General features: G+C 42.7%; 16 protein-coding genes and 2 pseudogenes across 37 annotated transcripts; 7 read left to right on the top strand and 11 right to left on the bottom strand.

The window, feature by feature from the left end:
- LOC118384837 (sodium/calcium exchanger 3-like) overlaps positions 1 to 35,059 on the bottom strand; it is a 69,442-nt pseudogene extending 34,383 nt beyond the window's left edge.
- A 13,094-nt stretch (positions 35,060 to 48,153) lies between these two features.
- Positions 48,154 to 51,295, top strand: LOC118385125 (bcl2-associated agonist of cell death-like). Its single transcript, XM_035772006.2, has 4 exons — positions 48,154 to 48,555; positions 49,075 to 49,198; positions 49,360 to 49,586; positions 49,854 to 51,295. The coding sequence occupies exons 2-4, from the start codon at positions 49,084 to 49,086 to the stop codon at positions 49,953 to 49,955; spliced, it is 444 nt and encodes a 147-aa protein (XP_035627899.1). The 5' UTR covers positions 48,154 to 48,555; positions 49,075 to 49,083; the 3' UTR covers positions 49,956 to 51,295.
- Positions 51,296 to 51,349: 54 nt separating this feature from the next.
- Positions 51,350 to 53,858, bottom strand: LOC118385124 (uncharacterized oxidoreductase Mvan_2161-like). Its single transcript, XM_035772005.2, has 3 exons — positions 53,100 to 53,858; positions 51,894 to 52,454; positions 51,350 to 51,717 (listed from the first exon to the last, which is right to left on the bottom strand). Exons 2-3 carry the CDS (start codon positions 52,419 to 52,421, stop codon positions 51,376 to 51,378), a joined length of 870 nt encoding a protein of 289 aa, XP_035627898.1. The 5' UTR covers positions 52,422 to 52,454; positions 53,100 to 53,858; the 3' UTR covers positions 51,350 to 51,375.
- Positions 53,859 to 54,880: 1,022 nt separating this feature from the next.
- LOC118384836 (RNA-binding protein lark-like) lies at positions 54,881 to 61,052 on the bottom strand (annotated as a pseudogene).
- On the bottom strand, positions 60,755 to 87,770 carry LOC118385123 (serine/threonine-protein kinase MARK2-like). 12 transcript variants are annotated; one of them, XM_035771992.2, is made up of 20 exons: positions 87,048 to 87,196; positions 85,770 to 86,948; positions 74,612 to 74,785; positions 74,181 to 74,234; positions 73,744 to 73,792; positions 73,227 to 73,292; positions 72,945 to 73,015; positions 72,769 to 72,825; positions 72,367 to 72,603; positions 72,142 to 72,261; positions 71,859 to 71,994; positions 70,615 to 70,727; positions 70,386 to 70,521; positions 70,099 to 70,250; positions 69,919 to 70,007; positions 67,172 to 67,306; positions 65,625 to 65,888; positions 64,883 to 64,909; positions 62,594 to 62,629; positions 60,755 to 62,219 (listed from the first exon to the last, which is right to left on the bottom strand). In XM_035771992.2, the coding sequence occupies exons 2-20, from the start codon at positions 85,827 to 85,829 to the stop codon at positions 61,784 to 61,786; spliced, it is 2,412 nt and encodes an 803-aa protein (XP_035627885.1). In that variant the 5' UTR covers positions 85,830 to 86,948; positions 87,048 to 87,196; the 3' UTR covers positions 60,755 to 61,783. The 12 variants fall into 12 exon arrangements, with proteins under 12 accessions (XP_035627885.1, XP_035627887.1, XP_035627894.1 ...); XM_035771994.2 differs by having other exon boundaries at positions 71,895 to 71,994; XM_035772001.2 differs by lacking the exons at positions 85,770 to 86,948; positions 87,048 to 87,196 and adding an exon at positions 87,656 to 87,770.
- Positions 87,771 to 91,067: 3,297 nt separating this feature from the next.
- On the top strand, positions 91,068 to 104,098 carry LOC118385122 (uncharacterized). Its single transcript, XM_035771990.2, has 5 exons — positions 91,068 to 91,313; positions 92,204 to 92,255; positions 98,200 to 100,394; positions 102,532 to 102,837; positions 103,159 to 104,098. Exons 3-5 carry the CDS (start codon positions 98,216 to 98,218, stop codon positions 103,422 to 103,424), a joined length of 2,751 nt encoding a protein of 916 aa, XP_035627883.1. The 5' UTR covers positions 91,068 to 91,313; positions 92,204 to 92,255; positions 98,200 to 98,215; the 3' UTR covers positions 103,425 to 104,098.
- Positions 104,099 to 112,671: 8,573 nt separating this feature from the next.
- si:dkey-175m17.6 (N-acetyllactosaminide beta-1,3-N-acetylglucosaminyltransferase 2) lies at positions 112,672 to 117,839 on the top strand. Of its 2 annotated transcripts, none has more exons than XM_035771987.2 (2): positions 112,672 to 115,001; positions 115,722 to 117,839. In XM_035771987.2, the coding sequence occupies exon 2, from the start codon at positions 115,728 to 115,730 to the stop codon at positions 117,063 to 117,065; it is 1,338 nt and encodes a 445-aa protein (XP_035627880.1). In that variant the 5' UTR covers positions 112,672 to 115,001; positions 115,722 to 115,727; the 3' UTR covers positions 117,066 to 117,839. The 2 variants fall into 2 exon arrangements, with proteins under 2 accessions (XP_035627880.1, XP_035627879.1); XM_035771986.2 differs by having other exon boundaries at positions 112,672 to 115,542.
- Positions 117,840 to 118,339: 500 nt separating this feature from the next.
- Positions 118,340 to 125,251, top strand: LOC118385120 (U4/U6.U5 tri-snRNP-associated protein 1-like). 2 transcript variants are annotated; one of them, XM_035771985.2, is made up of 21 exons: positions 118,364 to 118,466; positions 118,568 to 119,006; positions 119,443 to 119,497; positions 119,581 to 119,636; positions 119,765 to 119,891; positions 119,992 to 120,094; positions 120,227 to 120,304; positions 120,540 to 120,639; positions 120,769 to 120,914; positions 121,084 to 121,290; positions 121,504 to 121,613; positions 121,693 to 121,829; positions 121,942 to 122,066; positions 122,261 to 122,428; positions 122,645 to 122,755; positions 122,958 to 123,045; positions 123,184 to 123,274; positions 123,484 to 123,619; positions 123,757 to 123,846; positions 124,107 to 124,228; positions 125,009 to 125,251. In XM_035771985.2, exons 2-21 carry the CDS (start codon positions 118,733 to 118,735, stop codon positions 125,025 to 125,027), a joined length of 2,343 nt encoding a protein of 780 aa, XP_035627878.1. In that variant the 5' UTR covers positions 118,364 to 118,466; positions 118,568 to 118,732; the 3' UTR covers positions 125,028 to 125,251. The 2 variants fall into 2 exon arrangements, with proteins under 2 accessions (XP_035627877.1, XP_035627878.1); XM_035771984.1 differs by having other exon boundaries at positions 118,340 to 119,006.
- A 3,388-nt stretch (positions 125,252 to 128,639) lies between these two features.
- LOC118385117 (barrier-to-autointegration factor-like) lies at positions 128,640 to 137,962 on the top strand. The gene is made up of 3 exons (XM_035771982.2): positions 128,640 to 128,788; positions 136,443 to 136,614; positions 136,827 to 137,962. The coding sequence occupies exons 2-3, from the start codon at positions 136,489 to 136,491 to the stop codon at positions 136,971 to 136,973; spliced, it is 273 nt and encodes a 90-aa protein (XP_035627875.1). The 5' UTR covers positions 128,640 to 128,788; positions 136,443 to 136,488; the 3' UTR covers positions 136,974 to 137,962.
- Positions 137,963 to 138,145: 183 nt separating this feature from the next.
- On the bottom strand, positions 138,146 to 141,595 carry LOC118385118 (guanine nucleotide-binding protein G(I)/G(S)/G(O) subunit gamma-3). The gene is made up of 3 exons (XM_035771983.2): positions 141,397 to 141,595; positions 139,617 to 139,716; positions 138,146 to 139,500 (listed from the first exon to the last, which is right to left on the bottom strand). Exons 2-3 carry the CDS (start codon positions 139,713 to 139,715, stop codon positions 139,372 to 139,374), a joined length of 228 nt encoding a protein of 75 aa, XP_035627876.1. The 5' UTR covers position 139,716; positions 141,397 to 141,595; the 3' UTR covers positions 138,146 to 139,371.
- Positions 141,596 to 142,458: 863 nt separating this feature from the next.
- On the top strand, positions 142,459 to 152,278 carry LOC118385116 (seipin-like). 6 transcript variants are annotated; one of them, XM_035771977.2, is made up of 11 exons: positions 142,463 to 142,657; positions 143,198 to 143,768; positions 144,037 to 144,118; positions 144,271 to 144,414; positions 144,941 to 145,075; positions 145,516 to 145,613; positions 145,788 to 145,923; positions 146,061 to 146,133; positions 146,215 to 146,295; positions 149,594 to 149,662; positions 150,309 to 152,278. In XM_035771977.2, the coding sequence occupies exons 2-11, from the start codon at positions 143,560 to 143,562 to the stop codon at positions 150,491 to 150,493; spliced, it is 1,212 nt and encodes a 403-aa protein (XP_035627870.1). In that variant the 5' UTR covers positions 142,463 to 142,657; positions 143,198 to 143,559; the 3' UTR covers positions 150,494 to 152,278. The 6 variants fall into 6 exon arrangements, with proteins under 6 accessions (XP_035627874.1, XP_035627873.1, XP_035627872.1 ...); XM_035771978.2 differs by having other exon boundaries at positions 142,463 to 142,806; XM_035771979.2 differs by having other exon boundaries at positions 142,461 to 143,768; positions 145,788 to 145,917.
- A 1,961-nt stretch (positions 152,279 to 154,239) lies between these two features.
- On the top strand, positions 154,240 to 175,930 carry LOC118385113 (nuclear RNA export factor 1-like). Its single transcript, XM_035771974.1, has 21 exons — positions 154,240 to 154,468; positions 162,050 to 162,278; positions 162,381 to 162,525; positions 162,625 to 162,708; positions 162,963 to 163,067; positions 163,408 to 163,488; positions 163,723 to 163,792; positions 163,908 to 163,996; positions 164,085 to 164,192; positions 164,402 to 164,511; positions 169,854 to 169,890; positions 170,049 to 170,120; positions 170,227 to 170,282; positions 171,376 to 171,483; positions 174,443 to 174,501; positions 174,651 to 174,766; positions 174,852 to 174,894; positions 175,013 to 175,085; positions 175,183 to 175,365; positions 175,513 to 175,573; positions 175,755 to 175,930. Exons 1-21 carry the CDS (start codon positions 154,435 to 154,437, stop codon positions 175,791 to 175,793), a joined length of 1,902 nt encoding a protein of 633 aa, XP_035627867.1. The 5' UTR covers positions 154,240 to 154,434; the 3' UTR covers positions 175,794 to 175,930.
- Positions 175,931 to 176,375: 445 nt separating this feature from the next.
- Positions 176,376 to 189,351, bottom strand: LOC118385114 (peroxiredoxin-5, mitochondrial-like). The gene is made up of 6 exons (XM_035771975.1): positions 189,090 to 189,351; positions 183,998 to 184,132; positions 183,328 to 183,459; positions 177,525 to 177,563; positions 177,004 to 177,068; positions 176,376 to 176,890 (listed from the first exon to the last, which is right to left on the bottom strand). Exons 1-6 carry the CDS (start codon positions 189,099 to 189,101, stop codon positions 176,782 to 176,784), a joined length of 492 nt encoding a protein of 163 aa, XP_035627868.1. The 5' UTR covers positions 189,102 to 189,351; the 3' UTR covers positions 176,376 to 176,781.
- Positions 189,352 to 193,846: 4,495 nt separating this feature from the next.
- On the bottom strand, positions 193,847 to 199,161 carry LOC118385112 (mannose-P-dolichol utilization defect 1 protein-like). Its single transcript, XM_035771973.2, has 7 exons — positions 198,954 to 199,161; positions 198,568 to 198,633; positions 198,266 to 198,398; positions 198,028 to 198,113; positions 197,646 to 197,764; positions 195,223 to 195,333; positions 193,847 to 194,748 (listed from the first exon to the last, which is right to left on the bottom strand). Exons 1-7 carry the CDS (start codon positions 199,066 to 199,068, stop codon positions 194,626 to 194,628), a joined length of 753 nt encoding a protein of 250 aa, XP_035627866.1. The 5' UTR covers positions 199,069 to 199,161; the 3' UTR covers positions 193,847 to 194,625.
- Positions 199,162 to 199,859: 698 nt separating this feature from the next.
- LOC118385111 (steroid hormone receptor ERR1-like) lies at positions 199,860 to 212,319 on the bottom strand. 2 transcript variants are annotated; one of them, XM_035771972.2, is made up of 8 exons: positions 211,834 to 212,319; positions 209,370 to 209,494; positions 205,449 to 205,832; positions 205,100 to 205,216; positions 204,767 to 204,880; positions 204,361 to 204,528; positions 203,861 to 204,130; positions 199,860 to 203,278 (listed from the first exon to the last, which is right to left on the bottom strand). In XM_035771972.2, the coding sequence occupies exons 3-8, from the start codon at positions 205,825 to 205,827 to the stop codon at positions 203,025 to 203,027; spliced, it is 1,302 nt and encodes a 433-aa protein (XP_035627865.1). In that variant the 5' UTR covers positions 205,828 to 205,832; positions 209,370 to 209,494; positions 211,834 to 212,319; the 3' UTR covers positions 199,860 to 203,024. The 2 variants fall into 2 exon arrangements, with proteins under 2 accessions (XP_035627865.1, XP_035627864.1); XM_035771971.2 differs by lacking the exons at positions 209,370 to 209,494; positions 211,834 to 212,319 and adding an exon at positions 208,767 to 209,275.
- Positions 212,320 to 223,860: 11,541 nt separating this feature from the next.
- Positions 223,861 to 238,162, bottom strand: LOC118385646 (potassium channel subfamily K member 4-like). 2 transcript variants are annotated; one of them, XM_035772865.2, is made up of 9 exons: positions 238,068 to 238,162; positions 232,496 to 232,625; positions 231,598 to 231,862; positions 228,469 to 228,586; positions 228,221 to 228,381; positions 227,918 to 228,104; positions 225,506 to 225,648; positions 224,669 to 225,307; positions 223,861 to 224,559 (listed from the first exon to the last, which is right to left on the bottom strand). In XM_035772865.2, coding segments are annotated over exons 1-8 (1,629 nt in total). In that variant the 5' UTR covers positions 238,069 to 238,162; the 3' UTR covers positions 223,861 to 224,559; positions 224,669 to 224,683. The 2 variants fall into 2 exon arrangements, with proteins under 2 accessions (XP_035628758.1, XP_035628759.1); XM_035772866.2 differs by lacking the exon at positions 238,068 to 238,162 and adding an exon at positions 234,395 to 234,699.
- A 4,015-nt stretch (positions 238,163 to 242,177) lies between these two features.
- Positions 242,178 to 250,847, bottom strand: LOC118385110 (syntaxin-5-like). 2 transcript variants are annotated; one of them, XM_035771969.2, is made up of 11 exons: positions 250,720 to 250,847; positions 248,119 to 248,356; positions 246,215 to 246,285; positions 246,019 to 246,074; positions 245,869 to 245,939; positions 245,598 to 245,714; positions 245,428 to 245,484; positions 245,206 to 245,287; positions 244,242 to 244,342; positions 243,900 to 244,021; positions 242,178 to 243,709 (listed from the first exon to the last, which is right to left on the bottom strand). In XM_035771969.2, exons 2-11 carry the CDS (start codon positions 248,332 to 248,334, stop codon positions 243,550 to 243,552), a joined length of 1,053 nt encoding a protein of 350 aa, XP_035627862.1. In that variant the 5' UTR covers positions 248,335 to 248,356; positions 250,720 to 250,847; the 3' UTR covers positions 242,178 to 243,549. The 2 variants fall into 2 exon arrangements, with proteins under 2 accessions (XP_035627862.1, XP_035627863.1); XM_035771970.2 differs by lacking the exon at positions 250,720 to 250,847 and adding an exon at positions 249,540 to 249,698.
- Positions 250,848 to 251,497: 650 nt separating this feature from the next.
- Positions 251,498 to 260,199, bottom strand: LOC118385109 (adenylosuccinate synthetase isozyme 2-like). The gene is made up of 13 exons (XM_035771968.2): positions 259,936 to 260,199; positions 258,781 to 258,883; positions 258,619 to 258,687; positions 258,454 to 258,504; positions 258,296 to 258,362; positions 257,933 to 258,040; positions 257,719 to 257,800; positions 254,161 to 254,287; positions 253,907 to 254,061; positions 253,641 to 253,765; positions 253,375 to 253,472; positions 253,099 to 253,248; positions 251,498 to 252,992 (listed from the first exon to the last, which is right to left on the bottom strand). Exons 1-13 carry the CDS (start codon positions 260,158 to 260,160, stop codon positions 252,940 to 252,942), a joined length of 1,413 nt encoding a protein of 470 aa, XP_035627861.1. The 5' UTR covers positions 260,161 to 260,199; the 3' UTR covers positions 251,498 to 252,939.
- Between the last annotated feature and the right edge of the window lie 6,339 nt (positions 260,200 to 266,538).

Here is a 266,538-nt window from a genome sequence, read left to right as displayed (position 1 = left end):
GAGCAGCTTACCAATCACTGTACCTGTACACAGCCAATCTGAAAATAGCGCACCCAACTACCTCATCCCCATATTGTTATTTATCTTTATTGCACCCCAGTATCTCCACTTGCACATCATCTGCACATCTACCACTCCAGTGTTAATGATAAATTGTAATTAATTTGCTTTGATGGCCTATTTATTGCCTTACCTCCCTAATCTTCTACATTTGCGCACACTGTAAATAGATTTTTCTATTGTGTTATTGACTGTACGTTTGTTTGTGTAACTCTGTGTTGTTTTTGTCACACTGCTTTGCTTGATCTTGGCCAGGTCGCAGTTTTAAATGAGAACTTGTTCACAACTGACCTACCTGGTTAAATAAAGGTTAAATAAAAATAAAATAAAAAATGTAAATGCAGTTTTTTTGGCTGCCGATACTTCACCACCCTGTGAAGTCATGGTGAACTTTGCAGGGTGGGGAAAGTGCACGGGCAAAGAGCTTGATGCCTTTTTCCAATGAATATTGAGGGTCTTAATTTGTATGCTAGTGACATCACAGGGGGTTGGTGGCACCTTAATTGGGGAGGACGGGCTCGTGAGAATGGTTGGTGCAGAATGGGTGGAAAGGTATCAACTGCATCAAACACATGGTGGCCATGTGTTTGATGCCATTCCCTTTGCTCCATTCCAGCCATTATTATGAGCCGTCCTCCCCTCAGCAGCCTACACTGAGTGACATGATGATTGGTGCTTAGCTGCCAATTAACAAATAAGAATGATCTTGCTCTTATCCATCTCATCATTAAACCTGACCTGTCCTGTCCACTTTGTCTAGAGAGCAAGCGCAAATTGGGTTTGTGTGACAAAATCATCGATAGAGTAGAAAATGCAATGGAAACACATTTAACTTGTATTCGTTTGGTACAACTTTAATGCAAAAGTGGTTGTAATGTGCAGTACATCATCCCGCGCAGCCTTTTATCCGCAACAAGCCAGTTTAGGCTTTTTGTATAATATTCACATGAAAATTGGTCACAGCCTCATGTTAGAATTGGACGTTCATCCGTGTTTCTCAAACATTACATTTAGAAGTGTTTAAGGTTAAGTTTAGGCATTAACTCTGAATTATGAAAGTTAGGGTTAAGTTTAGGCATCAGCTCAGAAATCTTAAGGTTAGATATGAACTCAAAATGGTTAAAACCTCAGATGTAAAGTCCCCCATATTTCAACAAAATAATGATGCAGCAGGAATGCAAATCGTATCTGTTTCTAACTACAGAAACGATTTCAGAGCAATCGTAGATGGTGGATGCCAAAATCCTTTTTCTTGTGCTTTTTGAGGTGGAACAACCTTCCATGAAGCACAAACACACACGCCCACACACCACTCTCTAAGCTCTCTTCCTCATTCGTCAGCCAACCCTGCCTGCAATGAGAGACGAATGTTAAAACACACCGCTTTACACTCTCATCCCCTCTCTACCTCTCCTTACGCCCTCTTACCTCCTCTCTCCCTCGAAATCTATCACAATTTTCTCTAGTCTAAATCATCACTGAAATCATCACTATCAGACAGACAGGTTCCATTTTCTAAACCCACTGCTTTTCCCTTTTCACTCAGTCCCCTATTCTTTATTTCTCTTCCTTTACATACTTGGCCATCATGTTTATTAATTTAGTTTCATCCTCTCTCTTTTACTAGTTTCTTCTTCATGTCTCTATATCACCTTCTTGAAAATGGTGAAATCCCAAATGCCAACCATTACTTACCCATTACAATTAATGAACTCCCATAGAAAATATAGTGTTCTAATATAGCTACATATATTTATTCCTTTCATCACTACCAATTCCTCTATCTCTGTCCTCCACACTGCATCCTCACTGTTAGATCTCCTGCTGTTTATCTCCTCTACAATCCTGTTTCAAATATGTGCCATCTATGCCACAAAAATGGCCCATAGAATACTATGCTGAAATGTAACACACAAGCCATCAACAGCAGCAGAGCAGTGGACAGGACAGGAAGTGGTGTTGCTCACATGGTCTCGTCGTTCTGGAACTCCAGTTTCCCGGCCACATCCTCGTAGTCCTCCTCAGCTTTGGCGGTGCCCTCCAGGGTGTGGTAAGGGATGGCCACTTTACCCCTAGCCCCGGACATCCGGTGCACCTTCACCTGCATGGTGCCCACGCTCTCGCTCACCCTCATCGAATCTACTTCAAACGTGAAGATGCCTGCGTGGTCATCATCATAGATGGTTACCGTGGCGGTGTGAGCATTGCCGAGGGCGGCTTTGGGGGACAAGTGGGGAGAGAGGTTGCGCATGCTGCTGGTGGTGGTGATGGTGCTGGGCTCCAGGACAGCCACCTCGGCACGGTGCACAATGCGAGGGTTGCTGAGGTGCACGTAGAAGTGCTCATCCTCTTCAAAGATGTCGTCATCAATAACCCCCACGGTCAGCTCCTTCAGCGTCTCACCGGGTTTGAAGACCAGCGTGCCCTCGGCAAACTCATAGTCTGAGCCGGCATTGGCTGTGCCGTCCTCGGTCCGGTAGTCTACCTGCGTTGACCCAGGAACAAAACCAACTCAATGCCGATTTAATTTATTCATTAGACAGAAATAATTAAAATGTCCCACTGGCTAGATCCTTATCTCATCTAAAAACCTTTCCCATTATTACATGTGGCTTGAGTGATTGATTTTTAACATAATAATCTTTCCATTATACAGTATAATTAGTATCAAAGACAAATACGAGTTGCTTGTCCCCACTGACCTTGACAGTGCAGCCGCTTTCACCCCCATGGCGTCCAACAGACAGCTTGAGCGAGCCACAGTTCTCGAAGCACTGGTAGTGGGAGGGTTCAAACTGCAGGTAAATAGTGTGGGGATCCTCCTCCTGTCCACTGGCCTCATGGCAGTTCACCACCTTCCTGGCCTGGTCGGCAGCATGCTTCTTCAGGATGTTCCCAGCACCGATCATCATGCGTGTGGCCTGGATGCGGTAGAAGGCCCTGCTCTTCTGCTGCTGGACCAGAACCTGGTAGTTGGCCATCTCAATCAGCTGCTCTGTGTCCTTGTCTGGGTGCCTCTGTTTCAGCTCCTTCAGAGTGCGGGCCATGTCCCTCCGAGCTTCATCCTCCTCTGAGCCCGTCCCCCCGCCCTCCTCCACCCCCTCCAGCATGCCGTCCAGCACCTCTTTGGGGTGGGGGTGGGAGTTTCCCCCCTGGCCATCCATCTCCATGTCCATCTTGGTGAACATGCCGTCTCCTTCCGTCTCGATGATGATGCCGCGGGCCTTGTCGACACGGTAACGCTTGTGGATGTACTTGTAGAAGAGCAGGCGTCGGTCTGCGACCCAGGCCTGAACCACACAAATGGGGAAGAACATGAATGTGAGCACAGCCTCCCATACCTCCACCTCCCCCGGGGAGATGACAGCCAGGATCAGGTAGAGCCAGATGTAGGCGAAGATGCTCCAGGTTGCCGTGATAAAGAATACCCTCAGGTGCTTGATCCTGCGTGTTTCGTTCTCTGGCACCACGTACACACAGAGGGCGATGATGACGAACATGTTGAAGGCTGCGCTACCCACAATGGTGCTGGGGCCCAGGGAGCCTGCCTCAAACGAGTGGCCACACACCTCGATGACAGACAGCAGGATCTCTGGGGCAGATGAGCCTAGGGCCATCAGGGTCAGGTTGGATACTGTCTCGTTCCAGATGCGTACGGTGGCTGTGGTGGTCTCTCCGTTGGGCTTCTTGATGGTGATCTCTTTCTCCTGAGAGGTGATGACCTCAATAGAAGACATGAAGCGATCGGCGATAATGGACATGCCCAAGAACATGTAGATGAGAGCCACAAAGTAGACGATAGCCCGCGCCACCTTGTCGCCCACTGACGGGTTCTGAGGGTTCCACATGGGCAGGACCACGCCCTCAGAGCAGGGGTCTCCATCAGAGCAGTTGCTGGGCGGGCTGCTGGGTGCTGCTTGGTCTGAGCCGGCCTGGGAGAGGTGGGTGAGCCCCAGGAGGAAGAGGAGGAAGAAAGACGTGGAGAGGCAGGAGGCGGCGAAGGGGTGGACAAGGCTCAGAATGCGGGTGTGTAACATGCCGGCGTCTGGACATTCGAGTCAGCTGGCTCCAGAGATCAGCCCACTTCACATCCAAAGTCTTAACAGACACCCCTGGAAGACACAAGGGAAGAAGTGTAATGAGTTACAAGAAAGACTAGCACAAGCAGAGTATTGATTGTTCGCTGCTGCAGATAGATCATTGTAAGGTCCACAAGTCCTCGTCTTTCCCTAAGGCTCGGTGCTCTAGTGGTCGATCACAATGTGATGGGAGAGTTAGTTACAGTGATAGTTTATTCCATCCCATATATCTGGTTCATTAATTGAGGCCTGGATGACAGTGAAAACCAGCAGACCAAGTAAGTAGATCTCCAGAACCAGAATTATAGACTGCTGTTTTAGATGTTTTTTAAAATGTAACCAGGAAAAGCCCATTGAGACCCAGGGTCTCTTTTTTTCAAGGCAGACCTGACCAAGGCAGCAACAAACAATACATTACAGAATTAAAACATACAACAATACAACAACATGATCCAGCCTAAAAAGAAAGCATTTGCACTCCTCTGTAACAGAGTCTCCCATCATTATTTTAAGTTCATTCAGTGGCACTAACATATGTAGTTGAAGCATGGACTGTAGATTATTCCATGTGTCTGGTGCACAAGAAGAGAAGGCATTCTTGCCTAATACTGTGAATGTCCAGCGGACATTAAATAACAACTACCTATCAGACCCGGTATGGTAACTGCTGGTGGTGAAGGACACCAGACTACAGAGGTAAAGAGGGAGTTTACCCAACAGGGCTTTGTAGATGAACACATACAAATGTATCTTTCTGCGCATATGAAGTGAGGCCAGCACAGTACAGATGAGCACCAGTGTTGTTTACCAACCCGAGTAAATCTCCTCATTGGCAAATAAAGCGCCACAGCTAAATGCAGTTTCCATAACCCTGTTTCTGTTGTTATTGGTGTTACAATATCCATTGCTACTGCTGTAGCTGATGCTGTCAACCAGTACTTTAATACTTTAGTTCTCTGAATATCACATTCAACAGCTCCTGTTTCACCCCTTCTCTGTTGTGTGACTGACTTCCTATTGTGCTGCCGTGTCAATGTTAACTCTGTAATAGATCAAGTACAGTGAATGTTCACTTTGTAATACACTTTTTTTGAAAAAAAATAACCCTCACTCTTCTAAATGTTTCTGTCTAAGGAGCTTAACAAATGTGTCAAACTGTGGCCCAGAGTCAGTGGTAACAATAACAGTGTAATGTGTCATATTCACAAAAAGAGAACATGTTTTATTCTCCTTCTCATCTCTGACACGTTCTGGCTGAGGCGTGTTTTATAAGAGCCTGTATCACGTACGGAGGACCAATGATGCCTCTGCTTCCTTAGCCTCTCTTTCTCTACAAACAGCACAGTACAGTCACATCAGCAGCTCCTGTCCCTCCAAGCCGTACAATGGTCCACAATCTCTCACCTCCTAGTGCCTCCCCTCCCCTCTCCATGGGAACACCTCACCAGTCGCCCACCTCTTTGGTTGATCATAAGCAACACTTCAGGACTGCTTTGTTTCCAAACAATGATCACAGACAGTTATTGTACCAATAACAACAGAAACAGCCTCTCTGGGTAAGTGGGTAAGTGCATTTGGCCATAGCGGCTTACGAGCTAAAGAAGAGATTGCTCAGAGGTGGGTGAACAGAACAGCATCCCTGATCTGTGGAGAGGATCTAGTCTTCTATTCACAGTTCACATTTTCATCAGCCTGCCTGCTCCAATGTCTCTCCCTGGAACTTCTACTGCTTGGAGGGGAATTATGGTGTTTTTTCCTTCCATTCTCCCAAGGAAAATTCCTGCAGCCACTATAAGCAGTTTAACACACTGCTGTGCGGTATATGATGCATGGTTGGCTCTATACAGATGTTGGACCTTAATTTGACCAGTACTGTCGCCACAAAATAATACTGCAGCAACAGAATTTCAATGTTAAGTCCATAATGTTGCTTGATCGTTGATTTTGCTATTAGCTGGCCAAAATTAGGCTACATGAAAAGTGCAATACTGTTAATATAACCATGAGTTATTGCAGGTTTTCAGTGAATTTATGTAAATCATGAAGCCATTCTGCATTTCCTGAGTTGAAGGACAATTCTGGATATACTACCATAAGGAGAAGCTTCCGGCAGCCCTGGCAGAGATGTTGCCAGTTAATGGTCAGAGTTGCTACCTCGTCTTGTCAGGCCGACACTTTATTAGTCCTGGGTGATGTAGCCAGCTAGCAAATTAACTTAATTTACCACGCAACATAGCCCAACATAGTGTGAGACTGGAGAATAGCTGTAGTTCCCCAATGGTCGACAGGCTAAAACACTCTGTGGCCATGGCACGCACATGTATGCACCCTGACTATTCATTTAATGATAAGGAACAGAGATCTGGAAAACAGTGAGCAACCATGTACGGTCAGCTAGGGACAAAATGTCTGCGTCACATCGAAAGGACATAGAAGACTCTGAGCACCTTTACATTGGTTTGGTTCATTGATTTGCACACTTAAAACGCCAAGCGTCTTCAAGCATGTAAACCTTTAGCAAATGAGGCGCACTGTTGAGGGGTCAAATAGGAAATTGTTGCATCTCAAAAACATTGTCATTCAGAGCCAGGAGGATTATATAACATTACAAGATGCCAAGAAGAAGAAGACTGCATGAATATTGAGAAGATGTGTTATGGATTAAGATAGGATTATAGTTGGATTAAATGAGAGGAGTAAAAATACAGATTTTCTGTAGGGAGATCCCTTCGCTCTCTTGGAGGTGAGTCAGGTGCCAAAATAGACTGACAGACACACTTGGCCTTAGAAACACAGAATCATCTCAACTGGGGGGGTCAGGACCGAATCTCAGGAGACCCAGACCAAGCATACAGTATAGAGACTATGACAAGACCATCAGCAGAGACAACAGGTGCAAAGATCCAGATTCCAGACAACACCAATATGTTGGCTTCAGAGACACAGACCAGACCCAGAACTGGACATCAGCTGTGTGTGCGGTAGAGAATTAATCAGTGGTCCAATCAGCTAGCCGTCGTCTCTCTCTGCCTCCACTGAGAATTCTGCCATCAGTGACCAAACCCAACAGGCCAGAAACAACAAATAGAGTTTGAAACAACATGAGCAAACCATATCCACCATCAGATTCTTCTTGGGCAGAATATGCTAGTACAACTTGATTCAATTTCCTTACAAGTTTCACTGTGCCTAGACTAGGTACCGCACTCCATCTCAATTTCTATTTGACATTTGTAATTTTATTGTTACCCACATAGACTTGATGGTATACATACCCATGGATTTCAGTTAGCAAAGGGCTGTTTTACTTGTGCAGATTCCATGTGGTAGGGGGTTTGGTTTGGGGACCAGAAGCAGTCAATACTGTATTTACACCATATCTGCCTCACACTGCCTCTTCAGTCCAGCCCAGTCAATATTGCGCACACCTCCCCTCTATTTTCATCTACCTCCTGACAGCAACACCCTCCACTCTGCTGAGCAATTTTTACATTACATTTAAGTCATTTAGCAGATGCTCTTATCCAGAGCGACTTACAAATTGGTGCATTCACCTTATGACATCCAGTGGAACAGCCACTTTACAATAGTGCATCTACATTTTTTTAGGGGGGGGTGGGGGGTGAGAAGGATTACTTTATCCTATCCTAGGTATTCCTTAAAGAGGTGGGGTTTCAGGTGTCTCCGGAAGGTGGTTATTGACTCCGCTGTCCTGGCGTCGTGGGGGAGTTTGTCCCACCATTGGGGGGCCAGAGCAGCGAACAGTTTTGACTGGGCTGAGCGGGAACTGTACTTCCTCAGTGGTAGGGAGGCGAGCAGGCCAGAGGTGGATGAACGCAGTGCCCTTTTTTGGGTGTAGGGCCTGATCAGAGCCTGGAGGTACTGAGGTGCGGTTCCCCTCACAGCTCCGTAGGCAAGCACCATGGTCTTGTAGCGGATGCGAGCTTCAACTGGAAGCCAGTGGAGAGAGCGGAGGAGCGGGGTGACGTGAGAGAACTTGGGAAGGTTGAACACCAGACGGGCTGCGGCGTTCTGGATGAGTTGTAGGGGTTTAATGGCAAAGGCAGGGTAGCAATGCTACACAGATCATGTAAATCCTATAATACAGTAACTGATCATTGATATGCCTATACTCTTTTAACAATTTTCATTGTGGCCCAGAGACCGTAAAATCAATTCAGTGCTAATACTGAATATACGTTCTAATACTGAGACTAACCATGAAGGCAATCTCTTCGAGGTCATGCAACGTAACTGCCTCATTAATGTCAGCTGATGATGTAATATACAAACATCGTTCTTTCTCCAGGTTAGACCACGGGGCTGCTCACCGCTAGCGCACAGCAAGGGGAATGAGAACGGAGCAGCACACTATGAAGGGACCAATAGAGAGGAGCTAGAGAACACCTGCAGGTCACCCCTGCTGTTCTCACACTACTGAAGCATGTGTTCCCTATCGTTAACGACACACAGTCAGACACCCTGTCAGGGTTTGACCACACGGCTCTCCCTTTGCTCTCTGTCTGGTGCCTGATGTGCAATAGGAGGGCCTATTTAACTTATATACGCGGGGAGTCAGGAAGAAGGTGCAGAAGGTACGCTTAATGATAAGAAAAGGCAGATAAACAAAACAGGAGAAGCGTACTGAATGTGAACAAAGCCATTACTGCCTGATGACTGAGGCTACTGATGGCGAAATAAAGAGAGAGTAATCAAGGTGATGATGAGGTCCAGGTGTGCGTAATGATGGGCAACAGGTGTGCATAATGATGATTGCCAGGACCTGTGGTTAGTAGACCGGCAATGTTGAGTGCCGGAGCCAGGGAGCGGGAGTAGGTGGAGAGCCAGACGTGATCACCAGGATGGAACACGGGAGCTTCACTGCGGTGGCGGTCCGCCTGCTCCTTCTGGAGGCAGATGGCATGCTGGAGCCTCACGGCGGCAGCGTTCCAAACCTCCTCCAGAACCATTCATCCACCGCAGGGGCTTTGGTCTGGCTCGGGGTCCATGGGGCCAGGGCCGGCTGATATCCCAGGACGCACTGGAAGGGAGCCCAGTGGAGGAATGACAAAATTAGTTCTGGGCGTACTCTGCCCAGGGAAGGAAACGGGCCCACTCCCCTTGCCGGGCCTGGCAGTGATGCCTAAGGAACATCCCCAGCCCTGGTAAGTCCTCTCCACCAACTCATTTGACTGAAGTCGGCACCTCGATGTGAGGCTGGCCGTGGCACCCAGCCTCTCCATGAAGGCTCTCCATTCCCGTGATGTGAATTGGGGGCCATGGTCGGAGACGAGTAGGGAGACCAGAGAGAGGGATCAAACAGGAGGATTTGGAGAATCTGTCCACCACAACCATAACAGTGGTGAAACCATCAGAAGGGGGAAGAGCAGTAACGCAATCTATGGACAGATGAGACGAAGGCCGCAGAGGCACGGGAAGGAGAAGGAGTTTCCCTACTGAAGCGTCCCGGGGTGATTTGGTTTGGGCACATATGGAGCAGGAGTTGATGTAGCGGGCGAGATCCTGCACCAAGGTAGGCCTTAAGTACTTTACGGACATGGGTTGAACGGTGCGAGTGAAATGTGGGTGTCTACCGGCAAGGGATGTATGCTCCCAGGTCAACAGCCAATCCCTTACCTCCGTGGGGACGCAGGTGTGCTCCGGAGGGCAGGCAGCAAGCGTGGGTTCCCATCTCCAGAGCCTGGCGGATGTCCACGTCTACATCCAAAAGCACGGGGGCAATGATTTGAGAGGGCTGAATGATGGGCGCACTCAGAACAGGAAAGGGCCCACCTTGCTTGGCACGGATTCAGCCGCCACGCTGTCCATATGTAGGTTCCAATGGTCGGTGAGGATGAGAAATAGGTCCTTGGCGCCCTCCAGCCAGTGTCTCCACTCTTTTTAATGCCAACTTCACCACCAGGAGCTCCCGCTGGCCGACATCATAGTTCCTCTATGCAGGAGAGTAGTATGCACATAGATACAATTTCTGTGGGTTATCTGAGCGTTGGGACAGGACAGCCCCCACACCCACTTATGAGGCATACACCTCCACCACAAAGGGCAGCTTGGGATCTGGGTGTTTCAGCAACGGGGCGGAGGTGAAACACCCCTTCAGTAGGCGGAAGGCCTCAACGGCTGCAAGACTCCACACCAACTTACTGGGACCGCCCTCGAGGAGAGAGTTGAGAGGAGAGGAGATGGAGCTGAAGTTTTTAATGAAGCAGCGGTAGAAGTTGGAAAACCCCAAAACAATGTTGTAGTCCCTTTAAGGAGGTTGGGACTGCCTCGACCTTCCTCTCAACCATCACCACTCCCGAGGTCTGATTCGGTATCCCAAGAAGGAGACAGACACCTGATAGAACTGGCACTCCTCCTCCGCTACCTGGACGTGGGCAATGTAATCCTCCAAGGTGGCCAAGTAGACCAGGATTTTGTCGATATACACGACCACCTGGCACCCAATCATGTTCCGGACACCTCATTCACGAATGCCTGTAACACCGACGGAGAATTAGCTAACCCATAAGGCATTACCAAGTACTCGTAGTGCCCAGACATCCTGCTGAAGGCCGTTATCCATTCATCCCCCTCACGGATGCGGATCAGTTTGTAGGCACTCTGCAAGTGCAGTTTAGTAAAAAAAAAACGGGCCCCGCGGAGATGTTTCGATGGAGGCTGGGAGAGGGTAGAAGTACTTGGTGGTGATGGAATTGAGGCCTCTGTAATCAATGCACGGATGTAGACCTCTGTCCTTCTTGGCCACAAAGAAGAAGACTGCCAATGCAGGGTAGGTGGATGAGCGGGAAAAACTCTGCTGGAGAACCTCCTGGATGTACTCCTCCATGGCCTCGATTTCAGCCACCGACTGAGGGAAGACGTGATTGGGCGGAGGTGCAGAGTCTAAAAGCAGGTCGATAGCACAGTCACAGGGGCGATGAGGAGGGAGACAGGTGGCGCGGCTCTTGGAAAAAACCTCCCAGAGATCCTGGTAAACATCCGGGATGTCTGGCTGGAGGGCAACCACAGGACTCTCAACCGAGTGGAATCACAGGGTAACGGAAAGCAGGTCTTCTGACATCCGGGAGCCCAGGCAGTGATTTGTTATCCTTGACCAAGAGATGGTGGGGTCATGATGTTGGAGCCACGGGAAGCTGAGGATGACTGTGTACGGGTGCTTTGATGATGAGGAAGGTAAAGATTTCTTGGTGCAGAAGTCCCACAGTCAGGGTGAGTGGTGCTGTGATGTGTGTGACTCTGGTCTGGACCTCCTTGCTCAGTCCTCCACGGAATAGGGTGCAGAGTGCCGGGTCATTCCATCTGCTGGAGGCTGCCACGGTCCGGAAGGTGAAGGCGTACTCAGCAGCGGTCTGGGCACCTTGCCGGAGTTGGAGTAGTCACTCTCCTCCGTCTCTGCTCTCTGGTGAATGGTCAAAGACTGCCCTGAACAGAGCCATAAACCTCGCGTAGGAACCTAGCTCCTCCTCTCCTCTCTCCTTGACGGCCGTAGCCCACTCCAACGCCTCTCTGGTCAGCAGGGAAATGACCGTGGAAACCTTGGACCTCTCGGTGATGGGGGCTCCCGTATGATGGGCAAAATAGAGGGAGCACTGGGAAAAGAAGACCCAGCATTAGGATAGAGTCCCGTCATACTTGTCCGTGAGGGACAGTCGGTCATCGCTGACCTGGGCGGTCTGCTGGGTAGGCTGGGGGGCTGGCTCGCTGAGATGACTCATGATAGGAGGCCAACCGCTAGTTGGACGTGAATCCTCTTGGGTGGTGTCGAGGCAGTGGAGGACGTGGAGGACCCCTTCCACAGCCGCACTCGCTGATCGTGGTGTTGGCAGAATAGGTGTCCTTGTTTCCACGACCTTCTGGGAGATGTCTTCCTCTTCAGCTGCTTCCATAATACAGTGCCTTCGGAAAGTATTCAGACACCTTGACTTTTTCCACATTTTGTTACATTACAGCCTTATTCTAAAATGGATGAAACAGCTTTTTTCCCCTCATCAATCTACTCACCATACCCCATAATGACAAAGCAAAAACAGGTTTTTAGACATTTTTGTCATTTATGGCGCAGTGGTTAAGGGCGCTGTACTGCAGCGCCAGCTGTGCCACCAGAGACTCTGGGTTCACGCCCAGGCTCTGTCGTAACCGGCCACGACCGGGAGGTCCGTGGGGTGACGCACAATTGGCCTAGCGTCGTCCGGGTTAGGGAGGGTTTAGCCGGTTGGGATATCCTTGTCTCATCGCGCACCAGCGACTCCTGTGGCGGGCCGGGCGCAGTGCACGCTAACCAAGGTTGCCAGGTGCACAGTGTTTCCTCCGACACATTGGTGCGGCTGGCTTCCGGGTTGGATGCGCGCTGTGTTAAGAAGCAGTGCGGCTTGGTTGGATTGTGTATCGGAGGACGCATTACTTTTAACCTTCGTCTCTCCTGAGCCCGTACGGGAGTTGTAGTGATGAGACACGATAGTAGCTACTAACAATTGGATACCACGAAATTGGGGAGACAAAGGGCTAACATTTTTTTTTAAAGTAAACATTTTTTTTAAAGTTGTAGAAACATCTCAAGGATGATCAATAGAAACAGAATGCACCTGAGTTCAATTTAGAGTTTCATAGGAAAGGGTCTGAATACTTATGTTATTAAGGTTTTTCTGTTTTTGCAAAAATGTCTAAAAACTTGTTTTCCGTTTTCGTTTTGTCATTTCTATTCTGTGTAGATTGCTGAGGATGTCATTTTTATTTGTTTATCAATTTTAGAATAAAGCTGTAACGTAACAAAATGTGGAAAAGTCAAGGAGTCTGAATACTTTCTGAAGGCACTGTAGATTCAATGGTTGTAAAGATGGGGAGAGATCTGTCCATAATAAAGAGATGCTCTGCTTTTTTGACACCACACTCCACAAAGCAAGACCTGCAGGCTCCAGTTTAATATTATCTTGATTATTGTCCAGTCATGCGGTCAAGTGCTGCAAAGAAAGACATAGTTAAGCTGCAGCTGACCCAGAAAAGACCCTCACTTCTTGCTCTTCATTGTAATCAGAGGGCTAATATTAATACTATGCTTGGTCAAGAGTTGAGGAAAGACTGACTGAGTCACTTCCTGTTTTTATAAAAAACAATGTGTTGGAAATTCCAAATTGTTTGCATAGTCAACTTACACACAGCACTGACACACATATCACAGCAGACATGCCACCAGGGGTCTTTTCAGTCCCAGAACAAATTCAAGGAAACGTACAGTACTATACAGAGCCATAAGTGCATGGAACTTCCTTCCACCTTATACAGCACAAGTGAAAAGCAAACCTGGTTTAAAAAAACAAATCAAGCAAAACCTCATGGCACAACGCCTTTCCCCATGTGACCTACATGTTGTGAGTATGTACTGACATGTTTGTGTAACTAATAGATGCACACACACACACACTACATGTTAATGCTTCTAATTGTATGTCTATTGTAAAGTGTTTTGTCTGTAATGTCTTTTTCGTTATGTGTCGGACCCCAGTAAGATTAGCATTTGCATCGGATAATGGGGATCCTATTATATCCAATCAAATCCCCAGCTGAGTCTACAAGTGTCAAGAAGTTCATCGATGCGCCTTCTGTTTCTCACCCTTTAAGCGTTTGCTTCCTGTATTTTCTGTCTCTCCTTTTCCCCCTTTCACACCATACTAAAATATAAAATAATCACTATTATAACAAAAGCCCAAAGAGAATTCCTCAGACAGAATGAGAACCGTGAGCACGTGATTGTTTCCGTTCACTGTTTGGCACAATTTCTGTTAATACAATCCCCACCACCACACACAATGAGATAACAACAGACAAGCAAGATTTTTTACTTCAAATATATAGGATTTTCCTTTATGGAAGTTAAAGAACTGAGATTAAAATGTTCTCTTCCTCATCGGCTATTTTAAAATGGTTCCCTATTGTCTACAACAAGCACATTCTAATAACAGGGGACAAATGAAGAAAGCGATAACACTGCAATGAGAGAGAATATTTTTAAATCCCATTCCTGAGGGGAGTTAGGGGTTGAAGACTTGGCTTTGATGTCGTGGAGGGGGAAGGTATGGTGCAGGGAACTGAAATCACATGTATGGCAGCAGTAATGTGGAGAATTGCATACATGCCTAAACACACACGTTGCTCACACACACCACACACAAAATGAAATCAAAAATCTTCTGTTTTTTTCATACCGGTAGGTACACGTGAGGTATCAAACTGACAGAAAGACACAGAGATGCCAACTCATAAATAAATACTACTGCACCGGGATATTTTTCTCAACACTAATACAATAATTCAAGAAATTACCATTTTAAAACTGCCACGACAGTCACATTACACAATCAAATAGACATAAGGTCCCAATTCTATGATATAAGAGCCATGGTTTGGATTGACCTATAATTGAGTTGATACACATAGTAGAGTACCTAAGGTGTAAGGCATCAAACGTGTGGGGGAAAAAATCATATTTTAAATGTGTCAACAGCATTCCCCTTGAGCTGTAAAAACATGAAGGCTATCCCAGCCCAGCTTCCTGCATATTCAGAGCTGTCATTTTCCCTTTTTCAATATGCTGCACACATGTCCACACACACATTGATATGCACGGCATATGCAACACATTACCATTCAGACCGTCCTAATCCCATACAGGAGCAGAATGAAATTGTTTCATGTTGATCTCTCCTGATGTGAACATGCTTTTGATTTCATCGCCTGCTCCACTAGAAGACTCCACAATTTAAACAAACACAGTCAATCACACATAGAATTGTTGTGCCTCTAAAGAACTAATCTAGACCTTAACCTCTGAGTTTTTCAAAAGTTATCTATTCGGGTGTCACCTATCGGATAGGATTAAAATGAGAATGAATTAGAATGAATAGAACAGGAGTCCCCATTCAAGTCAATGAATTGTCAGTTCTATTCGTGATATTGCCATGTATTTAATCCTATCCAATAAGTGACATCCAAGCAACCAGGCCAATGCAAATGAACTACGCTCTTCTACTAACTCCCTCCTCTTATCTAAGACCATGTTCAATCAACCGGTTATCAGGTTTCCAGGATAATTCATGCATTCTCGCAGCAGGAAAGGACATCATGTTTCTGACCTCACAGGATCACCATTATCAGTTGTTCATGAAGCAAGCCAGTAAGATTGATTCAAATTCACAACTGTTGATGTCCACCATCCAGCACTGCATGTCTTTTGTTGCAGATGAACCACATGTGCTGTCCTGACTCTGGTGAAGTAAGAGTATAAGGTAAAGTCAGGCCACCCTGTAAAAGGCCTTGGAACGTCACCTGGCTGTGAGAGACAGCATCTGGAGTATATGGCATGTGCCAGACAAAAATAACACTACTTCTTTTTACTTTCTTCTTTCAATTGGTGATATTTTCCTAGGGGCAGGCACAGCTACATTCTCCATTCGTCTCCTCTCTATGTCTCAAGTATCAGCTGGCAATCTTGGTACCCCCCTCCCCAACCCCACTTCTCGCTTCAAGTTTTCTGTGCCACTAGTTGTGTTGCCACATAACCCCCATACGTCATATTCTTGGTCTTAAAACTTGCCTTGCCAACTCTTTCGCTGTACTTTGCCAACCTATATCCACACGTCTTACACATTTCCATTCAAGTGTCGTTGACATTCACTCAGTAATAACTGCAATATTACATAGAGATGGAGCCAGTGTGGGCACATGCCCAAATAACTGAGCAAAACCCGATATCACAAAAAAGCATTTACAGGAAGGGAAGTATTGACATTGGGCACTATGCCTTCTCAATATGGCTAAAGCACATTCTCCTTTCAATTATCATTAAGCAAAAACACATGGAATTTCTAACAGCAGAAATAGATTTACTTGTTATCAATGTCATGCACAGCTGGCTGGTATATCCGTTGAGTGACTTTAACGTGTGACTTCTTGTTGACCTTTTGACTCTGTCTGGTGTGTAGCCTGGCATTATGACAGACAGACAGACAGACAGACAGACAGACAGACAGACAGACAGACAGACAGAGGGGTGGAGGGATAGAAAGCAAAAGGGATGGAGGGAGAAAGAGGGAGAACATTTTGATTTGAATATCTAAAAAACCTGTCTGCATCATGAGCATTTTATAATAAAAATGGTATGTCCAATTCAAATCCAGAAATGACTCAATTCAAAATGGAATTCACTCTAAAACATTCATTTACATAGAGGGAGTAGAGGAAAAAAGCAGAGCTTGATATTTAATAGGGCTCCAGACAGATGGAGGTTGTGTGTGTGTGTGTGTGTGTGTGTGTGTGTGTGTGTGTGTGTGTGTGTGTGTGTGTGTGTGTGTGTGTGTGTGTGTGTGTGTGTGTGTGTGTGTGTGTGTGTGTGTGTGTGTGTGTGTGTGCGTGCGTGCGTGCGTGCGTGCGTGCGTGCGTGCGTGCGTGCGTGCGTGCGTGCGTGCGTGCGTGCGTGCGTGCGTGCGTGCGTGCGTGCGTGCGTGCGTGCGTGCGTGCGTGTGTGTGAGAGAGAGAGAGAGACCTGGTTCAAATTCTATTTCAGGTATTTAAATTACTTTTCCAAACATTTAAAAACACATATTTAGATTATTTTATTTGACAAAACAAGCAGTTGAATACTGGAATGTATTTAAACAGTAAGGCATGAGAACCCAAGGATTATTGTGTGATAAATCCTTCCTAAGGGCTGTTTGCCTTGGGCTGGGAACAGGAGGGAGATATCACACGATAATCCCCAGGTATGAGGGCCTTATTGCTTTTATAAAACAGTTGCCAACATATTTATACAACTTTGAATTACATTTTTTCATTAAAACTTTATTTAAACAAGTCAATTTGTGTTTGCATTCTGAAGTTGCTACACAAGCGGCTGGTCATTAGTTATTCTCTCATGTCTGACACGGTCGTTAATTCTAATCATTCTATTCATTCGACATTGCTATGCTAAACAAATCATTGGCACGTAACTAGCTAGCAGAGATTCAATGATGATGAGAGACAAGATCTTCAATAAATAATGGTTCAATAAATATCCAATAGGCAACAACTATTAAGGTTGGCGCAATGTTTCTCAAATGTAAAAGTCAAATTTCAAAGTGTTTTGTTTCTTCTCTGTATTGTTCCAAGATTAAGTTTAGGCATTAACTCCGAATGGTTAAGATAAGGGTCAAGGTTTACGAGAGGCTTAAAACAAACAAATATCAAAAACAGCTGGATTCAATCATGAAACCTTTGGAACCAGCAGATGCAGATGCTTACACCCATATGCCACGCCCGTCCACAACACCTTTGCAAAACCAAAGCCAGGTCATCTGATGCAGCACTCCATCACTCCCCTTCTTGGTAAAATAGCCCTTACACAGCCTGGAGATGTGTTGGGTCATTGTCCTGTTTAAAAACAAATGATAGTCCCACTAAGTGGATGGGATGGCGTATCCCTGCAGAATGCTGTTGTAGCCATGCTGGTTAAGTGTGCTTTGAATTCTAAATAAATCACAGACAGTGTCAACAGCAAAACACCCCCACACCATCACACCTCCATAACACATGCTTTATGGTGGGAAATACACATGCAGAGATCATCCATTCACCCACACCGTGTCTCACAAAGGCATGGCGGTTGGAACCAAAGGTCTCCAATTTGGACTCCAGGCCAAAGGACAGATTTCCACCGGTCTAATGTCTATCGCTCGTGTTTCTTGGCCCGAGCAAGTCTTCTTATTATTGGTGTCCTTTAGTAGTGGTTTCTTTTCCAGCAATTCGACCACAAAGGCCCGATTCACAGTCTCCTCTGAACAGTTGATGTTGATATGTGTCTGTTCCTTTAACTCTGTGAAGCATTTATGAGGCTGGTAACTTTAATGACCTTATCATCTGCAGCAGAGGTAACTCTGGATCTTCCTTTCCTGTGGCGGTCCTCATGAGAGCCAGTTTCATCATAGCGCTTGATGTTTTTTGCGACTGCACTCGACAGAAACTTTCAAAGTACTTGAAATGTTCCATATTGACTGATCTTCATGTCTTAAAGTAATGATAGACTGTCGTTTCTCTTTGCTCATTTGAGCTGCTCTTGCCATAATATGGACTTGGTATTTTACCAAATGGGCTATCTTCTGTATACACCCCTACCTTGTCACAACACAAGTGATTGGCTCAAATGCAATAAGAAGGAAAGACATTCCACAAATGAACTTTTAAGAAGGCACAACTGTTCATTGAAATGCATTCCAGGTGACTACCTCATGAAGCTAGTTGAGAGAATGCCAAGTGTGCAAAGCTGTCATCAAGGCAAAGGGTGACAATTTGAAGAATCTCAAATATAAAATATTGTAACGACCCTGGGTTTATAAGCGCGGATATCGACTCTTCCACTCGAGCATGCTTTTGCGGCAGTCGATAGCACGCTGGACTTCGGGCTCGAAGGTCGAGGGTTCGAGACCTGCTATCTGCTTGTTTCATTACATTGGTGTCAGAAGTGAGATCGGACCTTGCATCCATGACAGTGTGTGTGCTTGGCCAGTGAGCGCATTCCTGTAAGACGTAGAGTCGCAAGCTAGCGCGAGGACACGCTCTTTGAAAGGAGGGAGTAGTGCAACTACTCCTTTTTGGTTACTACATGATTCCATATGAGTTATTTCATAATTTTGATGTTTTCACTATTATTCTACAATGTAGAAAATAGTAAAAATAAAGAAAACCCTTGAATGAGTAGGTGTTCTAAAACTTTTGACCGGTAGTGTAGCTAGCTATCAGAGATGCAATGATGATGAGAGACAAGAACTTCAATAAATAATTATTTAATAAATATCCAATAGGTCTACATAGACCATACTGCGCTGGTTAATGAATTAATGGAATTCTGAGTGTTTAACGGTTTCCATGGTGAATTGTCATTTTCACGTTCATTCTTGGGCTAGCTGGCCCGAGGAACATATCTGCATATTCCTAGACCTAGACAACTAACACCGGAGAGATCGCATTTGTAAAATGATACATTGTTGCACAGGTTATAGAGGTAGACAGGTAGGTGTATAAAACCCCCAACTGTTGCAAACCAAATAGTAGCATGGAAAAATAATGTTTAGATGCTTTATTCCTTCAGGGAGATGATATGTATACATTTCCTGCCTGGGGTGTGGGACAGTGGAAAAATGAGATTACCACGTTATGGTATTTTGCGGGATACCAAACAATCAGCATCCAGGATCCAAACAACCTGTTTTGTAATTGGAAAAACACTTGGAGAGTACAATATTTGAAAATACAAAAATACACTGAGTCGTAAATTTAAATCAGGTATTTGAAAATATTTTTTTTTAAACAAATTTATTTCAAATACTTTTATTTGTACAAATAACCATTCAAGTACTCAAATAGAAGTATATATTTTGGACTTAGTATTTCAAAATACCCAAATACAGAAAAAAAATATTTAAATAAAAAATATTCAAATACACACATATTTCAACCCTTGTCTGGTTGTGTGTGTACGCGTGTGTGTGTGAGTGAGTGAGAGAGAGCAAGAGAGAGAAAGAGAATGTGAGAGAGAATGAATGACATCGAGTGAGAAAGGGTTTGTAAGAGATTGTGGGATTTAACATTCTCTTCACCACGGTGGAGCCCAAAGACATCCAACTTAAATTGTGCTTTTAATTTCCAGGGGGAAAAAATCGATAGCTCTGCCACTTCTCCAGTCTGCTCAATGGTTGGTGTTGATTAGCAAGATTTCATCTAACTTTTGTAGCTGTTTCTAACATGCAGAATCAGGACCATGGACAGCACCTGTAACTATTGCTGCTCTGCTGCTTTACAACACTCTTGGCAGTACATAATAGCATGTTTGAGTGGACACTGTACAGTCAAAGTTTGCCAGATTTGATATGTCAAGCACCCTTATATTTTAAGAGGTAATGATGTGCCGTTCTACATTAAACATATAACAGGTTGGTTCCAATGAATCACTTCAAGATCTTTGGTGGTAATTAGGGGCTGTGTGAACATATAAAAAAAACAATTGCATAAACACTGCAAAATACATGAGATTTTCTCAGTCACTGCGACACACACAGACATGCAACACACACAGACAGAAGTGTCAACAACATTGTTATAATTAACCGAGACCCTGAGACTGTTCATCAGTTTCTGTTGAGAGATTACGACGCCTCTGCAAATTCATTTAGTGCGTCACAAAGCCAAACACCAAACAGGAAACAGACGTTAAATCTGAAATGAACATTCCTACAGGACTAAAGAAAATAGGATCCACAATCATGTTTGTGCATTCATTAGAGTATCACATGATTCACCGGAGACATTTGCCATGTTAAATTGTTATGGTCTAGAGCAGGGGTGTCAAAGTCAAATGGACGGAGGGCCAAATAAAAAATTTAGCTACAAGCCGAGGGCCGGACTGTTCGAATGTTCATTGAAAATTTTTAAATGACGCATATAGTCTAGTGAACCTAATTGAACCTACTGAAAACCTAACAAATATATTCCAATATGATCAGATAAATAAAGCAATATTTTCTTATGGCTCTGTCAGTAATCTTTAATTTTCAACAGACACAAAAGACAAATTTCCTTTATATAAAAATCCCCATAACATGAACATTAAATGAAAGAAACCGGTATTCAAGGCACCATCAGTAGCCTATATTTTCTATTTTAGCAAAAGTGGGCTAAATTTACTTCAAAGAAAAAAACAATAATAGCAATTTTCTATCATCCACTCAACTGAAATATTTTTAAAATATAATTGGATTGAAATACAATAAAATAAAGTGCAAAAATCTATTAATCAAAAACAACACTTTGTTTAAGGAGAAGTAACATGCAGTGAAAACAAATATTAAACTTTAACTTTTAAACTTGAACTGAGTAAAAACTCTAAATATGTGATTGCACAGTAATGTTCACTTGTTTGAGGTTGAGGGTGATACTTGGTGGTGTCCCATCTTTTCCACAAGTTCATCAATGTTCGGGGTAAGGCTCTGAGCTGAGGAAATCCTCAGAATTGAGTGGAGGTGTTCAGCAGTAAGTCGACTTCTGTGTGATGTTTTGTTCAAGTTCATCAAAGAAAACAGTTGTTCACACAGGTATGTGCTGCCAAACATAGACAACGTTTGAGCAGCCTGGATGCGCAGCTGGGGCATTGTGTCGGGGAGGAAACGGGCGAACTCCGCAGCACCCACTGCCGCATATTTTGCCCTCAGTGCATCATTGCATTGGAGGTCAATCAACTCCATTTGGAGGTTTGGTGGTGAGCTTTCCACGTCAACAGCAAATGGGTTACCGAGCAGTTCCAACCTGCTTTTTGTGCTTCAAAGTCAGCAAATCGGCGTCGAAAGTCAGCGGCAAGCATACCTATTTTATCAGCCAACTGTGCGCTCGGGAACGCACTGGTAGAGAGCTTCTCTTTCATGGTCTGGCAGCTGGGAAAGTGGCTCAAATTTTCTTTCCGCATCTGCGTCTCCCACAGAGTCAGTTTGGTTTTAAATGCCTTCACTGTACTGTACATATCAGAGATGACACGATCCCGACCCTGCAGCTGCAAGTTCATTGCATTCAGATGACTCGTAATGTCACACAGAAAAGCCATTTCACACAGAAACATTTCGTCTCGGAGTTGTGTTGTGTCTTTCCCTTTGCTGTCCAAGAACAGACAAATCTCCTCACGAAGCTCGAAACATCTTTGAAGCACCTTTCCCTGGCTTAGCCATCGCACCTCTGTGTGATAAGGCAAATCACCATGCTCCGTTTCTAACTCCGTCAGAAATGCCTTGAACTGGCGGTGATTCAAACCTTTGGCTCTGATAAAGTTAACTGTGCGCGTGATGATGCTCATTACATGCTCCATTTTCAAGGCTTTACCGCACAACGCTTCCTGGTGTATGATACAATGATAAGCTGTCAGCTCACCTGTCGCGTTTTCCTCTTGCATCTTTTCCCGTATCTTCGCCACCAGTCCGCTCCTGTGTCCACACATCGCAGGTGCTCCGTCGGTTGTCAAACCCACGAGTTTTTCCCAAGGCAGCTCCATCTCATTTACACATCTTGACACCTCTTCATACAAATCATGCCCCGTAGTTGTGCCATGCATAGGACGTAAAGCCAAAAACTCCTCTGTCACGCTTAGGCTGGAGTCCACTCCGCGGATGAAAATTGACAACTGGGCAATGTCAGAAATGTCGGTGCTCTCATCCACAGCCAAGGAATATGCAATGAAATCTTTTCCCTTTTTCACAAGCTGCTCTTTTAGATTGATGGACAACTGGTCTACTCTCTCGGCAATGGTGTTTCTGCTCAGACTCACATTTAAAAAGAGTTGCCTTTTTCTGGGCAAACTTCGTCACAAACTTTAATCATGCAGTTTTTGATGAAATCCCCTCCGTAAATGGCCGGGCTGATTTAGCGATCTCTTCTGCCAAAATAAAACTGGCCTTGACAGCAGCCTGGCCTTGTGATTTGGCTTTTTTGAACAGAGCCTGTCGAGATTTGAGGCCTCGTTTTAATTCCTCTGCCTTTTGTAGCCTTTGTTCCATGTCCATATTCTTGTTTTTGTCCGCGTGTTTCGTTTCATAATGTCGTCTCAGATTATACTCTTTCAGTACCGCCACACTTTCTCCACACAGAAGACACACAGGTTTTCCAGCTACCTCCGTGAACAAATACTCCGACTCCCACCTTGTTTGAAACCCCGGTTCTCAGTGTCCACCTTCCGTTTTGCCATTTTTGATGGGTATCTGAAAGTTAATTTTACTGTGATGCTGACAACTGCTGTGCCAATAAATATTGAAATGAAGCAGCCTACTGCTCGGTGCGTCACCGTTGGCATTGTGGGAAATGTAGTATTGGTGCGTGTAAAAGATCTGCGGGCTGCCGGCTTGCTGCGGTCTGCGGGCCGGTTCTAATAATAAATCAAGATCATCCCAGGGGCCGTAAAAAACCTTCTCGCGGGCCGGATGTGGCCCGCGGGCCTTGACTCTGACATATGTGGTCTAGAGCATTGTTTGCAACTCCGGTCCTCAAGTATCCCCAACAGTACTCATTTGTATTGTAACCCTGGACAAGCACACCAGATTCAACTTGTCAACTAATCATCAAACCCTGAATGAGGTATATTCATCCCGGGCTACAACAAAAATGTGTGCTGTTGGGGGTAATCGAGGAAACACTGGTCCAGAGACTGGGGCACAAGTTCTCCTGAGGTAGCCTGATTGGGGTCCATATAGGTCCTGGAAAGCTCAACACAGTAAAGAATGACTTTGGTATTTGATGGTCACAAAGGTCTCTGAGCACACAAAACAAAACACTTAGACCTGTTCCTTTTAGTAATTGTAAGACTGGAAAGACGTTTGGGAGACATTGAACAAAATGTGGCTCAACACCAAATGAGGTTGAAGGTGTAAATCTGACTAAAACACACAAAAAGCCTCTTCCACATAGCATATGTGTTTAGCCCTCTATAACCCGAGGTTCTGGGTGGAGCTGGACCATCCATAAGCATGATTAAAATGTGTGTGTGTGTGTTTTCTTTTGGCTTCCCCATATCCGGAGCATGGATCACAAAATAAACATTTTCTTGAATTTAGCCGACGACAAGAAACAGATTCATATTATCTATCCACAACATGAACTTAAACTGTAGGTGATTTAATCAGCAGTAGCAGAGGAGAAACATAAAACTTTTGTGATCAAGTCAGCAATAGCATACCACCTTGCATCCGACTGCTGCCTTGCCTCTGAACTGTATCCCACCTCTGGCTTGCCTCTGAACTGCATCCCACCTCTGGCTTGCCTCTGAACTGTATCCCACCTCTGCCTTGCCTCTGAACTGTATCCCACCTCTGGCTTGCCTCTGAACTGTATCCCACCTCTGCCTTGCCTCTGAACTGTATCCCACCTCTGCCTTGCCTCTGAACTGTATCCCACCTCTGCCTTGCCTCTGAACTGTATCCCACCTCTGCCTTGCCTCTGAACTGTATCCCACCTCTGCCTTGCCTCTGAACTGTATCCCACCTCTGGCTTGCCTCTGAACTGTATCCCACCTCTGGCTTGCCTCTGAACTGTATCCCACCTCTGCCTTGCCTCTGAACTGCATCCCACCTCTGCCTTGCCTCTGAACTGTATCCCACCTCTGCCTTGCCTCTGAACTGTATCCCACCTCTGGCTTTCCTCTGAACTGCATCCCACCTCTGCCTTGCCTCTGAACTGTATCCCACCTCTGGCTTGCCTCTGAACTGTATCCCACCTCTGCCTTGCCTCTGAACTGCATCCCACCTCTGGCTTGCCTCTGAACTGTATCCCACCTCTGCCTTGCCTCTGAACTGTATCCCACCTCTGGCTTGCCTCTGAACTGCATCCCACCTCTGCCTTGCCTCTGAACTGTATCCCACCTCTGCCTTGCCTCTGAACTGCATCCCACCTCTGCCTTGCCTCTGAACTGCATCCCACCTCTGCCTTGCCTCTGAACTGCATCCCACCTCTGCCTTGCCTCTGAACTGCATCCCACCTCTGCCTTGCCTCTGAACTGCATCCCACCTCTGCCTTGCCTCTGAACTGTATCCCACCTCTGCCTTGCCTCTGAACTGTATCCCACCTCTGCCTTGCCTCTGAACTGTATCCCACCTCTGCCTTGCCTCTGAACTGTATCCCACCGCTGGCTTGCCTCTGAACTGCATCCCACCTCTGCCTTGCCTCTGAACTGCATCCCACCTCTGCCTTGCCTCTGAACTGCATCCCACCTCTGGCTTGCCTCTGAACTGTATCCCACCTCTGGCTTGCCTCTGAACTGCATCCCACCTCTGGCTTGCCTCTGAACTGCATCCCACCTCTGGCTTGCCTCTGAACTGTATCCCACCTCTGGCTTTCCTCTGAACTGCATCCCACCTCTGCCTTGCCTCTGAACTGTATCCCACCTCTGCCTTGCCTCTGAACTGCATCCCACCTCTGCCTTGCCTCTGAACTGAACTTCTGACTGCATCCCACCTCTGCCTTGCCTCTGAACTGCATCCCACCTCTGGCTTGCCTCTGAACTGCATCCCACCTCTGCCTTGCCTCTGAACTGTATCCCACCTCTGCCTTGCCTCTGAACTGTATCCCACCTCTGCCTTGCCTCTGAACTGTATCCCACCTCTGCCTTGCCTCTGAACTGTATCCCACCTCTGCCTTGCCTCTGAACTGTATCCCACCGCTGGCTTGCCTCTGAACTGCATCCCACCTCTGCCTTGCCTCTGAACTGCATCCCACCTCTGCCTTGCCTCTGAACTGCATCCCACCTCTGCCTTGCCTCTGAACTGTATCCCACCTCTGGCTTGCCTCTGAACTGTATCCCACCTCTGGCTTGCCTCTGAACTGCATCCCACCTCTGGCTTGCCTCTGAACTGTATCCCACCTCTGGCTTGCCTCTGAACTGTATCCCACCTCTGGCTTGCCTCTGAACTGTATCCCACCTCTGGCTTGCCTCTGAACTGTATCCCACCTCTGCCTTGCCTCTGAACTGTATCCCACCTCTGCCTTGCCTCTGAACTGTATCCCACCTCTGCCTTGCCTCTGAACTGTATCCCACCTCTGCCTTGCCTCTGAACTGTATCCCACCTCTGCCTTGCCTCTGAACTGTATCCCACCTCTGCCTTGCCTCTGAACTGTATCCCACCTCTGCCTTGCCTCTGAACTGTATCCCACCTCTGCCTTGCCTCTGAACTGCATCCCACCTCTGCCTTGCCTCTGAACTGTATCCCACCTCTGGCTTGCCTCTGAACTGCATCCCACCTCTGCCTTGCCTCTGAACTGCATCCCACCTCTGCCTTGCCTCTGAACTGCATCCCACCTCTGGCTTGCCTCTGAACTGTATCCCACCTCTGCCTTGCCTCTGAACTGTATCCCACCTCTGCCTTGCCTCTGAACTGTATCCCACCTCTGCCTTGCCTCTGAACTGTATCCCACCTCTGCCTTGCCTCTGAACTGTATCCCACCTCTGCCTTGCCTCTGAACTGTATCCCACCTCTGGCTTGCCTCTGAACTGTATCCCACCTCTGGCTTGCCTCTGAACTGTATCCCACCTCTGCCTTGCCTCTGAACTGTATCCCACCGCTGGCTTGCCTCTGAACTGTATCCCACCTCTGCCTTGCCTCTGAACTGCATCCCACCTCTGCCTTGCCTCTGAACTGCATCCCACCTCTGCCTTGCCTCTGAACTGTATCCCACCTCTAGCTTGCCTCTGAACTGCATCCCACCTCTGGCTTGCCTCTGAACTGCATCCCACCTCTGGCTTGCCTCTGAACTGTATCCCACCTCTGGCTTGCCTCTGAACTGCATCCCACCTCTGCCTTGCCTCTGAACTGTATCCCACCTCTGCCTTGCCTCTGAACTGCATCCCACCTCTGCCTTGCCTCTGAACTGTATCCCACCTCTGGCTTGCCTCTGAACTGTATCCCACCTCTGGCTTGCCTCTGAACTGCATCCCACCTCTGCCTTGCCTCTGAACTGTATCCCACCTCTGCCTTGCCTCTGAACTGTATCCCACCTCTGCCTTGCCTCTGAACTGTATCCCACCTCTGCCTTGCCTCTGAACTGTATCCCACCTCTGCCTTGCCTCTGAACTGTATCCCACCGCTGGCTTGCCTCTGAACTGCATCCCACCTCTGCCTTGCCTCTGAACTGCATCCCACCTCTGCCTTGCCTCTGAACTGCATCCCACCTCTGGCTTGCCTCTGAACTGTATCCCACCTCTGGCTTGCCTCTGAACTGCATCCCACCTCTGGCTTGCCTCTGAACTGCATCCCACCTCTGGCTTGCCTCTGAACTGCATCCCACCTCTGGCTTGCCTCTGAACTGTATCCCACCTCTGCCTTGCCTCTGAACTGTATCCCACCTCTGCCTTGCCTCTGAACTGTATCCCACCTCTGCCTTGCCTCTGAACTGTATCCCACCTCTGGCTTGCCTCTGAACTGTATCCCACCTCTGCCTTGCCTCTGAACTGTATCCCACCTCTGCCTTGCCTCTGAACTGTATCCCACCTCTGCCTTGCCTCTGAACTGCATCCCACCTCTGCCTTGCCTCTGAACTGTATCCCACCTCTGGCTTGCCTCTGAACTGCATCCCACCTCTGCCTTGCCTCTGAACTGCATCCCACCTCTGCCTTGCCTCTGAACTGCATCCCACCTCTGGCTTGCCTCTGAACTGCATCCCACCTCTGCCTTGCCTCTGAACTGTATCCCACCTCTGCCTTGCCTCTGAACTGTATCCCACCTCTGCCTTGCCTCTGAACTGTATCCCACCTCTGCCTTGCCTCTGAACTGTATCCCACCTCTGCCTTGCCTCTGAACTGTATCCCACCTCTGGCTTGCCTCTGAACTGTATCCCACCTCTGCCTTGCCTCTGAACTGTATCCCACCGCTGGCTTGCCTCTGAACTGTATCCCACCTCTGCCTTGCCTCTGAACTGCATCCCACCTCTGCCTTGCCTCTGAACTGCATCCCACCTCTGCCTTGCCTCTGAACTGTATCCCACCTCTAGCTTGCCTCTGAACTGCATCCCACCTCTGGCTTGCCTCTGAACTGCATCCCACCTCTGGCTTGCCTCTGAACTGCATCCCACCTCTGGCTTGCCTCTGAACTGTATCCCACCTCTGGCTTGCCTCTGAACTGCATCCCACCTCTGGCTTGCCTCTGAACTGCATCCCACCTCTGGCTTGCCTCTGAACTGTATCCCACCTCTGGCTTGCCTCTGAACTGTATCCCACCTCTGGCTTGCCTCTGAACTGCATCCCACTCATACCATCATGTGTACCGAATCATCCCCAGCTTCCAATTGGCTCATTCATCCCTGTAACTACTCCTCAGGCCACTGTTGTAAATGAGAATGTGTTCTCAGTCAACTTCCCTGTTAAAATAAATACAAATAAATGACACAGGCATAGACACCACTGACCTAAGTAACTGAGAATACAAGACATGCCCTAACACACCGACACATATTCAAATGTCAGAGGAACTATATCCACTGTTTTCACTAACTCCACATGCAGGATAATTGTCACAATATTTATGTTTTTTTTAAATGTGCTAAACAGATCTGTTTTTGACCCAACGTGATTTTTTCAATGCAGATATTTCATAAGTACAAACTCATGTAACTCTCTCTGAGAGGCATCCCTCAACCCTGGCAGTACTATTTCCCAGTCGAACCAGGAAATTATCTGTGGTCGTGACTTTGTGAACTGAGAAAAACAGAGAATCTACTACTCACTACCATTTAGATTGCAGGATTGCAGATGAAGAAAAAGCATTGGCGGAACAGGCATGGAGTGAAAGTTCATGCCTCTGACTAAACCTCATCTCACAAAAAGATAAGAATGGAACTAGAGCTGATCCAGCTCAATGGGGATGTTTGGCATGGACAAAATGCCTCAAAGTGAGAAAATAACCCTACTGTACATGCAAAAACAGACATTGATACCTGTATCTTAAGAGAATAAACTATTTTAAATCTGATATAAAATAGGAATAATAAAATATAATAAAATAGGAATAATGAAATGAAGGTGTGTCCAAATGAAGATTGGACACACCTACTCATTCAAGGGTTTGTCTTTATTTGTACTATTTTCTGTATTGTAGAATATCAACACTACGAAATAACACACATGGAATCATGTAGTAACCAAAAAGGTGTGAAACAAAACAAAATATATTTTACATTTGATATTCTTCAAAGTCGCCACCCTTTGCCTTGATGACAGCTTTGCACATGCTTGGCATTCTCTCAACCAGCTTGATTAGGTAGTTACCTGGAATACATTTCAATCAACAGGTGTGTCTTGTTAAAAGTTCATTTGTGGAATTTCATTCCTTCTTAATGTGTTTGAGTCAATCAGTTGTATTGTGACAAGGTAGGGGTTGTATACAGAATATGGCAAGAACAGTTCAAAGAAGCAAAGAGAAACGACCTCATTAGAGGTCACAAGAGAAACGACCTCAACCATCATTACTTTAAGACATGAAGGTCAGTCAATCCAGAAAATGTCAAGAACTTTGAGCGTTTCTTCAAGTGCAGTCGCAAAAACCATCAAGCGCTATGGTGAAACTGGCTCTTATAAGGATCGCCACAAACATGGAAGACCCAGAGTTACCTCTGCTACAGAGGATAAGTTAGAGTTACCAATCTCAGAAATTGCAGCTCAAATAAATGCTTCACAGAGTTCAAGTAACAGACACATCAACATCAACTGTTCAGAGGAGACTGCGTGACTCAGGCCTTCGTGGTCGAATTGCTGCAAAGAACCCACTACAAAAAGACACCAATAAGAAGAAGAGACTTGCTCGGGCCAAGAAACACGAGCAATGGACATTAGACCGGTGAAAATCTGTCCTTTGGTCTGATGAGTCCAAATTGGAGATTTTTGGTTCCAACTGCTGTGTCTTTGTGAGATGCAAAGTAGGTGAATGGATGATCTCTGCATGTGTGGTTCCCACCATAGTGTCACGCCCTGACCTTAGAGAGACATTTTATTTCTCTATTTGGTTAGGTCAGGGTGTGATTAGGGTGGGCATTCTGTGTTTCCTATTTCTTTGTTTTTGGCCGAGTGTGGTTCCCAATCAGAGGCAGCAGTCTATCGTTGTCTCCGATTGGGAATCATATTTAGGTAGCCTTTTTCCCACCTGTGTTTTGTGGGTAGTTATTTTCTGTTAAGTATCTGTATACTTTCGTTTTGTTACTTTGTTCGAGTGTTTTCTTTGATCAATAAAATCAGGAACACTTTCCACACTGCGCTTTGGTCCACTCCTTCCGACGACGAGCGTTACACATAGAGCATGGAGGAGAAGGTGTGATGGTGTGGGGGTGCTTTGCTGGTGACACTGTCTGTGATTAATTTAGAATTCAAAGGACACTTAACCAGCATGGCAACTACATCATTCTGCAACGATAATGCGATCCCATCTGGTTTCCGTTTAGTGGGACTATTATTTGTTTTTCAACAGGACAATGAACATATCCCAGTCCGTGTGATCAAAACAATCTTGAAGCGTGGATTCTGATTGGTCAGACCAGTATTGAATGGTTCTAGTCACTGGTACATCCTGTTTGAGTTTCTGCCTATAACACGTTATATAAGACGGTAGGAGCATCGTGGTCGGGTTTGCCAAAGGGAGGGCCTTGTATGCATCGCAGAAGTTAGAGTAGCAGTGATCGAGTGTATTACTCCCGCGAGTACTGTAATCAATATGCTGATAGAATTCAGGTAGCCTTGTTCTCAATTTGCTTTGATAAAATCCCCAGCTACAATAAATTCAGCCTCAGGATATAAACTCAGCAAAAAAAGAAACATCCTCTCAATGTCAACTGCATTTATTTTCAGCAAACTTAATATGTGTAAATATTTGTATGAACATAACAAGATTCAACAACAGACATAAACTGAACAAGTTCCACAGACATGTGACTAACAGAAATTGAATAATTGGTCCCTGAACAAAGAGGGGGGGTGGTCAAAATCAAAAGTAACAGTCAGTATCTGGTGTGGCCACCAGCTGCATTAAGTACTGCAGTGCATCTCCTCCTCATGGACTGCATCAGATTTGCCAGTTCTTGCTGTGAGATGTTACCCCACTCTTCCACCAAGGCACCTGCAAGTTCCCGCGACTTTCTGGGGGGAATGGCCCTAGTCCTTACCCTCCAATCCAACAGGTCCCAGACGTGCTCAATGGGATTGAGATCCGGGCTCTTCGTTGGCCATGGCAGAACACTGACATTCCTGTCTTGCAGGAAATCACGCACAGAACGAGCAGTATGGCTGGTGGCATTGTCATGCTGGAGAGTCATGTCAGGATGAACCTGCAGAAAGGGTACCACATGAGGGAGGAGGATGTCGTCCCTGTAACGCACAGCGTTGAGATTGCCTGCAATGACAACAAGCTCAGTCCGATGATGCTGTGAAACACCGCTCCAGACCATGACGGACCCTCCACCTCCAAATCGATCCCGCTCCAGAGTACAGGCCTCGGTGCAACGCTCATTCCTTTGACGATAAACGCGAATCCAACAATCACCCCTGGTGAGACAAAACCGTGACTGGTCAGTGAAGAGCACTTTTTGTCAGTCCTGTCTGGTCCAGCGACGGTGGATTTGTGCCCATAGTCGACGTTGTTACCGGTGATGTCTGATGAGGACCTGCCTTACAACAGGCCTACAAGCCCTCAGCCCAGCCTCTCTTAGCATATTACGGACAGTCTGAGCACTGATGGAAGGATTATGCGTTCCTGGTGTAACTCGGGCAGTTGTTGTTGCTATCCTGTACCTGTCCCGCAGGTGTGATGTTCGGATGTACCAATCCTGTGCAGGTGTTGTTACATGTGGTCTGCAACTGCGAGGATGATCAGCTGTCCGTCCTGTCTCCCTGTAGCGCTGTCTTAGGTGTCTCACAGTACGGACATTGCAATTTATTTCCCTGGCCACATCTGCAGTCCTCATGCCTCTTTGCAGCATGCCTAAGGCACGTTCACGCAGATGAGCAGGGATCCTGGGCATCTTTCTTTTGGTGCTTTTCAGCGTCAGTAGAAAGGCCTCTTTAGTGTCCTAAGTTTTCATAACTGTGACCTTAATTGCCTACCGTCTGTAAGAATTCTCTTGGGAGGTAATATGGCCGGCATTTGATGTCGGGTGATCAGAAGGACTTAACTTTCCTGTATGTTGTTATGATTACACCATGAGTCGTTAATCATAAAGCATACACCCCCGCCCTTCCTCTTTCCAGAGAGGTGTTTATCTCTGTCAGTGCAATGCATGGAGAACCCGGTGGCTGAACCGATTCCGACAACATATCCAGAGAGAGCCATGTTTCCGTGAAACATAGAATGTTACAATCTCTGATGTCTCTCTGGAAGGCAACTCTTGCTCGATTTTCATCTACAAGAGACTGGACATTAGCGAGTAGTATACTCGGGAGCTGTGGGCGATGTGCACGTCTAAGAAACCTGACCAGGAGGCCGCTCTGTCTACCCCTTCTGCGGTGCCGTTGTTTTGGGTCAGCTTCTGGGATTAGATCCATTGTCCTGGGTGGTGGTCCAAACAGAGGATCCTCTTTGGGAAAGTCGTATTCCTGGTCGTAATGTTGGTAAGTTGACGTCACTCTTATATCCAATAGTTCTTTCCAGCTGTATGTAATAAGACTTAAGATTTCCTGGGATAACAATGTAAGAAATAATACATAAAAAAACAAAATCCTGCATTGTTTCTATTGACTCGAAGTGAGGCGACCATCTCTGTCGGCGCCATTGTTTAGAAGGTTAGATTAGTATGGATGTGTTCACTGAGTTGCTGTCTGCAATTATTCTCTTTCACACCAGGCATCTAGGATGGGTAGATAATAGATCACATCAAAACACAACAGATCGTATTTACCACACGTAACCCTTTAAAATGAGACCATAAATAGTCAAAATGCAAAAATAGAAATGGCTACATAACAAAGAAAGCTCCAAACATCTTTCTCTCAGAATTAAAATACATTCTTCAATCATCATTTCCAGTGCCAAGCCCCACAAGAAGGGATAGCAGTGGAACTGGATTCCCGTAACAGGTGGTAATAAAAATAGAACCACTAACTCAACATCAGAATTGATCTCATCCACAGGATTATGTATATGGTCTAAACATCTCAGGTCTCCTGTCGTTTTCAAGACAACTCGGCACCTCTGAAATTTCCGACTTGGAAACTAGTTGTAGAAAAATGTACGCCGAGTTTCCCACTTGGAAAATATCAGAATCAACCAATAGGAAGCTCTGTGCAACAAAAAAAAAACTTCAGTTTTCCGAGTTGTCTTGAAAGCACCATCCATCCTCCATTATTTTTTCATTCTCCATAATACAGTATCACTAGGGAACCTACATCGAGTATGAGGCAAAACATACACACTAATACATTGCACTAATGAAAACCACAAATACAGTGCACATGCACATGTTTCCTCATGGGATTATTAACAGCAACTCACATTGTTGTCATTTAAATGTGTATTTCCTCCTGCTTTTCGTGTCTGAAGCTGGGCACCCTTACAAAATAGGCATGGTCTAAATAGTTCTTCCCTGTGCAAGGCTTAATCAAATAAATACAAATAAAATACATTTTCTCTGGGCAAAGACACACTACTTTGGATGGGCCACTTGCAGTGACAGTGTTGTTGCGGTACAATAACACTCAGGTCTCAGGTATATCCTAATCTCAATGTCTTACGCAAACCATGTTCATATAGTCACATCTTAATAAGACAGGTCTGTTGGTACTGTAAACCTTATATCATTACCATGAGAACACCATCATAAAGACAATTTAGAACATTAGACTTACACACAGGTTGACATTAAACAGGTGTGTTATCGATGGCATCAGCAACTGAACACAACACTGTTGTTATATACCACAAACATTAACATTAAGTAAACATGTCGCTAGAACCACTATAGGCTCAGGATATAATCAGTCAGTGGGTGAGGTCATGACTATTTAGTTATTTGGCAACATTACTTTTTCCATGGTTTTGACAAAACCATAATATGTACAACTTTCTCAGTAGACAGAATAGTATTATCACTCACCTGAGTGCTGCTGTCAGCAGTGAGCAAGAAACTGGTGGTCTTAACAGATCATCACCCTTCGCTCTTGAGAATGGCAGGCAGGTTTTCTTCCTAAATGGATCTGGTGCAAGACCAGACAATTCCATCAATTCTAAGAACTTATTTGATAGAGATACACAAAATGCCACTACTTACCATTCATAACGGAGTACACACAAATACCCTATATAAAGTTGACTGTCGTTCTCCAAATCAACTCTTGAAGTATAATTGATTGATTTATCAAAGGTATTGCACCATTTACACAACCCAACTGACCTCCTCCCAATGAGACAAATATTATTGGTTAGCTTATTTGTTAAACATCCTCGATCATTAGAGTCGTAGCTTATTTGCAGAATGAATATTGTCAAGGCATAAAGTAATGATTCATCCATATCCATAATACTCACTTGCTGCCCAATAGCATCTGCCTCCTATCCTTCTTCGACTCCTTCTCCGTATACAATGTGTCACGGCAAAATACTGTAGCCTGTCACTTCCAAAGAACACTATCAATGGTGCTCCGTAGGCTACGCTGATGCGCTGGATTTTGGATACGTCGCTCTCCTTTCCTAGGCGTTTTTCGGGAATAGGCTTCACAGGCAGGTTTCGTTGCTAACTTGGAATTAATAGATAGGCTATGATCGGTCCTTGTTATTTAATTCGTACTAAATGTCTTGTATTCAGAATATCAGTTTTGATTTTTCTAAAAATCTAAATTGGTATTAGTAGCCTATCTGTGAACAAGGCAATGAGAGGTTGTTGAAGCGGAATTAATTAGTCTAATTATTGACACAGTGCTGGATCGTTTAAGGATCCTCGCTCCTCTTTGATCGGCCATTTACTCTCCAGAAGAACCCAATGCTGTTTGTCTACACTAAATTAACCGAAGAACAAACCGCTTTGGCAGAATGTTTCGCAATCAACCAAAAATCTGTTTGAAAATGCTGTTTCTCAGAGCCTATTCGAAGAGGCGGGAATGAGTGACGAAGATGTACTAAAAAGACGCAAACCCAACACTCACTTCAGCATCAGTAGAGCATGAAAGCGATGCAAATGGGGAAGAAAGTGATGGATAGGCAGGCATAAGGATATATGCAAATGCAGTCCTGTCTTATTTCGTCTATCTGTTGACAGGTTTTGGCACAAGGTAGAAAACAATGCGCGAGAAGGAACAGCAGCTTCTAGCAGCTTGGACTGCAGGGCAAGGGGAGGGGACGTTTAGAACATCTATACAGAACAAAAATATAAACGCCACATGCAATCATTTCAACTCAGTTACTGAGTTACGGTTCATAAGGAACTCAGTGAATTGAAATAAATTCATTAGGCCCTAAACTGAGTATTCACATGGGTAGGGGCGCAGCAATGGGAGGGCATAGGCCCACCCACTTGGGAGCCAGGCTCACCCACTGGGAAGCCAGATCAGCTAATCAGGATGAGTTTTTCCACACAAAAGGGCATTATTACAGACACAAATATTGCTCAGTTTCACCCGCCATCCTGGTGGCTGGTCTCAGACAATCCTGCAGGTGAAGAAGCAGGATGTGAGGTCCTGGGCTGGCATGGTTACACGTGGTCTGCGGTCGTGAGACCGATTGGACGTACTTCCAAATTCTCTAAAACGTTCTTGGAGACGGCTTATGGTAGAGAAATTAACATTAAATTCTCTTGCGACAGCTCTGGTGGACATTCCAGTAGTCAGCATGCCAATTGCACGCTCCCTCAAAACTTGAGACATTTGTGTTGTGTGACTAAACTACACATTTTAAAGTGGCCTTTTATTGTCCCCAGCACAACGTGCACCTGTGTAGTGATCATTCTGTTTAGTCAGTTTCTTGATATACCACACCAGTCAGGTGGATGTATTATCTTTGCAAAGAACAAATGCTCACTAACAGGGATGTAAACAAACTTGTGCACAAAATTTGAGACATTTTTGTGCATATGGAACATTTCTGGGATCTTTCATTTCAGCTCATGAAACCAACACTTAACCAACAATGCAGTGAAGAAAATAAAGTTTATTAAATGAGCTAAAGTAAAAAATATATATTTTTGAAGTAACACAATAAAATACCAATAACGAGGCTATATACAGGGGGCACCGGTACCATGTCAATGTGTGGGGTTACAGGTTAGTTGAGGTAATTTGTCCATGTAGTTAGGGGTAATGTGACTATGGATAGATAATAAACAGCGAGTAGCAGCACTGTAAAAATAAAGGGGGGAGGGGGTATTTGATGAATTGTTCAGCAGTCTTATGGCTTAGTGGTAGAAGCTGCTGAGGAGCCTTTTGGACCTAGAATTGGCGCTCTGGTACTGCTTGCCGTGCGGTAACAGAGAGAACAGTCAATGACTTGGGTGACTAGAGTCTTTAACAATTTTTTGGGCCTTCCTCTGGCACAGACTAGTCGGGTACAAAATGCCTTAAATGACCATGGCTCCGGTCTGCAACATCCTCCTGCTTTGCAAAGTCCAGGTGCAGCCAGTCTAATGCAGATGTTAATCGCCTGTTCATTAACAGCTTGGCTGGGCTCTTCCCAGTAGAGGCCGTGGGCGTAACATGCTGAGACAGCAAGAACCTTGACAGTCAAGTCTGCCAGTCACCCACGAGATCCTAGACAGAGCCTCCTTGGTTGTCTGAACCATGCATTCAGCTTGGCCATTGGAGGATGGATGATATGGGGCTGTGGTGACGTGTCTGATTCCGTTCCGTCTGTATCTTTAAACTCAGCAGAAGTGAAGGCATATCCATTGTCTGACAACCCATGCTTATCACAGCAGCAGAGGACATGAAGCTAATAATGGCTACATCCAGCGGGAATTCACTACAATGTCATAAGCCTTTCCTTTGAACAGCCCAGCAAGTCTACATTCAGACAACATTGCCTGACAGCTGCACACCACAGCCTCAATTTCCATGTCAATCCCAGGCCACCACACATAGCTCCATGCCAGTGCCCTCATCCTCACTATTCCAGGATGTATATCATTCAGCATGGAAAGGAGAACCTCCCTCGCCAGGCCAGGAACCACCACCTGGCTACCCCACAACATGCAGTTCTTGTGAACCAACAGGTCGTTTCGACAAGACCAGTAAGGGCCCAAACTGGCAGCCAGGAACCTCATAGGCCCATCCATGCAGCACCCAGCGAAGCACCCATAACATGACATGATCCTTAAAGGTCAGTGCGGCTATCCTAGAAACTTGTAGAAGGGCATCAAGCACCACCTCCAAACTGCATCACTTCTCAGGGAGGTGGTGGCTCAGACAAAGAGGTAGTGAGTGGTGCAGCAAAAATCCACTTCTCTCTCGGCAGTCGTAGCCCTGCTTCTACAAAGTGCCTCAGCACTTCCCTCAGCCAAGAGTTTGGCCTGTTATCAGTATGTCATCAAGATACATCTGGACCCCTGTGATGCCCGATAGCAAGGTGTCCATGTAGCGCTGAAAAATGGCCACTGCAAATTGGAGGCCCCCCCTGCCAGAGTCGCAAACAGATCAGCTACCGTAGGCATGGGGTAAACATCAGGGACATACTGTAGATAGCTAGCAGACGACGATAGCTACTGTCATAAACCACCATGCGTAACATGGCCTATTCAGTCATACACATGCTGTCTACTGTCTCTCTCTCTGGATGCATTGCTGCTCATGTGTTTCCTTGTGTCCACTTTACTCACCCCATTCTTTCTGTTTGTCTTTCTTATTTTCTTTCTGTTTGTCTTTCTTATTTTCTTTCTGTTTGTCTTTCTTATTTTCTTTCTGTTTGTCTTTCTTATTTTCTTTCTGTTTGTCTTTCTTATTTTCTTTCTGTTTGTCTTGCAGGGACATGAATCGGAGAAAGACAGAACCCGTCTGATGAAAGCAGCCAGAGCGGGACACCTGTGTACTGTACAGTTCCTAATCAGCAAAGGTGTGCATCTGCTCCCTCCCTGTAAAACACCACACAAAACCACACAGGAGACATCTGACACATCGCATTAGTGATCTAATGTTTACACTCCTGTTGACAAAGAGTGATGGTAAACAGGAAATGTAATTGTAGGGAAAAAGCAGGCAGAGCAGTGTTTTTTATTGTTCCTCTTATCCACACACGGGTGGACATGGTATGCTTCCTGTTAGAGGCTGGGGCTGACGAGATGCACACAGCACTCATGGAAGATTGTATGGTGAGTACTCACATAGACACACACTGGCTGCTGTTGGACAGTGGCGCAAAGGTCAACATACAGTGGGGCAAAAAAGTATTTAGTCAGCCACCAATTGTGCAAGTTCTCCCACTTAAAAAGATGAGAGAGGCCTGTAATTCTCATCATAGGTACACTATGACAGACAAAATGAAAAAAAAAATCCAGAAAATCACATTGTAGGATTTTCTATGAATTTATTTGCAAATTATGGTGGAAAATAAAAATAACGACAACAATGGGAGGCTTGATCCCCGACAACAATGAGACAGCCTATAGGGAGGAGGTCAGAGACCTTGCAGCGTGTTCCCAGGAAAACAACCTCTCCCTCAATGTGAGCTAGGCAAAGGAGCTGATCGTGGACCTCAGGAAAACATCTACGGGGCTGAAGTGGAGCGGGTCGAGAGCTTCAAGTTCCTTGGTGTCCACATCACCAACAAACTATCATGGTCCAAACACACCAAGACAGTTGTGAAGAGGGCACGACAACACATTTTCCCCCTCAAGAGACTGAAAAGATCTGGCATGGGTCCCCAGATCCTCAAAAAGTTCTACAGCTGCACCATCGAGAGCATCTGACCTGTTGCATCACCGCCTGGTATGGCAGCTGCTCGGCATCTGACCGTAAGACGCTACAGAAGGTAGTGCGTACGGCCCAGTACATCACTGGGGCCAAGCTTCCTGACATCCAGGACCTATATACTACGGGGTGTCAGAAACGATATACTAGGTGGTTCTCTCTGCTACCGCACGGCAAGCGGTACCAAGTCTTGGACCAAAAGGCGCCTTAACAGCTTCTACTGGGTTAGATACAGCTAACAGATCCAAGATGGCGTAGCAGTGCAGACGTTTTTTTTTCATCCTCTCGTGTACTTTTGTATTTTTTTTTATTTTTTTTAATATATTTCAATTTTATTTTCAATCTCTTTTCCATTCAATTATACCTTCAGGTAACCTGCCTCATCCAATGTGATATGGAACAGCTATTATTTTTAATTTTTAGACCTTATAGCAAGAACCACCTAGCCATCAGAAGCTAACCAGCTACTTAGCTACAAGCTATTTAGTCATTGTTAACCACTGCTAGCAGCTTTTACCTTCTGCACAGATACCAGCCCCCTTTTTTTTGCCTGGATAATACTCGCCAGCCTACCAGTATTGGACTGTCTCTCCACCACAACGCCGGATTCCTGCCGTAATCCTTAGACCATTATTCCTGATCTTCACAGCTAGCTAGCACCCACCGAGTTACCCAGTACCGAAGCTATCCCTGAGGCCCACCTCCCGGCCTACTCAGTTGTTCACCCGGACTCCACCCAAACACGCCTAAAACCCACTACTCCACCGGCTCCTTGCCGTAAGCTCTGGACCTTGGCACTGGATCACCACTGCTACTGAGTGGCTATAGTGGCTAACGCCCCTGCCACGAAGCTAGCACCAGTTACCCGTGAGCCAGGCGCATCTCCCGGCTAGCAAACTAAATTACTACAACACCTCTTTCACCATCTGGCTTGGATCCTTTGTCGACACGACGCCCCCCACACCACCACGACTGGTCTGCCGACGAATACTCCATCCGCTGTGCCTTCAACCGGCCTCCGATGGACGTCGGAGCAGTCGCTTCTACTAGCCCCGGGCTTCTAACTTTAAACGGCGTGTCAACGCGTGCTAGCGTAGTAGAGACTACTCCGCGGTTTCCCTGTTCCATTTATTGCTGCCCCCTGGACCCTATGAACACTTGGCTACATAGCTGATGCCTGCTGGACTGTCCATTAATCACGGTACTCCATTTTGTTTTATTTTGTTTATCTGTCGGCCCCAGCCGCGAACTCAGGCTCTGTGTGTAGTTAACCGACCCTCTCTGCCCATTCATCGCCATTTTACCTGTTGTTGTTGTTTTAGCTGATTAGCTTTGTTTTCTTACCTGTTGTTGTCTTAGCTAGCTCTCCCAATCAACACCTGTGATTACTTTATGCCTCGCTGTAGGTCTCTCTCTAATGTCAATATGCCTTGTATACTGTTGTTTAGGTTAGTTATCATTGTTTTAGTTTACAATGGAGCCCCCAGTTCCACTCATCATACCTCTGAAACCTCCTTTGTCCCACCTCGAACACATGCGGTGACCTCACCCAGCATAACCAGCATGTCCATAGATACAACCTCTCTTATCATCACTCAGTACCTGGGCATCCCTCTGCTGTACCAGCACCCCACCATACCCTGAATCTATTCTACTACGCCCAGAAATCTGAACCCACCATTCTTTGTCCCCAACGCTCTAGGCGACAAGTTTTGATAGCCTTTAGCCGTACCCTCATCCTACCCCTCCTCTGTTCCTCGGGTGATGTGACGGTAAACCCAGGCCCTCATTTGTTGAATTCTGTGATCGAAAAAGGCTTGGTTTCATGCATGTTAACATCAGAAGCATTCTCCCTAAGTTTGTTTAACTCACTGCTTTAGCACACTCCGCCAACCCTGATGTCCTTTCCATGTCTGAATCCTGGCTGAGGAAGGCCACCAAAAATTCTGAGATTTCCATACCCAACTACAACATTTCCCGTCAAGATAGAACTGCCAAAGGGGGAGGAGTCTCAATCTACTGCAGAGATAGCCTGCAAAGTTCTGTCATACTTTCCAGGTCTATGCCCTAACAGTTCGAACTTCTAATATTAAAAATGAATGAAGCTGTGCCCTGGACACCATTTCTGGATAGATCTAGCTTCAGAGTTTGTTCTGTTAGGTGACCTAAACTGGGACATGCTTAACACCCTACAATCTAAGCTAGATGCCCTCAATCTCACACAAACATTCAAGGAACCCACCAGTTACAACCCTAAATCCGTAAACATGGGCACCGTCAAATACATTATCCTGACCAACTTGCCCTCCAAATACACCTCCGCTGTTTTCAATCAGGATCTCAGCAATCACTGCCTCAGTGCCTGTATCCGCTATGGGTCCGTGGCCAAACGACCACCCCTCATCACTGTCAAACTCTCCCTAAAACACTTCTGCGAGCAGGCCTTTCTAATCGACCTGGAAGGATATTGACCTCATCCTGTCAGTCGAGGATGCCTGGTCATTCTTTAAAAGTAATTTCCTCACCATCTTAGATAAGTATGCCCCTTTCAAAAAATGCAGAACTAAGAACAGATATAGCCCTTGGTTCACTCCAGACCTGACTGCCTTTGTCCAGCACAAAAACATCCTGTGGCGGACTGCAATAGCATCGAATAGTCCCGCGATATGCAACTGTTCAGGGAAGTCAGGAACCAATATACGCAGTCAGTCAGAAAAGCAAAAGGCCAGCTTTTTCAAGCAGAAATTTGTATCCTGTAGCTCTAACTCCCAAAAGTTTTGGGACACTGTAAAGTCCATGGAGAACAAGAGCACCTCTCAGCTGCCCACTGAACTGAGGCTAGGTAACACGGTCACCACCGATAAATCCATGATAATCGAAAATATCAATAAGCATTTCTCAGCGGCTGGCCATGCCTTCCTCCTGGCTACCCCAATCCCGGAGAACAGCTCCGCTCCCCCTGCAGCTACTCGCCCAAGCCTCCCCAGCTTCTCCTTCACCCAAATCCAGATAGCAAATGTTCTGAAAGAGCTGCAAAACCTGGACCCGTACAAATCAGCTGGGCTAAACAATCTGGACCCTCTCTTTCTAAAACTATCCGCCGCCATTGTTGCAACCCCTATTACCCAGCCTGTTCAACTTCTCTTTCGTATCGTCCGAGATCCCTAAAGATTGGAAAGCTGCCGCGGTCATCCCCCTCTTCAAAGGGGGTGACACCCTAGACCCAAACTGTTACAGACCTATACCCATCCTGCCCTGCCTATCTAAAGTCTTTGAAAGCAAAGTTAATAAACAGATCACTGACCATTTCGAATCCCACCGTACATTCTCCGCTGTGCAATCCGGTTTCCGAGCCGGTCACAGGTGCACTTCAGCCACGCTCAAGGTACTGAACGATATCATAACCGCCATCAATAAAAGACAGTACTGTGCAGCCGTCTTCATCGACCTGGCCAAGGCTTTCGACTCTTGTCAATCACTGTATTCTTATCGGCAGACTCAATAGCCTTGGTTTTTCTAATGACTGCATCGCCTGGTTCACCAACTACTTCGCAGAGTTCAGTGTGTCAAATTGGAGGGCATGTTGTCCGGACCTCTGTCAGTCTCTATGGGGGTACCACAGGATTCAATTCTCGGGCCGACTCTTTTCTCTGTATATATCAATGATGTCGCTCTTGCTGCGGGCGTTTCCCTGATCCACCTCTACGCAGACGACACCATTCTGCATACTTCTGGACCTTCCTTGGACACTGTGCTAACTAACCTCCAAACGAGCTTCAATGCCATACAACACTCCTTCCGTGGCCTCCAACTGCTCTTAAACGCTAGTAAAACCAAATGCATGCTTTTCAACCGTTCGCTGCCCGCACCCGCCTGTCCGACTAGCATCACCACCCTGGACGTTCCGACCTAGAATATGTGGACAACTATAAATACCTAGGTGTCTGGTTAGACTGTAAACTCTCCTTCTAGACTTATATTTAACAGCTCCAAACCAAAATCAAATCTAGAATCGGCTTTCCCATTTTGCAACAAAGCCTCCTTCACTCACACCGCCAAACTTACCCTAGTAAAACTGACTATCCTACCGATCCTCGACTTCGGCGATGTCATCTACAAAATAGCTTCCAATACTCTACTCAGCAAACTAGATGCAGTCTATCACAGTGCTATCTGTTTTGTTACCAAATCACCTTATACCATCCATCACTGCGACCTGTATGCTCTAGTCGGCTGGCCCTCGCTACATATTCGTCGCCAGACCCACTGGCTCCAAGTCATCTATAAGTCTATCTCAGTTCACTGGTCACGATAACAACACCCACCCGTAGCACACGTTCCAGCAGGTATATCTCACTGATCACCTCCAAAGCCAAAACCTCATTTGGTTGCCTTTCCTTCCAGTTCTCTGTTTCCAGTGACTGGAACGAATTGCAAAAAAACGTCTTTTTTTTTTTTTAAACAATCGTTGAAGTTGGAGACTTTTATTTCCCTCACCAACTTTAAACATCAGCTATCTGAGCAGCTAACCGATCGCTGCAGCTGTACATAGTCCATCTGTAAATAGCCCACCCAATCTACCTACCTCATCCCCATACTGTTTTTATCTACTTTTCTGCTCTTTTGCACACCAGTATCTCTTGTATCATGTGCTCATTTATCACTCCAGTGTTAATCTGCTAAATTGTAATTATTCGCTCCTATGGCCTATTTATTGCCTACCTACTCATGCCTTTTGCACACACTGTATATAGACATTATTTTTTTCTTACTGTGTCATTGACTTGTTTATTGTGTTATTGGCTTGTTTATTGTTTATTCCATGTGTAACTCTGTGTTGTTGTCTGTGTCACACTGCTTTGCTTTATCTTGGCCAGGTCGCAGTTGTAAATGAGAACTTGTTCTCAACTAGACTACCTGGTTAAATAAAGGTGACATTTAAAAAATTAAAAAGACAAGACTGCTGAACAATTAATCAACTGGCCACCCGTACTATTTACTTTGACACCCTCCCCCAACCTTTGTTTTTACACTGCTGCTACTCGCTGTTTATTATATATTCATAGTCACATTACCTGGACTAACCTGTACCCCCACACATTGACTCTGTACCGGTACCCCCTGTATATAGCCTCGTTATTGTTATGTAATTTTCTTGTGTTACTTTATTTTTTTTTTTTTAAACAATTGGACTTTAGTTTATTTAGTAAATATTGTAACTATATTTCTTGAAGTGCATTGTTGGTTAAGAGCTTTGTTGGTTAAGAGCATTTCACAGTAAGGTCTACCTGTTGTATTCATGGCATGTGACAAATACATTTTGATCTGATAACCAGCCTTTCAAACCACTTCATGGATTACAGATGTGAGTGCTACAGGGTGAGTGCTACACGGTGGTAGTCATTGATCTTGGGAACATGAATGATGGTGGTCATCTTAAAACATGGAGAATATAGACTGGGACACGGAGTTTGAAATTGACAGTGAATATGCCTGCAAACTGTTCTGTGCAAGCTCTAAGAACGCCCCCTGGAATACCGTTGGGCCCTGTGGACCTTGCGGGTGTTGATCTGATTAAAGACCTTACTCACATCGGCCTCTCACCCAATCCTCTGGGTCGGTGGTGGCCCTCTCATCCAGCTCAGAGTTACAGCCCCTACTGGAGATGTTTCAGACATTTTGAAGAGGGTTAAGTCATCCTGGACAGGGTAACTGATGAATTTTTTAAATAATTGGTTTTGGAGTAATGGGCTGCCCACAGACTGGCCTTGGTTACTTAATCAAACATCAAAAGACACTTTGTACCACAGAATTCTGGATGAGCTCCAGGCAGCAATGAGCCACAGCATACCTGGCCTCCACAATTCCCCCAGACAGCAGGGGCTCTGTTCCCTGCACAACCATGGTCTACTAAACAATGGATAAATTATGAATGTAATATAACGTAATCATGTTGCCTTTGTTTTTCCTTCTCACAGAAAGCACCATTAGCCTACTTGCTCGGAGCTACAGATCGAGCCACAGAGGCATCTACAGTAATGAAGCAATTCAGGTTATGTGCTCAGGGGCAGAGGAGCAATCCAATTTCCCAAGCCCCCGGCACAGCTAACATCGACTCAATTTAAACGTAGGATCACCCCATACTAATGTGCACAAAGGGTCCAGTAATCTGGTCTGTGTTCAGAAACAAAATCAGTCATTCAGGATGAGAAACAGCAGCAGTAAGATTTACTGTACAATAAGACTTAAATAAAGCATCCAAGCTCAAGAAAAGATAAAAAGAAAATCAGCCCTGAAGGACTGAGGATGACACCAGCAAACAGTGTGTGCGCGGGCACGTGCGTGTGTGTATTCATCCCTATTACTACTGACAATGGTGAGACCTTCAGCGAGCACCTAGGCACTTGGTTTATCTAACTATCCCATGAAACACATGGAATTGTCTCTCCAAATAATATTTGAATTTCTTCCCTATCGTTGCATGTTGCCTTGATATCTTGTCCTTCCAGGGATCATCTGGTAGAAGCTCTGATCTGAACAGAGACCAATAATGTGCTAGTTAAAGTAAAAACACCAGAATTCCACCAAGCCTACTACCTGGATTTCGAATAATGTTAGCTTAAATGACCCTCCCTTAACATTAATTAATATAAATTCACTTATAGAGATTGAAAAGGACGCACTAGGTCAACATATTTAATTACAATCATGGATTTTGATTGGACGTTTTAATCAAATTTTAATAGCATGCTACAGTCAAATAATTGAGATAACAGCTTTGCTGTATAAGAGTTTCCTGCCATCTAGTGGCCATAAAACAAAACTACAACTATAAAAATAAAACAATCCTAGCCAACAGGCTGCACGCCCTCACAGTCAGCCCAATTCTGATCTTTTTTCAAACTACTTGGTATTTTGACTAATCACAGATCTTTTCACATCAGACTTTTTTCAGAACTGATATAATTGGACAAAAGACAAATTATTGGGGGAATCAAGAATTGGGCTGTCTAAACGCAGCCTATGGTGGCTGTATGTATCTCAATTGCCTCCTTTTATTTTTATTTAACTAGGCGAGTCAGTTAAGAACAAATTCTTATTTACAATGACGGCCTACCCCGGTCAAACCCTCTCTTCGGGGCTCCCATATCACGGCCGGTTGTGATACAGCCTGGAATCAAACCGGGGTTTGTAGTGATGCCTCGAGCACTGAGATGCAGTGCCTTAGACCACTGCGCTACTCGGGAGCCCAAAATTTACTCATCTCCTTTCCTACATACCTTCTGATTTCAGAAGACTTGATGAATTACAGCGCCTTCAGAAAGTATTCACACCCCCTTGACTTTTTCCACATTTTGTTGTTTTACAACCTGAATTTTAAATGGATTAAATTGAGATGTCACTGGCCTACACACAATACATCATAATGTCAAAGTGGATTTGTTTTCTGACATTTTAACAAATTGAAAATGAAAAGCTGAATTGTCGAGTCAATACATATTTAATTCCTTTGTTAAGGTAATAAGTTCAAGAGTAAAACTTTGGTTTAACAAGTCACATAATAAGTCACATGGACTCACACTGTGTGCAATATTAGTTTTTATCGTGATTTTTAAATTATATGTAAGATCCCTCAGGCGAGCAGTGAATTTCTGTCACGACTTCCACCGAAGTCGGTCCCTCTCCTTGTTCGAGCGGCATTCGGCGGTCGACGTCAGCCTTCTAGCCATCGCCAATCCACTTTTCATTTTCCATTTGTTTTGTCTTTGTCTTACACACCTGCTTTAAATCCCCCAATTACTTGTTCATTATTTAACCCTCTGTTCCCCCATGTCTGGTTGTGAGTAATTGTTTGCATGTAGTACGGACCGTTAATGTGGGCTCTCTTTATTGTTTTGCATTCGTATATTGAGTAAAGTAAGTTTATTTACTCATATCTGCTGTCCTGCACCTGACTCCTCTACACCCGCTACACACAAACCACATTAAAAGTTAAAACACAAAGACCAGGGAGGTTTTCCAATGGCTCCCAAAGAATTGTTAGATCGGTAAAATTAGAAAAAAAGCTGATATTGAATATCCCTTTGAGCATGGTGAATGTATTAAGTACACTTTGGATGGTTTATTACTATCAATACACCAGGTCACTAAAAAGATACAGGTGTCCTTCCTAACTCAGTTGCTGGAGAGGAAGGAACCCATTCAGGGATTTCACCATGAGGCCAACAGTGACTTTAAAACAGTTAGCAGAAAACTATCACAGCCATTAAACTCTAAGGATGGATCAACAACATTGAAGTTACTCCACAATACTAACCTAATTGACAGAGTGAAAGGAAGGAAACCTGCACTGAATAAAATGTTTCCAAAACATGCATCCTGTTTACAAGGTACTGAAGTAAAACTGCAAAAAATGTGGCAAAGCAATTAATGTTTTGCCATGAATACAAAGTGTTAAAACAGAATGGAGCACAGGCAAAATCCTAGAGGAAAACCTGGTTCAGTCTGCTTTCCACCAGACACCGGGAGATTAATTCACCTTTCAGCAGGACAATATCCTAAAACACAATGCCAAATCTACACCAGAGTTACTTACCAAGAAGACAGTGAATGATCCTGATTGGCCAAGTAACAGTTTTGACTTAAATCTGCTTGAAAATATGTCAGGACTTGAAAATGATTGTCTAGCAATGATCAACAAGCATTTTGACATAACATTTTAAATAATAATGGCCAAATATTATACAATCTAGGTGTGCAAAGCTCATAGAGATTTACCCAGAAAGATTCACAGCTGTAATTGCTCCAAAGCTGATTCTGGGGTGTGAATACTTATGTAAATTAGATATTTCTATATTTCATTTTCAAAACATTTGCTAACATTTCTAAAACATGTGTTCACTTTGTCATTATGGGGTGTGTGTGAATGGTTGATAGAAAAAACAAATATTTAATTAATGTTGAATTCAGGCTGTAACAACAAAATGTGGAATAAATCAGGCGGTGTGGATAGTTTCTGAAGGCACCGTGTACATAATTGCTGTGGCGACATAAACAAAAAAAGCATAGGCTACCTCATGTTGATGTGATGTCCCTCATTACAGGTCTGTTATCATGGTACTGCTTCCAACAAATTAAAAATCATTAGGGGTGATATCTCAGATAAAGTACACATTATCTCAAATGAAAGTGTGACTAAATTACAGAAGAACAAATATACAGGGCATTGGCAAATTGCTCTACCTAATGTAATAGTGTGGTTATTTATGAGCTAATCTAAATGTCTGTCACTACACACCAATGAATCACTAACCTAATACTGACACTACCCAATATCAATAATAAGCTTTAGTCAATTGTGCGCGCGGGGATGGGCGAAACCGTAAACAAGTCACGAGACTGCACGAACCATTCGGCTTTCCATACTTTATACAACTGTTCCATACCCACTTATACAACTGTGTTCCATACCCGTTTCGCAACAGTGACGTTTTGACAAGATAGCCATTGAAAAAGCCCTAGCAGCGCGCGCTTATTGGCTTGTTCTGCTTGCTAGTGTCAGCCTATTGGGCGAAGAGGTGCTACTGTACAAGACGACGGAAGACAACAACAGCATTGGGTACTCGAGACCGCCTTCCATATGTCAAGACATTTCAGTAAGAATTTGATAAACTCGTCGATTGAATTTGAGTTTGTGAAGACAATCTTTAAGAACAGAATATGTGAGCTAACTACGAACGTTTACTTTGAACATTTGATCTTACAAGGCTCCCGGTGGCACACAAAGCAATAACGTTACTAGCTAGACCGTTACTGTTTCTATTTGGGTGTGCCACTTGCAATGAGAGGAAATCAACACCGACTGGGTTTTGGAGAAACAGAAATAGCATCACTTCCAAAGTCCAGTTTAACATTAACAGAAGAAGAAGAGGATAGCCAAAATAGAGTCAACCTATAACCACCCTCTTGCAAGTCGTCAGGACACCTTGGGTAAGTTCTAGCTGAATATATTGAAAATATTTAATTCCTACGAATAAATAAAATACATGTATAGTGATTTTACCAACAGCCTGCTGTGGTGAGAGTAACCTTCTCCTTACAGTAGATGGTTATGAGCCACACTATTCCTTACAGTAGATACATATGGTTATGAGCAACACTATGCTAGTAGTCTCTTGGCTAAGACTTGAGGAAAGACTGACTGCATCACTTCTTGTTTTTATAAGAAACATTAATGTGTTGGAAATTCCAAATAGTTTGCATAGTCAATTTACACACACACTTACCCCACCAGACATTTCACCAGGGTTCTTTTCAGGTCCAGAACAAATTCAAGGAAATGTACAGTATTACACAAAGCCATGAGTGCATGGAACTCCCTTCCATCTAATATAGCGCAAGTGAACTGCAAACCTGGTTTTAAAAAAAACAAATAAAACCATTGGTGTCAGCTAATGGGGATCTTAATTAATTAAAATAATTCACTGTGGATGGCCCATTTCTCTTCAGGTATTTACAATGGACCACATACATGATTGTGTGGATGAATGTGAGTCTGACCACTCAGGAACCACACACAACTCAGAATTTCAGCTCCATGTCTCAACTACAATGAGCAACAGACCAAGACCAGGTCAGAATCAAACTTGCATTTGCCCTCAAACCTATCATGCCTGGATATGGAATATCATGTGCAAATACATTCATACTCAGTTTGGATACATGTGTGAATCTCTTCAGGTATAAATACATCTAACCATGTCTTAATTCCCCCCTTCCCACTCACTGACACAGGTGAGCGAGTCCGGCTCTATTCAGAGTCCCAGGTGTGCTCCCAGGTTGGAAAAAGGGAAGACACAGAGTTTCAGGATGTGATGACTCCTACTGAGGATGGCGGGGGTGATGGGGCTTCATTCCGAGGCCGATCACAGTCTGCTCCTCCTGCACTGTGGGCTGCAAAGAAATATGGCTGCCAGCTGAGGAGGATGAGTGATGAATTTGACACCTGGCTCGACAAAGGGGTAAGATGTGGGCTGGCAGAGGAGTGTACAATTGAAAGATTGGGGACAAAGCAGACACTCATTCCCATTTTCTATGTACATGTATAGTAAATGTGTAATATGTGACTTTATCCTTAGCTATATGAATGGACTCCACAGGTCTAAGCATAGTTTATATACAGTAGGAAGATTATTTATCAGAGTATCACTAATTGACAGTGATTGCAGTAAAGGCTGCTTTACATAAAAATGTATAGAGTTGACCTTTCAATCCATTTCCCTACCCAGGAGCCCAAGAGAGGGATTAGCCCAGGAGGAGGCAAGCAGAAAGCCTCCCGAGGATGGTTCTCTTTCCTCTGGAGTCCAAAGGAGGCGGAAGGCAGGGAGTGAGAAACCAATACAGTACGCACCTCTTTCAGAGACCCAGCCAAGGCATAAAGGAGCTCATACACATTTCCATAATGACTGGACCACACCTGAAATATTCACATCTCATAGGCATACTTTTGCTTAAATTACAGTATGTCTTTGGAGAATATCACCAATTCAAATGTGACCTTTTTGTACAATCAAATCAAACGTTATGCAAAAATGCATTGCATATTGAAAATATGTTGCAATATTACCAAAAAGTTATTCAGTGCATAATAAATGCATTTTCGAAGAAATGCAGTCATTAAAAAGCGACAATCTCTTGTGCCAATTACATATTTATAAACATATTTGCAGAGAAATGTCAAATTGTTCTATGAAATGTTTCTACATTTGTAAGTATGAATTTCAAAGCGTAGGCTAATAACTAATGGTTTGAAATAAACAAAATGTAAATATACTTTTAATGATTCTTAAAATATGAAACCTGTGAAAGAACAACTGATCTGTGACGACAATAATTACAAGACGGGTATGATGTACAAAACGTTTTATTATACAGACCCCCCCCCACCTATGCTAGCCTATTAAATGCCTTTGTCTGCAAAAACTTTAGTGCATTCTAACTTGACATAGGCGCATGTAACTCCAGTGTGCGATAGAATGAGTTGATTTACGTAGACTTAGATGGACAGGCACATATTTCAAGTCAGGGTATTGCCAAAAACGCAAAAGTAGATGTTCAATTATCTTCATACATACTTAACTGATACACTAAGTTTATTTTGGTATTGTTCTTAAACTTAGATGCTTTACATTTCATTATCTTCTTTCATTTGCAATAGTCTTTAACTGATTCCGTATATTTTTTCAATTGTATAGTGTGTATGTATACCGGTATGTAAATATTTACAATCCAGGCCATATGCAGCCTTCTCAACTGCCTTATATGCAAATATTCGGAATACTGTTAAGCATTCAGTTGAAGAAATATGTGTGTATATGGCAATCTGATGCATAAACAATAGTAGGAGTCGTCCACTGCCATCAGTTAAAACTGATATTCTACTTGAAAATGTGTGTGGCTTAACATTTTTATATTTATCTTTTTCATAAAAAAACAACTGTATAACTATTTGTAAATATTTGTTATGTTACGTACCAGATTAAATGTTTGAACATTGTTAAAATGTCACTATTGTTTTTTGCATGTTTGTTGAAGTAATTCATATTAAGCATTTTAACATGCATTAGGATAGGTCTTTATTTAAACTAACCGATTGGCCTAACATTTGTTCAAGAATCAAGGAACTATGACTTAAACATAAATATGGTAAATTAAACGTTACATTTCATTATAGGTTTGTTTGTAGTTCAGAATTACATTTAACACATTGTTCTATGACTGAACAAGTATATTGTTGTGGGGCTCTCTCCTCTAGACCACACTAGTGGGATCTCTTTTGCAGAATCTTGTTCCACTGTCCATGTCAGACAGTCTCTCCATTCCCCCTTCATCCAGGTCAAAGTCAAACACCTGCCCATTTTCTCTCACCCTCTTGGGCCGTGCGGACCTGGGTAACACAGCCACACCCTGCTGAATGGCCCACCTCAAGAGCACCTGGGAGGGAGTTCTGCCATGCCCCTCCGCCATAGCAACAACTTCTGGTTCCAACAACAGGGCACCTTTCCCCAGAGATGAATACGCCTGGAAGCAGACTCCCGAGTCCCTGCAAATGACCCTCAGCTTCTTCTGTGTCAGTCTAGGATGGAACTCCACCTGCAGAATGGTAAAAAATATCTAATAAATGAGAGTTAAAATCCCAGGCCAGATACAAACAGCAGCTGTGCCCTTGGCTAAGCTAAATTCGAATAGATTTAAACTATGGTCTACTCGGTATGTGTCAAATTTGAAATATAAAACCACTTCAACAAATCATGAGGACATTAATGTACCTGCAGCACGGCAGGGCGCACCCTGCAGGTCTCCAGCAGCTCTATCAGGTGCCTTGGAGAGTAGTTTGAGACCCCAATTGCTCTGAGCATCCCATTGGCATAGAGCTCCTCCATGACAGTCCAGCTGTGGGCTCGATGCTGTGCATTCCTTTCATCTTCTGGTTCCAGACCCTCAGTTCCAGGCCAGTGGATGAGGTACAAGTCAATGTATCCCCCTAGCCCCAGCCTCTCCAGGCTACGAGCACAGCCCTCTCTGGCCTTCGAGCCCATGTCCGCTGGGGACAGCTTACTGATGAGAAAGATGTCTGCTCTGGTCAGGTTGTGTTTGGGCATCAGGTCCAACAGGGCATGGCCCAAGTCTGCTTCATTGCCGTACACCGCAGCAGTGTCAAAGGCACGATACCCTTCCCCGAGTGCAGCGTCAACACTCAGGTGCATTTGCTCACCTTGCAGCCTGTATGTTCCTAGGCCCAGGAGGGGCATCTGAGCCCCAGTATTCAGTCTAAAGGAGTGCAGGGGGGAAGACATCAACGCCAGATGGAAGGGCTGGGGAGTACTGGGCTGTAAAAAAAAAAATATATATGGACATTGTGGTTTAACCATTTGCCACACACAGACCTATACAATCATGCTACACACACACATCACAACTGCTACTACCAGACCCGTATGATTGCTCGCTAAATACTGCACAATTTAAAACACTTCCTCACAAATCCCCTTCCCAAAAATAAGTGTAAATATCAGACTATAAATTGTGCCTTCCTGTGTGATACTGATGCTAAAAATATTATATTGTACTGAGCATTTTACTTTGTCGTATACTTATCTTTGTTATTATTTCTTATTGCATTGTCGAGAAGAAACCTGCAAGCATTTCGTTGGACAGTATGTAACGTTATACTATGTGTATCCCGTACATACGACTAATAACTACAACTTGAAACTAGTGGAATAGTACTTCAAGACAACTCTACATTGCCAAGCTTTTAAATGTATTTTGTTGAGCAGAAGAGGGCTCAATTCATTTAACTGGCTGGGGTACCACAATATTCGCGCCATGATGGAACTGAATTTGACAGGAAATTGCCAGCTATTAGACCAAATTCAAACCATTTCAGTGACTGCAAAATACTATCATATTTCTGACATAGTGTCATGTTTTGCTTCTCATACGTTTACTTTCTTTAGAGACAGACAACTTACTTGAACGATGACCACGTGTTGTTATGTTTAGATGGTACGGTACACGAACACACGTAGTAGGTAGGATCTGAGCGAAGTTGGTTACGTCGGAAAGTATTTTATGGGTTCCCTACTTTCTTCGCGCACATCACCAGATGAACTGTGGACGCATTTTAATAGATCGTCTAAAGTGGCTTCCTTCCTCTTCGTCAACTACCTCTGTATAAAAATAACACACAGGCCATATGAATGACACTTTCACTATAGAGCAGATGATTTCTCTGCTACCGCATGGCAAGAGGTAATGGACCGCCAAGTCTAGGACCAAAAGGCTCCTCTCTACAGCTTCTACCCCCAAGCCATAAAACTGCTGAAAAATTTATACAATCGCCACCGGAATATTTACATTGACCCCCCCCACCCCATTGCTCCTACTCGTTGTTTATTATCTATGCAGTCGCTTCACCCCTACCTGCATGTGCAAATTACCTCAACTAACCTCTACACACTGTATATAGCCTCGTTATTGTTATTGTGTTATTTTTTAAAATATTTTTTTTACTTTAGTCTATTTGTTAAATATTGTCTTAACTCTTCTTGAACTGCACTGTTTAAGGGCTTGTAAGTAAGCATTTCACGGTAAGGTCTACACTTGTATTCGGTGCATGTGACAAATAGAGTTTGATTTGAATAAAGACAAGTCATACCCAACATTGGAAGTCAATAGACGTTGTCATGTTATTGCAGGTGACAATGCAATAAGTCAACTTTTGCTTAAAAATGGCAGCTGTTAAAATTAACTTCAATAATGCTAAATGGCTAATCATTTTCTTTAAATACTCACAAACCCTTAAATATGCCATCAGGAACAGTTCCCAGTGACATGCTGTAGACTGGAAGAGGCTGAATAGATGTTGAAATATGTAGGGGTGAAAAAAAAGTATAAAACAATCTTATTAACCTCCATGTGCTTGAAAAGGGTTAACATGGACCAAATCCTAATTACTGTCCATTGTCCTTTTTCCTCACTTATCAAGTAATTGAAGACCAGATGGGCAAGGACAGAGAAATGGGACATTTCAGACATCAGATTTAGCCATGGCATGAAATTCTCAAGAGATTTCCTTCCAAGCATCCAGTGAAATTACTGAAAATGTGCAACATTGTGGTACCATGGAATGTATTAGATTGGGGAAGTGCATCATGGAGAACTTGAAATGTCACACACCATCAAAAGCAATCAATACTTTGTCAAAGACCATGCTGAAGGCCCTGTGCATCCTTGCCTTCAATTTCAGTACCTTCAGTTTTACCTGCCAAGCTGTTACACAAGTTTTCACTTACCTTTTTCAGGTGGAGGAAAGTTTTCATAGGACAATTTGTAAAAGAGAAATTAAAAACGTTAGCAGTTAAAGGTTACAGTATGCCAGGCCCTATTTCTCTATTTGGAGAAAGGAAGTGTCAAACAAAAGGGAGAAGCCATGTCAGGTCTTACACAAAGGTGAGTTTAGTCTGTTTGGCCCCTTGTGGGTATAGTTTGTGGAGGTAGGTTATATGAAAGATCCTGTATACACCAGACACCTTACCTTTCGCCTGACATTTGACATCCAAACACCTCAACACCATTGACATTGTTCAGAGCTACTCACTTGACCACTGGCGAGGGTGCCTTTTTTTGTCTGTAGAGACTTTAAGTCATTTAGTTGTGGAAGGACACAAATCATTTACAGTCCGTGTAAAGATAGTCAACAAAAAAATGTATTAAATGAAAAATCGATGGGATCAGAGTGAGAGGTCGACATTTTATTTAAGCTGCTAAATGACAAAAGCGGCTGATCAAGACATTTCTTCATGTATTTCTTATCATAACAAGTCAACTTTGTCCAACGCTTCAACAACCATAATGATGAATTCGAAATAAGTAATTCAAAATAGCTCCTGGTTTGTTCCCATTCAAATGAACAGCATTTTAACATTAGCAAAATTCAGAGAAGCGTACAATCAGGAAAGTCTATAGGCGTAGATGTCTATTTTATTTTGGATTACATCCACGTCACGTTATACAAAAACAAAAAGGACTTGCAACGCAACAGAAAGCGAGTGATTAGTTCATATATGCATCATGTGAAATAGTAATACAAGCTGTGTGACTATGGTGGTGCAACGGTTTTTCGGGTGGTTATCTTTTTATTTAGTCGATGAACCGGTCATATCGGGTTTTGTTTCGAAGGCGATGCTTTATCCTATGATGCTGCGTTGAACGTGGCAAGGCCTTCAGAGGCGATGAGCTCGGTCAGCTGTTTTAGGCAGAGCCATCCACTCAATATAGGGTCTACTACACAAAACACAATTCCTATACTACACCAGAAAATCCTAAACTCCAAAATATAATATTAACAGACATTGAGACACTAGCCTTCCACCTCAAGTCTACAAATCTGTTAACAATCAAAAACACTCAATACAATTATTCATAGACTGCAGTGAAGGATGGCGTTTCTTCCATCATAAATAAACAAAAACTAGTCAAAATCAGTTTGACTAAGTAAGAATTATGAATGTACAGTGTTGTCCCTATTTCCCGTTTTCCTATATAATATACGATTACAACCAGCTTCAAAAAACCTCTGTGCACTCATATAGCAAATCTTCCCTTTAAAAAAAATAGCCATCTACCAAAACCATTGGAGTAATTCTCCTCAATGTAATCATCATTATCAAAGCCTAAGCCCAGAACATAGAGGAAGGAGGGGGCACAGAGTGGCCACCAACAAAATCTCACCGAGCACCACTTCGGGTAGTAGTCACTGTGTGGCGCTCGAGCGGGGAGGTAGTGAGGAGCTAGTGAGGAGCGTGGTGTGGGTGAAGTGGATAGTGATGAGGTGGGGTGGGGGAGGGTAGTCATCCCCTCTGCCATTTCTGGATTGATTGTTGCGGGAGATGGACACGAAGATCTATTGGCCCTCCAGTTTAGAGTGGTTTAACTGAGAAATGGCCCCATCGGCCTCATTTTCTCTCTGCATGTGCACAAAGGCCAAGTTCTTCACAATGTCACACTCTACCACCTTACCAAACGGCTGGAAGAGCGGTCTTATCAGCTGTGGTCCCCTCAGGGACATTCCTTACATAGATCTTTGTGGCATTGCGGACCTTCGTTGTGGCAAACCCCACTGTGATTCGCGCCCCATTGAGCTCATGGAGTTCCACTGCCTTCTGGGCTGCCTCATTCATGTGCACACAGCCATAGTTTTTCAGATTGTCACAGTCCAATAACGGGCTATACTTCTCAAATAGGGTACGCAGTTCTGGCTCTGTGGTCAGGGAGTTCACATTTCCAGCAAATATATTCACCCTTTTAGTATGGTAGCTAAAAAGACAGTATTGACTTAGCTGTTAAACATAAGGGGTGTTTCAAGTTTACAGGATACCCGGAGGACACTTCTTCAGCACTCAACCGGTCTAAAACAAAAAATAAATTAAGACATTAACACCTCATTGGAATCGTTAGAGTAAATGGGAATTCTGGGGTTCTCAGGCACAGTGTGGGCTTTTTGAAGTTACAGCTTGTTACAGCCAGGCTATTTAACGTTAACTGGCTAGTATATTTACTATTAGCTAACGTTAGTGACTGATAAGTTACAAAAAGACAGTAAATTGAAATATCTAGCGAGCTAGTTACATTCCACAAAATAGAAACACCTTAGTAGATGTAGCCTAGTTAGATAATGTTGTTAGTATATGTGGGGGTTAGCTAGCTACTAGTCACAACCAGCGAGATAGCTGCCAGCAGCAGGCTAGCTAGCAAGCTAAAATCGTCAGCTGCTAGCTGGCTGCCTTTTTGAGGTTGTAAGACAAGTTGCTTTCGTCTATTTCTGTACAAATGAACTTAAATATCACCGAGTAGGTTGGGTTGAGGAGGTATGTACTTTGATGGCTTCACCACAGCCCTACTTCCCACTGACAACAAATTACGATAGCCAGGCAGCAAGCTAGCGGCAGCTGGCACTAAAGCTGGCTGGATAACAAGGAAGGGCAATGTTTGTTGTGTACGGCTGCATATTTTATTTAACTAGGCAAGTCAGTTAACAACAAATTCTTATTTACGATGACGGCCAGACCCGGACGACGCTGGGCCAATTGTGCGACACCCTATGGGACTTTCAATCACGGCCAGATATGGAATATTGAAGTATAATTACAAGCATTTCATAAGTGTCAAAGGCTTTTTATTGACAATTACATGAAGTTGATGCAAAGAGTCAATATTTGCAGTGTTGACCCTTCTTTTTCAAGACCTCTGCAATCCCCCCTGGCATGCTGTCAATTAACTTCTGGGCCACATCCTAACTGATGGCAGCCCATTCTTGCATAATCAATGCTTAGAGTTTGTCAGAATTTGTGGGTTTTTGTTTGTCCATCCGCCTCTTGAGGATTGACCACAAGTTCTCAATGGGATTAAGGTCTGGGGAGATTCCTGGCCATGGACCCAAAATATCAATGTTTTGTTCCCCGAGCCACTTAGTTATCACTTTTGCCTGATGGCAAGGTGCTCCATCATGCTGGAAAAGGTATTGTTCGTCACCAAACTGTTCCTGGATGGTTGGGAGAATTTGCTCTCGGAGGATGTGTTGGTACCCTTCTTTATTCATGGCTGTGTTCTTAGGCAAAATTGTGAGTGAGCCCACTCCCTTGGCTGAGAGGCAACCCAACACATGAATTGTCTCAGGATGCTTTACTGTTGGCATGACACAGGACTGATGGTAGCGCTCACCTGGTCTTCTCCGGATAAGCTGTTTTCAAGATGCCCCAAACAATCGGAAACAGGATTCATCAGAGAAAATGACTTTCCCCCTGTCCTCAGCAGTCCAATCCCTGTACCTTTTGCAGAATATCAGTCTGTCCCTGATGTTTTTCCTGGAGAGAAGTGGCTTCTTTGCTGCCCTTCTTGACACCGGGCCATCCTCCAAAAGTCTTTGCCTTACTGTGCGTGCAGATGCACTGACACCTGCCTGCTGCCATTCCTGAGCAATATCTGTACTGGTGGTGCCCCGATCCCGCAGCTAAATCAACTTTAGGAGACAGTCCTGGAGTTTGCTGGACTTTCTTGGGCGCTCTGAAGCCTTCTTCACAACAACTGACCCGCTCTCCTTGAAGTTCTTGATGATCCGATAAATGGTCAATTTAGGTGCAATCTTACTGGCAGCAATATCCTTAACTGTGAAGCCCTTTTTGTGCAAAGCAATGATGACAGCACATGTTTCCTTGCAGGCAATCATGGTTGACAGAGGAAGAATAATGATTCAAAGCACTATCCTCCTTTTGAAGCTTCCAGTCTGTTATTTGAACTCAATCAGCATGACAGAGTGATCTCAAGCCTTGTCCTCGTCAACACTCACACCTGTGTTAATGAGAGAATCACTGACATGTCAACTGATCCTTTTGTGGCAGGTCTGAAATGCAGTGGAAATGATTTTTGGGGATTCAGTACATTTGCATATCAAAGAGGGACAATTAATTGCAATTCATCTGATCACTCTTCATAACATTCTGGAGTATATGCAAATTGCCATCATACAAACTGAGGCAGCAGACTGTGAAAATTAATATTTGTGTCATTCTCAGAACTTTTGGCCACGACTGTATAAATGATCAGCAGGCTTATGTGATGTGATTTTCTTCTATTTACTTGGAGCATGCACTTTCATATCAGTGCAGAAAAACAGTAGTGGAGGAGTGAAAGCCACATGTAGTGACTCCATAAGTTTCTCAATGTAAAGTTCTTCCTCTTATTTTTCAACAGCACTGTAAAATATTTTACAGGTATGAAAAAGCAATATGAAGAAGCCCCATCATTAGGCTAGCTTTCACCAGTCCTGGGGTGTTATTTCGTGAAGTTAAACGTTCTGAACTTTGCAGATGGAAATGTCAAAAATAGGATCTCTATACTGTAGCAAAAGATCTGCAATAAAGTGAAAATAATTAGTCTCACTCATAAACAAGTGCAATTGTTCAGTGCATTTTCTTCATTCGTCAGCAATATGTGGGCAAATTAAGCAGGCTGGAGTTCCTTCCCATCCATGACTTACAGTTTAAGTCGGAAGTTTACGTACACCTTAACCAAATACATTTAAACTCAGTTTTTCACAATTCCTGACATTTAATCCTAGTAAAAATTCCCTGTCTTCGATCAGTTAGGATGACCACTTTATTTAAAAAAATGTGAAATAATATTAGAGAGAATTATTTATTTCAGCTTTTTTTCTTTCATCACATTCCCAGTGGGTCAGAAGTTTACCTACACTCAATTAGTATTTGGTAGCATTGCCTTCAAATCAATGTTTCAGGTAGCCTTCCACAAGCTTCCCACAATAAGTTGGGTGAATTTTGTCCCATTCCTCCTGGCAAAGCTGGTGTAACCGAGTCAGGTCTGTAGGCCTCCTTGCTCGCACACGCTTTTTCAGTTCTGCCCACACATTTTCTATAGAATTGAGGTAAGGGCTTTGTGATGGCCACTCCAATACCTTGACTTTGTTGTCCTTAAGCCAGTTTGCCACAACTATGAAAGTATGCTTGGTGTCATTGTCCATTTGGAAGACCCATTTGCAACCAAGCTTTAACTTCCTGACTGATGTGTTGAGATGTTGCTTCAATATATCCACAAAATTGTCCTTCCTCATAATGCCATATATTTTGTGAAGTGCACTAGTCCCTCCTGCAGCAAAGCACCCCCACAACATGATGCTGCCACCCCCGTGCTTCACGGTTGGGATGGTGTTCTTCGGCTTGCAAGCCTCCCCCTTTTTTCTCCAAACATAATGATGGTCATTATGGCCAAACAGTTATTTTTGTTTCATCAGGCCAGAGGAGATTTCTCCAAAAAATATGATCTTTGTCCCCATGTGCAGTTGCAAACTGTAGCCTGGCTTTTTTAATGGTGGTTTTGGAGCAGTGGCTTCTTCCTTGCTGAGTGGCCTTTCAGGTCATGTTGATATAGGACTCGTTTTACTATGGATATAGATACTTTTGTACCCGCTTCACAAGGTCCTTCGCTGTTGTTCTGAGATTGATTTACACTTTTCTCACCAAAGTACGTTCATCTCTAGGAGACAGAACGCATCTCCTTCCTGAACGGTATGACGGCTGTGGTCCCATGGTGTTTATACTTGCGTACTATTGTTTGAACAGATGAACATGGTACCTTCAGGCGTTTGGAAATTGATCCCAAGGATGAACCAGACTTGTGGAGGTCTACCATTTTTTTTCTGAGGTCTTTGCCGATTTCCCCATGATGTCAAGCAAAGAGGCACTGAGGTTGAAGGTAGGCCTTGAAATACATTCACAGGAACCCCTCCAATTGACTCAAATGATGTCATTTAGCCTATCAGAAGCTTCTAAAGCCATAACATAATTTTCTGGAATTTTCCAAGCTGTTTAAAGGCACAGTCAACTTAGTGTATGTAAACTTATGACCCACTGGAATTGAGTGAAATAATCTATCTGTTAACAATTGTTGGAAAAATTACTTGTGTCATGCACAAAGTAGATGTCCTAACCGACTTGCCAAAACTAGTTTGTGCACAAGAAATGTGTGGAGTGGTTGAAAAATGATTTAATGTAAACTTCCGACTTCAACTGTATATAAAACAGATTAAACAACTGAAGAGCGCAAGCAAATAAATCATCCAACTTTGTTTATTCTTAATAACAATATTAATAATTATTTTCTCCAGAGAAAGGCAAGGGAACTCAGACATTCCAGTGCAGCACATTGAAACCAACCAGCAACTCTTAATTACATTACAATCCACCAATAATTATCAATTGGCCCTTAATTAGTTCATCAGATAAATTACTCCTGCTGTAGAAAAACAAAAACTAATTGAAGGGGCTTGGGGTAAAGGGTGGTGAAGGCTCGCAATCAGAGCAAAGAGGTAAATCCCCTCTGCACTTCCACTTTACCATCAAGTAAGACATTGTGCTGTGATGTAAAAATGGCTTTCTGAACCACCACACTGAAGCAGAAACCTTGTGCAGCCTTCATTAGCTGATCAGAATCAGAACATGATGTGAAATCCAATTTACATTGTAGTGAATATGCGTTGTACCTAAGATACATCCGTCTAATCATGTTGTACATTCAGAGTGTCAAACTGCAGGTCTCTTCATCTGTTCAAAACGGACAGCTGAAAGTAGGGGCAAGATGCAGTAACATGGTGTTTAGACCGTTTGTCCTTGGTGCAGGATAATGGAGAGAGAAGGGCCTGAGGGTTAGAGTTGGCTGAGTCCAGGGCTATTTTGGGCAACAAAAATATATATAATTAAACCCACAATCAGTTCATTGCTTTATAACTAATTTCCTTTCATATTTTCCATCAATGAATTCCTTTTGGAAAAAGAGGATTGTGAGGTTTAAGGTAGAAACAAAACTGTCTTCGAAGACAACAGAAAAGTCAGAGGGAAAGGATAGAAAACCCAAACGAAAAGAACACCCCCTCAAGAAAATTAACAATCCCCTTAAAAGGTCTATACACGCAACCTCCTCTAAACTCTTTGCACCCCCCCAACCCAAAAGTCTCTCCATGCTCCTTTGTCACCTTCAACTCAGTTCTGTGTCAAAGTTTAGCCTCTCTGCCTGCGTGCTCCAGTCTGTCTCCTTCCACCAGCCGACTCCTTGTTATCATCATCATCACTACTCATCCACAAGCTCAAAGTTTGAGCTCATTGGCAACCTTGGAAGCGATGTTCTTGAAGGCGATGGACGTGCCAGAAATGCGCTTAAAGCGAACCCCGTTGAGGGAGAGGCGGGGCAGCTTGCAAACCTCCATCTCCCACTGGACAAAGTCGTCACAGGCGGGATTCCCAGACACGCACAGCAGCATGTAGCGCTCCCGCAGCTCATACTCGCAGCTGTTCGAGTCCAAAACCTTCCGGATCTCCTTCATCATCTCATTGGGCTCCATGGAGGAGGTGGTCTTCATGCTCCAGGTGAAGCGCAGCGAGCGGGGCTTGTGGTCCTTGGAGGTCAGGCTTGAAGTCGGGGTGCTGGGTACCGTAGAGGTGGAGGACAGGAAGTCCTTGTTCTCGTCTCCTACAGAGCCCAGAGTGACCTTCTCCAGCTTCTCAGCGGTGGTCAGCATGGGTCTGAGTTTGCAAAGAAAGTAGGAAAGGACAGTAATATAATAAAAAGGAAGGAGCGAAACAGAATGGGGAGACAGACAAAACAGGAATCTTATGGGCTGGTTAACAATGCATTCAATCACAGGGGGAGCCAAAGAGCATGAACATAAAAAGCCTCACTTAGCTGCAGAATACATGTCTCCTGTTATTAAAATGTCAAAATTGAATGAGCTATATGATCACAATCATGCTATTCTTTACACCACCTTAATCAATGAATGTAATGATTATTTGATTTTTAAAAATAAAAAAAATGTATATATATATATAAAAATAATAATAATTTTAAAATCACTGAATCAACAGATTGATCAAATGTTCACTATTGTATTCCTCACCTGCTGGCCTCATCTCGACCCTCTCCCTCATACGGGCTCCGCAAAAAAAATTGGCACAAGTTTAGTCTCCCAAAATTCCAATTAGGCTATTACCAGGTTAGGATAAACACTACCAACTCCCATGGCAACCCCTGCACCTTCCACTTCCAGTTTCTATAGTATTTTTCTTAGAAACAAGATAGATTTACTTCATGTGAGCACCACTACATTTGGGGGGGTACTAGGTACCTCTACAAATTCAAATGTGTTTTTGGTCACCCCCCCACCGCAAAGTGGACACACATTCCATGGAAACGGTTGTTTTTTTGTTTAGCATACAACTGGAATGAAAGGTCAGAGATCACATCTTTGTTATGTTAATACATCCCATCACCACCATATAATAACTCTCTTCTCAAACTCCCACAGCAGGGCATCAAAAACAACTAAATCTGTCAGATGCATATGCAGGCATCCTGCAGACCTGTTCTCAGTTTCTCAAGGTGCCCAACATCCTTAAGTCTGCAACCACAACAATAAGACTTAAAAATACATGCACCCCTTGATGCACATTTTTGTAAACGTCAAAACATTCAATCTTCACTTATTTTCTGATTGAATGGACATCTTGGTCGCTGAGAATATCATATTAGAGCCAAGAAATACACGTCTCTAATGACTCTGCAGTCAACAAATCTAAAAATACAAAGTATTAGCGGATAAGCCATGGTTAAAAAAAAATATGAAAAAGAAATTGCAGAACGTTGCTGAAAATAAGGTTGTTAAGCACAAACTGCAGTGCAGCCTGGACCGTGGTCTGGTATCAGACTAGAGAAAGAAAGGCAGGAGATATCCCCCAAAAAATATGACAGCGATGCTACATTGCCAACAAACACTTCACTGCCCCCCCTCTTCCACAAGGCTTGGGCAGTATACCACAGACCGGGGTGTTTAGAAATAGCCACAGGATGGTTTTTCAATACCATTGAAAATATTTTTAAAAATTAAAAAATTAAAAATGTCTATCCTGCAAATAGTTCAGGACTGAGACCAAGGCACTATTATTAGTCACAAGCAAGTCTCAAGGTCCAGGTCTCAAGTCGAGTCCCAAGTAGAATGGGTTGAGTCAAGTCCAAGTCGTGAGTTGAACAAAATATATATAAACACACAGGCAATAACTTGTCTATTAAGGCTACAACACATTGTGATTATGTAATAATCTATTTTAACAAAAAAATCCACATGCAAGCTTCATAAGTAAATTATCAAAATGAAATGCTAGGGCGGGCCACCAAAGCATTTTTTTTTTTCAGGTTACCAAAATGTATCTTCGGGATGGAAAAAGCAAGTGTAAACGTAAACTAAAATCAGAAAACATTTTTGAAAAGATTAATGGACCTAAATCTTAAATATAATATAAATATAATCTTTGAGAACTAACGATCCCCAAAATAAAAGCTAGACAGTTGGGAAGAATTGAAAATTCCCAAAACATTGAATTTAGTAATATAGATTATTATGTTTGTGCAAAATAACAGCATTAGCCATGTCAAAATGCATAGAATTGCAGGAAAAAAAGCTTTAAAACGGCTACTTTTTCTCAGCTCCAAGGGAGAAGATGTAGAATTGGAGGATATGTCCTTATAAAATAGCTCTACAACACCAAGATGGGGGGGCCATTAAAAATGTGGCCCTGCCGACGGTCAGACCGCGCCCCCCTGCCACACCCAGTCACCCCCTAAGCCCCTTTTTCATCCAGAAAAAAACCCTGCTATGACTCCATGCTTTGGCATATGACACGGAGTGGAATGTTAGCTGGGCAGCACGGCCACAGGCTGGGCAGCACGGCCACAGGCTGGGCAGCACGGCCACAGGCTGGGCAGCACGGCCACAGGCTGGGCAGCACGGCCACAGGCTGGGCAGCACGGCCACAGGCTGGGCAGCACGGCCACAGGCTGGGCAGCACGGCCACAGGCTGGGCAGCACAGAGTGTTTTCTATTGACTTAGCCAAGGACCCACAGGATGACATTTGATAACACTAATGGAGTCAAAAAGGAAACAGGGATGTGAGAAATAAGGGAGGAGTATCATTCACTGAGGGATGAAGAGAGCCGAGCAGCAGACGAGGGTGAATCAGGCGATGGCGAGAGCAGGGCACGTTAGTATAAATGGCAAATGGTTAGAAAATAAGTATAAAAAATTTCATGAAAAGGGTCATGACACATAAAATGATAGCCTTACAGAGGATAGATAGGACAGAACACAAGGTAATAGTTGACAGAATCAAGTGTGTGGTTATTTTTGCCTACCTTCTGGGGAATCTGAATGTGAGATTTCTACAACGGAGGGGAGGGGGAAGAAAAAAAAACGGTATGTACACAAACGTGTGCAAAACAAACCACAGCCAATCTGTTATACATGTCATGTGCATGTCAGTCAACTCAAATACATGAATACTCCCCCGGTGTCCCTCAGGAGGTGAGCTGCTTGGGCAAAACGGGTGGTCACAAAATGGCTGTTATTGTAGCCTGACATTACCATAGTATTCAGGATGTTCGGGGCAGAGCAATTACATGAACAATGGACTCAGATTAGGATTAACATTAGCACTGGATGGGAAACATGCATGCCAATTATGACGTTATATTTAATTAGTTTTAATTCCTGGTGTTGTACAATTTATCATTAAACAATTAAACTATAGTAGGATATTCCAAATTGTATTTCAAGGTACACTCACATAGTAACTTCCCTACCTGCTTCAACTATGTGCTAACTGACCATAGCCACAGAAATATGACCTGCTTCAAACCAACTTAACCTGAAAGAGGGGAGTACTTGTAGTCATGCGCATTGCGTGCACAAAAAACCCATCACAGGGACACACAAATGCTAATAAAACAGTCCAAAGGTCACGCTGCACAAACATGAACACCTAACTGTAATTCACTAAGCCGTTCAACACCAGGATGTGATCAGCATATCATTGGATTCAACACTAGTCATCTTCCCCATCACACATCTCAGATGCCCATTCCCCCATTCGCTCACCTGCGCACAAATTTAGAAGTGAACTTTCTGAAGATACCAGTGCCCCCGGCTCTTCGGGCTTGGCTGTTCCCGTAGGAGAGGGAAGGGGATGATGGGGGACCATTATAAGTGGAGGTATGTTGGTCCCGTGCCGCCCTCTGCTGGCCGGCACTGAAAGTGCTTCGGCTGGTCACATTTCTGGGGAAGTTGGAACGGTCTGTCGCCGTGGAACTGCCGATGTTGTGGGCAGAAGGAGACGCCACCGGTACTCTCTGAGGGGCGGTGCTGTTTTGATAGTTTTGCGAGTAGGAAGAGGAGAGACAATTATATATTTCATTATGATTATGCACATCAAAAGTTTCAACTGCTTTAGCCATTTCCCACAAAGAACTTATTTACATTTACATTTAAGTCATTTAGCAGACGCAAAAACCTTACTGTGCTTCAGAGTAAACTAAAGTTCAGTGATTGAAATGCATAACATTTCTATACAGATGCCAGTTGTAAGGAAGCCTGATTAAGCAGTTTGCAAAAGCAATGTGTAAAAGGCATATTTCTATTGGTCTACAACATGCACACCAACTGTGGTGCCATCCACTCAGCAAAATTCACCATGACTGAAGTCAGTAAAATAACATCTTACAGCCTTGTGACCCACCACGGGCAGCAGGTATAAACCACACTTAGAATGTGAGGCCAGTGAAGCCTTGTTGAGTGTTAAATCATAGGCACACAGCATGAATCACACAATTAGCATCAGCCAACAGGACAACGATGGCTGCAGCATCACAACAAAGAGGGAAGTATGGAGAAGGGTCATGGAGCTGTGATACTGTTGATTTATGTCATGGACCACACACATGATCATATTGGCAGAGGTTATAACACCCTTTCATTTGAGAAAATAGCTTCCACAGTATGAGCTGTGACTATTCAGTGATAATGGATTACACGTAAATCAATTGACATGTGAAGGACATCCCAGCATTATAGCTAGTTCATGAGGAAACGTTTATTTTTTTATACAAAATTGAACAATGTGCATGGCCCACGAGATGTCAAGTTGTGTTTGGGGACAGGGAGTTGCAGAACGTATTAAAAGGGATTACATGACATGCACACACCAGCCAGGAGCTGAAAGGGTTCAGGCTCACTGCAGCCAAAAACATAACGGCACCGGATGGGCCAAGATAAAATTGTGATGGTGTGTGATGTGTAACTGAGGGTTTTGCAGGATCTAGCTTTCTAGTGGAAGATTAGTGATAGGACTGGTTGGACAAGGACAGTGGTGGTGGTGGGGAGAAAGATATTTCACAAAGAGGCATGGTGCTTGTGTTTCAGGGGGTGGTGGAAAGTGACAGAGAAAAGTGGGTTGCCTTTTCAACAGCAATATTGCTACTCTTTTAATCCCTACAGCTGATCTTTTAATACCGATTTGTTCCCGATGTTGGACACACAATGCTGAGAACTGCAACCAGGAACAATCTAACCCAAAACCTTTCATATCCACTCTACTCTCCCTCCTGCAGAGTGGCTGTCCTTGTGTTCCACTCCCTGGTGCCACTTGCCTGGGCCGGTGTGCATGGATGTCTGGGGGGCTGGGGTGAGCAGAGGTGGACAAGGACTTGTGATGTCGGGGGTGGGAGGAGGAGAGTACGGCAGCTGCCGAGGCTGTGGAGGCACGGGACCCTGGGGTGGTCAGGCTGAGGGAGAGAAATGAATAAACCCAGTGCCGACCGTCCCCCGTGAGGGGTGGAAGAGAACCATGGGGTAACAAGGTTAGAACTGGGGAGGAAGCAGGGACACTGAGGGGGGATGAAACCACACTGATGCACATTATCACAGACAACACAGCACCTCAAATAATGCAGATTTGTATTGGATGACTAAACATAACAGCCTCAGTGTTTCCCCTAAGATCTGTTTTTCAGCCACGGTTGTAGATGGAGTTTTAAAGCTAGTTTCCTGTAATTCAACACATTTTGCAATGGCTTATGCCGCGTTCTAATGCTATCTGAGTGACTCCAACATAAATGGAATTTAGACAGTCTGGGATTCTTCCCGACTGTCTAGTTTATATTTTGATGGGTGTTACTTCTCAAACATGATTTTATTTAAAATATATATAGCTGCATTATCTTTTCTATACTGAACAAAAATAAACTCAACATGCCACAGTTTAAGATTTTACTGAGTTATAGTTCATATAGGGAAATCAATCAATTGAAATAAATTAATTAGGCACTAATCTATAGATTTCACATGACTGGGAATACAGATAAGCATTGGTCACAGATACTTAAAAAAATATATATATATTAATAGGAAGGGGCAGGGATCCGAAAACCAGTCCCTATCTGGTGACCACCTCACGCAGTGCGACATCTCCTTCACATAGAGTTGATCAGGCTGTTGATTGTGGCCTGTAGAATGTTGTCCCACTCCTCTTCAATGGCTGTGCAAAGTTGCTGGCTGTTGGCGGGACCTGGAACATGCTGTACACATGAATCCAGAGCAACCCAAACATGGGCAATGGGTGACATGTCTGCTGAATATGCAGACTAACTGGGACATTGTCAGCTTCCTGGAATTGTGTACAGATCCTTGCAACATGGGGCAGTGCATTATCATTCGGAAACGTGATGGCGGCGGATGAATGGCACGACACTGGGCCTCGGGATTGCGTAACGGTATCTCTGTGCATTCAAATTGCCATCGATAAAATGAAATTGTGTTCATTGTCCGTAGCTTATGCCTGCTCATACCATAACCCACCATGGGGAAATCTGTTCACAACGTTGACAAACCGCTCGCCCACACGATGCCATACACGTGGTCTGCGGTTACGAGGCTGGTTGGGCATACTGCCAAATTCTCTAAAATTACGTTGAGGCGGCTTATGTTAGAGAACATTCTGGCAGCAGCTCTGGTGGACATTCCTGCCGTCAGAATGCCAATTGCATGCTCCCTCAAAACATGAGACATGTTGTTTGACAAAATTGCACATTTTACAGTAGCCTTATTGTCCCCAGCACAAGGTGCACCTGTGTAATGATCATGCTGTTTAACCAACTTCTTGATATGCCACACCTGTTAGGTGGATGGATTATCTTGGCAAAGGAGAAATGCTCACTAACAGGGATGTAAACATTTATGTACCGAATGAGAAAAGTAAGCTTTTTGGGCACATGAAACATTTCTGGCATATTTTATTTCAGCTCATGAAACATACAACCAATGCTCTATATGTTGCGTTTATATTTTTGTTCAGTACTTTATATATCTGGTTTTAGTCGTTTTATGTTATGTTTAGACTGAAAACGGCAACGATTTAGAAGCAGCGGCCCGCAGCTTCTAAATGAATATAGGGGAAACACTGAGCTTTCATTAGGGGAGTTTAATGACAGACTGCATTATTTCTGGGAAGCATCACACCCAAAAGAATCTTGCTGCAAAGGAAGTGCTGGAAATTGAGGGAGAAACGGTCAGGACAGAACACAAGTTTGGGGAAAGGAAAAACTGCTTAAAAATTAAACAAAAAAATGGTCAAAATGGCTGTTGTGTCAGGAGAATGTGTGCTAGTGACTTGTTCTACCAGTAGCGCTACAGCTGTCTGTTTGCCCTCCAATCATCTTTTTATAGCAAACATGTCTGAGTCACTGCTGCTCCCCCTCGATCCCCAACAGAACGTGTTCTTTAAACACTTCCCCCCTGCATTTTTCCCTTTTTGTGCCTGGAAGTAACCTGCATACAAGAGCAGCCAGCGTCACAAATCCCAGATTAAGGAGTGGGATCTGATTATCAGGGTCAATGTGTTTAATACTGTTAAGTGTCAGAGTGTCTGAGGCCCCTGATTCTGCACCTAAACCTGGCTTTCTACTCTGCTGTATTCTAAACATTTCAGTGAAGAATATGGTAATAAAATGGTAAAATATTGATTAATTGTTAGCAAACTGATCTTGCCATGATAGTGTGCACTAGAGTTCAAAGATATTATTATTGTTTGAGTTAATTACAGATGCCGTGTATTACTGTGTGAGTGAGTAAGCTGGCCTTGAGTACAAGTCCTACATAAAATTTTGCAAATGTCACTAATACACCCTGGAAAAATGTAAAATCTCTGCTCTGGTGTGAATGTGTGACTATGTACACTCCATCTCATGGTGGAAAGCTGCTAGCTGCTGTGTTTGATTGTCGGCTGACCACTGCTTGCCAACACTGCCATCTAGACACACGACTAGCTCCAAAAAGAGAGCTCCACAGCCATGTGAGTGTGTCTGTGTATGCCTGTGGCTGCAAGGGTGCTTGTGTGTACCTGTCCTTTCCATTCTGGACCCCAAGTGTGGCCCTCTCGGGGACCGGCGAGTTCCGACTGCGACTCGTACCAGTGGACAGGATGCTGTTCTGTATGACCCATTGAGGAGATGTTAGGTACAGTAGTGTACATGCCATCAATCCTAGAGTGGCAGGCATGCCGAACAATAAGTCTACTCACGGTGGAGGGGGTTGGGGTGCTCCTCTTACGATCTGCTGTTGCTATAGGACTGGGAGGGACTTTAGTGGAGCTGCCAGTGCCAGAACCTTTCCTCCCATAATCCTCTGCTGTCTGCTTGTTGTCGCCCTGGGAACGCTTAGAAGCAGAAGAACCTGGGAAGAAGAACGAGACAGACAACAGAAAGAAAAGGGTGGGACAGAGACGCAAATAATGAGAATCAAATAAGATTATATATCAAAAACAGTTCAACATTTACAGTACCCTCATCAACCCAAACAGCTTCCTACCTGCATCTGTTGCTCTCCGGGGCTTCAGATTAGATGAGGTACTGCGCTGTACCTTGTGAGAAGGAGATTGGGCATTGCTGTTTGTGAGGTCACTTCCTGGGCGGGATTTAATTGACAGACTGATACATTCGTCCATCTGAGAGGGAAGAGGAGGGATGGTCATCAATATTACCATGGCAGGAGTAGGACACAGTTCGCTCCTACAGATGTGAGTGTATACACTTTGTACCTCTGTGTTCCTGTAATCCAGTAATAGATATGTGGCCATGACTTCATTGTATTTTTGGTTGACGAGCGAGTCCTGGATCTCCTCTGCAGAGTAGCCCATCTGCAACATGATATCTGGACAGAATGGATAAAAAATGTCAGCCTTATCAAGGACAGAAGTACATTACACACACATGCATTGTAGACGGGCACATCAGAGACTACTTAACACAAGTCTAACATACCAAAAAGCAACAGGTCAATAGTTCTCTAAAACACAGACAGGCGCATTGTTATATGGACAAAACAGTTCTATTGTACAGGCATATCATTTAATAAAACGGAAGGCAGCAAACAAGGACAGACGTTGTCAAAAAGTCTAGCATTTAGTTTGACTAAACATGTAGGCACATGCCAACACAGCAACGGGCACGTTACGTAACAGAGACTAACGCTCAATTCCACTTTTAAGTGCATGATCACGCTGGAAATAGAATGCATGAGTGAATGAGAGAAAACTGACGGGCCGCAAGTGTCAAATTAGAAAGCAAGTCTTTTTTTCTAATGTCTACGTGGAGCAATGCTGGTAAAATGAGTGGGTCGTTTGTAGAAAAGGAATTAGAGGAATTGTTATGATCTTTCATATGCTAAGTAGTCTAAAGATGTAGTTTAAAATGTACTGGGATGTAAGCTAAGGTTTGCCAGTCACATAGGCTACATATTTGAAAACAATTGCAGCCTACATGTATTGATTTCAATCATAGGCATTTAGCCTAAGCAAACTATAGCTGGAAAACTCAAGGACTCCGATATCAAGAGAACTGTTTATGTAGAAAGAATGAGACTTAATTGTTTATAAACGGCTCAGGTTTATTAGCTACAACATCCTGGTGAAGCTAGCAAAACAACAACTGTTAAGCCTAGGTATGGTGGCTCCTGTAGGACATAAGGTGAGTCAAAGGGAACTTGCAACAATAACTTTGAGGCTACAGAGCGGGAAAAAAAATAATAATAAATACACATTTTTTTACGGATTTTCATGACAATTATGTCAACATACGCTACGCAGTATATGTGAATCGACCATTCACTACTCTCGCACGCTGTCTCTCCGTGTAATTTCAGTTTAAGACAGCACGTAAAATAAGACTGAAAAGATTCTGCACCTTCAGATAGAGGAGCCCTCCCCCAATTAGTGTGACCTCTAAACTCCACCCCAGTAACCCATCTGCTGCAACCAGCTCATCCACCAGACACCTGCCCCACCTCTCTTCCACCCCCCCGCTCGGTCGGGGTTCTGACCTGTCCTCTTGGGGTCCTTATAGTCTGGCTGGGGCTCGATGAAGGGCTTCAGCTCCTCCTCCTCATGGCCTACATTCATCCAGCGGTCCTTCATGATCTGCTGCTGGACACAAGCAGAGAGAAGAGAGAGGACAGAGATGTAGGGTTGATGGAAGATGGGAAACAAAGCACTAACAGTAGCGTTATAGTCATCTACACAGTGTATGCAGTGGAGGAAATAGCAGTGACTAGATGAGGTACTATTAACCTCCAGGCTGCCCCTCTTGGTTGGGTTGAGAATGAGGAACTTCTTGAGCAGGTTCTCGCAGTCTGTGGACATGTAGAAGGGAATCCTATACTTCCCCCGCAGAACCCGCTCACGCAGCTCCTAAAGGGAAGACAAGCACAAAAGACAAGGATAAGGGTAGCTAGGTATTCAACAACATTACTTGTTTTCCATGTATCCCTTCCTCTTTCACAGTTCCCTGCTCACCTTGAGGTTCTGCCCGTCGAAGGGCAGAGAGCCGCTGACCAGGGTGTAGAGGATGACCCCCAGGCTCCAGACGTCCACCTCGGGCCCGTCATACTTCTTCCCTTGGAACAGCTCCGGAGCGGCGTAGGGTGGGGAGCCACAGAACGTGTCCAGCTTGTTCCCCATGGTGAACTCATTGCTGAAACCAAAGTCTGCGATCTTGATGTTCATGTCAGCATCTAGGAGTAGGTTCTCTGCCTGGAGAAAGAGTGTGTTAATTATTGATACAAGCTTCTGTAACATTCCTTTAAAAACGTATCCAACATCATACCTCAATGTAATGATCTGTCACTTTGAATTGGATCCATAAATCTCTCCATCTGCACACAAAAAACACCTTCCACATTTCTTGTCTATCCTCACCTTTAGGTCTCTGTGTACAATGCACTTCTGGTGGCAGTACTGTACCGCTGAAACTATCTGTAGCAAGAGAAGGAGCAACAGCTAGGATGACAATTCCCTTTTAAACAGTATTGTCAATAACATTGTCAAAACGGTGTCAAAAACAGAAAAGAGACCAGCAGACAAAAGGGTCTCACCTGTCTAAATTTGGCCCTGGCCTCTTTCTCCTTCATTCTCCCGTGAGCAACAAGGTAATCAAACACCTCACCTGGGGGGATAGAGACAGAACGTAGGGGAGTGTTGAAGGAACAGAAAATCAGTGGAGACACAAAAAAGGATGAAAGGACAAGTGTGGAACAGAGTGCATGTGAATAGAGTGAGACAGAACTGGGACTTAGCATTGATGTTTTTACAGAGGCTGAGAACAGAATTTCAGATTGAATGTTGTGTTGAAAGGAGTGTCTTGTGCCTTTACTCACCTCCACTGGCATACTCCATGATCAAGTACAGTGTCTTCTCAGTCTCAATAACTTCAAATAACTTAACTACAGAGAAGAGAGCGAAAAGTTCAATCCAATCAAGACAACACTAAGACTGGACGATATGGCCAAAATATCATATCATGGTATTTGTTAAAAAATTGACAGTATTTTTTTATGGAGAGAGAGGGGGAGAGTGATGACTCAAGTAGTTAAGTAAACTATAAAAATGGAAGTTACACACAACATACCACATTTAACAAACATTCAAATAACGTTATAGAAGGTAAAGTAAAAACCCAAACCGGTCCGTGCATCAATATTGTTAAAAATACGGTATACCGCCCAGCCCTAGACAACACCCATCACAACATAGCTGTCAATTTCTTAGTATATGCTCAATATTCTCAGAAAGGCATCTGCACAAGAATAAGCAGGCAGAACACAAACATGTTTCTGTCATTTGGTTGGGGATGGATGAGAATCTTAAAAAAAGAGAGGGCAGCACAAAGCTCACCGATATTTGGATGATTCAGCAACTTCATGATCCTCACTTCACGAAACAGCTATGGACCGGAGAAGAAATAGACAAGCCATTAAGAGGATCAATCAGTTTATATCAAAACAGTTTATATCAAACAAAGTCAGTTTATTCAATATCATTTTTACTTGTATACTCCAAAACTATATCTATGCGCACTGTGTGGGAGTCTTCATGCATATACTGTATATACTGAGGACAGTACTGGCACCACACCCAAACCATCACCACAGGAAGTACTTGGGTCTAATTTCCTGTAATTACCGCCATATCCTGCCCTAAGCCCTTCGGAAGGAACTGCCATCTTCATTGATTTCAGCATTATGTTTTCTATTTCAGAAATAAAAACACACTATCCGAACACAAATCAAAACAACCACATGACATTACACACAGCATCTACTTGCACTCACCTTTTGGAGACTGGAAGAGTTAAGTTGAGTTTTGTCAATGATTTTCACAGCCACCTTTATGGGGGAAAAAAACATGTTAGACATGAGTAGAACCGCAGCCTTAGGATGAACCACCCATCAATGGAAAGAGCTGGATGAAGACTTTCCCCCACTCTACTGCACTCCGTTTTGTTTATCCATGTGCTGCCCCACTCACAGCAACCACATCACATGGCACGTTATTAGCATATTAAAGAACTGGCAGTTACATGTTCACAATCCACTGATCCATACTCAAGAGATCAGAATGTTAGGGATATGGGTCAAGTGAAGTAAGATCCTGCACTGCCAACATTGGGCACACAATGATAAAACCACATCCAACAAAGGATCAAACATCAGTCAGTAAATCCAGTGCTTGGACTTGCTTTGATCTCATGGTTTGTCCTCACCTCTTTCCCTGTGAGGACATGCCGGGCCAGTTTGACCTTGGCAAAGTTGCCCTTGCCAATGGTCTTTAGCAGTCGGTAGTTGCCAATGTGTGGCTGCTCGTCTGCCGTCGTGGGGACAGAATTCCGGCACCGCGGCATATTGGCACGCCCGCCTGCCTTGGACTCAGAGGGAGACTGAAAGAGGGGAACAAAGCATTCTCTTAGGCATACGCAACACCTCTCTCACAAATCCAGACAATGTTTTTCAGAATCCCATTAAAGGCGAAAGAGCTTTGGACATAAAGGATACCTCAGAAACACAACTGTGAGCATAACTTGATACTGGCCAATAATGTTGATCTGTCAATCTACATAGTCACCCCAGCTCCTCGCTAATGAGGCTTTTCCTGACACTGAGGGTATTGGTCTCTGCTAGCAGCTCAAATCCACACTGACAAGAGGGAGAGAAAGTGTGAGGAGGGAATGACGAGTGACTCACAAGAAGATGAAAGAGCAGACGGAACAGAAGGAAGAGGGTGGGGGCTGATTGAGGGAGTAAAGGAGAGCAGGGGGAAAAAGGTGAAGGGTACCATATGCATGTGGGCAAAAGAGGTAGTTCAGAGTGCGGGAGCCCCGGAAAACAAGGAAGAGAAAGTGACCGGGGGGGGGGTTACATGTCTCTGCATTCACAAACACTGAATTGTACCCCATTTGCGCACTCCCTCCCCCTCTGTATGACTGACATGTATGATAAGATTGTTACTTTGTGAGCATATGTAAGAGGACAGAAAAGCTGTTGTTGACATGGCACCATCTATGTTGTGTGTAGTTTGTTCCACATGGACCTTAATTTCAATGTTCAAATCTGGGCCAGAGGCATCCCTACTATTCTGCAATTAGAAAATAGGACAGATTCTTCTTAAGACCACAGGATTATTAATAAATTGACAGTTGACTAACAGAAGTCCAGTTCTGCTCCTCTCTAGTGGTCATATTCCAAGAGAAAACATAAAGCAGGGGAGGGACCATGAGACAAATACACTACATCACATTTCCTAACAAGCCATGCTCTTACCTCCCTGTAAGAAAGAAAACCGCACTCCACATAAAAATAAATATATATGGAAAACAAAATGCACCAATATCCGCAATTAAAAGATGTGCCGGCTTTGTAAATGTTATATTATGTAACGCCTGTGTGTCTCTGTGTCGTGGCCCTCCCCAGCCAGTTTTCATAGAGGGATAAAGCAGAAGCTTGTTGAAAGTCTGCCGGTAGAACCAGCAGAGCCTAACGAGCCAGAAGACATCTGTCACCTAAACGCTCCCTCCCACACACACACACACACAAAAGCAGACTCTGGCATAAAAACGCACGAGGAAGTGCCTCATCACCTCAATGGCTACATACAGAGCAGAACAGGGTAAACCAGACTACCATACAACAACTGGCAGTGTGGTGAGCTCGTTTTCATTTTGTATTCGTCTTGGCACTGGCAGACATGGTTTAGCCATCAGTGGGCTTGTTGTGTAAGGGACAGGGACCAAGTGTCTACTGTACAATGTTTATGTCAGTGGTGTCTTGCACCCAGCTGATCTGCAAAGGAGCTCTGCAGTTACTGAGAGCGTGTCAGCAATGCAGTCTGCAGTCTTCACAAACACAGCTTTGACCTTCAGCACAGTAGCCAGCACTTCAATCACACTCGCCGAGGTTGGCACACACTGGGACACAGATAGAAGCACATTCAAAAACAGGCACATTGTTTGATCTTTGTCAAACATGCATAAATAAAAAGACGTTCACAAATACAACATATCATACAGACAAGACCAGACAGAGAGCAATGCAGACATACCGTCAGTCATGGGAAGCTCAGCTCCAGGGCTGACTGACAGCGAGAGACAGAGACAGGCTGAGGAGAGAGCAGCCAGGAGGAGCCTGAGAGACTGGAGGGTCTCATCACATATACATTATAGCCCCATGTCTCTCTGTTTAGATCATGATCAGCCTCAGGTGGAGAGAGGGGCATGACAAGAACCACAAACACTTGAAGATGGCACATTTGAAATTCATGTCTCTACAGAGCCGGTAGCATTAGAGCAAAACTTCACTGATCAGTGGGCTACCATTCTGTCAAAAGACTCATTCAACAATATGCACAAAACATCTACACATGCAAATGTAGTTGACCTGTTATTTTTATGCTTGAATTGGGACTTGGACTCCATCAAGTGCTAACAGTAGTATAAGTACTGACCAGACAGCTGGGTCGTTCCACCTCAAAAAGCACAAGAGTATTGACACATACCATCTGCGTCTTCAAATTGTTTCTATTAGAAAGAGATACGATTAGCATTCCTGCAACATTATTTTGTTGAAATATAATATAATTTAAATCTAATTAATTAACGTAATTGAATACACCCCAATCAGCTATTTTAATTTATAGGATTCTTATAATATTGAATGAATATAGTGCCCAAAATCCGATTTGGACCAAACTTTTTTTCTAACAATGAGTTAGACATGAGGAACCCAAATAAATATCCAAAAGCCACCCACGGACCCCCATGCCAATCACACCCCAACAATGAGTTTATAGTATCAGTTCTCTGTTTGGCTAGTATAGAGCTTTGTTTCTTCATCCTATGTAATGTATTCTCAGTGATTTGTGATTTTTTTCTGTTCAGAGAAAGTCATTGAAGTTGTTGGATTTACATCCCATTGTACATTCTGATATTACCAAGTTCTGACCACTATATGGTGCAGTTCCTGCTATTAGTTCATATTTTTAAGAATCTCCCACCTTCATTGTTAAAGGGATAGTTCACCCAAATTACTTTAAAAATCCTGTAAGCTGTCTATGGACCAGAGGGGTATCCTACGAAGCAGTTTTGAGGAGTTAACTAGATAACTTTGGTCAACTGAGTTCGACTTGGGATATCCGGTCATTCGAAAGTTGCTCACCTTTCAGCCAGGTAAATTTATATGGCAACGAATCCTTCAGAACTACCCTGCTCCAGGGAAGGCTAACTCACAGTTAACTCCACTTACCCGAAATGAAATGAGAGCCACAAGTTGAGGACCAATTAAATCAGACCCCCCCCCCCCCACCCCCCTTGCAAATACTGCATCATCGTCCTCTTCATATGAGGAAGGCTGATTAAATATTTTATTGATGAATTTTGTTGCGTGTTAAAAAATTACATTACACTTTTAGTAATGACAGAATGCATTAAAATTCACACACAGTAACACTTTTGTATGACTTAAATTATTTTATCAATAGGAGTTGGGAAAAAGGTGCTTGTGGTTGTGCATTGATAAGCACACCAGTGTCAGCATTAACGACAAGTAATAAAATAAACACTGCACTTTTAAAAGCCTATTTCACACCATAGCCTGCTGAATTAGCAAGCTAACTTTTCTGGAACGTGAAGCTAACTAAAGCTGGTTAGCTTTAGAAAACCCAGAGACGATCTAGCTTGATTCGTAGGATACCTCTCTCTGGCAGGGATTCCGTTACGAAAATGCGGTGCAGGACATTTGACCAGCAGGCCTTTTACGTTTACCGGACCCATATGCATTGGGTACGTAACCTGATCAGGGATTCCACCCAGTGCTCAGAATGACAGAAATCACATTTAGATTATGGTCTTAGTCTTAAAAAAACATACAATGGCGTGTGTCCTTACCGAATTCCAAAGCATCATTTAAAGATGTTATGATAACTGTCCACATTTAGTTTCTCAGCCAACAGGACAAGTACCAAACAGCAAAATCGCTAGCCTAAATTAATCTACTATCCCTCATCGTAGAAAAGTTTACCTATTCTATCGGTCAGCTTGTCGTTCTGAGCGAGGTATAAAGTCCCCCATTCCAAACAGACTCTGGGACAGCTGTGGAATGATTGAATTGGTGATCTTTCAACCAGTTGGCCGAGGCTACATCCAAAAAAACAAACCACAATGTTTAGCTTAAAAAGTTAACATTTCTTCACATTAAAAACACAGCATGGAACACAAGGCAGTAAGCTACGCACAAATGTTCATTCCATAATGCAATTAATGGGAAAACACTTGTCAAAAGCGCACCACACATGCGAGTGGTTTCATGAGACAGATGAAAATATACATTAGAAATTGAGGAGATCTAAAGATGCAACGATTAACATTGGTTGCTAATATGATTAGGATTGTGCTTTTGGCTACTGGACAATGAAAGACAGTTTATTTGAAAACCAATAGAATGACAGAAATAGGCTACTGGTTTCAATGGCATATGGAAGACTATAAAAAAATAATTGTCTGTACGTTTGGTTGGATTATGGCTAAGCCACTTTGAAGCAAGTTAAGACATGCCTCAATGTGAAGTAAAACGTTCAAGTTTCAAACAATTAAGTACACGTTTTCAAAATGCACACTGACTCCAGCTCATCGCAAAGTGGTGTGAGACACACTGAAGCCATCATACTTACCTATGCACTTGAATTGCAAATGGGAAGCGTACTTTAAAGGTTGAGAACAAAAATAACAGCTAATCTTAATCTTGGCCATCAAAACTGTTTAACACGCAATTGCATTTAAAAATGTTGCACAATGATTGGGTTTATAAAAGCACGTTTCACTCCAGCTGCAACAAACGCGCTGTATGATGAGCTGTAACAGCAGTTCTGGCGCTACATTAACTACTTGTTCCGGACAAAAGCTGGTTACTACCAGCTAATGGAAACCCTGCCCTCTGGAATGACAGCAACCAATGCTTTGGTTTTGTTTACTTGGCTACTGTTTCAAATGCTAACTTTTTAACATGCTTGTCAAGTATACAATGCAAGTCAATGGTACCGATATTTGCATTTTCACACTTCATGCCCAAATGACCCAAACAGTGGCGAGGTAAACAAAAACAAAACATGGGCTGCTGTCATACCTGGTCCATAAACTGCTTACAGGGTAAGAAACCAATATGTAAATGTGGTAATTTGGGTGTACTATCCCTTTAACAATGGGCAGGGTTCTTAAAAAGAAATTGCCTTATAGCAGGAACACCACTATCTAGTGGACAGAACCTGGTAATATCAGGATGGGACATAACCCCAACTTCAATGGAAAAAAAACTATTAGATAAGATGAAGAAACAATACTTGCCAAACATAGATAACTGTTACTATATACTCATTGTTGGGGTGGGATTGGCATGTGGTGTGAGGGGTCCGTGGATTCCTCATGTCTTACTCATTGTTTGAAAAAAAGTTTGTTCCAAATGGAATGTTAGGTAGGCTACTATAATTATTGGATATTATATGAATCCTATAAATTAAAATGGCCAATTTGGGTGCAATCAATTAGCTTAATTTCTCAGATCAAAATATATTTCAACAAAATACTGCTTTCGGAATGCTTATCTTACGTTTCTAACTACAGAAACAATTTCAGAACAATCTGAGGTGTCATGGCTTGCTGAAATGAATGACCCAGCTACCATTCAGCTTTAGGAACCTTGTCAGTTCCTCTATGAAGAGACACGTCAGCCATGCTCTACGGCACTGGTGTGGACAAAAGTTCAGATTCACCCTGATCAATCAGGCTACAAATTCTGTCAAAAGAATCATCCACACATGGAAAAAAACATCCACATAGGCAAAAACAGTTTACCTTCTACTCTACATTAATGCTTGCAGTGAGACTTGGGAACTCCATGGTTGACAGTAGCATTAGCACTGACCAGCCTGCTACCATTCAGTAGGTTTCAGAACATTGTCACTTCCTCTATAAAGAAAGATGTCAGCCATGCTCTATGACGAAGGTGTAGACAGAGTTCAGAGTTAAAAATGTCAAATCAAATTTTATTAGTCACATACACATATTTAGCATATGTAGTGAAATGCTTGTGTTCCTAGCTCCAAAGTGCAGTAGTATCTAAAAACGATTCACAACAATACAGGTCTGTGTCCCCCTCTTTACAGACTTCAAAGCATAAAGGGGTGTTGAGTTGATGGCTTGGATAGACGACCAAGAACAGGGACACAGGGGGACATGAGGTCTCAGGCTAAAATAGGACAGACACATGCAGCATGCACAGCCAGGCTCTCCAGAGAGCCAGAAAACACCTGTCCGTCCCAATGCTGAAGACAAAGTAGGTTTGGTTAATTTAAGGAAATATTGTAATTACACCTCCCCTCCCCCAAATAAAAAAAAAGACGAGGTCAGGCTCTTAGTGCAGATGAGACATGTCTGGGTTTGTCTGACTGAGGGAGCAGTAGCCCTGGTGAGAAATGGCAGGGGAGGGAGCAGCCCGATGGACAAGAGCTGACATGCAAACAGCTGTGCCCTAGAATCAAAAGAAAAAGGGGATGAAATGAGATCGGGAAAGAGATAAGAGAAAAAAAAGAGGGAAGGTCAAGGATTCCCCATGATTAAAGAGAAAACAGGAAGTATAACTTGGTGTTGAGTTTTAAGGTTGAGGTTGGTTGTAGTTGCGCAACAAATGAGCAAATCAGTGTAGTAGTCTCTCTGTACCACACCCTTTATAAAACCACCCAAAACCTTTACCTTGTGTCAAATCACCTAATGCACTTCCTTATCCCTCTTACTCACACACAGACAAACAAGATGAATGTGCTCAGTAACTAGTACTGTAGTAACTCCTACCAGAATTTAACCTGAAAACCTTGACAGGATGAACACAAGGGTCTGCTCGGGTCCCTCCACAAATCAAATCAAAGTTTGTTGGTCGTGTACACATATATGTTACAGCGTGCGTGTTACTAGCTCGTAACAGAGTGCAGTAAAATGTCAAACAAGTACACAAATAATAAAGAATCAAACTCGAAACAAGTACGTCAGAATGAATCCAACTATCAGTAATTCCAATGCAATCTGTGTGAAATCATAGACCCATGAACTGGCTCTACCCATCTCCCTTGGCAACCAATCTCCATAGCCCAGCTTAACCCATGTATCGCCTTAGCCTTGCAGTCGCTTTACATATAGAGTTGACTGTACGATTCAATCACTAAGACCGCACTCAACAGGCTGTATAAGGTCATTAGCAAACAAGAGAATGCTCGCTCAGAAGCGGTGCTCCTATTTGCCGGGGAATTTAATGCAGGAAAACTTAAATCCGTTTTAACGAATTCCACCAGCATGCCACATGTGCAAACAGAGGGGAGAGGGGAAGAGACTTATTTTTTTATAATAAACTCTACCACCTTTATTCCACACAGAGACAATTACAAAGCTCTCCCTCCATTCGGCTTCATCAATAAGTACATATCCCAACCAGAAGCCATGGATTACAGGCAACATCCGCACTGAGCTAAAGGCTAGAGCTGCTGCTTTCAAGGAGTGGGACAGTAATCAGGACGCTTATAAGAAATCCCACCATGCCCTCCGACGAACCATCAAACAGGCAAAAAGTCCATACAGAATTAAGCTTGAATCCTACTACACCGGTTCTGATGCTCGCCGGATGTACCAGGGTTTGCAAACTATTTCAGATTACGAAGGGAAAACTTTTTACGCTTCTGCTACTCACTGTTTATTATCTATGTCTATGCAGTCACCTTTAACCCTACCTACATGTACATATTACCTCGACTAACCTGTACACCTGCACATTTACTGGGTACCGGTAACCACCTGTATATAGCCCGGTTATTATTTTATTGTGTTACTTTTCTTATTACCTTTTAGCAAATATTTTCTTACTTAAATTCTGCATTGGTGTCTAAGAGCTTGTAAGTAAGCACTTCACTGTAGAATACCTGTTGTATTCGGTATATGACAAATAAAATTTGACCCTCTGTGGCCTGTTGTCACAACTGCACTCATGTTCTTTTACACTTCATTCCGTTCAACAATTGAGAACATGAGTTGTAGAAATGTGCATGTTTGCTATGAGAGGTTGATAAAATGCTTTAGTGTTGCTAAGATCAGATGGAATAGTGCTTCTCTGACAAAGTAGTTGTGCTGTGGTAGTGTTTCCATGGCAACCTACAGCCTAAAGTACCCAGATAATGTTGACTCATCCTATACTCGTATGTGTCCAAATCATAAAATTGTAGAGAAAAATTTAAAAAACACTTCAAGAACCAAACCTCAAAACAGACCGTTTCAAAAATACTTGCTTTCCGCAGCGGATGTCATCCTCCTGAGGAGGATGAGCTGGACAATCAACAGTATACTCGCATTCATATTTTTTTATGACCAGTATATGCCCACACCATCCTATTTTTGGGGTACACCCATACCATTCAAACACAGAAAAGCTGTTTAACATACTTGGCCTACTTACCATGTTTTGGAATGAAAACTATTTAGCTCATATTGTAATTAATTATAGGTCATATTTCCAACAACAACAAAAAATCTGTTAACACCAGACAGTTACTTTAAACCTATCCCTTACTCTGCCTCCCCAACCATCTCATATACACAGAAACACACTCACTTCAGCCTGGCTGTCCCCTCACGTCTCTCACTCTCATCAAAATACTTAGAGCAAAGCATTCAATTCAGACTGAGCAATGCACAGTGAAACAAGCACACAAACATACTTTTAGAGCATCAGGAACCATAGTTCTATAACACATTTCACAGCAACTATCCGGTTTATGCGACAATACAAATATAGGCCTAAACAAGTAAACATATCATCATTATTATTATTATTATTATTTTTTTTAAATAAGCCTACTAGATAATTAGAAAGTGGATGTCCACGCTGTATCCTGGTTTAAATTCTGAATTATTTTAGCAAATGTTATGCTACCCTTCAAAATGAAAACTATTTCTTGCCTGCCCCAAGAAAGAAGAAGAGAGGATAAACAAAGTAAGACTGGCAGGGAGAGAGAGAGAAGAACTGGTAAATAAAGGAGGTGTGTGAGCCAGCTTGTCAGTTATCTGGGTATTAATATCACACCATGGTTATTTCCAGTCAGGGTAGAGGCAGCAAGAACCACAAATAGACACCAACTGAGCTCTCCCTCCAGTCACCTCTTCTTCTCCATACTCTACACTTCTGTCAGAAGCATTTAACTCAAAAACATGACAGTAAAAACATCCTGAAATCAAAACGCATGGCATAGTGGAACTCTATGGGGGAGAGAAATGTTAATTTTCTACCCACTGGGGCTCTGGTATTGTCAATTCTAGGACAATACATTAAAAGGGAAACGTCAGGATTTTGGCAATGAAGCCCTTTAATCTACATCCCCAGAGTCAAATGAACTTGTGGATACCATTTGTATATTTCTGCGTGCAGTTTTAAAGAATGATGCTAACTAGCGTTAGTGCAATTACTGGAAATGTATGGTAACTTCTAGCATGCTAGTAGATACCATAGACTTCCAGTCATTGCGCTAATGCTAGTTAGCATTGGCTCACAAAACTACCTCAAAGTTCCTTTATACTGGATGCAGAGACATAAAAATTGTATCCATAAGTACATCTGACTGTGGGGAAGTAGATAAAGGGCTTCATTGCCAAAATCCCAAAAGTATCCCTTTAACAAGGAATCGTAAATGTAAGTATTCTTAGCTACTTAACTAAAACCTGTCAACTTTTTCCTCAGAAAACAGCACAAGCTACAAAGCTGAGAAATAAAAGAAATACTGATGAATCCTTTCAAACAAGAAACCGAATCTACATTTCAAACAAAGCTGGAAGTGTTGACAAGCTTTTAAAAATCAGCCCACCACCCTCATCCAACACCATCCCACCCCCTCCTATGTGAGCTATTAATACCTACAAGTATATGAGAGTGTGGTTAGGACATGACAAAGACCAGAGAGAAACCAAGATCACTAGGGGAATGGCTGGTAAAAACAAAGCCACTATTACATAAACCACATAGGCCTATTGAACTGAATTTGTAAAAACCTACAACTAAATGGAGAACTATTCTCTTCATCTTTCATTGATGATCAATCATGAACATGATAATGACATATCCAGAATGAGAAACACACACAGGGAAACGTGTGCATACAAATAATGTTAATACGGACAAAATGAAGAAAAGGAGCACTCCCCTCAGCCTCCACACAACTCCTACACACCCAGCTAAACTGGAAATGCTGGTTTCAACAAACCGAGAAACTGGGGTAGGAAGAACCTAGATTCGCCAGTTGGGCCCAGATCAACAGCAGTCTGTAGTCAAACAAGCTGGGCAGGGCATGGCTAAACCTTGCCAACTCCTTGCTTCAGACAAATTCAGTGGCTAACAAACCTTGGAATTAGTAGCCTGTGTAAGTTAGGGAATTTTCACCACAATGACCACTATGGGATGCGTCAGCATCTCTGCTACCCATGTATAAGTATCAGCAATTTGTGATTTGTACAGACAATTGTCAGAATTTCATTAAATGACTAAAACACTAATCTCACTAGAGAACCAGTTTTCACTGCAAGCAAATGTGTTCAGGACTGAGTGGCTCCTCAAATGCGCTGAAGTCCAGTGTCCTCTACTTACACCTGATGTGAGCTATTCCTACTAAAGTATATTTGGAATGCCGTCAGACAATTTGTATGATGGAATGCCCATCATACAAGTGGCAATAGCTAGTTGGGCCTACAACTTCCGAACTGACAGTGGATATTCTGTTGAAGACAGTCAGTCAAACAATGTGGGCAATAGAGCATTAAGATTCGAGATAACATATATTAAATGTTAAAGATGACATCATCTTAGCTCTTGTTGACAAAATGACAAGATTTGAAGAAGACATGGAAAAGTGACTTTGAAAATCATTGGCATTTCCTACTGAGATGTGTTATCCAATTCCATAAAACTCACAGCAACTAAAATGTGTCTCTGGTTACAATTTGTCCTCGCCCTCAAAGTTACATGCCTAAAAGTTAAGAGGGCTCTGATCATAATTAGCTATCTAGTTATAAAAAGCCTTAGATTCTACTGCATGACCTCCTATCCACATAACTACAATGTGTAATTAGCTACCTATAAATATAACGTTAGATAGCTGGGGCCTAGGAAAAATAAAATGTTTTTTTTTTTTGTGGTTTAGGTTGCTATAGTTTGGATGCCAACCGCTGTTAAACCCCATCGAAGAAGTATAAGTTGGCTATAGTATTTCTGGCTACGGTTGGATAAATTGGCAAGCTGGATCTCTGAACTGGCCTACCGCCATTAGCTGCCATCTAGCTTCTGCAGTTGGCTTACCTGGTTTGAAGAATGTTCAATTGTTAATAATGCCGTCCTGGTTACTGTCCGGGTTGACATCTTAAATTTCCGGGGGGGGGGGTAACAACTTTACAGAACCTCAAAACTCGATGTTCATCTGTCCTCTGTTTGTTTTGGGGGGGCTATCTTGTTTCTTTAGCTAACGTTAGCTAGCTAGCTAACTTATCAAAACGTTTCTCATAAGTACCCTTGTCTGGCGGCTAGCTGGCTACGTGTCGAAGGCGTAAATTAGCTAGCTAGTTAGCAAGCTAAAGTTCTAGCTAGCTAACTAGCTAGCTAACCTACTAGCTGAAGTAGTTAATCGTCAGTAAAAAAAATAGCTACCTATCAATAAAATGTAAGTAGAGTTAAAATCTAAGTTCTCGATTCACACGTATCTGAATAAAGTAACGTTATCACTGCATTCACAAGCTAGCTACAGTACCTAGCTACGTTAACGTTACATTGGTGCGCCTATTCCACTCTCTGGATGTACAAAAGTGCTTCGCCAATAACACTGAGCTGTGCAGTGGGTACGATGAGCTGTCAAGTTATAGGGCTCTGTTAGTTAACGTTAAAGCGTTACCCAACGCGAGGTTTGTTCCTACAAGTACGTTATACGGTAAAATCTAGTCCGGGGATTAGCAAACTTTTTCGGCCACGCCGATATATAGCAACAACACGAACGTCCTCTTTGGTTGAAGGACAGTCAAACGCTAGTTACATAGCATGAACTATAATACACAGTAAACCCTCAGCTGTAATGCGAATGAAAACACCATAATAGTTGACAATGCAGCTTGCTGACGTTAGCTAGCGTAGGCTAGTTTCTCTTCACTGCACAGTAAGAATCCGCGAGTTTAACGAGTAAAACAACCAGCGCAACGTCCTGTGTTTTTCCTGACCAGCTAGCAACTAATGTTAGCTTTCTAGCTCTCCCGTCCGTCTTTAGCATTGCTAATAAAATGTGAAATAGGTTGAAGCTAGCTATCTACACTAGCATGTTTCAAGATGAAAATAGCTAGATACAGCGACTAGTAATCAAGTTGATTCAGAGTTTGTCCCCCCCGCTCTAGTTGAGTATGATTGCTGCTGGGTCGCCGAATCTCGGGCGGACAAGAATTGGAGTTTAGCCCAGGTTTCGACGGCGTCTGCGCTGATTATTTTACAGCCGGCCACCTAAAAACAAACAATCCTGCGTTAATAAATCAAATACTATAGCTAGCCTACACATTTTTCGCAATATCAGATAGGTGTAAGCAATATGGTGGAGCCTACCAGATAGCTAGATAGAGTTTATTTTTTGCACTCATCCGATGATTCTTTCAGATCTACTATAATGTCTGGATGTCACGTTAGAGATGCCTGGTTTGACTTAATGTTGGACGAGCCACAAGTTTTATGTTAATCTATTTCTACACTAGAAGTAGTGGGTTCATATCAATAGTCTTAAGTGAAACCCTTTCCTCGTTTCCTCAGTCATTTCTTCTGTCACCTCCTTCACTACTTGTATTAAAAAAAGACAGTCTTACCAATTCTTTTCACATCAGTGTGGATGAAGTAAATGAGAGGAGAAAAATAAACGAACGAGAGAACATTAGCCTGGGTACCAGTCTGTTTGTGCTAACATTCCACCCCTTACTCCATGTGTTATATGCCAAACGAGTCCAATATGTACTGTGTAGGGGTAGGCTAACCTACTCCTATAATGTCCAAGGCTTTTTTCATTACAATATGTTATGTTCAGAGGTAAACTGGCTCTGGAAGCCAAAACAGTCCATCTAAATGTGAATCAATTCTCAAATGTGATACGGTTCAAGAAACAAAAGGCCCTCTACTTTCATATCACATTAAAATAATTTTACAAATGCAAAATATACACTAACTGTTTAACAGTTGTGGCCATAAGTATTTTTCCGTTACAACACTTTTCGGGCATCCCTCCATACAGGTGTTTGGAGATGCTAATTAGAACAGGTGGGTGCCTCTCTCTTCCGTAAACAAGCCGCAACAAGGAAGTATGGCCATGTGGAAATCGTGTTAAAAAGGTGTATCGTAATTGTACATTTAGTTTTTTTTAAAGTATTTCTCGATTATAAGAACGTAAAGTTCCCAAGATTTCTAAACCATATTGCAAGTTGTCAAACTTGAGGAGAGGCATAAACAGCGTTATTCATAATGAGGGATGATGGTTTTTTTTTCACCTTTATTTAACCAGGTAAGCCAGTTGAGAACAAGTTCTCATTTACAACTGCGACCTGGCCAAGATAAAACAAAGCAGTGCAAATTGAGTAAGATTAGGGAGGTAAGGCAATAAATAGGCCGTAATGGTGAAATAATGACAAATTATCAAATAAACACTGGAGAGATAGATGTGTAGAAGATAAATGTGCAAGTAGAGATACTGGGTGCAAAGGAGCAAAACAAAAATTATAAATAAAATAAATAACTATATGGGGATGAGGTAGTTGGATGGGCTATGTACAGATGCAATGATCTGTAAGCTACTCTATATACAGTGCCTTGCGAAAGTATTCGGCCCCCTTGAACTTTGCAACCTTTTGCCACATTTCAGGCTTCAAACATAAAGATAAAACTGTATTTTTTTGTGAAGAATCAACAACAAGTGGGACACAATCATGAAGTGGAACGACATTTATTGGATATTTCAAACTTTTTTAACAAATCAAAAACTGAAAAATTGGGCGTGCAAAATTATTCAGCCCCCTTAAATTAATACTTTGTAGCGCCACCTTTTGCTGCGATTACAGCTGTAAGTCGCTTGGGGTATGTCTATCAGTTTTGCACATCGAGAGACTGACATTTTTTCCCATTCCTCCTTGTAAAATAGCTCGAGCTCAGTGGGGTTGGATGGAGAGCATTTGTGAACAGCAGTTGTCAGTTCTTTCCACAGATTCTCGATTGGATTCAGGTCTGGACTTTAACTTGGCCATTCTAACACCTGGATATGTTTATTTTTTAACCATTCCATTGGAGATTTTGCTTTATGTTTTGGATCATTGTCTTGTTGGAAGACAAATCTCCGTCCCAGTCTCAGGTCTTTTGCAGACTCTATCAGGTTTTCTTCCAGAATGGTCCTGTATTTGGCTCCATCCATCTTCCCATCAATTTTAACCATCTTCCCTGTCCCTGCTGAATAAAAGCAGGCCCAAACCATGATGCTGCCACCACCATGTTTGACAGTGGGGATGGTGTGTTCAGGGTGTTGCTTTTACGCCAAACAAAGTTTTGCATTGTTGCCAAAATGTTCAATTTTGGTTTCATCTGACCAGAGCACCTTCTTCCACATGTTTGGTGTGTCTCCCAGGTGGCTTGTGGCAAACTTTAAACGACACTTTTTATGGATATCTTTAAGAAATGGCTTTCTTCTTGCCACTCTTCCATAAAGGCCAGATTTGTGCAATATACGACTGATTGTTGTCCTATGGACAGTCTCCCACCTCAGCTGTAGATCTCTGCAGTTCATCCAGAGTGATCATGGGCCTCTTGGCTGCATCTCTGATCAGTCTTCTCCTTGTATGAGCTGAAAGTTTAGAAGGACGGCCAGTTCTTGGTAGATTTGCAGTGGTCTGATACTCCTTCCATTTCAATATTATCGCTTGCACAGTGCTCCTTGGCATGTTTAAAGCTTGGGAAATCTTTTTGTATCCAAATCCGGCTTTAAACTTCTTCACAACAGTATCTCGGACCTGCCTGGTGTGTTCTTTGTTCTTCATGATGCTCTCTGCGCTTTTAACGGACCTCTGAGACTGTCACAGTGCAGGTGCATTTATACGGAGACTTGATTACACACAGGTGGATTGTATTTATCATCATTAGTCATTTAGGTCAACATTGGATCATTCAGAGATCCTCACTGAACTTCTGGAGAGAGTTTGCTGCACTGAAAGTAAAGGGGTTGAATAATTTTGCACGCCCAATTTTTCAGTTTTTGATTTGTTAAAAAAGTTTGAAATATCCAATAAATGTCGTTCCACTTCATGATTGTGTCCCACTTGTTGTTGATTCTTCACAAAAATATACAGTTTTATATCTTTATGTTTGAAGCCTGAAATGTGGCAAAAGGTCGCAAAGTTCAAGGGGGCGGAATACTTTCGCAAGGCACTGTAGCTGATTCTTAAACTCAAGATTACGTCAGCACTCATGATCTTGTAAAGGGGTAGACAGAGCGTCGGTACTGTTGTATACATTGGGCGTGCCGTCGTCCAAGCTTCAATTGAGAACCCAAGATGCCCCCCTCTTGGGTGAACAAGAGCTATAACAAGGATTTGAAATATCGCACAAACAGATCTGGGACCAGGCTAAGGAATCATGGCTGACAAATCTATTGGGACTGACAGTTCCTTTTCTATCTGCAACACCTTGAATCTTCTGTCACTTTAAAGCCCTCCAGAACAGCCCCTAACCCACTAATGGCCCCAATCAACTTGAAACCCCAACACAGGCATTTACTAGTTTTTGCTGCCACCTGTTGGTTGTTGTTTAAAATAATAGCATTTTTAGCTTTTATCCTAGGCCTATGCCATTCTGAAGCTCTGGGCTGAGAAAATTATGTTAGAGAGTGGTAGGGATGGTGCTCTTTGGATGAAAGGGTCCTAGCCAAAAAAAAGACAGGCACTCTTCGACAAGCCTTCATTATTCACACACACACACACACATATATATATATTCCCGAGACAAGTGTAAAAATGCAATAAACATTCTGTTGTATGTGTGGCAAGGTTGCCTTTACAAAGGCAGCCCAATTGCTGACCTTTTCCCCCCACAAATTGGTATTTTGACCGATCAGATCAGCTTTGAAAAAGATCTAACGTGAAAAGATCAATTAGTGGAAAGGAATATCATAATTGGGCTACCTGTGTAAATGCAGCCTTACAGATACAGTCCTAATGTGTAGGTTATGTAGGCAATAGGATATGTGAAGAGGTTGAACAATGGCTGAAACAACATTCTGTAGTTGTACAACTACAATGAAACAATCGATTTGTATTCAAGCTTTCACTGTTCCATAATTTCACATCCAGTACCACACTAGTTTATAGAATACCTATCACTTTTATCACCAGCTCCCACCCTGTCGAAAGACACAAGAGCCTACCATTTTATACTTCACACTGCTCAAGACGAGGCTTAATTTGCTGGCTGCCTTATCACATATTACTTGCCATTGGTCTGGAATGATGTCATCCACTGTACAGACCACAGACCCCACCTCCTTACCCCCATTTCCTCCAGCAACCTCTGTCTTCCTCTCACGCATAAATCCGAGCGCACATTTACACACGCACAAGCACTGACACTGGTATGGTGTAAGCACTTTTTCTATGTTTATTGTTTTTTTTATTAATAATAGATGGTTAGTGTTACATATTTTTCTATGTAAGCTTATACCTGCACCGCACACGGATCCGAAAATATGATAGGTCCTGCAGTGCAAACAAATGTCTGGACAACAACAATGAAAACGTAAGGAATTGTATTACACGGAGAGCATGAAGCTAAAAAGGAATTGTCACTCCTAACGTAAGTAAGTTTATTTTAAACACTTTAGCCAGCTTAGCTTGACGAACAATATGTCATGTCTGATAATTAAATCACTGATTATTATAGGCTATTGTTGCCACATGATGATCCAGCACTATGGCTATGTGTTACACATTTATATGCATATAAGAAACGCCAGTGCGTTAAAATGCCATCCAAATTAGAACAGTGACGTCCTCGAACTAGGATCCCCTTCACTAATACATCGGACACTTACCATTTTTACGCGACACTACGAATCAAGAGTGATTCAATTCACCTTCATTACTTATTAACCGCCTGGCAGTCTTTGCCTAAATATCTGCAGTCTTTGCGAAAATACGTTCTATTATTGATCAGGACCAAACATGTGAGTGAAAGTGATACGAGACGATGACGATTCCTTTTCCATGGCCTAATTTCGACTACCAACCCGGGCTATGATGCTGGAGTTGTAGGTCATGCAGACTAAGCTATAAGGCCATAGCCATTATTTATTGCACATTATTATTTACCTAATTCTTTGTTGTTGCATGGTTTTTTAATGAATTATTTACATGATATGCGTTTTCTATATTACAATTTATTATTATCTTGGTTATTTTTATATAGCCCAGGCCTAATAATTCTAGCATAGCCCATATGCGATCAAAGTGCAACCGTAAAACGCCACTCATGGAGATGAGAAGAAACTGCTTCTTATTTCCTGCCAGTGACACACAGAGACCGAGACGGGACCCTGAGCATAATGATGTCTGACCATGCGCGAAATAATTTCACTCTCATATGATTCCACCTTATTTATGGGATTCCTCTGTTATCAGCAGTCAATTTATTAGTGTTCTTTCAACCATGCCTGTTGTTGTTATTATTATCATCTTCTCTTGCAGGCGCAGCAGGCCTTTATTTGTCCACAGAAAACCGGGATAAATACTATTGCAGGTAGGTCTGTTCGTGAATGTGTAGAGACATGAAGAAAGGTCACCGAAGGCTTCAAATAGAACCTTACAATTTCAGATAATTTCAGCAGTAGATTGATAATAATAAGACCCCAAAGATACATACAGTGCCTTGTGAATCTCACATGGTCCTCTACTTCAGAGTCAGAGTAATCATCAGGTTACCTCTTTCACCTTTGTGACATGAGGGGACAGAATTTCAACAGTTTCAACATTTTTTTTAGCCACTCTTTCTATCATTATAACAATAATCACATACTGGTATAATGGATGGACTTCTTTTGCACATCATAATATTTTTATGTAAGCCTAAGTTCTAATATTTCTTTGCCCTTTATCAAGCCTCCAAATTCAGAACCTCTTTTCCAAAATGTATGAAGACCTACTGGCTGCAATTTTAGATAGGGTGACAATAATGTTCAGAGTGGGGCTGATGAACAATGATGATAATGATCTCGAGGCATAGCTTCAAGCATTTTCTTAAGTATGTTTTTTAGGTTTGAAATGTGTGTTTTTGGTCTGACTGTGCTTAGATAGTATGATTAATACACCGCTACACTGTTTTCATGTACAGTGGGGTCTGAAATTTTTGACACCCTTGATAAAGATGACCAGAAATGACTGTATACAATAAACCATTTAAATACTGAGCTATATTGTATGCTAAAGAAATTGGTAAATTATATTATTTTCTACTAATACAGTTGCTCAGAGAAAGAGATTTCGTTTTACAAGTTATAATTTTTCTTCTCAAAACGGTGGGGGTCAAAATGATTGACACCCCTGTTTGTTATCAATACATTTGAATTCATCACCTTGCAAGGATAACGACATTAATACCTTTTAGAAAATGTGTTGGAGAACACATTTGAAGGGATTTTAGACCATTCCTCCATACAGAATCCATCCAGATCCTTGATATCCTTCTTCATCTGCGCTTATGGACTGCCCTCTTTCATTCTAACCACAGGTTTTCAATGGTTTTCAAGTTCAGAGTCTGAAATGGCTAATGCAAAATGTTGATTTTGTGGTCAATTAACAATTTCTTTGTGGATTTTGATGTGTGCTTGGTGTTATTGTCTTTCTGGAAGATCCACTGTAGCCAAGTTTCAGCCTCCTGGCAGAGGCAACCAGGTTTTAGGCTAAAATATTCTGGTATTAGGTCAAGTTCATTTGACATTAACAAGGGCCCCAGGACCAGTGAAAGCAAAATAGCCCCATAACATCAAAGATCCACCACTATATTTTACAGTATGTATGGGGTTATTTTCTGCTCATCCATTCTGATTTCAACACCAAACCCACCACTGGTGTGTGCATGGCCAAAGCGCTATATTTTAATGTGATCTGACCAAAGCATCAGTGCCAATGCTGTTTGGCAAACTCCAGGGGCCTCATTCATCAAAGGTGCGTGCGCACAACAAAAGTACTCTAAACCTTGCATGCACCAGTCTTCCCGCAAAGGTTGGTGTTTATCCATTTCGAACTTGACGGGAAGGTGTGCGTATTTTCACAAATGTCAAACTATGAATGCGCACAACTTCTAGAAGGTTGATCCACTGTATTGCAAGCAAATATGCTTATTGTTTATTTGGGGAAATGGGAGGTGCTTGATGCTTTTATTTATTATAAGCCTAAATCATAATCATATTACAGGACCCCACTGGGCACAGGTGTCAGTTCAACTCATTTGGTTGAGTTGTCAACTAACGTGAATTCAACGTGAAATCAGCTAAACATTTGACCCTATCAATGGATTTAAGTTAAAAGTTTTGTGAAAAAAAGATGAAATTCCCTTACGTTGATGACTTTTTGCAAACCAAATCAGTTTTCCACATTGAATCAACGTCATCACATTGAATTTCTGACAGAACTGGTTTAAATTATTCATGCTACACAACAAATTGTAGGCTACCATTTATCAATCGCTCATTCAGTTGCCAAGCATGCTCGAAATTAAGTAGCTTTGACTGTATGTATGGGTAGGCTACATTATTGCTGTGCGATAAAGCACAACATCATAGGCTAGCCTATTTCATTTTAGAGCCTATACCAAGGAAGGAGAGAGAAGCAAAATCATGTATTGATAAACAAAATATTGAACATCAGTTTGTCTTTTGCATAGAAGTGTGGGCTGTAGCATTTCATTTTAATTTGTTTGAAAGGACAAGCAATCTTTCACAATGTACAACCAGTGTTTGTCACTCATTAGGCAGCATGCATTTTTAGTTTGGAAAAGTCACTGCAGAGTTCTGCCCACACATCTACAGAAATGTGATAACATTTTCCATTGCGCTTTCTTTTAGGAGCTGTCATGGCCCAGTTCCAACATCTCCAAGCCATACAGCAAATGAGGGTGTTTTTGTTCCCATAAAATATTAATTGAGGGCATTTTCCAGGCGGGGTTTTAGCACAAATATAATATGGCTCTGATTTATCAATGAAGACATGTTCCATCCACATTTTGATAAATCCCAATCATTTGTGGCGCCACGTACACCAGAATTTAGTAGGAAACAGTTGATAAATGAGGCCCCACCCACTGGACACAGACGTCAATTCAACATCTATTCCACATTGGTTGAATACAATTTCATTGAAATTACATAAAAACAACTTCGATTCAACTAATGTTTGCCCTGTGGGCATTTACATTTGTTGGATGACGTGAAAATACGACAGCATCATGATTGGTCACAAAATCCAAATTTTGCAACGGCCGTCTCCGGACATGAAAACCATTGAAAACCTGTAGTTTTAAATTGAAGAGGGCAGTCCATAAGTGCAGATGAAGGATATCAAGGATCTGGAAGTATTCTGTATGGAGAAATGGTATTCGATCCTTCCAAATGTGTTCTCCAACTCATCAAACATTTGAGAAAAAGTCTCAGTGCCATTATTGTTGCAAGGTGAGCTATTGAAAACAGGGGTGTCAGTAATTTTGACCCCATCTTTTTTGAGAAAAAAAAGTATTACATGTTAAACCAAATCTGTTTCTCTGAGCAATTGTATTATTATATTTGAATTATTTATTTGAAACAGTCTGCTCACCTTTATCAAGGGTGAATATAATTTCGGATATGTGCTGATGAGGTGTTTACAATGTGTGATCAGAGTGATGTTGACTTCCACCATTACAAAACTGGGTCAATGTAACCCCCACCCCCTCCACCACAGGCCACAAAGGCAAGGCTGAAAAAGGAAAAAAGATGAGGATACCATCACCAAGCTCTGTGCGTTGATGTATGCATGTGGAAATGCAAACATGGTGTGCTTTGTCTATGGGTTGGTGTGCGTGTTGCGGGGGTGTGAATACGTCCTCGGTGCCTTTTTACCATGTTTCTTCCTCCCCTCTAGTCTGCAGTCTACCCTGTCACATCATATTCTGTCTCTTTATATCCCTGTCCTCCCATCTCTCTATTTCTCTCCCAACCTATCCCTCTGTATTTTTCCTCCTCCTCCTCCTCCTCTCTCTCTCCCTCTCTCTCTCTCTCTCTCTCTCTCTCTCTCTCTCTCTCTCTCTCTCTCTCTCTCTCTCTCTCTCCCTCCCTCCCTCTCTCCATTGCCCTGTCCCAGAGAATCTTCTTTAATGCCAAAAAACCGAATTAATGGGTTTTGTCATAGTAAATAGGGGTTATTAGATGACAAAAGCAAAGTCGTTACTCCAAATGAGAATTAGGCATCAATTGACCCCATGTTTTTATTTAAAGGGTAGAAAAAAATGATAATGAAAATAATACAACATCTAAAGCTTTGCCCAGAATTCCCTCTCTCCTCCAGTCTTTATTCAAGTATTTCATGACGAAGTGCTTATTTATAGGTTACGTACATCGATGGTCAGTCAGTGCCTCAGGCAGTTACAGCTGGCTCTCTAGTTTGCTGTGCTATGGCAAAGGGCCTTTTCTAACAGAGAGACATTTGGTTCTACTCCATGTCTCCCACCATCCTTTTGACCTAACTTAAATTTCACCAAAATATTTCACCAAAATGTTCTTAAAACAAATCAAATCATATCAAATGTTATTTGTCACATGCACCGAATACTGACGCAAGCAGTAAAATTACATTTAAAAAACAGCGGGGACTGTGAAGCAACACAAACATTGGCACACACACACACACACACACACACACACACACACACACACACACACACACACACACACACACACACACACACACACACACACACACACACACACACACACACACACACACACACACACACACACACACACACACACACACACACGATAACATACACATGGATTTAGTACTGTAGATATGTGGTAGTGGTGGAGTAGGGGCCTGAGGGCACACAGTGTATTGTGAAATCTGTGAATGTATTGTAATGTTTTAAAATTGTATAAACTGCCTAAATTTTGCTGGACCCCAGGACTGCTTTGCCAGCATGGGGATCCATAATAAATACAAATACAAATACAGGTGTAGACCTTACAGTGAAATGCTTACATACAAGCCCTTAACCAACAATGCCATTTTAAGAAAAACAAGTGTTTAGAAAGTATTAACTAAAATAAACTGAAGTAAAAAATAAAATAAATAAATAAATAATGAAACAGTGGTGTCTGCCATGTTTTGGCAAAATCATTAAGGCTGTATTTTGGTCTTTTTGTTTCGATTTCATTCCTGTGTGTTTTTGGTGTATATTTTTTCCAATCTAACGGTGACTAACCGAAATATGCTTCACATATTCTTCTGTGTGTTCATCACGGTGGTCGGCAGCAGAAGTCAAGTAACAGTCATGTGTGTGTTCATCTTGAATTCCAACTCTGCAACAATTTCAATTAATAGGCTTTATTATGCATTATCTATACAGGGTTATAAACTGGGGAGTTCCAGCCCTGAATGCTGCTTGGCTGACAGCCGTGGTATATCAGAGCGTATACCACGGGTATAACAAAACAGTTATTTTTACTGGTCTAATTATGTTGGTGACCAGTTTATAATAGCAATAAGGCATATGTATATGGCCAATATACCACGGCTAAGGGCTGTATCCAGGCACTCCACGTTGTGTCTTACTATATTGGCCATATACCACACCCCCTCTGGCCTTATTGCAGAAATAACACATGTAAATATCTAGTGTACTAGGTATGTATACACAGACTGTTTAATAGTATTTCCCAAAGTGATGTTTTTTTCAAGCAAAAGTGTCCATAACTCCATACCTAGTCTGTTACGAGGTAGTTACATAGCTTGGTGTAGGACCGATGTGATGTAAATATGTCTCCGAATTCAAAAAATGTGATGATGTTGATGATGATACCACAGTGTTGTGGAAGCTCTGAAAATATAGTTTGCCAAGATACCAATTCCTTCACACTGGAAGAAGTTCAGCTACACTACAGCTACCCTTAAGAAACCTATGTATAGTTTACTGAACTAAGGTTACTTTGAAAAAGTAGTTCACTATATCGAAACGACTTTGTGATAAATGATCATATCTAAATCTGAAATGTCATAGACTACAAATTGCAGAACAGATTACTAAGATGTTAACAGAATGTTTAATTTAGCCTATTAAAAACAAAAACTATGTTTCAGGTGAGAATTAGGCTGGTTTGATGCTGAAAAAGAAAGTCAATTCTTGCCTACTTCACCCATGTTTTCTTTTCTTTTTGCCAAAAAAGTAGTGTAGTTCCAGTAGTTAGTTACATCGCTACATGGCAAAAAAGTAATGAACTACTGAAAACACTACCACGATTTCAATTTAGTTAATATCACCAAGCTACTGTAAAATGTAGTTAAATTACTAGTTGAATTACATGTAGTTTACTACTCCCCAACACTGTGATACCAAAAGTAATTTAAAAAATCTGTGACCTTAATTTGATATTTTATCTGAGTACAATCTTAACATTGTTTCTCTGTTTCTTTCTCCCTCTCTCTCACACACACAGCTTTGTGTAGACCCAGATGCCTCCACTCCCTATTGGCGAGCGCATAGTGGTTATTCAGCGCCCTAAAAACTTGGCCCTACTTGGGTCCTCCTCACAGACCTCACCACAGCCTCACTCCCATATAACAGCCCTCAGCAACAAACCTCTCTCCCGCCCTTCTCATCCCCACCCTCCTCAGTCCCACCCTAATCCTCCCTCCCCGAATTCACTGTCTTTGGAATGCAAGAGCAGATCATCATCCCGTCTGCAGAAAACCAAGGGCAACAAGGCTATCGTGTCAGAGGGTGTCAGACACACCGCTAGCCACTGTCACAGCAACGGGACCGTGACTCTTGGCCCTAGACCCCACCAACACACACACACCATCGACATCAAGTTATCTGTGAACAAAGGAACAAAAGGACAAGGGCACAGCAACACTTTTGGTCGCAGTGGGAGTGTGAAGGTGGGCAAAAAAAGGGTCTCGTTGTGCTTGGATCCCGGATACGGGGAGAGAAAAGCTGGGGGAACATCAGGGAAGCCTGGAGGAGCAGTGCAGCAACTCCAAAACCACTCACAGAACCAGATCAAGGCCTCACTAGGCAATCACCATCAGAATCATCTGGCTGTGTCCCCAGGAGGGGTTCTAGAATTTGTCCCAGCCCAGAGACAGCAGTCCAAGTCCAGAAGAGAGAAGGCGCAGGACGCAGCTTCCAAAGTCTGCTCTGCCAGCTTCCCCCCCAGAGGTGCCCGGGAAGTGCCCTGCGTGGGTAACAAAGAGAATTCCAAACTGGGACCTGTCCATGAAAACCCCAACGCCCACAGCCTACCCCGCCACCACAACTCTGTTCCTGTTCCCCATGCCTCCGTCCTAAACTCCCATTACCCTGCTTCCCCTCCCTCCCACCAACCCTGTGCTTCTACCTCGTTCCAGAAACCCCTCAACAAGCCCCATCTATCCCGTGGCAGGGACCATCGCCCTCAGATCCTCCACGGCCTACCCCTCTCCCCCTGTTCCTCCCGTGGAGGTTTCCCCAGCCCAGACCACACCTGTACCATCGACTTCTCCCATCCCTTCAGCTGTGGCTGCTGGAAGCTGGTCCGCTGCAGGGGGACCAGGGGACGTTCTGCTGGCTGTCAGGGGGGTGGGGGGAGTCCATCTTCTTCTTTTTCCTGCGCCCACGGCCACGGGGTTGGAGGGGTGAACCACAGAGGGGGCTCAGCAATGGGTTTAAGAACTCTGGGGGGATGTTTGTCCACAGCCTCCACCACCAACACCTCATCCTCCAACAGCACTGTGTCGGACTGCCGGACGGGTTTGCTCAGACCCCTGCGATGTGCCTCCTGCGCCGGGGAGGCTGGTGCCTTTGAGAGTCCTGCTGCATTCCGCAAAAAACTGGTGGGGGGATGCCTGCCCTGTACCCCACTATCCTCCTCAGCCCCGCTGCGAGCCTTACAGAGTTGTGTGAGTGGCTGCAACCCCAAAGCCAGTCAGGGCGGCAGCTCTACCTGCAGTTATTGTAGCAGCGACCCCATAGTGGTGACCTTCAACCCCCACCGGGGCAGAAAGCCCACCGGGATGGGGAGGGGTATAGTGTCAGGGCACCCCATGGGGGTATTCCCCGCCGATGACGATGATTACAGTGTGCGTACAATCTGGCCCGAGGAGCTGGCGAAGAAGATGACCAGGTCTAAAACTCAACAGAACCACCAGAGCTGTGCCGGGATGGGGATGGGAATAGGGAAGACATGTGCCGGTCAGAATCAGAACAGCAGCAACGGAACCAGCCCTGTTATCCTGGACTGTAAGAACCTGTTGGAGTTCACCCGGAATCAGATAACAGACCACGCTGGCCGCCGCCGGCTTCAGCAGGGCAAGATGGCCGTCCTGGATTTCATTGGGTCTGGGTCTGGGCCTGGGCGAGATCCAGGCCGGGACTCGCTGAAGAGGCTCTGGAAGAAAGGTGGGGAGACAGGGATGGTGGATGGCATGGGGCAGGAAGACGATATGGCATACCCTCGCACCCCCTCCCCCCGCTCCCCCTCTCCCCAATCCCCTTCTTCCTTCTCAACAGCACCGTCAGTTCCCAGCACTCTCCTCAAACCCAAACCAAGACAGAGAGATGCAGAGGGACGGTATTCCCTCCCCTCCGCCCCGTCCCTCCACCTGGTCCTAAACTCAGTCAACAGAGAGCAGGATGAGGAGAACGGCAGAGGTAAGGATGTCATACACACTTTTTTGTTTCAGTCTTTTAGTTTATACTATATGACCAAAAGTATGTGGACACCTGCTCATCAAACATCTCATTCCAAAATCATGGAATGATTTGGTCCCCCCCTTTGTTGGTATAATAGCCTCCACTCTTCTGGGAAGACTTTCCACTAGATGTTGGAACATTGCTCCGGGGACTTGCTTCCATTCAGCCACAAGAGCATTTGTGAGATCGGGCACTGATGTTGGGCAATTAGGCCTGACTTGCAGTCGGTGTTCCAATTCATCTCAAAGGTGTTCGATGGGGTTGAGGTCAGGGCTCTGTGCAGGCCAGTCAAGTTCTTCCACATCGATCTCGACAAACCATTTCTGTATGGACCTCACTTTGTGCATGGGGGAAATGTCATGCTGAAACAGGGAAGGACCTTCCCCAAACTGTTGCCACAAAGTTGGAAGCACAGAATCGTCTAGAATGTGATTGTATGCTGTTGAGTTAATATTTCCCTAAGGGGCCGAGCCCGAACCATGAAAAACATCCCCAGACCATTATTCCTCCTAGTTGGTCCTATGCATTGGGGCAGGTAGCGTTCTCCTGGCATCCGCCAAACCCAGACTTATCTGCCAGATGGTGAAGCGTGATTCATCACTCCAGCGAACGCATTTCCACTGCTCCGGAGTCCAATGGCAGCAAGCTTTACACCACTCTAGCGGACGGTTGGCATTGCGCATGGTGATCTTCGGCTTGTATGCGGCTGCTCGGCCATGGAAACCCATTTTCTAAATCCAGTACAGTTATTGTACTGACGTTGCTTGCAAAGGCAGTTTGGAACTCGGTAGTGAGTGTTGCAACCGAGGACAGACGATTTATACGCGCTACATGCTTCAGCTCTCGGCGGTCTCATTCTGTGAGCTTGTGTGGCCCACCACTTCGCAGCTGAATTGTTGTTGCTCCTCGGCGTTTCCACTTCACAATAACAGCACTTACAGTTGACCAGGGCAGCTCTAGCAAGGCAGAAATTTGACGAACTGACTTGTTGGAAAGGTGGCATCCTATGACAGTGCCACGTTGAAAGTCACTGAGCTATTCAGTAAGGCCATTCTACTGTCAATGTTTGCCTATGGAGATTGCACCTGTCAGCAATGGATCTGGCGGAAATAGCTGAATACACTCATTTGAAGGGGTGTCCACACACTTTTGTACATATAGTGTACTTCTGTTGGTTATGGACTGTTGTACATTTTTGACAGAAAGTTATGGACACTTAGACACTTAGATAGTTTCAGTAAAAAAAATCCCCAATGGATAAACCAGCTTTCATGTCTGACTGCAGAAATGACCATTTGTTTCAGTAAATCTCTTTCCTCCTATTCTCATTACCGTCTCTTTCTTCTACCTTTCCCTGCTTCCCTTTCTTTTAAATCCCCTGCCTATCTCTATTTATATGTTACGGTGTTCTAACATGTTGGTGATTTAAGAGGAACCTGGGGATAATGACTGTTAATTATAGCCTAGGCTCTGGTGAAAAAAGTGACAGAGAAGAGAGAAATGGAGAAGATCGCTGATAAGAGGGGGAGATTAGAATAGCTGAATTAATGTTATTTTTTCCTATGGGAAATGGTGTCACTGACGCTGAACCCTGTCAGTGGGAGATTAAGCTGTACTCGTTTAAACGATGAAGACCCAAAAAGCTATAATGTATTCTCTATTCTTAATAGTTACTTAACTCCAGCCTCCTCCCACTCCATTAAGTGTGTGCAGGATGTGTTGATGACATACAGCATAGAATGAGTAGTTTCAGACATCTTTTCATGTCTGTACCTTTCTCTCTTCCTGTTAGGAGAATATGTATGAAATTATGAAGCATTTGAGCAATTCCTCAGAGCTGCATACTTCTTTGCGTGTGTAAAGTGAACGCCAATGATACTCATGCTCAAACAAGAACTATAAATGAGATAAATTGTACACTTTCATTGTCTCTCCTTCATTCACACATCTCTTCATAACCCTTCCTGTCTCCAATGCTTGATCCATGTTGGCATGCTTCAGGGGGAATGCATGTCAGCCAGTGATCCAAATCAAATGAAATTGCCCTTTCTAACAGCAATCTCTCACTGTGTTGTGTTGCCCTCTCCTATCCCAGTGCACCTCACTCTGCCGCTCTCCTCCTCGCTCCCGGCTTCCCTGTCAGATGAGAGTGGGATGACCCCTGACGTGGAGAATGCGGTGGTGAGCCCCATCCTGCCCTTCCTTTTCCTGGGCAACGAGAGGGACGCCCAGGACCTGGACCTACTGCTGCGTCTCAACATCGGCTACGTGGTCAACGTCACCACACACCTGCCCCTCTACCACCTCGGCTCCAGCCTGATACACTACAAACGACTGCCGGCTACCGACAACAGCAAGCAGAACCTACGTCAGTACTTTGAGGAGGTGTTTGAGTTCATTGGTGAGTTGAACAATATTTACTTTCATGTTCTACGGCACTCTCTATCCCCGTTCTTGTCTTTCAGTCTTTTTCTCTCTGAGCTTAGAATATTTGACACTTGAAGTATTTTAGCAGTGAGATAAGGTAAGGATCATGATGATTCATATGTTAAGTTTTTCCTCTGATCTCGATCTCCTATTTCAACGTTTTTGACTGGGGAGACAGTTAGGGAGCTATAAATGGATCAAACGGGAAGATGGGAGAACTGGAGAGTCAGATCCAGGAAAAGCTGTGTATTTGATGAATTTCAGCGATCTGATAGCCACCTCTTTTTATCCACAGAGGAGGCACACCAGAGTGGGCGTGGAGTGTTGGTTCACTGTCAAGCTGGCGTGTCCCGCTCGGCAACCATCATCATCGCCTACCTGATGAAGCACACCCTGATGACCATGACGGATGCCTACAAGTACGTGCGGGGCCGTCGTCCTGTGGTGTCTCCTAACCTCAACTTCATGGGTCAGCTACTGGAGTTTGAGAGGGACCTCAATTCCGGGGTCACTCCTCGCATCCTGACCCCCAAACTCAGCGGCCTGGAGACCCAGGTCTGAGAGTGGGAGACTGAATAGAGGGACAGAATGGAGGGATGGAGGAAACCCGCATTGGGCGAGCCATAGTTTTGTGAAGGAGAAATGAAAGGTAGAATGATGAAGAAGGGAACGCTGATTAACAGATTGTCCCTATTGGCATAGATGATGAATTGATGATTGAAATAGTGCACTTCTATAGATTATGGGAGAAATAATTTGATTGGTTATTTTATAAATAGTCTCATTTCTGGCCAACCTGATCCTCATCCAATTCCATTTGTAATTTTGACCATTTTTATACAATGCTTAGATATCTGGCAGATAAGGGGGCAGGTAGACTAGCGGTTAAGAGCGTTGGGCCATTAACCGAAAGGTCACCGGTTAGAATCTCAGAGTTGACTCAGTGAAAAATATTCTGATGTGTCCTTGAGCAAGGAGCTTAACCCTTATTTCTCCTGTAAGTCACACTGGGATAAGAGCATCTGCTATATGACTTAAACATGTAAATATTATCTCCCATGATCCACTGTGATCAGATGACTCATTTGATGCTTGTGGTTTACAGCATTACAGATACTAAGGAAGTGCAATGAGTCCTGGCCTGACACAAGGCCATTTACAAAATCAATCATGCATGCAGAACCAGAATAGAAACAACTATAGTGACACCCCACCATTAAACTATGATAACCCTATACATAGCTCCAGAAAGGTCATTCCAATGCATTTTACCCATCAAAATGTTTGGACGTTTAGAATATTGCCTCTCAACTGAAGTGACACAGTCCCAGAGGACAGCTGATCTTGCCATATTGTTGGTTTAGATCTGTCTTTCCTAACTGGATTGTAAATGTCAGCCATTTCTTTTTTTTTACTCTTGTGAGAATTGTTCAATATAGCATTGTGTGACTGGTGGAGGAGTGAGCGGATTTAATTGTGCCAATTCTTAGAGAAATGGGTTGAAATCAGAAACCTACAACACTGTGGATGAAACCAGAGCTGGTGTCAATAGAAGGATGGTAAATAGAAGCAGCAATGATACACAGGCAACGTTTAACAGATTCAGCAGACTGTTACTGAACTGGACTTAGTCATGGATCTATCCATGTTTTCTTTCCAACAGACAATGGTTGGAAAGATATAAGAAGATGAACCCTACACTCTTAGAAAGAAGGGTTCCAAAATGGTTCTTTAGCTGTCTCTCCCCTCCACCCTTTTTGGTTCCAGTTAAACCTTTTTTGGTTCTAGGTAGAACCCTTTTGGGTTCCATGTAGAAACCTTTTTGGTTCTACCCAGAACCAAAAGGGTTCTTCTACCTGCAACCAAAAAGTGTTCTTCAAAGGATTATCCTATGGGGACAGCCGAAGAACCCTTTAAGGTTCCAGATAGCAGGTGTATTTGTAAGAGGGAACATAGGTGTGTGCTTAAATTAAGACAAAACTGCACCAAGATATTCTTTGAGTGTTCTCCTGGTTTGTGGAATATTTTGTTTGTACATGTTTACCATTACAGAGTATTTATTTTTATTTATATGTTTTGTCATTTATTTTGCTTTGTTTGTCACTGCTTAAATTCAACTTAAAAATATATACATTCTATACGTATGTGTTCAAATTTAACATGAATTACAGAGAAGGAAGTCAAGACAACAGAGGGAATATAGAAAATACTCTTGCTCATTTCTTGCAATTGTGAAACATACACTAGTAATGAAAATCAGACTTGAAAGATGAGACAGAAAGACAATCCTTGTCAACGTTTCCATTTCATCCATGGCCCAAATAATTATTGTTTTAATTTTATTTGTATTTTTAGACCAGTTCATTGATTTATATTGAATTAATTAAATCCAGTGATTGCCAAACTGTGGACTTTTGAGGTCCACAGCCAACAGCCAAACTATTTGGTTGTGTATGAAAATGTAATACAAAGTTGAACTATCCTAATCTTTAGATAGTATCCATGTTTCAAAGTTCAACAATCCTAATCTTTAGATAGTATCCATGCCTTTATCTGCCTTGTCTGTCTTCCTGTTTATCGGCTCATCTATCTTTATCTATCCATTCATGCATCCATCCTGGTCTTCAGTTCATTTGTTCTTCTTGATCCGTTTATTTCCTCTGGCTGTTTTCAGCGATACCATGTTTCTGTATACCAGGGCTCTCCAACACTGTTCCTAGAGAGATACCCTCCTGTGGGGCTCCAACCCCAGTTGTAACTAACCTGATTCAGCTTATTTTTTATTTATTTTTATTTATTTAATCTTTATTTATCCAGGTAGACAAGTTGAGAACAAGTTCTCATTTACAATTGCGACCTGGCCAAGATAAAGCAAAGCAGTTCGACACCTACAACGACACAGAGTTACACATGGAGTAAAACAAACATACAGTCAATAATACAGTAGAAACAAGTCTATATACGATGTGAGCAAATGAGGTGAGATAAGGGAGGTAAAGGCAAAAAAAAGCCATGGTGGCAAAGTAAATACAATATAGCAAGTAAAACACTGGAATGGTAGATTTGCAGTGGAACAATGTGCAAAGTAGAAATAAAAATAATGGGGTGCAAAGGAGCTAAATAAATAAATAAAATAAAATAAATACTGTTGGGAAAGAGGTAGTTGTTTGGGCTAAATTATAGGTGGGCTATGTACAGATGCAGTAATCTGTGAGCTGCTCTGACAGCTGGTGCTTAAAGCTAGTGAGGGAGATAAGTGTTTCCAGTTTCAGAGATTTTTGTAGTTTGTTCCAGTCATTGGCAGCAGAGAACTGCAAGGAGAGGCGGCCAAAGAAAGAATTGGTTTTGGGGGTGACCAGAGAGATATACCTGCTGGAACTCGTGCTACAGGTGGGTGATGCTATGGTGACCAGCGAGCTGAGATAAGGGGGGACTTTACCTAGCAGGGTCTTGTAGATGACATGGAGCCAGGGGGTTTGGCGACGAGTATGAAGCAAGGGCCAGCCAACAAGAGCGTACAGGTCGCAATGGTGGGTAGTATATGGGGCTTTGGTGACAAAACGAATGGCACTGTGATAGACTGCATCCAATTTGTTGAGTAGGGTATTGGAGGCTATTTTGTAAATGACATCGCCGAAGTCGAGGATTGGTAGGATGGTCAGTTTTACAAGGGTATGTTTGGCAGGAGTGAAGGATGCTTTGTTGCGAAATAGGAAGCCAATTCTAGATTTAACTTTGGATTGGAGATGTTTGATGTGGGTCTTGAAGAAGAGTTTACAGTCGAACCAGACGCCTAGGTATTTGTAGTTGTCCACATATTCTAAGTCAGAGCCGTCCAGAGTAGTGATGTTGGACAGGCGGGCAGGTGCAGGCAGCGATCTGTTGAAGAGCATGCATTTAGTTTTACTTCTATTTAAGAGCAATTGGAGGCCACGGAAGGAGAGTTGTATGGCATTGAAGCTTGCCTGAGGGTTGTTAACACAGCGTCCAAAGAAGGGCCAGAAGTATACAGAATGGTGTCGTCTGCGTAGAGGTGGATCAGAGACTCACCAGCAGCAAGAGCGACATCATTGATGTATACAGAGAAGAGAGTCGGTCCAAGAATTGAACCCTGTGGCACCCACATAGAGACTGCCAGAGGTCTGGACAGCAGACCCTCCGATTTGACACACTGAACTCTATCAGATAAGTAGTTGGTGAACCAGGAGAGGCAATCATTTGAGAAACCAAGGCTGTCGAGTCTGCCGATGAGGATGTGGTGATTGACAGAGTCGAAAGTCTTGGCCAGGTCAATGAATACGGCTGCACAGTAATGTTTTTTATCGATGGCGGGTTAAGATATCGTTTAGGACCTTGAGCGTGGCTGAGGTGCACCCATGACCAGCTCTGAAACCATATTGCATAGCAGAGAGGGTATGGTGAGATTCGAAATGGTCGGTAATCTGTTTCTTGACTTGGTTTTCGAGGACCTAAGAAAGGCAGGGTAGGATAGATATAGGTCTGTAGCAGTTTGGGTCAAGAGTCCCCCCCCCTTTGAAGAGGGGGATGACCGCAGCTGCTTTACAATTTTTGGGAATCTTAGACAGAGAGGTTGAACAGGCTAGTAATAGGGGTGGCAACAATTTCAGCAGATAATTTTAGAAAGAAAGGGTCCAGATTGTCTAGCCTGGCTGATTTGTAGGGGTCCAGATTTTGCAGCTCTTTCAGAACATCAGCTGGCTGGATTTGGGAGAAGGAGAAATGGGGAAGTCTTGGGCGAGTTGCTGTGGGGGGTGCAGTGCTGTTGACCGGGGTAGGGGTTGCCAGGTGGAAAGCATGGCCAGCCGTAGAAAAATGCTTATTGAAATTCTCAATTATAGTGGATTTATCAGTGGTGACAGTGTTTCCTATCTTTAGTGCAGTGGGCAGCTGGGAGGAGGTGTTCTTATTCTCCATGGATTTTACAGTGTCCCAGAACTTTTTTGAGTTAGTGTTGCAGGAAGCAAATTTCTGCTTGAAAAAGCTAGCCTTGGCTTTTCTAACTGCCTGTGTATAATGGTTTCTAGCGTCCCTGAAAAGCTACGTATCACGGGGGCTGTTCGATGCTAATGCAGAACGCCATAGGATGTTTTTGTGTTGATTAAGGGCAGTCAGGTCTGGGGAGAACCAAGGGCTATATCTGTTCCTGGTTCTAAATTTCTTGAATGGGGCATGCTTATTTAAGATGTTTAGGAAGGCATTTAAAAAAAAAACAGGCATCCTCTACTGACGGGATGAGATCAATATCCTTCCAGGATACCCCGGCCAGGTCGATTAGAAAGGCCTGCTCCGTGTTTCACGGAGCGTTTGACAGTGATGAGTGGAGGTCGTTTGACCGCTGACCCATTACGGATGCAGGCAATGATGCAGTGATCGCTGAGATCTTAGTTGAAGACAGCAGAGGTGTATTTAGAGGGCAAGTTGGTTAGGATGATATCTATGAGCGTGCCCGTGTTTACGGCTTTGGGGAGGTACCTGGTAGGTTCATTGATAATTTGTGTGAGATTGAGGGCATCAAGCTTAGATTGTAGGATGGCTGGGGTGTTAAGCATGTTCCAGTTTAGGTCGCCTAGCAGCACAAGCTCTGAAGTTAGATGGGTGGCAATCAGTTCACATATGGTGTCCAGAGCACAGCTGGAGGCAGAGGGTAGTCTATAGCAGGCGGCAACGGTGAAAGACTTGTTTTTAGAGAGGTGGATTTTTAAAAGTAGAAGTTCAAATTGTTTGGGTACAGACCTGTATAGTAGGACAGAACTATACAGGCTATCTTTGCAGTAGATTGCAACACCGCCCCCTTTGGCAGTTCTATCTTGTCTGAAAATGTAGTTTGGGATGAAAATTTCAGAATTTTTGGTGGTCTTCCTAAGCCAGGATTCAGGCACAGATAAAAAATCCGGGTTGGCAGAGTGTGCTAAAGCAGTGAATAAAACAAACTTAGGGAGGAGGCTTCTAATGTTAACATGCATGAAACCAAGGCTATTACGGTTACAGAAGTCATAAAAAGAGAGCGCCTGGGGAATAGGAGTGGAGCTAGGCACTGCAGGGCCTGGATTCACCTCTACATCACCAGAGGAAAAGAGGAGGAGTAGGATAAGTAGGATATCAACCAGCTAATTATTGGAATCAGGTGCGCTAGATTCAGGTTGTAGCGAAAACCTACCGGACGGTAGCTCTCTAGGAACAGGGTTGGAGAGCCCAGCTCAGGATAACAGAAAGGGGCAATCCTTCGTAGCAGACTTAAAATGATGCCCCTTTTACTCTTATCTTCTGACGTGACGCCTTATCCCTTCTTTAGCCCTACAGTGTCTGCTCTGTGCTCCTATCTGCCTCTATAGGTTTGAATCTCTTTTACTACAATACTATGCATTGTTCTTTTAGAAATATTGATTTAATCTGTGAAAACGATAACAAAGCTTTATCATTGAGTACACTGTGAATCCCACTCTTCCTGCATATTGGTTCTAGTTCTCAGCCTTGGTCCTTAAGGTTTGACCCCTCCTTGTTTTTAATATGGAGGGTTGTTAAGTCGCCCATGAGTTCCTGTCTATCTGACTATGCCTTGGTTCCTTTTCACAAATTTTACATTTACTGATCATTATTGCAAATTATGATCTATTAAGGTGCTGTTATGTATGACATGTGGACATAGATTATATTAACGATCTCTTGGTGTTCACACACACTTGTCTGATTATTTGACCCCTATAGATGGTTGTTTCATTTGATTTAGGTGCAGAAAGACCTAGTTCGTCCCCAACCTCAATACATACCAAAGGGTTCAGTTTGATGAGGGTGCTCTGTGATTGGCTAGACAAAACCTAGCTCATGGGTGGGTGTTGCTGCTGTAAAAAACACCAAAACAACAATATGTGTATTTAAAACTTGAACTTTTGTACTTGAGATTATGGCTTTCATATAAGTGTTCTATAGGATAAAGAGGTTCAACCTGAATCAGTTTATGCCATAAGTGTTTTGCTATAAAAGCATAATTTCCCTCAACACATTTTGGTCGAAAAACTGCCAGTAGCCCTTTTTCCAAATTTGTAAACACATTAGGTAAGAAATGCAAGAAATCTGAAATCTTAAAACCAAGAATGCCTTTGGTTAAGCTGTGTATAGTTTGGTCTTCCAAAGCAATGTAACATCCATTCATATTCATTTTGCAGTTAAATAGTTTGGTCTCTAAATACGTAATTGATTCTGGGAATTTTTTCCTGCCTACTTCGTAATGATGTGTTGATCTATATTTTTCTACATTTCTGTTTGTTCATGACGTGCACACATTTGTGCGTACGTGCATCTGAGTGAGTTCTTGACTGTCGATGTCTGGAAGAAGCGCATCCAGTCATCTTACCTTCACCAGGTATTTCCGAAACAATGACCTCCAGCTGCGCTTAGTTTTGCTCTGTATTATTCAATCACTCACCAGACCTCACTATAGGTGTGCTGTGTGTCAACACGCCGTACTCCACTGTGACCTCCACAATGAGTTTCTCTTCCTGCAGTTCTTTTAAGTTAATCTGAATGACATCTTTCTAATGGGATCTTTTGTGAATGAGCCTTGTCAAAGAGATGCAGGGCTTACGCAAAGCAGGCATCCACACAATTCAGAAGCTTCCCTGAGGTAAAATGATTAGTCATACGTTAGATAAAGAAAAGAGAAGCTGTATAGATGTCACTTTAATCTCTGACTGCTTCTTGAACATTCTCCCTGTAGTCCACGCGACGCAAAGGACTTAATACAGAACTTGTCATGTGATGAGTAAAGAATCTTCCATTTGTAGTTTGCACATGAAAAGAAGCAAACAATTTAAACAAAGATCTGTTGTATGATTTCCGTGGAACTTGTAAATCTGTGAATTGATGATTTGTGTGATTTTACATCTATTCATGTATGTGTTGAATGCTTGTTTTCTACTGTTCTCTTATTTCCTGTTCCAAATATTGACATCAAGGATGATGTTGATAACCGTCTGATGGAAAAATGACAAATGAGAGACATCCTCCTTTATTAATGAGGAGGGTAAGAACTGTCCATAAGATGTGGGGAAACTATCAGAACTGTTCTGTAGTGTCCTCACCCTGTTGCTCTGCATCCTTGGGAGATCAAAAGGTCAGTTCCGACAGCCTCTGATGACTCTGTTGTAAACACTCTCACTTTGTCCATCCCGTTGAACAATTGATTCTCATGAACAGATAATACTATTTTCATATTGTAGTAATGGGTCCCCTTCCCTGTATGTACAGTTTTATCTTCCTGGACCTTTGATCAGTGATCTTTGTATGGAGTGCAATGTGATTCATATGATGCTGCTTTGTTAGGCAGGCGTGATCAGAGCATCACATTCAGCTGATGGAAAGTTGTGAATTTGACTCAGAACAACTGATACGATCTGGACATGCATGTTCTCAACCCTGCTTATATTTCCTCTGATCAATCCAGACTGCAGTGTACCTGCTCAATGCCACGGTGCATGAGAAAGGATGTGGCATGAGGTAGCCTAGCGGTTAAAAGCATTGGGCCAGTAACCGAAAGGTCGCTAGATGAAAAAACAAGATGAAACATCTATGTGTGTGCCCTTGAGCAAGGCACTTAACTCTAATATCTCCTGTAAGTTGCTCTACATAAGAGCATTCCACTAAATGACTAAAATGTAAATGTGTTGATCTATATCAGTATGACCGTGTGCACACGCATACAAACTGTATGGTTTTCATCCTGTTCATAATTGATGGCTCAGGGGGAGAATCTTTATGTTTGAGAACATTCTTCTGTCCTACAACTTACTGTGATAAAGAAACTGTGATATTGCTGTTCAGCGACAATAATAATCAGTGATGTTAATTAATATCAACAATATTAATGGTTGATTACAGGATTACAATGCTGTATGTTATGAGAATCATCTACCCATTGTATATGAAGGACAAGTAAAAGGGAGAGGATAATGATTCTGCAGCCACTCCAAAACATGTGCAGGACAAAAACAGATAGCTGGAATATAAAATCATCCACTGTGTATAATTTTTGGAAAATATGAAAAACCAGAACCGTTTATTGGAATACATTTTTTTTTACATCAAACCATGTGAATCTGTTGTGACAATACTTTCTAGTATGACTTTTTATGTATGAATGGCACACACATGAAACATCCATATCTATACTGAACAAAAATATAAATGCAACATGCAACAATTTCAACAATTTCACTGAGTTACAGTTCATATAAGGCAATCAGTCAATTTAAATAAATAAATTAGGCCCTAATCTATGTATTTCCCATGACTAGGCAGGGGTGCAGCCATGGGTGGGCCTGGGAGGGGATAGGCCAACCCACTTGGGAGCCAAGCCCAGCCAATCATAATTAGTTTTTCCTCACAAAAGAGATTTATTACAGACAGAAATACTCCTCAGTTTCATCAGTTGTCCGGGTGGCTGGTCTCAGACGATCCCGCAGGTAAAGAAGCCAGATGTGGAGGTCCTGGGATAGCGTGGTTATAAGTGGTCTGCGGTTGTGAGGCCGGTTGGACATATTGCCAAATTCTTTAAAACGATGTTGGAGGCGACTTATGGTAGAGAAAGGAACACTCATTCCTCTGGCAACAGCTCAGGTGGACATTCCTGCAGTCAGCATGCCAATTGCACGCTCCTTAAAAACTTGAGACATCAGTGGCATTGTGTTGTGTGACAAAACTGCACATTTTAGTGGCCTTTTATTGTCCTCAGCACAAGGTGCAGCTGTGTAATCAACTTCTTGATATTCTACACCTGCCAGGTGGATGGATTATCTTGGAAAAGGAGAAATGCTCAATAATGTAATCAAATTTGTGAACAACATTTTTGAGAAATAAGCTTTTTGTGCATATGGAACATTTCTGGGATCTTTTATTTCAGCTCATGAAACATGGGACCAACACTTTACATGTTGCATTTATATTTTTGATCAGTATATATACACTGAGCATACAAAACATTAGTTATTAGTTTATGTCACCTGTTAAATCCACTTCAATCAGTGTAGATGACAGGGAGGAGACAGGTTAAAGAAGGATGTTTTAAACCTTGAGACAATTGATACATGGATTGTGTATGTGTGCCATTCAGAGGGTGAATGGACAAGACAAAATATGTAAGTGCCTTTGAACGAGGTATGGTAGTAGGTGCCAGGCGCACCAATTTGTGTCAAGAACGGCAATGCTTCTTTTTCACGCTCAACAGTTTCCCATGTGCATCATGAATGGTCCACCACTAAGGACATCCAGCCAACTTGGCACAACTGTGGGAAGCATTGGAGTCAACATGAGCCAGCATCCCTGTGGAACGCTTTTGACACATGGTACTTCATGCCCCGGTGAATTAAGGCTGTTCTGAGGGCAAAAGGGGGTGCAACTCAATATTAGGAAGGTGTTCCTAATATTTTGTACACTCAGTGTATATATTGTGGACTTTGTTGACTGGAAATGTGCACATGTGAAAGGTGAAATCAACACAAAAAAAGACTTTATCAATATAACGGCACATTAGTGAGTGATACTCTGAAGAAGCACAGAGGCTGCTGCTCTCTCCCCAGTGACTGTTGGACATTCAAGCCATGAGTGCCAATTTGGAAATTATCGAACAGTTACATTATACAGTCAGTGGGACTGTCAGATTGCCATTGATGAATCAGATTTTCACTGAACCCGGATACACCCTGTTCACCATTACATAAGTGTTGGTTGGGAGGCAGGGTGGTGTGATTAGGCTCCCTGGGAGCAGATCAATCAGCAGCCCCACTCTGGGACTCACATCCACTGCATGTGGTCTGTGTGACAACAGCCTCTCCAGCCAGCAATAGTAGACAGGTACAGGCATACTGAAACTGGGAAACACTTGATGTTGCCTTGCCAAGGACCTCTGTCCTTGGTCAAACTTTGGTTCCATCGTTGCATACAAACTGATAATGTCACAGAAGAGAGGGAGTGGGCCATGGCAGGTTTCGGTGAGCAAAAGGGACAGGGCGAGAGGAGGGAGGGCCATAGACCGGCAAGGAATCGCTAGGGGTAGAGAAATTATACTGATACGGGTGTCCCTCAATGCAGTTATCACGACAGTGCTAAAACTAAAATGGCCTTAGAAGGAGGGAGTTTTAGTCAGGTTTCTACAATGTGTGTTTTCCATGTGTGTTAAAACTAAAGAGAGAGAGTGATGAAGCTTGAGGCAGGAGGCTATATGTTCACAATCCATATCATGAGAAAAGAAGAGTCCATTTTGAAGTAATCTCAATTTAGCCTATGACCTTATAATTGCAGACTTGTTTAACTCTATAGGCTGATGTCCTCTAAAAAGTACGATATATTATTATGAAACTGCCCTTATTATGTCTATATCCATCAATCAAACCATATAGTCAAATACAAATCTGCAATCAGAACAATGTAAATCTGAATGTATATGTTAAACAGCTATGCTGAACGGAACTATGTGGTCTGTGATTTGTAAATACCATGATTTTTACAATAAGCTTACTGCTTGGAGGAATTTGACTGTTTGTTTTTGGTGGTCTCATATTTCAAACCCTCGTGACAGATGTCGTAGGCCTATGGGTGTGGTTTGCCTTCTACCTTGTTGCCATCCATCCATAACTTACGTGCAAATGCTGACTTGTGGTGAATTCACCTGCGGAGCTTCTCCTGCATTCTTCAAGCTCTATGAATGATACCTATTGAACACAATGCTAACCAAAGCTAAGAATTCATATAATTATTTTGATTCAACTCAATGGGACGGTAGGAAAGAATATGGGCAAGTTTGGTTTTCCTTTTCCTACCAATGGATAAATGAGGCGTCATGATTTTCTTAAATCTTGGGATGTTGACTAGCCTATGAACAACCTATGCAGCTTGCTCGATTATTGTACATTGCTGGTGTTCATTTTCTAATTCAATGTTTAATATTAGTTTATTATGTATTCGACTTCTTAGAAGACGCCTACTGTAAACCTAGTCTACAGCCATCACTAAAGGAGCAGAAAAGCATAAGAGGATCGAATAGTCAAAATGATGGATCTTCAATAACGTTTTCTTTCCTCTACTGATACTCACGTCTTCTCCACGCCTGAGCCTACAGTACTTTTTGTAAGTTACTCCTGACCTTAGGCTTGTTATTTAATGAACAACAGTATGCTAATGTAATCGGTTGTTATGGAAACCTTATTTTAGCTAATGTAGGTCTACATTTTGTCTTTTGGATATTATTCCTAATGTATTCATTATAACCTCTAAGTTGTATGTGATTGTTGATCTTTTGGGGGGTTCATGATGGCAAGCATACATTCACAATAGCAAAATGTAGACAAAACTATGTGGGTTAATAACCTTGAAACGAGTATTACATGGAAGTTGTTATATCTCTGGCAACTGGATGTTTGTTAGTTTATTTTCACCAACTTTTAGAGGAATAGGAAACATGGTATACCTTCAGGTTTCCTAATCAATGTTGTGTTGAAAGGTACATGATGTAAATATCTTGGGCTGTGTGATGCTCTGAGTCCTTGGCCAAGCACAGATAACAAGCCTCTCTGGAACATCACCTAGGACACTGACCCTCAGAGACCTGCAGTTGCCTCTAGTTCTGACTGGCTGTATCCCCTTATTGGTCTCACATTAATAAAACAAAGTACCTCATTTTGATAAATACTTATGCTCTTCATTTAATTTCAATCAATTTATTTCAATCAATTTATTTCATTCAATTTATATGCTCATGTTTTTTTTTTGCCGGTGAGTTGCTAACCCCCCCCTCCTCTATTTCTCTCTCTCTCTTCATTCTTTCTATTCATGTCCTACTACATACAGCAGCCAATGGCCCGATGCCGATGCAATGGAACGATCTTGTGCCTCTGCCTCATGCCCTGTGTGATGATGGGACATCTCCTGATTTATATCATGGTGTCCATATTTGTATCCATATCCTACTCCCCTCCCCACCTACCTGTCCACTTTGTTGCCCCAGGGGTCTCTGCCAACTCTGGGGCACTGGCCTCCCATCCCCTGGGCCCCTTCTGGAACCTTCGCCTGGAGGACAGTGCTTTGTGGAACCAGCTTCAGCATCTCTGGGACCGGCACCATAACCCCATTTTGAGGGGCAACTCAACTGCAGGTATGATCACAAGGCTTAGCACTCAGCCACCAGAGATGGAGGTCTCCTCAGACTGTGGCCCAGACAAGTGCTGGCTGCCTCACCTACCTGACTTCAATACCCTGCCAGAGCAGATGAGGGCATTCGTCCAGTCCATGCATTGCAGGGTGTACCCCTTCCTCATGAACCAGCCCAGAGTGTGTGCTGGCAATGAAAGCACTGGGCCGGAGCTACCTATGCTGCTAATGGCCATCAAATCCCAGGTGGGAAACTTTGAGAACAGGCAGGCTATCCGGGAAACATGGGGGAGAAGTGGCTGGGTGAAGGGGGAGCTCGGGGGGAGAGGTGGGCTGGTGCGTACAGTATTTCTGCTGGGTAGACAGGACTCGACAACGGGCCCTCACCCAGACCTTGGGGGCCTCCTGATGCTGGAGAGCCAGCAGTATGGGGACATCCTGCAGTGGGACTTCAGGGACACTTTCTTTAACCTGACCCTGAAAGATCTGCTTTTCTGGCATTGGCTTCAGAACCACTGTCCAGGGGCACAGTTTGTCTTCAAGGGTGATGATGATGTTTTTGTCAGGACAAGTTCCCTCCTGGACTACCTGCATAAACAGAGGGAGGAGAACGGCATGTGGAGCGCAGATAGGAACAAAACTGAGAAGATAAAGGATTTATTTGTGGGGGATGTAATTCAGAATGCAATGCCAAACCGACAGCCAACCACCAAATACTATATCTCAGAGAGTTTTTACAAAGGTGCATACCCACCATATGCTGGTGGAGGAGGAGTGGTGTACTCTGGTGCACTTGCTATGCGTCTGAGACAAGTGTCAGAGAGGGTGCATCTGTTCCCCATCGATGATGTGTATCTGGGCATGTGCCTCCACAGACTTGGGTTGGCCCCCATCCATCACCCTGGATTTTATACCTTTGATCTCCCAGAAACAGAGAGGGAAAAGCCTTGTGCTTACAGCTCTGTGCTGCTGGTTCATAAGCGAAACCCTAAAGAGATGCTCACGCTATGGAGGAGGCTGCAGAGTCCACCCTCACCATGCTGAAGAAACTGTAAAAGGGTGGGGCACCAGACCACGGCCATTAGGCTGTGGTGTAAAGTACTTAAGTACAAATACTTTAAAGTACTACTTAAGTAGTTTTTGGGGGTATCTGTACTTTACTTGACTATTTATGTTTTGTCAACTTTTACTCTACTACATACCTAAAGAAAATAATGTACTTTTTATTCCATGTTTTCCTTGACACCTAAAAGTTCTCGTTACATTTTTAATTCTTAGCAGGACAGGAAAATGGTTCAATTCATGCACTTATCAAAAGAACATCCCTGATCATCCGTACTGTTTCTGATTTGGCGGACTCACTAAATACAAATGCTTTGTTTGTAAATATTGTCTGAGTGTTGTAGTAAGCCCCTGGCTATCTGTACATTTCAAAAAAAGAAAGAAAATCATGCCGCCTGGTTTACCTAATATAAGGAATTTGAGAAGATTGATACTTTTAAGTATATAATTAAGTATATTTGAGCAATTACATGTACTTTTGATACTTAAGTATATTTAAAACCAAATACTTTTAGACTTATTCATGTAGTATTTCACTGTGTGTCTTGCACTTTTATTTGAGTCATTTTCTATTAAGGTTTATTTTTATTTTTTTACTCAAGTATGACAATTGGGCTCTTTTTCCACCACTGCCATTAGGGCAGTGACCATAGCTTCAACCCTCGATGCTTAAGTTAGTTAATTTACTCAGAACATGTCATCAAGACATTTTAAGTCTGTTTCATTCCAATTCCAATAAAATCAATTCAACTGTCAGTTGAATTTTTTGCTTGATGTTCAAATAAATAAATAATTGTATTTTACATGTAGATAGAAACATATTTATTCATGTGAAATTGAAGTAGTTGTTATAGGCTTTTTACAATTTAACCATACAGTATTTGTGCTGGCTATTCTCAAGTGGCATGTTATGTATATGAAAATACAACCTTTTAATAACAGTCATAGATTTTGTATGACACACTATCATATATCATGAGACTTGCAAATGAAAAAAAATATATATTATTTTTCACCTTATCTCTTCTATTTTTATTTTCAACAAAACATTGGCCTAGTTCACTCTACTTCACTGTGTCAAACAAAATGTCAACGGGTGAAGTTGGTATTTTCACAACAGTAGGCTATCATCAAAACCACAAATATATAACTCTAAAATATTACCTGCAAATGGACTTATTCATCAACACAACCTAGGGAAAACGAAATCACTTCGTGTACTTCAGATGGAAGTATCAGGAGTCGGTTTTCTCACATAGTTCATTCAACAACAAAAAGTCTTTGCTCTGAAGTGACGTTTCATTTGACCCCGGAAATAAATCTAAAAAGGTCATTCTCAAGTCGTCCACTCGTTTCCAGTGCGATTTGTGTTTTTGTTCACACGTAAGTAAACACTTGCTTAAATCATTTGTTGCAGCTTGCCCTGAGTTGGGGTTTTACGAGCAATGTGTTTGACTATAGTTTTACGTTTTTCCTCTGGCCAGATAACTTAAAAGATATATCTTCGTCATCTACTGACTGTCAACAATCGCTGGCACGTTAGCTTAGCTAGCGAATATAAACGTTAGCTGTTGCATACGGACAGGTAAAGTTAGTAGTATTTTTTTAAAACTAGTTAGAAAGCAATTTTACAGAACATAACAAGGAAGATGGGTTCGTCGAAAAAACACAAGGAAAAGGGCCGTGATAAAGATAAGGATGCCGAAGAACGTGGTCACCGCGAACACAAAAAACACCGTCATAAGGACCGGGAGAGGGACAAGGAACGAGATGGCAACCGAGAGCGGGAGAAAAGGAAACGGTCCAGATCGAAGGAAAGGAGTGCACGGGGTTCCGAGAGAGACGGTCGCAGTAAAGGGGAGAGGAGTACTGGGGAGCCTCGCGTAAAGAAAGAAAAAGTGGAGCCCGGATGTGAGGGCACAGGTAAATACATCAGTCATGCAGATTTCCACGTACAAACATTCATAACTACGTCCTATCAGTGCCCAATACACTCAATTATAAACTAGGTGGTTCGAGTCCTGAATGATGATTGGCAGACAGCCGTGGTATATCAGAATGTATACCATGGGTATGACAAAACATGTATTTTTGCTAATTATTGTTGGTAACCAGTTTATAATGGCAATAAGGCACCTCGGGGGGTTGTGGTATATGGCCAGTATACCACGCCTAAGGGCTGTATCCAGGCACTCCACATTGTCGTGCTTAAGAACAGCCTTTAACTGTGGTATATTGGCCATATACCACACCCCCTCTGGCCATATTGCTTAAATATAGTCTGACCTATTGCATATATGACATCGAAGGTACCAGGTTTTCTCCTGTGTTGTTAACTTCAATTGTTATTTTCCTCTAGAAATTGCACCACAGTCTGCAAGTGGAGATGCCTCGCTTACCATTGAAGAGACAAAGTAAGAGAAAGACAGACATTGAATGATGGAGCACTGATGATGGTGAATTCTGAATAACTCTTCCCTGGTTTTCTTTCTAACAGCAAGCTGAGGGCCAAGCTTGGTCTGAAGCCTCTGGAAATGACTGACACCACTAAAGGTGAGACAAACTTGAGCCATGTTACTTGTCTGAATAGAACTAGATGACCATGTTTGTAGTAGTACGGTCATGTGAGACTTGCTGATTTGTAATTTTACTGATTCACCTCCCCCTGTCTGCTGCCCCAGAGCTCGGCACGAAGGAGCAGCCAATTGTTGCAGAGACGATCAACCCAGTGTACATTAAACAGCAGAAAGAGATGAGGGAGAAACTGGCAGCTCTGAAGGAAAAGAGGCTCCTCAATAAGAAACTGGGGTAAGATCTAATGGCAGGAAGGCTTGTATGTACACCAACTTGGACTATAGTAGTTAGTGATCCAATTAATTGTATTTTTCTCTTCCTCTCCTGCTTTCAGGAAAGTGAAGACCTTAGCAGAAGATGACTGGCTGGATGACACTGTTGCCTGGGTTGAGAGGAGCCGGAAGATGTCCAAAGAGAAAGAACTGGCAGAGAAGAGAGTGAGTAGGGTGGGAACCATGGGGGAAGGATGAGGGCTGTGAGATGAAAGGAGCTGTTTGTGTGTGTTAGTCATGATGTTATTTTGTACTCAGTTTTTAATTGGTTCCTTTATTTCCTTTCTTTCCCTATAGGCCAAGCTTCTGCAGGAGATGGATGAGGAGTTTGGTGTGAGCAATCTGGTGGAGGAGGAGTTTGGACAGACCAAGAAGGTAAAATGTGCTCTCGTGTGATGAATATCTCAACTGCTTAACTTACTGGTTTGTGTGTGATTGCAAGCTAGATATAAACAGCATTCTGGCTATATGCCAGTCCCCCCCCCATGTGAAGTCACTACCCCTAAGGGAGGCACTTTATGTCTTGATTTTGTGCAGACTGGGTTGTTAAGTGATCTGATGTGAGAGAATGCCTCTAGGTCTTATGTTCTTCTGCGTGTCTTTGTTATAGGTCGCTTACAGCTCCCGGGACCTAAAGGGTCTCACTGTCCAGCACAAGATGGAGTCATTTAATGAAGGGGAGACTGTCATTCTCACACTGCAAGACAAAGGTGAGAGCAGGTTGAAATGTTACCAATAACACACAAATATATTAATGAAGACCATGCTTAAGCCAGACCCACATCATAAACATAGTGGTACATGCCCACCCACTCATTGCCCTTTTGTGTGTCTTTCAGGTGTGCTTGATGAAGAGGGGGGCGATGTTCTTGTAAATGTGGGTCTGGTGGATAAAGAAAATGCTGAGAAGAATGTGGAGTTGAAGAAGAAAAAGCCTGATTACAAAGCCTATGAAGAGGACGAGAGTGTGGATGACATGGTTACGGTAAGGACGAGAGAGTGTGGATGACATGGTTACGGTAAGGATGAGAGTGTGGATGACATGGTTAGGGTAAGGCATGAAGTGCCAACTTCATTTTTCATTATTTCTGAAATACTTCTATGTCACTCTCACCGCTTAATTCAATCTCACCGTCCAATGTTCACCTCTGCAGTTCAAGCCGCGTACTGTGCTGGGCAAGTATGATGAGGAGATCGATGGAGAGAAGAAGAAGAGTTTCCGGCTGAGCAAAGGGGGCTGTGCTGAGGGGGAACGGGAACGGGAGCTCCAGGCCATCAGGGAGACCCTGAGGAACCAGGCCCAGTCCCTGGAGATGCCTGTTCTCGCTATTGCCTCAGAGTACTACACACCCCAGGAGATGGTGAGGGATGTGGGTAGGGGGTGCTCTGGAGAGGGCCTTGGAAGCTGTCCTTTGTATATGTTTGCTCTTGTCTCAGATGTACTGCTTGAATGCGTTTTTCTTTTGAATATTAAGTGTGTGTGTGTGTTTTTGGAAAATTGTTCACACACACAGAGTTATTGTTAATTGTTGTCATTATTCACAGACAGGTTCTTACTTATTTTGTTATTATAGGTGGGCTTTAAGAAGACCAAGCAGCGCGTCAGGAAGATCAGGAAGAAGGAGAAGGCATTGCCTGATGAGCTCCAATTAGATGACACACGCAACACCGACTTTGGCTCCAGGTTTTGCTCCCATCAGCTTCAATATGAATGACAGAGGAGCCTTTCTTTTTTTTGTTGACTGACTTTCTCTCTTCTTCAGGGCTCGGGGTCGGGGTCGCAAGCAGTTGGATGAGGAGGGCCAGGAAGGGGTGAAGGAGCGTGTCATCATACCGGGACTAGATGCACCCCAACAGTCAGATGACATCAGGATGGCGGACATGGACATCAGTGACGATGGTGAGGGAGACATCTGTTAGTGGTTTATTGATGAGCTAAATGCATGTCTGGTTCACTCATGCCTGGTTTACTTCAATATTATGACAACACTTACTCTTTATTTTTCCTTCAGAGAACTTCACCCCCCCTGATCCGGCTGTGCTGGAGGAGGATGAGGCAGAGCAGGAGCTGCAAAAGCAGCTGGAGAAACAGCGAAAACTCAAACAGAAACAGCTGCTCAAAAACTCTGGGGAAAAGGTGTGAGCATTCTGTTCAGAGCTGTTCCTCTTTACGATGCTAGAATATCACTGTGGCCAAAGATCAGTATACTGGATAGGATCTTTCCTTTGACAATGGAAAACCGCAATATTGAGTGGATTACTAACAAATCTGTTGTGATATTTAATCACCAATAAATGTTTAAACATTGTTCTCACTCTCTTGGCCCTCAGGTGGCAGAGCAGGTCCGAGGGCTTGCAAGAGGGGACGACAGTGACAATGAAGAAGACAAGAACAACCTGAACATTGTGTTCAATGCCACCTCTGAGTTCTGCAGAACTCTGGGTGACATCCCTACCTACGGCCTGTCAGGAAACCGAGAGGACCAGGAGGACATCATGGTGGGTACAGTGCAAGAGACAGGCTATCAAGCTAACTGTTCATTTACAAAAAATGTACCTCATTAGAATTGGCACATGACCACCTCATGAACAAGGAAGCGATTCCAATTGTATTCTAATGTGCTCAGTAAGGAGAATTGAAATAACCATGAGCTCTGTGTGTTTGCACTTGAACACTGGTTTGTCTCTTGTATAAACTGTATTCTTCTGTTGTAGGATTTCGAGCAGGAGGCGGAGAGAGATGGCGCTGGCGGTTCAGACTCTGACGGGGATGAGAATGTTGGCTGGAGCATCGTCAACGTGGATGAGGAACAGAAGCAGCCTGATGTGAGTCATCCTACTGCCCTGTAGTCTCATGCATATTCCCATGCATTTACCAGTAGTGCTCATTTGGAGTCCTCTAGTAGGTAATATAGAGAATAACATACCATGACCCATAAGAATACGCAAAGCTTTTTCCCCCTGAACTACTGAAGTGAAAACGTGTCCGCTGGCTGTGCTTGACTTGCCTCTTACTTCTATCTTGTAGTTTGCCACAGCCTCGACCACCATCCTGGATGAAGAACCCATTGTCAACTCTGGGCTGGCTGCTGCCTTGGCGCTCTGCAAGAATAAGGGTAAGAGATTGGGGGTAGACGTCCCCACTTTGACAGTATTTGTTTAGAAAAGGACCGTAGTGTTTTTTATTTATTCCTCTCGTCTCCTATCTCCATAGTTTCGTTCATGCTCTCATATACTCTTCTTCTCTCCCTTAGGTCTCTTGGACACTCAAATGCAGAAGATATCCCGTGTCCGTGCGCCTACCGGTGCCCTGCCCAATGATAACTACAGCATTGAGGACAAGATGTGAGCTACCTTTACTTTTTGTGCTTATATGCAAGTTAAATAATCACCACTTTCTCACACACATTGCAAAAGTTACAACATAAATAAAATGGCATGTATTTAGTAATTGACCTTTTCTTTTGGGGCTCAAAGCCTGGGTTGCTCATGTGTAATGTATGAAAATCCGTTAGCCTCCATGGAATACTCTGTCCTTGTTTCTCCAACTCTAGGACGATAGATGACAAGTACAGTCGGAGGGAGGAATATAGAGGCTTCACCCAGGACTTCAAGGAGAAGGACGCCTACAAGCCAGATGTCAAGATTGAGTATGTGGATGAATCTGGACGGAAGCTCACTCCCAAAGAGGTACATTGTTATTTAAAATTCCCTTAAAATCATTGACATGTAGAATGATGATTTTTGTCACGTGTCAATTGCTGTTTTTAATCTAGGTAAATGGTGCTCATTGAGAATATTTCACGCTAGCCCTATTCTTTCTCTAGGCTTTCCGGCAGCTCTCACATCGGTTCCATGGGAAGGGGTCTGGCAAGATGAAGACTGAGAGGAGGATGAAAAAGCTGGAAGAGGAAGCGGTATGTCTAACTAAGTTCACTCAAAGATTATTATTTATTTTAACTGAAATCTGAACTTTTATTTTTTTATCTGATACTTTTCATCACATATGGCTTTCAATTGAATGACACTTTATTTCCAGGCCTTTACTAGAAAATTAATGTTGCAGGGCTTGCCCAATTTGAGTCCTTGAGGATATGACCTAGCAAGCTTCCAGTCTAGTCAGTGGTTTGACAGAGTATGTATTTAAATACCTCTCCCACCACATGTCTCTTATCAGCTGCTGAAGAAGATGAGCAGTAGCGATACCCCTCTGGGAACTGTCGCTTTGCTTCAGGAGAAACAGAAGTCACAGAAAACCCCCTACATTGTTCTGAGTGGGAGTGGGAAGAGCATGAATGCGTGAGTAATTTATAAACCTCTATTTTTTCTTTCACCCTGTCTTGTATGTATTTCTAGTCTAATTACAGTGCCACTTTTTGTGATTGATTAAACCTGGGATGGGCAACTGGCATCCCCCTTTTTGTCGGGACTCAGTCTGGGTCTCAACTTGCTGTTGAGAATATGAATAGTAGAATACACAAGGTGCAATTTTGAAATTTGGTTGTGCATCAGCAGTTTCTCTGTCAGTCACTGACTGATACTCAATTTGCCCGTGTCTGCAAACATTTTTTTAAATTGTTAAATTAGTCTAGCGGCCAGTTATCTGAATTTTGTCGTACTCATGGTAAAATGACCAACCGGCGGGCCCCTGTTGATTCTGTTAGTCACCCCCACTCAGTTATATTAAAAACTGCAAACCTTTCTCTCCGCCCATGGCAAAATGTGTAAACGTACAGGAAATGAACTCTAAAACAATTTTTTACAACAAAATGACACTTGGGGCTCCCCAAAAGGCTGGCTGGCTGACTGTGTGTGTGTGGGAACGCAGACCCACGAGCCACTGTGGTCCCTCATGAGTTCTGATTGGGCTAAATGTATCCCCCTTTTTTTTGTGGCCCCACCCCATCAGTTTCCCATCCGTGGATTACACAGAGCAGGGTTGCAAGTAACAGCTCAGGGTATTTCATTTCAATGTTTTTAATTTTAAGGAGAATGTGAACTGAGTATGTACCTAGTTATTTGTCACACTGTCTGTTTCACTCTTAATATGCTTTATCTGTAATCCTCCTCTTTCCCCAGAAACAACATAACCAAATAAATGTGGTTGAGGAGGGATCTGACCAGTGAGGACGTGTGCCGTGCACCATTACACAGACACATACAGACAAACTGATGTTAAGTTTATTTTCCTTATTGAATAAAATCAAGTAGCGGCCTATTACTGTTGTGTGTGTAAAGGAAGTCGTTGTTGCTTTTGACCCTGGATTTATGTCTACAATGATTATAATTTGTTATTTTACATACATTAAAGATTTGACATGACTTCGTCTGGTTTCTTTACAGATGTTTGCAGCATGTGAATGCTTGCAGTTGAAGGTACATATCTGACTAGTAAGTGCTGAGCGATTAGTGCTTTTTGAGTTTGCATTTGGTTAGATTCTTTTAAAAAATCAAGTTTTTCAGTTATTTTTATTTTTTACACATGCATTATGAAATGACATGTTTTGAGCTTCAAAATCCCCAAATAGTGAACATTCAATTGCCAATGTATTGCATTGTCTCTGTCAGGTCCATATAGGAAATTACTATAAAATACAATTATTTCAGTTGTGTATATTACTTAGTTTTATTTAATGACATTGGTTGTGTTTGTAAACTCAATCTGGAGCGTGCTCTGAGAGTTTACGTAAATTCAGAGCGTTCTGCTCTCGGAGCGTTCGGAGCGCACACTGGACGCTCTGCCTGGGGAGTAGGGTTGATAGCGCTCCGACCTCACAACGGCAAACAAGCGCCCAAGTTAACTGGCTAACGTTGGCTAGCTTGCTAGCTACTTCCAGACACATGAGAGAACCCAGTGGTGGAAAAAGTACCCAATTATCATACTTGAGTAAAAGTAGATACCTGAATAGAAAATTACTCAAGTGAAAGTCACCCAGTAAAATACTCCTTGAATAAGTCAAAGTATTTGGTTTTAAATATACTTAAGTATCAAGAGTACATGTAATTGCAAAATATATACTTAAGTATCAAAAGTAAAAATCTCTTAATTCCTTATATTAAGCAAACCAAGTGGTGCCATTTTACTCGCCCTAGCAGAGATGGTTAGGCTGTTTTCAAGTTATCCAGAGCATTGGTGACTGTAACTGCTGCTGGAAACAATTTAATTATACACTTTTACTGACACCGGCCTTATTCAACGTGTGTAGAGCGTTTGTAAATTTGTAAGTCGCTCTGGATAAGAGCGTCTGCTAAATGACTTAAATGTAAATGTAAATTCATCAGTATTTCTGCACTCTGGCACACTCAGACGAGTGCTCTGGAGTCGGAGTAGATAGCCAGAGCGCATTTACGAACGCACCCTTTATAATAGTTTATTCCTTAAAGTCAACTCAATGCTTTATTTGGCTACGGTATAGGTAAACTTCTGACTTAAACTGTATTTTGTGATGTGCACCAGTCCCTCCTGCAGCAAAGCACCCCCACAACATGATGCTGCCACTCCCGTGCTTCACGGTTCGGCTTGCAAGCCTCCTCCTTTTTCCTCCTAATATAATGGTCATTATGGCCAAACAGTTCTATTTTTGTTTCATCAGACTAGAGGACATTTGTCAAAGTCCAATCTTTCTCCTCATGTGCAGTTGCAAACCATAGTCTGGCTTTGTTATGGAGGTTTTGTGAGTGCCAGTCAAGTTCTTCCACACGGATCTCGACAAACCATTTTTGTGTGGACCTCGCTTTGTGCATGGGGCATTGTCATGCTGAAACAGGAAAGGGCCTTCCCCAAACTGCACAGAATTGTTCAGAATGTCATTGTATGCTGTAGCGGTAAGATTTCCCGACGCTGGTTCAGCCTGAACCATGAAAAACAGTCCCAGACCATTATTCCTCCTCCACCTAACTTTACTGTATGCATTCAGGCAGGTAGTGTTGTACTGCCAGATGTTGAAGCGAGATTCATCATTCCAGAGAACACGTTTCCAGAGTCCAATGGGGGCGAGCTTTACACAGCCGGCGCTTGGCATTGCGCATGGTGATCTTAGGCTTGTGTGTGGCTGCTCTGCCATGGAAACCCATTTCATTAAGCTCCCAAAAAAACAGTTATTTTGCTGACGTTGCTTTGTGAGGCAGTTCTGAACTCTGTGAGTGTTGCAACCAAGGACAGACAATTTTTACACGCTACACGCTTCAGGACTCGATAGTTCCGTTCTGTGAGCTTGTGTGGCCTACCACTTCGCGGGATGAGCTGTTGTTGCTCCTAGACATTTCCACTTCACAATAACAACACCTACAGTTGACCGGGGCAGCTCTAGCAGGGCATACATTTGATGAACTGACTTGTTGGAAAGGTGACATACTATGCCGGTGCCATGTTGAAAGTCCCTGAGCTCTTCAGTACGGGCCGTTATACTGACAATGTTTGTCTATGGAGATTGCATGGCTGTGCGCTCAATTTTATACATCTGTCAGCAACGGGTGTGGCTGAAATATCTGAATCCCCTGATTTGAAGGGGTGTCCACTTTTGGGCCTCACATTGGCCTCAGGAACTCATCATAGTATTTTTGCGCATTCAAATAGCCATCGATAAAATGCAATTGTGTTCGTTGTCTGTAGCTTATGCCTGCCCATACCATAACCCCACCTCCGAAATGGGAAACTCTATCAAAATGTTATGTCAGGGTAAGCCTACACAAAACAGCCCTTATTTTAAGTTTCTAAAATCCCCTATGGGCAAAATTAATGGTTGAAAAACAATTGGAACCATTTCCCTGTTTGACCGCTAGGTTTTATGGGTATTGTGACACCACCACTGAGGGCCTGTACTGAACCTCAGTGATTCTTGAGCTTGGATACTGCTGTTGAACATCACGCAACGCTGGCAGCTGATGGCGATAGAGCTCGCCAGCTTGTAGTCCTAAAACCCGAAAATAAGTTGTCTCCGGTTTGTTCAGCCATCCCTATGCGCAAAATGAATGGGGACATAATACGGTTTTGGAATAAACGCCTAAAATATGGTCTGAGGTTAGGAGATATTATGCTTTTTGTTCTATGAGATACCAGTTAACATTACCTTTATGAATTATGAAGCCTTTGATTTGTTTTTATTATTTAAATTCTTCAAAATTCACAAAGTGACCATTTGCTGATGAAGATTATCTCAAAGAACAAAACGTATAAGATCTCCTAAACCTGTGTTTACCACAGACCATATTTTCGGTGTTTATCCAAAACCGCCATTAATTTCCTCATAGACCGTCCAAAGAACCATGGCGGAGTTTCTACCTACTAAAAGACGCAATTACTATGTAGTGTCGGAGGGGTAAAAGTGTATCCACAGTCTAAACCCAGAAGCGCAGCATCGTGAAACAGTACGGGTGGCGTTTGGGGTTGGAGAACTGAAATCGAGAAACTGATTTCGAGAAAATTAACAACTAAAGGCACAACCTAGATTCGAGCTAATATCTTAACCAGTTGAACATGTTATTACTCCAACCTCGTGGTAGTGACAAACTGACACGTTTTCATTTTCGTCAACAACAAAAATATATAATCTGAAGAAGTAGGAACAAGTATGCTCCCCAAAAGGCAAAAGGTTGAGATTTATTTGCTAGATGATTATTATAAGTATATTTACATTATACAATATGGCAAAGTGGAAAATTAACATTTATGAAACATGTTTTAAATTTAACTTCATGAACTATAACAAGAAGTAACGGAAGCGGAAATAGCACAACGGACGGATAAGGAAGTGATATTGGAATTTGTGAAAACGTACATTGATCTCATACACAACCAGTGAGGTAGCTACCGTCTTCGTGGTTGGAAACGGGCACAACCCGTATACCTTCAGAAACAAGGTAATAAATCAACCTTGATCTTGCTTTGTTCAAGAGAAACGATTAAAAAAAACAAGTATGCTATTGTTTTAATGTTGTAAACGTCTACGCTTGATCTAAATCTCAAATTGGTGGCACAGGAGGAGACCGCGGTGCAGGTTAACGTTAGGTAGCTAGTTGGCACACGATCAGTTTTACATGGGTAAACATTTAATAGCCATGCTAGTTTCTATTTAAATTGTGATCCAAACATTTGCGTAGCTAGAAGCTAGTTATTTCGGACTGTTTTTATCACACCCATTTGTTAGCTAGCTATGCTAGCTGCCTGTGTTTTGCTTGCTAGTTAGCTAGCTAACTCTTTTTGTTCGGCGTGCAGTTTGACTTTCAAAAATGTGCGCATACTGATTATTTAGCAAACTAGCAATATAGCTGTGCATGCATTTAATTAAATATTGATCCTGGGCCCGGTGTTTCCCATAACCATCGTTATTAACGTTGCACTTAAACGCTCGGAATCTAACGCTTGTTTCAGACCACTCGTTGAACAGCTGTCATTAGATGTGTTTTTTTGTTGTTGCCTTCCTGCGCCACATTACGTACAGATCTCCGCTAAACAGCACAATATTGGATTGAAGGAGCAGGGCCGGTTCCAGGCATAAACTGTCGCTTAAAAGCGTCCTCATGCTTCCCAGTCAGAACAGTCGGGTTTAAAGGCGGTTGGCATCCAATGTTAATGGTGCATTACCGCCACCAACTCAAAAAAAAATTGCGGGAAAGGGGGACAACGACATCATACAAAAACCCATCCCACTTATCCAATCACAGTCCACTCCCAAATACATTCCTACGCAGCGGGCTATCCCAAAAGCTCTTACAGGGTATCTCATGAATCCTAACATTATATGAGAAGGGAGAGACTCTTCATCAAAGTCCATTAGCATGGAAGAGGTGAATGTCTTTTCTCCATCCACCATACAGGTCAGTTGACGTGCACCAACCACTCCATCAATGTCTTTAGTAATATCCTCTGCCTTGTTTCCTTGTGCCACCCCAAATAGCCCCCTTGATAGGTGCCCAGCAATGAAAAAACCATACAGGAAACATTCCACTCCGATATCTTTGAGTCTTAACACTTCTGCTCTGCGGACACACATAAAAAAAATAAGACGACCACTTGTGACTCACCGACTACACTTTCCTCCAACACATTCCAGATTTCCCAAGTAGCATTGATCCAAAATCACTACTCAGACTAAAGACTAGTCTAATGGTTTCCAATTTTCTACCACAGATTTACTTCTTGTGTTCGCCATTCATTCTCACTTTCGGTACTATTAGCTACACCCGACTCACTTGCCGTTTCAAACTAAATCAGTTCCTGTCTTCTCCACGATCGTCTTCTAGCCAAAACAGTTCGGAGGACTTCAGTAAGGGTTTTTTGCACTGTTCGGGCACTTCTTGGGGTAAGCTTAAGCCTATACCTCTTCATCAGGGATTAGTCAACAGTAGGGATTCTTAAGTCAGTCATTCAATGAGTTGACTCATGACTTTTTTGAGAAATACTCCATCTTAGATGTAAAATTGCATGACAAAGATCCTCTGCAAAAAAACTCAAATGTCATTAATTTTGAGGTATCTTAGATTAATTGTAATTTGAGTTAGTGTATACTGGCTACAGGATTTCGATGAATAAACGGTACTATTGCTGCTTTTTCCCCTTGTTTTTCAAGCAAAGGTTTTATGGGAGTATGCGAGCACACTCGTTCAGTTCAGCTGAAACATGCTGACGTCTCAATCTCCACACAATATCCCATAATGGCACAGCAAAAACAGGTTATTTTTTGTGCTAATTTCTTAATTTACGGATCATTGGGACGCTAGCGTCTCACCTAGACAACATCCTGTGAAATTGCAGAGCGAGAAATTCAAATTACAGAAATCATAATATTAAACATTCATGAAAATACAAGTGTCATACATAATTTAAAAGCTTAACTTCGAGTTAATCCAGCCGCCTTGTCTGATTTCAAAATGGCTTTACGGTGAAAGCACACCATGCGATTTATCTGAGGACAGCGATCTCCGCACACACAAGCATTACACATTTTCCAACCAAGCAGAGGTGTCACGAAAGTCAGAAATGGCGATTAAAATAAATCACTTACCTTTGAAGATCTTCATCTAGTTGCAATCACAAGGGTCCCAGCTACATAACAAATGGTCCTTTTGTTCGATCAAGTCCTTCTTTATATCCCAAAAAAGTCAGTTTCATTGGTGCGCTAGACTCAGTAATCCACCAGTTTCCCTCGTTCAAAATGCAAACAAATGAATCCCGTAAGTTACCAATAAACTTCTTCCAAACATATCAAACAACTTTCCTAATCAATCCTCAGGTACCCTAATATGTAAATAAACAATCAAATTTAAGACGGATAATACCGGAGATAAATAACAAAGTACTCGCACTCACCAGAACACGCAACAAACACTACAGCAAAAATGGGAGCCACTTAATTAATAAAAATACAAATTCTAGCTTTTTTTTTTTTTTTATGCCTGAAACTCTTTCTAAAGACTTGACATCTAGTGGAAGCCCTAGGAACTGCAATCTTGGAGGTCTTCCTTTTTATATTCCCATTGATAGCCATAGCATTCAAGGCTGAATTTTTATTTTTTCTGGATGGATTGTTCTTGCTTTTCGCCTGCCGTATGAGTTCTGTTATACTCAGACATTATTTTAACAGTTTTGGAAACTCTTAGTGTTTTCTATTCAATACTACCAATTATATGCATATCCTAGCTTCTGGGCCTGAGTAACAGGCAGTGTACTTTCGGCACCTCATTCATCCAAACTTCCAAATACTGCACCCAAGCCCAAAGAAGTTAAATAAAACAACGTTTACATAAGTTTTCAGACCCTTTACTCAGCATTTTGAAGCACATTTGGCAGCAATTACAGCCTTGAGCCGCCTTGGTTATGTATTTGGTGAGTTTCTCCAATTCTTCTCTGCAGAGCCTCTTAAGCTCTGTCAGGTTGGATGGGGAATGTCGCTGCACAGCTATTTTCAGGTGTCTCCAGAGATGTTCAAGTCCGGGCTCTGGCTAGGCCACTCGAGGACATTGAGATACTTGTCCCGGAGCTACTCCTGCATTGTCTTGGCTGTGTGCTTAGGGTCATTGTCCTGTTGGAAGGTGAACCTTTGCTACAGTCTGAGGTCCTGAGCGCTCTGGAGCAGGTTTTCATCAAGGTTCTCTCTGTACTTTGCTCCGTTCATCTTTTACCTGATCCTGACTAGTCGCCCAGTCCCTGCCGCTGAAAAACAGTCCCACAGCATGATGCTGTCACGAAAGCTACAATGTAGGGATGGTGCCAGGTTTCCTCCAGATGTGACGGTTGGCATTCAGGCCAAATAATTCAATCTTGGTTTCGTCAGACCAGAGAACCTTATTCTTCATGGTCTGAGAGTCCTTTAGGTGCCTTTTGGCAAACTCCAAGCGGGTTGTCATGTGCGTTTCACCGAGGAGTGGCTTCCGTCTGGCCACTCTACCATAAAGGCCTGATTGGTGGGGTGCTGCAGATGTTGTCCTTCTGTAAGGTTCCATCTCCACAGAGGAACTCTGGAGCTCTGTCAGTGACCATCAGGTTCTTTGGCCTTGGTCAGGTAGGTGACCTTGCCCGATTGATCAGTTTGGCCGGGTGGCCAGCTCTAGGAAGAGTCTTGGCGGTTCTAGATTTCTTCCATGTAAGAAAGGAGGCCACTGTGTTCTTGGGGACCTTCAATGCTGCAGAATTGTTTTTGGTACCCTTCCCCAGATCTGTGCCTCGGCACAATCCTGTCTCGGGGCTCTACGGACAATTCCTTTGACTTCATGGCTTGGTTTTTGCTCTGATGTGCACTGTCAACTGTGGGACCTTATATAGACGTGTGTGCCTTTGCAAATCATGTCCAAACAACTTTACCACAGGTGTCTCAAGTTGTAGAAACGATCAAGGATGATCAATGGAAACAGGATGCACCTGAGCTCACTTTGAGTGTCCTAGCAAAGGGTGTAAATACTTAAGGTATTTCTGTTTATACTTTTACAAATTTCCAAGCGTTCCTAAAGCAAAAAAGTTTTGCCGTTATGGGTATTGTGTGTAGATTAAACTCTGTGGATTCAACATGGCGAATGACAACTTCGAGCATCGATTTGACCGAGGAAGGTACGTCTGTACCTCACATTGCGATTCTAGCCACGCATTATATAAATGCCAATTCATGTTGGGAGATTGCGGAGACGCTGGAGTCCGACCCAACCACTAGTTTAAAAAAGTGGGGTAGGGTCCGCGACAAGTTCTTCAAGACAAAGAAAAGAAAGGGCTGCAGTGGTAAGAAAGGCTACTCCAGAAATGTTGCTGCTGGCTTGTTTGGCACGTGGAGCATGAGAAGACTGAAAGCAACATGCCGTCTTCACCAAAGAATGAGGTATGTTGTATTTTATATTGTAGTCGATGAAAAGAGTAGCTAACAATAGCTGGCTACTTGGCTGGCTAGTGGCTAGCTAGCTAAGCTGCATACTGTACTTGTGCAGAGAAAGCAAGCCAACCAACTAAACTAAATATATTTACTACTTTTGATCAAACATTTTGTAATAAGAAAATCATAAGCTTCCCACATTGGTAACACAAGTTAAAGTTTGCAGGGTCCAGCAAGTCAATGTTTCTCATGTTTGAGCAGAGTTGAGTAGCTAGGCCAGGCCTACTTAGCTCAAACCTTTGCAACATATGATCAATTGTAGTCTCTGTTAATGATTTTAGGTTAATTGTTAATTTTGGATGGTTTGGATATGTACTGAATAACCCTGAACTTTTTTCTTTATTTGACAAGACTCAAACATCATTGAATGGAGACAGCACCTGGTTTTGTTCTCTGCGCCCAAGCACTACCTCAGTACTGGGGACAGACTTTTCATTTTCCCCTGCACTAAGCTGCAGTGTAAAATTAGAAGCCATCTCCATGCAGGACCCGGGAAGCTATCCTGGGCTCACCTCCAATACCTATTCCACTGGCTTGCTCCTCACTAATGCCACAGAACAGTAGCAGGGGTGTGAGAAGGGAGAAAAGAGCTGCAGCCCCTTGACACATCGTCTGAGACCAGCCACCTTGACACCTGATGGAACAGGAGTATTTTCGTCTGTAGTTTTTCAATTGACTGATTTTTATATGAACAGTAAAGTCAGTAAAATCTTTAATTGTTGCGTTTAATTTTTGTTCAGTATAGAAACAAAATACACATTTCCAGGAACCATAAACTAAGTTAAATGGATTCCAACATTTAAGGGCGCATGAGGTTCTCATGTAGGGGGAAAGCTGCATCTCCCAGGAAAACAAGGACTTGGCGTTGTGGTACCTGACAAGACAGCTGCTGGTAAATTGAGGGTCTTCGGTGGCAATTTGTACCCAAAATGAACTCTTGAAACACTCCACCATAGCTCTCTAGGCCTTATGCCCCTACATCCACCACTGTGAAGCAGGCATCTTCTGTCTCTGTATCTCACCTATTCATATGTATTGCTAGGTACATAAATGTAGTAGATCCTGGGCAATTCACACAAGTTTAATTTTGTCACCAGTCAAGTGTCTCTGTGTACACTTTTTAAAATTCTCCCACACGTCTTTCTTGTTTGGCCATAAATGGCTATTACCAGCTCTTCGCCCTCTACTGTCCTAGAGCAATATTGACAATTGTTTTTATTTTTCAAACAAATGTCTTTTTAGGTAGCATGCGAGTGCACTCATTCAGTTTGCCTAGTCGCCAGTCAAACTGAAGCATGCTGACGCATTTAGGGCCCCCGGACGCTATGAGATCCTGCTAGGAACTCTGTCTGGGTCTCAATTTGGTTGTGCATCACCAGTTTCTCTCCCGGACAGTCACTCAATTATCCATGTCAGCTAACAATTTTTGGATTGGCAGTTAGTCTAACCAGCTATCTAAACTTGTAGTAATCATTGCCAAATACCGACCGGGCACATGCCCAGGGGTCCGGACCTCCAGCTCCCCCATCTTATTAATATGGCAAAATGTATAAAATTGCAGGAAATTAGCTTTAATACTGCACAAAAATAAACTCATGTTTTGACGTGGTGGTGGAACTGACAGTCATGATCAAGGCTACGCTGAACATGGCTACAATTACATGGTTTATTTGGATCTCTGACAGCGATAACTTAAACAAAGTTGATCACAAACACTAAGTTGCCAATGTCTTTGCAATTGATACAAACAAGCGGCGTATAATAAGATGTGCCGATTCGATGCGTTGGGTAAGCATTTAAATAAGCCGCTTCAATATTTACAACCGTAGGTGGTAGATAACCCCCTAGGAGCTGATCTGTCATCAGTATTGTGAAATAATGTTACGGTAAGATTTGAATGGAGAAGGTTGATCCAAGAGCAGCACTCCCTTTCATTCGATCCTATCATTATCGACACATGCTCCAACAAAACACTTAGAGATCGTTCTCTCTGGGTGGTGTGTCGTGGTAATTTCCTGTATTACTAAATGAGGAGAGTTTACAAACCACACACAAGTCAAGTTATATTTTCAACTTCATCTTTAATTAAATGAGCTTCACCATAGCCCTTTGACTCTCAGATCAATTTAGTGTGTCTAAATGAATTCTGAGTCTCAACATAATGGCAACAGATCTTTTATAGCAAAGATCCACCCCTCTCAATTTACTTGACAAACCACAGATCTCAGGAACTCTTCACATAGGGCCTTTTACTTAAGGAGTATCCCATAGCCAGATAGCATTAGCTATAAATTATCGTTCAGTTTGGTCTCTAAAACGAGATTCTAATCTCGTTCCTGGTACTTCATAGTGAGGTAATGTTTTGGTACGATCTGGAATGCTCTTTAGGCTTTATTGGCCAAAGACATCGTAAATCTCCTCTGTCAGTGCTATCTTAGAGGCCCATCCTCAGTGGAACACTGAACACACAATAGACGACCGATTCTATTCTGTCGACTAAAACAACCATTTTAATGCAATACAAAGATTATAAAATAATCTTACAAGCACTATAACATAATCTTGCAATTTTCCACGACATCTCCCCATCACATGGTTTAACAGATACATTCACATATGTAAAAAAGCTTATCTGACTTCTCGCTTTCTGATAATCTGCATATTAACAGACATGTAAAAGACAAGCCTGACCTCTCCCCTCTGGGCCCCAAGTAACTTTTCTCTAGAGAAGAAAGGAAAATGCAACTGCCGACAGTATAGTCCAAAAAAAGACATCCTAATGACAAGTATTTCACATAAGCATATTATGAAAGTAAATAAAACATCTTATTTATCTATGTTACCAAACTAATTCTGATTCAGCTATGACAGGTGTTATGGAAAGATTTTGGTTTAAAAAATTTTAGTTGATAATGTCACTTTGGTGTCATAGGGCACTCCAGTCCCAAATACTGTGTGTTCTAAACAAATTGTGACACTGAATCATGTTTACCTGATGTATCCTGTTGGATACTGCTACACCAAATATGATTGTTTCCTCTCTATGGTTACACCATATTGGTGTAGATAAATTGTGTGCCTCTGCCTCAACGTTTTCAAATAAAAAAACGTGAAATAATAACCAAACATTTTAGTAAATTGCTTCATTTTCTATTCAGTGTCCTGTGTGAAGGTACTTAAGGTGTTCACTGACTGAAAGCAGGCATGTCGTCAACATCCCAGAAACACAAAGAGTTTGTGGCAGAACCCATGGGGGAGAAGCCAGTCAATGCACTTGCTGGCATTGGAGAGGTGCTTGGCAAGAGACTGGAGGAGAAGGGCTTCGACAAGGTGATGCAGCGTTTTTACTTAACTTTGTTGGAACTTTCATAATGGAATGTTGTTTTGTGAATTTCTACATTTTAGTCACGTCATAGTAAGTACAGCAAAGTGAAGAGGACAATGCAGTTGTGCAACTTTTACCTAGTGTTTTAAGTTGGTGTATTGTCATTCATGTTCTTTTTCACTTTTCCTACTCCGTTCTCATTTGCATACATCTACAGGCTTACGTGGTCCTGGGTCAGTTCCTGGTGCTGAAGAAGGATGAGGAACTATTCCGGGACTGGCTGAAAGACTCATGCGGGGCCAATGTCAAACAGCAGGGTGATTGCTATGGCTGTCTGCGTGAATGGTGCGATTCTTTCCTGTAGAGAAGGTTTTGTTTATTTCCATTTTATATAACGTTTTCCCAAACATCTATTTACTTCTGGTCTCACATTAAATTTCACTTAATATGGGAACACTGCACATGAGGCAGTTGCACAAAGTCATACATTGGAACACCTGGTTATTTTATTTGAGTCACAATTCAGAAACCTGTGGATGCTTAAATTAGTAAGACATACTTTGCTGCAGTCATCCATGGGGTTGTTTCACCCAACTGTGTAGATCTGTAATCCTGACCTTTCCTATGATTAATATCTTTGGCTGTACAGAAGCCTTGGGGATGGGTTAATTTGTTTTCCTGCACTTTATATTTAAATTTTGTTCTGTTAAATAACCACTTTTTATAATTACTATCCCTTCATAAATGTATAACTAATGCTTGTACTTATCTCCAACTCTCTGACAGTTTGCCCCTGCATTTAGTTAAATGAACTTGTCGCTAAATTAATGAATAGCATTTTAAACCATTTGACACCACATGGCTTTGACATCTATAAGATGTTACACTGTTAATTTTACATCTGAGTTTACAGGAGACCGTTTTAAGATTTACATTTGTAATTGCCCCATGTTATCTTATGTGTTTGTTTTAAGAGATGTTGAAGCGATGCCTTAACGTTGTAATGCTAAAGCAACATTTATCTGCAATGTACCTTGAGTTGTGGAGCAGTGCATGCGGATTAAGAAGCTAGCTACAACAAATCACCTCATTTTCAAACTTCACACAAATGAAAGCCTGAAGTAAAACCACAGTAAGTAGCACTTTTTCAGGAATTCATTTATGAGCATACTTGTGTTGCTCTCTGTTTAATCGTTGAAGGATGGTTTTACTGAAACACTGGTTCATGTTTTTGCATATTGACAGTGAAAGCATGTTAGTTTTTTTCTTTTCTTTTGAAATAAGCAACTGCAAGATCTGGACAATTCTGACCTTTTGAAGAATAAAAAACAATAAAATTACATGCACAAATAATTTTGTTTTTAATTTTTGTCTTTGATTCCCAAGTCCTCTTTTATTCAAAGCTCTTAATTTGTTTTGGTAAGAAATATTGACAGTAAAGGTTTCAGTAACACTGATCTAAAAATAGTAATAACATTTCTGAACTTGATCAGATAAGCAACCAAAAAACCTGGTCTCGAAAAAATACCAAAAATACCAAATTGCTGTTATGTATTTATTAAATGTACTGCTTATTTTTGTTAATGCCATATAGCCTTAGACATCCACTTGACAAATGAAACCACTTATTTATCAAAACAACATTGATCATTGTATTTGGAAACCTGTCATTATAGACCCCTGATCTTAAGGTGGCTGACCACCTCTTGTACATATAGCGCCAGTGGAATTATTTGGATTAGTGTGTATTTACTTGTCCTCATACTGTCCTACTGGTCCACAGTGGCGCCTACACCTCACGCACATTTCTGCAACAGCTTAAAGTGACATACAGGACTTTCAAGACATCACACACAATTATTTTATTTTTTAACAAACTCAGATTAGGCAATGACTAGTGTGTATTAAAATGATAACAATTTATGTGTAGTTGTCACCCCTCCATCTATTTGAAAAATGAGCAAGGACTATGAGCTGTTTTACATATTCTATGTATATCCACTTTTATGTTGTGCTACAGTTCATGATTCTATAAGCTTCGATGTGTTTTAGGTATGTATACGCATAACTCCAAATATATTTTAATGGTTTATGTAGATCTAAATGTACATTTTGGTTGAATTAGTCTTGATTTTACTTAGGAGGATATGTACATCTGCAGCCTTTCATAAGATAAAGCAGGCTACATGAATAAGTTATATTTAGCTTTGTGTATGTGGTGAATGAATGTACATACACTGAGTATACAAAACATTAAGAACACCTGCTCTTTCCATGACAGACTGACCAGGTGAAGGCTATGATCCCATGTTGATGTCACTTGTTAAATCCGTGTGTAGATGAAGGGGATGAGACTGGTTAAAGAGATAATTGAGACATAGATTGTGTATGTACGCCATTTAGAAGGTCAAAGGTCAAGACAAAAAGTGCCTTTGAACTGGATATGGTAGTAGGTGCCATGCACACCAGTTTGTGTCAAGAACTGCAACGCTGTTGGGTTTTTCACGCTCAACAGTTTCGCGTGTGTATTAAGAGTGGTCCACTATCCGAAGGAAAGCATTGTAGTCAACATGGGCCAGCATCTGTGGAGAATGCTTTCGACACCTTGTAGAGTCCATGCCCTGACGAATTAAGGCTGTTCTGAGTGCAGGGGGTGGGTGCGTGCAACTCAATATTAGGAAGATGTTCCTAATGTTTGGTATACTCAGTGCACGTTATGTTCTATCTGGACAGTATTTTTCTCAACCATCCTGTGGTTTGTCTCAAAGGAGTGCACAGAAGAACTTCTTCTCCCTGAATGGGTTCTCCGAGGTGGGCACAGGGGTGATGAGGGGGTCCTCAATAGCGTGGGCATCACAGTATGCCATCAGGTCTGCAGCTGCCTTTGATACCTGAGGATGGCAAGTAGTGGGAATCAAGACTGGAAATGAGGGTGTGGATATTTAGCGGAGACTTACCAAGGCGCGTACAATGTTTCAATGGACCTGATGCCTCTGGCAAGGCTTACCTTGATCCTGCAGAAACTGGCTTCAATCTTCAATTGCTCCACCAGCTTCCTGGCTTGGCCGACACTCATGGTGCTGTTCACTGGGGTGTCTCCTTTCATCCTGTCAAGAGAGCCAATGAAACATATGAGCCCCTGCATATGAGTCACACTAACACATTCAATCATTTTATTTTAGAAAAAAGATACCGCTGACAGCTGGAAAGGCAGATGTACAGCGTGCTGTATTGCATGACATTAAACAATTTCACTGTATTCGTTCTAGGTAACTTACATTTGTATGTATTCTTATTCATGAAAATATACACTGAGTATATAAACATTAAGAACACCTGCTCTTTCCATGACAAACTGACCAGGTGAATCCAAGTGAAAGCTACAGTATATGATCTGTTATTGATGTCACTTGTTAAATCCACTTCAATCAGTGTAGATGAAGGGGAGAAGACATGTTAAAGAAGGATTTTTAAGCCTTGAGACAATTGCGACATAGACTGTGTATGTGTGCCATTCAGAGGATGAATGGGCACGAGACAAAATCTAAGTGCATTTCAATGAGGTATGTATGTGAGTGCCAGGTGCACCAGTTTGTGTCAAGAACTGCAACGCTGCTGAGTTTTTCATGCTCAACAGTTTCCTGTGTGTATCAAGAATGATCCACCACTCAAAGCTAATCGAGCCAACTTGGCACAACTCTGGAAAGCATTGGCGTCAACATGGGGCCAACAACTCAATATTAGGAAGGTGTTCCTAATGTTTGGTATACTCAGTGTACATTTTTATGAATCACTGACTGCGTCCAATTTCACCCTCTCCTAAATTTGACACACTTATTTTTTTTCAGCTCATTCACTTCAATCTTCCTCTGCTCTCCTCCTTCCCCTCCTCTGTCTGTCTGTCTCTATCTCTAGGGACCAATGGTGTAATTTACTACTTACTTGTTAAAAGCTCTCTGCCAAAGAAAAACTATATCTCACCTTGATATAAAAACATATTTAAGCTATAGCACCATTTATACTGTATACATTGATTATATGGACAATTTATTTGCCTTACGGATAGTCAGCTTGTTAGTTAAAATGTTTTTATGCACTGGCTAGAAGAGAAGTACAATACACTTATGTCCAGAGGCCAGGTATGATTTTCTCTACCATACCATGCCACTCTAACTGTAGCCACTCTAACTGTATTCTATGAATAACATAAAAGTGGTTACATTCTAATAAATTCCATCATCAGTATGTCTCTTAAGTGTTGAAGCAGACCGCATTATGATCTTCAATGGCAGACATACATCTCTAGAGCTTGTAGAAGGTACAGGAAAAAAAAACTTGCTGAAAACGAATAGTTTTAGATCAGGCTAATAGTATGATAAAGACACAATTTGTAAATCTATTGGATATGGTCAGCTTTTTATGGGACCTCGTTTGATGGGAGCACACTATTTGAATGGCTGAAGCAACCAAAAAGCTGGGAGAAATGCACAGATATATACACTTGCCTCAGCACACAGATACACCCAATGTGAGTGAATATCATCAAATCACATCAAATATGCAAGGGATATAAAGCAAACCACTGCCTGCTTAATACAAATTCAGTTGAACTGACAGCATACAGAGAAGGTTCAACAGAAAATAAATAATGAATGGACAAGAAGTGTGAGGAGAAATGGATAACCGGAGAAAGAGAGAGAAGCAACAAGACCAGTCCATATAGGAGTCTATTTCTACCATTCTGGTCCTCTCTCTCCCCTCTTAATATTCCTTTCCTTCTCCCTTACCCTTGTTGTATTCCTCTTCAGGTGCTTTCTCTCCCTCCTCTTCTCTCCCTCTCGCTCTCTCACCCTCTATCTGCCTGTGTTTGTGATTTTAGTGTAGCTGAACCCCACCCCTCATAGACAGTGTATGCTACACTGTTCTGTACAGTCCAGTGCACTGCAATTCTGCTACGATGAACATCAGACTCCTGGTACATGCATAAGAACCCCCTCTGCAGTGAGTGGAACCTTCCAGGCAAAGGGAGGAAGGCTCCATTGGAATCGTTTTTCTTCTGAGAGCTGGATCATACCATCCTTACATGAAAATAGAGGGTAATTAGGCAGATATGGAATCTCACAAAATAATTCCTTGTCATAAGAAAATATGAGCATGCAGTTTTATGTTGTGTGTCCAAAGGGAAGATACAATGTTCACTATCTTTGATATGCACTGTTGGAATTTAAATTATGTTTGTTATTTGCATCAGTTACCCCCCCTCTCTCTCTCTCCTCTGTTGCCATGGGAACTGCTGCAGTCTCTAGCTCCTTGTCTTTTACATTCTGTCATCATACTGCCCTCAATGGTTTCTCCCACCTTGGCAAGATACTGTATCTTTGTAGTCCCGCAAACCATTACTGCCCATCACTTGCCCCCTCTCGTCTCCACTCTCTCTCCCTTCCCCCATCATGCCCTCTAATGTTACAGTCTCTCTCTCTCTTCTCTCTCTCCAGACATCTTGATTTAAACTGGAGAGAATAGAATAAGTGAAAAAAGACAATGACATGATAATAACATGGATAAAATCTCTTATCATAATGGGAAATTCAGTTGAATCATTTTGAGTAATTATGAACAAATTAATAATAATTTATTTCTACAATAGGAAGCAATGAGATTGTAGCATAGACTATGGTTTTGACCACATAATTTCCCCTTTTCAAATCTATGCTATTTATCTTGTTTGAAATGTCTCCACCAATCTCCATGGATAAAACCTTTCATAGTTACAGATGGAGGTTTGACATCATGTTCTTCTCAATGTCAACCTCTATGTGCACCCTTTACTTATGAACGCGTTGCTTTGCTCTTGAAGTTTGTTCTGTCGTCCGTATCGTAGTTACAGGTTTCCTGTAGTTTTTTTTCTTTAGGAAGTAGCTAGCTAGATAGAGTAAATATAATTGTGTATGTCCATAACTATTGTAAGACTTTTTAATTTTAATGATCACAATTACGTGCATGTTAATTGTTAATATATAGTGCCGCAGCTTTACTATAGACGAAAATGTGAGTATGGGTAGTGTTGCAATTTTGGATACATTCTAGCGAAGCACTTGCACCACTTGTCTTGGGCGAGTTAGCCAGTTGTTAGCATGTTGCTAGCTAGTCAGCTAACGTTAGCTTGATACCTTTGCAGGTGTTCAGCTCAAATGACGGTAACTAGCAATGGCATTCATCGTCATTTTGAAATGTCGTTGTCATACTCAATGTTTTAGCTAGCTAGCAGCAGATGAGCCTTCTATTAATGTTATTAAGGTAAAATGGCTCAGGCCAGCAGCATAGCTAACTAACGTGAGGAGGCTGGCTGTACTATTTTTGTTGTGTCATTGATAGATTAAGTCCTTGAACCTTTTACAGATTACTCTGACATACGTATCTCTAATTGTTATCTTACGTTTCCGTTGGCAGTAAAGAAAAAAACTCGCAAAACACATTGTTTGAGACACTAGAAATAGTTTCTTGTGAACGATGTAGATTTGAATGGTGCCTTTGAATTCAGTATTCATCTGCATTAAAGTCTCAATGCTTTTCTCTTCTATTTTACAGCTTGCTACAGAAATATTAAAGGCTCAGTCAACAGCTCATTATCAGATATGATCCGCAGTAGACAAAGAGAACGTTAATTAGCTAAGTCATTAATGTAATATTAATTAAGGGCATGTGGAATAATATATATATATTTGTCACAAGGGGTTTTCTTCAGGATGAGCAGGCCAATGTTGGAATTGTTAAGTGGGCTTCCTCCAATTAACAGGGAGCCATAACCCTCAAAAGAAAAGCTATTTTTTCCAAGGAAGCAGAGAGCTGGGCATTTGGCAGGAGCCACAGGAATAGGGCAGTGCAATTCCAGGGAGTGGTGTGGAACGTCAGGACCAGAGTCAGGAAGATTCAGTGCTAGGTCAGTCACCATGGGTGGTGTAACGGGACCAGTTTTCCTGTGGCTACAGGATGTGTTAGGGGTAACTCTCCTCAGAGCCCGCAGGACTCTACTGCAGGCTGCCATCCTCTCCTGCGTTCTAGTGCTGCTGGTCTGGGTGGCCATCTTCCTCTATGGCAGCTTCTACTACTCCTATATGCCCACCGTCAGCTTTTCTACACCAGTGCACTACCACTACAGGTACCAAGAGACATTGAAAGTTTGTTTTGTGCCTTTTTGTCTTCAAACTGAAGTTAAATCCACTCTTTACTCTCCTTTCACTCACCTTTTGAATGGTTTATTTAAAAAGGTATATAATTGCTTTTGCATGAGCATTTAGCTACACTTAACAAAATACTCATATGCTGTTGCACCTGATTTTTGTTTTGAGCTATTAGTACCATGACAAGGTAAAACGTGGAGGCCCATAACATGTCACACTTTTTTTCCTGACCACTATTTGTTCTAGTACCGATTGTGATGCTTCCAATTCAGTCCTCTGCTCTTTTCCCATGGCTAACATCTCGCTGCTAAAGAATGGCAAAGACCAGGTATGCTCTTCACATATTAACCATTATTTTCCTCACCCCCTCTATCCTAAGCTAGATGCTAATATAATTTTAATATGCAAAGAAATTATCGCTGTAGGCAGGTATGCTCACTGTCTCTCTTACAGTATTCTACCCCTCATTGTCTTTCCTAGGTTATGATTTATGGTCAGCCATATCGAATCTCTTTAGAGTTGGAAATGCCTGAGTCGCCAGTCAACGAACATCTTGGCATGTTCATGATTAAGATGTCTTGCTACACCAAGGACGGCCAGACAGTTGCAGCTGTGGCGCGCTCTGTGAGTGATACAGTGCTATGTTGATTCTGTTTGGCCTCCTACTACACCAATTTCTCTTCTGAGCCTCTCCAAACATTTCAGTGCCAGTTTGTGCCATGTGGCACATAACTGGATTCTCGACATAGCTCACTGTAATACATCTACTGCTGTGCATACCATTCTTAGTATATCGTTTTGGTATATATACGCATAGATTGCATTTGGATTACTGAGTGTTATTTGGGTTGTTAATTGGATTTGTTCTGACGTTTAAGATTTCCTGTTTCTAGTTTTTGATTATTATTTGTGTACGTGTTTGACATTTTGGCTGCACTGTTAAGAGCTAGTAACACAAGCATTTCCCTGCACCCGCTATTACGTCTGCTAAACTGTGTACGCGACCAATACACTTTGATTTGATTCCTTGAGTTTCCTCCAACATAATATTTCCTCTATTACTTTACAATGTTAGAAATAAACATGGACATTTTTATTATTTGATGATTGTGTGGCCCTCTGACGGTGACTGATTTATTTTCTCTACCAGGCTATGCTGCACTACCGATCTGGTCTCCTCCAGACATTGAATACTCTACTGTTCTCTCCTCTCCTGCTGACTGGGATGACGGAGCAGAAGCAGCTCGTTGAGGTTGAGCTCTTCTCAGACTACAAGGCCAATTCTGTAAGTGCTATTTGTGGTTGCCTGTACTTATCAAATCCATTTCCTCTCCCACAGAGCGTGCACTTAGTTCCTGTCACGCTCTCTGCACTGGGCCTGCTCAATGAGTCAGATTGTCGTGATCTTGTGATCATCATTATTAGCATGTTATCTGAATCATTTAATTTTTATCTGATGTAATTCGATTTACCAAGCATATTTCCCTTTCAGCAGCATTTGATGTTCATGTGCTTTCAATTAAAAGTACTTGGACAGAACTAATTTATTTAGAAGCAGTCCAGACAAATACAACCTGAGTAAAATGTACTCTTTCAAAGTGAAAATAAGTTTTAATAACTTGCAAGCCAGACCACCTAGTCTCGCATTTGTTCAATTCTGCAAGACTGGCCAAGTCAGACTAATCTTTTTTAGGTAATAAGGTCCAAATATTTTTCTCACTACAGTATCAACCCACTGTTGGTGCGGTCATTGAGATCCAGTCTCGGCGTGTGCAAATCTATTCAGCTCAGCTCAGGATCCATGCTTTCTTCACTGGTATCAGGTATAGACCTCCCGATCGTATCAATTATTTTGGTTTCAAATCCAGATTATTTGATGCCAATAAGCCGAATACATAGAATGCCATTAGTTTTTTGACTGTTGTGTATTCCGTTCTTTTGTTTTCATCCTATTGTCCATCCATCCTTCTCTTTCTCTGAACCCTTTGTCTTGATAGATACCTCCTGTACAATTTCCCATTGACGTCTGCAGTGATTGGCGTGGCCAGCAACTTTGCCTTCCTCAGTGTCGTTGTGCTCTTCGGATACCTACAGTTTATATGGGGGGGACTTTGGCCTCCTGAGCAGGTCAGGGTAAGATGCTGTCTCATTTTCTCCACTGTAATATGATGTTCCCCATCCATACAGTACATCTAGTCTTACATTAAAATATCTGTTTGGAACTGATCCTCAACTTAAGCTGTGTTTTGTTTTGTTTAATATGTCTGTAGGTTATGATGGGAGACACGACTCGCCTGCAACGTAGAAGAGAAGAGGCTCGGAAGCGCATGTCCTTCTCACAGAGTGAGTTAGTACTACTCTACAACACGCATCAAACCCATTGTGTAAAACAGACATAACATGGTTAATCTCAATGTGTTTTAGCTCAAATGCCTCAGAAAGATAATGATCGTGTGGCTGAGCAGTTGGAAGAACCTAGACAACAAGCATCAGAAATAAAGAAAGGTGAGGGTATTAGGGTCTTTCTATAAATAATGGGGCCAATGTATGACATTGGGATCGAAATTTTTAATTGGTTTGAAACTAAAAATAAAAAGGATTTTCATGCAGTTCCACATGTGCTTAGAGGAATAAAAGTGAATATATGGAAATTGGCCCATAACTCCACCTATACAACAACATAGATATTTAATTTATTATTACATTCTAAAATATGTGAGAATAATGTGGACATTGCCTGACTAAATAGATTGAATGCATGGCGATTTCTTTGTAGTTTATGTGGCTAACGCAGCTACGGGAAGTAGTTTGGGGGTGAGGGGGGGTTTCCCCACGCTGCTATATTGGTCCGCTAATACAGGACAATTAAAGGCCCAGTGCACTACTTTTGTGGGAAAAAAATATTTTCTAACATATATAGATATTTACTTTTCCGATTTTCTCAGGGGGTGCTACTTTCTGCGGCTATGCGCAGGTGTAACAGTACTCTTCTTGCGTTGTGTACAATCAATCATCGACAAGAAATCCAACTTGTAGCACCAGTCATGAAGATTTATTCTGATAGGAACAGCACAAAATTGCACGTCATGCAATGCACGGCTCACCATCCAACTCTGCACTCACGCACTGTACAAAATATACGAACCCCCCCACCACACAGTAATTTGCTAGCTAGTATTAGCGGGAATTCTCTATAACAAAATGTACAACAAATATTCACCAAAAAACGCTGCATCTTATGTGATGTTTGAATAACATTTACAAATTGATATAAATTGTACATTTTAAATCATCACTTGAGTATAAAAATCACTTTTGACTTACAGTGCTTTGCAACCAACAACTTAACGCTAGTTTACAGGGACGATTCTAACTGAAACATCCTCGCGCAAACCAGCCAATAAAATCCCATGTTGAGTAGGGGAAGGCAAGACAAAACTAAAACCAAAAACCCATTGGCTTAACAATAAAGTGGCAAGGGGAATCACCAATATAACTCTGTTACACAGGTACACATTCTAAAACCATGAATAGCGGTAGCATTCATTTAACCATTTGAATCTCACCATTTTTGTTTTATGATGAACAAGTGAACAAAAACAAGGTATCCTTTGGAAAGCCAACATTAGATGTTGTCGTCCTCATAATAACATTAGATGTTGTCGTCCTCATAATAACATTAGATGTTGTCGTCCTCATAATAACATTAGATGTTGTCGTCCTCATAATAACATTAGATGTTGTCGTCCTCATAATAACATTAGATGTTGTCGTCCTCATAATAACATTAGATGTTGTCGTCCTCATAATAACATTAGATGTTGTCGTCCTCATAATAACATTAGATGTTGTCGTCCTCATAATAACATTAGATGTTGTCGTCCTCATAATAACATTAGATGTTGTCGTCCTCATAATAACATTAGATGTTGTCGTCCTCATAATAACATTAGATGTTGTCGTCCTCATAATAACATTAGATGTTGTCGTCCTCATAATAACCGCAAGTGGTTTTACCGGAAAAAGAGTAGCGCAGCACCCTTCAATTGAAATGGCGGGAAACAAATGAAAGTGGACACATCTCTCACAAAAACGGATCAAAAATGAAATTGCGGAAAATTACAAGGGAGCAGGAGAAATTAAAAATTGGCTACAGTAATTACAAGGACTTGTCAAGCACCAAATTGAGGAAATGTCTGATGCTCAAGGTAGGCCTTTACCAGTACTTGATTCTCTGAGCTCTAAATTCTAGTAAAATACTTCAAGCCCCTTTTATTGTTTAACATTGCAGGTGTAACATGGAAAACAAAATGTACTTTTCATGTTATTTTATTACCAGATCATGTTGTGAATAAGTCCACTAGGCGATGTAATTTGTTTTCATTATATCCAGAACAATTCATAGGAATAGCGTTGGGTGTTGCTCAATAGTCTGTCCTATACAGTTGACCACAGTAGACTCGGTGTCCAATACATTCAGTATGAAAACATTAACTCATTATCTTGATGCTTTTTCTCTGTAAGTCTGAGACCCTGCTGTAAATCAAGCAGACCACAACAGATGATCAACATCAATTCGCTAGGGATATTAAACCCAAAGTGGATCCAGGCAACTGTCTTCACCAGCGTAATGCATGAGACACCAAAATATTCTGTACATTCCTTGCGAACACCATTTTTCCAGCACTTGAGCTGTTGTTGTGTCACATGCGCTATCACGACAGCCGTTCATCACATGACTGTCATTTGAAAAATTCCTTCCTGGATCAGATGATGATGTGTGAAAATGTAATGGTTTAACTAATCAGCTGGACACCAAATATGCAACCAACAAGTATTGTGCATAATTATTGAAGAACCACGTTAATGACCGTATCTAATTAGAAGCAATCGATTTTGCAATCGCGTAGATCATTTTGGATTTGTGTTCATGAAAACTGTTTTCACCCGGTAACATAAGGAGACGAGATGTTACGTAGTTACACTGCATTTCTGTTATCTCTATGCAAAAAACAGCTAGATCCAGGATTCTTACAGGGTTCAAGTTCAATGTCTAATTTAACTGATTGATGCTTAATATATGATATAATGACAACTTACACTGGCATAAATGCAAGGACAGAAAAGTAATATTTTATGTCACATGATTTTGGACAAGTCCCTCAAGACACCACCAATGATAATGTGTGTTTAATGTTAAGTTTTAAATCAATTTGTGATTTTTATTGAATATATCTTAACGTAATGACATGAAGAAAAAAAATGTCAGACTATTATCAATGACTTATCAACAGCTGTAAAAAGTTGTCCAGTGTAGGAAACTGGTACCCTAGTTTATAGAAAGATCCATGAGAATGTGTGAATTGGTGTATGCACAAGATATACACAACAGTATATTAAATCAACTGATCTTGATTTAATTTATACGGACTCGTACTTTGGGGCTGCAGGTAGCCTAGTGGTTAGAGCGTTGGACTAGTAACCGAAAGGTTGCAAGATCGAATCCCCGAGCTGACAAGGTAAAGAAAAATCTGTTGTTCTACCCCTGAACAAGGCAGTTAACCCATTTTTCATAGGTCGTCATTGAAAATAAGAATTTGTTCTTAACTGACTAGTTAAATAAAAGTAAGATAAAAAAAACACAAATAAACACGTTGTGTAGTTGTGGATTATGATGACAGGTTATTTTTATGTTTTGTGTAACATCATGCTATGATACTATGATGTTTTTTGTTCAGCATAGTTGCTGTTTACATTATATTCTTGCATCTACTACAGTTGTAACGGCTGTTTGTTTTTGTAGTGGAGCTGGAAACACCAGATGTGATTGGTTCCCTGAACAAGCCCTCTGGTTTGCCAGATAATCAAACAGGTAAGACTATTTCAGACTAAGATTGTTGACGCTCTGTCTTTTTCCTGAACTACTTGAGTCATTTGTAATAACCTTTCACAGTTTTTTGGTTGTTTTTTAATAGAATTTTTACCCCTTTTTCTCCCCAATTTCGTGGTATCTAATTGTTGCAGTAACTACTATCTTGTCTCATCGCTACAACTCCCGTACGGGCTCGGGAGAGACGAAGGTTGAAAGTCATGCGTCCTCCGATACACAACCCAACCAGCCGTACTGCTTCTTAACACAGCGCACATCCAACCCGGAAGCCAGCCGCACCAATGTGCCGGAGGAAACACTGTGTACCTGGCAACCTTAGTTAGCGCTCACTGCGCCCGGCCCGCCACAGGAGTCGCTGGTGCGCGATGAGACAAGGACATCCCTACCGAACAAGCCCTCCCTAACCCGGACGACACTAGGCCAATTGTGTGTCGCCCCACGGACCTCCCGGTCGCGGCCGGTTACGACAGAGCCTGGGCGCGAACCCAGGAACCCAGGCACTCTGACGCTGGTGCTGCAGTACAGCACCCTTAATCACTGCGCCACCCGGGAGGCGCAACCTTTCACTGTTATAAATAATTTCCTTAGTCTAACTCAACCTGTCTCTCTATCTGCCTCCCTGTGTTAGCTCTAGAGTCGTCATCAGATGTGCCCCTGGAGGCTCCTCAGATTAACAAGACCGGTGCAAGTCAGGAGGAGCCTGCTGATCTGGAGGATAGAGGTGCAGGAGCAGTCCTGTTGGAGGGACCTCAGGTACCTCAGCCAGGGGAATCTACGCTGCGTCAGAGACAGGGACCCTGGATGAGTCTCTGAACCATGGATCATCGCTCAAGACATTCAAACGCTCACAGGTCCCTCAATGTGCCTTTCACCGACAGGCAAAGAGAGAGAGATTGATGTATGGGATTGAAGCAGATCGATTGACAGACTGACTCCCACAAACACCCTGCACAAATATTCCCTATAGCCTATCACTTTACTTAGCATGTACCGTAATTTAATAATAATCATATAATATAATAATATATGCCATTTAGTAGAGGCTTTTATCTAAAAATGACTTTGGACTGTGGCATAATAGCTATGCTCTTTGGTTTTTCAAAGATCAACCAGTGTCAAGGTTATAAGCCGCCTTTAGTTAGGCAAATATTTGTAGGATTAAGCTCAATCCTGACTCTTGCATGTCCTTCAGAGCTATGCAAATAATCACTCTGGTCTTTAAGCACTTATTTAATTCCATGGCCTGCATCATTGTAGCAGAGACAGTTGTTCAGCCTTTTTGTTTTACGAATGAGTCTTTAAGGAATGTGATTGAGCAGGTACACAAGCATAGTTGAGAATGCCTTTTGTTTCTGTGATTGAAGCCTACGGTTACCATAAGGATCAGAGTGCCCTGAGCTGCTGAATGATGACCCTGCAGATTACACTGTTACACATTTAAAGGTTCTCCAGAGTTATTCATCTTAAATGCAAGGAACATGCATTATGTTTACGCCTCTGTAGAAGGTTATTGTATGATTTAGGAAATATAGGAAATATGGAAATATGCCTTTTAGAGCTATTACAGGGACCACCACATGTTGAATTTAATTTAATTGGGCCGAAACATATACAGCAAGGTGTACATTCTATTCCCAAAGGATAGCACTTAAAAGTATTTATTAAAGCACTTGTTTCCAAAGTGGTCCTTAATGTTACTTTGTTTTAAATTAATATGTATTTTTTCTGTTTTAGATAACATATCCTTCATTGCTCCTTGAAACATTTAGTTAAGTTACAATTGGAAGTTTTGTTGAAATGTACTCATATGAAAAAAGTGTTGTAGAAAATAAATAAGATATGGTCTGTGATATGGTCAAATGTCATTTGTGAGGTTCATTCAAATGTGAATGAGGGTAATGAATGGAATGTGATTTGACTTAAGTATCATTGAAATGTTATTTGAGGACTATTCAAGATCGTGAGAATTGTATCAGTATATGAATGATCAGAAATAGTTAAGTTAATTCATACAAATTTCAAACTGAAAAAGATATTTGATGCAACTGATGAATGCTCTGGTTCTTTACAACTTTTAGTTTTATTGACTTTGATATCAAATCAGTCATAGTTTTGTTTGACTCATTACAGTGCATGTGCATTGTTTTTCTTTACCTGCAATTGTGTACATGCAATGATTGTTTTTATGATATTTAAGCTTTACTGCCCGAGTTTAAAAAAATGCTGTGCACAAAATATGAATACATTCAATATTTTGTTGGTAATCGGGTAAATGGTTGTATGCTGATGATAACATCTGAGGTTATTTTCTGGTGAGGTGGTTCTTTAAGAGTTAGTAGTGTCCTAGCAGTAGGTAGACAGTTTTTCACACTGAAATATAACAATGCAGTGACCGTGCGCTGTAACGTCCTGGCTTTTGATGTGAAATGTGTTTATGACAGGGTTTTCTTTGTGCCCAGTTCACACCAATGTTGGAATAAGCAGCCTCTGACTTACAGTATCACAACAGCCCTATTCTACAGTGAACAAAAATATAGACGCAACATGTGTTGGTCCAATGTTTCATAAGCTGAAATAAAAGATCCCAGAAATGTTTAATATGCACAAAAAGCTTATTTCTCAAAAATGTTGTATAGACATTTGTTTACGTCTGTGTTATTGAGCATTTCTCTCTTGCCAAGATAATGCATCCACCTGAGAGGTGTGGCATATCAAGAAGCTGATTAAACCGCATGATCATTACACAGGTGAACCTTGTGTTGGGGGTCAATAAAAGGCCACTATAAAATGTGCAGTTTTGTCACACAACACAATGCCGCAGATGTCTCAAGTTTTTAGGGAGGAAGCAATTGGCATGCTGACTGCAGGAATGTCCACCAGAGATATTGCCAGATATTTTAATGTTCATTTCTCAACCCTGAGCCGCCTCCAATGTCGTTTTAGAGAATTTGGCAGTATGTCTAACCGGCCTCACAACCGCAGACCACATGTATTGCGTTGTGGGGGGAGCGTTTTGCTGATGTCAACGTTGTGAACAGAGTGCTCCATGGTAGTGATGGGGTTATGGTATGGGCAGGCATATGCTACTGACAACAAAAACAATTGCATTTTATTGATGGCAATTTGAATGCACAGAAATAACGTGACCAGATCCTGAGGCCCATTTTTGGTAAGGTATCTTTGACCAACAGATGCATATCTATTCCGTCATGTGGGCCTAATGAATTTATTTCAATTGACTGATATCCTCATGAACTGTAACTCAGTAAAATGTTTGAAATTGTTGCATGTTGCGTTTATATTTTTGTTAAGTATATTTCATGTGAAAAGTTTTGTTTCTCGGCATACACATCATGGACAAACTGAAATGGTCCACCCACACAGGCAGCGCAACAGTGCCTCTTCAACCTCAGGAGGCTGAATAAATTTGGCTTGTCACATAAAACACTCATAAACTTTTACACATGTACAATTGAGAGCATCCTGTCGGGCTGTATCACCGCCCTCAACCGCAAGGCTCTCCAGAGGGTGGTGCGGTCTGCACAACACATCACCGGGGGCAAACTACCTGCCCTCCAGGACACCTACAGTCCTACAATGTCAGAGGAAGGCCAAAGAGATCATCAAGGACAACAGCCACCCGAGCCACTGCCTGTTCCCCCCTCTACCATCCAGAAGGCGAGGTCAGTACAGGTGCATCAAAGCTGGAACCCGAAAGACTGAAAAACATCTTCTATCTCAAGGCCATCAGACTGTTATACAGCCATCACTAACTCAGAGAGGCTGCTGTCTAAATACAGACTCAAATCATTGGCCACTTTAATAAATGGATCACTAGTAACTTTAAATAATGCCACTTTAATAATGTTTACATATCTTACATTACTCATCTTGTATGTATATACTGTATTTTATACCATCTATTGCATCTTCCCTATGCCACTCGGTCATTGCTCATCCATATATTTATATGTATATATTCTTATTTAGATTTGTGTGTATTAGGTAGTTGTGGAATTGTTAGATTACTTTTTAGATATTACTGCACTGTCCGAACTAGAAGCACAAGCATTTCGCTACACTCACATTAACATCTGCTAACCATGTGTATGTGACCAAAAACATTTGATTTGATGTAACTTGTTGATTGGTCATAATGTAAACTGTTGACTACTCTTTTCAAAAAAATGTTGGCTTTACGATGAACGATGGAGTTGTCAAGAGCACAAACAGATCTGGGACCAGGGTCCGCACTTACAAAGCGTCTCAGAGTAGGCGTGCTGATCTCGGACCAGGTACCCATTGTCAATTCACCATCATCTAAAATGCCAAACTGATCCTAGGTCAGCATTCATACTCTGGGACGCTTTATTACAGGTTGATTTGTTGGCCTACTATGGAACAAAACACTTTTTTTTATTTTTTACTTCACACTGTGAGATCCAACATCAGAGGACCACACACAAACAAATAATACGTACATTTAAGAAATATATCATGAAAATGTGTGAGAACTGTTTTTTCACGTTTGAGAAATAAGTGTCCATGAGGTCATTACCAGAGGGTGGTGAGCAAAGCGAGTTCGAAACCATTGCACATGCTCAGACGGCGGGGCCGTAAAGCTACATCGCATGTTACGAACAAAGCGAATGTCTTTGCTAACTATTCACGGACGATAAACGCACATTTGCTTTACATATAGAACTAACAATACCCACTATTATTGGAGTTAAGTGGGTGTTCGGTTCCTGACTATGTCAACAGCCGACGATTCACGTTACTACAACGGTACGTTGATGTTAGCTAGCAATCGTTAACGAACGTAGCTAACTAGCTACCTGTAAACAACAATGTTCTTCCTTGCCAGCTATTTTTCTTTCGTAATACGACATGTGTTCTGAATTGGATAACTAGGAGTTGACACTACCAATACATGATTTAGCTTGGTAGGTAGCTAGCAATATAAAGTAATTAGCAAGCTGTGGTTAAACTTTAGAAGCTAGTTAGCTAGCTTTTATAGCGTTTATATGTAACGTTAGTGCATTGTTTTACTCAGGACCATGGTGCGTGTGCGGATACATTTTTATATGAGAACACACCTAGTTGGCTAACATCACCTGTGTTATAGATGTAGGTAACTAGTTACTGTAGCCAACATCAATGTTGAGTAATTTCACAACTAGCGCTCAAGCTACATCACAACATTGCAATTTGGCTGAAAACGTGTCTGCGTAGTACAGCGAGAATTTGGAGATTCCACACCACGAAGGCCCATAAATAAATTAATAAACACCTGAGGGATAAGGCTGGAGAAATGTAACTACTCTTAAATTCATAGACAAGGAATGATCAAGCGTCAATTTGATTGTTTTAACCATGTTTTGAGGCTATATAGTGTTTGTTTACATTGATTGACTTGGTTTACATTGGAGTGAAAAAAGCTTATGTTCTATTGTGATGGGGTCCGACAGTTTAACATTTATTTACCCGTTTAATTAAAAAGCCAAGTCGGTGAAGAACAGATTCTTATTTTCATTGACGGCCTAGGAACGGTGGGTTAACTGCCTTGTTCAGGGGCAGAACGACAGATTTGTACCTTGTCAGCTCGGGGATTCGATCTTGCAACCTTTTGGTTACTAGTCCAACGCTCTAACCACTAGGCAACCTGTCATATTTTTCAAGATTTAATGGGTACATTTAATTAATTCAGAAACAACTGCAGATTGCCCCTTTAATAAAACACAATTTTTCCACCACCATGAAAGAGGGACTAATGATACACTACTTCCTGATATTGCATACTATGTTCAGCCAGGGGTAAACTGCAACCTGATTGGCTTAACGCAGTGCGCAACATCCAGGAATTGTCTGAAAGTGGTGGTGGAAAATTGTTTTATTAACCCTTGACGCACATGGGAATTGGCCTATATGGATAAGGCTAAATTGAAATGTTTCTTACAGAATAAATATGAAATGAATAACCATGGTAGCAATTGAAAGGGAACAGTTTGGAGATTATTAGACTAAAGGACACAACAGTTCACCTGACATGACTGAATCCAGACATTACACTGTTGCATTTGTGTTTCACAGTTACTGTACGTTTTGCCACATTTGTTGATTGATAAATCTGAAAATATTATGGATACATTCAGTAACATTAGAATATTCCTGGAAAATGTGGGGTAGTTGCAACAAAAGACAACAAAGTGACAAGGGTTTGAGTGAGAGTACTAACTGGTACCTCCAGTGTGCACAGGTCCTAAGTAATTTCAATGCACTTTCATGGCTCATGTCTTTAAGTATGTGCTTTTTTCCCCCCAAACAATTACTGTTTGCGCAATCCAAAAACGGTCTGTTATAAATCGCAATCTCGGTATTATGAAAGCTTCTTCATTTGAAAGCTTGTTCTATTGGCACCATGATTAGCTACAGTTGAAGTTGGAAGTTTACATACACCTTAGCCAAATACATTTAAAGTCAGTCTTTCACAATTCCTGACATTTAATCCTACTTAAAATTCCCTGTCTTAGGATCACAACTTTATTTTAAGAATGTGAAATGTCAGAGTAATAGAGTGATTTATTTGAGCTTATTTCTTTCATCACATTCCCAGTGGGTAAGAAGTGTACATACACTAAATTAGTATTTTGTAGCATTGGCTTTAAATTGTTGAACTTGGGTCAAACATTTCGGGTAGCTTTCCACAAGCTTCCCACAGTAAGTTGGGTGAATTTTGGCCCATTCCTCCTGACAGAGCTGGTGTAACTGAGTCAGGTTTCTTGGCCTCCTTGCTCGCACACACTTTTTCAGTTATGCCCACAAATTTTCGATAGGATTGAGGTCAGGGCTTTGTGATGGCCACTCCAATACCTTGACTTTGTTGTCCTTAAACCATTTTGCCACAACTTTGGAAGTATGCTTGGGGTCATTGTCCATTTGGAAGACCCATTTGCGACCAAGCTTGAACTTCCTGACTGATCTCTTGAGACGTTGCGTCAATAAATCCACATAATTTTGCTTCCTCATGAGCCATTTATTTTGTGAAGTGCACCAGTCCCTTCTGCAGCAAAGCACCCCCACAACATGATGCTGCCACCCCCGTGCTTCACGGTTGGGATGGTGTTCTTCGGCTTGCAAGCCTCCCCCTTTTTACTCCAAACATAACCATGATCATTATAGCCAAACAGTTCTATTTGTTTCATCAGACCAGAGGACATTTCTCCAAAAAGTATGATCTTTGTCCCAAAGTGCAGTTGCAAACCGTAGTCTTGCTTTTTTATGGCGGTTTTGGAGCAATGCCTTCTTCCTTGCTGAGTGGCCTTTCAGGTTATGTCGATATAGGACTCGTTTTACTGTGGATATAGATACTTTTATACGTGTTTCCTCCAGTATCTTCACAAGGCCCTTTGCTGTTCTGAGATTGATTTGCACTTTTCACACAAAAGTACGTTCATCTCTAGGAGACAGAAGGCGTCTCCTTCCTAAGCGGTATGACGGCTGCGTGATCCCACGGTGTTTATACTTGCGTACTATTGTTTGTACAGATGAACGTGGTACCTTCGGGCGTTTGGAAATGGATCCCAATGATGAACCAGACTTGTGGAGGTCTACAATTGTTTTTCTGAGGTCTTGGCTGATTTCTTTTGATTTTCCCATGTCAAGCACTGAGTTTGAAGGTAGGCCTTGAAATACATCCACGGGTACACCTCCAATTGACTCAAATGATGTCAATTAGCCTATCGGAAGCTTCTAAAGCCATGACATAATTTTCTGAAATTTTCCAAGCTGTTTTAAAGGCACAGTCAACTTAGTGTATGTAAACTTCTGACCCACTTGAATTGTGATACAGTGAATGATAAGTGATATCTGTCTGTAAACATTTGGAAAAATTACTTGTCATGTAGATGTCCTAACTAGAGGTCGGCCGATTAATCCGAATGGCCGATTAATTAGGGCTGATTTCAAGTTTTCATAACAATTGGTAATCTGCATTTTTGGACACCGATTGTGGCCGATTACATTGCACGAGGAGCCTGCGTGGCAGGCTGACTACCTGTTACGCGAGTGCAGCAATAAGCCAAAATAAGTTGCTAGCTACCATTAAACTTATCTTATAAAAAACAATTAATCTTACATAATCACTAGTTAACTACACATGGTGGATGATATTACTAGATAATCTAGCTTGTCCTGCATTGCATATAATTGGTACGGTGCCAGTTAATTTCTCATCAAATCACAGCCTACTTGATGATTTAACAAGCGCATTTGCGAAAAAGCACTGTTGTTGCACCAATGTGTACCTAACCATAAACATCAACATCGCCTTTCTTTAAAATCAATACACAAGTATATATTTTTAAACCTGCATATTTAGTTAATTTTGCCCGCTGACATTAATTTATTTTAACTAGGGAAACTGTGTCACTTCTCTTGCGTTCCGTGCAAGCAAAGTCAGGGTATATGAGGCAGTTTGGGCACCTAGCTCGTTGCGAACTATGTGAAGACCATTTCTTCCTAACAAAGACCGTAATTAATTTGCCAGAATTGTACATAATTATGACATAACATTGACGGTTGTGCAATATAACAGCAATATTTAGACTTAGGGATGCCACCGGTTAGATAAAATACAGAACAGTTCCGTATTTCACTGAAAGTATCAACGTTTTGTTTTTGAAATGATAGTTTCTGGATTTGACCATATTAATCGTATTTCTTTGTGTTATTATGTTATAATTAAGTCTGATTTGATATTTAATAGAGCAGTCAGACTGAGCGGTGGGAGGCAGCAGCAGGCTCGTAAGCATTCATTCAAACAGCACTTTTGTGCATTTGCCAGCAGCTCTTCGCTTTGCTTCAAACATTGAGCTGTTTATGACTTCAAGCCTATCAACACCCGAGATTAGGCTGGTGTAACCGATGTGAAATGGCTAGCTAGTTAGCGGGGTGCGCGCTAATAACGTTTCGATCGGTGACGTCACTCGCTCTGAGACCTTGAAGTAGTTGTTCCCCTTGCTCTGCTTTTGTGGAGCGATGGGTAACGGTGCTTCGAGGGTGGCTGTTGTCGATGTGTCCCTGGTTCGAGCCCAGGTAGGGGCGAGGAAAAGGACGGAAGCTATACTGTTACACTGGCAGTACTATAGTGCCTATAAGAACATCCAATAGTCAAAGGTATATGAAATACAAATGGTATGGAAAGAAATAGTCCTATAATAACTACAACCTAAAACGTCTTACCTGGGAATATTGAAGACTCATGTTAAAAGGAACCACCAGCTTTCATATGTTCTCATGTTCTGAGCAAGGAACTTAAACGTTAGCTTTTTTTCATGGCACCTATTGCACTTTTACTTTCTTCTTTGCATTATTTAAACCAAATTGAACATGTTTCATTATTTATTTGAGGCTAAATTGATTTTATTGATGTATTATATTAAGTTAAAATAAGTGTTCATTCAGTATTGTTGTAATTGTCATTACAAATAACAAATAAATATTACAAATAAATAAATTGTCCGATTTAATCAGTATCGGCTTTTTTTGGTCCTCCAATAATCGGTATCGGCGTTGAAAAATCATAATCGGTCAACCTCTAGTCCTAACTGACTTGCCAAAACTATAGTTTGTTAACAAGAAATTTGTGGAGTGGTTGAAAAACGAGTTTTAATGACTCCAACCTAAGTGTATGTAAACTTCCGACTTCAACTGTAAGTTATAAAATACTATATTACAGTGTTAGGTTTTCACAATACAATTCAGGGAAACGGATCATGATTTTGGTGCACATAGAAAGTGGTCTTGAGTGCATTCAGTTGCGTGTGCCATGGCAAATTTTCTTCACAATAGACAAACACACAGGCTCATTCTGTTCAGATCAACCCAGGGTATAACACCATGTCATCTTGTAACTGTACATCAAACATAGTAATTATAAATGTCGTCACTATTTATGATATGGAAATGTGAAGTGCACATTTGGACTCGCGGGTGTTTGGCTTGCTTGTATGAGATCAAAGCAGTATTTATTATAATCCTCAACGTCTCATATTTCTAAATACATAGTCCTCTTAATTTACAGCATTTCCCTCGCTCAGACAACCAAAATGTTGCAATACTTACCCAATTAGCAGGAGGAATGGGGGCAACTTCTTGTTGCGCAAGGGAATTATTTTATGTACAAAAAACGGTCGCTAGGTGACGTGTATTACCGGCTGTGCAGATTAGGGTAGTGTACCCTTTAAGCCCACATACCCATTACGACCCCTTCCATCATTGAATTACAATAAAAAAACTTTGTTCTACTGTTTAGTGTTTTAACCAATTCATCTGGTTGTTATGGCCATACGTTTTTATTCTAAGCTAATCAATGTTTTATGTTATTGTTTTATGTTATGTTATTGATAGTTTTTTGGTGGTCAATTTTTAAAGCGACAAAAAACCTTGGTGTGGAGGCGACCCTCGAACACATTTTCAGATATTTTTTGTACCTTCTCAGATAAGTGATCATACTTTAGGTAAAATTAAGGAATTCATTTGCTGATATATGCACATGATGGCTTATTTCATGGACATTAATTACCATCTAATGCCAATTAAAAATATGGGTTTCTCATGCTATCAATCGTGTGTCACAGTAGCAACATAACTTGGTGAACTACAACAAGATAATATATTTCAGGAATTCACAGCTTACATTTTTAAATGCAGTTGATTTTATTTTACTGTTAAATTAACTTTGCATTGTTTGACATAGATGCCATTTTTGTAATTTTACATTAATTTCAGGTGGGCTTAGGTTACAGTAGCACAAAAAGCACCCTTATATACAGAATGTAAATGATAAAGAAATATTGTTCAATATGAACTTTGCATATATTTTAGTCTATAGTGTATATTTCTACCCCAAACCATTGGTTTCCAAATATTTAATGAGTAGATTGATATTTTTTTTTATACTTCAAGGGGTTTTAACATTTGTGGCTGTGTTATCTAGTGGAAATCGGGTCAGACGGCCAATATTAACCGAACCAAAATATTAATGCAACATGTAAAGTTTTGCGCCCATGTTACATGAGCTAAAATAAGATTCCATATATTTTCCACACACACAAACGCTTCTCAAAAATACACAAATTTGTTTACATCCCTGTTAGTGAACATTTCTCCTTTGCCAATATCCACCTGACAGGTGTGGCATATCAAGAAGCTGATTAAACAGCATGATCACTACACAGGTATACCTGTGCACTCTAATATGTGCAGTTTTGTCACACAACACAATGCCACAATGTCTCAAGTTTTTAGGGAGCGTGGAATTGTCATGCAGACTGCAGGAATGTCCAACAGAGCTGTTGTCAGATAATTGAATGTTAATTTCTCTACCATAAGCGGTCTCCAACGTTGTTTTAGAGAATTTGGCAGTACGTCTAAACGGCCACACTGCCACAGAGCACGTGTAACCATGCCAGCCCAGGATCTCCACATCTGGCTTCTTCACCTGCGGGATTGTATGAGACCAGCCACCTGGACATATGATGAAGCTGAGGAGTATTTCTGTATATAATAAAGCCCTTTTGTGGGGGAAAACTCATTCTGAATGGCTATTCCTGGCTCCCCAGTGGGGGGGGGCTATGCCCTTCCAGGACCACCCATGGCTGCTCCCCTGTCCAGTCATGGGAAATCCATAGATTATGGCCTAATTAATTTTTCCTTATATGAACTGGAACTCAGTAAAATCATTAATTGTTGCATTTTTCTATTTTTGTTCAGTATAGAAATTGCTCTGTAGTTTCTTGGTTGCTAAAATTCTACACTGTTTGCTCAATTTAAGTATATGTGAGAGAAAAAAACAAGCACTGAATAGTTTAGGGAATCATTGTACCATCTAAATAGCTGTGAAATATATTTTCAATAACAAAACATATCATTTTAGAGCTGTTTGAAGCTGGTGGACCAAAACTGAAAGTAAAAGGCTCAAGTGCGAGTCTCTGCGATTCTCCCTAGCTTCCACATAGGGTAGAAATTCTGTGTAGCTCTTTTAAACAACATGTCTAAAATTAAGCAAAATCGAAAAAGTACCTTTGAGATATTAGTATTTGTAATGTTGAATACATTTGTGACATTGTATTTCATAATAAAGCATATCAAACATCCTTCCTCCCAATGAAGTTTATATGTGAGAAATGCCAGAAGGGCCTTCCTGATGTGGAATCGCCCAGCTCGCGCTCTTGCCAAACATGCATGATATCAAAAGAAGATGACAGACCAGATCTGGACCATTACTTGGCTAATAATTGCTGTAGTTTGGTTAAATTTCATTTTCTGTGAACTCAAAGCTTACTATAGTGACTCTTTGTCCATCAGATCACGATGACCGAGTTGGAGGACAAAAGGTTCGCAACCGTAAAGGCAGAGGGCCTTTCAGGGCCCCTATGTATAGTGACCAGGGGCCAGTAGGGCCAAGACCAAGACATCGTGGTAGCCAAAGAGGCGGCGGCGGCGGCCCGGGACCCAGAGCGAGATTCGATGATGAGGATGGAGATGTGGCAATGGCGGACAGCAACTCCCAAGATGGATCCTCCCAACACAGATTGTGAGTTTGTCAGGCTGAAGACGGGACTATTTCACTGAACATGTTTTTAGGTTTGATCTTAGAAGTTCTCCTTTATACACCCTCATGTTTTTCCCCTGCTAGTAACCCTTATGGAAGGCCAAATCGGCGTGGTGACGACCGATTTGACCGGGGCCGCAGAGGTGGTGGAGGAGGTCACAGGGGTCGTGGGAATAACAAAGGAGGGGATGGAGGTGGAGGTGGCCGCAAGAACTGGTTCAAGATGTCTGTGAGTCCACATTGTAAAATAATAGGGTAGCTTTACACATTCACTAAACTGTCATTGATTGGATTGTACTTAGTCAATGCTAAATTGTGACTCTTGCAGGTCCCCTATGGAAAGAAATACGACAAAGACTGGCTGATAACAGCACTGCAGAATATCTGCTCCATGCCCTTCACCCCAGTACATGTAAGTGACTGCTGCCTAGGGGCTCTTTTTGTTAGTCAATCTAATCCAGAAATAGACTGAGCAGTGTTTCCCCTTTATACATTTAGCAGCTGTGCCTCCACTGCAACTAAAAAAATATATAAAAAATAAACGTTTTATTTACCTCTGCCACCACTGCTGAAATAATTTCTAGGGGAAACACTGGGCTTAGTTGCATTCCCCTGAAATAGCTTCATTTTATTGGCATTCTCTTTTTTTACCTCTGTTTTCTAAAGTACCACGTAGAGGGAAACCGAGCAGAGTTCTTTATTGATGATTCCACGACTGCGAATGCCTTGTTTAAGGTATCACGGAAGATCACAGACAAAGAGGGCTACAAGGTACTATTTTTTTTTCTCCACAAAACCGACCTCTGGTGGTTTTATCAAATGGTGTTAAGCGGGATATTTGTGGCAGACTAGACACCAGACAAGAACACATTAATAACGCCAGCAGAAGTTTTAAGCAACAAGGCTGGCGTCAGAGTTAAGTTTGACGGCAATCAATAAGGATGGGCCCATCAATAAATAGGACCTTGAGAAGGGGTCACGGTAAGGCTGTGGTTAATGATTACGGCTTCATAAAGGGCTTTCAATAGAAATTCTAGGACATAACCATTTCCCCCTGGGGATAGTCATTAAAAAACATGTCATTCACTCCTCCATCCTCCATCTTGTCCAGGTGACTGTACTGATGAATCCCTGTCCTCCACCCTCCTTTCTTCAGTCTGAACTAAAGCCAGCTGATCTGGAGCACCTGAAGGTAAGACGAGGAGACCAGCTCTCGAATAGGAGGAGTGATTGTTTAAATGACATTATTGTATTGATATTAGAGCCATCAGCAAGGTTATTACTTTTTCTTTCCTTCAACTCTACTTAGTAATGGCTCCTATTCTTTCAAGTACCCGCTAATGATAATAGTGCAACATTAATTATTTAGTTTCATGTATAGAGAGGTGTAAGGGCTAAATGCGTAAAACTGTCTTTCCCTCATTAGCAATGCATGGCTAAACGCTTTGATCGCCCTCAACAAGCGCTGGACTTGAACAACATCCGGATAGACCCAGGTACACGGCAAGAGCAATTAGTCACATCAAACGTTTTTCAATGTTGTATTTGCGTTATACGACCTGTATTCTGGTTTTGCCATCCAACACTCCTATACTTCCCTGATTTCCACAGACCTGGTGTCCCAGAACATTGATGTGACTTTGAACAGAAAGAACTCCATGCGTGCTGTTATTAAGATAATTGAGGAGAATATTCCAGAGGTATGGATGTGGTCAGTCCTTGTAGCTGAATAATGAAAGAATATGGATGCCTTCCTCTCCACTTATCCCTTCTCCTTTCCTTCCACAGCTTGTTTGTCTGAACCTTAGCAACAACAAGCTATTTAGGCTGGATGACCTGTCAGAGCTGGTCAACAAGGTTCCCAACCTGAAGACACTCAACCTTTCTCATAACGAGGTGAGGAGACTGGGTCTGGTTGTGGCTCAACGGGACCTAACCCCAGCACTGACCTTTACTGGGACTGCACAAAGTCTCCTCTTACTTTTCAGTTATCCACATAATTAATTTAGTCAATTGACTGGGATTAGGAGTTTTCTCTCCGTGTCCGTTCTTGTGAGTAACACCTGGCTGTTTTATTGGATGTTCTTTTCCTGCCATCATTCCAGTTAAAGACAGAGCGCGAGCTGGACAGGATCAAGGGTCTTAAGCTGGTGGAGTTATGGCTGGAGAGGAACCCCCTTTGTGACTATTTCAAGGACCAGGCTTCATACATCAGGTCAGTCTGTGCTCAGGATGGCTGGGTGGGTAATGGTAGGCTGTTGATGGTGTGATGTGCTCAGGATGGCTGGGTGGGTAATGGTAGGCTGTTGACAGTGTATTGTGAGATGGCTGGGAGGGGGGATAGTTCATTCTATTCCCTGTATTTCAGGGGGTAACTTGACTGTATTCAGGAAAGCCCTACTCTGTGGGATATCACATGTTATTTATGAATTATATGAGCCAGGAAGGACATGTTTGGTCTGGTACTACTGAATAGCAGCACAACGCTCAACTTCGAAGGAACTGGAGTGACTTGTTGATCACCATGCTATCAGAGAGTCTCACTGAGCCCTCTCACATTACTACAATAACATAGGTGGTGATTAAGTTGTTAAGACTTGACATTATCTGTTCTTGGGCAAGTGTTGAAATCGCACAAATAGCCTACTCGATGCTTGTGGGGCTGCACCTCAGTTCAAATGTAAAGCCACGTTTATGATTATTTTTTATTTTAGGTGCATGCCATATGTGCCCATGTTGACATGATCAAACCATGAACCTCTTCATACTATATAGTTCAATATTAACCAGCCAACAAATGCATGCACAAGCATTTCACTACACTCTCATTAACATCTGCTAACCATGTGTATGTGACAAATAAAATTTGATTTCATGGTTTTAGTTGAGGAAAATGGCTATCATTTCAATTATTTCTACACCCCTGCCCCCTTCTAGATTCAGGTTTAACTGTCTGTCTGGGTACTCTCTTTTTGTTGTCTGTCTCAACTGATCTCACGCTTTCCCTCTCTGAAACTCAGCAGCTGATCTTTCCTCCATTTGTTTTCTACCGTGAAGATGGACCTGTGCCCCCTACAGGCACCCCTGTATTATTTGTTTTAACAAAATCCTGACCATTTAAATTTCAAGAGCCACTACCTCCAGCATACATAACTTGGCATGGATAATACTGACCACAGCATTGTGAATGAGACTCATACTTTGGGAAGAAATTGGATCACTAAAATGGCATTTTGGAAAGGAATCCTTTTGTAGCTCAGGTGATAGAGCATGAGGCTTGTAACTCCAGGGTAGTGGGTTTGATTCCCGGGACCACCCATACGTAAAATGTATGAATGCAAGCCTGTAAGTCGCTTTGGATCAAAGCATCTACCAAATGGCATATAGTGTGTGGGTTTATATATTAAAGATTCATATGGGAACATGGTGTTGGTACATCCTCTCATCCTCCCCTATATGGGTCATGAAATGTGGCCAGTGAAGAGGGCTGGTTAGCCAATGACGGGTAAGATCCCACCTTTGATACCGGGACAACCTAAGACAGGCACAGTCGTGCATCTGGCCACATCATAACTACGTACGTATGCACTTTGATACGTACAGTATATGCTGAACGAAGAAGACATTGAAGTAAAGAACAACGATTTGCGCTACAGGCCTGGGGTTGGTGCGGGAGAGAGGTTTCCAAAAAGCCATGCAGAGTCCCCAAATACAAGCTTTCTCATAATTCCCTTAATTCTAACATGCCTTCAAGGCTTGTTTGTGCCACAAGTTGGGAGACACATCTCAGAATGTAACAACTGGAGTGAAGGAGAGGCTTTGAGAACGAGGGACACAAAGATGTATCAAGAGACCCTCAATTAGTGGGATTTCTAAATATATTAAGTTGATTTCCGGTTAAGGATATAACACTTAATGTTTATTCTGTGGTCATAAACACATGCAGTCACCTCAGAATGGTCACTGATAAAGTTGATGACTTGTTTGGTCCTTCCTCAGATATCCCTCTCAACATGTTTCCCTAAAAATAAAAAAGTGTGTTTAATAGGGCTTGGATGCCCTATTTGTTTAACCACCCCCAAAATGTTAAAATTGAAGTGGGGTCCAAAATTGTATTTATTTGTGGCACCAAAAATGTTGTGTAAGATATATTCAGTATCATTCTTGCATTAATCAATGCTAGCAACAGAGGTTCCTCCTGTAGTGATCTGTAGTGGCGCTCAGGGCCCAGCTCTTTCTGTTTCTTTTCTTTCCTATTTGTCTTTTCTTCATCTGAAGGGGATGCTTTGCATGGTCTCCTCAAATAACACATTTTCTATTCCTTAAGGCTGGCTAACATACCACTCAATCACCCTAGTGGAATTGCATCTTCTATCAAAGCTTTTTGTGAACTCCTCTTTGCTGTTTTGTTTTGATCGAGCATGCCTGTCTTTTCTATGTTACCATAAGTTTTCCCTCTTCCCTTTCTACCTGAAACGACATGTTGTAACTTTAACTAGCCTTAATGTAATGGATTAACCCCCCCGTGTTTACCCATGATTCATGTCAATCTTTCATCTCCAACAGTCTCCATCACCTCCTCTACAGTCTTTAGATTTCATTTCACTGTCTCTTGGTCCTGTGACGTGTGTGTGTGTGTGTGTCAGACACCTCAAACATTCAACATTTGAGTAGTTTGACCATAATCTCACTCTTGTGGTCTCTACCAAGTACATTGGTCACACCACGGGCCCCTCCCAATCACCAGGCCACTCCCCTATACGTGTGAAAAGCACTGATTTGTCTCTTGTTGGTATGGGGCGCTCACAACCAACGTTCACACCCCTTCCAAGACAACGTGTGTTTCGGCGTGTAGGGGGGGACGGTGAGTATCATCACAAAGGGGTGAGTACATTGCCACAGGAAAGGGGGCCGAGGCCCACCGAGTGGCACAGCGGTTTAAGGCACTGATCAGTGCTAGATGCGTCACTACAGATCCAGGTTCGATCCCGGGCTGTGTCGTTGCCGGCCGCGACCGGGAGACCCATGAGGCGGCACACAATTGGCCAAGCATCGTCCGGGTTAGGGGAGGGTTTGGCCGGCTGGGATGTCCTTGTCCCATCGTGCTCTAGCGACTCCTTGTGGCTTCTGGGCGCATGCACGCTGACACGGTCGCCAGGTGTACGGTGTTTGCTCCAACACATTGGTGCGGCTGGCTTCCGGGTTAAGCGAGCAGTGTGTCAAGAAGCAGTGCGGCTTGGCAGGGTTGTGTTTCGGAGGACTCATGGCTCTCGACCTTCGCCTCTCCCGAGTCCGCATGGGAGTTGCAATGATGGGACAAGACTGTAACTACCAATTGGATATCACAAAATTGGGGTAAAAAGTACAAAAAAAATACATAAAGGGGCTGTCGTCATAGATTGATTTGGTATTGGTTTATCTGTATTGGACCATTCATATTAGTACAAGAGGATGTGTCGTTGTAACATTGAGAACCTCTCCACTGATATGCAGAGCTGACTATGTCATGTTCAGGAATGGGTGTGTTCTATTCTGAACAATCAGTTCGAACCAATATATGTGGTTATAATGACAAATCAAGTCCATGTTGGTGTTTACTGCCTAGTTCCGCCCCTCATTTAAGTTAACTGTATGGACAGGGATTATATCAACATTTGGGTGGCTATTAGAGATTTTTTTAAATATATATATTTTTTAACCTTTATTTTACTAGGCAAGTCAGTTAAGAACAAATTCTTATTTTCAATGACGGCCTAGGAACAGTGGGTTAACTGCCTGTTCAGGGGCAGAACGACAGATTTGTACCATGTCAGCTCGGGGATTTGAACTTGCAACCTTCCAGTTACTAGTCCAACGCTCTAACCACCCTGCCGCCCAGTGGGGAGAACAAGTATTTGATACACTGCCGATTTTGCAGGTTTTCCTACTTACAAAGCATGTAGAGAGAGGTCTGTGATTTTGATCATAAGTACACTTCAACAGTGAGAGAGAATCTAAAACAAAAATCCAGAAAATCACATTGTATGATTTTTACGTAATTAATTTGCATTTTATTGCATGACGTAAGTATTTGATCACCTACCAACCGACTCTCACAGACCTGTTAGTTTTTCTTTAAGCCCTCCTGTTCTCCACTCATTACCTGTATTAACTGCACCTGTTTGAACTCTGAACCTGTATAAAAGACACCTGTCCACACACTCAATCAAACAGACTCCAACCTCTCCACAATGGCCAAGACTAGAGAGCTGTGTAAGGACATCAGGGATGAAATTGTAGACCTGCACAAGGCTGGGATGGGCTACAGGACAATAGGCAAGCAGCTTGGTGAGAAGGCAACAACTGTTGGCGCAATTATTAGAAAATGGAAGAAGTTCAAGATGACGGTCAATCACCCTCGGTCTGGGGCTCCATGCAAGATCTCACCTCGTGGGGCATCAATGATCATGAGGAAGGTGAGGGATCAGCCCAGAACTACACGGCAGGATCTGGTCAATGACCTGAAGAGAGCTGGGACCACAGTCTCAAAGAAAACCATTAGTAACACACTACGCCGTCATGGATTAAAATCCTGCAGCACACGCAAGGTCCCCCTGCTCAAGCCAGCGCATGTCCAGGCCCGTCTGAAGTTTGCCAATGACAATCTGGATGATCCAGTGGAGGAATGGGAGATGGTCTTGTGGTCTCATGAGACAAAAATAGAGCTTGTTGGTTTAAACTCCACTCGCCGTGTTAGGAGGAAGAAGATGAGTATGAGTACAACCCCAAGAACACCATCCCAACCGTGAAGCATGGAGGTGGAAACATCATTCTTTGGGGATGCTTTTCTGCAAAGGGGACAGGACGACTGCACCGTATTGAGGGGAGGATGGATGGGGCCATGTATCGTGAGATCTTGGCCAACAACCTCCTTCCCTCAGTAAGAGCATTGAAGATGGGTCATGGCTGGGTCTTCCAGCATGACTCCAGCATGACAACGACCCGAAACACACAGCCAGGGCAACTAAGGAGTGGCTCCGTAAGAAGCATCTCAAGGTCCTGGAGTGGCCTAGCCAGTCTCCAGACCTGAACCCAATAGAAAATCTTTGGAGGGAGCTGAAAGTCCGTATTGCCCAGCGACAGCCCCGAAACCTGAAGGATCTGGAGAAGGTCTGTATGGAGGAGTGGGCCAAAATCCCTGCTGCAGTGTGTGCAAACCTGGTCAAGAACTACAGGAATGTATGATCTCTAATTGCAAACAAAGGTTTCTGTACCAAATATTAAGTTCTGCTTTTCTGATGATGTATTAATTACGTAAAAATCATACAATGTGATTTTCTGGATTTTTTTTATTTTTTAGATTCCGTCTCTCACAGTTCAAGTGTACCTATGATAAAAATTAGACCTCTACATGCTTTGTAAGTAGGAAACACTGCCAATTTTGCAGGTTATCAAATACTTGTTCTCGCCACTGTATATGTGTTTGTGGTTGAATAGTGTTTAGGGGGATGACTGTCTATTTATAATCAGCACTAACTCCTGTCTCTTATCTTCTGTGTTTTTGTGAATGTCGGACAGCGAGGTGAGAGAGAGGTTCCCCAGGCTTCTCAAACTGGTAAGGATTCAATCAAACGCTTTTAGGATTTCAACAATTGTTTATTCAACTCGTTTTGGATATTATTATTATTATTGTTATTGTATTTGTGAAGAATTTACACCTCTTCAATTTAGTCATCTTTGTCTTCTCTTCCTGACCTCTCTAACTCTCACTAGGACGGTCAGGATCTCCCACCGCCCATAGTCTTTGATGTGGAGGTGACTCCTGCCGCCCTTCCACCTTGCAAGGTAATACATGCACAACATTGGTTCTCATTTAGGGGCTTTTCATGTAACCGTGTGTCAAAACAGGAGTGTTTTCTTTTAAATTCTCACCCTTCAACTGCTGTCACAGCCCAGCTACTTCTGCTCTGAAGAGATCAAGACTCCCATCGTTGGCTTCCTACAACAGTGAGTTTTATGTTGAATCCACGGACACAAATGCATACACATACACATTACTGAACAAATGCATACGTACACTACACACTGTTATAGATGCGGTAAAGAGGTCAATGGAACTCAACCAAAACAATGGAAATGCCAAGGCAACTCTTGGTGGAAAGATTATGAATGACCTCATTGCCCCTCAGCAAAATTATCTTACATTTAGGCTATTGTTTATATGTGTATTTCACACAATGTTGATATAGAAATCATCGTATAATGCTTGTATGGATGCCAACTCCTATACATGTTCATGTCATCGTCACCAATCAACTGCATTACAGTTAAAGACTACTTTGAACATCATCACTGATTTCTGTATGCTAGTGTTAGCAGTTGATGTTACTATTCAATAGCACAGACCCCAAAGCATCCTATTTCAGGCTCAATGTATAAACAAGTTGGACCAATGAGAACTTGCATGTAGCTATGAGTCCCGGACTGAAATCCCTCCCATGTCTCTAACCCATTGGTCATTAATCCCCTATTACAGAAAAAACACTATTTCCATTGATCGTTAGTACTATATTGACTTTTAGTACTCTATTGACCTATCGTCCTCTGCGTTGTGTATTTATCTTCGAAATATTCTTACACTAGCTATGCTACCAGCTTATACAAACGGAAGTTAACATTTTAGCAGTAATTTCTAAACCCTGAAAAGGGACAACTTCTAAATGTTATACAGTGAAAACAGCCAAATATATCCAAATCAGACTGTAGTAACCACATTGTGGGCCTGTTACAATACATCAATCATGACGGATTTGACAAATATCCACTTTGTTAGATCAGATTAGTTAAATGTGAGCCAATCCGGCGTTCCATTAACCTTTTACCGCATGTATCCTTTGCAAATCTCAACTAAACCGGAACCCAAAATGCTCTGATGCACTACAACACACCTTTGTTTTTGTTTAAAACAAAAATGCAGCATGATTTAAAAAAAATAAGACACATTGATCTGCTTTGATAGATACTATCTGTACTGATTGGAAATGTAAGTTGTTGTGTGTTTCTTATGATGTAAGTTTTTAAAGAATAATTTTTCCCCCAGATACTACAGTGTGTATGACTCCGGAGACAGACAGCCTTTGTTAGATGCCTACCACGATGGAGCAACCTTCTCCTTGAGCATGCCCTTCACCATGCAGAACCCCTCCAGGTACCCCTTGGCTAGTTATTAATGTTCCCTGTCTCCAGCAGCATGCATAAACGGTTTAAAATAAAGTGTCAACAAAAAAAATTAAAGATGGCGCCGGGGGAGATGGCTACCGTTTTACGGCCTCCTAACCAATGTGCTATTGTGTGGGGGGTTTTTGCGTTATTTTTAACTTATTTTGTACATAATGTTTCTGCCACTTATGACCGAAAAGAGCATCTGGATATCAGGACAGTGATTACTCACCTCGTACTGGACCATGATCTTTTTTCTTTAACGAGTTGGACGAGAAGGGTTTACTTCAGACACCCCGACAAGGCCCAAATCCACATCATTCACATGAAGAAGAGACGGAGATATCGGGGATGTAGGTCGGGGTGCCTTGTAAGGATCCGACGGCGAGTGAGTAATCCCCCTCTACCATCAGTCCTATTAGCCAACGTGCAATCATCGGGTAACAAAATGGATGAGCTCCGATCTAGACTATCCTACCAACGGGACATTAAAAACTGTAATATCTTATGTCATGCATGAAAGACGACATGGATAACATACAGCTGGCGGGGTTCTCGGTCCATCGGCAAGATAGAATAGCTGCCTCCGTTAAGACCAGGGGTGGCGGTCTGTGTCTATTTATAAATAACAGCTAGTGCACAAAATCTAATTTTAAGAAAATGTCAAGGTTTTGCACGCCTGATGTAGAGTATCTCAGGATAAGCTGTAAACCACACTATTTACCGAGAGAGTTTGCATCTATTTTTCACCATAAACCGATGCTGGCATTAAGACGACACTCAACGAGCTGTATAAGGCCATACGCAAACAAGAAAATGCTCATCCAGAGACGGTACACCACATCAGTCACTGACTTCATCAATAAGGGCATTGATGACATCGTCCCCACAGGGACAGTACGTACATACCCCAACCAGAAGCCATGGATTACAGGCAACATCCTCACTGAACTAAAGGGTAAAGCTGCTGCTTTCAAGGAGCGGGAGTCTAACAAGAAATCCCACTATGCCCTCCGACGAACCATCAAACGGGCAAAGCATCAATACAGAACTAAGATTGAATTGTACTACACTGGCTCCGATGCTTGTTGGATGTGGCAGGGCTTGCAAACTATTACGGACTACCAAAGGGAAGCACAGCCATGAGCTGCCCAATGACACGAGCCTACCAGATGAGCTAAATAACTTTGATGCAAGCAACACTGAAGCATGCATGAGAGCATTAGCTGTTCAGGACGACTGTGTGATCACGCTCTCCGTAGCCGATGTTAGTAAGACCTTTAAACATTCACGAGGCAGCAGGGCCAGACGGATTACCAGGACATGTACTCAGAGCAGGCGCTGACCAACTGACAAGTGTCTTCACTGACATTTTCAACCTGTCCCTGACCGAGTCTGTAATACCAACATGTTTCAAGAAGACCACCATTGTCCCAGTGCCCAAGAACACCAAGGTAACCTGCTTAAATGACTACCGACCCGTAGCATTCACGTCTGTAGCCATGAAGTGCTTGGAAAAGCTGGTCATGGCTCACATAAACACCATTATCCCAGAAACCCAAGACCCACCCCAATTTGTATACCGCCCCAACAGATCCACAGATTATGCAATCTCTCTTGCACTTCACACTGCCCTTTCTCACCTGAACAAAAGGAACACCTATGTGAGAATGCTCATTGACTGCAGCTCAGGGTTCAACACCATAGTGCCCTCAAAGCTCATCAATTAGCTAAGAACCATGGGACTAAACAACTCCCTCTGCAACTAGATCCTGGACTTCCTGATGGGCTGCCCCCAGGTGGTAAGGGTAGGTAACCACATCTGCCACGCTGATCCTCAACACAGGGGCCCCTCAGGGGTGTGTGCTCAGTCCCCTCCTGTACTCCCTGTTCACCCATGACTGCATGGCCAAGCACGACTCCAACACCATTAAGTTTGCTGACGACACAAGGTAGGCCTGATCACCGACAACGAAGAAACAGCCTATAGGGAGGTCCGTGCCAGGATAACAAACTCCTTCACCGGGATCAAGACAAAGGGGATGATTGTGAACTACAGAAAAAGGAGGACCGCGCACGTCCCCATTCTCATCAACGGGGCTGCAGTGGAGCAGATTGAGAGCTTCAAGTTCCTCTGTGTCCACATCACCAACAAACTATCATGGTCCAAACACACCAAGACCGTCGTAAAGAGGTCACGACACATGCCTATTCCCCTTCAGGACACTGAAAAGATTTGGCATAGGTCATCAGATTCTCAAAAAGTTCTACAGCTGCACCATGGTTGCATCACTGCCTAGTATGGCAACTGCTCGGCCTCTGACTGCAAGGCACTACAGAGGGTAGTGTGTACGGCCCAATACATCACTGGGGCCAAGCTTGCTGCCATCCAGGACCTCTATACCAGGTGGTGTCAGAGGAAGGCCCCAAATAATTGCCGAAGACTCCAGCCTCCCTAGTCAGACGGTTCTCTCTGCTACCACACGGAAAGCGGTACCAATTCTTGGTCCAAAAGGCTTCTTAACAGATTCTTCCCCCAAGCCATAATACTCCTGAACAGCAAGTCAAATGACTACCCAGGCATTTTGCTTTGTCCCAACCCCACCCCCATTTTTACGCTGCTGCTACTCTATTTATTATCCATGCAGTCACTTGACCTCTACCTACATGTACATATTACCTTCACAAACCGGTGCCCCCCGCACATTGACTGTACCGGTAGGCCCTGTATTTCGCCACGCTACTGTTTTATTGTTGCTCCTTAATGATTTATTTTGGTTTATTTTAGTAAATACTGTTGGTTAAGGTAAGTAAGCATTTCACTAAGGTCTACACCTGTTGTATTCGGCGCATGTGACAAATAACATTTGATTTGAGTCACTCAGTATCACCAATTTGTCACCTGTTTCTAAGGTAGTCAGTTGGTCACTGTCTCCCTTTGTGTCTAGGTGCAGTCTTGGAGATTACCATAAAGACAGTCGCAACCTGAAAAAGCTCAAGGATCCCAGTGAGTCTCGTGCTACTTCAGTTTTCAGAAGTGATGTTTGTCATGATGTCATCTCTTGCAAATGTAGTAAACCTGTTGGTAGTGAAAGTCACCATGATTGTTCGCTCATATACACAAAGTAAATGATTTGAAAACCTTTGTTCTTTCAGCCACACGATTCCGCTTACTGAAGCACACTCGTCTGAATGTGGTGGCTTTCCTGAGCGAACTGCCCAAAACGCAGCATGACACTGCATCTCTAATTGTGGACGTCAACACCTTCACCGTGAGTGGAATACTTTTATAACCATCAATTCCCATTCAAAGCCCATGACCATCCTTGATCTCCTGTCCCTCTCCTACTCCTGTAGAACACATTACTGTCGTTCACGGTCACTGGAGTGTTCAAAGAAGGTATGTTTGTTCAACTTTCCTAACTTGGTTAACGTATGTAGTTTGTTTTGTTTCCCACATTTTCATTCCCCAAAAAGTCATGAACCATGTATGTTGCGTTCTCCTTCTGTCACACCAGTTGAAGGTAAATCCCGCGACTCTGTGAGAGCTTTCTGTCGGGTGTTTGTCACAGTGCCAGCTGGAGGGACAAGGTAGGCCCTACAGCTAGCCATGTACTTTGTCTTGATCTCAATAAAAATGTTGATACTAACGGGAAAATCATTTCTCATGTATTCCTCTCGTTTCAAGTCTTTGCATAGTGAATGACGAGCTGTTTGTGCGCAATGCTACGACTGAGGAGATCCGCCGGGCCTTTGTGGCACCTGCCCCCACCCCATCCAGCAGTCCTGTCCCCACCCTCTCAGCCCCCCAGCAAGAGATGCTCTCTGCCTTCTCACTAAAGTCCGGCATGAATCTTGAATGGTCCCAGAAGTAAGTGGGAAACACTTACTTTGCATTCGATTTTAAGCGGGCTCAAGTCGTGACAAACACTGTTGCTTTGTTTTTTTATGTTCAGGGTTTTGTGGGTGTAATGTTGCATTCATATTGGTTCTAACCTACTTTATCGATGTATATCAGGTGCCTACAGGACAATGAGTGGGATTTCAACCGAGCAGGGCAGGTCTTCACAGACCTCAAGGTAAATAACTACTTATTTTACTCTGTAAATGAGACTAAACATTCCTAGATTCAAATCTTCATCCTAGTAAAGTGTCTAAGGGAGCAATGTGTGTTGCTTTAATTGCCAATCTTGTTTTACCTCAAATGTTATGCACCCTTTTAGGCTTCAGATAGTAAAAACAACTACTGTTTCTCCTCAGGCTCGTGGAAAGATCCCAGATGTCGCTTTCATAAAGTGAACAGGAATGGCTGTGAAGCTTTTTAATTATTGTCATTGGTCTTATTTCTGTTGATTCTTATGCAGTTATCCTCCTGGATTACAAGATAACATATACTTCATTATTTGTATAATTAAACATGATTTAACGTGTTCAAATAGGCTTGTTATTTCATCACACCGAACATCTTCCTAATATTGAGTGGCAGCCCCCATTTTGCTCTCAGAACAGCATGGACTATGCTAGCCCATGTTGGCTGGATTTCCTTTGGGTGGTGGGAAACGAAGTGTGAAAAACCCAGTATTGTTGCACCTACTACCATACCCTGTTAAAAGGCACTTTTGTCCTGCCCATTTACTCTGAATGGCACACACAGCTGTCTCAAGGCTTACAAATGTTTGAACTTGTCTACACTGAAGTGGATTTAACAAGTGAAAGCTATGATCAACCTCATAAGAGCAGGTATTGTAGTTTTGAATGCAAGTAGTTTTGCGTTACGTTGGTTGCAAACATTTTTATGAACTTACAAGGATTCAAAAGAACTGCCATGCCTTTTACTTAACAGCATATCAGGATCAAATAATGTAAACGATTCAGACATGGTTATTGCTCTTGCAGGAAATTTTATTAGGTAACAGATTTGAAAGTATACAGAAAGGATTTAAGTGCCATTCAGCTTAATTGTGCGTTTAAATTCGGCTTCTCTTGCCCCTGGGATCATTTTTAGACAATAATGACGTCAAGTAGGACTGCCCTGCCATCCATAAAGCCCGGTGGAAAAAACCAGCACACCTCTTTGCAGTCTTGAGCAAATCTATTTTTTTAAAAATCGGTTTTGTACTCCGGTTTACGAAGCATACAATGGCTATACATTAAAACCACATCTATTTCCTGCCGCTACCTAAGATCATGGTTGCACAGACGTGAAAAGGATCAGGTAAACTAGAATGATAGTGAGTAGTAAATAAAGTTAGACTTCTGTGGTTGGAGTGCTCTGGTCCCAACAGGCCTACACCAGCTCAGAGAGCATGTTGGAAGCCAGGCTGCAGCTGAGGCCGGTGCCGTCAGGCTCCACGTTGATCTTCTTCACAACTCCATCCTCCACCACCATAGCGTACCTGAGAGAGAAGAAATGTGACGATGCTTTTTGCAAAGTAAAATCCAAATGTTGAGAGAAGTGAGTTACCCACTCTACAGTGTGTTGCAGCAACACTAATAGAGAAGACCTCACCTCTGGGAGCGCTTGTTTCCAAGCGCAGCCACAATCTGATCGTTGTCTAGCAATAGGTCCACTGCCTGTAAAGAAAAGAACATTGGTGTCACATTCACGAGAACTCTTTAAGATCCAACGCAGCAGTTTTCAGCAAATCATTTCTGGGTAACTTAAGTACCATACTGTGATTTTATAGTAAATTCAAAGAGCAATTTCTCAAGCAAGAATTTTGCTAGGACTCAGTGGTATGAGTGGGAAGGGGAAAACTAGCCATTATTGGTCTTTTAACTCATTTACAGCCTGGTGGTGTCACCGATCAGGGCAAAATTCCATGCCACCAAAACAAGCTGAAGTTTCAGGCAGTCTTTTACCCTGCGAATCATTACTGGGAGAAATGCAACTAAAAGAACATTCTAATTCTCAGAATTTCATAGTATTATTCCAACCTGTGTGTGGAAATATAAAACACAGGCATATCATGTTTGACTGCACTGGGCCTTTAAATAAAAATCAAAGCTTTGAAGACATATCCGACCGACCTTGGTGAATTCTCCAGTAGAATCAGCTAGCATTCGCACCTGCAAAACACATGCAATAGACATTAACATGCAAGTATAAAATCTGTATACTGTAGCACACATTTGATTAAACTAAAAAGGTATTACTTTCATACACACAAGATTTATTAAACTCCTGCAACCGAGGTAAATACCGTTTCAAGTTTGATATTCAACGGATATTTGCGCTTTCAAACCACTTGAGCCACAGACTCCAAATAAGTGTCATGTTGGAAAAATTGCACAGGTCTTATTTTCACGATTTGGACATTAATTCACTTTCCAAAGCTAATAAACATGTGGAAATGTGAGCAGCATTTTGTATTCCTAGTTGAATTAGTTAGGGAGCGTAAACAAAGTACAATTCTTTTTTTACATTCGAATTTCCATAGCTCCTTGGTCATGTGACCTGACTTCAAAAAAGGTTCAATGTCCACCGACTACCCTTCTATATTGCACACCCCTTAGTTTGTCCATTTATCTCAAGATTTTACATGATTATTTCAATAGCTCCTTGGTCATGTGACCTAGTGACTTCAAACAAGGTTCAGAATGTATACACATTGCATACACAATCCACACCCTTTAGTTTGTCCATTTTCATCTCACATGAATTTTCTACATTTTAGTGTAAGCTTGCAGGCCTTCATTTTGCATGGGTGTTATATTTTTTATAAGTTACATTTTCCAGCCTCGCAATAACTATCTCACCTGGACACTGAAAAGATCCGCAAATGGCTGTATGCGGTATGGATCAAGGACAGGAGAGGTGTTCGAACAGAGGTGCTTGTAGGCCTCATGTAAAACAATGTTTCATGTGCTCTTTTTTTTTTTAAATCACAGTGATTTGTCAGAGTCAACTTGATAATGTGAAAATCCTTTTCATAGCATCACTTTCATATACTTTACATTAAGACAAATCCTACGTTGAGTATTAGAACACAAGTTACATAACCTGATAATGACTTGATATGAGTGCATTCACAACAAGCCACCTGCAGACAACTTACAAAATGCAATAGCGCATTTGAAAGGTTATTTTTTCTGATAAATAGTTTTGATGCACGGCCTATTTCTAACTGGAAAATTAACTCCTACGTCTTTTGCAAAAATCCTTTTTCCAAAACCGATTTAGATACATTTTTGTGAAGAGGTATGAGGGTTGTGATAGGGGTCATTTAATAGTGAAATCATTTAAGGGATCAATAAATTTCAATATTGCTTCCCCAGTATCTGCAAGAACCATCAGGACAAGTGTTTTTGGTTGACCCTGCTGGGCAGAAAAAGGAGGAATCGGAACACGCTGCATTCAAATTCAGGTCTTAGTTATTCCATTGTACTGGAATTCCATTGTACTCTAATACATATTAGCATTTTACATACACGTAAGAATTTATGACATACTGTGAAAAACTCTTGGCTACCGGCTCTGTCACTTTCAGACATGAGCAGAGCAGACTGAAAGGGGAAGGGTAGCTCTTTACTTGAACCACAGGGGTTCTCTGTAAAGCGAGAGTAATCAAAAAAGGCACAGACACACCCCTTGACTTTCAATTGGCACCATAGACCTGTATGTATTCTCTCCTGATTGGCTCTGTGGTGCACAGTCTGGCAGTCTGACTAAAGTGACAGAGGTATGAGGAGAGACATCCTTTGTATTTATGGGAACAAATATTTGCTAACACTTTGGATCCTATTCTTGGACAGTTAGAAGACAATGCATCGATGCAACAAGCAAAAATTACTGTCCATGAGTAACCTCAACTTTGTGGGTCTGTGGTTGTTTGGGCCAATAAAGTGCCAACTCAATTCTACCACGGACTAGTCTCTCATGCCCCTATGAACGGGGACACAGGGCAATAGTTTTTAATCTAAACCAGCCCTTTTTTAACTGGAGTACACTAACCCCTAATTTGGCCTCTTTTCTTGACACACAGTAGCAGTTTACCAGATAAGAAGTAAAGAAGATCAAAAAGTAGATTGTTGTATGGGTGTATTACGCCCTGTGCTGCCACATTGTCATATCCATTCTGGATTCTGACTGGTAAAATCATAGCTGAAAAACGCCTCTTTGCATGCGTGTACTGTATGTGGGAATGTCTTATGTCCGTCCTACATGTAGTGTTGGTACATGGAATATTCCTCAACTGCATCTATAGCAAATAGAAGTATTATGTTCAACTGACATTTTCAGATATTATTTTGACAAACACACTTTGGTGCTTACAATTCATTCTCCATTGTCGTAGATATGGTGGGCACGGTCATCTGTGATCTTTGTGATATGACTTTCTTGTGAGATGAAAATGGACAAACTAAAGGATGTGCAGTGGGTAGGACATTCTGCACCTTGTTTGAAGTCAATAGGTCACATGACCAAGGAGCTATTGAAATTGTAAATGTGTAAAAATGAATGTAAAATCTTGTGAGATGAAAATGGACAAACTAAAGGGTATGCAATATAGAAGGGTAGTCAGTGGACATACTGAACCTAGTTTGAAGTCAGTAGGTCATATGACCAAGGAGCTATTGAAATTCAAATATGTAAATATATCATTTAAAATGGTGTGATATGTAAAATCGACAACAACAAAAAAGTGTGCAATGTGTGTCTATGTCATCGGGTTAGCTACAACCAGTTTTGAAAGTTTTAGGAGTAATGGTTAAAGAGCTATTGAAATGAGAAAATGCTGATTTGTCACTATGTTGACGGTCCCTAACTGCTGTTGGTGAACGTAAGGAAAACTACAGGCGAATATTTGTGGAATATCCAACCTGAAACTGTCTTTTACCTCGGTACTCCTGCACAGTTAAGGGCCGCGAATACATTCAATCCGAAACCGCAAGCTTGACATTTAAAGGTAATTTCCATTTGAGCTGAAATCTGCAGCGTTTACCTTGAATGCGATCGCCGTGAATGTGATAAACCTGCCATTAAAAGACGCATTGTCTAGAAGCGCAACTGGATGAATCCCGGCATAACACTCTTAAGATGCAACATGTTCAAGAACAGGTCCTGTAAGTGACGTGGATAACACTCAAAGCCACAACCATATGTCAGGTCAGACTAGGGCTGTGTAAATCACGAAATTGTCAGCCTGTGATTGTCAGGCAAATAACTGTCGGTCTCACAGTAATCAACATCTCCTGGCTACCACACAGCTTACTAGCCACTGATGCAGACCTTTGGACCATCTACATTTTAAAAAGTCTAATAAATCCATGTAATATAGCCTACACCTTCAAATTCTTTATTTTAGACAGGTCTAAATAAGCATGATATGAAGAAAAGTTAGTCCATTTCAGAATAACCGAATAGCATACGGAGTTTTCCTTATGTTATATCCTGAACTGGCTATGCCAAATGGCTGTGGGCTACACTAGTTCGTGTTATGGTATGAAGAATACAATTGAACAAAGCTGAATAAAAAATAAAGTACATTTTCTCCAAACGATTTGAGGAAGTGCGCACATACAGCTATTCTGTGTTGAGCTGTTAACAAATAAATATGAACCTTTATATCCTTAATTTAGAGTTATGTAACTTCAGTTGGGCTATACGTTTTGATTTTTAATACATTGTAAGGCTGCATGATGCGACTAATGCTGATTTAATAAAAGTCGCTTAAAAAGCACGAGCTCTGCTTTGTTTTTTTTTTGCGCAGGTTGTACACACCATCTCATTCACAATTTGACAAGCACTTGATTATGCCTCGAATTTCACGGCTGCATTTTTAGGGCTATAATGTGACCTAAAAAAATTGCCTTTTGCGGCCAGAGGACGTTAGTGCTGCGCGCTCTGAAGCACCATTCACTCGCATGGCTCTCCATCACGTGATCGGGTCTTTCTCACTGGATACAAGTGAAGACAGACAGTCCAGGATGCAACTGCTCGGGTCCTATCCAATTCTGAGGTGCATATTGAAGATCTGTCCACATTTACTTTGTCAGCCAACAAGATGAGTAGGCCTAACGAACAGCAAAAGCACTATACTATGTCAATCTACTATCCCCCATAGTACAAAGTTGACCTATTCTGTGCAAAAAATAAATATTCCAAACAGTCTGGGATGGTTGTGGGATGCAATAGATCCCCAATTAATACAACCACTAGCATCAAAACATGTTTTTTAACATTTAGCTTTAAATGTTGATAAACCATTAGGCTATTTCTTCACATTGTAAGCGCAGAAATGTGCACATGGTAGTTGGCTATAAGCACGACTGTTCTATTAGCGGGAAAACACCATTATCAAAAGTAGCCACAAATGTGATTATACATGTAATGCTTTTATTATAAACGGTGCATTTTTGTGAAAATTATCTTCCCCAAACTTGAAACTCAAGCGCTGCTTATGTATGACAGTTAGGCTCTACACCCCTTATAAAGCAGATTAATGTGCTTCATTTAAAAAAAGTTTTTGGCCACTATAGTGATATATACACCTTATCAAAACATATAGGCCCATGGGCTAGGCTACATGAGGTGTGCGACTATAATTAGAAAAAGTCGCAAAGAAAGGCATCGTCTCATGCCTTATGCTGGGCATCATTCACAAGTCATAGGCTAATAGTGTCAACCATCAGACGATTCTTGATTTAATTCTATGTAATATGTGTGAAATTTGTTTTGATTTAGAATGGACCATTATCATGCACCCGTCTCGGAACAGGGGCAGCAGGAAAAAATACATGTCATCTATGCACTTAAATAGAGAATGGAGGACACTTTTCCCTTGGTTCATTTTCATGCCAGCCAGGTGGGCTATACTCCTGTTGTAAAGAGAAGCAATGTTCTTAATATTAGGAAAGTTGAGAAATAAATATAGTAGGCCTAACCTATAGAAAGCTAATGGGATCCTCTTTTTAATAGAGGCCATCACTCTGTTTTCATGCGCAATTGCATAGCCTAAAGAAATGTTGACAACATGAGCACATGGGCTCCCATGAAGTCTTTGATTAGATTTTCAATCACATCTGCATTGATGTCAGAGTAATTAGAGGGACATTAGAGTGCGGAGTACCAAGCAGTTAGAAAGTTTGGTAGGCTACTAATGACCATCAGCAAAATCAGAGCTTGGAGAAGCCTAATTACCGTGACTAAACGGTCAAGTGGAATTTGAACACAGCAACAGCCCTGGGTCCGACCAATGATATAGAGATAAATAAATCATTGGGTCAGACCGGTCTAGACTGAAGAGTCACACTGTCTGAAGGATCTCTCAATATAATTCAACGAGTTATGGTCTTGATGTAGTACATGTTTCTGTTTGGGAGATAAGATCTGTCCAATGACTTAACGGTGCAATCTGCAGTTCAAACAACAAAGCAGACACCGGTCACCACTGTTTTGAAGAATTGGGCTTGGGAAATGTAACCACTCAATCTCATAGACAAAGCTATGGATGTAAGGCCTGACCATCTATGAGATCAAAATTATAGTTAAAGTTTCCCACCTATACAGTGTTTGTTTAAAAAAACATGCTTACATTTGGGGTTCTGATAGTTCAACTGTCGTAGCCTAAGCTCATGAGGCATTTGTAAATTATATTGTTCAAGAATCAATGGATATCATTCATTTAAAAGTCTAAAAATGTATGTAGCAACTTCATATTGATTTCTCAGGACAGATACCTGCAACCAGATGAAAATGTTTTCCTGTACCAAGTAAAACAGAGTTTTTCAGCCATAGCCTGAGGAATACACTGTAGACTACATTTCAATTACTATTCAGAAGGCTGAAGGCCAAGGTATCAGCTTGTCATTTTCAAACAGCATTCTGCACCTTGCCTTCTGCTCCATGTTCCTTTCCCCAGGCAGCCATAACGAATGCGTCGTTAACGGAGACGCAGGCGACCTCCTGTACACCCTTGCTCTTCAGCTCTGCTGCCTGCGCCACAAAGCCTGGAAGGTGAGTCTGAGGGATACAGGAGCAAGAAAGGACGCGGGATGTGAAACAGTGATTTCAGATGGTGCATAAGGGACGTACATGGGCTGCGTTTAGACAGGCAGTCCAATTCTGATCTTTTGACCAAATCACATCAGATCTTTACACATCAAGTGCTGATTTGATTGGTCAAAAGACCAATTAGTGAAAAAAAAATAATTGGGCTGCCTGTCTAAACGTATCCATGGTGAAAAAAAGAGTGCTAAAGAGAAATGCACATCCAGGTCCATTCATTGAAACTAGGATGATCTAAATCACGGGTAGACAACCCTGGTCCTGGAGTGCCAGGTGTGTTGAATTTAAGCAATCACTGACCTGATTAATTAGCTCAGTGTGGTGCCTCGTTGGGACAAAATCCCATTCAAAATCATGGTTTCCCAAACTCTGTCCTGAGGTCCACTACACAGCTGATTCAAATAACCAACTCATCATCAAGCTTTGATTATTTGAAACCGCTGTGTAGTACTAGAGCCACCCCCCCGCCCCCCCTGCTCTAAAGGGACATTACCTTGGAGCACCCAGGAGTGAAGGCCCCTGGCACAGCAAAGAGAACTCCCTTCTTCCCCTTGAAGAGTTGGTCCATAGACACCTTATTGCCTGGCTCATTCTCCTGAACCTCCACCGCAGGAAGCTTATCCCCAACCTAGTGTGTGTAGAGGGGAGACAATAGTTCAATCAAACACTGTTGAAGGTCAATCAGATGCTATGGAATCACATGAAAGCTGAAAATCATTTGAAAGTAAACCATGGTTTTGTTGAACATAAATTCAGCAAAACACAACCCCTATTTAGTTAGAGGTACATAATTATGCACTTGACTAATTCCGTACTAATGTACAGCAGAATTTGGTGAAGAATGTATTGGACCCAGGCAGTGGTTAAGGACAGTCTGCCACCACAACAGCCTTGAAGTTACTACTGGAGCATGAAGACTTTGCTTAATGTTAGAGCAGAGTCCTTTCAAGGGGCACTCACTGTCAGCAGTATGTTTAGCCATGCGCAGTGTTGGTGCATCTACAGACTAGCCTCGTACAAACAATCTTGATCTCAGAGGTGTAACCAGACCTCACCTTCTTGAGATATACTCGCTTCGTCCAGTTCACGCTCCAGTAGGAAACATGCGTTTCTCCGATTGTGTGCTTTATATCAAATCTATTCATTCTCATAACTCCTGGAATACATTTGTCAATAATATGATATGGAAAAATGTTTGATTATTACCACACAAATACCTGTGTGTTAAAGTAGAGGTCTTTTTCAGAATTATCCATAACTATTACCCAGTGAATCATTACATGAAGAAACACATTAACATGAACTGTACTTTTTGTGTTGAGCATCAATGAACGGTTGTGTGTTTAATTTGGCATGGTCTACATGTAAAGAGATTATGGCAAGATATTTGTAGATAATGATAATATTCTTGATGACTTTTGTTTATTATGGGAGAAAAAGTGTGGCTCGGTTTCCTTAACTACAATAAGGATAAAGAAAAACTTTTACCGCAAATTAATTGTGCCAATGGAAAAACCTCATGTTCACAAATGTCTATTCACTAATAAAACAAAATGTAAAAACACTAACTTTATTTCTATAAGGAGTTTGAGCAGTACATTAGGATCATTCTAGAAATAAGAAAGTTGTAAAAGCAGTCAATTTGTGTGTGTTTTAAGGTCTTTGAATAATCTCTAATTTGTTATAACCCTAGCATATAGCATATTCAATGAACATACAAAATGTTAGGAATACCTTCCTAATATTGAGTTGCACCCCCTTTTGCCCTCAGGGCAGCCTCAATTCGTCAGGGGTGTTCCACAGGGATGCTGGCCCATGTTGACTCCAATGCTTCCCACAGTTGTATCAAGTTGGCTGGATGTCCTTTGGGTGGTGGACCATTGTTGATACACATGGGAAACCGTTGAGCGTGAAAAACCCTGCAGCATTGCAGTTCTTGACAAACTCAAACCAGTGAGCATGGCACCTACTACCATTCAAAGGCACTTAAATATTTTGTCTTGCCCATTCAACTGTCTCAAGGCTCAAAAATCCTTCTTTAACCAGTCTCCTCCCCTTCATCTACACCAGGTATTCCCAAACTGGGTTACGCGTACCCCGTAATGCCGTCGGGGGTATGCCAAATAAAAATGTGATTTCCATTTTTTTTTTTCACATTTTCAAACAGTCCATTTATATTTTCCAACGGGGCTATACATTTGGGTGAGGTTTTTTTTCCTCGCCTAAGTAGCCTTGTTTCATTGGCAAAAATCAAATTAAACCATCTAGTGTTCAGTGAAATAACAACACAATGTCAAATACAGGTAGCCTAGTCAAATATTTAACCGTTACTCTCTCGCAGGAATTCCACTAACGGTCCGTATGTAACCAAACGTAGCTGTTGCTCATTCCGTTTGCTCGAAAATTGATAAAATTGCAAAAAAAAGTAAGGCCCGCGTCCATAGAGACACATACCAGCTCTACTGGTAGTATTGCTACTACCAGCAGTACCGGCACCTGTCGGCGACACAAGTTGTTCTGCTTCCACGAGCACATCCAATGCAAGCGTCAGTAATTGTTGTTAGCCCAGCTAGCATGGACACTGACAGTTGTGAACCTGATGCAGCCGAAGAGCTACTGCCCCCTTACCCGGGAAAGCACCGAACAGACAGGGATGTTGGACCATCGAAGAGGCGCAAATATGATAACTACATTGATTTGGGGCTCACTTATTTATATTGGGAGTAGTACCTTTCCACAGCGTGTTATGTGCAAAAGTACTCTCACAACTCAATGAAACCTTCACTCTTGCACAGACATTTAGAAACAAAACATGCCAATTTGAAAAATGAGCCACTGGAGTTTTTTTGTTGCAAGAATTAAGATGTCTTTCAAGTAGTAAGACATGTATAAAAGCAACAGATACCATTAATAAGAAGGGTCTAGAAGCATCTTATATAGTGAGCTACCGAGTGGCTAGGACAGGCAAGCTCCATACTATTGTGGAGGACTTCATTCTTCCTGCTGATGTGGATATGGCTGGGACAATGCTGGAGGAAAAGGCCCAAAAAACTATACAGACAATTGCTTCATCAAACAACACTGTTTCACAACGCATCAGTGACATGGCAGGAGATGTTTTGAAACAATTACTGCTTCGCATACAAGCCAGTGAATTGTATGCATTACAGCTGGAGGAGTCAACAGACATGGCAGACTTGGCACATGTCCATTATATTTGGCATATGTCCATTATATTTATGGGGAGGGTCAATTAAGGAAGACGTCCTCTTCTGCAAACCAGGACAGCATGAGAGTATATTTTTAAAGTACTGGACAACTTTGTGACATCAAATGGACTTTGGTGGTAAAGATGTGTTGGTATCTGTTCTGATGGCGCAAAAGCCATGACAGGGAGACATAGTGGAGTGGTAATGCACGTGCAAGCAGTTTCTCCCAATGCCACTGCAGCCTCCACTGAGAGACTCTTGCTGCAAAGGGAATGCCCGACAGATTTAAAGACGTTTTGGACACTACAGTGAAAATGGTTAACTTTGTTAAAGCAAGGCCCCTGAATGCTCATGCATCTTCTGCAATATGCAATGATATGGGCAGTGACCATGTAACGCTTTTACAACATACAGAAGTGCACTTGTTATCAAGGGGCAAAGTATTGACACGTTTTAAAAAAAATTTATAGACAAGCTTTCTTTCCCCCAACATCATTTTCACTTGTCTGGCTGCTGGCACGATGACGAGTTTCTCACACGACTGGCCTATTTGGGTGATGTTTTTTCCTCACCTCAATGAACTGAATCTCGGATTACAGGGACTCTCCTCAACTATATTCAATGTGCGGGACAAAATTGAGGCTATGATTAAGACGTTGGAGCTCTTCTCTGTCTGCATTAACAAGGACAACACACCAGTCTTTCCATTATTGTATGATTTTTGGTGTGCAAATGAACAAGCTTACGGACAATGTCAAATAGCGAAGCACCCGTGGGAGTTGGGTGTGCAATTATGCAGGTGTAGCCAATGTGAAATGGCTAGCTAGTTAGCGGTGGTGCGCGCTAGTGGCGTTTCAATCGGTGACATCACTTGCTCTGAGACCTTGAAGTAGTGGTTCCCCTTGGTCTGCAAAGGCCGCTGCTTTTGTGGAGCGATGGGTAACGATGCTTCGAGGGTGACTGTTGATGTGTGCAGAGCGTCCCTGGTTCGTGCCCAGGTCGGGGCGAGGGGGGGGTCGGACGTAAAGAGTCTCATCGAAATTGCAACAAGCGGTTCTGTGAAAATTGAATTTAAATCAGAAGCCACTGCCAGATTTCTAGAGAGGGCTGTGCTCAGAGTTTCTTGTCTTTGCAAATCGCAATGTTAGACACTGATGCCCTTTGCAACCACATACCTATGTGAGGTTGGATTCTCGGCCCTCACTAGCATGACAACGAAATACAGGCACAGACTGTGCGTGGAAGATGATTTAAGACAGAGACTCTCCAATACAACCCAACATTGCAGAGTTATGTGCATCCTTTCAAGCACATGCACCCTTCTCATTAACCTGTGGTGAGTTAGTCACAATTTTCAATGAATAAATACAGATTTAAAATGTAAGATGTTTAAATAAAGAGCAACATTTAATCATTAATAATAATCATTATTTGTTCCCTGGTCCTATAAGAGCTCTTTGTCACTTCCCATGAGCCGGATTGTTACAAAAAGTAATACTTATGTTTAATCAAATGTATACTGTGTGTGTGGCAGGCTTACAATGACGGCAAAAAAAAGCAATATTTTAGAGTGCGCTGACCCTGGTGCTAGAGGGTTTACGCAGCTGGAGGTTGAATGTTTGAAGGGGTACGGTACTATAAAAAGTTTGGAAACCACTGATCTTCACGGATTGAAGTGGATTTAACAGGTGACATCAATGAGGCATCATAGCTTTCTACTGGATTCACGAGTCTATGTAATGGAAAGCGCAGGCGTTCCTAATGTTTTGTATACTCAGTGTTTGTTTTTCTTTTATGCATACTGGTGTTTCGTGCAATACAGGTTTTTCAAAAACCCATCCTGATCTCGCGAGCATACATTACATTTTGCTACATGGGATAGCGAAAAAGAATGTCAATTCGCGAGATGAGGATATTTATTCCAAGGCTATCCACCTACAGCCACAAATAATAAATAAATAAGTGGATGTAGGAAAATCTATGGATATGGGTCTACGGTGGTAACTGTATAGTAATATGTATTTGATAGAAAACGGATTTCATGTTGTAAATCCTTTATGTATACTTCCTTCATGCGTCAGATCTGATTCCATACAAATGAAGTGGACAAACCTTCCCAATCCGGTTATCTAATCTTGCCGACTATAAAAAGCAGACTTCGCTTGAATGCAACGGCCGACAATATTCATGTTTTTACCCCAATCAGGACAAATGCCTAGTTGCATCATGGACTCGAGAATGGCGGCTGTATGAGCCATGGACTCGAGAATAAGTATAATAATCACGTTTTACAAACCTCAAAATTGTCTACAGTCAAGGTCAACAAGGATCGTTATTTTTTTAGATTTAAACATTTTTGTTGACAGCATTTCTTACCTTGATAGGCATGTTGACAATGATCGTGGTCTGATGCACTGGACAAAACCGGTCCCTTTGAGAATCGCTGAGCTGGAAATCACGGGCCTGTGTTGAGGCGAGCCCCTTTGACGCCGTTCATTGGCAGCAGACGACGTTCAGTGCGGATGTCACAAAAAAAAATGTTTACACAACAGTTACCCCGCCCCAAGCGTCCGTTTGCAACGGAATTGACAATCCAGAAAATACCAGTTTACTGCAATACTTATTTTGTAAACTCTAACACAGTTACCACTTTAGGAGTAACTGGTGGTAGTGGGTGGACTGCGTCCCCCCTTTTGTAGGCCGCAAACATTTTTGGGCCTCTCGTGAGAATTTATTTTCACAAAAAATGTGCCAATCAGCGTTGAGCTAAATTGTACGAGCTAAACTGTGAATAGTCCTGGCGCACCAAAAACAAGTGTCAAGGGAAGCCAGCTTTGGTTTTGACATCACTCCTATCAAATCGCATTGAGAGCATAAATCATTGACAGAAACAGCATGAATTGTTGCATCTCCTTGTTTTGTCTTCCTGTGGCTAGTAGCTAGCTAGCTATTTTAATTGTGCCTTTATTTAACTAGGCAAGTCCATTAAGAACAAATTCTTACTTACAATGATGGCCTACCAGGAGGCAAAAGGCCTCCTGAGGGGACTAATATAAAATAACAATATAGGACAAAACACACATCACGACAAGAGAGACACCAAAAGTTGACCCTTTCCTAAATTAGCCATGGAATACTGACCAATGATTATGATTATAACTGCGATTCTGTTCCAACAATTAATTCATACAATGTTGTGCCCCTGGCCTGAGAGGATGGAAATTCAACATGTAGATACTTAGAAGGCTGATGTTATAACTAGCTAACGTTGCCCATTAATGGAAGTTAGGCTAGCGAGCAAGCATTTTAGCCGGGTAGCCGAGGACAACAACATTTTTTAAGTGTGTACTGTATGACCGAGTGATGGACAGTTTCGTCAACATGAAAGAGCGGAGGATGGCATTGGCGTTTCTCTACAAGTAGGGTGAGTTAATATATTTTCTACTTGAAGGAACACGCACGCACACAGAAATCAGCACCATAGACAGCCATGTCATATTTAGCTTACGTTGAATGGACTAAATCGTTTTTGGTATCTTTTAGTTGTCACTGTATTAGACTAAGCGGTGGTGATTTGATGATGTTGAAATGTTGAAGCTAAAATGGTATTCTTATGGTCTTTTTATTGTCTCAGCCTTTAGGCCTATATATACTACCGTTCAAAAGTTTTAGGACACCTACTCATTCAAGGGTTTTTCTTAATTTTTTACTGTTTTCTACATTGTAGAATAATAGTGAAGACATCATAACCATGAAATAACACATGGAATCATGTAGTAACCAAAAAAGTGTTAAACAAATCAAAATATATTTGAGATTCTTAAAATAGCCACCCTTTACCTTGATGACAGCTTTGCACACTCTTGGCATTCTCTCCAGCTTCACCTGGAATGCTTTTCCAACAGTCTGAGTTGGCTGCTTTTCCTTCACTCTGCGGTCCGACTCATCCCGAACGATCTCAATTTGTTTGAAGTCGGGGGACTGTGGAGGCAAGTTCATCTAAAGCAGCACTCCCATCACTCTCTTTCTTGATAAAATAGCCGTTACACAGCCTGGAGGTGTGTTGGGTCATTGTCCTGTTGAAAAACTACTGATATTTGGGCTGCAATTTCTGAGGCTGGTAACTCTAATGAACTTATCCTCTGCAGCAGAGGTAACTCTGGGTCTTCCATTCCTGTGGCGGTCCTCATGAGAGCCAGTTTCATCATAGCACTTGATGTTTTTTGCGACTGCACTTAAAGAAACTTTCAAAGTTCTTGACATTTTCCGTATGAACTGACCTTCTTGTCTTAAAGTAATGATGGACTATCATTTCTCTTTGCTTATTTGAGCTGTTCTTGCCATAATATGGACTTGGTCTTTTACCAAATAGGGCTATCTTCTGTATATCCCCCTACCTTGTCACAACACAACTGATTGGCTCAAATGCATTATCTGGGAAAGAAATTATACAAATGAACTTTTAAGAAGGCAGACCTGTTCATTGAAATGCATACCAGGTGAACCTCATGAAGCTGGTTGAGAAAATGCCAAGTGTGCAAATCTGTCATCGAGGCAAAGTGTGGCTATTTGAAGAATCTCAAAATATATTTTGATTTGTTTAAAACTTTTGGTTACTACATGATCCATATGTGTTATTTCATAGGTTTGATGTCTTCACTATTATTATACAATGTAGAAAACCCTTGAATGAAAAGGTATTCTAAAACTTTTGACCAGTAGTGTATATCACGGTCGCAAGGCATATGAATTTACAGGTTATAGAGCAAATCAACGCAATTATCACAACACATAGGTTGTTATACAGTGCATTCGGAAAGTAGTCAGACCCCATGACATTTTCCACATTTTGTTATGTTACAGCCTTATTCTAAAATAGATTCAATAATTTTTTCCCTTCATCAATCTACACACAATACTCCATAATGACAAAGCAAAAACAGGTTTAGATATTTTTGAAAATGTTTTTAAAATAATAACAGAAATACCTTATTTAGTGTTCAGACCCTTTGCTATGAGTTTTAGGTGTATCCTGTTTCCATTGATCATCCTTGAGATGTTTCTAAATCTTGATTGGTCCACCTGTGGTAAATTCTATTGATTGGACATGATTTGGAAAGGCAAACACCTGTCTATATAAGGTCCCGCAGTTGACAGAGAATGTCAGAGCAAAAACCAAGCCATGAGGTCGAAGGAATTGTCTGTAGAGCTCAGAGACAGGATTGTGCCGAGGTACAGATCTGGGGAAGGGTACCAAAATTGTCTGCAGCATTGAAGGTCTCCAAGAACATGGTGGCCTCCATCATTCTTAAATGGAAGGAGTTTGGAACCACCAAGTCTTCCTTTTTTTTTTGCAAAACTTTCTAAAAACCTGTTTTCGCTTTGGCATTATGGTATGTGTGTGGATTGATGAGGGAAAAATATATTTAATACATTTTAGAATAAGGCTGTAACATAACAAAATGTGGACTGTAACTCTATGGCAGCACCGAAGGGGCTTGAATTTCCGAGCTCTCCCCGTAGATTTTGCGGTGACGTAGTGTCTCCATGAGTGACAGAACACTGAGGCAATTTGTATTATTATTAATTGCTAAACAGGTGGGCCTCAAAACAGGTGAGGCTCTGAATGACAGGTCGCCACTGGTTATTACACAGGTGCACCTTGTGCTGGAGACAATAAAAGGCCACTCTAAAATGTGCAGTTCTGTCACGCAACATAATGCGACAGATGTCTCAAGTTGAGGTTTTAGAGAATTTGGCAGGACATCCAACTGGCCACACAACTGCAGACCACATCAGGCCATGACCTCCACATCTGGCTTCTTCACCTGCGGGATTGTCAGAGGGAGGAGGGCGGGTGCTGAGTATTACTGTCTGTGATAAAGCCCTATTGTGGGGAAAAACTCCTGATTGGCTGGGCCTGGTTCCCCAGTGTGTGGACCTGGCTCCTAAGTGGGTGGGCCTATGGTCTCCGACACCCACGTAATGCATAGAGCATTTAATGTAAAGAAAAATGTGCAAAACCAAAATCAAAATCCGTGATATTTTTTTTCTAATCAAACCAAAACGACTTCAAAAAGCATGATACACTCAGCACTAGATGTCATAATAAAACTGCAAATATTTCTCTCTGCATCCATGGCAAAATGTGGAAAATTGCAGCAAACTTGCTTTAAAACAGCAACATTTTCTTTACGCCCCATGGCAAATAATGAAGAATTGTAGGCAATGTTTTTCTTGCAAGGGAGGGACAAAATTGAACTTAGGGCCCACATAAGGCTAGGGCTGGCTCTGACTGCATGTATGGATGTGGGTAGCAGACGCACATCCACTGTAGCCCCTCAAGATGAGTTCAGATTTGCCCACCCCACCCCTAACTGAACAAAACGTGGACGAGTATTGGGCACATGCAGATCCTTAGATCAAAGCTGTGAAGGGTTGGGCCATGCAACAGAACATCAAAAAGCAGGACAAAGGCATAGAAACCCTGCCACACGTATCGATGAGTCTTGGAATTTGGAGATGCATAAGCTTGTACAGGTAGATAAGAACAGAACACATTGGGCCTCAAGCAGATATGAGCCAGTCCAGATATGAAGCTTAACTTCAGGTGAAGGTGAAGAAAATAAATCCACAGCCTTCCACACAAACAAGACCATTACATGCTGCACCCACACAGTGAGACTACCTTTCTCATGAAGGATGCACCAATTGTGCCTTTTGGGCAGTGTAATTTGGTAAAATACTGTTTACCTAATTTTAACTGCATTTAAAAACATGTTTTTCCCATCTCAAGAGGTTAATTTAAAAAAAGACTATTGTAAAGTGCCAATGAACTACCAGATAAAGTAACAGAGTTGACTGCAACAGGGTTGATATTTTCATCTTAATGCGATAAATCCCCCTTGTGACAGGAGGAATGAAAGCTTGTGGTGTACAACAGGGGAAGGGCAATAGAATGCAAGTTTCACAAAAATGTGTTAATTGTTCAAACATTTCATGCCCATCTATGAGTAACAGGGTTGTGTTGTGCTCTAATTCGTTTTTTTTAATACACCATGAAAACACAAAAAAATTGGCCAAAGAGTAGAACCAGTTCACCTATATTTACAGAGATTTCACTATGTCCAATGTTACTTTTGAAACCATTTTATTATTAAAACAAGATTTCAGTTCATGTTAACAGGGTTGACCTTAAAATGAGGAACAGACGTAAATGAATCACTAATCACATTAAATGAATAATAATCTTCAGACAATACAGTCAAAGCAACAAAATAACTACTGCTTTGCAATGATCTTAAGAGAAATTTAGGGGTTGAGTAGGATAAAATCCTCATTGAAGTCAGAAAAACATGCACTTTAGCACATCTTTATTCTTTAAACTGATTTCTTGAATTTTCTGTGGTTCATATTAGGCACTTAATTTAATAAAAACAGGCGTATTCAAAAGTAATATTGGTGCACAATTTATACTTAAAATATCAAAGGGACTCAAAAGGCATTCTATTTGTGGAACGACCCTGCTGTACGACAATATATTCAAAAGTTTTATTAATAACAAAATTGAACAAATTCAATAACCCAATCCCCATATATGAGCCAATGGAGACGCAAAAATGTATCTGTAAAAGAAGGGAAGATATTACACTTCTGCAGCAGCTTTCCTCAAGCTAGGCATGAGAATCACAGTACACTTTGGTCTCCGAGCCACAACGCAATTACTGGAAGTACATATATATATATACCATTTATATAGTAATATAGTTTATAGAGCATTATATTTTATTATGCGACCTGAAATTGAACAAACTTTGCCATACTACACACACAATAGAATGATTGAAATAACCTAGAAAATGTATCCCATTTACTATAACAGCGGGTCCTTGGATTGAATTGTGGTTGACCACTACTCTGTCTTGTCTTTAGTACGGCTATTCCTGTAACAAACCACCTGGGTCAGGAGCAGGCAGCTGAGACAGGCAGCCACTACATGGGTCACAGTAGAGACAGAGCTCCAGTCTCCAGTTTCCTACAGAGAGGGATAAGGCCAGGGGAGGGGGGATGAGAGGCGGATAAGGGAGGAGGGATGAGAGGCGGATAAGGGAGGAGGGATGAGAGGCGGATAAGGGAGGAGGGATGAGAGGCGGATAAGGGAGGAGGGATGAGAGGCGGATAAGGGAGGAGGGATGAGAGGGGGATAAGGGAGGAGGGATGAGAGGGGGATAAGGGAGGAGGGATGAGAGGGGGATAAGGGAGGAGGGATGAGAGGGGGATAAGGGAGGAGGGATGAGAGGGGGATAAGGGAGGAGGGATGAGAGGGGGATAAGGAAGGAGGGATGAGAGGGGGATAAGGGAGGAAAGGTATGAGAGGGGAATAATGTAGGAGAAGGATGAGGAACAGAGGAGTGACAAGGGAAAAGAGATGGTAGAAGTCAAATGAGAAGGCAGGGTAGGATGCAAAGAGGCATTGAAAGGGAATGTAAAGGTACAGATTTTTTTATACCTGTAAAGAGGTGAAGATAAGAGCCAGGGAGCCAGTGAAGACCAGGAACACAGACAGAGCTGACAGCTGGCCCGTGTTGCCATGGTAGTAGTTAGTCCCTGCCTGGATCACCTGGATAAACATCCAACATAAAACAAATCAACAGTCAGTTTGTACAAGTCAATATAGGCAAATGTTTTATTATGACCTAACATAAGCAGTTCTCTTTTCTCTCGATTGACAAAGACCTAAATGATAACAGCAGACTAATCCAATGTTGTACTTCTCCTGCTGAAGTTTGAGATAAGCAACTTATCTCATCGGCCAGAGGGGTACACAAAAAGCAAGATCAATGACTGAGCCAGCGAACTATTCTGAAATAATGTTTTTTTTCTCTAAAAGATGAGCATAAAATGGACACGGTCTTATTGACTCAACATCCAAAAATGCATATCTAAGCGTTGCTTTCTTAAATGGACCAGAAAATCAACCTTTGTTTATCAAAGTTAGCTGGGTAACTCATTAATCCTGCTTTGTAGTATACCCCTCTGCTCCTATCGACGGGTTGACTGACAGCGGCACGGAAATGAACGGCCAGGTAGCTAGCAACAATGACAAGAAGCTGCCTAGTGATCTCTGGCCGCCCAACAAGCTGCCCACTTGACCCCATCCCCTCCTCCATCTCTGGAGACCTTCTCCCAATTCCTCACTTCCCTCATCACTGACCGCGTTCCAACTGATTTCAAGATGGCCAGAGTCGCTCCTCTCCGTAAGAAACCAATACTCGACACCTCTGACGTCAAACTACAGACCTGTATTCCTTCTTTATTCTCTTTCTAAAACACTTGTGTGCCGTCTCTGACCAATTCTCTCGTTATCTCTCAGAATAATCTTCTTGACTCTAACCTGTCAGGCTTCAAGACAAGTCACTTAACAGAGACTGCTCTTCTCTGTGTCAGAGGCTTTGCCAAAGCTGACTCACTCTCCTCTGTCCTCATCCTCCTAGATCTATCCGCTGCCTTCGACACCGTGAACCATCAGATCCTCCTCTCCACCCTCTCAGGGTTAGGCATCTCAGGCTCTGCACACTCCTGGGTTGTATTCCTACCTGACAGGTCGCTCCTACCAGCTGTCTTGGAGAGGATCTGTGTCTGCTCTCACTACTGGTGTCCACCAGGGCTCAGTTCTAGGCCCTCCTTTACATTTCCTTTTACACCAAGTCACTCAGCTCGGTCATTTCCTCACATGGTCTCTCCTTTAAGTAACTGCTATGCGGATGACACTCAACTGCTCTTCTCCTTCCCCCCTTCTGACACCCAGGTGGCAACACATCTCTGTGTAATCGGCATACATCTCAGCTTGGATGCCGGCTCTTCCTCCCGGGGAAGGCCTGCCCTCTCCAAGACCTCTCCATCACGGTTGACAACTCCACGGTGTCCCCTCCCAGAGTGCAAAGAACTTTGGCGTGACGCTGGACAACACCCTGTCCTCTGCACACATCAAACCAGTGACTCGCTCCTGCAGGTTCATGCTCTACAACATCTGTAGAGTACGACCTTTCCTCACACAGGAAGAGGTGCAGGTCCTAATCCAGGCACTTGTCATCTCCCGTCTAGACTCCTGGAATCTGTTGGCTGGGCTTCCCACTTGTGCCAACAAACCCCTGTAACTTATCCTGGATGCCACAGCGTGCCTGGTGTTCAACCTTCCTAAGTACTCCCCGCTCCTCTGCACATTCCACTGGCTTCCAGACGAAGCAAACATTATCTTCAAGACCCTGGTGCTTGCCGACAGAGCAGCAAGGGGAACAGCATTACCTTCAAGCTATGCAAAAACCTACATCCCATCCGAGCACTCCGTTCCGCAACCTCTGGTCTCTTGGCCCTCCCACCCCTTCGGGAGGGCAGCTCCCACTCAAAGCTCTTCTCTGTCCTGGAACCCCAATGGTGAAACAAGCTTCCCCCCTAAAGTCAGGACAATGGAGTCCCTACCCATCTTTCCAAAATGTCTTAAACCCTACCTCTTTGAAAAGTATCTTAAATAACTACCAACACCCCTTAAAATTAAATGTAAAAATAATCTTAGGTAGCCTTTTTCAGCCTCTTTGTATCTTGTTATTGAGACCATGTCTTGTTTTGAGGTGTTTTGACTGACATGTCTATGCTAATATGGCTAGCTAACCAACAACTGGAACTATGCATTTGAGACCTGTGCTCATTGTGCAAATGTATTTGTTTTCAATAAACATTGAGACAAATTATAGTTTACATGCTGTAAAAAGTTTAACCAACCCAGTCTGTTTTGCTCCATAGTTTCACAAGCGTTGGTTTTGTTGCTAAACAACCAACACTTCTACACCATCTGCTGACTGTACCTTAACTGCTATAAGCCTTGCAGTTGATTACATTTCCATGCAAATTGAAAATAAAAGTATTGTATCATACTCGGCTAGCAACAATAGCCAGCATGCTGGAGGCCTGCATCGCAGGGATGACGTGTTCAGGGACCAGAGGAGAGGTCAGGAGCAACATAACACCACCGTAGGCCAAGATGAATACTATACCTGCAGGAAACAAGGACAGTTATGACACAGCCCTGGTACAGACCATACACTCATATTCCTGTAAACTGTTGAACTACTTTGTCATAACATTGCCTAATTTGCTCCTTTTACCAAGGGGGTGGTGACTTACCAAACAGTAGCTAATCAACGTGTTTAAAACATTTAATCTCGCCACTATTGTGAGTATTGATATAAAATGAATCTAAAGGCAGGGACTCAGGCACACTGTAAGCACAAGTATACACAGAGAGGAGTGGTCAAACCTTTGAGGGTGTTACCACTGTAGTGTTGAATGAGGAAGCCCATGGCCAAACCCTGCATAAACATGAACAGTCTCTCTGACCAAGCTCTGTGCAGACAGACAGACAAGACAAATGTTGTCAATAACAGGCTTTGTCCAATTCACTGGTTTGCGCTCATCAGCGTCACACTGTTGGCTGGATTAGTGTAAATCACTTTTGTTAAAAAGGAGTGTGTAAAAAAAATCTGAATTGATCATACTCAAGGGGGAAGTTGTTGGTGATACAGTAGACCACAGGACCTGTGATGGCATAGACCTGCAGTAGGACAGACCACCAGCTAATCCCTGATGCACTCCTGGCCCTCAGTACCTTCCACAGCTGAGGGAGTTGCGCTGTTTGGCAGACCGATAGGTGGAGGAGAGGGAAGGGCATATGAGAGAGGGGGGAAAGAAAAAAGGCATAGCAACAGACAGAAAGCGACATGTAGATATAGAACCTCTGCGTAACAGAGGTTTCCCGATTATTAATCATTGCATAATGTGTGAGAGAGGTTTTTCTCACCCATCACAGTCCCAAGAATGATCCACACTCCCACAGTTTTGCTCAGAACTATCTTCCAGCATGGCACTATTATTACAACAACAAAAAAGTATCGTCAGACCACCGAAACCAGTATGAAGCTGTGACCCAAATTTCCAGATGAACATCTGGGGTGGAGGACTTGTTAAAATATTAGAAAATATCTACTGTAGGCTTTACAAGACCTTCGGCAAGGCTTATAAAAACACTGTATACAAAAGGTGCTGAAACATTGTAACACTTTAACAATCACGCATGCAACAATTTCCTCAGCTCTGCTCTACGTAAGCATCTCTAAATAACACATCTGAAATTAATATCACGTCAGCAGCGCATCTTTTCCGGGCCAACAAGACAGCGAACCTCACCGTGGAGAAAGTTTAAGTCGACAAAAAAATAGTTGTAACATTTCTCTGGCAAAAAGTATGTGAGTAGAAACTCTTTAGTTGGAGACAGCAATTCCTCCACCTCCGACGTGTCCATCGTTCTACAACTGTGTGCCCTTGGAAAGTTTTCCCACTGATTTTAGGGAAACAGTGGCAAACAAAGAGCCTTCCCATACATCCTTGCGGAACTAATGTCATTAAAGCGCAGCAAACGGGAAGCAAAAGCTGTTGCACTTTTCCCAGTGTCCAATGAGAAGACAGTTTTAGCAAGATCCTCTCTGATCCAACCAATCACAACCGAGAGACCAGAGCACATCGTTTGGTTCCATTGGTGTCAGTGACAGTGGCAGCGTTTGGCAGATAATGTGCTGTTTTTATTTAATTAAAAAAATGCCTAGGTTTTTAGCTGAAGAGGGCTAATATAATCTTCCACAGATGACCCAGGTTCAAGCCCATTGACCATATAGATAGATAATGTGCCTCCTGCTGTAAATGGGGATGGACTGAGCTATAGCCCTAGGTCATAGAGATCACTGTGCATGAGGCTGTGAAGGATACATGTCTAATGTGTTGATGGTAAACTGTTGGTATGGGAGATAGTTCACAAACTGACTGTCTTTCAAATTGGGGTTCTTAATGAAATCTGATATGATACTGTACCTCTGCAGAGGGGTACATGTTTGCTGAGAATCTGCATTATGCAGTTATGTCCATAGACTTACATATTATAACTAATGTAATAGGATATCTTTGGTTATATCTGACCGATGAACCTTTGGTGAGCAGGACAGGAAATATTGTTTAACATGATTGGGAAACAGGACAGCAGCAGACAGACAAACATTCTAACAAACAGATCATGACAGAAGACGTACGAGACCAATGATATGTGATGGTGTCTGCTAATTTATTACAAAACACAAAGCACCTACAATATTTAAATTGACCCCTTGTTTCCTGCAGTGTAGCATTTGTCTTCACAGTGATTTAATTATGAACATTTTGTTTAGACAGTCACATCAAATTAACCATTGTAGCTTACTGAAAAACAGTACAAACACAGACATTCACAGCCATTAGACTAAAACCCACACAAAAAAATTAAACGAGTATTAACAAACATCAGCAAATTGAGTGAAAAATAGAATTTAATATTTTAAATACAGTATTTTTTTAAATACAAATATCGATTAGAATTTTTCCATATTATAAGCTTTAGTACTACTATTAATTATTTTTATTACTGTTGATGTTTCATTTACATTATGTGACTATACAAGGAAATGTGAAACTGAGTTTTGGTAATTTCTTGTATTGCTCATTTACGTCAATGTACACAAACATACTAACAATTAGCAATGACTTTACATCCTCTACATTGTGATAGTCTAAATCCCCCCCCACCAACCGTACCTATATATGACAGACAAAGTGGCATTACATATTGCATATCCCTATGAAAACACTACCTTTGTATTATTATATTAGAGTTAATATTGACACAAACATTAACTTTATTAAACTGTACACATTTTTTTTTATTCAGTCTTTGAGAAACAAAATACAAAAATTATGATAGAACACATAACAAATCAGACAGCAAGATATAGTACAGAGTTGAAACAATTGTCGCCTGGTGTTACTTTTTAATTTAAAAACCTGAATTACAATAATGGAGCCACAAATGGTCATCAAACGCAAACATCCACAGCCACGAAGAACATAACAAAATCTCGAACATTTGTTTGGGAGTTTCCAGACTGCAAAATCTCCTCTCACAACTAGGTGGGGTAATTGAGAGGAGAGTATGTTAATTCAACATGGTTGAATTAATATACTAAAGAACATGGGTTTTCTTCAATGTCAGAAAAAAAAATCTATTTCAGTAATAAATTTGAAACATAACATTCACAACATTCACAATGGATTGCCTTATTCAGGTATTTCAGTACCAAACTTTCAGAGTTTAACCGTCTTATTTCAGTACCAAACTTTCCAAGTTTAACAATCTAAACTCAAGATTAAAATCCTGTAGAAAAAACAGATACTCAAGTATGAATTTCAATTAAAAGTGGCAATTAGTTGAATCTATCCCATCATTCATGTCAGGGACAACCACATTTACTGGATTCAGCTCTCATGGGCTTTTTTTTACCATGCTTTAAAGTTCTCAACAGTGAAAATACACAGTCATAACTTATCTATAATAATACAGCACCCAACAAGTATAATTTAGAGTTTACATCATACATGTTGGGTGCTGTATTACTAGAAATGTTATGACATTGTAGACTGAATTAGCATTTTGCTGCCTCTGATTGATTTACAATCACATTCTTCCTCAGCAAGTGGCCAAAGGACCAACAGTCCAGGCCCTTTACATTTGGCCATTTCTGGTAGCTTACAGACACTGTAGCTTACAGAAACTGTAAGAGCTCTGAATAGATAAATGTAGTTCACAAATCAAGCCCATAAAACAGAGTAAACAGACAAATAGAAACTATGAGAAGGATTAAAAGGAGGGTCTCAGTCAGAGTGGCTGTAGATTCCCATATGAGGCTGAATGTGTTGCATTTCATGTTGCTCTAAACCCCATTTGGGCACTATTAGGCTTGCAGTTCAAAGGTCATACACAGTACGAAGACCTCCAGGTCAAAACAACAGAAGTCCCTTTCTTCAGTCTTTCAGCGGCTGCAAGAGGAGGAGCAAACTGTTCCGCTGAAACAACACCTCATATATATATATATATATTTTAAAAAACAGTTTAAATTCCTAATTTTAGCCCCAAATCGATTTGATCACTAATAACGGCAGTCAGTTAATCAAACTAATGGTTTTAAACAGCACATTCCATCTGAATCAGAGGGGTTGGAGAGGACCAGTGAAGAGATCTGGAGAATCAAGAATCCAATGAAAACATGCTCAGGAGCCATTGTTCCCCTCTGACCCAATCTTCTTTATTCACTCTGTTATGGCCAGGCTGACCAAGAAAGTAGAACAGTTACTTTTTCCCCTGATCTAGCCGCTTCAGTGTGGTGCCAACACTGCAAAATGACAGCGCACCTTCTCTCTCTCACATACACTCACACAAAGGCTTGCGCATAATTCATTTTTTTTGTATGCCTATTGGGACTACTTACAGTATAAATAAAATCAAACAACTTCCAAGTACAGCGACACTTCAACACTTTGTTGACAATCATCATATTCCCTTTTCTTGGACTAATAACCATTTGCACAGCCTTTTATAAGCTGTTTTTCCACACCCACCCTGCCACATAGGCCTATATGTATAGCCAGTCATTGCCTAACCAGTTACCACTATTATTTTCTTTTGTATGTAAAGTATTGTATTGCTTTAAAAATATTGCAAGTAATTCCTATGAGTAAATTGTAAGACTGTGCGTCTGTGTATGTAGACTAACCTACTACTCTTATGGGTGCATGGTTGGTTTGACCCTATACTGCAGTCTTTGTAAATGGTTGTTTCTTTGCCTGGTATTTTAGTATGGCTTTTGTGTGGAGGGAGATATTGCATTTTTCACAATCAAGACTCAGCCACAAGGTTACAGTCTGGTCTTAGATATCGAACTGCAGTTCTTCAGTAGTTTCTGATGTGAAGCTTACCCACTGGGCACACACACTGGTTGAAATTATGTTGAACCAACATGGAATAGTCATTGAATTGATGTCTGAGCCCAGTGCTACAAATGAAAAACCTTTGTGATACTGGAAATCTAATATGATTCTGACATTCAAACTGACTATGTCTTGGACTCTTTCAATGAAGTTTGGCAGTCAAGTATTAAGGTGTTAAACTCCACCATCAACCTCCACTGAGGGCATCTACAACATGTATACATGTTTTCTCCATTTTTTTAACACCATTTTGAATCTCTGAAGAGGCCAGAGATTATCTCCACATTCTTCATGGTCAAAATCTAAGACAAACCTCTCCGTTCACAGCAGCCAGCCATTCACTCTGCAGATTTCCCGTCTCTCATCGTGCCCTTGCATCCGCTCTCCTTGGCTTCTCCTCATCCTCCCTTCTCTCTAGGGCGAGTCCATCATGGCTTCCAGCATCTCTAGGAAGAGTTTGTGCATGGGCACACCACCTCGGGTCTTGATGCTGTAGAAGGTGGTGAGGGCGCGACCAGCTGTCTGGCGGAGGAGGGGGAGGGTGAGGAGGAGGCGCCCCACCCGCTGGGGGTCCTCGGGATGTCGCTGGCACTCCATCTCCAACAGGGTCTGGTGGAGGAGGTCCCTCAGCTTCTGCACTGCCTCCATGTCCTCTATGTACACAGAGTCTGGCAGAGGAGAGGGGGAGCATGGTCAGACTGTATATCAGTGGGGGAAGAGGGTGTTTTTTTCTAAATGATTTATTTTATCTTTTGAAGAGATGGTTTTGTAAGATTGTGTTTGGCAGAAAATGTGAATGATTAAGGAACAGGACACACCAGTCCAGACTAATGACCATCTTTGTATTTGCATAACACATAGTGCCTTTGTGGGTTAAGCAGACCGTGGGGGTGAATCTTCTGTTTACAGTAATTGTCTGTCAGTCCCTCAGGGCTGAAGTTATTTTCATCAACAATCTCTTCAAAAATGGAGACTATGACACCGATCTTTACTAATCTGTCTTCGGTGATTCCTTGAGTTGTATTTTCTTTTAAATAAACGGTTGGACATAAACTGTTGCTTAATGGAACTGAGAGTGGAATAGTGCTTCAAATAAAGCATGTCATCATATTAGCAACTAATTGTACATATGGAGGGTTCGGTATTTCAGTCTCACCTACTTCTTTCATCACATTTTCATGTTGTGACACTCCACATAATGCTGATTGTAAAAGGTATTCTAGGATTATACTTTTGTTTAGCTAGTTTACCGGAGTTGGTGAGTGCGATGGCTTTGAGCATGACAAACTCCTCCCGGTCCAGCTGCAGGGAACGGAAGCGTCGGGCCAGCTGGCTGATGGCTGCGTTGAGCTCTGTCAGTCCAGCCACGCGGGACATCTCCTCGTCAAGGACAAAGTCCTCAGCGAACACTACCTCATCTTCACAGCCCAGGGAGCGGAAGGCCACACCCAGCACCAGCACCTCCAACCACACGGACTGCAGCACCGACATCTGGTCTGCCAGAGACAGCGACAGGAAGCCTACAGTGGGGGACAGGGTAGACTGACTGATCAATCACTAGGCTAAAAGCTGATACAACGAGACAGCATTCTAGTCCCTGATAAAGGCATAATGAACCACTGCAGGGCTACTGATAAGAGTTGAGGGCTAGTTCCCACTAACTTATTTCACCTTACTTTCCATACTTTCCGCCATTCTCTTCTCATGCCGATCTCCCTCCCCACCAATCCCTCTTCCCTGTCCCCCTTACCGGGGATGTGTTTGGCCCAACCGATGATGACGACCAGTTCGCGGTCGGCGAGGTCACAGAGGGTGGTGAGTGTGCGCTGAGCCGTATCAGGCTGCAGGGGGTCAGGCATGGCAAACAGTTTCTCTGGCTCTGCCACCAGGAGGTGGGACACAATGATGTTGGAGGAGCCTGGGTCACGCACACAAACAGAAAGCAAAGGTCATGGCACAACTGATGTTACATTTACCATTAAAACAAAGGACAAAGGCACTATGTTAATCTAAACTCATCCTTATGTGGAAATAGTTCCATGATGTTACTTGATGCTTCTGTTCAGAAATGAAGGCTCTCTGGAAAAACAGACTGCACAGTTAAGAGTGTTTCTTAACTGAAAAACTCTGAAAATGTCTCCTGAACAATCTCCTACCTTTCTCCCCTTCCTTCCTAAGCGGTAGAGGGGCACTCTGGTAGGTCGCATTCTCCACCTCTGGACGCCTTTTATACTTCTGTCTCCCTCCTCTGACCCGGTCCAGACGGACTCCTGCAACACACAACACCACGACAATGAATAGAAAGTGAAAAGGAGAGTAGGAGAGTGAGAGAGAAAAAGAGAAACAAATTCCCTTTGTTTGGAGAAGTATGGAGATAAAAAAAAAAGACAGATCTTAATCAAATAACTACTTTCCACACTGCATCAAACAGTGTCTCCAGACCAGACCAGTCCAGACCAGTAGTTAAGGGCTATGGGTCATATGCTCACCCTCTTTCAGCATGCCTACTTTAAGGCACTTGGTGAAGCGGCACGCCTGGCAAGCCTTTCTGCGCCTCTTGGTGATCTCACATTCGTTTGACGCAGGACAGCTATATTCGATGTTACCTTAGGTAAGGCAAGGAGGTGGAAAGAAGGACGGAGAGAAGGAGAATAAACAAACAATAGCGATATGAGACTTCTGTCAAAGCAATCAAGGTCTATCCCATTTCATTCACTATACTGGATTGCAGAAACGCACAAGACACACACTCAACTTCATCCACACACACACACACACACACGCACGCACACGCACACGCGCACACACACACACACACACACACACACACATCCTTACCTTGGATGGTTCTCTTGAAGAAGGCCTTGCAGGCTTCACACGAGGCTACACCATAGTGGTAGCCAGATCCTACATCTCCACACACTAAACACAGTCTCTTGGGTAGTGTGCTCAGGGCATACTTGCACCGCCCTCCTCCGCTACCTGTGGATCCCTCCTCCGCCCCATCACCACCCTCCTCCTTGAAGTGGCACCGCAGGGCCGGTGTGTACAGAGGGGGTGAGTAGCGCCCAACCCCGTCTCCTCTTGTCCCACCTCCACCACTCTGGGAGGAGTCTGAGGAGGCTCCCCCTGGGCTGGCCCGGCCCCCACCACCTCCCTCTGGACTGCTGGGCTCTGCCTTGATGTACAGGTCTGACCGACGCTCCCTGGAAGACATGATCACTGCAGACAGAGGGGAGAAAGATAGGGGGGGTGTGAGACAGAGGTATAAGACTGTCACACATCCATTTCTGAGTCACCTTTTCATTACATGTTAGTATCAATACACCCCTCCAGACAACCAGGACCAACATCAATCCTAAGGAGACAACATTAAAATAATCAAAGCTGTTGCCTCAATGCTGAATTATATCACTCGCTTGACATCTGACAAGTCACGGCGAAGACACCTTTGGCTTGACTGCCAAGCACCAACAGAGAGCTGCAAAGACATAATCCACACTGTAATATGCCTCCTTTTCCCTTATTAAAAGCAAAAGAAAACTGTAGGCTTTCACAGTGTTGGATTCAAGGTTAAACTTGGAACACTTATACTCAGAAGTATAGGAACATTAGTTACAAAAGAGACATGAGGGGTGCCATAACGAAGCTTGGGAGGGGCTGAGCGCAGGGAAAACAATCGCACGTGACAGTACTGATAAGGGGAGAAACCGTTAAAGGCTCATATCACTTAGTTCCCTGCTTAGCAAGAATGATGCAATGTTTAGCGATAAGGAGGAGACTCCACCGAAATGGGGTATGAATACCACCACGGGGGAAGCCATGCCTTTGTCTGAATTACAACTGATCTGGACTCTTTGGTTTGATAAAAAAATCATGGTGAATCCTGCCGACAACGCCAACTGTTAGGTTCTAATTTTCAGAGTAAATAACTCACGGACACTAGAGAAGCTTAACCAAGTTGAATTGTTCCCAAAGGGTCGATTCAGCTGTAATTCAGACAAAGGCATGGCTTCCCCCGTGGTGGTATTCATACCCCACTTTGGGTGGAGTCTCCTCCTTATCGCTAAATATTGCATCATTCTTGCTAGGTGATGGGAGGAAAAACAACGACAGTTACATATCGCAATATTATTTTGGACAATATTATATTGGAGTCAAAGTACATTAGCTAGAGCTTGTCGGCTGCATCTGCACCAAAACTGGTATTTTTCCTAATTTAGCTTGTTCTCCATCCTCTTTTTAAATAGTGAGCCAACATGTTTTCAGCACTTTAATTTCAATGACTGATCAAACGAATGTTCTCATGCTCTCATCTCTCAGCAGTAGACATATTTGGAACATGAAATCACAATATTGAACAGCAATAAATATAGAATCGTGGAAATCGCAATACATATCGTATCGGCACCTAAGTATCGTGATATCGTATCGTGGGGTCCCTGGCGCTTCCCAGTCCTACTGCATTGTGGGTACCTATTGCCTCATAGATATGCAACAACCAGTATCCTATAAGACAAATGGCTGCACACCAGCAGAGAATAATTTGACATAACAATAATGGGATATTTTGAATTACGAGAGAGAGAAATAGGCGAGCGAGATGGAGACAGAGAAGGGGAAGGGAGAGCGTGTTCAAGCATGCATGCGTGTGAGAGTACCGTATGTACCGCATTTGAGCGCTAAAATGCTAAGGGATGTGAGAGAGACCATAATCCCAGCTCCAACCTACTCTGACCTCTCCAGATTAGGGTCATTAATCCAGAGCAGAGTAGCAGCAATCCCTTAACCCCATAAGGAATCCCAGTAAGGAGATGGACGACACTCCCAACACTCTCCATTGTGACGCACTGAACCTACAAACAGCATTAGAGACAGTTGTGCATGGCCGATTATCACTTAATCATCTGTACAACTGTAGAAAGAGAACACTTTCAAAATGTAATGCAAAAATGTTACTTAAAGAGATTCTGGGATTATGACAGCACACAGCACACAGACAGGGATTGTGTAAAAAGGGGATCCTGTCTCTGAACTCTACACTGTAGGCCACTGGTCCTACCCTTCTCCTCCTTTCCACAGATCAGCAGGAGGTGTTGCAATGTGGGCCAATGTACTTTGGTTGGTCCAGTGGCCAAATGCTTCTCACACGCCATTCACTATGGCCTGTAAATCTTTACGCCTTTACGTAACACGTCAACTATGGCATTACTACCCTGACCCCAACCCCACCTCTCTACTATTTGTAACAGGAGTTACAGTCCAACTGCAAAGGAGGGAGAGAGACACAGGCACAGATGCTTTCTAGTAAAATATATCCATGCCAAGAATTTCACACGCTGTTCTAGCTCCCATCTTTGGCATAGGTGACCATTTATTATTTGTGAAGCTATTCAATAATTACAATGTTCTGATAATGATGATCCCAACAGGTAAATAATAATCTCCTGACTTTTATGAAATTAACATATTCAAGAGTGATAAAATGAAGTAGTAAAACAGAGATTTCAATGATCTGACAATGATCTGACAAATGCTGAGTTCTTCACGCCTATTTGTCAGAATGAGCCGTAACAATATAATCGGTCACCATCGCTGAACTCAAACTCGAGAGACAACCGGAAGAAGCCCCCGCAAGATTCAATAAAATGTGCAGTGCATGTGAGTTAGCTAGCTAGAGAGTTAGCTAGCTTAGACAGCTATGCATTTACTAACTATTTTTTCGTGTACTTTAATTCGGGCAAAGCCATTCGTGGGACGGTGAGAGGCAGGTTGGTCAGGTAAAGGAAAAAGTGTAGGTAATAAGAAAATGAATGCCACGTCCCTATTATTCTTCCTGGCTTTATGAGGAATTTAGCTAGCTAGCTAACGTTAGACAGTATCACAGTTAGCCGTTATAGCAAGTGAAGTTCCATGTGTGGCGTTTGCACATTCTCGGATATAACGAGCTAGCCTTCCAGCTAATATTCCCTATCTAGATCTGTGCTGGAGGTTCGGTTACCTAGCTGAATGGAAAACGTATATTTAGATAACTAGCTAGGTAATCCCAAACTGAAGTCTAAAGTAAATATACTAGTAACGTTACTATAGCTAGCTAACGTTAGCTAGCAATCTATGTGTATTGTTGGCTTTCCTCATCAGGTGACATCAACTTACCTCTAGCCAGCAAGCTCTCTCCCCCAATGTAGCTTGAGATCCCCAAATATTTGCTTTCCCTCGGCGATATTATCGCGCAGGTTTGTGTTGTTGAGAGGCTACACACCGTAGCTAACATGTTATAACGCGTCTAAAACGTGTCATGATCCTCAAACGTGTCGAAATCGAATGTTGGTTTTCAGACAGGAGGAGATGGGAAGTCTGATGCATAATAGGAAGTAGTCAATGTAAGTCATTCAATGAAAGACTGAGACATGGGTGACTGTCTACCCCAGCCTACTACAGTATGCCTTAGTAGCATAGCTAAAAGTCTTTATAAAAAGCAAACACATCATAAATAACAACTTTAATTTGACAAATAATGTCAACTTTTTGATCTGTGAAATCATTAAACCCTTCAAACTTTTATCAAGCATATCCTCCACAGGCTGAGTGTATGTAGTCCTACACTTTGTCAGTGCTTAAAGTCAATCAGTTTGACCATATCTTAAAATAGTTTCAGCAAACTTCACAACCGCATTAATAGATCAGATCACTATTGAACATCCATAATTACTGTTGGTTCAGATTTGATTGAAAGATATAGAAGACAAAAGCAATTACCTGTGTTGCTGTGCTGCTGTAAAGCCGTATTCGTCTCCTCTCCTGGTAAACACACTCACTTTTTTATTTTATTGGTTTAGAATTGTGGCTATGGTCTGGGTAGAACAGTCTGATTATCAGGATACCTAAGAGGGAAGACAAAACATTTCTGATTTCTTCTCAGGTCATGTATTTTTATGTGCATGTTCAAGATTATGTCATAGGACAGGGACAAAACACATTTCATCTTGGTCTCCCAATTGTTACTTTATCTAAATCGTAACCCCTCCCCACACACACACACACACACGTGTACATACAGTATGTACTGTACACCAAACATAATGGTTGCTTTAACCAACATAAGCCCGAAGATGTTGATATATTTTCTTGTTATAAGGCTCAATTTTAAGCACTCTGTCTAGGATTTTCAAGCTTATTTGGGTATTGAAATGTATAGCCAACAAAACCTGTGTCTGTGTGTGTGTGTGTGTGTGTGTGTGTGTGTGTGTGTGTGTGTGTGTGTGCGAGAGAGAGAGATTTGTCAAAGCTTTGTAAAACTACTAAACTACTCCCTATCTCTAAACCAAAGAGTGACTGTCTATCATACACTGTGTCCTGTTATCTTCATCAACACCATTTGGTAGAAATTGCTGACAAAGGGGGAAACCATTTTTGTCTTTCTCACAGACACAATTTGGATCATTGCAGTCACTTTTCCCATTCCCACACAAGCACACATATACACGTTTCTGCACACTACACCCAACCACCCCTCCCCCAACTCTCTCCCTCTGTGACACATTCCAAAGGTCAAAGTCACAGGAAAGCTTGAAGGACAGATAGAGTAACTGCAATTCGGCCTCCCTCAGACACAAGCACACAGAACATGTTTAAGTTGGATGAATGTTTTAAGACCGGGGGACAAAAAAATATTGGAAGAAATGTTAGGGGATAGGATGACTAAATTGGTATGTTATAGGGGAAAAGTTAAAAGAATCTCTGATTTACATGCCATATGTATAAAATAGTGCATAATTATTCATATACATTTTCCTATTTTAAGTTGAAAATACAGCACCATAACTATTGTTCACATGCATCACAAATAGTTTAACCTGAAGTGAAGCTCAAAAACTGACAGACAAATTTGTCTAAAACTGTTTCTAGATAGCGTCATCTTTTTACTAACACAAGTTCTGCACGATGATAGGCACCATCTTCTACAACATCTAGCACATTATAAAAAAAGGCTTTGAATGACCATCATGATGAGCTCTGAGCCAAGAAAATCTATCTTGACAATTGACACTTTAAACTCAACAGTAACATCATCAACAAAAGACCCAATTCTGTCTCCTTCCTTTGTCTGATACCAGTATTTTTTTTCAGTTAACTATCTCTGTAAATGTTCCTTATCTCAGATTAAGAACTGTCAGAACACAATTGGTGTTTCTGTGTAAAGGACTGAGGATATCTAAAGTTCCGTTTGAAAGCTTTGCATGCAGCACTGTGGAGAGACAGTGAGAGCAGCAGAGGTGACCTTGCCAACTGATCTCAGACCGGTGAAAGGTTAATTGCAAAACTGGATTATGGCTTCTTAAGATCAGGAATCTCAATCCTGGTCCTGGAGGGTCATAGTTTGCACAGGTTATTCCCTTGGGAGACTATTCACCTGCATTCTGATGATGAAATGTACTAACCGAACAGCAGTTGAGAAACTGGACTGTGTGAGTGTTTAAACTGAGTTCCTAAAGCATAAAAGTATCTTTAAATTATGGTTGTCACTCAGTATGCCATCAAATACTATTGGTCAGGCCTTTACCTGGAGAGAAAAGGGTGGCAGGTAGCCTAGCGGTTAAACACTCTTGGCCAGTAACCGGGAGGTTGCTGGTTTGAATCTCTGAGCCGCCTAGTCAAAAATCTGTTGATGTGCCCTTGAGCAATACATTTAACCCTAATTGCTCCTGTAAATCACTCTGGATAAGTGTCTGTCTGCTAAATGGTAAATATATATATATGTACAATGTATGACTTAACTGTGGTAGCCAAAGTCCAGAAACAAGAACTAGTCCACTGCAGACCAAATGCTACAGTAAGGATAATTTATTTGGTTCTATTTCATACCAATCTGTTTGGATTAATAAAAGCCTACATGAAAATGTGTAGGTAACTACATTGCGCTGATGAGTGAGGGTAAACCTATAGCTTGATGTAGGTTAGAGGGAATTGACTGAACTCTTTGGGTCAGTCATGATGTCCCAGTGACACAACACACATGCCAAAGCATTCGGTATCTTATTATTACAGAAACTCACCGTTACAATTATCGTTAGCGCGTCCCACTTCAATAACGTGGTCATGCAAAGTTAATCAGCTGCAGAATAGAGAGGAACTGCGCGTGCAAATGATTCAGAGGGAATACAGACTACAGTAGGCCTATATTTTGACAGATTTACAATGTTGACCATTATCAAGCACTTACTTGTCTTTGTGTGAACATCGCAGGAAAGAGGTCTCAGACCAGGCAGTACTGTCGCTACGGAAGCCACAGAGAACTCCACTACAAGCCACGGTTATACTCACCGGGGTTTCGACATTGCCACAAGAGTGGATGCAGCTCGTGGCCAAAATAATAGCCTATAACGTTTATTTATGTTTAAATTGTAGGATCTGAGCTGCGATCAGTCGTCGTAGCGCAAAATGTTTCTAAAATGATTGCTTGAAAATAGAAACTGCTGCGACAATGTATCAAGGGACACAGCGTCGAAGGACTAATTGCAGCTGATAAAAAATGGTCAACCAAATGTGGTATTTAATCCATAGGCTATTCTCTTATCAGGCCTGGTCCTGCATATTGATGTTACTGGAGGTTGTAGATTATCCTCGCTGCTACAACTGAGGTTTTAGTTACGTATAGCCTATCCCTTGTCCATTCTCCTCCCTCTCTCAATTTGCGTCTGCGGTGTCTCCGTTACGTCCGTGCGCGCCCTCCAATCCAGCCTCCTTCCATCAGCGTCATCTGCGTTGCAACAATGAAAAAAATGACCTACTGTAGTCTAGCGTCAGCCTGTAGCCTCACTGTTTTAGGTTTTATACATCGCATATAGAAACAAACCTGGCGTGATCATTACCTATGGTATTTAGATCGTGCTCACTACCAACATACAGAAAGCGCAGTAAGAGTGCCTGGTTTATTATTGCATCGAATAGGCTATGTGCTGCCTCTAAACTCCAATGCCAACCAGTAATATGCCATAATTCCTTTTACAGGTTCATGGATTTCAATAATTTACAGTAGGCCCAGCCTATTATAAATAGTTGGACCAATAATAGGTGATCTTTATTACATGTTTTATTTGACCAGGAAGGCCAATTAAGTTAGGCCTACTAACTTCCATAAAGGCTGCTTTTTGGATTGCTTAATGCAGTTTGATAATTTGTTGGTCTTGGCCTAGCCTACTTCATTTCAGAAACAGCTATATGATTATGCAATCCAAATTTGATTATGCAATCCAAATAGCTTCACAATATAAATTCTGCACTATTTCCTAGTCCTGTCATACCTGAGTTTCTAATGAACAATAACCAGTTAATTATGGGCCAATTTGCAAAATACATTCTATTCGTACATGTCTGTAATGCAGTGGAATTCATGTCCCCCAATGGATCAAACGACACCATAGTAAACATAGCTTTAGATGGCATGGAAAATGTTTGCAACCGAGCTCAGTCGACTCGGTCTTGTGACTCTGACCCGGCTCACTGCGCTACGTAGGCAACACTCGTCAGCTGGTACGCGGAGTTTTGGATCGATGCCAAGGAAGTGGGGGTCAGTGGACGACTGCAACGAGATGAGAAGAGGAAAAACCGAAGTCTAGAATCCGCTTGTTAACTTGACTATAACAGCTGGCATCGATAGAGGAAGGGAGAGGGGTGCGCATGCAGTGCTATCGCAGTCATGGAAAGAGCCGACAACCCATTTCCCCTGTCCGCGGAAAATTCATTTTAAAACACAGAACAGTTGGCAACTGGAATTATCTAAGTAGTGTGTTTGTTAAAATAGCTTAGCATGAGGAAGACCACATGCGGTAGTCTCCTATAATACAAATATGTAACAGTAAATATTATTTAATCAAACCTATCAATCATAAAATAATTAGCTTATAATAATGTATTGTATGTTCATGTGTTAGACCTATGACGTGTGAGAATATTTTCAGAGACACTGCAGAGAGATTGGAGACTGATGGCAGTGTTCCCGGTGTCATTGAGAAAAACATCGACCTTGAATTGAAGGTCATACACGGATTCCGCATGCGCTGCATTTCAAACGGTTTGCATGTTGCTGCAGTCAGCCTCCACACCAGCTCCACACGCATTATCCCCTATTGCAAAAACGGCGTTTCACATACACTATATTCTGGGCGACTGGTAGGTTTAGGAGCTTGAAGTGAATGTTTTTATTTATTATTGTTAATTAAGTTGTTAGAGCATAAGATGCCTTGCCTAGTCCTTTAAACACTCCTCTTTTGAGGAGTCACGTGAACCATTGTACGACTTTAGAATAGGTATGAACGAATGTGCTGTATGTCAAAGGAGGCCATGGCCTGGGATGGTGGCATGCTGACAGGTCATATGACCAGAGACAGGTGTGAACAACAGACACACAGGCACTAAAACAAGCAACCACACAGATAATGCTTTGTATAGTGAAAAGTGTATGCCGACTATAGCTTCCACAAAGCTAGGCTACTCTCTTTGTGATCCAGTTGTTGTGCATATGTGTATCTTACTACTGTAGCCCACTCATCTAATTGTTTTGTGTACTTTTAATGAGATGGCTTTTTATTGAATTATGCTTTTTCATCCTGGCGTTGGGGGTCTGCTGCCAAATTGTTGCAGAGACGGATATAAAGGGAGTTAATTATTTAGGGTGTCCTCAGCCTGTTCTTGTCCATCTAAGGTTAAGTAACCAAGAGTGAACTGAACAAATCGGGAAACGGGACATGGTCGAAATGGGAGAAGGGGTGAAAGAGAGACCCTCAGTGATATAAAAAATAAAAAGTAAGCCTTGTCATATCAGGAAATGTTCCACCAGCTAGCCGAACATTACATTCTAGTACTGCCATTCTTCCGTGGCATTGCATCTCTGAAGACCAACACCCTCTATATAGTAGACTGTCTGAATGGAGAAAGCATACTGGTATCTTAATTTTACTCATCCAATAGCCAAACACACATAACTGTTAGGCCGCATGGCATGTCACATGACGTGTTAGTTATTGTGTTAGTTATTACTGGGTCATTGTGGAATAGGACACCTGTCACATGTTAGCATTGGTTTTGAGTGGCAATATTTTAGCATACATAAATGGTATAGAATTAGAAAGAGGACAGACATATTTGATCAATATACATTTATTTTTTAGCTTTTCAATGTCAGGGGAATCTGAATTGTCGCATTTCATTAGTTGTTGTATTGTAGCGCTCTCTAGTGGTGTTTTTATTACATTGCCAATTACAGTATGTGCCTGTCTGTGGTGACGTCTGCTTTCGTGTTTCGAGCACAAGGTCACAGAGTCAACTGCGCTTGCAGGCTTGATGATTTATCAGAACCATAGGTGCAGGCGACAGCCGATTGACTGATCTACAAATCACCTTGCATCATAAATAAATACTCATTATTATTTGTAGATGAGTCAGTCAGTCACAATTTATCTATACAGTGCTTGACTTGGACTGGAATAGCTGCCAGTACTCATTTTGGGTGCCGGTATTCCTACTGTTTATATTTAGGTGCAGGAACACCACAATTCTTTTGAGCTAATATTCTATAAGAGGAACAGGAGCTCAAGCAGAAGAAAATGTGAGGTGCTGGTACTCAGCTCTGGTGATCTCCCGTCCAAGTCAAGCACTGGATATATCACAGTTTGATGCTCTCAAACTCGCCTGCACTGCAATGTAGAATAAGCTCATTGAGATCCTATTGAATTACTAGAGAGGCTATGTCATGACCCCTCAAAGTTCCAGAATGGTATGAACATAGCAACCATAGATGCGGTAAAGGAGTGTAGACTGTTCCATTGACCAGATTTGAGCACATTCCACACATCTGATGTAAAAAAAATATTGGATATTCATCAAATCCGTCATGATTGATGTATTGTAACAGGCCCACAATGTGGTTACTAAAGTCTGATTTGGATAGATTTGGCTGTACAAGTTGTCCCTTTTCAGGTTTAGAAGTGACTGCTAAATGCACAGTCCTGTTTATGTAAAATGGTTAGTATACAGAACTCGGTGGTGATAGTCAGTCACCTTTTACTGTAATGCAGTTGATTGAGAAAGGTGATAGTCAGTTGGACAACTGAATGCATTCAACCTAAATGCTTCTTCCGCATTTAAGCTCTGAGTCAGAGAGGTGTGGGGGGTGGCCTTAATCAACATTGTTGGCACAGTTGTTGTTAACTGCCTTGCTCAAGGGCACAATGGCCAATTTTTCCACCTAGCCGGCTCAGGTATTCAAACAAGCAACCTTTTGGTTACTGGCCCAACGCTCTTAACCACTAGGCTACCTGTCACCCCAGAGGACGATGAACATGTGTTGGGGTTGACATCTATACAAGCATTATACTCAGCTTTTTACTGCAACATGTGAAATACACATATGAACAATAGCCTAAATGTAGGCACATTTTTCTGGAGGGCAATGAGGAGACTCGGGAACATTCCCCCACGGCCCTTTCTCCCACGCGATTCCATGGCAATTCTGTTGTTTTGGTCGAGTTTGATTAACCTCTACCTTATCTAAATGGCTGACCTATGATACCGTCATCCGGTGCATAGGAACAGGTGTGTGAGACTGTCAGAGACCCACATAGGGAGGTGCTACCAGACAGGCTTATGCTTTTTATCATCACTTTGGGTCAACATGCCTTTTAGCAGAGGGATTACTGCAGCAACCTCACCCAGTATGTCAGATTACATGGTTATGGGATCAAAACTCTTTTCTATATATGTTAAAACTATAATTTAACTATAGTAAACTAACTATTATCTGTAGTTTATTATTTACTATTTATAAACAACTGTATACTCTTTATAAATGGTACCTTTGAGGAATCTACTTTGAAGAATCTAAAATATATTTGGATTTATTTAACACTTTTTTGGTCACTACATGATTCCACATGTGTTATTTCAGAGTTTTGATGTCTTCACTATTAATCTACAATGTAGAAAATAAAGAAAACCCTTGAATGAGTAGGTGTGTCCAAATTTTTGACGGGGACTGTATATATTTTTTGTACTTTTACCCCATTTTTCTCCCCAATTTGGTGTTATAGCCTTGTCCCATTTCTGCAACTCCCGTATGGACTCGGGAGATGCAAAGTTCGAGAGCCATGCATCCACCGAAACACAACCCTGCCAAGCCGCACTGCTTCTTGCCACACTGCTCGCTTAACCCGGAAGCCAGCGGCACCAATACAATACAATTGGCAATCAATGTCAGCTTGCAGGCACCCCGCCCACCACAAGAAGTGGCTAGAGCATGATGGGACAAGGACATCCTGACTGGTCAAACCCTCCCCTGACCCCAAACAACGCTGTGCGCTGCCTCAAGGGTCTCCCAGTCATGGCTGGGTGTCACACAGCTTGGGATCGAATCTGGGTCTGTAGTGATGCCTTAGACCGCTGCGTCACTCAGGAGGCCCTAAATGGTACCTTAATGTAAAGTGTTAGCCTACTGTTAGAAGTAAGGGTTTATTTAGTGACAGAGCATCCACAATGGACTCCCTCGCTGAAAACTGAAGCATTTGGACCATTAGGGCTCTATTCAATCTGTATCGCTGAAGTGTTACAGAGAGCACGCTAGAAATGTAAAGGTAATTTCCTATTAAGCCGACATCTGCAGCATTTACCATGAATGCAGTCTCTGCTAACACAGGAACATTGCCTTTAAATTTCAATCATGTTGTAATGCTGAATTTTAGCAGTATGGAATTAATAGAGCCCTTAATCAGGCTGCTTTACAATACAGATTTATGTTAATATGTTAAATTCAAAGAATCTTTGTAATATATACAGCACTTAATTAATTTCCTAATGGATTCTATAAATTTACTCTTTGAGTGATATTTTAATGTCTTAGTATGGGAGCTTTGCCAACTCCGTACTCCCATATGTCCAATTTGACTTATACATTGTAGATGCCTAGGCCTACTATCTGTAATCAGATGAAGATTAAATAGAGCTAAGATTATTCATGAAAAACATAGCTATCACAACTCTACCTGCCCTTGTAGATGTATCATGAGTTAGTGACTGAATGGATGGGCGAGGTTACTGTACTAATCCCTCTTCTAAAATACTTGTTTTCGGCTCCTCGTGTTGACATATGGCCTGGTGGTCCCTCCCTGTGTGGCTGTATAAAAACTATGCTCTGTCTCACTCACACACCTGCTTCCACCTTGAGCATCTCCACCCGCTAAAGGAGCACGGACCAGAGCCTCAACTTCGCCATTTTCGCCTTGCTCCTGCTTGGTCTCTCCCAGGCCCACTCTCCGCTTGTAAAAGCTGGAGCCCTCGGCACGGCTGAGCTCCTATCTAAACTCTCAACTCACTGTAGTGTTCAGAATCACTCACGCAGTGATTGTCTCCTCTGCAAGAATGGCCTGTTGAGGATGGTACGTTTTCACTTTAAATGCACAATACTGTGCAGTGCTATATAATAATCATGTCTACTGTATATTGAAAAGGTACATATTATTTGTGCAATTTACAACACTAGCTAGAAACACAATGCTGAACTAGCAAGAAATATTTAAATACTGCAGTATAGCAGCTGCCATGTAACCATGTACACTCCTGTTCAGATGTCATTACCAAATAATCTAATACTTTAGACATCACTACAAGGATCCTTGAGGCAAACAAAGGTACATAAAATTGATTTATAAGCTCACAAATCAGTATCTGATTAACATAACATCTACAATCCATATCTTCGTTATGTTATTGTTACACAGGAACATTGCCTTTAAATTTCAATCAATCGTTATGTTATTATTATGTGATCCACTCGACTCTTTGCACTAAGGGATGAGCCATCCACTTGACTCTTTGCACTAAAGGATGAGCCATCCACTTGACTCTTTGCACTTAGGGATGAGCCATCCACTTGACTCTTTGCACTAAAGGATGAGCCATCCACTTGACTCTTTGCACTTAGGGATGAGCCATCCACTTGACTCTTTGCACTAAAGGATGAGCCATCCACTCGACTCTTTGCACTTAGGGATGAGCTATCCACTTGACTCTTTGCACTAAGGGATGAGCCATCCACTTGACTCTTTGCACTTAGGGATGAGCCATCCACTTGACTCTTTGCACTAAAGGATGAGCCATCCACTTGACTCTTTGCACTAAAGGATGAGCCATCCACTTGACTCTTTGCACTTAGGGATGAGCCATCCACTTGACTCTGCACTAAGTAATGAGCCATCCACTTGTCTCTTTGCACCTAGGGATGAGCCTAAGAACCTCCTAACATCAAGGCGGTGGCCCGTTCCTGTAGGTTCATGCTCTACAACATCCGACCCTGCCTCACACAGGAAGCGGCGCAGGTCCAATCCAGGCACTTGTCATCTCCCGCTGGACTACTGCAAGGATGAGCCATCCACCTTGACTCTTTCCTCCGCACTGGCTTCCAGGGATGAGCCATCCACGGAGCTGTGAGGGGAACTCAGTACCTCCAGGCTCTGATCACCCTACACCCAAACAAGGGCACTGAGCCATCCACTCTGGCCTGCTCGCCTCCCTACCACTGAGGAAGTACAGTTCCCGCTCAGCCCAGTCAAAACTGTTCGCTGCTCTGGCTCCCCAATGGTGGAACACACTCCCTCACGAGGGACAGCGGAGCCATCCACTTGAGACACCTCCCCACCTCTTTACCTAGGATAGGATAAAGTAATCCTTCTCACCCCCTTAAAAGATGATGCACTATCCACTGGATGTCATAAGGTGAATGCACCAATTTGTAAGTCGCTCTGGATAAGAGCACTTAAATGTAAATGTAAATGAGCCATCCACTTGACTCTTTGCACTAAGGGATGAGCCATCCACTTGACTGCACTAAGGGATGAGCCATCCACTTGACTCTGCACTAAGGGATGAGCCATCCACTTGAGCCATCCACTGACTGCACTAAGGAATGAGCCATCCACTTGACTCTGCACTAAGGGATGAGCCATCCACTTGACTCTGCACTAAGGAATGAGCCATCCACTTGACTCTGCACTAAGGGATGAGCCATCCACTTGACTGCACTAAGGAATGAGCCATCCACTTGACTCTGCACTAAGGGATGAGCCATCCACTTGACTCTGCACTAAGGGATGAGCCATCCACTTGACTGCACTAAGGAATGAGCCATCCACTTGACTCTGCACTAAGGGATGAGCCATCCACTTGACTCTGCACTAAGGGATGAGCCATCCACTTGACTGCACTAAGGGATGAGCCATCCACTTGACTGCACTAAGGAATGAGCCATCCACTTGACTCTGCACTAAGGGATGAGCCATCCACTTGACTCTGCACTAAGGGATGAGCCATCCACTTGACTCTGCACTAAGGGATGAGCCATCCACTTGACTGCACTAAGGGATGAGCCATCCACTTGACTGCACTAAGGAATGAGCCATCCACTTGACTCTGCACTAAGGGATGAGCCATCCACTTGACTCTGCACTAAGGGATGAGCCATCCACTTGACTCTGCACTAAGGGATGAGCCATCCACTTGACTCTGCACTAAGGGATGAGCCATCCACTTGACTCTGCACTAAGGGATGAGCCATCCACTTGACTCTGCACTAAGGGATGAGCCATCCACTTGACTCTGCACTAAGGGATGAGCCATCCACTTGACTCTGCACTAAGGGATGAGCCAGATGCTGATGGAGGGAGATGTAGCTGTACTCAGGACCAGAAACGCCATGAAGTGTTGTGGCAACAGCAACTACTGCAGATGGACCAAATCCTCCTCTGGACTGGTGGAGGTGTTATATCATAAGACAATTACTTCTGTAAGTGAAAATAATTATTTTATTTATAAATTGACATAGCACATTCATTATTTATTCTTAAGCCATGAACACATATAATCTGATGTTATGATGTGATAAAGCAAGTGAGACAGAAGTCTTATTGGTCTTCATCACAGATGACTCCGAAAAGGCTATGATTGAGACGTCCATGAAATCGTTTCACACAAGAACCTGCATTCGATTTGGTCCCTGGAGCGGCCAGTAAGACTACATTGACATTCAGAGTAAAACTGGATGAGTTTAACTCACATGTCCACACATTGGGCATCTACCATGAGCACAACAGGAGTGACGGAGACCAGTATGTCAAGATCTATTGGTCAATTGGGGAAAACTATCCTCTCACTCTCATGGTCAAGTGCCCATATATCAAATCAAATTCATTGACACCTTTTAAGAATTTCGCTATCTTACCTCAACAACATCAACAAGTATCAGAAGCACTTTCATATATACTCATATCCATCTATACTTCCAGAAACAGGACACCAACAATCCAAATACGCCTTATGACAATTCAACGCATTACCCAATTTGGATTTCAAGCTTTGTAAGACATGATGGCACTTTTTAAGAGTCAATTTCCTACTGTTTTGATACTGTTCTTTTCTCATAAAATGTGTCCCTCTTCCATTTTAGGACCTGCATTCTCAATTGAGAATGGGAAGGACACCATCACTCCTATTCCTAATCCGTCTGTGAAAATAGGATGTTTATGTTCAGAGGATCAAATCACATTTAAGTCATCACATGCTTCATATACAACAAGTGTAGACTAACAGTAAGATGCTTACTTGCAGGCCCAACAATGCAGAGAGAAAGAAATGAGAGAAATAATAGAAAAGTAAAACACGTAATAATAAATACACAATGATGGTATCAGTAGCGAGTCAATGTGCAGGGATACGAGGTGATTGAGGTAGATATGTACATATAACTAGGAATAAAGGGACAGATAATAAACAGTAGCGGCAGCGTATGTAATGAGTCAAAAAAGTTTGTACAAAAAGGGTCAATGCAGGTAGTCTACGTAGCTATTTGTTTAACTATTTAGCAGTCTTATGGCTTGGGGGTAGAAGCTGTTCAGGGTCCTGTTGGTTATAGACTTGGTGCATCGGTGCCGCTTGCCGTGCGCTAGCAGAGAGAATAGTCTATGACTTGAGTGGCTGGAGTCTTTGAAAATGGTTAGTGCTTTTCTCTGACACCGACTGGAATAAAGGTCCTGGATGGCAGGGAGCTGTGATGTACTGGGCTGTACGCACTACCCTCTGTAGCGCCAAGCGGTCTTATGCCGAGCAGTTGTCATACAAAGCGGTGATGCAGCCAGTCAAGATGCTGTCAGTGGTGCAGCTGTAGAACTTTTTGAGGATCTGAGGGCCCATGCCAAATCCTTTCAGCATCCTGAGTGGGAAGAGGCATTGTAGTGCTCTCTTCATGACTGTGTTGGTGTGTGTGGACCAAGATAGATCCTTAGTGATGTGGACACCGAGGAAGTTGAAGCTCTCGACCCACTCCACTATAGCCCTGTCGATGTGAATGGGGGCGTGCTCAGCCCTTCATTTCCTGTAGTCCACAATCAGCTCCTTTGTCTTGCTGATGTTGAAGGAGAAGTTGCTGTTCTGAAACCCCACTGCCAGGTCTCTTACCTCCTCCCTATAGGCTGTCTCATCGTCGTCGGTGTCGTGTTGTCAGCAAACTTAATGATGGTGTTGGAGTCGTGCATGGCCAGGCAGTCGTAGGTGAACAGGGAATACAGTAGGGGACTAAGCACTAAGCATCCCTGAGGGCCCCCCGTGTTGAGGGTTAGCAGTGGTGGATGTGTTGTTGCCTACCCTCAACACCTGGGGGAGGCCCGTCAGGAAGTCCAGGATTCAGTTGCAGAGGGAGGTGTTCAGTCCCAGGGTCCTAAGCTTAGTGATGAGTTTTGAGGGCACTATGATGCTGTAGTCAATCCTTTTGTCCAGGGGGCCCTCGAGTTGTGCAGCAGGGGCCCCCGAGTGGCACAGCAGTCTAAGGCACTGCGTCTCAGTGCTAGAGGCGTTACTACAGACACCCTGGTTCGAATCCAGGCTGTATCACCAACAGCCGTGATTGGAAGTCCCATAGGGCGGTGCACAATTGGCCCAGCGTCGTCTGGTTTTGGCCGGTGTCGTCATTGTAAATAAGAATTTGTTCTTAACTGACTTGCCGTGTTAAATAAAGGTTCAAATAAATAAAAAAAACATCCTGCAAGCGTCAGAGCCAGAGTAGTAGGATTCGATCTTAGTCCTGTATTGACTCTTTATTTGTTCGGAGAGCATAGTGGGATTTCTTATAAACGTCCGCATTAGTGTCCCACTCCTTGAAAGCGGCAGCCTTTAGCTCAGTGAGTATGTTGCCTGGCTTCTGGTTGTGATATGTAAGTACGGTCACTGTGGGGATGATGTCATCGATGCACTTATTAATACCACCCTGCATACCACCGCTTGTTTCTGAAGCTAAGCAGGGTTGGTCCTGGTCAGTCCCTGGATGGGAGACCAGATGCTGCTGGAAGTGGTGTTGGAGGGCCAGTAGGAGGCACTCTTTCCTCTGGTCTAAAAAGTATCCCAATACCCCAGGGTAGTGGTGGGGACACTGCCCTGTGTAGGGTGCTGTCTTTCCGATGGGATGTTGAACAGGTGTCCTGACTCTCTGAGGTCATTAAAGATCCCATGGCACTTATTGTAAGAGTAGGGGTGTAAACCCTGGGTCCTGGCTAAATTCCCAATCTGGCCCTCATACCATCCCAGCAACCTAATAATCCCCAGTTTGAAATTGGGTCATTCATCTCCCTCTTTTCCCCTGTAACTATTCCCTAGGTTGTTGCTGTAAATGAGAATGTGTTCTCAGTCAACTTACCTGGTAAAATAATGGATAAATGAAATTGTGACTGATGTGGTAAACTCTATGTAATCGGATGAATCCTGGAACATATTCCAGTCTGCGCTAGTGAAACAGTCGTGTCACTGGTATTTCCTGTTTGAGCGTTTGCTTGTAAGCAAGAATCTGAGTATGAGTTATGGTCAGATTTGCCAAATGATCAACAACCTGTGTCAGTGCAGTGAATATGAACTTTTTTAAACAATTTATTTCCCAATTTTAATTTCCTTAAGTGGTCTTAACTGCAAAAATGTGTTGATAAGACATATCACATGTTGTTTTTCTCATTTCAGGCATGTAGTTTGTTAATTGAAGAACTGAGAAAAGATGGTTGTATGCAATATAATTCTAAATGACTGTTATTCATTCTCAGTGTGCCACTGTATCTTCATTGTCCTTCATTTACTGACAGTCATCTTTCCGTTCCTCAGGAAAACAATAAAAATGATGGAAATTCTCTCACACACATGCACACACAAAATATTCTGATTATTTGAAAAATGTGTTGTTTATTTTACAGAACAGTTGTGTGTAATACATTCAAATAATAATACTCACAAATATATACAATGGCATATGCTGTACACAGTGCACACAGTAATAACGTCACTAGTGTAATACTTAGGCTAAGGTCATGCAAGACCAGATATGGTTATTGGCAGAGACTGGATTTACTCGTGCCTTGAATTAGAACTTTCCTATTATATACACCAAAGCTTTGTTCTCTAAAGTTTGGGCTCTAGACATTCAGGGACAAATTCATTATGGGAGAGTTATTGTCATAAGGCTTTTTTCCCCTAACGGCAAAAAATATAAATTGATTCAGAGTATTAAAAAAAATACAATGCATGTTGGTGTGCCTCACTGCTTGTTATATCCAGAGAAAACAGGGCTTTGCAGTTTCATGATTGCCCAGTAGGGAGCGCTCACTCCATAAGCAAACATGGATAAGTGGGGCACATAAGATTGTGTTCCTTATTAAAATGCTACGAAGGCAACATCAGGTTAAAGAAGTGACGTGGTTAAGTTTTGTTAGGATTATTTGAATAAGTCAATCTGCTATATTACATCAAGGCTCACTCCCTATTTGAATCAGGCATACACACACTCAAACTATGTTTATGAAACATGAACAGTGTAGTGAAAAAAACATAATCAATCAGGTTCAGTTCTTCCCACAACTTCTTCTTCCCTTCACCCCTAAAAAGAGCAGAGTCAGGGATTTTCTAGCTTGACAGTTTCATAAATTGTCTTTTTTTCCATATGTTTATCCATTTTCAACATGCTCTGAAAAAACATACAAACTCACCTTTGAGCATTTGGTTCATCTATCCTTCGGTGGCGGTGGATTTTCAGGGGGTTTTATGTCTCCATTGGGCTCTTTCTTCTCAGGCTTGGTAGGGCTAATTTTCGGGCTCTTCTCTGGGGGTGGCCTTCTGGGCCGTCTCCTCTTGGGCTTTCGTGAGCGTGTAGAGACGGGCTGTGTTGTATCCAACAGGGGATCCAAATGTAATTTTCCACTAACTGCATCTGAGGACTCATCAATGTATGCCAGGTTCTCTCCAAAGTAGTCCAGAGGCTGAGAATACAGGGATTCTGGAAAGGCATTCTCCTTATCGACATCCTTCTCTTTTTCCTCTACTACCCGCTCATGCTGCGAGACCTCTGACCCTGTCGCAGATCCAGACTCTGACTCGTTGGATGAGTAAGAGTATGAGGACGATCCAGTCTCTGATTGACTGTTCAGCTGGCCATTCTCCATCACTCTGCCCCCCTTCCCAGGGGCCCCAGTCCCAGACACATGGCCTGCCCCATTGCCTCGGCTGCGAGGGCCATGTCGACGCTTTCGTCGTCGTCGTTTGAAGGGGTCGTCTGGCATGCGGAAGTCCACGGACATGTTCTGAATGTTCTGACCCCAGTCAGTGGTACGGGCTCTGAGCTCCTCCATCTGGGAAGAGAGAGGAAAGAGATCAAATCACTATTTAAAGATAATCTAATGAAGTCACAATACACTTGAGAGTTGATAAGAGAGGAAGGGAGGATCATTGAGAAATAGAACAGGTGGCTATAGGTGACAGTGTAGAGTGCAGCCCATTTGCTTGTAGGTTGTACTCTCCCATTTTGGGCCCGATCAGTTTTTACACACCTCAGCCCTGGTCTTCTTGGACAGGACCCGAAGCCAGTTTGCCACCATGGACAGGATGGAAGCAAAGTAGGCCAGGCCCAGCAGGATCCAGAACCACACCAGGGGCTTGTACCAGTGGTCTTTACCACCATCTCCACTATCACCTGACAGAGATAAGCAATAGGATAGGTATAGATAGGGGTTTACAGGTGTAGACAATGGAGAATCAGCAACCTTACAGGTCTAAAGGTTAGTTTACACATGACAGATCTGCTGTTAAAACCCCCTAGAATCTAAGCCTGGGTGGGAACCAAATAAGGGTTTTCAAAGGGTTCTCCTATGCGGACAGCCAAATAACCATTTAAGGTTCTAGATAGCATCTTTTTTTCTAAGAGTGTACAGTCTAATAAGCATGAATCAATCACGTCTCACTGGAGCAGACGAGCCTATTGTTGATTTTTGGTGGCATCATGTTTTAAAATGATCATACCAAGGATAATTTAGCTATTTGATTTTGAATTTTAGTACCCCTTTAGGTATAAAAAAACATATTTGATGAAACATTGAATTTGGCCAAACTGTGATTAGCCCATAGAAACACATTGAATAACAGATTTATACATGGGAAAACAGTCTCATCTTTCCATAGTGGGGTCATAATAGTTTTTAGGCCAAAACCGCTAAAGACGTTTTCGGGAGAAGACCGATTTTCGGGATGTCTCATGGTCTGCTCTGCCACCTTTCACCACAGATGCGGAAGGCCGACATCAGCGGATGAGGTGAATTAAGACGCAGCCCAGTTAGAGAGATATCTCTAGATTAAACAGTTCTCCCGAGTGGCATAGCGGTCTAAGGCACTGCATTGCAGTGTTAGAGGTGTCACTGCAGACCCTGGTTCGTTCCCAGGCTGTGCCACAACCGGCCGTGATTAGGGCGGCGCACAATTGGCCCAGCGTTGTCCAGGGTAGGGTTTGGCCGGGGGTTTAGCCGTCATTGTAAATAAGAATGTGTTCTTAATTGACTTACCTGGTTAAATATCATTTTAAAAACAGATTTTTACATGTTTTATTATGCTAATTAGATTTCAGCGGGGGCGCAGACTTCGACTCTAGGGGTTTATTAAATTAATCTCACATTAGTGAACATTACAGACTGAGCTGCCGGAAAACTCTATGGGTTTAATAATTAAACTTTCATTCAATGATTAAATTATTCACAAAGAGTAAAATAAATGTCCAGTTTAATGAGTGACTGTATTTTATCACTCAGGCCTCCTAAACTACATCAATCTCGAGTAGCAGGTGTTTGTGTCTGTTAATGTGTCTCAACACTGAAAGAGAGAGTTTCAACACTGAAAAGAGTTTCAACAATGAAAAGAGAGTTTCAACTAGGAAAAGAGAGTTTCAACTAGGAAAAGAGAGTTTCAACTAGGAAAAGAGAGTTTCAACTCGGAAAAGAGAGTTTCAACAATGAAAAGAGAGTTTCAACTAGGAAAAGAGAATTTCAACTAGGAAAAGAGAGTTTCAACTAGGAAAAGAGAGTTTCAACTCAGAAAATAGAGTTTCAACAATGAAAAGAGAGTTTCAACTAGGAAAAGAGAGTTTCAACTAGGAAAAGAGAGTTTCAACTCGGAAAAGAGAGTTTCAACACTGAAAAGAGTTTCAACAGGGAGAGAGTTTCAACAATGAAAAGAGAGTTTCAACAATGAAAAGAGAGTTTCAACTAGGAAAAGAGAATTTCACTTAGGAAAAGAGAGTTTCAACTAGGAAAAGAGAGTTTCAACTCAGAAAATAGAGTTTCAACAATGAAAAGAGAGTTTCAACTAGGAAAAGAGAGTTTCAACTAGGAAAAGAGAGTTTCAACTAGGAAAAGAGAGTTTCAACTCGGAAAAGAGAGTTTCAACAATGAAAAGAGAGTTTCAACTAGGAAAAGAGAATTTCAACTAGGAAAAGAGAGTTTCAACTAGGAAAAGAGAGTTTCAACTCGGAAAAGAGAATTTCAACTCGGAAAAGAGAGTTTCAACTAGGAAAAGAGAGTTTCAACTCGGAAAAGAGAGTTTCAACAATGAAAAGAGAGTTTCAACTAGGTAAAGAGAGTTTCAACTATGTAAAGAGAGTTTCAACTATGTAAAGAGAGTTTCAACTATGTAAAGAGAGTTTCAACTATGTAAAGAGAGTTTCAACAATGTAAAGAGAGTTTCAACTATGTAAAGAGAGTTTCAACAATGTAAAGAGAGTTTCAACTCGGAAAAGAGAGTTTCAACTATGTAAAGAGAGTTTCAACTATGTAAAGAGAGTTTCAACTATGTAAAGAGAGTTTCAACTATGTAAAGAGAGTTTCAACAATGTAAAGAGAGTTTCAACAATGAAATGTGTGTTTTGACCTTTTGAGACAGATTCCTTGACCCAATCCTAAATGCAGTGGCGGAAGTACCTGCAACATAGTCTCCAAAACCCACTGTAGTCAGGGTGATGACAACAAAGTAGGACGCCTCCAGGAGAGTCCACTTCTCCACCTCCTGAAACACCAGCGTTGGCACTGCAACGAAGAGTGCTACCCCCAACAGGATGGAGAGTATGGCTGAGATGACTCGAACAATAGTAGGACTCACCTTCCATTTCTGAGAGGGAGACAGCAAAACATGAACAAGAGGAAAGAAGGAAATGGAGGGACTGAAATACTGACAGGCCGAGAAAGACAGAGGAAACACATTCAACCAAATATTTAGTGTCTCACCGCTAAGAGAAATTCAATTTTGAGGATGGCCTTCCTCAGCCCGGTCCCCAGATGGTCTCCAACTCCAGCCAGCAGGATACCAAACAGAGGGATCCCCACCAGGGCATAAAAGATACAGAACAGCTGCCCCCCTTCTGTCTTTGGGGAGATGTTCCCAAAACCTGAGGATGATGGTTTGTAGAGCTTTAGGATTGGGATAGGTAGTGTCAGTGTGTAACAATGGATTAAACATCAGCCTGCTGATTTACCGATGGTGGTGACGATGGTCCCAGAGAAGAAAAAGGCGCTGGCCAAGTCCCATTGGCTGGTGAAGGTGGAGGAATTGCTGCTAGGATCCACACCCGCACCCATAGCATCTGCCACCTCCTGGGATGGGACAGTCAGAAAGTTAAAGTGATAAGAGAGAGAAGAGAAACAGTGATTGTAGTGTTTGGACCTGAATATTTCTGTATTTGCATTGTACAACTTGTTTACGCGCTGCTGTGCGTTTTGTTGCTTACCTTTCTTGCTACCTGCCAACTTTACGTTTCTTTATTTTTTATTACCATTTAGTTCCCTGAATTCCTATCATCCCTTGTAGTCATTGCAGATAATATTCCAATTTTTGGTGACTTTAATATTCACATGGAAAAGTCCACAGACCCACTCCAAAAGGTTTTCGGAGCCATCATCGACTCAGTGGGTTTTGGACAACATGTCTCCGGACCTACTCACTGCTACAGTCAAACACTGTACCTAGTTTTACCCCGTGGAATAAATGTTGTGGATCTTAATGTTTTTCCTCATCATCCTGGACTATCGAACCACCATTTTATTACGTCTGCAATTGCAACAAATAATCTGCTCAGACCCCAACCAAGGATCATCAAAAGTCATGCTATACATTCTCTGACAACCCAAAGATTCCTAGATGCCCTTCCAGACTCCCTCCACCTGCCCAAGGACGTCAGAATACAAAAATCAGTTAACCACCTAACTGAGGAACTTAATTTAACATTGCGCAATACCCTAGATGCAGTCGCACCCCAAAAAACATTTGTCATAAGTAACTAGCTCCCTGGTATACAGAAAATATCCGAGCTCTGAAGCAAGCTTCCAAAAATTGGAACGAAAATGGCGCCACACCAAACTGGAAGTCTTCCGACTAGTTTGGAAAGACAGTACTGTGCAGTATCGAAGAGCCCAAACTGCTCCTCAATCATCCTATTTTTCCAACTTAATTGAGGAAAATAAGAACAATCCAAAATGTATTTTTGATACTGTCACAAAGCTAACTAAAAAATAAGCATTCCCCAAGAGAGGATAGTTTCACTTCAGCAGTGATAAATTCATTAACTTTTTTGAGAAAAAAAAAAGATAATTAGAAAGCAAATTGCGGACTCCTCTTTAAATCTGCACATTCCTCCACAACTCAGTTGTCCTGAGTCTGCACAACTCTGCCACGACATAGGATCAAGGGAGACACTCAAGTTTTTAGTACTACAGTGCCTTGCGAAAGTATTCGGCCCCCTTGAAATTTGCGACCTTTTGACACATTTCAGGCTTCAAACATAAAGATATAAAACTGTATTTTTTTGTGAAGAATCAACAACAAGTGGGACACAATCATCATTTCTGTCCAAAAACGATGCAGAAAAATTAATCCATGCTTTTGTCACTTCTAGGTTAGACTACTGCAATGCTCTACTTTCCGGCTACCCAGATACGGCACTAAATACATTTCAGTTAATGCTTAACACGGCTGCTAGAATCTTGACTAGAACCAAAAAAAATGATCATATTACTCCAGTGCTAGCCTCTCTACACTGGCTTCCTGTTATGGCAAGGGCTTATTTCAAGTTTTTACTGCTAACATTAGGCTTGCTCCTACCTATCTTTCCGAATTGGTCCTGCCGTACATACCTACATGTACGCTACGGTCTCAAGACGCAGGCCTCCTTAAGGGAGCTGGAGGCAGGGCTTTCTTCTATAGAGCTCCATTTTTATGGAATGGTCTGTCTATCCATGTCAGAGACGTGGACTCGGTCTCAACCTTTAAGTATTTTATTGAAGACTCATCTCTTCAGTAGGTCCTATGATTGAGTGTAGTCTGGCCCAGGAGTGTGAAGGTGAACGGAAAGGCACTGGAGTAACGAACCGCCCTTGCTATCTCTGCCTGGTCGGTTCCCCTCTCTCCACTGGGATTCTCTGCCTCAAACCCTATTACAGGAGCTGAGTCACTGGCTTACTGGTACTCTTCCATGCTGTCCCTAGGAGAGGTGCGTCACTTGAATGGGTTGAGTCACTGACGTGATCTTCCTGTCTGGGTTAGCGCCCACCCTTGGGTTGTGCCGTGCTGGAGATCTTCGTGGGCTATTCTCGGCCTTGTCTCAGGATGGTAAGTTGGTGGTTGAAGATATCTCTCTAGTGGTGTGGGGGCTATGCTTTGGCAAAGTGGGTGGAGTTATATCCTGCCTGTTTGGCCCTATCTGGACGGGGCCACAGTGTCTCCCGACCCCTCCTGTCTTTGCCTCCAGTGTTTATGCTGCAGTAGTTTATGTGTCGGGGGGCTAGGGTCAGTCTGTTTTATCTGGAGTATTTATCCTGTCTTACCCGGTGTTCTGTGTGAATTTAAGTGTCCTCTCTAATTCTCTGTCTTTCTTTCTCTCTTTCTCGCCTTTCTTTCTTTCTCTCTCTCAGAGGACCTGAGCCCTAGGACCATGCCTCAGGACTACCTGGCCTGATGACTACTTGCTGTCCCCAGTCCACCTGGCCGTGCTGCTGCTCCAGTTTCAACTGTTCTGCTTGGGGCTATGGAACCCTGACCTATTCACCGGACGTGCTACCTGTCCCAGACCTGCTGTTTTCAACTCTCTAGAGACAGCAGGAGCGGTAGAGATACTCTGAATGATCGGCTATGAAAAGCAAAATGATATTTACTCCTGAGGTGCTAACCTGTTGCACCCTCGACAACCACTGTGATTATTATTATTTGACCCTGCTGGTCATCTATGAACATTTGAACATCTTGGCCATGTTCTGTTATAATCTCCACCTGGCACATCCAGAAGAGTACTGGCCACCCCTCATAGCCTGGTTCCTCTCTAGGTTTCATCCTAGGTTCTGGCCTTTCTAGGGAGTTTTTTCTAGCCACCGTGCTTCTACACCTGCATTTGCTTGCTGTTTGGGGTTTTAGGCTGGAATTCCGTAAACAGCACTTTGTGACATCAGCTGAATTTAAATACATTTGATTGATTGATTGTACTGCAACCCAACTATAGAGGTCTCATTGGATTTCATGACCGTTGCCTTGGACACCCCGAAAGTCTAATATCCCAGTCATTCAGTCATTTTAACCTGTTTGTTCTGTAGGTGTGTGTTTAGCCTATGTAGGGTACCTCTATGAGGGCCTGCAGGATGTCTGGGCTGACGCAGGTGTAGTTCTCCAGGAAGGCTCTGCGTGTGTCCTGCAGCTGTATGTGCTGGCCCTCCTCATGGGGAGCCTCCAGGGCCTGGAACACCACGGCCCCCAGCACTAGGTACAGCAGCACCCCCGTCAGGATACACAGGAGGGTGGAGCAGCGCATGCTTGCACCTTCGTTAAGCCCCAAAGAAGCACGCTTCTTCCCCCCGCTGCCAGTGCTGGAGCGCTCTGGGGCCCAGCTGCAGAACAAACAGACCAAACACAGACAGAAAGCCCATGGAAACAGATGTCACCCACATTAGCTAAACTGCAAGGTAATCATTAACCGGAAACTAAACGTAATACAGACTGTAGCCCCCACCATATTACTGACCTGAAACTAAACGTAATACAGACTGTAGCCCCCACCATATTACTGACCTGAAACTAAACATAATACAGACTGTAGCCCCCACCATATTACTGACCGGAAACCGAAAACATGCTGCTGACGGTTACACTATATGTGTAGGCTGCACTCTTTAAGAAAAGGGTTTCAAAGGGGTTCTTCAGCTGTCCCCATAGGAGAACCCTTTTTGCTACCTGTAACCAAAAGGGGTTTTCAAAGGGTTCTCCCATGGGGACAGCCGAAGAACCATGTAAGGTTCTAGACAGCATCTGTTTTTCTAAGAGTGTACTGTATACAGTCTAATAAGCATGAAGCAATCACTGCAATCACTGTCTCACTGGAGCACACAAGCCTAGTGTTGTTTTTCGGTGGCATCATGGATGTGGTATGAGTTGAAACCAGGAATGGACTTGAATTCTACCAGAGATGTGTCTAAGTAAAGGATCGTTACTATCTACCACACTACTCTTCATCACTTGGTTACCTCTCTCTCTCCTTCTCTTCCTCCCTCTTCCTCCTCTTCCAGCTGCTCTTCCCTCTGCGGCTGAGGATGGAGATTCTGGACCCGTAGCTGCGGGGATGGCCGTCCTCCTCACAGCCCGAAGGTGGGGACACTGGGTGGATTTTACCAAGACGTTGGTGTTGAACAAAATAACCATTGTTGGACCACTAGTTACTGAAGAGATTACTCAGTGATGTTTGACAACAGTACAAATATCATATTAAAGGTTAGTTATTATGTATGAGATCAATCCACTTTGAACACGACAATTCCCTGTTGTTTAGAATTATTTGTTGTTTGTTTTCCATTGATGAGAGGTTCCCTGTGTGACAATGAAACATGTGGTTCAGCACTGATACATGATGCTTTTGATTGTAAACGTAACGTCACCAAAACAACATAACATGAGCTGTCAACCAAAACCCTGTGTGAGAGAGAGAACATACAACAGATGCACATCTCGAATGGATCACATTGGGGAGAGAAAAAAATCATCACGGTGATATAATGGTGGATGGAGCAAGATACACAAACATACAGAATGCAGAGTCAATAAACATAAAAAAAAGGCTGTGTTCAAGACAACTCGCAAACTCTGAATCTCAGGTTAAAGTTAGATAGGTTTTTGTGGCGTAGAGCTTCCTATTGGTTGACTCAGTTACTTTCCAAGTGGGAAATTATGACCTTATCTTTCTACAATGAACTTCCAAGTTCCGAGTCGTCTTGAACGCGGCAATAGAGAAATAGAGGGGTGCTTCAGCCAGCAGAGTGGGTTAGAGCCCGAAAAAGGTGTGTGTGTGTATGTGTCTGCACGTGCCTCCGGCCATGTCTGTCCATTAACACAGGGGAGAAACATTATTCTATACCAGATATGCCACACTAGCAGGCGCGGATGTGTGAAGAATTAATACCCCATGATTCTCAGGTCCCAGATGTGATGTGACTGAGCTGAATTACACATTCAGTGTAATGTCCTTTCCAAGCTGCTGAGTGATTGGGTAGTTTAGTCCTTGACACAGCTTTAGATTTTTAGTCAGCCCAGGTTCAAGACTCCAGGGACACACTAATGCTGTATATTTACATGTAGGTGTAATATTGTCTTCTGTCTGATTTTATGTATTGAAGTTGTGCAGTAGGCCTACACTGTATGTACTGTGAGTGTGTGACAGGTTACATCTGTGCTTTTTCTCTCTCATCTAAGATATAACATTGCTTTTGCAGTCAGCAAGTCCTCTGGGCCTGATTTAACCTGAGACCAATAACCTGTCACCCACACAGTGAAATTTACACTACCCAGCCAAACAACTTCAGCAGCTGCTCGGGATACACAAAAAAAATGCATAGACAGACAAGCCTTTCATCCTAACGTGCAGCTATTTTGCACATGCTCCCAGATCAAAATAACTGCCCTTCAGCCTCCCTTTTAGTCATGTGCATTAGCTGACATCACTAGTGACAGTCAAGTTATGTTTTTATAAAATTACAAAAGCTGTCAAAAAGGCCTTTTCAGTGCCACCAAACAATAATTTGAAACTTTAACAAGGTTTAATTTGAATTGTTCTTAATTACAATCTCTCCATTTTAACATAACTGCACAGTTATAGAAAACCATGAACAGATTTAATGGCTAACTGTCATATGAAGACGTCATCCTTGAGATACCTATCACGCTCAAGTCATGGCCCTTCTAAGGTACAGATACTTCACATAACACAGTCAAAATGCCTGAGAATACATCCTTCGATTACACAGAATGAAGTTGATATGGGGTACTTTATCTGTAACAATGAAACCATTGCAATGTTCATTATCTCATCCAATGGAAGCAGGATTTGTGGTCTCTCTAACACACAGGGGGTGAAGCCTGTGGACATCTCTTACCTCAAAATGAACGATCTTAAAAATCCAGGATATCAGCAGCTATAGGAAGGGTCTCTTTCACACACTCACACTAGACGCTAGGAGAGTAAACGTGCACGAGCGTGCATGTGCATGAGCGCGTGGGAGAGGCTGTTGCTGAGTGTCCAAGAAATGAAAAGCTACTCCATCAAATTGACTTTGAAGAGAGACAGAGCTAGGGAGAGAGGTGGAATCAGAGGGAGAGGTGGAATGAGTGAGAGAAAGGGAGCGGGAGAGATGGAGGGAGGGGTCAATGCAGATACACTGAGCTAGAATTAGCTTATTGCTTTTTTTTGTTTCCTCTACCCTGATTTGGATCACTCAGTTTCTTCAAGGCAATAAGTGGAGAGGAGGGTAGGGACTAACAGTGTCTCTTGTGGAAATCGGACACAGGCTTTTGGTGGCACCTTATTTGGGGAGGAAGGGCACCTGGAATAGGTGGAAAGGTATCAACAACATAAACCACATGGTTTCCATGTGTTTGATGCCGTTCCATTTGCTCCATTCCAGACATTATTATGAGCCGTCCTTCCCTCAGCAGCCTCCACTGGTATCGACATTGTGGTGTAGGCTACATCATGTATGTGTGATAGTGAGCAATTCCACTATTCAGACATACAGTGTAACACTTTTTCACAGTCCTACAATATACTGTAGTCGTGTCGCTCTCTCTATGGGTATGAGTAGCAGAGTATCAGTGTCTCAGTCTGACAGTGCCAGGATCAATTCCTCTAGTGGAGTTTACGAGGTCTGCTGGCGTTACACTGCCGACTCCGCAATGGGCAACAGGCTCCCCCTCCCTCTGCTACCCTCAGCAGAGCCCGTCAAAGAACCCAGCCGCACCCTGGAACTGCTGCTGCTGTGTGTGGTGTGTTGTCATTTGTGTGTGTGCAGCAGTAAGGTTGTGGTTATACTTCCCAGGGCTATGCAGTTGATGGGAGTGAGCTCCCAGAATATCCCAATCAAAGATGTGATGGGGGGGGCAGGTAGCCTAGTGGTTAGAGTGGAGGGGCGGCAGGTAGCCTAGTGGTTAGAGAGGAGGGGCGGCAGGTAGCCTAGTGGTTAGAGAGGAGGGGCGGCAGGTAGCCTAGTGGTTAGAGAGGAGGGGCGGCAGGTAGCCTAGTGGTTAGAGTGGAGGGGCGGCAGGTAGCCTAGTGGTTAGTGGTTAGAGAGGAGGGGCGGCAGGTAGCCTAGTGGTTAGAGTGGAGGGGCGGCAGGTAGCCTAGTGGTTAGAGAGGAGGGGCGGCAGGTAGCCTAGTGGTTAGAGAGGAGGGGCGGCAGGTAGCCTAGTGGTTAGAGAGGCTGGCCAGTAACAGGAGGATTGCCAGTTCAAATCCCAGGTCTGACGGAAAAAATCTGTCGAGAAGTGAGCTGGCAATTGGAGGGTTGCAAGGCACTTAACCCCACACAACAGCTCCCAATGTGGCAGGCCCCTGCACCTCTCCCAAAACCTTGATGTATTTTTGGGTTAAAAGTGGAAGTTACATTTTGGTTGGACCTTGTGTGAAATTGGCCAATAAAGTGATCTTAATTCTTACCACCCTCCTATCTTTCCTGTGTATATATCTTTTTCCATACTACTGCTTTCCTTCCTCTCTTCCTCTCCAAACCAACTTGAGGAGTGCCACTTTATTTCTGCATCCACACAGCTAATGAAACATTTGAAATGTATGAGGTATGTATTTTGTACTACAATTGGACTTTCTACACATACAGCTGCCAGGTAGGATATTAGGTATCTAGAATACCTTTAACTATTTTTCAGAACTATGCTGTATCAAATAGATGTTATTGCTATCGCAGCACCAAACAGAATGGGTGAAATTGGTTGGAATTTCACAACCGTAAGGAGAGGACATCAGGAATGGGACTGACACAATTGACCAAACCTACAGTGGCTTCATCAACTTTATACACTTCAAATATGGACTTCTACGCATGACCAATGCTGTTTTATTGTTCATGACAATACCAGACTGTTTTGGTGTGACAGCAACAACAAGATCACCATTGACATGCACTTTAATCACCATTAGCACTCTCTCTCTTTCTGTCTCTCTCTCACTGTTGGCTCAAATCAATGTCAATTAACTGATGATTGAGTAAACAAAATGTATTTGACTAATGAGGTGTTTAAATATCAAATTGGAATAAATGTTACTATATTTTGAGGGAATGAAAATTCTGTACTGTGTTCTCGTACACTCTTCCAAAAAAAGGTGTTATCTAGAACCTAAATAGGTTATTCGGCTGTCCCCATAGGAGAACCATTTGAATAACACTTTTTTGCTCCAGGTAGAACCCCTTTGGGTTTCATGTAGAACCCTTTTCACAGAGGGTTCTACACGGAACTGAAAATGGTTCTACCTGGAACCGAAAAGGGTTCTCCTATGGGGACAGCTGGATAACTATTTTGGAGCCCTTTTCTAAGAGTGTATGATTCAAATCCTAAATTCCCTAATGGACTCTTAGCTTGGTCTCACTAACCAAAAAGACTGGATGAAGCATGAGACACCTTCAGAGACTGTGTTCCTCAAAGTGGCCCTGTTTGTCAGAGAAGGAGTCTCTAAGATCAAACAGCCCAGTTTGCAATTAACTGATGTACCTATACACTGTTAATTCTGGGCCTATTGCCATCATTGTCAGTGAGTATGAAATATATTAGTCCCCTACTCAGTTAAACAAGGCTTTGACAGGAAAACATAAACGCTCTCCCTCTCTCACTGGCCAGATCAGCTTCCCGGGGCAGTCTCTTCCTTTGTCACTGCATATTACTGTAGTCATTTAATCAATGTACACTATGTTAAATGAAAACGTTTTAAGGCAAAATAAGCATAAATATAATACTTGCATGCAAATGATAAGACAGTCTATCAAGAAAATGATTGGAAGTTATACCAATGTTTCTTCTATACTGTACTACTGGTGCACTGGCAGACAAGGATCATTTGATTAGCTATATACACCCACCAAAGGAACTTTGAGACACATTCAGCTTCGTCAATTCAATCTGTGAGAGAGCCTACAGATCCCCTTTGCTCACAAAAAAAACTGAACTGAGTCCAACTGCTATGAAACAGGAGTCGTATTACTCAGAGGGCTGGGAGTCGGTAAATCAAGGCCAAGCACAGACAGAGGCATACAGGAGATATACTGCATATACTGAGAATCTTGAAGTAAACATAAAAGAGGAACTGATTACTCAGACAAGGAAACAGACAGGAATATACAATAATGAATAAAGTGCTGACACGAATCAGAATATCTGGTCTGAGTGGAAACTGGACATTTGACGATGAAAGTACAGAAGAGGGAAGGGGTGAAACTAAAGTGTTAGAATTGTTAGAATTGCCTTGAGCCAACCGGTGGCCAGAAGACCATCAATCAATATAGACACCCTTCAATAAACTCTAGAGATTCAATGGTGTAGAAATAGTGATGTATTGCTGACAGATTTGCCACAGCCCCTGATTAATTTCAAGACATCAGCATGGAAATAATAACTGAATTGGAAGAGAAAAACATTTTCAATTAATGAAAAAATTATTCTCAAAACGTCAATACTGTCAAACACCATTTTTGTTGTCATCAACACCATTGCAACTTACCTTGTAATTTCTACGAGGAAAAGATAAGAAAATGTAAAAGTCCTTACTTATGTTCCCTCGGAGATGACTGCAGGACTCAGGTTCTCATTTGTTCTTCTCCTCCTTGGTTTCTTAGTATGCTCTGTCTTGGCAAGATGTTTACCTAAACAAAGACAAGTGAGACAAAGCAGCAAGAATACAGAGAGAGAGAGATGAAGAGAGAGTTGATCAGAGAGATAAGGGGCAGATTTACAAGGGATGGGCAATGGAGTGAAAGACAAGCTTCATTGGGATGAAATGTCTACATTGATTTAACTGATGGCAAATTGACCGGCAATTACATGTGAAAAGGAGAGAGTGGGTGGTGGCGAGGGGAGAAACGAGGAAAGGGAGGGATGTGAGAAGTAAAGAAGAGGTGGATGATGACTTGACTTCCATCATGAGCACTTTTTTCAATTAGGGCCTTTTTACATCTAAGCCCCCTTTCTGCCATTTTTGATGATGCATGGACTTCTGGGTCTGGAAATGGATTTGTTTGCAAGCGTCTGCAATTTTGTCCCATTTAGTGGAAGACGGGCTTGCCACAGTGCACTGATAACAAGAAGTCAAATATTGTTACAAGGCGGCTTAGCAAAAAAGTACAACAACGTAGTAACTGCCGTGTAGGTTGGTCGTCTCATATAACTTGTGATAATGTTCTCACACATGTTCTCACACTCAGAGACTTCATTTCACCATTTCTATCAAATTGAAGCTTGCCAGTGACAATTGATTTAAAAACATTACAGTCAGTATCCAATAAATACATTTTACTATGGTTTTCTCTTATTCCTCCAGTCCATACAGTGTTCAGTGCATGACATTACAGAATTGTGGCCATGTATGGTAGCTGACTGAGGCTGAAAGACGTTTCCCCATAGGTCCAACACACCACCTGCAAACCACCAGCACACTCTTATACTGTAATCGATATGCCTAGGAACTTTACACTTTCATCTAATCGCATCTTGTCCAGAAAGGCTTTTAAACAAGGGTAAGAGGGAGGAGAGAGAGAGAGAGAGAGAGAGAGAGAGAGAGAGAGAGAGAGAGAGAGAGAGAGAGAGAGAGAGAGAGAGAGCAAACAAGCCACTGTTGAATCAATTTACAGCGGCCAAGGCAGAAACCATCTGTTTGCCACCATGTGTGAGAGGCTGGGTATGCACAAGATCAGTATGACGCCACTTCACCCACAAAGCAATCGTTTCGTGGAGGGTTTTAATAATCTCTGCCAAACACAGCGTGACTAGGAAAAACATCTGCCCGTGGTTCTCTTGGCGTGCTTCTCCGCTGTCCATGATTCCACCTTCGCAAGCCTGCCCTACTCATGTCCTACTCATGCCCTACTCATGCCCTACTCATGCCCTACTCATGCCCTACTCATGCCCTACTCATGTCCTACTCATGTCCTACTCATTTACATTTACATTTAAGTCATTTAGCAGACGCTCTTACTCATGTGCCACCTACTCATGTCCACTTGCATCTAAATCTTGTTGGGGGGGAGTGATGCCCTACTTACCCTATGTATTCCTGAAGAGGTGGGGTTTCAGGTGTCTCCGGAAGGTGGTGACTCATGTTCCACCATACTCATGTCCCTAGTGGTAGGGAGGCTCATGCCCTACCTCATGTCCTACTCATGGTCTTGTAGCGGATACTCATGCCAGTGGAGAGAGCTACTCATGAACCCTGCGGCGTTCTGGATGAGTTGTAGGGGTTTAATGGCTCATGTCCTACTCATGCGCCCTGTGTCATGCCTACTCATGCCCTACTCATGTTGTCCCACGCCAAGGTTCTTACTCATGTTGTCCCGTGATGGCTCATGTCCTAGGAAGAGGAGCTCATGTCCTACTCATGTCCTGACTCATGCCCTGGTCACTCATGCCCTACAGAGCCAAGTGACTTGGTGTATGCGAGAATAAGAGAGGGCCTAGAACAGAGCCCTGGGGGACACCAGTGGTGATGTCCGCCACGCCACCTGGTACTCATGGACGCAATCATGCGTGGGCTCCCATGCCCTATCTCATTAGCCCTATACAGAGAAGAGCAGTCAGCCCTACCTCATGTCCTACTCAAGAGTGCCCATAGGGATCTCAGAAGGGGTGCAACCCTAAGACTAGCATCAGCTACTTGGTCTGGAGAAGAGAGGAGGGGATAGGGTCAAGCGGGCAGGTTGTTGGGCGCCCTGCCGTCACCCCCGAGGGAGAGAGAGGAGAAAGAGTTCAGAGACAGCCCAGAACATCACTTAGCAGCAGATCGAGGTTGAACATCTGCTTCAGGAGGGAGGAGAAGGTGGCAAAGAGCTTCCTAGGGTTAAAGGCAGATGCTTGGAATTTAGAATGGTAGAAAGTGGCTTTAGCAGCAGAGACAGAGGAGGAAAATGTAGAGAGGAGGGAGTGAAAGGATGCCAGGTCCGCAGGGAGGCGAGTTTTCCTCCATTTCCGCTCGGCTGCCCGGAGCCCATGTCCTACTCATGCCCTACTCATGCTACTTGGTCGGCCCCGTGACAGCCCTGCCGTCCCCCCGGGGCCGGGGTACGCCAGGAGACAGCCCACATCATCAGCAGAGAGAACAGCTGTTGAACGCACGTGTGAGGCAGAAAATGACCCATGATGTGCACACCCGGGGATGGCACTTTGAGGCTGGGGAGCTGATCTGGGTCTTCAGCCCCCTGAGAAAGAAAGGACAATTCCCCAAGCTGGTGTCACTGGTGGGGCCCTGCAGGGTCCTGGCGAGGATGGGAGAGGTTGTCACTGCACCTGGACAGGTTAGCCCCATACAGACGGGCCTCTAACCCCAGGAAGCCCCACAACCCCTCCCTCCACACACACGTCCAGGCCCCGCAGACAGGGCTCGAGGTGGCCCACTCACCCAGTCTCTCCTGTGCCACTGCATGGTTCCCTAGAGCCACAGACTGTATACCCCGTGCCCACGTCGTTTCCCTCCATTTCTCTGCCTTCATCTCGTGCATCAGAGGGACAGCCCCCTACCACAGACTGAGCCCCCTGTGCCCACGAGTGGACACTCTGCCCCCATCACTCCTGCACAGACAAATGAGACCTCTGGTTCGCTTCCGAGACTTTGTGTGTTCTGTTGTTTTTAAAGTAGTCATGATTTGGCCTTAACCCTGTACATGTGGTGGTTTGGCTACTAAAATGTTATTTATTTCTATTCTAAAATCCCCCTAATAAATAAACTGGAGATGGCGACTGTGCTTCTGCTCAGACGGTGGCAGTTATTTCCAAACTGAATCAAGGCACGTTAAGCTGCCAGTGACAGGGGAAATGCTGATCACATCAATAAGGGGCTCACAGAGAGTTCTATTAACAGCAGATTAGAATTTAGACACACGCTTCTGTACACACTTAATAGAGGCCAACCCTTGATGAGAACCTGCTTCAGAGTGCAAACGACCTTAGACTGGGGCGAAGATTTACATTCCAACAGGATAATGACCCTAAGCATACAGCCAATGGAATGGCATCAGAACAAGAAAGTGAAGTCCTTGAGTGGCCCAGCCAGAGCCCAGACTTCAATTCCATTGAAAATCTGTGGAAAGACTTGAACATTGCTGTTCAACGCCGCTCCCCAACTAACTTAAGAGAGCTTGAGAAAATCTGTAAGGAAGAATGGAGAAAATCCCCAAATCCAGATGTGCAGCCGATAGACGTGCCCAAGACGACTCAAAGCTGTAATCGCCGCCAAAGGTGCTTCTACAAAGTATTGACTCAGGGGTGTGAATACTTATATAAATGAGATATTTCTGTATTTCATTCTCAACAACATTTGGTAAAATGTCTGAAAACATGTTTTCACTTTGTCATTATGAGGTATTGTGTGTGTGTGGATGGCTGAGGGGGGGAAAAAAATGTTGTATTTAGGTTGTAACATATGAAAATGTGGAATAAGTCAAGGGGTATGAATACTTCCTGAAGAGACTGTATATGTTCTGTTTCTTAATGGAAGATTTCATTATTCTGAAAAACAAGGCTATGTAAATAAACTGTTCAGCTTCCAAAGAATGCAAACAAACTGTTTGACTAATTTAGAATGAACCCTAAAGTTGATAACAATAAACCTATATGTCAGTGTTATGGTGGTGACGACACTAAAACAAACACATTCCTGTTGACAATGAAAAACAAAACTTTTACAATTATTTTTAATTTTTGCTTACACATTTGCAGTTTCTACAACAAAAGCTTATGATAAAATACAGAAATTAGGGGTATCAATAAAATTAGCAGTGACCTACAATACTTCCTCCAAGATATCCAGAGACAGAGAGCAAATGTGTGAAACAGTTTTAAAAAAAATGTCCATTCCAATATTTCTGTGTTCCAGAATATTAGCTTAGCAGATGAGTTTGTATATTTGAATATTTTTTTGGTGTCTCCAAGTCATTCTCTTGAACAAAAAGGAGAGACATAACAAATTTGAATTACAATTAATTTACCTTTACAGATACCTCAGAGACATAGATAAAACAGAGATTTAGTCCCAGAAAATGTGTGAACATTGAACATTTATGAAGTGTGTGTGTGTGTGTGTGTGTGTGTGTGTGTGTGTGTGTGTGTGGGGGGTGGGTATTAGGGGAGAGGCAGGGGGTGAAAAATGCAGAACATCTGTCTGTAAAACACCACTCATTTGGTGTTATGTGCAGACTCTGATTGAACATCATTTAAATAACCAGTTTATTGAAAATAATGTATCTTAATTCAAAGATATTCTATGGTAGCTGTAAAAGGCAAAGCAGTTGTGCACATACAGTTCAGTATCTGACTAGAGAAAATAAAAGCACCAGAAGTACTGGCAATGCTTCACTTACACAGTACAATCATCGATCTCAGGTCAACCACGACAAGTTGACTGTCATGATGGATGTCCTTTCATGTGCATGATAGCATTGTGGAACACAACGCACGTACAGTTTAGGTTAAGAGTGGCCAAACATTTCCCATCAGCTTTCCTAACCATCAAAGAAGAGATTGAAGGTCAGAGGTCATTCACATGGCCTTGTCAATCAGCCCTAACGAGGTATTACTGCTGGCAGTGAGGTGCATTGTGAGGAGTAACGTCCCTCAGAGATTCAGCATACAGGTCTTTTAAGGCCAAATGAATCTACCAGTTTCCTATTCCGACTCAATTTCTCTTTGGATTGACCCTGTCCTTCAAGGAGTAGGAATGTTTTCTACAAATTACAGAAAGAACACGTGAAGACAACAGAAGAGAGTTTCAATCCAACTGCAATACTCTTGTATCGTGCATCATAGATTTCATCTATTTACTCCATTTAATGGATGGTAATAAGAATAATCATATTTTTCAACTTCTTTCTACCATACAGTTATTCATTATCAACATAACCACATCTTAGCATATGCAGAATTGTGTGTTAGTAGTGGTATTTTATTTAAACCACAAGGAGAGAAAGTATGAAACATAAAGGAGAAACTGCTCTCCTCCAGCCCAATCCCTCCCTCTCTCATCCTTAGCCAAGTGCCCCCCTGCTCCTCAAGCAAAGAAGACCACAAAGACGATGAAGAAGACTATGAGGACGAGGAAGATTTTGACCATGAGCCAGCGGTTGGATGAGACAGACTGAAAGTACTTGAGGATCTCGGAGTGTGCCATGTCCACGTTCAGCTGGGTGTCCTCCACATTGGCATCAATTCTGCAGGAAAGAGGATGGGAAATGGGAGGTCAATGAGTGTAAGAGGTTTCATTAACCGGCTTACCACTGCATGCCCTGTCTGATCATTGCTGGATATGCAAGCTCAACAAAACAACAATGTTATATCAGGGGAAAAGCATCTTAACTAGTGGCTTGATCATCTCTGGCTCTCTCTTCATGTCTCCCTCACCTCTGCACTGTCTCCTCCTGCTCCTTCACCATGTGGGCCAGCTGCTGGAAGATGGAGCCCAGCTCTACGATGGTGGTCTCTATGTTCTGCATGGTGTCTGAACGGCTCTGGATGTACGAGTCCTATACAAACACACCATAAGAGTGACACCACTTACAATGAATGCAAATTGTTAAGCAACAAACAGTATTATTGATTGACACATGACTCCAGAAACAAGTCTCAGTCAATAAAAGCATTTGTATCGAATGAGGACAATGCGTCAAAGTGTGTTTTAAATGTCACTGTTATTGTCACAATCATTATAATGCTTCTCATCATCAAGAGGATTGGAGGTAATACCTGTTCATTGACAAGCTGCAGCTGTTGGCTGGCACGGAAGTCCATGTCTATAGAGACTTCAGCTGTCCTTTTAGAGTCGTCCTGCATTAACAATGAGTTACCTGCAAGAGAGAGTGAGAGAGAGAGAGAGTGAGAGTGAGAGAATGGAGGAGAGAGAGAGAGAGAGAGAGAGAGAGAGAGAGAGAGAGAGAGAGAGAGAGAGAGAGAGAGAGAGAGAGAGAGAGAGAGGGAGAGAGAGAGATAAAGAGAAGGGAGGAGAGAGAGAGAGAGAGAGAGAGAGAGGGGAGAGAGAGAGAGAGGGAGAGAGAGAGAGAGAGAGAGAGAGAGAGAGAGAGAGAGAGAGAGGAGAGAGAGAGAGAGAGAGAGAGAGAGAGAGAAGGGAGAGAGAGAGAGAGAGAGAGAGAGAGAAGAGAGAGAGAGAGAGAGAGAGAGAGAAGGGGGAGGAGAGAGAGAGAGAGGGAGAGAGAGAAGGGAGGAGAGAGAGAGAAGGGAGGAGAGAGAGAGAAGGGAGGAGAGAGAGAGAGAGGGAGAGAGAGAGAGAGAGAGAGAGAGAGAGAAGGGGAGAGAGAGAGGAGGAGAGAGAGAGAAGGGGGAGAGAGAAGGAGAGAGAGAGAAGGGGGAGAGAGAGAGGGAGAGAGAGAGAAGGGGGAGAGAGAGAGAGAGAGAGAGAGAGAGAGAGAGAGAGAGGAGAGAGAGAGAGAGAGAGAGAGAGAGAGAGAGAGAGAGAGAGAGAGAGAGAGAGGGGGAGAGAGAGAGAGAGAGAGAGAGAGAGAGAGAGAGGGAGAGAGAGAGAGAGAGAGAGAGAGAGAGAGAGAGAGAGAGAGAGAGAGGAGAGAGAGAGAGAGAGAGAGAGAGAGAGAGAGAGAGAGAAGGGAGGAGAGAGAGAAGGGGGAGAGAGAGAGAGGTCAGGTTGTACTTTTTAGTGCTTGTTTTGTACTGTGGAGCTGATAATAGTTTATCTCACCGAAGTTGCTGGCATGTAGATGTGAGGAGGATGCTGGGGCTTGAGAAAATTGATCCCTTCTACTCTTCTGCTCTTTGAGGTTCTGCAGAGGGAAAAGAGTGTGGGGGAGTTGAGAAGAAAATCTGTATAAAACGGTTTATAAATCAAAAAATATACATGGAACATCCAATCAAAACTAGTCTGGTCAAAATATTTACTGTGAACGATGCGTGTCTGTCTTACCTCTGTCCTGACCTCCAGCACCGACTTGAAGTCGTTTGACATTGATGCCAGTTTGGACTAGAACAGAAAAGGGCTGTTATAAAATGAACGCTACATGGAAAAGTGACATGCACTATTCTTCATTGGATAAAACCAATGGACATATCAGAATGTCAGAGCACGGAAGTTACCTGGAGGGAGACAACGATGGTGTTGGAATGTGTCTGTAGGTGTTTGCCATTCTGACTCTGTCTGGAGCGCACAAGACCCTGCAGCTGTGCTATCTGTTTATTCAGACTGTTTATGTCCTGGACAAAGAAAAGAAAAAACAGACAGCTTGCTTTTACTTTCACATCCCAACGGTCATCTAATAAAGTGTTCCTGAACAGCATCCTGTACATATAAACTCTGTAGAGTAACAACAAAGTATAGCAGCTAAATCTACTATACATATCTCCTCACCTGTTTAACAATGTAGGTTAACTCCTCAATCTCCACAGCTTTGTCATCAAAAAGAGATTTCCTTTTGGCAACTAGACAAGATAAGAGTCAGTGAGTTCCAGATGCACAACCACATTGTGGACGCAAAAACTCTAAAAGTTGCTTCCTTACGTATTGTGAGTTTTTCCAGTTTGGCGAAAGTGTTACTCAAGTCCTTCCCAATCCTCCTGTTAAATAGAAAGAAACATAACGAACAGTTGAGTGTAGGGATACCAATAGAAGGCTATACATAAAATGTATCTGTTCTCAAAATCATCTACTATTCTCATTCAATAACATGTTCATAACACAGTGTAATGCTCCTAACTTTGCCATGAGTGTAAAGTCACTGCGCTGTCTGACGGCACTGAGGGCTGGCTTGCTGGACTGGACCGCATTCTGAAGAAAACAGAAGGAATAAGGAACAATCAACCAACATTGATCAGTGTGCAAATGTCAAGCACAACTATTTTGGTGTGCCTGAATGTTATGATTCGACAGTTGGTGCTCGTTCAAAACATACAGTACCAGTCAAAAGTTTGGACACACCTATCTATCAAGGGTATTTCTTTATTTGTACTATTTTATACATTGTAGAATAATAATGAAGACATCAAAACTATGAAATAACACATATGGAATCATGTTGTTCACAAAAAAAGTGTTAAACAAATATTTTAAATTCTTCAAAGTAGCCACCCTTAGCCTGGATGATAGCTTTGCACACTCTTGGCATTCTCTCAACCAGCTTCACCTGGAATACTTTTCCAACAGTCTTGAAGGAGTTCCCACATATGCTGAACACTTGTTGGCTGCTATTCCTTCACTCTGCTGTGAAGTAAAACTCATCACAAACCATCTCAATTTGTTTGAGGATGGATGATTTGAGGCCAGGTCATCTGATGCAACACTCCATCACTCTCCTTATTGGTAAAATAGCCCTTACACAGCCTGGAGGTGTGTTGGATCATTGTCCTGTTGAAAAACAGATGATAGTCCCACTAAGCACAAACCAGATGGAATGGCATAATGCTGCAGAATTCTGCAGTAGCCATGCTGGTTAAGTGTGCCTTGAATTCTAAATAGATCACAGACAGTGTCACCAGCAAAGGACACCCACACCATCACAACGCCTCCTCCATGCTTCACGGTAGGAACCACACATGCGGAGAGCATCCGTTCACCTAATCTGCGTCTCACAAAGACTTGGCGGTTGGAACTAAAAAAAACTCAAATTTGGACTCATCGGACCAAAGGACAGATTTCCACCGGTCTAACGTCCATTGCTCAAGTTTCTTGGCCCAAGCAAGACTCTTCTTATTATTGGTGTCCTTTACTAGTGGTTTCTTTGCAGCAATTCGACCATGAAGGCCTGATTCACAGTCTCCTCTGAACAGTTGATGTTGAGATGTGTCTGTTACTTGAACTCTGTGAAGCATATATTTGGGCTGCAATTTCTGAGGCTGGTAACTCTAATGAACTTATTCTCTGCAGCAGAGGTAATTCTGGGTCTTCCTTTCCTGTGGCAGTCCTCATGAGAGCCAGTTTCATCATAGCGCTTGATAGTTTTTTGCGACTGCACTTTAAGAAACTTTCAAAATACTTGACATTTTACAGATTAACTGACCTTCATGTCTTAAAGTAATGATGGACTGTTGTTTCTCTTTGCTTATTTGACCTGTCCTTGCCATAATATGGACTTGGTCTTTTACCAAATAGGGCTATCTTTTGTATGCCCCTCCTACCATGTCACAACACAACTGATTGGCTCAAACACATTAAGAAGGAAAGAAATTCCACAAATTAACTTTTAACAAGGCACACCTGTTAATTGAAATGCATTCCACGTGACTATACCTCATGAAGCTGCTTGAGAGAATGCCAAGAGTGTACAATGCTGTCATCAAGGCAAAGGCTGGCTACTTTGACAAATCTCAAATATATTTTGATTTGTTTAACACTTTTTTGGTTACTACAAAATTCCATGTGTGTTATTTCATAGTTTTGATGTCTTCACTATTATTCTACAATGCAGAAAATGGTAAAAATAAAGAAAAACCCTGGAAGGAGTAGTTATGTACAAACTTTTGAGTGGTACTGTACATAACAGTAATAAATAAACATCTCTCTATGGTGCTAATCTGTCACATCTATTTTGGTAAAGCTAGTTAATACTAATTGAGAACATACACATTATTATTAAAAGACATACGGTCTCTCCATGTTGCTCACCTGTCTCCCCTGTAGTGACCTGCAGACTGACTGGAACTCATTGGTGCGGTCCCTGCCCGACATGTTGCTTATGTCCCCCAGTGGGGCAGGTGGCGGTGGACTGGGGGCTGTGAGTTGTGGGTCCTGCAACTGGATCAGCGGTGACTGGGTCTGGGCAGGCCCTAGGTACACCCCTTCCTGGCTGTTCCTAGGACCGTGGCGACGACGCGTGTTCATGGATGCTCAGGCACATCACCCGCTGGAGGAAAAACGGAGTCAGATTTCAGTACGAATAATGTTAAAAAACACTTGTGTACTCAACATGACAAGCTCCTCAAAAACTGTCCTGGAAAGCCCTGGGTCTGAAATGAGACAGTAGCTACTAGGCAGACAACAAGGAGATTGTTTCACTTGAGTTCTTGAAGATAGAATAAGCCCACAGACCAACTGGTGTGAATGTATACAGACACTCTGCAAAGAAAGCAAAAGAGACACATCCTCTTCAAGAACTTTCTGGGTTTGAGAGTAGCAAATCAATACACTGATAGATTAGTCTACTAGACTTTTCTCAACTTCTAGACTTTTCTTCGTGTTCTCTTGTTAACTAAAAGATAAAAGAACAGAGTAGTCGATGAAAAATGTGATAACCAATGTTTGGGGTAAATAACTCTACAAAACCCAGGATTGCAAAATGAACAATCCAACAAACCTATACTGGTTGAGGTACTAGCTGTTTATACACTGAATGCCTTGCACATGTTTGATTGTTAGTTCATTTTTTATTTAATCTTTATTTAACCAGGTAGGTTAGTTGAGAACAAGTTCTCATCTACAACTGCAACCTGGCCAAGATAAAGCAAAGCAGTGCGACACAAAGTTACACATGGAATAAACAAACATATAGTCAATAACACAATAGAAAATGTCTATATACAGTGTGTGCAAATTAGGTAAGATAAGGGAGGTAAGGCACTAAATAGGCCAAAGTGGCAAAATAATTACAATTTAGCAATTAAACACTGGAGTGATAGATGTGCAGAAGATGAATGTGCAAGAAGAGATACTGGGGTGCAAAGGAGCTAAAAAATAATAATAAATAACAGTATGGGGATGAGGTAGTTGGATGGGCTATTTACAGATAGGCTATGCACAGGTGCAGTGACCTGTGAGCTGCTCTGACAGCTGGTGCTTAAAGTTAGTGAGGGAGATTTGAGTCTGCAGCTTCAGTGATTTTTGCAATTCGTTCCAGTCATTGGCAGCAGAGAACTGTAGAGAGAACAGGATCACATTCATTGGGCACAAACAAGAGATAAGTGGACTAGCACCCCTAACCAGAAGCAGACAAGAAAGGAGGAATTGGTTTTGGGGATACCTGCTGGAGCACGTGCTATGGGTGGGTGCTGCTATGGTGACCAGTGAGCTGAGAAAAGGCGTGGCTTTACCTAGCAAAGACTTCAAGATGACCTGGAGACAGTGGGTCTGGAGACGAATATGTAGCGAGGGCCAGCCGACTAGAGCATACAGGTCGCAGTGGTGGACAGTATATGGTGCTTTGGTGACAAAACAGATGCACATCTTCTTCTGCATCCAATTTGCTGAGTAGAGTGTTGGAGGCTATTTTGTAAATGACATCACCGAAGTCAAGGATCAGTAGGATAGTCAGTTTTACGAGGGTATGTTTGGCAGCATGAGTGAAGTATGCTTTGTTGCGAAATAGGAAGCCGATTCTAGATTTAATTTTGGATTGGAGATGCTTCATGTGAGTCTGGAAGGATAGTTTACAGTCTAATCAGACACCTAGGTATTTGTAGTTGTCCACATATTCTAAGTCAGAACCGTCCAGAGTAGTGATGCGGGACGGGTGCTAATAATGTGTAATAATAAATACAGTATGGGGATAAGCAGATGGGCTGTGCACAGGTGCAGTGATCTGAGCTGCTTTGACAGCTGGTGCTTAAATCTAGTGAGGGAGATATGAGTCTCCAGCTTCAGTGATTGGCCTAACAGTCCAAAATAGCTCAGGTTACTCTCAGAATCCAGTACAGTATTGTAATGAAACAAGCAGGGAGCGCGAACCCTCGACTTTCTAGCCCGAAGTCCAGTGCGCTATCGAATGTGCACCAAAAGTATGTTCAACTGGTAGAGTCGATATCCGCGCTTATAAACCCAGGGTCGTTACAGTATATTATATCGGACAAACGGCATCAATATTGATAAATAATGTTATACATATGTAGGAGAATATATGTAACACGCTAGCACTAACAGAAAATGGAAAGGTTTTGTGGATGATGAGTGAACGGCAAATGGGCTAGTTCATTTCACATGACCCGGTGCCCAGGGTGGGTGTAGATTTCACTTAAGGACCAATGGAATGGTTTAAAATGTTCCAACCCGTATACCCGAGGCAATCGGGCCATGCAAAACGAATACGCCCAATACTCATAACAAGCCTGCTGCTATTAGTAAGTAGCTAGCGTTCTGTCTTCCAAAGCTGAATAAGCTTAACGTTAGCTATAAAACATTGGCACGACAAAAACAGAGTAGATACATGACTAGGCAAGTGTTATCAGGATATCTTTTCGAGCCATAATCAAGTTTCAAATACCAACAATCTCTTACCGGTAAATAAATAATCTTTATTTGATCACTCCACTGCCTACGAAGGAACTGGCCCTTCCGCTAAACGCTGACGTCAGCGCCACGTATACGTCTAGTTTAGCGCATTACGTTGTAAGGGTGCCCAGTTGGACAAATTCAGACCAGTCCATTCATCATTCAAATAGAGAACAGAGAATAGCCCTTATGAGAATTCTACCTAAAATCATACATGTGATCAAATAATTCTGTACTAATTTGGATATTTTTTTCACATTATGAAATGGTTGTAACCAGGACCTTTGCAGCTTGAATGGCTCGGCTCATTTGTGTGAAATGTCAGTGTGACGTTGTCTGTGTATAGACTGGTCACAGGTCGAAGAGGTGATGAACACCAGAGAAAAAGGGGCCGAAATAAGGCTTGTTCGACATTGCAGGCAACAGCCAATTGACTGGCCTACAAATCACATTGAATCATAAATAACTACTTATTGTAATCACATTGTATTGATCACATACACATTTAACAGATGTTATTGCGGGTGTAGCGAAATGCTTGTGTTTCTAACAGTTTTGTCGCTCAGTCAGCTACCATTTACCCACAATGCATCATGGATTTGATGGTCAAGAACACGGCTAGTCTTGAAAATGGACTTGTTCCACATTGCAGACAACTGCCGACTGACCTTCAAAGAACCTTGAATCATAAATAACTGCTCATAATTTGATCAATAAGTCAGTCAATATATGAACAACTATACATTACGCTAATGATCCTCTTGAACAGGGCAATTGACAGAGGGAAGGGAAATTACAGCTTTTATTGGACAGCAGATCAAATACTCCAGAGAAGAATTTGCACATGATACTATTCAACAAAACAGCAATGACACTTAGAATTTTATTGATAATTGTAGGGGAGTAGAAGCATATTGTTTACTTCATTACACCAAAAGAAATAATGGAAAACATTTGTAGTTTGTATATACACATTAAAAGTGGAGTTCCACCCAGGTTCCAAACATCAGCAGGTGTGTTTGTGTGCAATCACAAGTTCTTGATCTTAAGAGGTTAAGGATCGGCCCCTTTTTTTCTATTTTCGCCTAAAATGACATACCCAAATCTAACTGCCTGTAGCAAGGATATGCATTTTCTTGCTACCATTTGAAAGGAAACACTGAAGTTTGTGGAAATGTGAAAGGAATGTAGGAGAAAAAGACATTAGATCTGGTAAAATACAATATATTTTATATACTGTATTTTTTTGTACCATCATCTTTGAAAATGCAAGAGAAAGGCCATAATTTAACCAGCCCAGGTGTCATCTGGATATTGGCCACTAGCTGGCAGTGTATGTGCAAAGTTTAGTCTGATTCAATGAACCATTGCATTTCTGTTCAAAATGTTGTATCAAGACTGCCCAAATGTGCCTAATATGTTTATTAATAACCATGTTCAAAACTGTGCAATCGCCTCAGACAATAGCATGGTATTCTTTCACTGAAATAGCTACTGTAAATTGGACAGTGCAGTTAGATTAACAAGAATGTAAGCTTTCTGCCAATATCAGATATGTCTATGTCCTGGGAAATGTTAATTACTTACAGCCTCATGCTAATCGCATTAGCCTGCGTTAGCTCAACCGTCCCGCAGTGGACCCACCAATCCTGAAGAAGTTTTAATGATCAATAGGAAATCAAGGCATTCAAACAGCATCCCTTTAGAATCTAAAATCCTGACAATAATTCCTTCGTACAACAGGCCAGCTCATCCAAAGACCTAATTATGAGGCCTCCTTAAAAACATTAGCCTAGTATTGCAACCCTTAAGCAAAGATAGTGTAAAAAATAACTGCACGGTGAAGTAATTTTAAAATCTTGTTTTAAAAGAAAGCAAACAAAAAACAACCCAAACAGTTGTAAAAACATTACTACTTCAATGAAATGGTTGATGAAAGCCTGGTATGGTTACCACAGTTGTTTAAGATTTAATACCCGTCTGTCCATTACACACAGAGGATGAACATAATGGTCAATATATTGTCATATCAGAAGAAAAGAAAGCTATAGAATGCAGGTTATACATTTCACTAATAACGTTGCTGGTGAAGTTATTGCTTTTCTGCAGAACAGATTTTGGGACTTTAACCCAAGGTTTATGGTCATCCAAGTATTCAACATCATTCTTCTCCCAATCAGCTGTTGTAATGGCAAGAAAACCAAAAGATATCAGTTCCCAAACTGATCAGAACAGCTTGATCATGCTTTCTCTGGATTTCCCAACTCCAACCCATTTCACTGCAAATAAAATCAAATTCACAGTGAATATATCATCAATTATCAAAACAAGGTTGGTTTTCAGTAAGGCTGCTTAATCACCATAAATACTTGTTTCTTGACTAACCTGGCACTTGCAAGAAGTCCTCGATGAAGCGGATGTAGCTCTGTGCCTGAGGGGGCAGCTCCTCAAAGCACCGCACATCCTCAGTGCTGCAACACCATCCAGGTAGCGTCTCGTACTTCACTGACACCCGCATCAGCATGTCCATATTGGCTACAGTGGGAAAGACAGGGAATAAGATGGGAGTCAGCATGCAGGGCAAGCCAAATCAAATGTGTAAGGGTAACGTGAACAGAGCAACTGTATAAAATAAGTCCCCCTAGACAGGGAGAAACTTACCAGGAAAACTGGGAAGGGATTCGTCATCTACAGTGTAGGACACACCCACTTTGATCTCTGGCAGCGTGTCGAGGACGTCAAGCTTGGTCAGAGCGATGCTGTCGGAGAGAAACAGTGGTGTCAAACACAGTTATGCAATAAATAGACAGCAATTGAACATAGTGGAGGCATACACAAGTACAACACGGTGATCCAATAATTACAATGCATACAGTATGGAACACATCCATAAAGAAGGACAAGCAGGAGGCGAGACCGAGCCTTACGCAGTGAAGCCGTTGACCATGTGGGCGTATCTGACAAGGATCAAGTCAAGCCAGCCACAGCGGCGCCGCCGGCCTGTCGTCACACCAAACTCCCTCCCTCTGGACTGTAACAAGTTGCCAATCTCCTGGACCACAATCAACACAGCAGTCAGATCTGGGATTCACTATAAACTGAATGTAAATATGAAGTACTAGAAGAGACAGTTCCTAGACAGTAAGTTAACACCCCTGACTTAAGACAATTCTGCAAAACACTATCCACTCACATTGTCCTGCTCAGTGGGGAAAGCACCAACGCCCACCCGGGTGGTGTAGGCCTTGACCACACCATACACTCTCCCCACATAGGACGGGGGCACACCCAGGCCAGTGCACACCCCCCCAGCAGTGCAGTTAGAGGATGTCACAAACGGGTAGGTGCCTGAAAAAGACCAATTATTTGATTTCCTTCAAATTATATTCCAATGGCCATCACTAAATAGCATAATAATTTACCCCCCTCAAACCCTTCTGTTCTCACCAAAGTCAATATCCAAGAGGGCTGCATTGGCTCCCTCCACCAGAATCTTCTTACTGGGTCCAGTGAGGGCCTTGTGCATGAAGTACACCCCATCGGTGACAAGGGGCCGCAACCTCTCAGCATACACCTGGAAAAGAGAGAAAAAAAAAGTGACCACCTACCTACATAGAGAAATATCTCAGTATCTTAAGTTTTCTAGCTCCCCCTGAAAGACTAACAAGAGCTGTTCTGCATGGAATCAGCTCAATTGAGACAGTAATTGTCTGTAGAGAGAACAGGATCACATTCATTGGGCACAAACAAGAGGTAAGTGGACTAGCATCCCTAACCAGAAGCAGACAAGAAAATACTCATCCAGAAGCGGCGCTCCAAATGGTCAGGGGCTTTATCCGCAGGCAAACTTAAATCTGTTTGACCTAACTTCTACCAGTATATCACATGTCACAATTTTACATTTTTTTATAATAACTCTAGACCACGTTTACTCCACACACAGATGCATAAAGCTCTCCCTCCATTTGGCAAATCTGACCATAATTATATCCTCCCGATTCCTGCTAACAAGCAAAAGTAGGAAATACCAGCGACTCACTCAATACGAAAGTGGTCAGATGACACGGATGCTACAGGACTGTTTTGCTAGCAGACTGGAATATGTTCTGGGATTCATCCAATGGCATTGAGGAGTATACCACAGTCACTGGCTTCATCAATAAGTGTATCGACGATGTCATCCCCACAGTGACAGTAAGTACATATCCCAACCAGAAGACATGGATTTACAGGCAACATCCGTACCGAGCTAAAGGCTAGAGTTGCCGCTTTCAAGGAGCGGGACACTAATCCAGACACTTAAAATAAATCCTGCTATGCCCTCATACAAACCATCAAACAGGCAAACCGTCAATAAAAGACTAAGATTGAATCCTACTACACCGGCTCTGACGCTCGCCAGATGTGGCAGGGCTTGCAAACTATTATGGACTACAAAGGGAAACCCATTCGCAAGCTTCCCAGTGACGCGAGCCAACCACACAAGCTATATTCATTTTCTGCATTACCACGGTGTGTACTCACAGCAACTATCTCCCTGACCAAAGCTAATACCTACATGTTTCAAGCAGACCACCATAGTCCATGTCACCAAGAATGCAAAGGTAACCTGCCGAAATGACTACCGCCCCGTAGAACTCACGTCGGTCACCATGAAGTGCTCTGAAAGGCTGGTCATGGCTCACATCAACACCATCATCCCAGAAACCCTAGACCCACACCAATTTGCATACCGCCTAAACCAATCCACAGACGACGCAATCTCAATCGCACTCCACGCTGCCCATTCCCACCTGGACAAAAGGAACACCTGTGTGAGAATGCTGTTCATTGACTACAGCTCAGCGTTCAACACCATAGGGCCCACAAAGCTCATCACTAAGCTACGGTCCCTGGGACTAAACAGGAGGTCAAGAGAGCTGGCAGTGTGGTGCCGGACAACAACCTCTCCCTCAACGTGATCCAGACAAAGGAGATGATTGTGGACTACAGGAAAAGGAGGGTCATGTCCACATCACCAACAAACTACCATGGTCCAAAGACAGTCGTGTTGTCGTGCCATCTTCACCCTTTCTCCCCTCATGAGACTGAAAATATTTGGCATGGATCCTTAAAGTCCTACAACTGCACCATCAAGAGCATCCTGACCAGTTGCATCATCCCCTCATACAGCAACTGCTCGGCATCCGATGGTAAGACGCTAGAGTTTAGTACATATGGACCAATACATCACTGGGGCCAAGCTTCCTGCCATCCTTCCTCCTGTCAGAGGAAGGCACAATTTTTTTGGTCAAAGACTCCAGCCACCGTAGTCATAGACTGTTCTCTTTGCTACCACACAGCAAGCTGTTCCGGAACGCCAAGTCTAGGTCCAAAAGGCCCATTAATAGCATCTACCTCCAAGCCATAAGACTATTGAACAATGAATAAAACGGCCACCCGGACTACTTACATTGACCACCCCCCCTTTGTTTTAACACTGCTGCTTCTCGCTGTTTATCTATGCATAGTCACTTTACCCCTACCTACATATTACCTTGACTAACCGGCACATTGACTTGGTACCCCCTGCATATAGACTCGTAATTATATCATCTTAAAATGTTACTTTCAACTCTAGTTTATTTAGCAATATTTTCTTAACTATTTCTTGAACTGCATTGTTGGTTAAGGGTGGCAGGGTAGCCTAGTGGTTAGAGCATTGGACTAGTAACCGAAAGGTTGCAAGTTCAAATCCCCGAGCTGACAAGGTACAAAATCTGTTGTTCTGCCCTTGAACAGGCAGTTAACCCACAGTTCCTAGGCAGTCATTGAAAATAAGAATTTGTTCTTAACCGACTTGCCTGTAAAATAAAGGTAAAATAAAGTAAGCATTTCACGTTAACATTTGAATTGACTGCAACCTGGGCAGGTGATTTATGGCTCAGAACAAAGATTATTATTTTTTAATTAAGCTAGCTATAATACACAACACACTACCGTTCAAATGTTTGGGGTCACGTAGAAATGTCCTCGTTTTTGAAAGAAAAGCTTTTTTTGTCCATTAAAATAACAGCAACTTTATCAGAAACACAGTGTAGACATTGTTAATGTTGTAAGTGACAATTGTAGCTGGAAACAGCCAATTTATTTTTTATGGAATATCCACATAGGCCCATTATCAGCAACCATCACTTCTGTGTTCGAATGGCAAGTTGTGTTTGCTAATCCAAGTGTATCATTTTAAAAGGCTACTTTATCATTAGAAAACCCTTTTACAATTATGTTAGCACAGCTGAAAGGCCAGCATCCCGGAGTCGCATCTTCACTGTTGAAGTTGAGACTGGTACTATTTAATGAAGCTGCCAGTTGAGGACTTGTGAGGCATCCATTTCTCAAACTAGACACTAGTGTACTTGTCCTCTTGCTCAGTTGTGCACCAGGGCCTCCCACTACTCCCCTTTCTATTCTGGTTAAAGCCAGTTTGCGCTCTTCTGTGAAGGGAGTAGTACGAGATCTTCAGTTTCTAGCATGGAATAGCCTTCATTTCTCAGAACAAGAATAGACTGACGATTTTCAGAAGAAAGGGCTTTGTTTCTGGCTATTTTGAGCCTGTAATCGAACCCAGGACAGTTTTATTGCTTCTTTAACCAGAACAACAGTTTTCAGCTGTGCTAACATAATTGCAAAAGGGTTTTCTAATGATCAAATAGCCTTTTAAAATGATACACTTGGATTAGCTAACAATGTGCCATTGGAACACAGGAGTGATGGTTGCTGATAATGGGCCTCTGTATGCCTATGTAGATATTCCATTTAAATAAATAAATAAAAAAAATCAGCCGTTTCCAGTTACAATAGTCCTTTACAACATTAACAATGTCTACCCTGTATTTCTGATCAATTTGATGTTATTTTAATGGACAACTTTTTTGCTTTTCTTTAAAAAAACAAGGTCATTTCTAATTGACCCAAAACCTTTGAATCGTAGTGTATATTGGGACATTAAAGCAGTGTTCTTTTCACCTTCAGTTGTTGCAGCTCATTGTCAATGTCAACATTTAGGTCGGGGTACATAGTCAGGAATTGCCCTGCCAACACACGGAACCTGTGGACGAAGAAATGCCATCAGCTACCAATCAACATCAACTTTTTTAGTGATCATTAAAATCATTAGGGTTCAAAAGTGTATTTCAGGTAAATTACATGCATTCTTACAAACAATAATTTTGGTACTAACTTCTCCGCAAAGACAGTGAAATCAGACACAAGGTCACAGACTCGCAGTCCATTGCGAGCAGCTTTGGAAGAATAGGCAGGTCCAATGCCCTTTTTGGTGGTTCCCAAACTGGAAAACAATCAATCAAAATCAGAAGAATGGACATTCAGAAATGCCACAGCATTAATTAACACTGCCTTTGCAGTAGCCCTAAAAGGCTACCATGACTTCAATATTTTGTTGTTGTTGCTACAACCACTTTCACCACATAGTAAAATGAAGAACAGGGCGTCATCTTCAAAGAGTCTCAGATAAGCACTCCAAATTGGAGACGCTTTATGAACACAGTCACCATCACTTCCTCATACAATAAAACCCACACACTTGTTTCCCGCCTGTAGCTGTCTCTGTTGTTCCTGGATCCCATCAACAGCTTGGTGGAAGTTGAACACTAAAAGCAGATACACAAAAAAAAAAACATACATTCATAGAATTGCAAGACACTAGACCAAATACATGTAAATCAAACAGCCATGTCTTACCAATGTGAGCACGGTCAGATATCTTTAACCGCGTCTCCCATCCTTGCAGTCCTGGACAATGACAAATACAAATAGCAGGTCAAGTGTCATCAGTGGAATCCACTTCCTTCATCCTTTTTATCACAATCATCTTTCCTGCAGGCCTCTTCAATTGTCAATACTCACCGTTGCCTTTCTGCAGGTTCTTTTCAGCCTCCTCGAAGAGGCCAGGCAGGTGTATCACAACCCCGTTCCCTGTGGATGAGCAGTTCAGTTACGGATGGTTTGAATAGGAAACCAAACCAATGAAAACATCGTGGAGGCTGAAGTGTAAGAGGGTCAACTCACCAATAAATGAGACAGCCTTCTTGTTGAGCACTCCACTGGGCAGCAAGTGGAAGTCGTACTCCACAGAGTCCACCACCACTGTGTGGCCTGCGTTGTTGCCTCCCTGAAAGAGACAACATTTACATGAACAACAAGAGAAGGAGCAGAAATTGAGTACAGCCCACAGTGAACGAATGTGGAAGTATCAGTTAACGGGCAACATTTTTTTGCACATTGTTTACCAACCTTCAGGAAAAAGGCATTGAAAGTACAGAGAGCATGAATTTGTTTTACCCCCACCGGTGATAAGTTTATTCACGTTTTTTTTTACAACTACATCACAGAGCACAGACAAATGTGAATAAGTAACTAACTACCTGTTAACTGGAAAAGCTTTGTTTCAACAGCTATAAAACTTCAGTTTAGTACAAAATACGGACACGTTTGTGTAGTTAACAGGAGATACCGGTTTATTACTCACCAGTCAAAACTAGTCGAATGAAACCAATGTAGGCAGTATTTTACCAGGGGAGCCGACAAAAGACATTTAGCGAACTGCAATTGTTACTGTAGGGTGTGGATAATTTGTGGAACTTTCCAACAGGAATCTGTCCAAAACTTAACATGGATGCCAACAAGCAGCACATAAAGTAGGATGATCAATTCACCTAACTAAATAGCTGCCGAATAGGCATCAACTCACCACATAGCTTATACTTAAAGCTTGTCCATAGGCTACCAGAGTGATACGTTTTTCAATCACCACGTTTTATTCGGAAAAATGTCAAACATTTACCCACTCCCTCCCTACCTGGTATCGTATTCTGCCCACTATACAACTTTGTATGCGTTTTGTTGGCAACCTTATTATTTACGAAGTTTTTGGAACAGATTCCGGTTGAAACGTCCCAAACTTTACCCACTCGTTTACTGTAGCTAGATAACCCATTTGTTGTTGTGGGTTGTTACCCACTACCACCAGATAAGATGCTTAGCTAGCAATGCTAACGTTCGCATGATAAGTTGCTAAATAGCTAAAGTTATCTAGTAAGCACATTTCCTAAATATTATATACACTAACTAGAATTGGTTTTGCCTAGCCAACGCAGAACGACTGGCGTACTTTTGTCAAGTTCAAAATGCCTTGTTTGCTAGCTAGTTAGAGTAGCTACGTACCTGACACCGGCAGACTAAATCCGCGTCCAGTGCTAGCAGGTCAACCACTTTCCCCTTTCCCTCGTCTCCCCATTGCGCACCGAGGACCACGGTTACTTTATTCCGAGGTTCCTTCGGGATCCGCAGGGACTCGACCTGTCCACTCTCCCGATGTCGCTTGAAAGATGGCTCTCCGTTCATGGAGGCCGTTTCTTGGCCATTACACATTGTGCTATCTGCTGCCATGAGCCTTGCTTAAATCCGGAAGATAAAAATAGCGGGAAACAAGGTTGCCAGGTTTGGTTGAAAAAAACGTACGTATTGTCCATACAAAACCCACCAACAAGCCCTGAAAACTAGCCCCTTTCTCGTAGTAATAGGGGAGTTTGACACATTAAAACCTAATAAACCCCTTTTACATAACATAATACAGCGAATTAAGAATTAATATATACTTAACTTGTAACGACGAAATGATCCAAATTCAGTTTTCCATCAAAATAATATTGCGAGCTAACGTGACATAATACATTCATTTGAATATGTTGCAAGACAAAATATAATTCGCCTTTATTAAACTCGCCAGATAAATCGACATGTATTGATGTAAAATGAACTCGTTGGAACGCTGTTATTATAAATACATCAAGTTTGGCATGTACATAACTACATCAGATTAACAGGTAACATTGCTTTTGTTGCTGGAATTTCAATCACCGAACGTATATTATAATAATATGGATATGAACTGAATATTCTTGAAAAAAAAAAGTTGTTTTGTTTTACCGTCAATCTAATTGCATTCTAACAACAAGCTGGCAATTGCGATAGAGCTGTGACTATGATCACGAATGATAACTTACAATTGTATTAACTAAACAAACACAGCCATTAATAGTTGGCACAAATTGATTTGCAATGACTCCAGAGATAACATAATTTCAACATATGTATTGTGGCAAATGGTAGGATAAGGCTACATTAGCATATAATTTAATAGGCTAGGCTACTTGCAGGCCAACATATCCAAATCAAATTTTGTCACATGCGCAGAACACAACAGGTGTAGGTAGACCTTACAGTGAAATGCTTACTTACAAGCCCTTAACCAACAATGCAATAAAAAATAAAAAAATACCTACAAAAAGTAAGAATAAGAAATAAAAGTTACAAATGACTAAAGAGTGGCAGTAAAATAACAATAGAGAGGCTATGTACAGGGGGTACAGATTTAATGTGCAGGGGCACCGGTTAGTTGAGGTAATATGTACATGTAGATAGAGTTATTAAAGTGACAGCGTAAAAGGGGTGGGGCAATGCAAATAGTCTGGGTAGCCATTTGACTAGATGTTCAGGAGTCTTATGGCTTGGGGGTAGAAGCTGTTTAGAAGCCTTTTGGACCTAGACTTGGCACTCCGGTACCGCTTGCCATGTGGTAGGCAATCCGGTACCGCTTGCCATGTGGTAGCAGAGAGAACAGTCTATAACTAAGGTGGCTGGAGTCTTTGACAATTTTTAGGGCCTTCTTCTGACGCGCCTAGTATAGAGGTCCTGGATGGCAGGAAGCTTGACCCTCTGTAGTGCCTTGCGGTCGGAGGCCGAGCAATTGCCATACCAGGCACTGATACAGCCAGTCAGGATGCTCTTGATGGTGCAGCTGTGGAACCTTTTGAGGATTTGAAGGCCCATGCCAAATCTTTTCAGTCTCCTGAGGGGGAATTTGTCGTGCCCTCTTCATGACTGTCTTGGTGTGCTTGAACCATGTTAGTTTGTTGGTGATCTGGGAACCAAGGAACTTGAAGCACTCAACCTGCTCCACTACAGCCCTGTTGATGAGAATGGGGTGGTGCTCGGTCCTCCTTTTTCTGCAGTCCACAATCATCTCCATTGTCTTGATCACATTGAGGGAGAGGTTGTTGTCCTGGCACCACACTGCCAGGTCTCTGACCTCCTTGTAGGCTGTCTCATCGTGACCGGTGATCAGACTGTTGTGTCATCAGCAAATTGAATGGTGTTGGAATCGTGCCTGGCCTGTGCAGTCATGTGTGAACAGGGAGTACAGGCGAGGACTGAGCATGCACCCCTGAGGGGGTTGAGGATCAGCGTGGCGGATGTGTTGGTACCTACCCTTACCACCTGGGGGCGGCCTGTCAGGAAGTCCAGGATCCAGTTGCAGAGGGACGTGTTTAGTCCCAGGGTCCTTAGCTTAGTGATGAGCTTTGAGGGCACTATAGTGTTGAACGCTGAGCTGTAGTCAATGAATAGCATTCTCACATAGGTGTTCCTTTTGTCCAGGTGGGAAAGGGCAGTGTGAAGTGCAATAGAGATTGCATCATCTGTGGATCTGTTAGGGCAGTATGCAAATTGGAGTGGGTCTAGGGTTTCTGGGATGATGGTGTTGATGTGAGCCATGACCAGCCTTTCAAAGCACTTCATGGCGACAGACGTGAGTGCTCTAACGCACATGTATCATTCTCCACATTTAATGTCAGTTTCATTGTGGACTTTTCTCCACAACAGAAGCATGCGAGGAAGTTCCATAACTTCCATTTCAAATGTCCACTTGCGCAGCGCTAGAACAGAGCATGCCTAAAACCCATCGCTTGGTACGATTTTCCATATGTAAATTCGACATTAGAATGCAAATCACCTCCGACCGAATTCATCTAATGCGCTTACATTTGTATTCCAGTAATGTCAGGTTATGTCTTGATTGTGTTTATGGGAAAAGGTTTGGAAATAGGTGTCTCCATAATATCAATCTAAATAACTTACCTTTGCGTGCTTAATTGTTGTCTCAACCTTGTTGCCCTATGTGCTGTTCTCTGTGCCCAATAATGTTTGTGCTGCTGTCATGTTGTGTTGCTACCATGTTATTTAAGTTGTTGTTGTTTATGTAGTGTTGTGGTGTCTGTCTTGTCGTAATGTGTGTTTTGTTTGGAATCGCAGCCCCCATCCCCGCAGGAGGCCTTTTGGTAGGCCGTTATTGTAAATAAGAAATTGTTCTTAACTGACTTGCATAGATAAATACATCAAATAAACCCTACAACTGGTAACACTTTTTCACGAAGTGCAAGCGTGCTTCTGTCTTCAGCTGCCTGCTGTAGTGCTCTCTTAACACCACACCCCTCCGGACCTCTGAGGTCATGGCTAAAAGGCTTCGGCCCTCTTCACTCAATCAGAAACTGCCTGACAGTCAGCAGCAGCACATCATATTGAAATACATTTTTTGAAATGCCATGGCGGCCGCGTTGTAACCTAGAAGGAGCCCAAAACAGCGCAACATTTACATTACATTTAAGTCATTTAGCAGACGCTCTTATCCAGAGCGACTTACAAATTGGTGCATTCACCTTATGACATCCAGTGGAACAGCCACTTTACAATAGTGCATCTAAATCTTTTAAGAGGGGGGTGAGAAGGATTACTTTAACCTATCCTAGGTATTCCTTAAAGAGGTGGGGTTTCAGGTGTCTCCGGAAGGTGGTGATTGACTCCGCTGTCCTGGCGTCGTGGGGGAGTTTGTTCCACCATTGGGGGGCCAGAGCAGCGAACAGTTTTGACTGGGCTGAGCGGGAACTGTACTTCCTCAGTGGTAGGGAGGCGAGCAGGCCAGAGGTGGATGAACGCAGTGCCCTTGTTTGGGTGTAGGGCCTGATCAGAGCCTGGAGGTACTGAGGTGCCGTTCCCCTCACAGCTCCGTAGGCAAGCACCATGGTCTTGTAGCGGATGCGAGCTTCAACTGGAAGCCAGTGGAGAGAGCGGAGGAGCGGGGTGACGTGAGAGAACTTGGGAAGGTTGAACACCAGACGGGCTGCGGCGTTCTGGATGAGTTGTAGGGGTTTAATGGCACAGGCAGGGAGCCCAGCCAACAGCGAGTTGCAGTAATCCAGACGGGAGATGACAAGTGCCTGGATTAGGACCTGCGCCACTTCCTGTGTGAGGCAGGGTCGTACTCTGCGGATGTTGTAGAGCATGAACCTACAGGAACGGGCCACCACCTTGATGTTAGTTGAGAACGATAGGGTGTTGTCCAGGATCACGCCAAGGTTCTTAGCGCTCTGGGAGGAGGACACAATGGAGTTGTCAACCGTGATGGCGAGATCATGGAACGGGCAGTCCTTCCCGGGAGGAAGAGCAGCTCCGTCTTGCCGAGGTTCAGCTTGAGGTGGTGATCCGTCATCCACACTGATATGTCTGCCAGACATGCAGAGATGCGATTCGCCACCTGGTCATCAGAAGGGGAAAGGAGAAGATTAATTGTGTGTCGTCTGCATAGCAATGATAGGAGAGACCATGTGAGGTTATGACAGAGCCAAGTGACTTGGTGTATAGCGAGAATAGGAGAGGGCCTAGAACAGAGCCCTGGGGGACACCAGTGGTGAGAGCGCGTGGTGAGGAGACAGATTCTCGCCACGCCACCTGGTAGGAGCGACCTGTCAGGTAGGACGCAATCAAGCGTGGGCCGCGCCGGAGATGCCCAACTCGGAGAGGGTGGAGAGGAGGATCTGATGGTTCACAGTATCGAAGGCAGCCGATAGGTCTAGAAGGATGAGAGCAGAGGAGAGAGAGTTAGCTTTAGCAGTGCGGAGCGCCTCCGTGATACAGAGAAGAGCAGTCTCAGTTGAATGACTAGTCTTGAAACCTGACTGATTTGGATCAAGAAGGTCATTCTGAGAGAGATAGCGGGAGAGCTGGCCAAGGACGGCACGTTCAAGAGTTTTGGAGAGAAAAGAAAGAAGGGATACTGGTCTGTAGTTGTTGACATCGGAGGGATCGAGTGTAGGTTTTTTCAGAAGGGGTGCAACTCTCGCTCTCTTGAAGACGGAAGGGACGTAGCCAGCGGTCAGGGATGAGTTGATGAGCGAGGTGAGGTAAGGGAGAAGGTCTCCGGAAATGGTCTGGAGAAGAGAGGAGGGGATAGGGTCGAGCGGGCAGGTTGTTGGGCGGCCGGCCGTCACAAGACGTGAGATTTCATCTGGAGAGAGAGGGGAGAAAGAGGTCAGAGCACAGGGTAGGGCAGTGTGAGCAGAACCAGCGGTGTTGTTTGACTTAGCAAACGAGGATCGGATGTCGTCGACCTTCTTTTCAAAATGGTTGACGAAGTCATCTGCAGAGAGGGAGGAGGGGGGGGAGGGGCAGGAGGATTCAGGAGGGAGGAGAAGGTGGCAAAGAGCTTCCTAGGGTTAGAGGCAGATGCTTGGAATTTAGAGTGGTAGAAAGTGGCTTTAGCAGCAGAGACAGAGGAGGAAAATGTAGAGAGGAGGGAGTGAAAGGATGCCAGGTCCGCAGGGAGGCGAGTTTTCCTCCATTTCCGCTCGGCTGCCCAGAGCCCTGTTCTGTGAGCTCGCAATGAGTCGTCGAGCCACGGAGGGGAGGACCGAGTCGGCCTGGAGGATAGGGGACATAGAGAGTCAAAGGATGCAGAAAGGGAGGAGAGGAGGGTTGAGGAGGCAGAATCAGGAGATAGGTTGGAGAAGGTTTGAGCAGAGGGAAGAGATGATAGGATGGAAGAGGAGAGAGTAGTGGGGAGAGAGAGCGAAGGTTGGGACGGCGCGATACCATCCGAGTAGGGGCAGTGTGGGAAGTGTTGGATGAGAGCGAGAGGGAAAAGGATACAAGGTAGTGGTCGGAGACTTGGAGGGGAGTTGCAATGAGGTTAGTGGAAGAACAGCATCTAGTAAAGATGAGGTCGAGCGTATTGCCTGCCTTGTGAGTAGGGGGAAGGTGAGAGGGTGAGGTCAAAAGAGGAGAGGAGTGGAAAGAAGGAGGCAGAGAGGAATGAGTCAAAGGTAGACGTGGGGAGGTTAAAGTCGCCCAGAACTGTGAGAGGTGAGCCGTCCTCAGGAAAGGAGCTTATCAAGGCATCAAGCTCATTGATGAACTCTCCGAGGGGACCTGAAGGGCGATAAATGATAAGGATGTTAAGCTTGAAAGGGCTGGTAACTGTGACAGCATGAAATTCAAAGGAGGCGATAGACAGATGGGTAAGGGGAGAAAGAGAGAATGACCACGTGGGAGAGATGAGGATCCCGGTGCCACCACCCCGCTGACCAGAAGCTCTCGGGGTGTGCGAGAACACGTGGGCGGACGAAGAGAGAGCAGTAGGAGTAGCAGTGTTATCTGTGGTGATCCATGTTTCCGTCAGTGCCAAGAAGTCGAGGGACTGGAGGGAGGCATAGGCTGAGATGAACTCTGCCTTGTTGGCCGCAGATCGGCAGTTCCAGAGGCTACCGGAGACCTGGAACTCCACGTGGGTCGTGCGCGCTGGGACCACCAGATTAGGGTGGCCGCGGCCACGCGGTGTAGAGCGTTTGTATGGTCTGTGCAGAGAGGAGAGAACAGGGATAGACAGACACATAGTTGACAGGCTACAGAAGAGGCTACGCTAATGCAAGGACATTGGAATGACAAGTGGACTACACGTCTCGAATGTTCAGAAAGTTAAGCTTACGTAGCAAGAATCTTATTGACTAAAATGATTAAAATGATACAGTACTGCTGAAGTAGGCTAGCTGGCAGTGGCTGCGTTGTTGACTTTGTAGGCTAGCTGGCAGCTCGCAACCTATACAGACCAATTTTCTGGAACCTATATGGCAACTCTGGCTGGAAAGGAAGTGAAAC

Source organism: Oncorhynchus keta, chromosome 6 (assembly GCF_023373465.1).
Source record: "Oncorhynchus keta strain PuntledgeMale-10-30-2019 chromosome 6, Oket_V2, whole genome shotgun sequence".
In the NCBI taxonomy this organism is placed as follows: Eukaryota; Metazoa; Chordata; class Actinopteri; order Salmoniformes; family Salmonidae; genus Oncorhynchus; species Oncorhynchus keta.
Note: the sequence above shows the minus strand (reverse complement) of the source record. Positions and strands in the feature narration are given on the sequence as shown.

Bases quoted from the DNA above. Each gene is read 5' to 3' on its own strand.
- LOC118385113 (XM_035771974.1), top strand. From the start codon at position 154,435: ATGTCAACAGCCGACGATTCACGTTACTACAACG. The intron at 163,997-164,084 runs GTATGGATGTGG...TTCCTTCCACAG, and splicing joins TTGAGGAGAATATTCCAGAG to CTTGTTTGTCTGAACCTTAG. The intron at 175,574-175,754 runs GTAAATAACTAC...GTTTCTCCTCAG, and splicing joins AGGTCTTCACAGACCTCAAG to GCTCGTGGAAAGATCCCAGA.
- si:dkey-175m17.6 (XM_035771987.2), top strand. From the start codon at position 115,728: ATGGCCCGATGCCGATGCAATGGAACGATCTTGTGCCTCTGCCTCATG.
- LOC118385114 (XM_035771975.1), bottom strand. The intron at 177,564-183,327 runs GTGCAGAATGCT...TGTGTTTTGCAG, and splicing joins AACATGGAGCAGAAGGCAAG to GTGCGAATGCTAGCTGATTC. The intron at 177,069-177,524 runs GTCGGTCGGATA...TTTTCTTTACAG, and splicing joins CTACTGGAGAATTCACCAAG to GCAGTGGACCTATTGCTAGA.
- LOC118385646 (XM_035772865.2), bottom strand. The intron at 231,863-232,495 runs GTAACCAAGTGA...TTTGTTCTGCAG, and splicing joins GAAGAGAAGGAGAGAGAGAG to CTGGGCCCCAGAGCGCTCCA. The intron at 228,105-228,220 runs GTGAGACACTAA...TCTCCCTCTCAG, and splicing joins AAATTGAATTTCTCTTAGCG to AAATGGAAGGTGAGTCCTAC.
- LOC118385116 (XM_035771977.2), top strand. From the start codon at position 143,560: ATGGGTGGTGTAACGGGACCAGTTTTCCTGTGGCTACAGGATGTGTTA. The intron at 143,769-144,036 runs GTACCAAGAGAC...TATTTGTTCTAG, and splicing joins CCAGTGCACTACCACTACAG to TACCGATTGTGATGCTTCCA. The intron at 144,415-144,940 runs GTGAGTGATACA...TTTCTCTACCAG, and splicing joins TTGCAGCTGTGGCGCGCTCT to GCTATGCTGCACTACCGATC.
- LOC118385109 (XM_035771968.2), bottom strand. From the start codon at position 260,160: ATGGCAGCAGATAGCACAATGTGTAATGGCCAAGAAACGGCCTCCATG. The intron at 254,062-254,160 runs GTGAGAACAGAA...GGTCTTTTTCAG, and splicing joins CCTCTTGGATATTGACTTTG to GCACCTACCCGTTTGTGACA. The intron at 252,993-253,098 runs GTTAGTCAAGAA...TTTTATTTGCAG, and splicing joins GGACTTCTTGCAAGTGCCAG to TGAAATGGGTTGGAGTTGGG.
- LOC118385123 (XM_035771992.2), bottom strand. From the start codon at position 85,829: ATGTCAACCCGGACAGTAACCAGGACGGCATTATTAACAATTGAACAT. The intron at 73,793-74,180 runs GTGAGTGCAAGT...TCCGGTCCATAG, and splicing joins ACTCTTCCAGTCTCCAAAAG to CTGTTTCGTGAAGTGAGGAT. The intron at 72,604-72,768 runs GTGAGGATAGAC...CTCTTTCTCCAG, and splicing joins TTGTACACAGAGACCTAAAG to GCAGAGAACCTACTCCTAGA.
- LOC118385122 (XM_035771990.2), top strand. From the start codon at position 98,216: ATGCCTCCACTCCCTATTGGCGAGCGCATAGTGGTTATTCAGCGCCCT. The intron at 100,395-102,531 runs GTAAGGATGTCA...CTCCTATCCCAG, and splicing joins GGATGAGGAGAACGGCAGAG to TGCACCTCACTCTGCCGCTC. The intron at 102,838-103,158 runs GTGAGTTGAACA...TTTTATCCACAG, and splicing joins GGAGGTGTTTGAGTTCATTG to AGGAGGCACACCAGAGTGGG.
- LOC118385112 (XM_035771973.2), bottom strand. From the start codon at position 199,068: ATGGACACGTCGGAGGTGGAGGAATTGCTGTCTCCAACTAAAGAGTTT. The intron at 198,399-198,567 runs GTGAGAAAAACC...TCTGCCAAACAG, and splicing joins CATTCTTGGGACTGTGATGG to CGCAACTCCCTCAGCTGTGG. The intron at 198,114-198,265 runs GTATGATCAATT...CTGTCTGCACAG, and splicing joins ACCAACAACTTCCCCCTTGA to AGCTTGGTCAGAGAGACTGT.
- LOC118385124 (XM_035772005.2), bottom strand. From the start codon at position 52,421: ATGTCTTCCCCCCTGCACTCCTTTAGACTGAATACTGGGGCTCAGATG. The intron at 51,718-51,893 runs GTACATTAATGT...ACCATTCTGCAG, and splicing joins TGCGCCCTGCCGTGCTGCAG to GTGGAGTTCCATCCTAGACT.
- LOC118385125 (XM_035772006.2), top strand. From the start codon at position 49,084: ATGGACCACATACATGATTGTGTGGATGAATGTGAGTCTGACCACTCA. The intron at 49,199-49,359 runs GTCAGAATCAAA...TCACTGACACAG, and splicing joins GAGCAACAGACCAAGACCAG to GTGAGCGAGTCCGGCTCTAT. The intron at 49,587-49,853 runs GTAAGATGTGGG...TTCCCTACCCAG, and splicing joins ACACCTGGCTCGACAAAGGG to GAGCCCAAGAGAGGGATTAG.
- LOC118385111 (XM_035771971.2), bottom strand. From the start codon at position 208,884: ATGTTAGCTACGGTGTGTAGCCTCTCAACAACACAAACCTGCGCGATA. The intron at 205,833-208,766 runs GTAAGTTGATGT...CTCTGTCTGCAG, and splicing joins AGAGAGCTTGCTGGCTAGAG to TGATCATGTCTTCCAGGGAG. The intron at 203,279-203,860 runs GTAAACTAGCTA...CTCCTCTGCCAG, and splicing joins CATCGCACTCACCAACTCCG to ACTCTGTGTACATAGAGGAC.
- LOC118385120 (XM_035771984.1), top strand. From the start codon at position 118,733: ATGGGTTCGTCGAAAAAACACAAGGAAAAGGGCCGTGATAAAGATAAG. The intron at 123,046-123,183 runs GTAAGAGATTGG...TCTCTCCCTTAG, and splicing joins GGCGCTCTGCAAGAATAAGG to GTCTCTTGGACACTCAAATG. The intron at 123,620-123,756 runs GTACATTGTTAT...TTCTTTCTCTAG, and splicing joins GGAAGCTCACTCCCAAAGAG to GCTTTCCGGCAGCTCTCACA.
- LOC118385110 (XM_035771969.2), bottom strand. From the start codon at position 248,334: ATGAACACGCGTCGTCGCCACGGTCCTAGGAACAGCCAGGAAGGGGTG. The intron at 245,485-245,597 runs GTAACTTCCGTG...TTTCTGTTCTAG, and splicing joins CCATCGTTGTCTCCCTCCAG to TCCAAACTGGCATCAATGTC. The intron at 245,288-245,427 runs GTAAGACAGACA...TTCCCTCTGCAG, and splicing joins TGCTGGAGGTCAGGACAGAG to AACCTCAAAGAGCAGAAGAG.
- LOC118385118 (XM_035771983.2), bottom strand. From the start codon at position 139,715: ATGAAAGGAGACACCCCAGTGAACAGCACCATGAGTGTCGGCCAAGCC. The intron at 139,501-139,616 runs GTAAGCCTTGCC...TGCCATCCTCAG, and splicing joins CCAGTTTCTGCAGGATCAAG to GTATCAAAGGCAGCTGCAGA.
- LOC118385117 (XM_035771982.2), top strand. From the start codon at position 136,489: ATGTCGTCAACATCCCAGAAACACAAAGAGTTTGTGGCAGAACCCATG. The intron at 136,615-136,826 runs GTGATGCAGCGT...ATACATCTACAG, and splicing joins AGGAGAAGGGCTTCGACAAG to GCTTACGTGGTCCTGGGTCA.